The sequence below is a fragment of the Hypanus sabinus genome, chromosome X2 (assembly GCF_030144855.1).
Source record: "Hypanus sabinus isolate sHypSab1 chromosome X2, sHypSab1.hap1, whole genome shotgun sequence".
NCBI classification, from domain to species: Eukaryota; Metazoa; Chordata; class Chondrichthyes; order Myliobatiformes; family Dasyatidae; genus Hypanus; species Hypanus sabinus.
In genome coordinates, this window is record NC_082739.1 from 7,521,465 (window position 1) to 7,792,549 (window position 271,085).

At 41.4% G+C, this 271,085-nt stretch overlaps 5 protein-coding genes and 2 long non-coding RNA genes across 9 annotated transcripts in view; 3 read left to right on the top strand and 4 right to left on the bottom strand.

The window, feature by feature from the left end:
- The window catches only part of LOC132385281 (marginal zone B- and B1-cell-specific protein-like), a 21,299-nt gene extending 652 nt beyond the window's left edge, over positions 1-20,647 (bottom strand). Inside the window, exons 1-5 of the mRNA XM_059957304.1 lie at positions 20,624-20,647; positions 9,575-9,952; positions 5,979-6,100; positions 522-626; positions 1-96 (exon numbers count right to left, since the gene is read on the bottom strand). The exon at positions 1-96 is cut by the window's left edge and continues 652 nt beyond it. Of these exons, the coding sequence (XP_059813287.1) occupies positions 1-96; positions 522-626; positions 5,979-6,100; positions 9,575-9,799 (548 nt within the window). The 5' untranslated portion in view covers positions 9,800-9,952; positions 20,624-20,647. The remainder of the gene's footprint in view (positions 97-521; positions 627-5,978; positions 6,101-9,574; positions 9,953-20,623) is intronic.
- A 22,621-nt stretch (positions 20,648-43,268) lies between these two features.
- LOC132385283 (uncharacterized) lies at positions 43,269-93,401 on the top strand. The gene is made up of 3 exons (XR_009509134.1): positions 43,269-43,324; positions 83,683-83,779; positions 93,242-93,401. It is a non-coding gene; the product is annotated as an uncharacterized LOC132385283 (long non-coding RNA).
- LOC132385282 (uncharacterized protein C4orf54 homolog) lies at positions 48,622-55,424 on the bottom strand. The gene has a single exon (XM_059957305.1). It carries the CDS (start codon positions 55,261-55,263, stop codon positions 50,389-50,391), a length of 4,875 nt encoding a protein of 1,624 aa, XP_059813288.1. The 5' UTR covers positions 55,264-55,424; the 3' UTR covers positions 48,622-50,388.
- An 18,487-nt stretch (positions 93,402-111,888) lies between the features above and the next one.
- Positions 111,889-144,317, top strand: tmprss13a (transmembrane serine protease 13a). Its single transcript, XM_059956745.1, has 13 exons — positions 111,889-111,942; positions 118,720-118,963; positions 120,854-120,958; positions 123,329-123,442; positions 123,533-123,662; positions 125,665-125,763; positions 127,023-127,066; positions 128,098-128,263; positions 132,362-132,540; positions 138,365-138,463; positions 141,346-141,488; positions 142,430-142,582; positions 144,187-144,317. The coding sequence occupies exons 1-13, from the start codon at positions 111,889-111,891 to the stop codon at positions 144,196-144,198; spliced, it is 1,542 nt and encodes a 513-aa protein (XP_059812728.1). The 3' UTR covers positions 144,199-144,317.
- A 415-nt stretch (positions 144,318-144,732) lies between these two features.
- LOC132385284 (uncharacterized) lies at positions 144,733-150,322 on the bottom strand. The gene is made up of 3 exons (XR_009509135.1): positions 150,287-150,322; positions 149,549-149,604; positions 144,733-145,527 (listed from the first exon to the last, which is right to left on the bottom strand). It is a non-coding gene; the product is annotated as an uncharacterized LOC132385284 (long non-coding RNA).
- A 4,187-nt stretch (positions 150,323-154,509) lies between these two features.
- Positions 154,510-225,822, top strand: fxyd6 (FXYD domain containing ion transport regulator 6). Its single transcript, XM_059956746.1, has 13 exons — positions 154,510-154,709; positions 189,089-189,142; positions 192,984-193,007; positions 196,206-196,226; positions 197,071-197,145; positions 198,146-198,182; positions 198,926-198,975; positions 212,183-212,314; positions 214,596-214,625; positions 223,644-223,718; positions 224,249-224,285; positions 224,385-224,415; positions 225,596-225,822. The coding sequence occupies exons 2-12, from the start codon at positions 189,094-189,096 to the stop codon at positions 224,407-224,409; spliced, it is 555 nt and encodes a 184-aa protein (XP_059812729.1). The 5' UTR covers positions 154,510-154,709; positions 189,089-189,093; the 3' UTR covers positions 224,410-224,415; positions 225,596-225,822.
- Positions 225,823-230,677: 4,855 nt separating this feature from the next.
- LOC132385118 (transmembrane protein 25) lies at positions 230,678-268,108 on the bottom strand. 3 transcript variants are annotated; one of them, XM_059956884.1, is made up of 9 exons: positions 267,845-268,108; positions 264,003-264,108; positions 262,745-263,056; positions 255,354-255,644; positions 254,148-254,276; positions 250,716-250,749; positions 239,580-239,692; positions 238,761-238,850; positions 230,678-236,970 (listed from the first exon to the last, which is right to left on the bottom strand). In XM_059956884.1, exons 1-9 carry the CDS (start codon positions 267,890-267,892, stop codon positions 236,897-236,899), a joined length of 1,197 nt encoding a protein of 398 aa, XP_059812867.1. In that variant the 5' UTR covers positions 267,893-268,108; the 3' UTR covers positions 230,678-236,896. The 3 variants fall into 3 exon arrangements, with proteins under 3 accessions (XP_059812867.1, XP_059812866.1, XP_059812868.1); XM_059956883.1 differs by having other exon boundaries at positions 267,794-268,105; XM_059956885.1 differs by lacking the exons at positions 230,678-236,970; positions 250,716-250,749 and having other exon boundaries at positions 238,760-238,850; positions 267,794-268,107.
- Between the last annotated feature and the right edge of the window lie 2,977 nt (positions 268,109-271,085).

The window sequence follows — 271,085 nt, forward strand, 5'->3', positions numbered from 1 at the left end:
AGAAAATCTTCTAAATAATCCTGATTATTTCTATATGCCTCATAAATTTCCTCTTCAGTAAATTCTCCCAGGTAAGCTTGGCACATTTTGAACAACCTGCAAAAACATCACAGAAGTGTTAAACTACACAAGAGAAATCTAAAGTAATTTCCTTTTTCATTTTATATAAAATGATATCAAAAACATTTTCAGTTTGAGGTTTTGGAGTATCAATGGGATGTTTAAAAATCTCTTAAAATGGTTAGAGATTAGTGCATTTAAAGTGATTTACATCAAAAAGGCAACTCTAAACATGATTTGTTGCTCCTCTGAAGTGACATTCATACAGACTTTAAAGCTACAAACCCAGTGTTTCAAAACTATCCACAACAGTTGAACAACCTAACTGGAAACCCTTCCAATGTAATGCATTGACATACTCAACCATAATAGACATTACTAAGTGACTGTTGAAGTGTAGAGCACAGAAATAATGGATGTAGTCAATCACTACACACCACCTTTTCCAGGATTTTAGTTACCTTCCAGGCCATGGTCCACTCAACATCATCACTCCTGTAAAGTCTTCTGTTTCCAGGCCTGGGCCTGACAGACGTTTAACACCATCCACCTCTATTACACCATGCCTATAAAACATGTCGAATAAAGTAAAAGATAATTGATGAATAGGGCTTTAAGGTCATGTAACAGCGAGATGCTTATTTATTGATGTATTACCAAAACATATTAAGTTTATTTACAGAACACATTTCATATAGATAATGTAGTTCAAAGTGCTTCACAATAGGATAAAAGTACAGACATGAAAAATAAAAAATTAAATGAAAATAAAAGACAGAAAGATGTTAATTAACAAAGCAAGGTTAAATAAATAGGTTTTGAGCCCTGTGTTTAGAAGTCTACTAAGTTTGCATCTCTTGTAATTTTAGGTATTGAATTCCACAGTTTAGGATCGTAGTTCTAAAAAGCTGACCTGCCAATTATCTTTTGAGAGAGATTGTGTAAATTTAAGAGAAAGACGGAAGAAGACCTGAGAGCTTGAGTAGGATTATAAGATAAAAGTAATTCTGTAATGTACTCCAGTCCCAGACCATTAAGAACTTTAAAAACAAGTAAGAGAACTTTAAAGTCCATTCTAAAAGATACAGGAAGCCGTTGCAGAGTAGCTAGTATGGGAGTGATATGTTCCCTCATCCTGGTTTTGGTTAAAAGTCTAGCAGCAGCATTCTGAATGAGTTGAAGTTTGTCATTAGATTGCTTTGGAAGGCCAGTAAAAAGTGCATTGCAGTAATCTAGACGATTTGATATAAAGGGGTGAATTAGTTATTCAGCTTCATTATATGACAGAATGTACCTTTGCAATAAGTGTAGAAATGTTGCTCTGGTCACTTTCTGACCAGAAAATGATACCAAAAACATTTTCAGTTTGGGGTTTTGGAGTATCAATGGGATGTTTAAAAATCTCTTAAAATGGTTAGAGATTAGTGCATTTAAAGTGATTTACATCAAAAAGGCAACTTTAAACATGATTTGTTGCTCCTCTGAAGTGACATTCATACAGACTTTAAAGCTACAAACCCAGTGTTTCAAAACTATCCACAACAGTTGAACAACCTAACTGGAAACCCTTCCAATGTAATGCATTTATTACATTTAATATTAAAATTTAAATTTAAATTTAAAATTCAAATCTTGAATCAAGGATTACACCCAAGCTAATTACTTTTGATTTTATAAGGGGAGCCAAGTTCTCAAGTTTATCCAGAAATTTCTCTCTTTTGGCTTTGAGACCAAGCAGAAGTATTTCAGTTTTATCTTCATTTAGTTTTGGGAAGTTATTGCTCATCCATTTGTTTATTGCAGCCACACCAGAAGTCAGAGAAGACAGGGTGTTATCATCATCGGGCTCAACCGAGATGTCCAATTGCATGTCACCTGGATAACTGTGGAAATGAAGTTTATGCTCTCTAATGATGTCTCCTAAGGGAGCAAGTATAAGGAGAAGAGTAGGTGACCAAAACAGCTTCCCTGAGCAACTCCAAAAGGTACATTGTATCACTTAGAAAATTGGTCTCCAAGACAGACAAAAAAATACCCCCCAAGTTATATGAGTGAAACTAATTAAGGGCACTACCAGAGAGGCTAACCCAGTTCTCAAGGTGATCTAGGAAAAGGTTATGGTTAATTGTATCGAAGGCAGCGCTTAGATCTAGAATTAAAATTGAGAATCTGTTGGTATCAGTGCCTATGGTCTAAGGTCGCTGAAAATTTTGGTAAGGGCCTTCTCTGTGCTGTGCATAATTATACAGGAAAAGCCTTTGGATGTATATTAAAATTCTGGCAATTTTACCAGGTTGTGATCTTAGTTTATTATGTCACACACAAAACAAAAAATAACAAAGTTGATAAGCTTCAGATTATTACTTGAGCTACACACATAATGGTGGTTCCTTAAGGTTGTTATAACTGGGGGTGGTAGTGGGGATAAGTTTCCACTACCTATTAAATGCTCCCATTGACGTGCACCTCAAATAGCCTCTGACAACCAAGTCCAGCTCCTGGCCTTCACTTTTGGCTTAGCGATAAAGCCCAGCGGAACCCGTTCTACTGACAAAAGAAGGGACAAAGGTGGTTTGCTGGCACCTTAAAAACAGTTGCTTTAGGCAGATGGGGCTCATCAGCCATGGTTGGCAGAGAAGGAAACTCTGATCTCAAACCTCCACTGCCATGCGGCTATACCCACTCATGGGGAAAGCTTTGGGAGTAAACCCTGAAGAAAAGATCCAGAGCTAGTGTCCCAAAGGCATTGCAACATTGAGTTCCACACTGACTGGCAACTCCTGCGATGTTGCTGGTGCCAAACTGTATCAGTCTCTGCCATTTCTTTGGGTTCATCAGTTGTGTCGAGAAGGGAGCTTGCTCTCCATATTGTGTATCTCGACATGTAGGACACAACATCCATGGTTGACTGTGACCAATGAAGACCAACACAAAATGGTAAAGGGCAAGCCGGATTAGAGGGATAAATGTGTGTCTCAAAGCATGGTGTGGTAGAAATGGGTTCTAACTTATGACACTCTGGCACCAGTGCTGGGGAAGGAGAGAGCTGTTCTGTTGGGATGAACTTCACCTATCTAGAAACAGATTATTTAAGATTTGGTTATCACAATCAAAGTCAAGTTTATTGTCATGTGCACAAGTCCATGGACAGATGCAATGAAAAACTTACTTGCAACAGCATCACAGGCACAGATCATCATATACATCAAGTAGAATTCACATCACTAAAAATAAATTAAACAATTTTTGCAAGAAGAACACAAATAGAACAAAAACAGTCCATTTTATTGCAAAGTGGTCAGTGTTGTTAAACTGTAGTGATTGGGGTTTTGCTGATTGGTTCAAGAACAAAATGGTTGAAGGGAAGTAGCTGTTCTTGACCTTGGTGATATGGGACATCCAGCTTCTCTATCTCCTCTCAATGATAGCTGTGAAAATATAGCATGACCCAATGGTGGGGATCATTAATGATGGATGTTGTCTAAGACAACTGTGCTGCTCCAAAAAGCACTATATGAGGTCATTCTTACCCTCAGCCATTAGGCTCTATAATGAGTCAACCTATAGCCAAGGAAGTGATGACTGTTTGTGGTAACTTATTTCTACTTCTCTCCTAATATTTGCATATCTGTGCACTTGTAATGCTATTGTGACACTGTAATTTCCTTTGGGATCAATAAAGTATCTATCTATCTTGTCTTCTTGAGGCAGCACCTCCTACAGATACTACCTATGGTGGGGAGGGAAGTGCCTGTTATGTATTGGGCAGAGTCCACTACTCTCTGCAACTTCCTACATTGCGACACATCGGAATTGCTGGACTAGATCATGATGCGACCAGTTACATTACTTTCAATAGTACACCTGTAGAAATTAGAGAGATCAATAACAAGATGAACCTCCCTAACTTCCAAAGAAAGTAAAGATGCTGGCATATTTTCCTCATAATTGCTTCTATATGCTGGGCCCAGGATAGGTAATCAGATATGTTAACATCCAGGAACTTAAAGCTAGTTATGGTTTTGAGTAATTTAAGGTATGAGTAATGAGAAAGGATTATTAAGAGATCTTGTAATTTAAGATCCCCTAGGAGGGACCAAAACCATCTTCAACCTAAGTAAGAGAGTACAGTGTACATTGTGGAATTGTCTAAGATAGACTGGTAAAATAAGTTAAGAGACAGTTCAGTGGATCAGTTGTAGCAAATATTTCGACACTGGTCTAGAACAATCAGTAGAAATTTATTCCAATTGTATTCCATGAGGGAGACAAAAGCATAATTTGTGGTTAACAAAGTCAAGGCTAATGTTAAATTGAAAAGTAGGGCATTCGACTGGCAAGGGTAGATGATAAGCTAAGGGACTGGGAAGCCTTTAGGGTCCAGCAGAAAATGACAAAAAAACTCATAAGTTGGGAGGAAAATTGACTGAGAGAAAACTTATGTGCACAGTTTTGCTACCATTACTCTAAAAAAAAAGATGTACTAATAGTGTAGGTATTCCAAAGGAGATTCACCAGGCTAATTTGAAAGATTGAGGAACTGAGGGTTTAGGGGAACTGGCATAATGAGAAGTTGGAGGCCAGCATAGACCAATCACGATTATATTGAATGGCAGGGCAAGTGGGTATGCGTGATATGACATTACAAACCATTTTTAAAAGACATATACTTAGATTTTACGGTCAAATGTGTCAAATTATGCTCGTTTCACAATGTCCCATTCAAATCACCATTCTTTTCTACATAAGCCTTCCAGTGAGAAGGAATAACCAAGATATGACACACCATGCATTGGGAAAGAAGACAAGGGAGGGATTCATAAGAGACATTTCTATTGCTAGGGCAGAAGGGCTCAAGACCCATGAATGGAAGGTGGTAAACAGCTTCATGTACAGAATATCCCTCTGGCCTGCTATTAGAGGACCAATCGAAACTACAGTATATTCTCAATTCTTTAAACCACTGGAATTTGACACGAAGTTACCTTGTCTACCATCATGGGTAGTGGGATTCCAAATTACAAACACTGACAGTAGATTGATTATTATTTTTAGATATTCAACAATTATATTTTACCATGGGAAATAAATCCATCGTGCAAGGAGTTTGAAAAAAAATTCTGCAATTATCCTAATGGATTTAATAAATAGATTACATGCTACACAATTTTATGGAAATAAACTTGGCAAGTTCTGGTTAGACATTTGGGAAGGACTGAAAATAAGTGTAGCATAGTTATAGGTTCCATTTCTAATTTTGCTCCATCAGATGACACTCATAAACCTCAACACATGATATGATCTGAACAACAATTCACTTTTTGGTCTGTGATATTACATGATTAAATTATACAATTAAATGTTTTAAATCACAAATCATTGTGTTGTCTGGGAAGTACATACTTGAGGCATTTATCATTCTCTGTACTGTCTTTTAACTCCTAGATATTTCCAAATATTTAATAAATTACAAGCATAAATGGTTATTGATGTATAAAATGCACATAGCAATGGATTAATTATTAACCAATGCCAAGTCATCATGCACAATCCCATTTCAGTTCCCCTAGGTCCCCTCCTCCTTCCCTTTCTCCTATGGCCCACCACTTCTCCAGCCCTTTACCTTTCCAACCTCCTGGCTTCACCTATCACCTGCTATCTATCCTTCTTCCCCTTTTCTTTTCCGTCCTGAAGAAAAGTCTTGGCACAAGACATTGAGGTTTATTAATTTCCAACCTGTTGAGTTCCTCCAACATTTTCTGTGCGTTTTTCTGGATTTCCAGAATCTACAGATTTTCTCATGATTATGATCTAATTTCAGTGTCTATTTTAAACCCTTACACTTTTATCTATGTCACTGTCCATGGCAAAATAAGTACTCCAATTTATATAAGAGACGAACTCACCAGCGAACTCACCTTTCCCAACTTTGAGAGCAGCACTTCTCCAAAGCGTCAGTGTAATCAGATTCACTCAGTATTGCTTTCCCCTCTTTCACTGCAGAGATCTGAGATTCCCTTTTGGAAAGATATTCCTGCATCTTTTCCAGTTGAGAGTGAACAATAGTGGAAAGTAGTTTGGCAAAACATCAGTATGTTTCAAAGTAGTAAAACAACTATTTTTAAATTATTATTATAATGCAATTTTCTTCTAAATTTGCTCAACTGGAACAATAAGCCCAGCAGTGTCTCTACTTTCTGCGAAGGCTGAGAAAAGACCATCTTCCACCAACCCTCCCACCCCCCCAACATCCTCATCACATTCTACAGAGGATGTATCGAGAACATCCTGAGCAGCTGCATCACTGCCTGGTTCAGGAATTGCTCTGTCTCGGATCACAAGACCCTGCAGCGGATAGTGAGGTCAGCTGAGAACATCATCGGGGTCTCTCTTCCCACCATTAGACATTTACATCACACGCTACACCCGCAAAGCTAACAGCATTGTGAAGGACCCCACGCACCCCTCGTACAAACTCTTCTCCCTCCTGCCATCTGGCAAAAGGTACCAAAGCATTCAGGCTCTCACAACCAGACTGTGCAACAGTTTCTTCCCCCAAGCCATCAGACTCCTCAATACCCAGAGTCTAGACTGACATCTACAACATTTATTAGTATTTTGAAATTTGTCCTCTACTGTGCCTGTCATATTCATTAACTATTTATTTATTAATTAATTATTGTACTGCCCCGCACTGTTTTGTGCACTTTATGTAGTCCTGTGTAGGTCTGTAGTCTAGTGTAGTTTTTGTGTTGTTTTACGTGGTCTAGTGTAGCCTTGAGTTGTCTCACATAGTCTAGTATAGTTTTGTATTATTTCATGGAGCACCAGGGTCCTGGAGGAACGTTGTTTCGTTTTTACTGTGTACGGTACCAGCAGTTTATGGTCAAAATGATAATAAAAAGTGACTTGACTTGACTTAATACCTATCCTCAGCCAAACCCTCTTTGCTTAGGATACATCATTAGAAGATTGAGCACAGCACAAGATCAAGCCCTTTGGTCCACAATAACTGTGCCGAGCAGGATGCCTGCATACTGTCTATATTCCTCCATTCCTTGCTTGTTCATGCGCCTATCAAAATGCTTCTTGAATGTTACTGTATACTGCATTTAATATACATTTTTGTTTCTCACATTTTCAAAATTCTTTCAATTTTGAACAAATTGAAAATCATAAGGACTTTTTCTGCTACACTTTCATTATCTCTGATGTTCTGAAATTGAAAGCAGCACGTAAAGGACTAGTTTCACCTAATTTGATTAGTGGTTCGCAGTGTGTGTATATATAACCATTAATTCTAAATTCAGTCATGATTTTTTTTGCGAATTCAAATTTGGTTGCAAGTTCTGTTATGGGCCATCCCCATTCTGTTTCTGCAGTCCAGTTCCTGAGAAAATCTGCAAATGCTGGAAATCCGAGTGACACACACAAAATATTTCAGAGGAACTCAGCAGGCCAGGCAGCAACTAGGAAAAGAGTACAGTTGATGTTTTGGGCTGAAATGTTGACTGTACTCTTTTCCTAGATGCTGCCTAGCCTGCTGAATTCCTCCAGCATTTTGTGTGTGTCATTCCTGAGAAAGGTAGATCAATTAATCAATCAGTCACTTGTATCATTTCCAGAAATAAGCAAAACTTCTGATGCTTTCCAAATAATATTTGTGGATCTGAATGCCAATGTTTTGTTTGTACACAACTAAATACTTCTAGATCCACTTACCAAGCACAAATAGATATAACAGCATAGAACATAGAACTGTACAGCACAGAAACAGGCCAAATTGTTGCGCTAAACTAATTAAACGCCTGACTAAACTTCCTAAACACAAAAATACAACTGCAATACATATGAAGGGTCCTGATGAAGGGTCTCGGCCCAAAACTTTGGCTACTCTTTTCTCACGGATGCTGCCTGGCCTACTGAGTTATTCCAGCGTTGTGTACGTAAGCCCCTTCCTTCTGCCTACACAGTGTCTGTATCCCCTCCATACTGTGCATGGCCTTTCCAAGAGCCTCTGAAATACTTCAGGTGAGAATCATATTTATTATAACTAACAAATGCCTCAAAATTTGTTGTTTTACAGCAGCATACAGTGCAATATATAAAAATTACTACAAGAAATATATAAAAAATAAATAAATATTCCAAAAAGAGAGCAAAATAGTGAGGTAGTGCTCATGGTTCATGGACTGTTCAGAAACCTGATGGCTGAGGGGAAGAAGCTGTTACTAAAATGTTGAGTATGGGTCTTCAGGCTCCTGTACCTCCTCGCTGATGATGATAACAAGAAGGCATGTCCCGGATCACGAGGGTCCTTAATGATGGATGCTGCCTCCTTAAGGCATTGCCTTTGGAAGACAAGCAATACACACAAAATGCTGGTGGAACGCAGCAGGCCAGGCAGCATCTATAGGAAGAAGTACAGTCGACGTTTTGGGCCGAGACCCTTTGTTAGGACTAACTGAAAAAAGAGATAGTAAGAGATTTGAAAGTGGGAGGGGGAGGGGGAGATCCGAAATGATAGGAGTGGGGGGTGGGTGAAGCTAAGAGCTGGAAAGGTGATTGGCAAAAGGGATATACAGCTGGAGAAGGGAAAGGATCATGGGACGGGAGGCCTAGGGAGAAAGAAAGGGGGAGGGGAGGCAAGTGCCCATGATGGAGCTGGCCTCTATCATCTTTGCATGGATTACCATACAAATCCTTTTAGTAAAGTTAACAAAGAAATAACTTACAACTGCTTAGCACTGACACATTAGTAGTTATGTTATATAGTTATACCTCCAAGAGGACAACATTGTCGTGGTTTCAGGGTTTGTGTGCCTCAGTGACCTGGAGAGCGATGTTGGCTGGAGTCAGGGCTTTAGGCTTTGATTCCTGGTAGGGTCACCCATGCCAAATGGGTCAAAGGGGAGAGGACAGACTAAGAGTGGTACAGTACATTGGTCTTCCAGGTTCGGGGGTTCAGCTCAGGGCTAAAAACCCTGAGTGGTAAAACAAATTTGTTAGTGAAACAGCAATGAAGAATCCTTCTACATCTGAGTGTGACGGTATTCCTGAGTCTCCACCCAGGGCTTGTGTGACTGACAGTAGTGAAAACCGAGAGAAAGCTACTGACATGATGAGGGAAGCCCTGAACACAGTCAGAGATGGAGGACCTTCATTGCTGCTCTAAATGCCAGTGGCGTAACAGGCAGTCTGTCTGGTCATCTGTGTATAGTTATAGAAATGTTTTTGAACTGTAGTCACCATTACAATATAGGGATTTTTGGGTTAACAACTTATTCTTTTCCCTTTTAGTATTAAGATAATCTATGTAATTGAATAGTTTCTTAATTGGATAAAAATTTCAGCTTTGAGCTGTAGGCTTGAGAAATCTTGCTTAAAAAAAAGGAAATGATAAGAGTACAAAGACAGAAAGATTAACAGATAGATCATGAAAAAAATCATTGCATTGCTACACAAATGTGTACCAAAACATACCACTAGTAGCATAATAAAGAACAGATCCTACCTGATAAGCAATAGCTCTGCAGGAATCACATTTCAAATGATCAGGCATATGGCTGGAGTGAAACTCTTCATCATTTAGATTTGGCGATTTCATCTCAAATGTCCCCGATTTTTCAAAATGCCCTGTACCTTGAGAATCAGATGATTTCTTGCTAGCCTTCTGACCGACTCCAATGGCTATATTGTAGAAGCACAAGGGTAGAATTGCCAAAACAAGAATCTTCATGATAGCCAATTTGTTAGTGACCAGTGATGAACTCAATCAGTGTAATTGAATGATCTGGATCAAAGGCTGCTACTAAAAATTTCTGATGCTTACGTGGAACGATGCTCAATTTCCTTGAGCTGCACCAATGAGGAAATGAAAAGTTGCAGCTGTCTAATTTTACAATATAAAAAGGGGGAGGAGAGAGAAAAATGGTTTTTAATACAGCTTCTCAAACATAAACCAACGTGTCTTTTACTGTCACATATAAACACCTGCAAATCGATACAGCTAATAATAGTTTAGAAGGACCATGAGAATATATGTAACTCTTACCGAGTAACAATTTCCTAGTCTTTCTAGTCTTTATATTTTCTTGTCACCTTCATACAGAAATCATCTCATGCACCCCTGTCCTCCCATCTAGAAAGTTCTCTGCTTGCTTTCATTATGAAAACTATCTGGTCTCCATTCAGTGCTTTGTCACAACACAGAAGAATATGCATTAGGAACATCACTAACCGCTCACACCTGCTCTGATATTCAACAAGACCTCAACTCCACATTTCTGCCATTTCCCAGTCTCATCATTCCCTTGTTTATGAAAAACATACATCTTTGCCTAACAATATTCAAAGATTCTGTTTCTTCCACCCTGAGAAAGAGAGAGAAAAAAGGCATTTCATCTCAGTCTTGAACAAACAGAGACTTCCAATTCTAGACAGCCTCACAAAAGCAAATATCCATATCCACCCTGTCAAGACCTCTCAGGATCTTATATGTTTCAGTCATGTCCCCTCTAACTCTTCTAAACTCCAGAGAACATAAGCCAAGCCTGTACAACCTTTTCTTCCAAGACAACCCACTTTTTACCAGCAGTAAACCTTCTCTGAACTGCTTCCAACAGATATGCATCCTTCCTCAAATAAGGCTGCTAATGCTATACACAGAACTCCAGATGTGGTTCTATCAATGTTCTATAAAACTGAAGTATAGCATTCTACTTCCTTTCCCTAGCAATAAGTGATAACATTGTTAATATTCTTAATAACCTGCTGCACCTGCACATTAACCATTTATGAATATTACACACAGATACTGTACCAAGATCTGTTTACTTCTCAAAGCTTCCTGCACCACTTAGATAACATATTTCATTTTTCTGGCCAGAAGGACAATTTCATATTTCCCCACATAATATTCCACTTGCCAGACGTCTGCCCAATCAATCTCTTTGTAGACAGCTTGTGTCCCCTTCACAATTAATTTTGGTAGCAATCTTGGTATCATCAAAAAAAAATTAACAACCATACCTTCAGTGGACTCACCTAAGTCATTTATATAAACTGTAAAAAGTTGAGGCTGTTGAACCAATCCCTGTGGCACAGCGGCCACTTCATTTTATCAAACAAATAAATATGTATGCTTACTGCTTTCTGTTAGTTAGCCAATGAGCTATCCACACCAATATTTCTTTCTACACCATGAACTTTTATTTTCTGTAATAAATCTTTGTTGTGGTACCTTATCAAATGCCTTCTGGAAATCTAGCCACTGTTTTTTCCTCCTTACGTTGAGCAAGGTACTTTTAAAAAAAACTCTAAAGAGATCAAAACTGATCTTTCCTGATTATTCTGAATTTTCCCCTTGTCATTAATAACACCAGTAATGTCATTAATAACATCTGCTATTATTTGCCCTGTGACAGATGTTATGTTAACTGGCTTGCATTTTACTGTGGTCTGTCTCCCTTCATTTTTGAATAAAGAGGGTTACATTTGCTATTTTCCAATCCAAAGGAACTTTCCTCAAATCTAGTTAATTTTTGAAAATTAAAACCAACGCATCAATGATAAAGATTTTTTAAAGATTAGCTTCATTTGTCACACGTACATCGAAGCATACAGTGAAATGCCTAGTTTGTGTCAATCAAATCAGTGAGGATTGTGCTTGGTAGCCCACACACATTGTCACACTTCTGGCACCAACGTAGCATGCCCTCAACTCACTAACCCTAACCTTACATCTTTGGAATGTGAGAGGAAACTGGAGCACCCAGAGGAATCTCCCAGGGTCACAGGGCGAATGCACAAATTCCTTACAGACAACACCAAGAATTGAACTCCTTGCACTGTAATAGTGTTACACTCACTGCAATTCTACTGCACCATCCATTATATCACTAGTCACCTTTTTTTAAAAAAAAAGCTCTGGGATGAAGTCCATCAGCATACAAGGGTTTGCGCAATAAGAGTTTTTCGATTTCCTTCAGTTGCTCTCTCCCTCTTCTAACTACCAAATCCCAGCTACTTTATTTGTCCAATCCCACAAATACCCATTCTCCTTCCCATTGGAGATCCATCTGTCCTTTTATTTCCTCCCACCTCACCATCAAGGGCTTTTGTGCTCACCTTGCACATGAATCAGGTATTTATTTGTATTTCTTTCTATATTTATTGCTCACTGCTCACTCCTATCAGCTGCCTACAGTGTTTGAACAAAGCTTGACGCAAGTATGTGAAATAACACGTCATCTTCTGACTGAGTAGATCACAGCTATCTGGATAGCAATGAATTCAACAATTTTGGATAATCAACATTTACAACATTTAAAAAATATATTAGTAGCCCATATTCCTTTCATAATTTCACACACTTTTTTTTATATTTACAACATTCCAAATGATCTTTTATTCCCTATCAAAACCACTTTACATTCTCACCACCTCCAGACCAACCTTTCGGTCTTAATGGCACTTTTTTCACCTTGCATTCACACCTCCTCCAGACTGACCTTTTGGTCAAAATTTAAATTTTTTTTTGTCATTTTGTCTCCCCTACCTTCAGCCCATCACAGATTGTCTGCAGTACTCCAACCTCACCTCATGATCTTCTATGCGTCAGATACACCAGCTTTATCTAATTATTGGGTTCTGATGAAAGGAGATCGGCCTAGAATGTGAATTGGTTTGTCCCCACAAATGTTGAGAATTTACTGTACTTTCACTTTTACTTCTGTTATTGAAAGCTTTGTTCTTAGCTGACAACTATTTTATTGCTCACTGTAATCTTGTTCACACAATGTTCTTATTAATCTACACATATTTCAAACTGAATTCATGCTTGGATCACACACCAAAATATTCAGCAGGACAGGCAGCTTCTATGGAGAATATGAATGAATGAAGTTTCAGGTAGAGACCCTTCATCAACACAGGGGCTATGTTCTGTTCTTTACGTGAAATGTGGGAATTCTGGGAGGCCTCCAGCCTCCAGCACTGGGTGTACCAAGCTGCAGCTCCTCAGAGAACGGTTGCAGCTCGACGACCTTCGGCTCATGTGGGAAAATGTGATGATCAATAGGAGCTACAGGGAGATAGTCGCCCCCAAGTTGCAGGATGTGGGTAACTGGGTGACTGTCTGGAGAGGGAAGGGAAATGGGCAGCCAGTACAGAATACCCCGCTGGCCATTCCCCTCAATCATAAGGGTTGTAACCTTCAACATTTTGGTTACTGTTGAAGGGTACAACCTACTGGAGGGAGCCCAGGGGATTCCATAATTTATCACAAGATTCTGTAGACATGATAGAGACATCTGGATGGTATGTTGTTTCCCAGGTGTCAGGGTCACTGTGTTGTGGCTGAGAGAGTATTATAGTTGTGAGTTTAACATCCAAGGATGCACATTGAATTGAAAGGACAGGCAGGTAGGCAGAGGGGTTGGCATGACTCCATTGGTAAAAAATGAAATCAAATCCTTAGAAAGAGGTGACATAGGATCAGAAGATGTTGAATCCTTGTTGGTAGATTAAGGAACCGCAAGGATAAAAAGAGTTATATACAGGCCTCTAAACGGTGACCAGGATGTGTGCTAAAAATTACAATAGGAGATAGGAAAGGCATGTCAAAAGGGCAATGTTACGATAGTCATGGGAAGTTTCAATATGCAGGTAGATTAGGAAAATCAGGTTAGTGTTGGATCCCAAGGGAGAAAAGTTGTAGAATGCCTACAAGATGGCTTTTTAGAGCAGCTTGTGGTTGAGCCCACGAGGGGATCAGTGATTCTGGAATGGGTGTTGTGTAATGAACCAGGTTTGATTAGGAAGCTTAAGGTAAAGAAACCCTTGGGAGGGAGTGATCATAATATGATAGAATTCACCCTTCAATTTGAGAGGGAGAAACTAAAGTCAGATGTATCAGCATTACAGTAGAGTAAAGGGAATTACAGATGCACGAGAGAGGAGCTAGCCAAAGTTAATTGGAAGGGGACACTAGCAGAGATGACAGCAGAGCAGCAATGACTAGAGTTTCTGGGAGCAATTCAGAAAAGCACAGGATAGATACATCCCAAAGAAGTATTCTAAAGGCAAGATGACACAACTGTGGTTGACACAGGAAGTCAAAGCCAAAATAAAAGCAGAAGAAGGGGTATTTAATAGAGCCTATCTAATAACATTGGAGCAAACATGAGGAAATCTGCAGACGCTGTAAATTCAATCAACACACACAAAATGCTGGAGGAACACAGCAGGCCAGGCAGCATCTATAGGGAGAAGCACTGACAACGTTTCGGGCCGAGACCCTTCATCAGGAGGCTGCAGAAGGACTTAGGCAGATTAGGAGAATGGGCAAAGGAGCGTCAGATGGAATACAGTGTCAGGAACTGAATGGCCACGCACTTTGGTAGGAGTAAAAGCATAGACTATTTTCTAAACAGAGAGAAAATTTAAAAATCTGAGATGCAAAAGGACTTGGAAGTCTTAGTGCAGGATTCCCTAAAGGTTAAATTGTAGGGCAAGTCAGTGGTGAGGAAGGCAAATGCAGTGTTACCATTCATATTAAGAGGACTAGTATATAAAAAGGATTAAATGCTGAGGTATTATAAGGCACTGGTGAGGCCTCACTTGGGAGTATTATGAGCAGTTTTGGGCCCCTTAGGATGTGCTGACTTTGGAGAGGGTTCAGAGGTTCACCAGATGACTCCAGGAATGAAAGGCTTATCATATGAGGAGCAATTGGTGGCTCTGGCCTGCATTTGCTGGAACTTAGAAGAATAAGGAGGGATCTCATTGAAACTTAGCGAATGTTGAAAAACCTAAATAGAGTGGATGTGGAGAGGGTGTTTAGGACTTGGGTTCAGAATAGAGGGATGTCCATTTAGAACAGAGTTGAGAAGGAATTTCTTTAGCCAGAAGGTGGTGCATCTTTGTAATTGAAAGTTCGAAGTAATTTTACTATCAAACTACATATATGTCGCCATATCCAACCTTGAGATTCTTTTTCCTGTGGGCATACTCAGCAAATCTATAGAATTGTAACTATAACAGGATCAATGAAAGATCAACCAGAGCACAGAAGACAACATGAGATAATGAAATAAAGAGTCCTTGAAAGTGAGATCATTGGTTGTAGGAATATTTCAAAGATGGCCAAGCTCATTGCCACAGGCAACTGTGGAGATCAGGTCATTGAATGTATTTAAGGCAAAGATTAATTAGTTTTTGATAAGTCAGGGCATGAAAAGTTACAGGGAGAAGACTGGAGAATGAGATTGAGAGGGATAATATATCAGCCAAGATGAAATAGTGGGGCACACTCAATGAGCCAAATGGCCTAATTCTGCTCCCATGGCTTACAATCAGAATTCATGCTCAAGATTTCCATCATCTACAGAATCTCTTCTCATTGAAAGAAGATTTTTCAGGCTCAAAATGTAATACAGGCCTTTAAAAGAAATACAAATTCAAATGAAGTCCATTGTCAGAAGACTTAAATAGCCTACTCACGTTTTTTGGATGATATTATATCTATCATCTGTGTGCAGGCTTAATCAATCCAGTGGATTGCTTGTGACTGTAGTCAGCTTGTGCTCATGCTGGACTTTTAAAAGGACTTTTAAAAGATAAAGCGAGATTAGATTTATTTGTCACCTGTACATTGAAACATCAAAACATCCAATGAATTACATCATTTGCTTCAATGACCAACACAGTCCGATGATATGCTGAGGGCAGTTCACAAGTGTCACTGTGCTTCCAGTGTCAACATAGCATGCCCACAACTCACTAACCCTAACATCTTTCGAATATGGAAGGAAATCAAAAAACCCAGAGGAAACCAATGCAGTCACAGGGAGAACATACAAACTCTCTAGACAACAGAACCCTAACTATTGGTGTTATAGAGTGTTGCAATAACCACTCCGCCCTAAAGGTGCTTCCAAACAATCATCTACATGCAATCATTTGGCAGCAAATCTAACCCTGTTTCACTGATAGAGAGAATCATACGTCACCCGCATGTTAACAGAAGTTTCTGGTAACCACCACTTCCTCCAAAACCCGCTCTAAAGAAGAGACTTATTTGCTTCACCTTAGAAGCAAATAAAAGAAATCAAGAAAAAAAATTACAATTATATATTTTCACTAAAATAGCGAGAGGCAAAGATTTTTGTTCAAAAGGGACCTGGGTGTATTTGTACACAAATCACTTAAGTTGAACATAGTTTCAGCAGATAATTAGGAAGGAAAATGGTTTACCCTGAGGGCTAGAGGATGTTGTGCAGTGACCTTAGTGAGACTACATCTAGAATATTCTGTAGTTTTGCTTTCCTTTGCAACAAGGTTAAACTAACTGGTTCCAAGGAGGATAGCTTGAGTTGATATGCGCCCTCACTGATATGACAAAATTCTTAAAGGGCTTGACAAATTGAATAGGGGTAGAACTCTTCCTTAAGCTGAGAACTCTAGACTGACAAATCACAAACTCATTACAAGGATAGATCATTCAGAACTAAAGTTCAGAGAAGCTTCTCCACTCAGCAGGCTGTGAATCTTTGAAATTGTTTGCCCTAGAGGGCTACGAAGGCTCAGTCATTGATTGGTTTCACTACGTACAGATACAAGTAGATTTTTACATATTAAAGAAAGCAAAGGATATAGAGATAGGACATGAATAGCATAAATAAATTGGAAAGGTTTTGGGCTGTAAGTAAAGGACCAAATGACCATAGGGTAAAACAGCCGTGCTCATGGTGAACGCAGAGCAGACTTGAAGGATCAAAATAGCCTACTGCCAAGGCAAGTGATGGAAGCAGATATAATCACAACATTTAAGAGCCATTTAGATGGGCACGCGGACAGGTAGGGGTGTAAGAATATAACCCACATACAGATAGATGGTATTATTTTATATTGGCATCATAGTCAGCATAGACATTGTGCACTGAAGAGCCTGGTCATACATTTACTATTCTTTGCTCTTTGCTCCTATGCGTTGTTTTTATGCTCTTTCGAAAACATCCTGCTTCATGGAGTGCCAAAAATGTCCTTCTAATCTCCATCTTATTTATCCATTTTAAATCAATCCGGTCTAACACCAATAGCCCAAAATATTTTCACTTTATTTATGTTACTCTATGTTTTAAATAGAGCTAACAGTAGAATATTCTATAAATGAAAAGTGGGAAAAAGTATTTGAATCTGCAGTCCAGTTATCATGTTTTTTTAAAATATTGTGTGATATCAAAGATTTGAACACAACAACTGGTTAGAATACATCTTGCTGGTTTTCTGGTAAGATTCTTGTTTTGTTGCCTGTTCACACAAGTGTGATTAGCATTCAATTTTCTGTCTGATTCTGCCTGCAGTCTCTGACTGATGCTTAAATCAATACTTTACTGAAAATAACTTTTATCTATCTTTAACCTCTTCCTCTCAATATCTAGATGTGGGTTGTGAACAGGATCTGTACAGGGAAGAAAAAAACTCTGCAGCTGCACCCTATTATACAGCAGGTGCCAACAGTTAAATTGTTGCAATGATCTGAAATTTCAAGATCGATATTTATTCCTCTTTTGATAATGGACAGGCATCCATTTTACTCTAACATGCAGATTTCTTAGGGATAATACTTTACATTGTCTAAAATCCATCTGCTCAGCTGACAGTTGAACCAGAGCTCGTATCATGAAAGTTGTGCTTTTCACCACATTGCTCCAAATGTCAACTTTATATCTGTTTTCTGGTTCCGTCACTTCAAAATCCATTTTAGTAATACTCATTTTTCTCTCAGCTGAACCATTTAAATATTTATGTAAGTTACCGGTGCACTCATTTACTATCTGAAATCCTGGTAATTTCTTTTCAATGAGCCCTTTTGATGTTTTTCATACAACCTCTGTCTAAGTGGTCATATGCATATCCTTTCTGACATGCCATGAGCATTGATTAATATCAAGAGTTTCAAAAATCTCTTAGGCATTCCCCCAAGAAAATACTACAGCACAGTACAGGCCCTTCAGCCCTCGATGATATGCCGACCCATTTATTCCTTAAAAAAAGTACTAAACCCACACTACCCCATAACCCTCTATTTTTCTTTCATCCATGTGCCTGTCCAAGAGGCTCTTAAATACCCCTAATGTTTTAGACTCCACCACCATCCCTGGCAAGTCATTCCAGGCACTCACAACCCTCTGTGTAAAAAAAACCCCTGATGTTTCCCCTAAACTTCCCTCCCTTAACGTTGTACATATGCCCTCTGGTGTTTCCTATTCATGCCCTGGGAAACAGGTACTGACTATCCACCCTATCTATGCCTCTCATAATCTTGTAGACCTCTATCAAATCCCTTCTCATCCTTCTATGCTCCAAAGAGAAAAGGCTTCCATCAGAAGCCTAACAGAATTTTATTCTTCTGGATGGACACAAGCTACAAAGGTGAAGATATAAAGTAAATGAGGCATCTGACTTAAAGCACTAAAAACTGATCTTCACCAGAAGAGGTAATTGAATATCCTGTCCTGTCAAAGCTGATGTGTTATTTACATCACACTGATAATCCACCGCATGCTGAAAAAATGTCTTTGTGAGTAAATGAGCTATCAAATGAGCAATCAAGCCACAAAAGGTCCTATCTTCAAGTAGCAGTGCAGAGTGAGCCAAGTATATGTTTGATAGCAAGAGCTGTCTTTACCGCAACATTTCTAATTTTAAAAAAAGAGTAAAATTTAGTCTGAGCTCACAATATATCCCAATACATTGTTTTCTGATGTGATGTGTGCAATATGGTAACTCTATACCTTAACTCACAGATGAAAAATAGTCCATTCAGTTACAAGAAGGTTGCAACAGCAGGACAGAATAACAGAAAAATCCAGACAAATCTGAGACCAAAAGGGTCCGTGTGGAACCAACGACTGGGATACTAAAAGAATATTGGAAGTTCAAAGTCCAAAGTATATTTATTATCAAAGTATGTATTCCACATACAACCTTGAGATTCATCTTCTTGCAGGTGGCCACAAAAAACATAAATGAATTCATGAAAAACACAGCAAAGACAGTCAAATATCCAATGTACAAAAAAGAAAGAAATTGTGCAAACAATAAAAAAGCAAGCAAACAATCCACAGAGCATGAACCAAAATCAAGCCCAAAGCCATGGAGCCAGTTCAGCACTGAGATGCGTGCCAATGGCTGGAGGCCATAGCTGCAGTCAGTTCATTGCAGAGGTGAGTAAAGACTCACGAGTCATGAGCTGAACACTGGTTCGTCTTCCACACCTTAATCTTTTTAATCTACCTTGGCACTTAAATTGGTCAACCATTGGTTCATTATCCATTTTCAGGCCTGAGTTCAGCCCCAAGTCTGCCACAGAAATGGCCACCGCTGCCATACCTGCATACTCAAGAGATCAGTTCACCAAATACTTCAGAAGCCACCAAAAACGGCAGTGTCATACAGATGGTTCAAAAGCACACCTCCCAGCAGGAAATTACCGACTGTGGATTGTAGTGAATGTAGTCCCAATAAAGAATATTTAGAAGAATTGTTATGAGTTCTGCTTGCTGTCTATAAAGCATTGCCATGTCTCCTAAGTGTCATCTTTTCATTGGTATTCACTGTGGAGTACGGAGAGTTAACAGAGAGGCATGTTGATATTCTAGAACATGTCTGTATAAGGAAGGAAGAATTGTTATAAATACTGGTATACATTAAGGTAGGTAAGTCCCTAGGACCTGATGGGATCCATTCCAGGTTTCTGTGAGATTGCATTTTATGGTACTCTAAAGAATGAGGCACCAGATGACTGGAGGATAGCAAATGTTGTTCCCTTATTCAAAATAGGGCCATAGAATAAGCCAGGGAACTGTAGGCCAGCGAGCCTACAATAGTAGACTCAATAGTAGAGAAATTGCTAAAAAAAAAATTACAGGATTTGTATTCACTTGGACAGGAAGGAACTGATTAGAAACCAATAGGGTTTGTGCATTGCAAATGTATCTCATAAATTGGCCTTTGTTTTGAGTATTTCACTAAGAAAAATGATGATGGCAGAATGGTAAAGTTGTTTACACGGATTTTAACCAGGCTTTTGACAAGGTCCCGCATTGATGCAGCGGTTACATTTTGCTCTGTACTGTTATTGCTTTACCTTACTGCACCATATAACGATCTAGATCTATAAGACAAGTTTTTACCGTACAATAATGGGACAATAATAAATAAGCATGGGACAATAATAAATTAATTCACCATGAAGTGAGATGTGGGCAGTTGTGTGGTTTTAGACAACCATCCCCATGAGAATCGCTCTCCACAAACACAGCAGTTCAGAACCCGATAGAAATATAACGACGCCAGTACTGATGCTCCATAAAACGAAATTTCGAACACAGCCTACTCTCAATTTTAAACATTATTTTCTAAATAAGCTACAACCTCCCCCCCCCCCCGAGATATCCCAGAAAACTTCACAGTAAACTCTCCCAGCTATTAAAAAAAACTACAAATAATTTACTGGAAACCTAATTCAGGCAAATTTAACACCATCAATTCTCACCACTTCGAATTCTCGTGCTCATCACAAAGAATCCGCCTCCCCAATTGCAATTGGTTGAAAAATATCATACGCTGCTTTCTGATAGGATGAAACTTTCCTTGCGACGCAAACACAACACCCAATATCGGACAGGAGCGTCGCAGCAACAGACAATTGCCGCACTCTGATTGCTCAACATCTGCAGCACGTTAAAATTGACATTTCATTGACCTATCAAGAAAATGGTTAAATGGAGCAACGAACAGTCGCTTTCTGGCAAAGCGCTCGAGCAAATGTTGATGACGGCTTTAGGTCAATGATGTAGACGTAAAGACGTCTCAGCTTGGAAGAAAGTGGAGTCAGGTATAAAGGAGGTTTTACCCAATTAATTGTATGGAAAGGGATGGTTGGCTTATGAAATGGACACATCATATGCAGAGGTTCTGCAGAAGGTACAATAGACAGTGTCAATTAGACCTAGTAATATCCAGAATACAGAGAGTTTAAAGACAGTGAGTGAAGTACATGATCATATTAACAAAGGATTCTCTGATTGTTGATTAAGCTAAAGGTTTTTCGTTTAAATGGTATATGTGGTAGATTGTACAGCACAATCTAAAAGTAGGACAGAAAAATTAATATTAAAAGCTGTAGAAAATATCTAGAAATAAACTCCAGAAGTTATAAATGAGCCTTACAAGGAGTAGTAAATAATGTACAGACTTAAAAGGAACGTTGTTAATGGTTTTTCTAATCTTACAATGGAATGCTAGAAGCCTATTAGGTAATGGCCAAGAGCTTAGGAAATTTATTGAAGATTAGGAGAGGATACGATAGGGTCTTTTAAGAGACTCCTGGACAGGTACATGGAGCTCAGAAAAATAGAGGGCTATGGGTAGCCCTAGGTAATTTCTCAGGTAAGGACATGTTTGGCTCAGCTTTGTGGGCCAAAGTGCCTGTATTGTGCTGTAGGTTTTCTATGTTTCTGTTTATCAAAAAAACCTAGTGATACTTATGAACCTGGTTGAAATCTTGTCTAAGCTTTAAGATATGGTCATGTTGATATAAGACATGATTGGAAAATAGGCAATGGAGGAGGAGTGGCTATCTTTGCCAAAATGGGGTAGTACATAGAGTTTTGGAGATTGGGATTGTTTGAGTTAATTGTAACTTGGGGAAAAATAATAAATTTTAGAATTTGTATGATTATTGTGAAAGGTTAACAGCTGATATATTGGAAAGTGTGGGTGGAAATGGAAAAGTGAGGTTTTCCAGCCAACACATTTTGTCCCCCTTCCCTCCAGGAGAAGGTTCAGGAGCTTGAAGATTCATATGGCCAGATTTGGGAACAGCTTCTTTCCAACTGTGATGAGACTGCTGAACGGATCCTGACCTGGATCTAGGCCGTACCTTCCAAATATCCGGACCTGACTTGCACTACCTTACTTTCCCTTTTCTATTTTCTAATTATGATGTATAATTTAAATTTTTATTATATTTACTTTGATTTGTACTTCAGGGAGTGCAAAGCACAGAATCAAATATCGCTGTGATGATTGTACGCTCTAGTATCAATTGTTTGGTGACAATTAAAGTAAAGTATATAGTGTGGGGATTTTGATGCTCATAGTCCTACGTGGGGTTGTAGTGGCACAGATGTGAATGGGATAGTGGTGGAAGACTTTCTGGAAGAAAAGTGTTTGGTGTGCTTGAATGACGTTAGGAGTACAAGGGTTTCTGCTACAGTTCTCACACGGGTATCTGAGGATATAGCAGATGTGTGTAACTGGGAAGTGTATAATGATACAACAATGGGGTGTGGTCATTTCCCCATTATCTGCACAATGGGAATCGATGTGTATCAGAGGAATGGCTCTCGTATTCCCAGGTGGACTTTGAAAAAGACAATTTGGGATGTATTTGATGATTTGTGTAAGGAGATTTCCTGATCATTTGGTTTTGGGGGATATCAAGTTGATAATAGTACTTTGTACTCTGTGCTCAAGGAATCAATTCCCAGATTGCTGGGAAATCATAAAAAGAGAGCTGTTCCCTGGTGGATGGATGAATGTAAAGGAGCCTTTAAGGAAAGTTAGGCAGCGTTAATCCTATTCAACTTTCACACAGTATAACATAGCTCAAGCTATACTTTGAGAAGTAGCAAGAAGGGTAAAGAAAGTGTTCTGACCGAACATACTGTGACAGCATTGGGAAAGAGATCCAGGTAGGGGAAGTTTGGGATATGATATAGAAAATGGGGAGAATTAGAAACCTTGATGCATTACTGGTTTTGTATGGTGGGAAGAAGGTTGCAGTTACTGACTCTGGAAAAAGCAGAGTTATTAGCAAAAACAAATGTCAGTGTACATAGTCTGGCCAATTTAAGTAAAGAAGAACAGTCTTGTGAAGAAACAGTTTTGGCAAGCAATCCTCAGTTTGCCAAGAAATAAAGAATGTTCCAGTTTGTGCTTGGATGTCAAATTTGTAATGTCTGAATTTAAATGGGCTATTAATGGTACTGGTCAGACATCACCTGTGAAAGATGATGTTTGTTACACTATGTTTATTGGAATAGTGTGTTGGCTTTGAAATTCTAGGGTCTAGGTCTGTGTATACAATTCATATGGGTTCCTGTCCATGTTAGTGTCAAAGGAAATGAGGTGGCAGACATTCTTGTCAAGCAATCACTTAAGGATATAAATGTAGTGGTGCCTTTGCATAAGGGGGAGATGAAACCCCAAATTTAAAAAGTCTATTCAATCACTGTGCCAACAAGGTTGGGATAAGGAAAAGAAAGGACAGCATTTATATAAAATTCAGAGGCTGGGCGATGAGTATAAAAGAAGAGAGGAAGTTATACTTACAAGTTTATGTATTGGACATAATAGGTTAAATAATTCCCTGTTTAGAATTAATATGCATGATACTGACATCTGCAGGGAATGCGTTTGACAAGAAACAGTGTGGCACATATTGTTTGCAGTTCCTAACGGGTGCAAAGGAAATACAGGTCCGTTATACAATCCGTTAGCCGAAATTCTGAAATCCAAAAAGCTCCAAAAACTGAAGTTCTTTTTTTGCTGACTGCTGACGTCACTCAGGTGTGACGCGGCAGCACTAGCAGAGGCCACCAGACGTCAGTTGTGGCTCAGTGCTTGTACTGGTTACACATGCATTTGCTGTTTGCTGGTATTTTGTGTTCACTGTTGACTTTGTGTTCAATTTCACTGTGAAAATGTCAAAAAGAGGTGTAGATACCCTTTGATAACAATGAGAAAAAGAGAAGGAAGCATCTATCATCATCAATAACACAGAAAGTGGAGTTATTGCAGAAGCTTGATCGTGGTGTGTCTGTGCGGCATCACTGAAGAATATGGTGTCGGATCTACCACTGTATATGATATAAAGAAACAGAAAGACAAGTTACTGAAGTTTTATAGTGACAGTGACATTCTACATTTATTCCAATAAGTCATTTACCAGCTGTATATTTTTGTTGGATGTTTTTGTCGGAAATAAAATATTTTTCTTGTCATTATTTCCTAAACAATACAGTATAACAACTATTTTACATAGCATTTACATTGTATTAGGTATTATAAGTAATCTAGAGATGAGTTAAAGCATACAGGAGGATGTGCTTGGGTCTGGAGCTCCACCGGGTCCTAAAGTCCACCTGCACTGAGGTTAAGTAAGGGACTGAAGCATGCATGTTTTTTGGTATTTGCGGGGCGGGGCGGGGGGGGGGTGTCCTGGAACCAATAAGGAGGGATTCTGAAATTGGAAAAATTCTGAAATGCAACTGGCCCCAAGAATTTCAGATAAGGGATTGTGGACCTGTAAGTGCTGAATTGAGATCTTTGGGGCAGACACGGTTTAACATGAAAAGTTTGTTAGGATATTACTGCTGTCAGAGGACCTGTACTAGGCACAGCACATAAGTGCAGTTATTTAAAAAAGCACAGCAGCACCTGTACTATTTAAGGAGTTTGTGAAAATTTGGCATTATTTCTAAAACATTGACATACTTCTGTAGATATGTATTGGAGAGTACAGGTATGGAAACACCAAAACCCTTGAATGGAAAATCTTACACAAAGTAATGGACACGGCCCACTCCATAATGGGTGAAGCTGTCCCCACTATTGGACACATCTACACAGAGTGTTGTCACAGGAAAAAAGTATCGATCATCAGGGTCTCCCACCACCCAAGTTGTGCTTTCTTCTTGCTGTTGCCATCAGGGAGAAGGTACAGGAGCCTCAGGACCCGCGCCATCAAGAACAGTTACTACCCTTCGACCAGCAGGCTCTTGATTCACTTCCCCCATCATTGAAATGTTCCCACACTTACAGACTCACTTTCAAGGACACTTCATCTCATGTTCTTTGTATTTATTGCTTACTTATTTAATTATTTCCTTTTTGTATTTGCACAGTTTGTTGTCTTTTGTACACTGCTTGAACATGCAAGTTGGTGCTGTCTTTCATTGATTTGTGGGTATTATTCTATTATTGATTTGTTGAATATGCCCACAAGAAATTAGATCTCAGGGCTGTATATGGCGACATATATGTACTTTGATTAATAAATTTATTTTGAACTTTTGAAGTGCGTATTTGACTTTCTAAAAAGCATTAGTCTTTTTCATATTATTTGAGTTAATTTTTTTGGGAGGGGGGAAATTTTAGCAGGTATACTTCCTGTCTCTTTGCTCCACACTCTATCTCAGAAGGAGGTGATAAAATGAGCTTTATTTGTCACATGTACACTGAAGCATGCAGTGAAATGCATCATTTGCATCAAATTAAATCAGCGAGGATTGAGTCGGGCAGCCCACAAATATCGCCATGCTTCTGGCGCCAGTATAGCATACCCATAATTCTCTAAGACTTTGGAATGTGGGAGGAAACCAGAGCACACAGAGGAAAGCGTAACAAAAGGCTGCAGATGATGGAAACTAATGAAAAAGGATGCATGAGGGCAGTTGGAAAGTTTAAAAACCAAATGTGACGCTGATATCTGAAACAAGAAGGAATGTTGGAGATGCTCAGTCGATCCAGTAACATCTATGGAGAGAGGAGTTAATATTACAGGCATGTAACTTTAAATCTGAATCCACTGGTTCTGACTCAAACAGGAAAAGCTGGTTATCTGAAATTGTTCAATTTCTATTTGTTGGCAAATGCTGCAACGTTAGGTAGTGTGAGCAAGGATGTACTGGCATTGGAGAGAATGATCCTGGGAATGAAAGGGCTAAAGCATAGGCATTTAATGTCTCGGCCTGTACTTGCTAGAGTTCATCAAAATGATGGGGAGTCTCATTGAAACCTACTAAATATTAAAAGGCCTAGATAGAGTGGATGTGGAGTGAATGTTCCCAGTATTAGGAGGGTCTACAACCAGAGGACACAGAATAGAAGGGTGTTCCTGTAGAACAGAGATGAGGAGTAACTTATTTTGCCAGAGAGTGGTGAATCTGAGGAACTCATTTCCACAGATGACTGTGGAGGCCATGTCACTGGGTATATCTAAAGCAGGTTGCTAGGTTCTCTATTATTAAGATCACCAAAGGTTACAGGGAAAAGGAGAAAAAATGGGGTTGAGAGGGATAATAAATCTGCCATGATAAAATAGCAGAGCAGTCTCAATGGGCTGAATAGCCTAATTCTGGTCCTATGTCTTATGGCCCTTTTTTTAGATTTCCACCATTACGCAGTTCTAATTTGCTTTTGTCTTTAACCAATTTTGCTCCTCTTCCTCCATTTACATTTCTCTGGACTAACTAGTATTCATTCCTTTCTCTTGGGTGTTATAGGAAATGTCACCCGGATTAGTAACCATGCTTTCTGTGAGCGATTGCAGATAAATTGAACCATTATTGATATGGAGCAAGATTACTGCAAGAATCTAAGAACACTTGAGTCCAGTTAGTCACTCCTGAGTCATGGGGAATTCCCAATCTCTGAGGAAAGTTTTTTCATACATACACCATTTTCTCCCCCCTGTTCAAAGAGGAATTTCTCTCTTCAGCAAAATGCTTTCTTATAGATAATAATACAATGTCGTATTACAAATTGAAGCAATTATCATATCAATGATTCTTTGCCTGAAGTAATAGATTAAGACATTCAGGATTAAAATGATCACAGCCTTGAATAGAGCCACCTAGCCATAGCTGTATAGCTGGCTGGTTACCAGCACCAGATGGTAAATATCAAGCAAAGTCTACCGAGAGAAATAAAGAGTCACCATGTTGGGCTGTGATCTCCATTAGGCCTGGAAAGGAAGGGGGAGATCTTATATGTTAATAGTAAATGTCACTTTTTTTTTAAACTCTTAGCCTCTGGTTGTATTGAGCATTGTTCATGAAAGATGCCTGGGGAATAAGCCCTTTTTTTTCCCCTTATCCAGCAAGGATGCCAAAAGAGGCACTTGAGCCTCTCTTCTTGCTCCTGATAATGTTGGAGGCCTAGTGAGACAACAGTTAAAGCCTTCACATTTGTTTTTGGTGGAAAGGCAAGCTGGAGCTCAGGTATTACCAGAATTCTCAACATGTACAACTCTGGTGCAGCTCAATAAAATGTGATCTCCTTTTACTCGGTCTTCAAAGCAACAATGTAATTGCGGATACTTCTAAATACCATTCGTGGTCTCTTGTTGCTCAGATTCAGTTTCCTGCGTGCAATTCACTATGCATACCTGGGCTGATTTCCCAGTGCTGTCGTCAAAGCAGCATTGCACGAGGATTAATATCACTACTGTATACATTGGCATGTGCGCATAACATGCGTTCAGTGACAGGATTCAATTTGTGAAATATCACAGGCATGCTACAATATTCTCATTACAAATTGTGATCAAAGTTAGAAACCAATTGGGGTTTTTTTATGTGGGCATATTGCATCCTGTAGGGTTGGATACTGAATTCCCCAGCTTTGGATAAATTGTTCTTTTTGTTAGTATCCTTTTTACTTCTGTCTCCCACATTCATCTCCTTCACACGGATCAGGCTGGATTATTGGCAGGCCTCAGCTATCCTGTGTCAACTGAAAGCATCATTCAATCTCCCTTGGTCTTGGTAATTAGCTTATCATGTGCCATCTTTCTACACTGCATCTGTGGAAAAAGAGTAAACAGTCGATGTTTCAGGCTGATTGGTCTCGGCCTGAAACGTCAGCTGTTTACTCTTGTCCATAGATGCTGCTTGGCCTGCTGAGCTCCTCCAGTATTTTCTGTGTGTTACTTGGATTTGAAGTATCTGTGGATTTTCTCTTGTTTGTGAGGTGCCAGAATGGTGGCTAATATTATGCCTTATTTAAGAAAGGCTGCAAGGATAAGCCTGGGAATTGTGGACCAGCGGTTAAGTTTTTGGGAGGGTTTCTGAAATTCAAGAAAGCCCTGTTCATCCAAGATTTCTAGTTTGGATAAACTCTGAAGGTCTTCATTGGAACACAGTCATCAACTCATCTTGATGAAAATATTAACAACTGTGCGTTACCTTCTGTGGTTGTAAATATGTAGTATTGCATTTTGGTTAGACAAACCAATACATAATTTGAACAATAAATGGTTGGGCTTTGCAGAGAAATCTAGGAATGCAGGTACATAATTCCTTGAAAGTGGGAACATGGACAAGGTGGTAAAAGCGTTTGGCACACTTGCCTTTATCAGTCAGAATACACAGTACAAGAGTTGGGACATGTTTTAGCTGTTCAAGATGTTCGTATGGCCGTATTTGGAGTACCATATCACTTAACTGGAGAGGGTGCAGAAAAGATTTACAAAGATAACTAGGATTGGAGGGCTCGGGTACTAAGGAGCAACATAGGTTTAAAATGAAAGGGAAAAGATTAAAGGGGGATCCAAGGATAAAGTTTTTCAACCCAGAAGCTGGTGAGTACATGGAATAAGTTGCCAGAAGAAATGTTAGAGCCAGGTACAATTATGATATTTAAAAGATGTGTGAACAGTTACATGGATTGAAATGTTTTAGAGAGATATGGCCAAATGCAGACAGATGGGACCAACTTATCAGTTAGGCAACTTGGGCAGCACAGATGAGTTGAGCCGAAGAGCCTGTTTCTGTGCTGTATAACTCTGACCTAGTGAGTATGCTAGAACTTCCATTTGTTAGATGGTTCCTGTAGTCATTAGTTCAACATCACTATTGAGTCATCTACTTGAAAGACAGATGTTTCCTGTTGGAGCTAGATGCTTTTCACAGAGAAAATAACAAAAATCTTTTATGCTACTTTTTTACTATTCTTTGGTAAAAGTCCCCATCTTTACCCTACCTAATTTTCAAAGGGCTGATTCACATAGCTACCATACACTTGTGCTTAGAAATTTAAGCATGTTTTGTTTGCCACAAGACAGAACTGAAAATTACTTTATTGAAGTGATTTTGTGTCATTTTGCATCGTTCTGGAAATTCAGCCAGGCACTTCTGCTGTAAGTTATCCTTGCACACTCAATATGAGTTCTGCAAGCAATGCACCTGAATCATGTCATTGCCTGGGGCATTATACGAAACTTGGACCATTCATGAGCAGTCTTGGGGCTATATACAGTGCGATCATTTGAGTTAAGTATGATGTTCTCCTAAGGGATTATTCCCTTAGTGAAGAAGTGACTTTGTTTAACGTAGAGAGGTTGATACACAGACAGCCACCACACCTTAACAGATCGGGTTAGGGTCTAGTGACAAAGGATGCAAAACAACTGGGGACCCTTCACTGCAGCAGCCTTCCTCCACCTTCACTGTCGTCGTGATCTGTCATCTTCCGCCAGCTCCACCGTTGAGGTCATGGTTGGATCACTCTGTCTGTAACCTTTCCCCCTTAACCTTGCCACCATGGGTGACCCTAAGCTCCAGACAGCGTCACTCTTGGGATCTCAGGAAATCACGAGCCTCTCCACTACGACGAGATGACGATCTGCAGGGAAGTGGGGCTATAAAGACCACATGTCACCTCTAGTCTTTCAGGCCATACTCCCATATATTTCCACTTTGTGTATGAATATACAGCTATACTCCCTGCATTATCTTACATCATTCCCCATCCTTCGAAAATGTCAGTCCCCAACCCAGTTGATTCACGGCTGGTACCCACTTCCCCACTGGTCCCATTCTTACCACTTCCCTCCTTCCCAAGTGCTGAATGTGCATCCTGACTGCACGTTTCCCAACCACCATCACCATCCCACCCTTAGGCCTGCTTGGCTTGTGGAGAACCAGGCAGTATATTAAAAATATACAATAATCATTTGTAGTCACCTAGCATACCTGTAGAGTCAGCATTTAAAATACCCAAGCATCTGTGTTAATTATGAGCCTGATTGCACCTCAGGTAGGCATAAAGCCATAGCATTGTTTTGAAGAACAGCAAGTATTTCCACATCGATCACCCTGATAAATAGACAAATGTTCTCCTCATTTATTTCTGTAATTGAAAGTCAAAGCTGCAGAGCCTGTAAATCTGAAACAAAGAAACAAGTTGCTGGGAAGAAAACAAAATTATCACCTTATGCCAAAGACTCCTCAGAAATCTTTTCACAGATTGTCCTAAAGTTGTAAAGCAGAGAAACAGGCCATTCAGCCCACATTGCCTATGCTGACATTTTTGTCCATCTAAGCTAAATAAATGCATTTCTCTGCCTGGCTCTGTACTCTTCAATGCATTCCCTATTTAAGTGTCTGTCAAAAATTCTCTTGAAAGTAGTGATTGAATCCAATTTTTCCACCACCTCTGGCTGTGTGCTCCAGAAATCAACCTTTTCTCCTTTATATAATCAACATGCAAAAAATGCTACAGGAACCCAGCAGTGGGTCAGGCAGTATCTGTAGAGGGAAATGGGCAGTCAACATTTCAAGCCAAGACTCTACATCAGGATGGAAAAGAAGTGGGCAGAAGCCAGAATAAGAAGGTGTGAGGAGCACAAGTCAGCAGGTGATAAGTGAGTCCAGGTGAGGGGGAGAAGGTAGATGAGTGGGGGAGCGAAAATAGGAACAATGTGAGAAGCTGGGGTGTGATAGGTGGAAGAGGTAAAGGGCTAAAGAAAAAGGAATCCGATAGGAGAGGATGAGACTATGGAATGAAAGAAAGAAGATGGGAAAGCAGAAGGAGATCCTGAGTGTGGGGTAGAGGAAGAAAATGGATGAGAGGGCCACCAAAAAGAGGGAAAGCAAGGAGGCAAGGAATATAAATAGACTGGTGGTGGTTATTGGAAGTTAAAGAAGTTGATGTTCATGTTGTCAGGTTGTAAGCTATCAAGGCAAAAGATAGAACATGGAAACATAGAAAACTTAAAGCACAATACAGGCCCTTCAGCCCACAAAGCCATGTCCTTACCTAAGAAACTACCTAGGGTTACCCATAGCCCTCTATTTTTCTGAGCTCCATATACCTGTCCAGGAGTCTCTTAAAAGACCTTATCGTATCCACCTCCACCAACGTTGCTGGTAACCCATTCCATGCACTCACCACGCTCTGCGTTATATAAAAGAAACAACTTGCCCCTGATATCTCCTCTGCACCTACTTCCAAGCACCTTAAAACTATGTCCTCTCATGCTAGCCATTTCAGCCCTGGGAAAAAGCCTCTGACTATCCTCATGATCAATGCCTCTCATCATCTTATACACCTCTGTCAGGTCACCTCTCATCCTCTGTCGCTCCAGGGAGAAAAGGCAGAGTTCACTCAACCTGTTATCATAAGGCATGCTCCCCAATCCAGGCAAAATCCTTGTAAATCTCCTCTGCACCCTTTCTATGGTTTCCACATCCTTCCTATAGTGAGGTGACCAGAACTGAGCACAGTACTCCAAGTGGAGTCGGACCAGTCTTACATAGCTGCAACTTTACTTCTCGGCTCCTAAACTCAAATCCACAGTTGATGAAGGCCAATGCCCCGTATTCCTTCTTAACCACAGAGTCAACCTGTGCAGCTGCTTTGAGCGTCCTGTGGACCTGGACCCCAAGATCCCTCTTAAGATCCAAGATTCTACACTGCCAAGAGTCTTACCATTAATACTATATTCTGTCATCATATTTGACCTACCAAAATGAATCACCTCACACTTACTTGGGTTGAACTCCATCTGCCACTTCTCAACTCATTTTTGTATCCTATCTATGTCCTGCTGTAACCTCTGACATCCATAACACCTCCAACTTTTGTATCTTCATCAAATATACTAACACATCCCTCCACTTCTTCATCCAGGTCATTTATACAAATCACAAAGAGTAGGGGTCCCAGAACAAATCCCTGAGGCACTCCACTGGTGACCGACCTTGCAGAATATGACTTGTCTACAACCACACTTTGTTTTCTGTGGGCAAGCCAGTTCTGGATCCACAAAGCAATTTCCCCTTGGATCCCATGTCTCCTTACTTTCTCAATAAGCCTTGAATGGGGTACCTTGTCAAATGCCTTGCTGAAATCCATATACACTATATCTACCGCTCTACCATCATCAATGTGTTTAGTCGCGTCCTCAAAAAATTCTATCAGGCTCGTAAGGCATGACCTGCCTTTCACAAAGCCATGTTGACTACTCCTAATCATATTATGTTTCTCCAAATGTTCACAAATCCTTTTCCCAGGGCTGAAGTGGTTGCCACAAGAGGACATAGGTTTAAGGCGCTGGGGAATAGGTACAGAGGAGATGTCAGGGGTAAGTTTTTTACTCAGAGAGTGGTGAGTGCGTGGAATGGGCTGCCAGCAAGGGTGGTGGAGGCGGATACGATAGGGTCTTTTAAGAGACTTTTGGATAGGTACATGGAACTTACAAAAATAGAGGGCTATGGGTAAGCCCAGTAATTTCTAAGGTAGGGACATGTTCAGCAGAACTTTGTGGTTCGAAGGGCCTGTATTGTGCTGTAGGTTTTCTATGTTTCTATAAATCCTGGCTGTCGGGATCTTCTCCATCAACTTACCAACCACTGAAGTAAGACTCACAGGTCTGTAATTTCCTAGGCTATCTCTACTCCCTTTAGAACAGAGGTGAGGAGGAATTTCTTTAGCCAGAGGGTGGTGAATCTGTGGAATTCATTGCAAAGACGCCTGTGGAGGTCAAGTTATTGGGTATATTTAAGTGGAAGTTGATAGGTTCTTAATTAATAAGGATGTCAGGGAGAAAGCAGGAGAATGGAGTTGAAAGGGATAATAAATCAACTGTGACTGATTGGCAGAGCAGACTCAATGGATCGAATAGCCTAATTAGACTCCCCCACTATAGCAAGCATAACACAAGTGCAATCTAACCAGTGTCTTACAAAGTTATAACATTGTGTCAACTTTTGTCTTCTATAAGGTTTGTCCATCGTCATCAATAAAGACCTTGACACTCAAGGTCAAGTGCTAGCTCAACCCTCAACACCCAGGCATGGATGGAGAGCGTGCAACGGAGCCAGCCAGATTTGAACTCAGGACCTTTCACCCCAGAGTCCAGTGCTGATGCCACTACACCACCAGCTGGCATGATCGTGTTGAGACTAGCGCTTGATTTGGATTTAAGTGAGGGAGAGTTGTGTAGCATCAGCCTCACTCTCTCTTCCCAATTCCCATCCGGATCTAGTGGCAAGACAAGAGTTGAGAGGGCTGGAGATGGGTCTAGGTGCAGTGGATGACCAGGACATCTTCTGTGTCTTGTGCTCTACGCATTCCACGACACTGGCAGAGACTGCCTTCTTGACCATTGGACCTTCCATTGATCTCGTCCGCTCAATCCGCCAGATTCTGTCTTCACGTGCTGGGATAGACAACTCCCTATCTCACCGAGGGTTTGAGACCCGTCGACTACCCTCACCTGGTTTAGCTGGTTTGTCAAAGCCGTTGCCCGGGGTGTGGTCGCTGTTGCATGTAAACAGCTACGGGGAGCCACAGGTGAGAGCTGAGTGCCAGCTGGGGACCAAAGGTGGACAAACCGCCTGAAAAGGATGCGACATGTTCCCCCACCAGATCTGCTACCCCTCTCTGACACCCTATATTGTCTTCTATACCCAGACCTACAAAGACAAGTATGATTTGTGTCTTCTTTACCACCTTGTCTGTCTGTCTTGTTACTTTAGGGATGAAGGGACTTGAAGTCTTCAACATTCCTTAGCATCTTACCATTTCTGTGTCATACCCTTAATTGACTTCCCAAAATACAGCACCTTGCACTTATGAGGATTAAATTCCATCTGCCAGTGCTCTGCCAACTTTCCATCTGATCTATATCCTAATGCTGTGTCATTAGGTCATGTGTAAGCAGATGCATGTTTCCAGCTTTTTCTGTTCATGCTGGCTATTATCTCATTTTAGTTTGTGGGTCCACATTGTTTGGTTTGTTACCAATCTTGCAATAATAGCTATCCTTTTCATTGGCTGTAAAGCATTTTTGGAATGTCTAGAGGCCGCAATAGGTGCTTCTCGCATTCATGCATTAGTCAATAAGAAGTAGGAATTCTCTGATTTTTTTCCCTGACTGTTTCAGGGAACTTGGTGAACTTGGGAAATATTAATTATTTTTAAGACTTAAAATGTTTTTTGTTTTTTTTTAAGCATATAATCATTCCACTTGAGTATCTGCTCCTGTTTACTGCCAAGTGCCCACACCATCCTGGCCAACGAGATGATCCACTTGTCTGTCCTGCAACAACATAGAATGAGGTCTGTCCTTACCAGAATTGGGTTCTTTTCTCTGTTTTATATGATGTGAAATTTGTTTTGTAGCAACAGTATAGTGCAAAGATACAGCTTTGTTATAAATTACAAGATGAATAGTGCAAAACAAAAGGAATGATGAGATTGCATTCATAGACTATTCAGAAATCTGATGGTCTGTCAAGGCTACCTTGTTTACAAACTACTTGGTTATTTTCCATTTGAGTTCTGGATGGCAATTTATTCCATATTGTTGGAGTCTAAGCATGCAGATAGCATGGCATTAAGTATGGAAACTCATACTCTTGGATCATTCAAAGTAACAAGGAAAACTGATAAAATTTGCCATTAATACCTATATTGTTGGAATTGAGCCTGTGGACGTTGAATGTGGAAGTTTACTGTATTTCTTCCATTATTATAGTGACTAAGTTACAGAAACAAGTCATTGGCTGTAAAATGTTTTGGGATGTACTGAGATTTTTTTCTGTGCTTAACACACCGCTGTGCTATAGTGATCAGTATTATCAAAAGGACATTCAAATTTTTTCAACTTTTCAGTGTCCAAGGCCCTTTGAAGGATGCAAAGATTAGGTACTGGAAAGATGACAGTTGTAAAGGGCTTCAGTTCTGTGGAAAGATGTGTGAAACTGGAACTGCACTCAGTACAAAGAAGACTAAGAGGAAATTTAATACTAATAATTAAATTATGAGGGGATTTATGATGAAGGAAACATGGAAGGCTATGTGAAAGGGGAGTATTTGATTGATCTTGGAGTAGGTTAAAAAGTTGACACAATATCATGGGCTGAAGGGCCTGTACTATACTGAACTGTTCAGTTTTCTATGAAACAAGAAGCTATTTCTATTTACACCAATACATGCATGTTCAGGATAAATGGCAAAAGAACCAAAAGGGCAAAGGAGAAGACATTTTATTTTGCAGTGAGTTGCTATGATCGGGAATTTACTGCCGAAAGGATAGTGTAAGCAAAGTTAGCAAAAACTTTCAATAGGGAAATGGATACATACTGAAAGGGGAAATATTATCAGGGTTGTGGGAAAGAGCAGGGGAAGTGGGACTAACTGGATAGCACTTTCAAAGAGCTGGCACAAGCACAATGGCCCAAATGGCTTCTGTCTTTGCTATATGATGCTATAAGTTTTATTGCTGCTGAACTGAAAGATGCAACTGAATACTTAGCTTTAAATCCCTTCTAATCTCTCAGGATCTGATTTAAGCAAGAGGAATTCAATTGCAAAATATTCAGCACTGCTCTATGCAATCTGTTCTTTCACTTAGTTTAGTCTCATGGTTTTCTCTGTTGAAAAGTACATTGAAAATTTAGTCATGCTGCAGAGCAGAAACAGACCCTTCAGCCCACATCGTCTGTCCTCTCAACCCACATCTGTACCATAATTCTTTATACCCCACCCATCCATGTACCTACCCAAACTTCCCTTAAATGTTGACATCAAACCTGCAACCACCACTTCCTCTGGCAGCTTGTTCTACACTCACACCACCTGCTGAGTGAGTGAAGAAGTTCCTCCTCAGGTTCCCCTTAAATATTTCACCTTTCACCCTTAACCCATGACCTCTAGTTGTAGCATCACTCAACCTCTGGGGAACAAGCCTGCTTGCATTAACCCTATCAATGCCTCTTATAATTTTGTATACCTCTATTATTTGAGAAGGAAAAGCTAAAGACAAATGTATAAGTATTAGTGGAGTAAAGGAAATTACAGAGGCATGAAAGAGGAGTTGGCCAGAATTGATTGGAAAAGAACACTGGCAGGGATGACAGCAGAACAGCAATGGCTGGAATTTCTGGAAGCAATGTGGAAGGCACAAAATACATACATCCCAAAGATGAAGAAGTGTTCTAAAGGCAAGATGACACGGCCGTGGCTAACAAGAGAAGTCAAAGGCAGCATAAAAGCCAAAGGGAGGGTATATAATACAACAAAGATTAGTGGGAAGTTAGAGGATTGGGAAGCTTTTAAAACCCAACAGAAGGCAACTAAAAAGGTCATTAATATTAAAGAGGATACCAAAAGTTTCTTCAAATGCATAGCATGCAAAAGAGAGGCGAGAGTGGATATCAGACCACTGGAAAGGTAGTAATGGGGGACAAGGAAATGACGGACAAACTGAACAAGTTCTATGCACCAGTCTTCACTGTGGAAGATACTAGTAGTTTGGTGGAAGTTCCAGGTGTCAGGTGTCATGAAGTGTGTGAAGTTACCATGACTAGGGAGAAGGTTCTTGGGAAATGGAAAGGTCTGAAGATAGATAAGTCACCTGGACCAGATGGACTATGCTCCAGGATTCTAAACAGTGGCTGAAGAGATTGTGGAGGCATTAGTAATGATCTTTTAAGAATCACTAGATTCTGGAATGGTTCTGGAAGACTGGAAAATTACAAATGTCATTCCACTCTTCAAGAAGGGAGAGAGGCAGAAGAAAGCAAACTATAGGCCAGTTAGTCTGACCTCAGTAGTTGGACAGTTGTTGGAATCTACTGTTAAGGATGTGGTTTCAGGGTTAGAGGCACATGATAAAATAGGCTGTAGTCAGCATAGTTTCATCAAGGAAAATATCTTGTCTGTTGAAATTCTTAGAAGAAGTAACAAGCAGGATAAACAAAGGAGAATCAGCTGATGTTTTGTACTTCGATTTTTAGAAGGCCTTTAACAAGGTGCCACACATGAGACACTTAACAAGTTACGAGTCCATGGTATTACAGGGAAGATTCTAGTATGGATAAAGCAGTGGCTGATTGGCAGGAGGAAAAGAGTGGAAATAAAGAGAGTCTTTTCTGGTTGGCTGCTGGAGACTAGTGGTGTTCCACAGGGGTCGGTGTTGGGACCGCATCTTTTTACATTACATATTAATGATTTGAATGACAGAGTTGATGGCTTTGTTGTAAAGTAGCAGACAATATGAAGATAGGTGGAGGGGCAGGTAGTTTTGAGGAAATAGGGAAGCTACAGAAGGACTTACACAGATTAGGAGGATGGACAAAGAGGTGGCAGATGGAATACAGTGTCAGGAAGTGTATGATCTTGCATTTTAGGAGAAGGAATGAAAGGGTTGACAATTTTCTAAGTGGAGAGTAAATACAAAAGTCTGAGGCACAAAGGGATTTGGGAGTGTTTGTGCAGGATTCCTTAAAGATTAATTTGCTGGTTGGGTCTGTGGTGGAGGAAGGCAAATGCAATGTTAGCATTCGTTTCAAGATGATTTGAATATAAAAGCAAGGATGTAATGTGGAGATGTTATAAAGCAATGGTGAGTCCTCACTTGGAGTATTGTGAGCTATTTTGGGTCCCTTATCTTAGAAAGGATGTGCTGAAACTGGAGAGGGTTCAAAGGAGGTTCACGAAAATGATTCTAGGATTGAATAGCTTGTTATATGAAGAGTGTTTGATGGCTCTGGCCCTGTATTCACTAGAATTCAGAAGAATGAGGGGAGATCTAATTTAAACTTTTCCAATGGTGAAAGGCTTTGATGGAGTGGATGTGGAAAGGATGATTCCTATTGTGGGAGAGTCTGACCAGATGACACAGCCTCAGAATAGTGGAGTGTCCATTTAGAATGGAGATGAGGTGGAATTTCTTTAGCCAGAGAATGGTGAATCTGTAGAATTCTTTGCCACAGGCAGCTGTGGAAGCCAAGTCTTTATGTATACTTAAGGTACAGGTTGGTAGATTCCTGATTGGTCAAGGCATGAAGAGATAAGGAAAGAAGGCAAGAGATTGGAGCTGAGAGGAAAATTGGATCAGTCATGATGAAATGGCAGAGCAGATTCAATGGGCCAAAAGACCTAATTCTGCTCCTACTTCTTATGGTCTTAATAAATTTCTCTCATTCTCCTAACCTATTCAACCTTTTCCTGTAACTAGGGTTCTCAAATCCTGGCAACATCCTTGTAAATGTTCTCTGCACTCTTTCAATCTTATTGATATTCTTCCTCTAGGTGGGTGACCAGAACTGCACACAATAATCCAAATTTGGTCTCACTCACCCATGTCTTTTAAAACTCAACATAACATCCTAACTCCTTACTTTATACTTTGATTTATGAAGGCTAGTGTGTCAAAAGCTTTTTGTTGTGACCCTATGTACCTGTGACACCACTTTCAAGGAATTATGGATCTGTATTCCCAGATCCTTCTGTTCTATCACACTCCTCAGTGCCCTCAGTTCACTGTGCTTGTCCTACCCTAGTTGGTCCTCCCAAAGTGAAACACCTCCCACTTGTCAGCATTAAATTCCATGTGCCATTTTCAGTTGATCCAGATCCAGCTGTATGCTTTGATAACCTTCCTCACTGTCCACTGCACTTCCAATCTTGGTGTCACCCACACATTTGCTGATCCAGTTTACCACATTATCATCCAGAACATTGATACTGATGACAAATAACTACATACCCAGCACCAATCCCCACAGTACATCTCTAGTCACTGGGCCAGTCAGAGAGGCAACCATCTATTACCACTCTCTGGCTTCTCCCTCTGAGCCAATGTTAAATCCAGTATATTACTTCATCCTGAATGCCAAGCAACTGAATCTTCTGGACTAGCCTCTCATGAGGGACTTTGTCAAAGGCCTTGGTAAAGTCCATGTAGACAGCATCAGTGCCTTTCCTTCATTGACTTCCTGGTAACCGCTTTAGAAAAGAACTCAATAAGATTGGTTAGACATGACCTACCACACACAAAGCCATGTTGGTTTTCCTTAATCATGACCTGTCTGCCCAAATATTCATTGTGGAGTCAGTAGTGGAAAGGGTGAGCAGTGTTAGAGTGATTTTTCACACAACAGCTTCAAGTTTCTGGGTGTCTACATCTCCAAGGATCTATCCCGGACCCAACACTGATGCAATCATAAAGAAAGCACATCAGCGGCTCTGCTTCATTAGGAGTTTGAGGAGATTTGGTATGTCGCCAAAGACTTGCATATTTCTATAGATGTATGTAGGAGAGTGTTCTGATCAGTTGCATCACAGCCTGGTAAGAAGGATCCATTGCACAGGATCACAAAAGACTGCAAAGGGTTGTCAATGCAGCCTGCTCCATCGGGGCACAACCTCTCACCATTGAGGACATCTTGGAGGCAGTGCCTCTCAAGAAGGTAACATCTATCACTAAGGCTCCTCACCATCCGGATGTGTCCTCTTATCTTTACTACCGTAAGAGCAGAGTTACAGGAGCCTGAAGACCCACTCTTAACAAATCAGAAACTGCCCCTTCCCCTCTGCTATCAGATTTCTAAACAGTCCACAAACACTATTTCATTATTCCTTTTACAGTTGATTCCAGTTAATTGGGACAAGTACATTTTGGCCTAATTAAGTGGTTGCTCCAATTCGTAGAAGTTTCATGGAAATAGTTAAAAATAGAAAAAGACAAACTGAGTACAAATTATGTATTTAAATGATATATGCAACAAATTAGAACACTACCATCAGTACTACTACAGTACTATAAAACTCTGTTAGTTCCTAATACTTATAGATGGAGGAATTCATCCATGTCACATTCTTTTAATTGTGAGTAAACCAAATCAGCTTAGACACCTAGTACAGATAATGGACTGCCTTCATACAATACTGGTGACAATTGCATCCTCCAAATCTTCATGTTTATTGTAAAATTGAAGATTTTCATGGTTTCTAACTTTTTGAGGTAGTGAAATCCTTTCATTTTAACTCCTGGCCATTTCTGGCATCCCCAAGTTTGAAAGCTTGAAACCATAGTGAGCAAAGCAGTCTATTTATCAAAAGTTGTTGCTTTTTGAACACAAACACCCAGAACTGATGCTATTTAAAAAATGCTCGTTCAAAGCACGGTGTGTCTAACAGCCATGCAAGCACACATGACTGATGCTAGTAAGAAACTGTTTGGAAACAGTCTCCTGCCCCAGCTAATCAGCATAGTGTCCCAAATAAATGAAGGGAATTCCAGTTATTTTCTTGATTAATTTTTGTTCTTTAAGAGTTGTTCCAAATAAGCAGCAGCCCCAATTAACTGATGGCCCAATTAACCAGAATCCACTTTATCTGCACTACTTATTTTGTAATTTACTGTACTGTGCCCAATACAGTACTGTATAATAATGTTGTGTTTGTATTGCTTCAGCAAAACAACAAATTTCATGTCATATAAGACAGCAATAATAAATCTGATTCTGAAGTACAGTGAAACCCCGATTTATTGAGAATTCAGATATAACACGATGAGTCATTGGACTCCATATCCATCCATGTCCATGTCAATCCATACTCCCCCTTCTCCAGCCTTGTATCCCTTTTGCCAATCAACTTCCCAGCTCTTGGCTTCATCCCTCCCCCTCCTGTCTTCTCCTATCATTTCGGGTCTCTCCCTCTCCCGCCCACTTTCAAATCTCTTACTATCTCTTTTTTCCTAGTCCTGACAAAGGGTCTCAACTAGATGCTGGATCAGGGGATCATCTCTGTGTTCAAGCAGAATTACAGGTGGGAATTAATTTGTAGAATTGTAGATGACTCAACAACGCTTGAAGCCTGAATGCGAAGGAAGTTTGCCACTTAGGTGGGAACGCCTGGGCAGCAGTCAGTTCGTCACGTGTCGAGAAATGCTGGGAGAAGAGTCTGGGGCCAGCCTTTTCATCACGCCAGTCCAGCACTGAAGATGATGATGACGAGCCGGATTTGTACGGCTTCACAGAGGAAGATGTGCGTGAGGCAGAGAAGCTGTCTGAATGGAACAAAGAAGAGCTGCACCAGTGGTACTCAGCCAATAATGAATGCCCAACATATGAGCACCTGACGGACGCCGAGATCGTCCGTAATGTAACTATAGCACCGGTGGAGGCAAGTGTACCGGTTCTTGAGCCACAAGAAGATGATAATGAAGAGCCTCCACCCCAACAAGTGTCTGAAGCCATTGAACACTTCGAGGCTAGCCTCCGTTGGCTGGAGACCCAGGAGGTGGACTGCATTAAAAAACCTTCAACTCAGAAGTATTCTAGATTTCCCTCGCAGTCAGCGACTTGCTACGCTCAAGCAAGGAACACTCGATCACTTTTTTAAGAAATAAAATGTAAATGATGATTGTTAATACTCTTGAATGTTTTTATCAGTTGTTTTGTGTATTAAAAAGCTTTACTAAAAATTAATTTGTGTTTTAATTTCTACAGTAACAACGATTTATTTGCGGAATTCTTTAATTCAAAGGTAATTTACTTGCCTGAAGGTAAATGTGCAAAAAACGGGACAAATAGGGTGAAAATAGTGGTGTGTTTTAGAATGTTAGGTCAACATTGGGTCAGTTTGAACGCTGATTTTCTTAAACCCTGATTTAGCGCGACCCCGCTTTTTTCATGATGACATTTTATGGACCCAAACGATTGCGTTATAACGGAGTTTCCCTGTATTTCCCCCCTTTGTTAGTTTTCGCAATGGACTGTGACAGATTTTTTTTACTTTGTCTGTCAGGTATGCCCTAATGAAGTTATCTGGCAGGTTATCTCCAGATGTTTGTGAAAGGGACTGTGCAGGTCAGTTAAGCTGTGAGTGGCCTTGCCATGTACATGGAAGAGTATAGTTTGTATTGTCAAAAGCAAACACAAGGAAATCTGCAGATGCTGGAAATTCAAGCCACACACACAAAATGCTGGAGGAACACAGCAGGCCAGGCAGCATCTATAAGGAGAAGCACTGTCAAAGTTTCTGGCCGAGACCCTTCGTCAGGACTAACTGAAAGGAACGATAGTAAGAGATTTGAAAGTAGGAGGGGGAGGGGAAAATGCAAAATGATAGAGAAGACCGGAGGGGGTGGGATGAAGCTGAGAGCTGGAAAGGTGATAGGCAGGTTGGAGTCCTACGCTCTGTCTACCAGAGGAAGCAAGATCTCCCAGTGGCAACACATTTTAATTCCACGTCCCATTCCCATTCTGATATGTCTATCCATGGCCTCCTCTACTGTCAAGATGAAGCCACACTCAGGTTGGAGGAACAGCACCTTATATACCGGCTGGGTAGCCTCCAACCTGATGGCATGAACATTGATTTCTCTAACTTCTGTTCATGCCCCTCCTCCCCTTCTTACCCCATCCCTGATATATTTAGCATTTTCCCCCCTCTTTATTTCTCTCTCTTTCTGCCCATCACTCTGCCTGTTCTCCATCTCCCTCTGGTGCTCCCCTCCCCCTTTCTTTCTCCCTAGGCCTCCCATCCCATATTCCTTTCCCTTCTCCAGCTCTATATCCCTTTTGCCAATCACCTTTCCAGCTCTCAGCTTCATCCCACCCCCTCCGGTCTTCTCCTATCATTTCACATTTTCCCCTCCCCCTCCTACTTTCAAATCTCTTAGTATTGTTCCTTTCAGTTAGTCCTGACGAAGGGTCTCAGCCCGAAACGCTGACAGTGTTTCTCCTTATAGATGCTGCCTGACCTGCTGTGTTCCACCAGCATTTTGTGTGTGTTTGTATTGTGCTGTTTTCCTTTAAAGCTGGCTGCTGGGATCACACTTGGGAGTTGCAAGATCTAGCAATCATTCAGAGTAGTACCCATTGAGACTGACTTTGTGCTGGGAACCAACAAAAATATTCTGGGAACTTGGTAACTGAAGATTGCAATGCCTATGGTCTTTTTAAAAGCAGAGTTATAGTGACATGCAATACTGCTTTCATGTCATTGGAAATTCCTTTACTGCATTTTAGGCCAGTCTACCTCTGGCACTGTAGCAAGCACTCAGAACTTCACTGGGAGTAGCAGACTAGATTATATGTTTAACCTTTAGGACTGAGTGTTGAACAGATTTTTCTGTTGCATTGCCACTCACTGAAAAACACTAGGGGCAAAGTTGGGGTGTAATATAAAGAACAGTGTGGAAATGAAGTGCTTTGAGACTTGTTTTGGTCCTGCAAAATTATTTATAAAGCAATTCAAAGTAAATCATTCTTTTACAGTTCTTACAGCAATAAAACCTGAGAGGCAAATGACTTTGGGTCTGTGCCAAACAGTTGAAAGAGGAGCTGCATGTGGAATCTGAAAGAGCTTGCAAAAGCAGAAGGTCCGTTGAAAACATTTAAGACAAGACAGCTTTATATTTGTTGACAATGATGCAAAATTTTCAGAATTGACTTTTGATGCATGTTCACATACAAACAAGCAGAATTAAGTGTTTGTGTTACATTATTTTTTATCTCACTGTAAGCAGCTTGAGGCAAGTGACCTTTACTATTTATATCTCTGCTCGTCCCTCAGTGATTTTTGTCCAAGTGCTGCCTGGCACTCACAACTTTATTGTTTCCTCTTTAAACCTGCTCTAACCCTGTGTTGGCTACAGGTTGGATTTCAAAGCTCTTGACATTAATTTTCTGAAGCAACTGGCTCAGCTTTGTGCAGCAGAACAGCTCTGTAGTGATTTACAAGACGATACCAGTTCAGGCAAGACTGATTCTCCCTCGGAGTGTCAGACACCCTGAGCCAATAGGCTGGTTGGTCCTGGACTTATTTCCACTTGGCATGATTAACTTATTATTATTTAATTATTTATGATTTTATATTGCTATATTTCTACACTATTCTTCGTTGGTGCAGCTGTAACTAAACCTGATTTCCCTCGGGATCAATGAAGTATGTCTGTCTATCTGTCTGTTCTCTAGATAAGACTGAGCAGTGAACAGAGGTTTTTTTAAAGTTGAGTTTGACAGAATAGGCATAGAGCAAATGTTTGCATAATGTGGAATGTTTTTAATTGTTGAAAGGAATTTCAGAACTAATTTTAAGACTAATGAGAAATTCAGAAAGGTGTCCATATCAAGAATAACTAAAATTTGCTTCTGTAGGAAACACTTGAGATCAATAACATGGATATATTTAGGGTGAACCTAGAGCAAGGGAGTAAAAGGATATAGTGATTTGGTTAAATATGGCAAGGTGGTTGGAGGCTCTTCTGGTTAGTTAACACGAATGATCTGTTACTTTACAGTAATTCTATACAGTCACAGCCACAGTTTCATCAACCCTTTTTTGAGAACTATAGCACTTGTTTGTTTTGCAAGTGGTGAAGACTGCTTAAATGTAATGTTTTATCTTCCACCCTAGCTATTCATTTGTTTTTCCTGTCCTCTTCTGAACTTATCTCTTCCACACTCCCATTAAGAAAGGTGGGAATGCTATTTTGAAGATGAAGTTGTGCAAATGTTTGAGTGTGCCCTGAGATGTATGTACTCTTCCTCCTGGTGAAAGCACTTCACAGATGACAACTAGGTAATCTTGAGGTACATAAGTAATGTAGATTAGATTGTGCACTGAAAGCTTCTGCAAACAATTACGTAATAATGTCAAAGCAAATTAATTGATGACTGCATGATGAATAGACACCAAGAAGAACTGGTTTTCTTCTCAGTGGGCCCATGGGATCTCCCCTATCCACTTTGGAGGATGGATGGGACCTTGAATATAATGTCCCATTCAAATAATGACATTTCCAGCCATATAAGCACTTTCTCAGTATTACAGCAATGCATCAGTCTGCACTTTGTGCTTAACTCGCTGGAAATAATCGCACATAATCTAACTCAAGAGCTACTGAAAGTCAACTGAGATTAAAAATGAATCACAAGACACCAAGGCAAAGAATTTTAAACAATTGTGTTATTTTCTATCTCTATTCAATTCGAACACAACAATGTTTTTTATTTCAGTGCTTATGCTGTTAATCCATCTGATAGATCTGTGGTAGTGCTAATGATCCACCTCATTCTTTAATACAGCAATATATCATATTTCTTTCCCTTTCTATTTAGCACTTTGTGGCTTAATAAGCAGTTCTGTTGCTTGCTTCAATATATTCTTCATGTTAGCAAGTTCCAGTTTCTAACCACTCCGAGCAAAGTAATCTTTAATGAATTGAAAAATAGATTTGTTCATGACTATCATTTAATTATAGCTCCTTAAGGCATACCCTTCAGCATTGTAGAGAAACTGAAGTTGTCAGGCTGAATCTATTAAGATGCAGTGCCAGTAGAATGACGCATAATGCACATGTTTAAAGGAAGTCAGAGAATCAGTGGGAAAAAGGAATAAAACGATATGGTGTTTGCTTAGAATGTGTTAGGTGACTGGAGGTCATGTGGATCGATTGGCCTAAACACCTTATTCCTTTTTGTTTTCTTAATTAGTACTTTCATAATTCTGGTTTACTGTTGCTTGGTTATAAGGTGTTAGTTTATTTCTTATCCAGCTGTCGAGTAACTAAGAATTTGTGATCATATAATACTCTGCATTTTGCTGCTTAAGCAGCAAGCTTAGATGCTTAATTGATTGTTCTCTGTTCAACAACAAAAGAAATCTGACTGAGAATAAAGCATTTTCTGCTTGGATCCCCCTAAGCAAAGTGTATATGTGCTGTTGACAATTTACAATAAAATTCTCTCAGGAGGCATTTATTTGTTATTCAACATAAGATGCAGCCATCACCATACAAGACAAATCTGTAGAATACAATAGTGTGATAGCATATCTGATGCCTTATTCTAGTACAAAACAGAGGCAGAACTCCAAATAATATTTGCATTTTCAAAACACATGATTGTAACTTTAAAAATTAAGAAGAGATGTAAGATTCCATAACCTTTTTTGCACTAAATTCACTGTAGAACACTATGTCCCTACCCAGGTTTGAAGAATTTATTACAAAGCGTTTTGTGAACTTGGGGCAATCTAAATTGCTTGATAACCAATAAACCACTTTTTTAAATATAGAGATTGTTTATAGTATAAGAAAACTGGCCAAATTGTACACAGTAAGTGAGTCACAGACAGTAATCATGTAAATTACTAAATCGAACAACAGTTGACCAGGGTTTCGGAGAGAATTTCCCATTCTTCAGACAGCATTGTCAGGCCTTTCACAGGATGGACTCGGTTTCAGTTTATCATCTCATCCAAAAAGGAGGCTCTACACATTCTACACTTAAGAATGTTAGCCTAAGTTTTGTTCTTGTGTTGCTGGAGAATGGCTTTAAACCACAATATTCTAAATGAAGAGTTTAGAGAGCTATCCTTTGATCAGGGGCTTGATTCTGAAAATTGTCATGATGGATTTGGGATCAAAGCAATGTCATTAACATAAAATAGGCCGTTTTTATTTTTCATTGCTTGACTTACCCTCAATAACTGGGGTGATCCAGGGTCTGGTTTCATTTGTCGATTTTTGCCCACTGCAGAGTTGCTGACTTTTACTAAGTGTAAATTTGAAAGAGCAAAGTAGCACAAACAAAAAGATTGTCCTACTTATTATCCTTCAGCCTAGAAACTTTCTGAGTTATTTAAAACATCACAGTATGCAAAACATAAAGCCACATGCACAAAATAACTACAGAATCAATACCTATTTTGCAAACTTTTACAGTCACATCAAGACTCTAAAGAGGACTGGCCACTTTTATGTACCAACTTCCTTAACTTTTGTCTACCAACTTCTTTAACTTTTCTCTAGAAGGTGCTAGCTCCTGACAAGGTCCAGCTCGCCTTTCCTATTCTTTTTTATATAAACTATTATATGGGTATCACAGTAAATTTTTGCCTCTTTATCCTGTTCACACAGATTTTCCTAGTAGATGTCATGAAATTGTACAGTACCGACGATGCCATTTTGTACATTGTACCTGTGCAGTGCCATCTCCCTGGAAGTTGCATAATGAGGTCCACTCCCTTCCAGATTATTTCCTTTACATAGAATATTTTAAATTTACTTTTTAAAGTTGCTGTTGATACTAAAGTACTGATACTATTCTTTCCGGCAATGTATTCTAGATAATAACAAAGTCATTTCAATGAGAGTAATGAGGCTGCAATTCATATTCTGATTTACCAGCCACACCCAAAGTACCTAGTTTAAGTGGTGATAGGTAATAGGAGTGGGAGCCTGTGAATCACTTTCACCCAACTATTCAGCAGTAAGGCAACTGACAGTGGCTGCTCCCCTCATTCTAGTTGATCTGGTTAATTTAACACAGATCACCAGTGAGAGATGGATCCATCTGGTCTTCCGAGCTCAGTATTACAGTGAGCAGTAAACATATCTCAAAATTATTTAAGGAGAGAAGACACTGATCTATCATCCTTTGTTAAATCTAATGTTACCATTAGCTGAGTTGCTGTTTCCAGCTGACACATCTGTAATGAATAAATTTAACACTGTGCTATGATAGTATGTTACTTACAAGGTAACTAATACCTCGGGATGGAGTACGTCTAAATAGTCAAGTCAGCATTAACAGCTTGGTTTTCTTGCCTTTCCAGTGGGATTCAAGCTCCGTTATGCACAGATTTTTTTTTAGCAAGTAGCAAAAGATTCTCTGAGGTACGGCAAAGAAAACTAATCGGGGTTTTAACATGGTCTGAAAAGCACTTCTTTAAATGAAGGCATAAGCAAGTTCAGAAGTAGATTACAAAATGGTTTAGAAAACGTAGCTGACTGAAATAATTTACAGAAACAGAGCAAAGAATGAAATTAAATAAATTATAACTTCATTGAAGTGCCAAATAGCTTCATTTTGTGCTGTAAGATTAAATGATTCTATGATCAATGTGATTTGTATAAGTAATTTAATTTTCTCTCATAAAATATTCTTTTTCAGTTAGCCACAACATTTTGGAGCTTAACAGAGGGAAATTCCAGACCTCCATGAATAGAAGCTAAATACACAAAGTATGGGGCTGCAGATATGCTGTACCACTGTGTCTTTCCTTCCTTGCCCTACATTCCCTGGGAGTGTAACCCCTCAGGGAGTGTGGATTTAAACCTATTATTGTTTCTCCATAACAAAATGCTCAGTATTCCTCCACAATATTAGAGTAGCAGACAGTAGCAAACAGTAGGAGCATAGAGCTTTTGAACTTAACACACTGGGTAAGCAAAACAATAAAAGGGTTTGCAGGTCTTTGTAGAGTTGTAGATGTATTAGCTAGGCACAAGAAATTAAACTTTGAGAGGTAAAATTACCAGGGATAATACTTTTATTGGGAGTGTCAACAAGATGTAACAGGCAATGTTTGAGAGAATAGTAATTTTGGCAAGCCATCATTAAAATAGTCAATGGCTTCAACTAATAACCCAGATGTCATAAGCCCAAGTCCAACTATGGTATTTTGAGAATGGTAATTCAAGTTTAAGTTGGAAATATAATGCTAATATGAGAAATGAACAAAGTTGTTAGATTACAGTAAAATTGAGCTATTTTATTTATACCCCTGTCTCCTCAGATCTATTGTATATGTGACTCCATTTCCACACCAATGTAGATGACACTTAATTGCCTTCTGAAGTAGCCTTGCAAGGTCCTGATTTGCAGCAATTCAAAAAAGTAATTTACCACACGAGAAATGTATATAGAGATAGGAAATGGGTAATAATCCTCCCAAAGCAAACCAAATGATTTAAAAAGTGTAAGTAAGCAGACTTGGCAGCCTCCAGAGGTGAGGTTTTCAGAGTCATGTAAGACTTTTCTATGACAGACCTCTGGGAGAGACCTGAGTCAGCAGCTAGAAGGGATGGTCAAAGTAGCACCTGAATAAGGCTGGTGTAATTAAATATTGCAGTTGAACAAACTATATGTACCAGTCCTTTTAATTGAAGGTGATACTAAAGATATGGGTAGTACTAGTATTTGTACCTGGGTCTGGAGGTCAATTCCAGATCAAATAATAGCATAGAAAACTCATGGCTCTCTTGGCTTCAGAGGTAATAACACAAAATAAGTCTAGCGTTGTCCATGGGGAATGCAAGCTCATGGCATTCTAAGCATATCTGGAGCAGTAACTCATTCAGAAAATTCATAATATTGGCATGGTTCATTAAATGCAATAGCTGCACTGGTACATAAGGCAGGCATGGGGCAATTAGCTGATAAAAGCCAGGTTTTATTTACGTTTCAGTACAGATGTGATAAAGGAACACTTGATACTGATGTCAAAGTAGGATTGCATATTTCCTTCAAACCAATTGACAGGAAAATAACCATCTGGCAGAGAACAGAAATGGCATAGCAAAGATTAGAAAGTATTTCTTTAGACATTAATTTTGGTTTCATGGATCCCTATCCCACTGAACAATTCCTTTCGCCCCCACCATGTTTGTAAATGATGTATTTACCTTTTGAAAAATTGGAGAAACCTATTTGGATCTATTTTACTCTTTGGTACACACAATAAATAACTCCAGTTCCCAACTCATGCTCCACAATCATTATACTTTAAAGGATGTTTAGAGCTGTAAATGGAAGTACATTTTAAGAGTAGCACAATTCCTTTTTTTTTTACTAGCACTTAAATTAAGATTACCATTGGTCATATCTACTACCAATAGTATTGATAGAAAGTGTATCCCTAATATTAGCAGCCTTATTTAATACTAGGTGTTCAATCTGTATTCTCCCAGCAATGCTTGCACAAAATTTGACTAACTTAAATTCCATGCTAAATCAATTAATATATGTAGTGTAGAAATCCAAACCCCACCCCCCAAATTGTTGACAGATCTCTTAAATAGGTTGAGGTGATATTAGTTTTTGTGACAAAATGTAAGAAGAGTTGCTGATGTTCATTAAATTATAATATACCTTGTCTTTATAACCTAATTGATAAATATGTTTTCAGATTGCACGGCTTTATATTGCAGATTGAATGCAAGTTCCTCAAATGTGTGACACACAAAGTGAAAATAAAAAGTTTGGCAAACTATTTGTCTTAAAACATAAACTACCTGGTGGCTTTAAGCAACAGTAACTGTCTCTGTGTGTTACTCTGGATTTCCAGCATCTGCAGAATTTCACATACTGCAGAGGTCCATGTCTGTGAGGCTATTGGAGCCATGTATGAATTGCTCATATATTCCAGGAGCTCAAAAGAAGACAGGAGCATTGATCAATAATTTCTCCTCATTTCTGTTGTTTTATTTAGGCAGAACCAAACTCCTTCCATGAACTAAATGCTTCTCGACGTCACTTGAACAAAGCCATGGTAAAACCTTGTGTTCCTGGCGTGGCATTGTGGTTGAATCCTTGCTGAGTTGTAGGTTCTCCTTTCCACTCGAAAGCCTCTCATCAGATACACTGTGTTTCCTAATTATTCCACCATAAAGCTGCTTGGCCTTCCATGGGGCAGATAGCTGCTCACTTCATAAGTTTGTTGGATTGGCCAATGACCTGTAGCTTTACTGTCTTTGACATCAACACATGGTTTAGCTTGCATGGCTACTTGTTGCAGGCCAGGCTGACTTGGGTTTGAATATAACGTCATACCTGTTGGAATATAATACAAAGTCTCCATCTGTGCAGCTTCAGAGGAGAAAGTCCTCTGGATGGGCTGTTCAGGATGTTGTATACTTGCTTTATCATGTGCAGAACCTTGCTGAGACAGTGGCTGGCTTTGCATATCCAGAGGTCTTTGAGCAGGTGAAGAAGGTCCAACAAATACCCCGGGATATGGCATATTGGGTAAATAAGATGGACCCATAACTCCTGGATGTAGGAGGTAAGGAGAGAAAGGCACTTGATAAACTCCACCAAAGGGCTGCTGAGGCATTACAACTTCCACATACTGCCCTGTTACTGGGTCCAGCAGCATTTTACGTGAAGGCTGAACTGGAGCATCCACAAAGTAATAGTTTCCAGTCTCTGGATCCACAAGCATCTTTCTCTGAGTCTGAGGGTACTGAAAACAAGGCACACAAGGGTTGTCTGTTTCTTGAGAAGACTGGGCTACTTCACAAATTGTCTCCGCAAAGTTTAATGGCATTGTTCCTGGAGAACAAGAGGACAATTGAGGCTGCCCTTGGTTTGAAGAAGCACAATATGGATTCTGCAGAGACATGCCAGAGAACCGTGGATCCTGACTAACCTGACGAGAAATCAACTCTTTTTCTTGTCTTGGAGGTTCAGTTATCTCCAAGCTGTGCTGATGTTGAAAATAAGGCATTGATTTAATGGTGGCAGAATGAGGGGAAGTAGTTGTTTGTCCTAGACTTGATGGCTGTGTCCTTTGTTCCTTTACAGGAATGGCAAGGTAGTTTACACTTTCCAAGGGCTTTGATCCATGTTCTTGAATGGCTTCTGTTCTAGCCGATTGCACCATAACTGCAGAGGAACTCTGCTTCTGATCCTGGCCAAACACTCTAGCAACAGAATTTATTGGAGGAAGGGTTTTCATCTTAAATTCTGCTGAACTTGGATGTATTTGTGAAGTTGTATCTTGGTATTCCACTTTAGATGTTGATATGGGGATATCAATGGCAAACCCTGATGTGCTTTTCATACTACCATGGCTTTCAAGTTTCTGAGTTGATGTCTTTGCTGTGCTCTGTATGGTCTGGTGGTGATTTGTGGCCTTTACAATAGGTGCACTTTGTTTATCTTTGACACCTGAAGAGGAATGAGAAGTTTGTGCACTGAAGGTATTTAAGGCCTGATTCTTCACAGATGAATGTTGTTTACTTCTAATGTTGTTATCAGTAGATTCGAAGTTATTCTTGCTGCTTTCTTCTTCTAAGATCAATGATAAAACATAACTATCCTTTATGGGATCTTTTAACATTTTTGATCCACTTTTTTCTGAAGCTTGGACTTGTTCAATGTTTCTTTCTTGATTCTCACACTCTGCCTGGCTTTCCTTCTTGGGCTCATTCTTGCTTTCACTAGTCTGGGTGCAGTAACCAGGGAGCCTTTTCTGATTATCCTGCCCAGCTTGACTCTCACTAACAGCTTTTATTTTTCCAGACTTTTCTTCATTTAACTTTCCTCGACCTTTACTCTGATTCTCTAGCCGAACTTGTATATCTTTGACAGTTTCATATCTCCCAAATGTTGAACTTGGTTCTTCACTCTTTGATGTAGGATTACAAACCTTGTTCTCCTTTTGTCGACCAACTTGTGTCTCAGTTTTAGACTCACCTCTCCCAGGTAACTTTGTGAGCTCTGCAGTTTGGGAGAGTGACTTGCTCATCAGTATACTCTTACTTTCAGGTGCAAGCTTCATATCCTCCTCTTTTCCTATGGGCGTGTTAAGCATGGAGTTCCCGGAGGATTTTCTCTTCTCTTCTACCTTGCTTTGGCCTTCTGTTCCACCTTCATCGTTTCCTTTGAATTTTTCAGTCTTGAAAAATGAATATTCAGAAATGCTATTTTTATTTCCCAGTTTTCTGGCTTGGCTTTCCTTGTTAAGATGCCCTTTCCCTGTTAATTCCTGAGTCCCATCACTTTTTAATGAAGACATCCTTGATGATGTCTTCTGAAGATCTAACCTGAAATTAACTTTCTCCAAAGTATCTTTACCTGTAGATAACTTTGTATCATTTGTGTTAAGAGATAAAGTATGTTTATTCTGGCTTTCTGCACTTTTAGCTTCATTCTTCTCCACTACTATTTTGGTGTCATTATTCTTTGAAATTGTAATCTTCTGGAGTTTATTAGTATGTTCTGGTCTATTTTGAATCTCTTTGTTAGAATCAGCTTTTCCATGCATTAAATTCAAATCCTCATTGAGTGAAGATTTACTTCCAGAATGTTTATTTTCACTGTGCAATTTTGTTGAATCTTCTCTTCTGGAACAAACTTTATTGGTTGGCACTTTATTATCTATCTTCAGTGGAACAGGCTCTATATAATCCTTTCTAAGCTTTTCTGCTGTACTTTGATTAGCTCCAATAGATTCAACTTTCTTACCTTTTGTGTTAGGATTGGAAAATGATAAAGATGAATTCCGGTTCTCTATTCCAGCAGGGTAACTTATTTTGAACTTATCTGACTCAGTTGATGAATTGCAACCTTCTTTGTTTAAGTTCTGTTTGGCTAGCATTTCACCGTGTTTTTCTTTAGAATCCTTTACAGTGTTATCCTTCCTGAGAGGCACCCCGGTCTCTTCCTTATTTGAAGCGGATACAATTTGTAATTTGTCATCTTTGATCATTTTCTTTTTGGAGTTCTTCAATCTAGTTGACTCCATTAGCACCTCACACTCTTTCTTCTCATCTTTTTTATCAGTCTGACTTTCAGTTCCTCCTTTTTGGGGCGAGCCTAACATGCTCTTGTTTGTATTGAAGGGAATCAAAAAATCAATATCATTAGAATATGACCTGGAGGTGTCTGTACTCCCAGCGTAAGTCCAATATTTTTTGTCTACTGATATATTGCTGTAATTGCCACTGTTGCCTTTCCAACCAGTTGACTTGCACTGAATGTAAATGGGCACTGTTTGAGTAACATTCATTGCTGCATCTATTTGATCAGATGCCTTGGCCAAACTTGAGCCATTAGGCTGAAGAACCTGTGCAGATCCAAAAGTTTTTGCTTCACCGGCATTGAACCTTAAAGCACCATAGGTGTTCTTAACAAGCTTACGCACATCCCGCACCTGATGAATTGGACCTTTAGTTCGCTGTTGTATAGATTCTCTTCTGTTAAACTGCAGGTCTTTCATTCTGCAGCCATCTGTCTCAAACTTAAATGAAGCTGGAAGGGTCTGATACTTGGGGTCAAGAGTGATGATCTTACTGAGGGAGCCAATGTTTGGAGCCAACTGTTCAACTGTTCCAAAAAGATCCACTTGATTGTCATGTTTGGTACCAGAAGCAGATATCTTCTCTGATGTTTGTGACACTAAGATGTTCCTAAAGGCATTCGTTGAATCCAATTTATTACCTGACTGTTTGTGACTGGCTTTGTCCTGGTAACCTGTCAGCTTGCTTTCTGTCAAACAGCTCGCCTGCAATCTATTTTTGGCAACTTGTGGGATACAGTCGACATTATAAGTGTCCTCTGAGTTACTTCGAACGGTTGGGACTTCTGATTGACTGTGGCCTAAATCACTAAGCGTGGTCTGGGATTTAACTCCGCTCAGTCCCGTTGGTCTCCCTGACTTCATTCCTTTCTGGGTGTCTGTATTACTTTCCTTCCAGCGATCGAGAATGTCGCGATTGGATAGACCATCCAAGGTGATGTTTTCTCCCTTCAGAGAACCACAGCTGTCTTGCCTCAGAATACTTCTCTTGTCATCTGTACTGTCAGCATTCAGATCGCAGCTTTTCTTTCTGAAATGCGCTGGGTGATCTTCCCCGGAGATATCGCTCTCTGGCTTTGCGCTGGAATTTCGCCTTTTACCTTCTTGCTGACTTCCCTGGGCGGGGAACTCGAATTCTTTTACATTTGCAGAGGAAGGTGTAGAGGGGACGGACGAATAGGTTTCGTGGAGGGCGCCGCGTTCCATCTTGAGTTCTTGCTCAAACTGCATCTTCTTAGAAATGACATTGGAAATGTGGCAAGATGCAAGTTTCGCCTTTTTGGAGCACTCTTCCACAGATTCCATCCTTTGCAACGGTCTGTCGCTGGCCCCTTCCTTCGCCTCCGCAGCCACATCCTCTCTGCAAACACTGCTCTCCTCCCTCTTCTGTACCGCTCCTCCATATTGAGCCGTGCATTGGCCACCATTGGCACCATTCGATCGGAAGACGGTCAGCTCACTTCTCTCTCGCTTTTTAAACAGTATCTCTCTCTTTGGAACCGTCCGACCCTCCTGAGTCTCCACAACGATATCGACACACTCAAAATGCCCTCCCCCCAAAGAATGGCCAGCTCTCTCCTCCCTGCTCTCCTCGCTCTTTGCGCTTGGGGCGCGGATGGGGTTCGTGGGGTGCTCGTTAGTTTCGGCCAAGCTAGATTCACTCAACTCTGCATAGGTTGACCATTTGTTAGTGGTACTACTGTCCTCTGACAGCGACAGGGACCAATCCGTGGATGCCCTCGAACTAGAAAGGTCGATGTAATTGTTGTGAGGGCAGGCCAGGCTCCGGAAAGCTAAAGCAGTTAACTTCCGCACCTCATTATCCGTTTCGTCTAATTCACTCACTAAACTAGCCGTGTCGCTCATATAGTCAGCACAAGCGCTTCTAACACTTACACGCGGGTCCTTCGAGAAATGGTCCCCAATGTCCTTCTCAATCTGGAACATCTTCCCGGTTTCTGTTGAATCGATGGTCTTGGACGCATTCACCGTGCCTTCGCGCTTCTGGTCTCCGAAGCTGTGTAGCGAGCTCCCCTTGCCCGTTCTGCACTATTCTGGGCAGTGACTGACAGCTGAACCTGTCGGACTCCCTCGCCCTTGCAGTTGTTGCTGTGCCTGTCTCTCCAACAAACCCCCCTCCCCCGCCTCTCTCCCTCTCCCTCCCTCCTAAGGATGGATCAGGTTCAATGCATTTGCTGACTATCCCTTCATTCTCCGGTTTGTCGGTTGCAGTTGGTAAATTATAAGCAGTGGCCCGGACAAAGACTCCTAAAAAATATTTATTATTGCATATGTTTTTGTTCCAGTGTTGGTTTGGATGCAATGTTAAGTGTCAGTCATCTCTTCAACACTCACCTGGACTTTCAACTGATTGCACTACTTAGGGATTCACTTTCAAGGGCTATATATCTCATGCTCTCAATATCATTTATTGCTTATTATTATTTTATTTTGTATTTGCACAGCTTGACTTCTTTTGCACATTAGTTGTCTGGCTGTCTTTGTGTGTAGTTTTATTGCATTTCTTTGTATCTAATGTAAATACCCATCTCAGGGTAGTATACGATGGACATATTATACTTTGATAATAAATTTGAACTTTGAAGATTATAACCATGGTTACATAACAGAGCAGAGCTTTAACTTTTCTATAGTATTGGGGATGCAGGCTTCAAGGCTTTGTAGCTTTGCAGTCAAGGAAGTAGTTTTGAACAACTTTAAGATATGGAGCATGCACACCAATCCTCACAATAGAATAATTTTTCTTCAGTGCTATTGTTGAGAACATGGAAAGAAAACCCTAGGTATTAGAAACACAGAGCATAGCAGGAAGCAAATTTTGCCCAGTGTGGTTTGCCACCTTGGAACAGATGTGCAGTTAGTCCCTCTTCCCTTAACTTTTCCAACAGCCATTTTTATCCGATTCAAACTTGCATTCAACTCCCTTTGAAAATTACTGAATCAGAATCAGGTTTATTATCATTGACATTTGTCACGCAATTTGTTTTTTTTGTAGTAGTGCAGAATAAGTCATAACAAAAGTTATTATATTATTACCCTGATTGTGAAAACTGTAAGATAAAAGCAGATTCTGTAGGTTCATTGGATTCTTGTGCTTCTGAAGTTACTAAATAATGGTGGATGCTTTTTTATGCAAACATACATGGGAGATACAATTTTGTGTGTGTGTTCTACTGAAATTAGTGCTTGTGACTATATTTGGGTTACTGTATTTGGCAAGTCAGCAATTTCTCTCGGACAACACTTTCATAAAAGGGCAAGAGGTAACCTAATCACTATTAGCTACATGGAATGTGAGAGTTTGTTGGAAAGTTCCATCTCTGATTACAGAGAATCTGGAGGATAGTAGCGGAACTAGACATGGTTGAGGATTTGTCAGGAATAATGCAATTTTTTGTGTTTACCTTCCTTTAACATTTCAAGAGCAGATATCACTTTACTCAACCATTTATTTTTACCCCAAAATGTAACCAACCATTGCAATTACAATGTAGAAGTGGTTACTGGGGTCATAGCCAAGGGTCAGATTCTGTTTGCTCTGAAACATGAGTTCAGCAAGAGAGTTTTAAGAGGATCTAAAGCATCACAGTGGAAGGCAGTGTTCCCCTTAAACATTCAACCTATTTCACAGTATTACTGTAAGTTTCCAAACCAACATAACTCAGCGTTCATTTTAATGAAGCTATTTTTAAAATCGTTTCCACGATTCCAAATGCTGTTTCTTTTGGCTGTACAATTACATGTTCGGCAAGGCACCCATCTCCTCTCCAAAGACGTTTTGCTCAAGCCAGGACCCAGATGAGGAATAATTTATCTATTATTTCTGCTATCACAAAGCTTCCATTTCCCTTTTCTTGTTTTTTTTATATACATGCAATGATTTTAAATTATTTTTGTGTAAGTAATGAACAGCAGATACAAGTTCATTACATCCTCCCATTATAACTCTCCCATTCCAGGAGTCATTTTAGTAAATCAAAAATTCAAAGTTCAAAGTAAATTTATTAGCAAAGTCTGTACATGTTGCCATATACCTTCTTGAGATTCATTTTCTTGTAGGCATTTACAGGAAAATAAATACAATAGAATTTTTGAAAAACTATACATAACAAAGACTGAGAAACATCCAAAGTGCAAAGATGACAACTTGTTGCTAATTACTTACTGCACCTGCATATTATTCTCTTGTGATTCCTGCAGTAGAGCACCCAGAATTCTCTGCACCAGTGAAATCTCACTGATTAGAAAACATGTCTTTGTTTTGTTCCTGCTTATTTGGATAAGTTCATATTTTTCCAATTTATGCTCCTCCACATGCGAGATTCTTTGTCTATACTTAACCTATTATTATCCCTTTGCAGTTTCCTTATGTCCCCTTCACAATTTACCTTGCTACCTATTTTTGCATCAGCGGTACCCAGACCTTTGTGATCTTCATCCAAGTCAGTTGCATAAAATTATAAAAAGTAACACTGTCTCCTATAGAGCACTGCTTATTACATTTTACCAATCTGAGAAAGACTATTTTTTTAGTCTTCTCGCTGTTAATAGATTTTCTATCTACATAAATTTAAGTTTTATGGCATGACCTTTTATTCTTCACAAATGCTTTTAATATCAATCTTATGCCCCCTGAAGCTCTAACTACAGTATGTCAACCAGTCTCCCTTCATCCATAGCACATTGCTTTTTCAAAAGAACTCCAATAAATTGTTCAAAAGTGATTTACTTTTCACAATATCATGCTGACTTTGCCTGACACTTTTGATTTATCTAAATGTCCTGTTGCAATAATAGCTCTGAACGTTTTTCTTTTGACAGATACTGAGCTAACTGACCTTTGGCTTCCTGTTCTCTGACTCTCTTTTTGAATAAAGGAGTTTCATTTGCATTTTCTAATCTAATAGAACATTCCATGAACTTTGGAATATTCTACCAACAAATTACGACAACCTGATTAGATATTCACCATCCCTGTGTTTTATAAAATGTCACTGAGAACCTAGGAAAACCCTAACTCTGATTTTGTATTATTTCTTCAGTTTGGTGACAGTTTCTTTAGATTGGAAAATGATCCATTATTTTAAGACAGTTTGATAAAAATCAGTTGAATAATGAAGTTGACAAATTTGCATAACTTCCATTATGGAGAAAATTTCTGGAGTGAACAAACATTTGAAAAAAACATTCAATGATCAAAGAGACACAGTGTAGTTTTACAAATAGAACTTAATGCCCACTGAAGCAGTGTGTTTTTTTAGAGATAAGACCATAAAACATAGGAGAAGAATTAGGCCATTCAGCCCATCGAGTCTCATTAACTTCCTCATCTCATTACTTGGTTATAAAGCCGAAGCTTCTGATCAAACTGCAGAGTAAGTTCACAAGAATGATCCCAGGAATTAAAGGGATAACATACGAGGAGCATTGCTGGCTCTGGGCCTGTACTCACTGGAGTTTAGAAGAATGAGGAGTCTCATTGAAAGTTATTGAATATTGGAAGGTCTCGATAGAGTGAATGAGGAAAGGATGCTTCTTATGGTGGGTGAGCCTAGGACCAGAGGGCATGGCCTCAGAATAATGGGGCATCCATTTAATACAGAGATGAGGAGGAAATTTAACCAGAGGGTGGTGAATCTGTTGATTTCATTGTCACAAATGGCTTTGTAGGTGAAGTCATTAATATGTTTAAAGCAGAGGTTGATAAGTCCTTGATTTGGTTTGATGTTTGATATACTATGTGTTGTTCTCTCTCTCTGCCATTTGCACAATTTGTTCTGTTTTCATGCATTGGGTGTTTGATGTTTTCTTGAACAGGTTCCATGGTGTTTCTTTGTTTCATGGCTGCCTGTGGGAGGATGAATCTCAGAGTTGTATTCTGTGTACAAACTTCGATAACAAATATACTTTGAAATTTTAAATCTTTGATTAGAAGGTCATCAAAGGTTATGGTGAGAAGGCAAGAAAAAAGGGTTGAGAGGGATAATAAATCAGCTATGATGCAATGGGCTAATCTGCTCCTATGTTTTGTGGTCTTGTTGCCATTATACAAAGCCCTCCTGGAGAGCTGAGCTCTACATGTGGGAAGGATACATTGGCCATGAAAGCAGCAGCAAAGAGATTTGCTCAAATGATACCTGAACTCCAAGGAGAAATATTTAAATTTAGAAACAAAGATGATAACGCAATATAAATTTTCAGAAATCTAAGGATAAAGAGGAACCTATATTCCAACTGGTTAAAGAACCAAAGACTTGGGCTAGAAATGAAAGCCACTCTTTCAGGAGTGATTTTGTGAATAGCATAATCCTGCAGTAAATGGCAGCAATTTGGATAGACTATGATCACCAGAGGTATTAAGGAATATAGGAAAAAAAGCCACGTGGAGTTAGAACAGAGAATAGCCATTGAATGGTGGAATTTGACTGAGGAATGAAATGGACTAGTCCTGTTTTATATTCATAAAGCATGCTTGTAAATTATCTTTGTGGGTGTTTTAACTGGGAAAGATAGTTAATAGAAATGAGTTCCATCACATCAAACATTACCACAATGAGGAATGCCATGATTCAAGGATAAGTCTTCTACCAGCAACCAAACTCTATTGTCACTCTTCCAGGATTGTCCTGTAGTCTCCCAGAATTGAAGATTAATTTCCTGAATACTGTAGTCAACACAGCACAAGAAAAAACAACGGGAAGGACCAACCCAAAAGATATTGAATGAAAATATTTTTTAATGCAAATACATATGTACTGAAAAAGAAGAAAATATTATTTTATCATGCAGCGTCATTAGGAGCAATGGATCATGTAATAAAACTTCAGGGCTATGCAATTTTGTAAGAATAAGCAATAGTGGATGGCAAGAAATGTCCTCAACCTGTGCTCCTAATAAATTGATACAAACAGATTTTGTGACAATCTGTGTTGATGACAGTCTTGGTGTTAAGTCATACATATATAATATGGTACCTTTATTTACCTGACAATACTATGCTCAGTAGTGATTTTCAAATCCCTCTTTCTGTTAGCATCATCCCCAAACAATCAACCCTGCACATGTCTGGTCCTGATGCTCAAAAATTATTACCCTTTATTAAACTCTCAAATCTTGTAGAAGGGACTAAAGGCCAAAGAAATGGACAGCACTAGGTTGAAAAGAAGTCATGGCAGAGATGATGTAGACCAAAAAATAATGAATGGACCTTATGGATCTCAAAGTCAAATGAAACGTGTTATCAAAGTACATATATGTCAACATATGATACCTTATGGTTCATTTTTTTTGCAGACATTTACATGAAAATAAAGAAATACAGTAGAATTTATGAAAAACTATACATAAACAATGATGGGCAAGCAACCAATCTGCAAAAGACAGATTATGTGGGTGTGTGTAATATTTATATATTATTATATATATTAATTATATTATATATATTTTAAGAGCACAAGTTGTAGAGTCCTTAAAAGTCAGTCTGTATGTTGTGGAATCAGTTTAGAGTTGATGTGGGTAAAGCTACCTGAAGTTTGGAAGTCAATTAGCCAGTTATCTGAAACTGGCTAAGGTAAATTGCTTCCCAACTGGTGAAATGGTAGGAGTAAGTATGAAGTATGCACTTGAGAAACTAGTTAATGGATAAAGCAGCTGAATGGGAAATACTTAAAGGAGCAATAAAACATAGAAAAGTGTGACCAACGAATTGTGGCCACTGGCAAACAAGGATTTTAGTAGCCTACAGATGGCAGCATCCAATTCCCCTGTCTGCAACCAGTCTTACCACATGACATGTACTCAGGAATTCCCCTGTCATTGTGGGGAAACTCTGCCATTCCAAACCCATGGTGGCTCTTTCTAATCTTAACTCCAGTTGTGTGGGATTGAAAAAAGTGCAAATACCAATTATGCCATTTGCAAATGCCTCCCGCCTTGTGCTAATAAGCTCCAGGTAGGGAGAATGCATAAGTTGGCTCAGCCTGGACTGTCACAATATATTTCATTATCACTTGTCATTTTAGTGACCTTGTTCCTGATTAATGGTCTATTATCAAGCCCATGTAACAAGATACTGTGATGTTTTGTGACAGCAAAACATAAAACTAATCGATTATATTAAAAAAAAACACGGGAAGACCAGGACGACGTGTACACTTCATTTTTTAATTTTCAGTGAGGCATGCGCGTATGACATATGCCATTCACGTACTTGCATATAAACTGCAATTAATTATGTAAACAACATATATTGCTTAATCAAACAATATATTTACAATATTACTCAATTATTACTGAAATGTTAAATGCACAGTACTGTGCAAAAGTCTCGGGCACATATATATAGCTAGGGTGCCTAAGACTTTAGCACAGTACTGTATTTGTCAATGTGGAATGGAGAGTGAGTTTGTAAATCCGGCAGGAGAAAAGGATATTGGGAATGGTGAGAGTGGAGCACTATGGGTTGGGTGTGGGACAAGAAGCAGAGGAGGAGTGCCAGGAGTAAGGGGGTGGCTCGGGTACAGACACATACAGCCCTGAAACACCAGGCAAGGTAATTTGTTCCAGATAATTGGTTTATTGATCATTACAGAATGTCCCTAAAAGTCTTAGGCACATGTGTATGTGCCTGGGGCCTCCTCCATGGTAGTTGTAGGAGTTGACTCTGGGACTGCAAGAAATGGTTATGACAGCTCTAGACATCTTTCTTCTCTAATAATTGACTCCTCTCTCCTCAACTGATCAATGTGTTGTCTCCAGATAACATCAGACACAATCTCCTCTGTGCAGGGAAGTGGTCCAGTTCTGCCTAGAATGAGGGGTCATAGTTTAAGGATAAAGGGGAAGCCTTTTAGGACTGAGATGAGGAAAAACTTCTTCACACAGAGAGTGGTGAATCTGTGGAATTCTCTGCCACAGGAAACAGTTGAGGCCAGTTCATTGGCTATATTTAAGAGGAAGTTAGATATGGCCCTTGTGGCTAAAGGGATCAGGGGGTATGGGGAGAAAGCAGGTACAGGGTTCTGAGTTGGATGATCAGCCATGATCATACCAAATGGCGGTGCTGTCTCGAAGGGCCGAAGGGCCTACTCCTGCACCTATTTTCTATGTTTCTATGTTTCCACATACCCACTTTTGATACCTCTGTAGTCCCTCACCAGCAGTGTTTGTCCAGGAATGAAACATTGAACCTCCTTGTCTAAGGAGCCCTCAATTTGATCAGCTGATGTCCTGCATATTTCTTCTGAGTTTGGGTTTGAGGAGATCCAAGCATGAGTGCAAGGGACTAACCTGGAACTGATATCCTATCAAGGGACTAACAGCATAGCTGGCGTGGTTATTTGTGGAGTATGCTGCATTACAATCTGCAAGGAGGAAATTGGCAAGCTTCTGATTCAGTGTCAGTGTAGTGTGTTCTGCTGACATTGTGCGCTGTGCATTCTTTAAACTCTGGAGAAGCCTTAATGGCCAATCCATTTGTAGCAGGGTAGTACGGTTCAGATATAGTATATCTTATTCCTTTCATTTTCAGGAATGGCTGAATCTGTTCAGCAACAAACTGTGGTCCATTGTCACTGTCTAAGTGTTCTGGAACACCAGTCCTTGAAAAGAGGCTTCTCAACACACCAGCAGTGTGTGAGCCTGTAGTGGAGGCTACTGGGAACATTTCTGGCCACTTTGTTGCTGCATCCACCGCTATTAAGAAATTTTTGTCCATGAATTGTCCAGTAAAATCCATGTGAATCATCTGCTAGGGCGGTGCAGGTCATTCCCAGGGATGGAGAGGCACTGCTCTTGGCATCACCTAGACTTGATGGCATCCTGAACAGTGCATAGCAAGCTGCTCGATCTGTTGATCTATTCCAGGCCACCAGACAAAGCTTTGAGCCAACACTTTCATTTTGACCATGCCTAGATGACTGGCATGTAGCTCCTCTAATGCTTTAGCTCTCAGCTCAAGTGGTACAATGACTTTCAATCCCCACATAATGCAACCCCTGTCAAGGGCATGTTCATACCAGTGCTGGAAAAAATGGTGGAACTGGTATTTCTGCTCCCCCTTCCAGCCATTTTGAGTTGCCATGTAGACCTGAGACACTATGGGATTTTTTCTGGTTTCCCTTTGGATCATCTCTGCCGTAATGGGGAGACTTACATCAACAGTAGTGTCTTCTTTTGTAAATTTTTTCTAGTTTTTTTTATCCAAGAGTAAATGGGACAATCCATCAGCATTTCCATAATTAGTTGCTTTCTCGAATTTGATCTTGTAATTGTGTCCTCCAAGAAACAGAGCCCATCTCTGCATTCATGCTGGTGCTGTTAGTGGAACATCATTCTCTGGATTGAAAATGGACACCAGTGGTTGATGATTAGGACTGAGGGTAAACACTCTCCCATGCCAGTACCAGTTGAAACGTTTTACACCCCAAACCAGACGCAGACCTCTCTGTCAAACTGTGTGTAATTTTTCTCTGCAGTGGTGAGGGATCATGATGCAAAGGCTATGGGGTGTTCACTTCCATCACTCATTACATGTGACATGACTGCACCTACCATAAGGTGAGGTGTCACAAGCAAGCTTCACTGAATCTTAATGTGTGAGTACAGTGTCTGATGTCACCATTTCCTTTGTCTTTTTGAAAGCCATCTCACACTGTTTTGTCCATTGACAATTCTTCCTGATCTTCAGTATTAAGTTCAGGGGCTTGAGCACAGTAGCCAGGTTTGGCAGGACCCTAATATAGTAATTGACAAATCCTGAAAAGGGCCGCAACTGTGACATTTCCTTTGGCCTTGAGGCATCCACCACTGCTTGTATTTTCTCAGCACACTTATGTAAATCCTGTGCGTTAATGGTGTGGCCACAGCACGTGAGGCCTGGTTTAAAGAATGCACACTTGTTGTGCAAGGCTGTGAGCCCATAATCTTTTTAACACTGTCTTGAGATTTTGAAGATGTCCCTTGTCATCCTCACCAGGTAACACTGAGTGCCTGGGCAGTCTTGCAGCACCTGGTTCATAGCTTTCTGCTAGAGTGTAGGTGCAGATGCTGCTCCAAAATAAGCCTATTATAGCAATAAAGCCTTCTTTGAGTATTTATGGTGAGAAACCTTTTGGACTCTTCTATCTCCATCTATAAGTATGCCTCAGGTAAATCCACTTTTCTGAAGTGTTTTCCTTCAGAAAGGTTTGCAAAGATATCCTCTAACCTGGGAAGAGGGTATTGATCTACTTTCAGTGTTGAGTTGATTGTGACCTTATAATCACCACAAATCCTGACAGACCCATTTTTCTTGGCTACTGGGACCACAGGCATTGCCCACAGGTTCCTTCAGCCTCTATGCAATTTAGCTCACTGTCTACTTAGCGCAGATGGTACGAGGAACAGGATGGGCTTTGTAAGACTTGGGAATGGCATTTTTATTTAACACTATTTTACCCTTTATATGTTTGAGTTTTCCAATACCATCCTTGAACTCTGCTGTGGCATCATCCAGTATCTTTCTTAATTCATTTTCAATTGACTCTATTGTAGGGGATGTGGCATGCAAATAGTGGATAGATCTCCAGTTAAGTTGTAGTTATCTCAGCCAATCCTACAATGCTGGTCCTCCTGTTTTTACCATGTACAAGCATAATGTGGCTTCTTGGTTGCTGTATTTCACTGCTATGAATGTCATTCCCTCAGGAGTTATCATTTCTCTGGAATAGGTTCTTAGTTTGATATCTGCAAGCTTTAGTTTAGTATCTTTGACATCCCGTTCAAACTCATTTTGTGGAATGACTGAAACAGCCAAGCCAGTGTCCAATTCCATTTTAATTAATTTGCTATTCACTTCTGGTATAAACCATATTGCTTGTCTCTTGTTTTCACATTGTAAATCTTAAGGCTACTCAGTCTGGTGTCACTCTCATCATTAACCTGCATTAGTCTGGTGTATGTGATCCCTTGCCACAATGGTAACATAGTTTGTTTGGCCAGGTAGGTTTCTGTTCAGATATTGCAATTTTGTTCATGCTCACCTTCATTCCTGACAGCAACTTAGTTGTCTCTCTGACTGCTGTTTCCTTTGTTACAGTGATTTCAACTGCTGTTATAAATGTGAGTTTTGTTTCAGTTAGGAGCCAGTTTTGAATGCTTCCTTGTAAGCTTCCACAAACTAAATGATCTTTCAGTGCATCATTAAACCCATCACTGAGCTGGTAATGTTCAGACAATCTCTTCAATTCAGCCCCCTTTCTTTTGGTTCTGCTTATGAAACCTAAAGCATTCTGCAACCAACCATGGTTTTGTTTCTAAATGTTCCTGCGTTACTTTCACAGCACCAGCAAAGTTCATTTCAGCTAGTTTGGTTGGAGCAGTCAAACATTCATAAGCAAACTGCATGCTTTTCCTCCCAATGCACTCAGCAAAACTGGCACTCGTTTTTCATTAGCTATTTCATTTGCTTCAAAATACTATTCAATTTGCTCAGTGTACATCAACCCATTACCTCTAATGCATTTGAATGCCTCTATCTTTCCAATGTAGCCAGCCATTTCTGCTTTTTTTTAATTTACTATTGTTATCACTAGTACTCACTCTTTATGAACCCATACATTTTGTTCATTTTCTTTCTTTTTAACTCGACGACTCTGTTGCCTTCTGAAGAACACATGCTGAATTTTCTTTTAAACTCAAGCATCTTGCTACACTTAAGCAGGTAGGTAGTCATTTCGGGTTAGTATAATACTTGTTGCCACTGTTATCTTTTGTAACCCCAAAATATAAAACAAATTGAAAGAAAAACATAGGTAGACCGGGAGAACATGTACTCTTCGTTTTTTACTTTAAGCGAGGCGCATGCATGTGACATAGTGGCATAATGATGTATGCCATTCATGTAATTCTTGCATACAGTATAACCCATAATGAATTATATAAACAACAAAAGTTGCTTAATCAAGCAATATATTTACCATATTACTCAAATATTACTAAAGTATTAATCACATAATCACATATCTCTGAAATCATATCTCTCTTTCTTGGTAAGTATCTTTAAAGTTGAAAGAGCACCATTTCCGTTTGCCTGATATCAATTGTTGAGATTATTAGACTGTTGTATGTGTGTGGCGTGCATGCATGTTTTCATCTAAGATTCTGCTGGTTCTCACTGTCTAGCTTCATATATGAAGGCAGGCCTGTGATAAAGTACTTGGTCTGGACCAACATGAGTAACATTTAAAGAAATGGCATAGTTTTATCAGTCAGTGCAAACAAAAATAGTTCATGGACTACAGCAGTTCAGGAAGAAAGATCACCACTACTAGTGTATCAAAGCAACTAGAAACAGGCAATAAGTATCAGCATTGTTAGTGATAGTATATGGGTGAAAGAGGTGCCAATAGCACAGAGGTAATCTCCAAATGTAAAATTGGTGATGTTGGAAATTGAGGTCGGTGAGAAGAGAAATTCACCATGGCGAACATGCTTGGCACCAGATTTCTCTCCAGTAAGATAGAGAACTTGTCTAAGTAGAAGTAAAATGTCCAAATGATAAATCTAAGGTCCTTTAAAGATCTAGCTGTCGAGGCTCATTTTGACAAAAACAGTACAGAACCTATCAGACATTTTCAAAGGACTGAGTCCCATTCAGACTATTCATTGTCAACCGAAGCAAGCTGGAGATCTACTCAAAACCACACATTGGCTATGTTACTGGAGTTGTAATCCAGAGGTCTGGATGAGAAACCCAGAAAAATTGAATTTGAATACTGCTGTCATATTTTGAGAACTTGAATTGAATGGGAAACATTTTCCTTAACATTTTTACTGGGAAGACTGGATCAACAATCATTTGTGTGATCCATTTGATCTCTATTTTAATGAAAAATAACATTAAGATTGTCTGGTGAAATTCAGTCTCAGAGATTTACGATAGTCTTGTTTTATTGTTTGGCAAAATAGGCTGCAGAGACTAAACAGTCCACAACTGTCCAATGGTAACACAGTTTAATTTTGCCAAGGAAAATGGCATAAACAAGAACCATGCTCCACAGTGGGAAATGTGATGTCCATTGCCTATGAAACCAGTAGATGGTCATTCTCACCACGTCTCAGTTGGCAGCCATTTTGTCTTGAGGTCACTCCACGGAATTCAGCACATTATATTATCTGAGATTTCAGTGCTGCAGTTAAAGATGAAGTTTTCCAGTTGAATATCCCCATCTGCCCTCTCAGATGCTGTAAAACATCCCACAGCACTATTTCGAAGAACTGCAGATGCATTTTCTCTTGTGTCTTAGCCAATATATAAAACTCAAACAACTTCACTAAAAATAGATTATCTGATCATTATCACATTGCTCATTGTGGGATCTTGCTGAGTGCTAATTGACTGTCCCACCTTCTAACTCTACAGTGACCATATGTCAAAAAGACATTGTTGACCAAAAAGCTTTATGACACATTCCTGAGATCTCTGTAAAATTACAAGATATTTTTTAATCTTACACTAAATCTGGATAACAGTTCTTAGCTTAAGAATCGGAAATGGATCTAAAATAATTCAGGCGGGAGGTGAGGAGAAACAGAAATCATTTTAAGTGTATGTGCTCTAAAGTTACAGTTAGCAGCAGGTGTCCAAATCACACCCGGCTTAGAATTTGAAGCCTGCATCAGGCACAGTCACGTGGTAACTAAAATTACCCACAGCTGGGTTGAGAAGTGTTAGCAAATGTTGTTTGAATTCATTGTTGCCCTGGAGACAAAGCTTCCTAACCCACACAGAGTTGGTAGAAAGAAGACTTCAACATGGCCATGACAACAAATAATCCTGCACACTCCCCTGTGCCTTTTCGATGAGGTCTAAAATGCCTTCGCAATGGATTATTCTCGACTATTCCATTGCTATCTTGGCCAGCACCCACTTTGCAATCTATATAAATTTCATCTCCTTAAAACCCATATCCTATCTTGAACTATGCCCAATTCACATTTCACTCCTGTGATCTCTGACCTACAATGAATTCCAATCAATCAACACCTTGATTTTAAAGCCCTCATTCGTCTTTTTAAATCTGTCTATGGCCTCTCTCTCCGCATCTCTAGCACATAACCCGCCAGGATTCCCGCACTGCTCCATTTCTGGCCTCTGCACATTCTCAATTCTAATAGATCCATCATGTCTTTGACTGCCTGTGCTTAAAGCTCCAGAGTTCCCTCCCTATAATTCTCTGGTGCTGTTTTTCTTTCATATTTTAATCTGTTCCTTAAAGTTTTTTTAAAATTATATTTTCATAGTTCGAAGTTCAAAATAAGGCAAAGACTGGCAATCAACCAATCTGCAAAGGAAGACAAACTGTGCAAATTTAAAAAATAATAATAAATAAGTAAATAGTCTCCCCCTTCTGGTGCCCCTCCCCTTCCCTTTATTCCATGAAAACATAAGTTGAAAATAAGCCTGTAGGTTGTGGTATCAGTTCAGGCCTTGAGGGGAGTGAAATTATCCACACTGGTTCAAGAGCCTGATGGCTGAAGGGTAATAACTGTTCCTGAACCTGGTGGTATGGGATCTAAGGCTCCTGTACCTCCTTCCCGATTGCAGCAGCAAGAAGAGAGCATGGCCTGGATTTTCAGTCACTGCATGACTTGGTACTGGCAATATACTTGGAACAGTCAGATGCTTTGGAGGGTTCTTAAGATATATTAGCACAAACTGACTTTCAGTGAGTGATTCCAGTGCCAGAATTGGATGCTCCTTGTGTGGACCTAATATTGGATATTGAGTATCATGTCAAGCAAAGAACCTGCAAACTAAATAGGAGGAGTTTGGGGAAAGAGGTAGAAGATGAGCTGATCTGGAAAGGAGCAAGGACATGGACATAGAAGACAAGGTGAAGCTGAAATAGGGGGCAATCAGAAGAGGGGCTTTCAAGAACATGAAGAGAATGGAGAGGGAGAAAATTATCTGGAGGAGGGAATGATGATTAAGCTGATTGCGAGAGAATTGAATTCTGTAGAAGGGGAGTGAAGACTGTGGGGATTGATGATAAGGAAGTAATTAGGAAAGGAAAACCATTTGTAATGGTGAGAAGGAAGAAGCAGTTGGGAGAGGATGTGGAAAAGTGAAGGATGCAGGAAGGCATTGGCAGGGATTGGTGCTTGTGGATGGTCATTGTGGTCCTCATTTGGTAGAGGGAAGTCATCTTCCCCACATTGCCAAAACACAAGCAATATACTACAAAAAGATAAGCATTTCAGGTTTAATGTCCTCATCTCCTCCCTCCGCTGCCACTCCCCTTCCCTTTCTTTCATGGTCCATTGTCCTCTCTTATCAATTCCTTCTGCAGCCCCTCACCTCCTCCACTTATCTCCTCCCAGTTTCTTACTTCATCCCCCTTCCTTACCCACCCACCTTCCCCCTCACCTGCCAGCTTGTACTCTTCCCCATTCCCCTACCTTCTTATTCTGGCTTTTGTCCCTTTTCTTTCCAGTCTTGATAAAGGGTCTCAGCCTGAAACGTTGACTGTGTGCTCCTCTCCATAGGTGCTGCCTTCCTTGCTGAGTTCCTCCAGCATTTTGTGTATGTATTTCAGATTTAAGATTTGTTTACTACACATAAAGCCACTAATGTGCTTGTGCTACAATAAACTGAATAATTTTGAATGTTCTCTTTCCTGTGGTTATGAATAAACTTTGACGCCACATTTCTCTGAACACAAGAGTGAAGGGACTCCCAACATGCCAGCACAATTATAAGGGGGAGGAACTCTTACGATCATTTATCCTAATTCCCTTTACCTGCAGCGTTCATCAGATCTCTTGATTCATCACCAATCACAATCCCTCCTCTGATTGCTCACCCCCTCCCAGCCCTCTTTGATTGATCTAATCCTTCAGGTACTAATAATTAGACCAATTGTATGACTAGTGTGGTATAGGTATTCTTCAATTGCTGAATATTCCATTTATAAATTCTAATCATAATGTCATCTCTTTTGCATGCACATTTGAATTAAAAATTTATTGTTCATCATAATGAATATTGTGTCACTCTCTCCCTGTGGGAATACACTATACCAAAATACCTCTAGCGCAAGCCTTCACCTTTTACAAAATTTTATTTAAATAAATCTTAATTTTTCATAAATTGAGGACCACCTGTACAGCTCATGTATTGTTCTATATGTAACATGGAGCAATGGCCGTGTTTTGTCTGTATCATGCAATCACCAAAAATAAGGAGAAAAAATAAATTGAAGGAAATATTTCAGATTTGGCAATTGAAATTTCTTCTATCATCTGTTAAGAGATCAATAATTAACTGGTATCCTATATAAGCCTTGCAACTTTCACTCATAACTTTTCTCTCCCTTTTATTTTATAATTGCATTAAGATTTGCAAAAATTTGCAGAAGTTTATAAGAGAATATAATTCAGGAACTGTCATTTCAGGAAGTGACAAATAAGGAAGTTCTGACTTACTAAGAGGGTGGAGGATGAAGTAGAGAAACTAGGGGAAGTTCAGGCCTCAGAGCCACAAACAGTAATGTGTCCTCCTGTAAATCAGACCAGCACTTTGCCTATCTTGCTTCAATACTGTCTCTGGTGGGGTGGTCCAATGCCACAAAATAGCAAGGCTCATTTCTGTACTGATTTCATTTGATAGTGAGACCTGATTGAATACTTTTCCAAATGGTACTCATGTACTCATATTTGTACAGTGTATGTGGTGAGGGACAGTAAAACATAGAGCTAAGTCTCTCTCTCATGTGCTCTCTTTCAAGGAAGCATTACTTGATTGTCATTCCTTTTTTTTCATGTTCATCTTCCCCCTGTCTTCCTGCAAACATTCCTGTTCATCACGCTATCTATTTCCCTCTCCTGTTTGCAAATGGAGTATCGGGTACAGCAGATCAGCTGTCAGAAGCCTGTACTTTCTCTCTGCCTCTCTCTCTTTTCAATGAGGCATTCAGCCTGAAACATTGGCTGTTGGTTTCCCTCCATAGATGCTGTCTAACATGCTGAGTTCCTCCAGCATTTGGCGTGTGTTACCAGTGACATCTTTGTTCCCTTTTAGATGATCCTATTTTGAAGAAAATAGCGTCCAATCAATATTTCTTACTCTGTTACAGCATAGCTTATCCAGTTTTTGCATGCACCTTTTTATGTACCTTTCCTCTTTTGCACTGCTTTTCTTGAGAATTAGCTGTGCAATATTTGGTTGGCATTTTTATTACATTAGAACATTCACTACACCACAAAAACATTTAATAACTTAAATCATACAAATTCATTGGACCAAAGGAGGCCATTCAGCACATCCTGTCCATGTCGGTCAAGATGAACTTTAAATTAAAATCCATTCTCAGCTGTTGATCCATCATCTACAGTTCGACTGCTCATCCAGGCTCTCCCTCTAACTGTAGTGAAAAATTCTGTCTCCACCAATCTTTCTGACAAATAATTCAAAATCCTGTCTTCTGTTTGCTCGTTGGTACATTTTAATCCTTTACTAGTTAACTTGTCTTTATCCCCCTACTGTTTTTAAGGTTCTCAATATTTCATCCACTTCAATTAAAACGACATGTTCCAAAGAAATCAACCCCAGTTAGAGGGTCTCAACCTGAAATGTTGATTGTCCAGTTCCTTCTACAGACCTTTCTTGACCACTGAGTTCCTCCAGCAGCTTGTTTCCTGTCTTCAGTCCTCACAGTCTTTTATTAGAATTGATTTTCATTGACATATATCATGAAAGTGTTGTTTTGTGGCTGCAGTACAGTGCAATGCATACAATGTACTATAAATTATAATAAGAAATATATACTGCATATGAATAAATAAATACTGCAAAAAGAGAGTAAAAGTAGTGAGCTGATAGTAATAGTTATAGCTGTAATTCTCCAGGTGACACAAGGCTGAATGCCAGGGGGATGTGAGGTGGATATAAAAAGACTTGCAGATGATACAGACAGGTAAAGTGAATAGATGAGGACATGGTAGATGGAGTATAATGTGGAAAAGTGTGGAACATTGACTTTGTTAGAATAAAAATAGAAAAGTAGGTTATTAAATGGTGAGAATTGCAAGGTGTTCAGAAGGACCTGAGTGTCTGTTTACACAAATCACTGAAAGGTAATGTGCCAGTATAGCAAGCAGTTAGGAAAGTATTACTGTATGTTGGCCATTATACAATAATTAAGGCATTTTACTGCAATTACATGGGCCCTGCTGAGACTGCATCTAAAAATATTGTGCACAAGCCAAATCAAGTATTCTGGAAAGGATATACATGTGAAACAGTGCAAAGAAGGGCTACTCATGGGGAAACTTAGTGTTAACTGTATATAACCAGGTACTGATATTTTGAGTCATTTGTAAAGACTCAAATGCCATGATCCTCAATCCTCTACTTGCTCTCACCTTATTGCCTCTTCGATGCCCTCTTGCTTACTCTAGCCACTACCTCCTCACTGCTACATACACATCCAGTGATGCTGTCCACTTTCCCATCTATTTAAGCATATTAAATTAAACAGAAAATACTGGAGTGTCTAGCAGATCAGGTGGGATTAAATCAGATCAGGAAGAGAGTTAAAATTTCAAATGTATACCCATTCATCCAAGATTATTGACCTAAAATGTTGACCCTGTTTCTCTCACCACAGATGCTGACAGACCTGATGAATAGCTTCAGCATTTTCTGATTTATCTCAGCATGCAATCTCTCCCATGTTGTTTTTAAAAGCACTTGTGAGGATAAAATGTCTTTATTTGAATGTTCTAATCAAATGTCAACAGTCACAAGGCTTCGAGGCAGAACTAAACTCTATAACAAAAGATTAAGGTTAAGGCGATGCTTAAAGCTATCACACCCACTGCACTAAGTCAGGAAACTGGGAATTTCCTCTCATTTGTCTCTTAATGACCACGGTACTTAGCAGAATCTGCTTTATCTGGGAATCCCTCAAGTTCACAAACGCGCAACTGTAGGTGCTGGAATCTGGAGCAGCGCACAATCTAGTGGAAGAGCTCAGCAAGCCAACAATATCCGTAGGAGGAAAAGAGTTGTTGCTGTTTCAGGTCTAAACCCTACACCAGGGTTTCTGTCCTTTATGCAAGGATTTGATCCAAAAGGTCAACAATTCCTTTCTACCTGCAGATTCTGATCAACTTACTGAGTTCCTCCAGCAGATTGTTTCCTGTTTCATGAACATGTGTCTGTCTATAATAGTTTGGGAACATGATGACAGGGTTGGCAGTTCATTCTGTTTGCATTAGTACAGTTGGAGTCAGTGAGAGGTTTGTAGAGTACTCCAATATGCATCTGGGGTAGTTGATCAGAATTTGAGGAAAATAAAATGGGATAGTGTATGATTAATGTTAGTGTCTCATAATGGTTGGTGCAGATTGAATGGCCAAAAGCCATGTTTCCATGCAATGTAACTATTGTACAAATAAGTGTGATTCTCAGAAGCCACTCTCAAAAGAAGAACTTCCTCATTGTCTGTACTTTCCACTTAGTGATAGCCTTGTCCCTGTGCTATACAATGACGAACCTGTTCCCAAAAATAGTGTTCAGTAACATCCCAGTGTCCAAAAGTACTGTGCCCAGTGTAATACAGCACCATGGGTCAGTCTGGGTTGGGAGCTGCTGCAGCTGGAGAGGATATTGTCTAGAAGTTTCTTCAGAAGTCAAAGAATAAAGTGCAAATGTTGTGGTTACAGCCATTTTATTAGATACTAATAGCAAAGAAATAACAGTAAAGCACTGCAAGCAAGTAACACAGCTGCAGGTAACTAACCCTAACTAACCAATTCACGCTAAAAAAGAACCTGCCTTGTGCTATCTCTTTATACTGATGGATCAGAGAATCTGCTCTGATAAGAACAGCCTGTGAAACAAGGGCTACTATGACGTCTCAGGTTTACAGACAAGGAGCTTCAGAAGTACAGAACCAGCTATATTACTGAAAATTCACTAGACATTTACAGACAAACAGGTGATTATGCAAACATAGAAGCATACATTAATAAGGTTAAACTACAAGAGAAGTAACATGTTGGACCATAATCCAACAGAGCCAAGTTGCAGAATACCAGCACTAGAAGATAGTCTGCAATTCCTGGTAATCTTAGAGGATTTGTAGCTCTGGATTGCCTCTTCACTCTTGTATTATTAAACAACTGCATATGACCTCTTGAAATGCACCTGTTTTTTTCCTTCCATGGAATTCCCCACTGCCTTGCTGTGTAAGGGGAATTTGTTGGTGCATTCGAAGAAAATGGAACAGTTTCTCTTACTACCGTTAAAATCAATTTCCTCTCAGAAAAATAGAAATTCCAGTGAGCCCTCTATGTTGTGTCAGCAGTAACTTTGGTTGATCCCACTCAGACCACCGCATCAGTATGCCAGAGAGTGGGTACAAAAGTTTGGGCTGATATTCCAGTGAAGTACAGAGAGAAAGTTTTATATTCAGAGGTGCTATATTTTATATTTTACATTAAACTCAGAGTCAGAATCAGTTTTATTACTGACATATTACATGAAATATGTTGTTTTGCAGCAGCAGTATATAGTGCAATACATAAAAATTCCTATAAGTTATAATAAACAGAGCAAAAAGAGAGTAAAATAGTGTGGGTTCATGGACCTAAAACGTTGAATGTGTGTATTCAGCTCCTGTACCACCTCCTTGATGGTAGTAATGAAAAGAGGGCATGTCCTGAGTCGTGAGAGTCCCTAGTGATGGATGTCAACTTGAAGCACCGCCTTTTGAAGATGTCCTCAATGAGTCAGAGTGAACAGCTATGTGTGGAGCCGAAAGAGATGGGGGAGATTTTGAATTTTTCTTCAACATTCACTAAAGAGAAAGATGTTGAATTGTGTAAGGTAAAGGAAACAAGTAGGGAAGTTATGGAAACTATGATGACTAAAGAAGAGGAAGTACTGATGCTTTTAAGGAATATAAAAGTGGATAAGTCTCTAGGTCCTGACAGGATATTCCCCAGGACCTTGAGGGAAGTTAGTGTAGAATTAGCAGGGGCTCTGACAGAAATATTTCAAATGTCATTAGAAATGGGGATGGTGCCAGAGGATTGGTGTATTGCTCATGTGGCTCCATTGTTTAAAAAGGATTCTAAGAGTAAACCTAGCAATTATTGGCCTGTAAGTTTGACATCAGTGGTGGGTAAATTAATGGAAAATATTCTTAGAGATGGTATATATAATTATCTGGATAGACAGAGTCTGTTTAGGAACAGTCAACATGGATTTGTGCGTGGAAGGTCATGTTTGACAAATCTTATTGAATTTTTTGAAGAGGTTACGAGGAAAGTTGACGAGGGTAAAGCAGTGGATGTTGTCTATATGGATTTCAGTAAGGCCTTTGACAAGGTTCCACATGGAAGGTTAGTTAGGAAGGTTCAATCTTTAGGTATTAATATTGAAGTAGTAAAATGGATTCAACAGTGGCTGGATGGGAGATGCCAGAGAGTAGTGGTGGATAACTGTTTGTCAGGTTGGAGGCTGGTGACTAGTGGTGTGCCTCAGGGATCTGTACTGGGTCCAATGTTGTTTGTCATATATATTAATGATCTGGATGATGGGGTGGTAAATTGGATTAGTAAGTATGCAGATGATACTAAAATAGGTGGCATTGTGGATAATGAAGTATGTTTTCAAAGCTTGCAGAGAGATTTAGGCCAGTTAGAAGAGTGGGCTGAAAGATGGCAGATGGAGTTTAATGCTGATAAATGTGAGGTGCTACATTTTGGTAGGAATAATCCAAATAGGACATACATGGTAAATGGTAGGGCACTGAGGAATGCAGTAGAATAGAGTGATCTAGGAATAATGGTGCATAGTTCCCTGAAGGTGGAATCTCATGTGGATAGGGTGGTGAAGAAAGCTTTTGGTATGCCGGCCTTTATAAGTCAGAGCATTGAGTATAGGAGTTGGGATGTAATGTTAAAATTGTACAAGGCATTGGTGAGGTCAAATTTGGAGTATTGTGTACAGTTCTGGTCATCAAATTATAGGAAAGAAGTCAACAAAATAGAGAGAGTACAGAGGAGATTTACTAGAATGTTACCTGGGTTTCAGCACCTAAGTTACAGAGGAAGGTTGAACAAGTTAGGTCTTTATTCTTTGGAGCATAGAAGGTTGAGGGGGGACTTGATAGAGGTATTTAAAATTATGAGGGGGATAGATCGAGTTGACATAGATAGGCTTTTTCCATTGAGAGTAGGAGAGATTCAAACAAGAGGACATGAGTTGAGAGTTAAGGGGCAAAAGTTTAGGGGTAACACGAGGGGGAACTTCTTTTCTCAGAGAGTGGTAGCTGTGTGGAATGAGCTTCCAGTGGAAGTGGTAGAGGCAGGTTCAATATTGTAATTTAAAATAAAATTGGATAGGTATATGGATGGACAGGAAAGGAATGGAGAGTTATAGGACCTGTCAAGTTGCCTATCTCCTCATTTAACATACTCCTTAAAAGCTAATACTTGACCAACTTTTGGTCACCTTCCCTCATATCTCCTTATTTGCCCCTGTAAAATTTTGATTGATTTTCCATATAGGGATGACTTTTCACTACACTAAATGCACAACATTTTTATGGTTGATGGAAGAACAGATAAAAGGAGGCACAAGAGCCTGCAGATACTGGAATCTGGATTAACACGCTGAAGTTATACATACCTTGGGAATGTTTGATGAAACAGTGTAGGTTGAACTGCATCTAACCTATGCCCTGGGAGGGTTTGATGGAGTAGTATACAGGAATATAATCTGTATCTAGTCCTTGCTATGACTTCTCTGCAAGTTTTTGATGTGACAGTGAGGATGGAAAATTGCACTGCAGGTTTGTAGTCTGTCTCAGCCTTGTTAGTTTAGTGATGGAGATAAATGACACAATAAAGTTCAAAGTAAATTTATTATCAGAGTACATATATGTCACCATATACAGCCCTAAGATTCATTTTCTTGCGGGCATGCTCAGTAAATCCAAGAAATGTAATATAATCAATGAAAGACCACACCCAACAAGACAAATACCCAGTTTGCAAAAGACAGAAAACTCTGCAAATGCAAAAAAGAAATATTAATAATAAATAAATAAATAAATAAATAAATAAATAAGCAGTAAATATTGAGAACATGAGATGAAGAGTCCTTGAAAGTCACTCCATAGGTTGTGAGAATAGTCCAGGCCTTTTGGCCCATCAAGTCTATGCTAACCCATTTACACTGCTCCTACATTAATCTCATTTTTATTCTGGCAGTTTTATCAATCTGGCCAGATTCTACTACTCACCCACACATTAGGAGAAATTTACAATAACCAATTAACTTACCAACCCACATATCATATAGAAACATGTGGGAGTCAAAGGGAGAACATGTAAACTGCACGTACAGTAGGTAGCACCCTAAATCAGCACTGAACAAGGCTGTCTGCATGCCAGCTTCTTCAGGAGTATTTAATGGGAGGACACAAAAGGAGCATTACAACATATTGAACCTGCGCTTCCCATCCCTTACAAGTGTTTAATGGGACACGATAGAAGAAGATATTGAAATATTGAACCTCTGTTATACCTGCTTTATATCTAATCTGTGCTGTAACCTATGCAATGGGACAATGTAGAAGGAGAATTATGTACGGTATTTTAGAATGTTTGAGGTCTGTACTGTAAACTTCTCACTGCATTGCAACAATATGTTGGAGGATCTCAACGGGTTGAGCAGTATCTGTGGGAGGAAAGAAAATTACCTTGTGTAGGATTTTGACCCAAAATGTCAATAATTTCTTTCCTCTCACAGATGCTGCTCGACTCATGGAGTTTCTTCAGCACATTGTTTGTTGTTCTTGATTCCAGAATCTACATTCTCTGTGCATCTAATTCAATTTTATAGCAGTATAGGAAAATAAAAATGTGCAACATTTTATCTTGCTGTCACTTCCTATTCTGGTTGAGGTTATCTTTAAGCTAATAGCTTGGATAAACTCTAGCATTTATTCCAGTAACAGTGAAGTGAGGTTTTGTGTAGGAGGTGACCTTTTCGTTTCTTAGTACAGTTAGTCTTTGGCAAGGTCACAACTATCGAGTTGTTGTCATTCTGAGTGCTGAGCTGTTGGTCATCGAGCTGTGACATATGACTAGTGGCCAGGAACATCTGTTATGTGGCCCTGGGAGGACAGGATTGTCCTATCACCAACTGATAAAGAAGCTGGATCTGTATTATTTGGATAAAAGTGAGGGGTGATGTTACTGAAACATGCAAAATCCTAAGGGGGTCATGTCAAGGTAGATGTTGAGGTTCTTTCAACTAGTGGGAGAGTCTGAAACAAGGAGACATAGTTACAAGATAAGGGGATGGCGTTGAAAATTAAAACATGTTCAAGGTAATTTTATTATCAAAGTATGTATATGTCACCATATACTACCTTGAGATTCATTTTCTTGCAGGCAATCAAGTAAAACAAAGAAATACAATAGAAATCAAAAACTACACACTAGCAAGGACTGATAAGCAATCAATATGCAGAAAACAAACTGTGCAAATAATAAATATGTAATACTGAGAACTTGAAAGTAAGTCCATAGGTTCAGTTCAGTGGAATCAGTTCAGTGTTGAGGTGAGTGAAGTTACCCATGCTGGTTCAGGAGCATGATAGTTGAAGGGTAATAACTGTTCCTGAACATGGTGGAATGGATACTGCTTTCTTGTGGCATGTAGTGCCACAAGTGCATGTAGTGTTCTTTTGTCTTCATGGTGTAGTTTTTGCCAGGATACTGTCTCACCAGCAGTTGGACCTTCCAGATACAGGTGTATTTTTACTACAATCAATTGAAACAACCTGATTGCACACGGGTTTATTTAGAGATAGGACATCCTAACTAATTATGTGGCTTCTAAAACCAATTGGCTGCACCAGTGATGATTTGATGTGACATATTAAAGAGGGGTGAATACTTAAGCAATCAATTATATTGTGTTTTATATTTGTAATTAATTCAGATCAACTTGTAGAATCTGTTTTCACTATGACACGAAAGAGTCTTTTTCTGCTGATCAGTGTCAAAAAAAAACAAATTAAATCCACTGTGATTCAATGCTGTAAAACAACAAAATATGAAAACTTCGAAAGGGGGAGAATACTTTTTATAGGCACTGTAAGTGCAATTACGAAGAAGGCATGACAGCACCTCTACATTCTTAGGAGTTTGCAAAGATTCGGCATGACATCTAAAACTTTGACAAACTTCTATAGATGTGTAGTGGAGAGTGTATTGACTGGCTGTGTCACAGCGTGGAATGGAAACACCAATGCCCTTGAATGGAAAATCCTACCAAAAGTTGTGGGTATGGCCCAGTCCACCATAGATAAAGCCCTTTCCACTATTGAGCACATCTACACAGAGCATTGTTGCGGCATTAGGAAGCAAGTACAAGAGACTCAGGACTCACACCAGCAGGTTCAGGAACAGTTATTACCCCTCAATCATCAGGCTCCGGAACCAGAGAAGATAACTTCACTCAACTTCAATTGCCCCGTCATTGAAATGTTCCCACAAACTATGAACTCACTTTCAAGAACTAATCATTTCATGTTATCAATTTTATTGCTTATTTATTATTATTTCTTTATTTTTATACTTCCACTGTCTGTCATCTTTACACATTGGGGTTGAACAACCAGTTGGTGTGGTCTTTCATTGATTCTATTATAATTATTATTCTATTATGGATTTATTGAATATGCCTACAGGAAAATGAATCTCAGGGCTGTATATGGCGACATATACGTACTTTGATAATAAATGTACTTTGAACTTCGATCTTGCACCTTGTTGTCTACCTGCACTGCACTTCCTCTGTAACTGTAAAGCTTTGTTATTGTTTTGCCTTGTGCTACCTCAGTTCACAGTGCAATGAATTGATCTATATGAGCAGTATGCAGGATAAGACTTATAATACAAAGAGAATAATAAATCAATTCCAGTTCCAATTTCTCCTTGTGGTGAATTGTGCCACCTGGTGGTACAAATGAATGAATAATTATTACAGCCTTGGTGCTGGGAAACTGAAATGTAAGAAATAGAAAATTAGAATATCTGTGCAGAGAAAGCATCAGGCTTAATATTTTGGCTTTGGCACCTTTCTTCGGGCATTACCAAGCCTAATCAATTGTAGACCAAGTAAATATGGGAAAGAAGGAAGAAATTGAAAGGAAAATCTATGATAGAGTTGAAGGTAGAAATGATTAAAGGAATGATGTTGCAAAGCAAAAACAAGAGGTGATGGACATAGAAAATAACCAATGCTAAATCCAGAGGTATTGTGTTTGTTTAAATTTTAAGTTAACTGCAAGTATTGTGGTAATGATTACCTAAAATAGTTGAGAAGCTAAAAATGGGGTTCAGGATGTGCCTAGTGATATTACTGCTGGCTCTTCTTTCAACCAAGTGACTCAGGTCCAAGTCTCAGGATAGCAAACTGAGTATCAAAGTATAGTTTAACAGTCTGGCAATGCAGGACAAGCTGCACTTCCAGAGATGCTGCCTTTAGAGTGTGATATTGAAGATGGGCAATCATCTCAGCAATGATCACCCACAAATAGTGACAACAATGGCCAGATAATCAGTTTGTAATAATGCATCTCAGAGTAAATATTAACCAGCAGGGCACTCCTGCTCAACATCAACACAACAGCAAAACACTTAATATCCATCTCTGAGATGCAGCCAAGTGCTCAGTTTAATGTTACCTTCCACAGAGTCAGAGTCATACAGCACAGAATTAGGCCTTTTAGACCAAGTGGTCCATGGTGGGTATGTAATGGATTTAAGCAAGTCCCATTTGCCTGCATTTGGCCCATAATGTGAACCTTTCCAATCCATGTACTGTACCCATCCAACTGTCTTATTGGATGGGTAGAGTTCAGTACATTGAAAGTTGTTATTGAACATGCCTTAACCACTTTCTCAAACAGTGGATTCCACATAGATACCACCCGTTGTGTTTTAAAAAAAAGTTTGCCCCTCAAGTCCTTACTAAATTTTTCCCCTCTCACCTTAAATTTATGCCCTGTAGTTCTTGATTGATTAACCATGGAAAACAGACTGAGTGCATTCACCATATCTATACCCCTCAAGATTTTGCACACCTCAGTCTCTCAAGTCCTGGCAGCATCCTTGTAAATCTTTTAGTCACTCTTTCCAGTTTTATAACATCTTTCCTATAACAGATAGACCTTTTGGTATCTATCCATTTCCTATTACAGATAGATGCCAAACACCTTCTTCTCTGCCCTTTCTACCTGTGACTCCACTTTCTGAGAACCATGTACTTAAAATCCCTCTGTTCTACAACATTCTCTGTGGAAGTCCTATCTTGATTTGGTTTTCCAAAATGAAATACCTTGCACTTATCAGAATTAAACTTCATTTGCCTTTCCTTGGCCCACTTACTCAGTTGATGAAGATCCCCAGTGATTTTTGATATTTTTTTTCACTGTCCAGGTGGTGAGTTCTTGGAATGAGCTACTAGAGGAAATGATTGAGACAACTACAATTGAATTGAATTGACTTTATTACTTACATCCTTCATATACATGAGGAGTAAAAAATCTTTACGTTACATCTCAATTTAAATGTGCAATGTGCAATTTATAATAAATAGTATGTACAACAGCACAGTCAATATAACATAGAAGTGCAATTATATCAGTGTGAATTAATCAGTCTGATGGAAGAAGTTGTCTCAGAATGTTAATTGCCATCATTTAAGAGGGAAGGGCTTGGAGGGTTATGAGTCAAGCATGGGTGACTAGGACTAGCAGGGAGAATACTGAGGTCGGCATGGACTAGTTGGGCTGAAGGGCCTATTTCTATTAACACTATGACCTTAAACACCATACAACCTAGTTAGTCCTGTCTGTAAATTTACATAGTGATGCAGAAGTCAGTGCCACCACTCACAGCTCCAGCAACCTGGGTTTTGCCCTGACCCTGGATGTATCTGTGCTTGCACATTACTCAGTGCTCTGGTTCCCTCCTACATTGGGGCAGTCAACTGGTAGGTTAACTTGCCATTGTAAAATGCCCTCTGCTTTAGGTAAGTTATTAAATAATTATGTGCAGATGAGAGGGAATAAGTTGAAGGGAAATAAGAGAGGGATTGGAATGGATGGGAATTCTCTGCCAGGAGCTGCCACAGACAAAATGGCCTCCTTTTGAGCTGTATAACTAAGTAGTTCTGGTCACCGAATTATAGGAAAGATATCAATAAATTAGAGAGAGTGCAGAGATGATTTACTAGGATGTTACCTGGGTTTCAGCACTTAAGTTACAGGGAAAGGTTGAACAAGTTAGGTCTCTATTCATTGGAGTGTAGAAGCTTGAGGGGGATTTGATCGAGGTATTTAAAATTTTGAGAGGGATAGATAGAGTTGACGTGAATAGGCTGTTTCCATTGAGAGTAGGGGAGATTCAAACGAGAGGACATGATTTGAGAGTTAGGGGGCAGAAGTTTAAGGGAAACACGAGGGGGTATTTCTTTACTCAGAGAGTGATAGCTGTGTGGAATGAGCTTCCTGTAGAAGTAGTAGAGGCCAGTTCAGTTGTGTCATTTAAGGTAAAATTGGATAGGTATATGGACAGGAAAGGAGTGGAGGGTTATGGGCTGAGTGCGGGTAGGTGGGACTAGGTGAGATTAAGGGTTCGGCACGGACTAGGAGGGCCGAGATGGCCTGTTTCCGTGCTGTGATTGTTATATGGTTATGTAATAGATACGTGACATCAGGAGCTGGTCTCTTCATCAAAGTCAGGAATGGGGACTATGTCTTCAGTGATGTAATGGCATCACGTGAATGGTGACAGGAGAAGCCCTGCCAGCTGCCAAATCTTTCAAAGTAGTCTGAATAGTTTGAATAGACTATTCAAATGATTAAAATTTTAAAATAAAGAAGTCTTCCACAAAATGTCATAAATATTTTAAAACACCGAGACAATTAAGTGCAAACTAAACATAGTTTCTTGAAATTGATTTGGTTATCACACATTTCCTTGTACAAATCATTCACAAAAATGATCTCCTCAGGGTTAGATAGCCATCGCTTTGAGAGAAATGACACTCATCAGGAAACTGAACATTAAGCATTGTTTACAATAGTTTGTTTAATGTTTACCTGATGGCAGCGATGCATCAAATGATGTTAATATTCAAGCAATGTTTATTTTTGCCCTTGTTGGCACAGATTGGAGTAATTAGATGCAACCTGCCATCACTGATGAATAATCAGTGTTTCATCAGGAGTACTGTACTAATTTGCTATATTTTTTTGCTAATTGAAGGACTACTGCTTATGTTGCAAGACCTAACAACCATCCCCGGGACTGACTCATCCAGCTCAATCATCTTCGAAAGTCTGCTGGGTCTGCTTAAAATAAGGTGAATGCTTTCTCCGCCACTTAGAGATTGTATGGATGCTTCAATTTCTTGAATCAATTTGTATTTAATTGTCTCAGTGTTGATTGCACTGGCAATACTCCTCTATTGGAGACATCCCTTTTGACCAAGAATGCCCTTTCAGAATGGATTAGTGTCCTTGGGGTAGGAGGCAGAGACATCTGTTGAGTCTCTCCTTCCAGAGCCTTGTTGGAGAAACAGGCCTTACCTGGAATTTGATAAGCCTTTATTCACAGACTCTGCATTTTCTTGACTGCCAGCATATAGATAATTGTAATGTTGTGGAAAGAACTTCAGCTGAGTTCTTGGCCCTGGTCTTCTCCGTCCATGGATTTCAAGATCATGTTCACTTTCTCACCAGATCTTCCCATGTGACAGTAGTAGATCATTGTTATGAAAATTGGTGGTTTTGTTGATAGTGAGGAGGGGAGACTTAGGCTATGATATTTATCTGCTGGTAATCTGGATAGAGCACTGGCAGGTGGAATTCAATTCTGATAGTTTTGACATGATGCACTTTAGAAGGTCTAATAAGGGTCCTCATCATCATTATGTGCCATGTCGTATGATGTGGGTGATCATGGTCTATGACCATAAATGCTCTTGGCAAATTCTACAGAAGTGGTTTTCCATTGCCTTCTGGGCAGTGTCTTTACAAGACAGGTGACTCCAGCGATTATCAATACTCTTCAGAGATTGTCTGCCTGGCATCAGTGATCGCATAACCAGCACATGATATGCACCAACTGCTCATACGACCATCCACCACCTGCTCCCATAGCTTCACTTGATCCTGATCGAGAGGCTAAGCAAGTGCTACACCTTGCCCAAGGTTGACCTGCAGGCTAGCAGAGGGAAGGAGCACCTTACACCTCCTTTGGTAGAAATGTATCTCCACCGCACCACCCAGCTAATATGGGTAGAACATTTATGAATGGTAGAGCCTGAGAGATTATTAAGGAATAAGGGGACCGTGGTGTACAGGTCCAAAGTTCCCTGAAGGTGGCAGCAAAGGTAGCTATCAAAATCAGAATAAGGTTTATTATTATTGATATAAGTTCTGAAGTTTGTTGTTCTGAGTGCAAGACATTAGAAAATTACTGTAAGTTACAAAATAAATAAATAGTGCAAGGGATAAATAGCAAGGTAGTGTTCATGTTTTTATGGACCAATCAGAAATCTGATGGAGAAGAGGAAGAATCTGTCCTTATAACATGGAGTGTGGGGCTTCAGGAAGGCTACCAAGATGCTGCCTTCATTAGCTGGGTTGAGACTATAAGATCAGAGAGGTCAAGGTGCAACTTCATACAATATTGGTAGACCACTGCTGGAGTACTGTGTACAGTTCTGATCACAATACTATTGTTAACAGGATTGTACTGGAGATGATGCAGAGGAGATTTATCTATCTGTTGCCTGGGAGGATAGACTGGATTTGTTTTCATTGGAGCAAAGGAGGCTGAAGGGGAACTTGCAGAGATGTACAGAATTATGAGAGGCATAGATAGTGTAGACAGTAAGAATTTTCTCCCATGGCAGAGAAGTCTGACCAGAGGACATAGGTTTAAGGTCATGAGTAAAAGAATTGGAGACCATGCGATCTGGAACACATTGCCTAATAATGTGATGGATAGATATACTTCCACAAGATTAAAGAATCATTTTGGTGGACACTTGAATCACCAAGGGATAGTAGACACTATGAATTCAGTGAGAAACAAGGAATTTATGACATTGATACATTATCCATGGCTAAATAAGAGAGATAAAGATGGTATCAAATTGAATGATTTGATGCCATCAATTCAAGTATGTATTCCGTGGATTAGTGGTAAACCAGAGGATTAAGATCTTTTTTAGAAACCAGCAAAGGAGACAATAGAGTTTCAGAATAAACTAGCAAGTAACATAAAATGAAATGGTAAAAGCTATATAAATAATAAGGTAGAAAGTAGTTACAGTTAAATATTAGCTCCTTAGACAACAAGACAGGGTAGTAATGGAAAAACAAGAAAGGACAGAGATGCTGAACCATTGCTTTGGATTAGACCATAAGACCATAAAACATAGGAGCAGAATTAGGCCATTTTACCCATTGAATTAGCTTTGCCATTCAATCATGGCTGATCATTCCCCACCTCCCCCACCCCTTAGCCCAACTACTCGGTCTTTTCCTTGTAACATTTGATGCTGTGGCCAATCAAGATTTTATCAATCTCCACCTTAAATACACCCAGTGACCTGGCCTCCGCAGTTACCTGTGGTAACAAATTCATCACCTTCTGGCTAAAGAAATGTATCCACATCTCCCTTGTAAATGGACACCCCTCTATCCTAAGGCTGTGCCCTCACCATGGGAAGCATCCTTTCCACATTTACTCTGTCTGGTTTCAACATTCGAAAGGTTTCAATGAGATTCCCCCCCACCATCCTTCTAAGTTCCAGCGAGTACAGACTCAGAGCCATCAAATGTTCCTCATACATTAACCCTTGGATTTCCGGGATCACTCTCATGAACCTCCTCTGGACCCTCTCCAATGCCAGCACATCTTTTCTTAGATAAGGAGCCCAAAACTATTCGTAAGCAGCCTCGTTCATGGCACTTTGTCAAAGGCCTTCTGAACGTCCAAGTATACAACATCCACTGCATCACCTTTATCAATCCAACTTGTAATCTCCTCAAAGAATTCCAACAGGTTTGTCAGGCAAGATTTTCCATTAAAGAAACCATATTGATATTGTCCTATCTTGTCCTGTGTCACCAAGTACTCCATAACCTCATCCCTAAAAATTGACTCCAACATCTTCCCAACCACTGAGGTCAGGATAACTAGTCTATAGTTTCCTTTAACCTGCCTCCCTCCTTTCTTAAAGAGTGGAGTGACATTTGCAATTTTCCAGTCCTCTGGAACCAGTGATTCTTAAAAGATCATTACAAATACCTCCTCAATCTCTATCGCTACCTCTTTCAGAACCCTAGGGTGCAGTTCACCTCGTCCGGGTGACTTATGTACCTTCAGGTCTTTCAGCTTTTGGAGCACTTTCTCCCTTGTCATAGCGACTGCACTGACTTCTCTTCCCTCAACACCTGGCACACTGCTAGTGTCTTCCACAGTGAAAACTGCTGCAAAATGCTCATTTAGTTCATCTACCATCTCCTTGTCCCCCGTTATTATTTCTCTGGTCTCATTTTCTAGCGGTCCTATATCCACTCTCATATCTCTTTTATTTTTTTATACTTAAAATAGCTTTTTCTAATCACCTTGATATTGTTTGTTAGCTTGCTTTCATATTTCATCTTTTCCTTCCTAATAATTCCTTTAGTTGCTTTCTAGAGGTTTTTAAAAGCTTCCCAATCTTCTATCTTCCTGCTAATTTTTGCTTTGTTGTGTGCCCTCTCTTGCTTTGACTTTACATTAGCTTTGACTGCCCTTGTCAGCCACAGTTGTACTATTTTGCTATTTAGATATTCCTTTGTTTTTGGAATACATCTATCCTGCACCTTCCTCACTTTTCCCAGAAACTCACGCCATTGCTGCTCTGCTGTCATCCCTTCCAGCATCTCCTCTCTCATACCACTGTAATTTCCTTACATCCACTGAAATACTGCTCCATCAGACTTTGCTTTCTCCCTATCAAATTTTAAATTAGACCTCACAGTGGAAGGCTGGTAGAGTATTCTAACGATAGTAGGTAATCAAAGGGCTACAGGGAGAGAGAAACATAAAGCAATCTCCATCACTAGATAAGGATTGCTACACAAATTCAGGAGGCTGGCTCCTGGCTGCAATGTTAATGATGCACTAGTTGTAATGTACTAAAATTCACTGGAGATGTCCCACAATTGTAAAATCACAAATGTATTGCCAATATTCAAGAAAGGAGGGAGGTAGAAAGCAAGAAACTTTAGGCCAGTTAGCCTGCTGTCTGTCATTGAGAAGATGTTAAGATCTGTTGTTTAGCAGGTGATGGCAGAACACTAAGAAAACCATGACATTAGGCAGTGTCAACATGGTTTAACGAAAGGAAATATGTGTTTGACACAAATTTGCTTTGAATTCTTGATGTAATCAACAGGGCGGATTAAGGGGAAAAAACAGTAGATTTCTAGAATGCACTTTATAAGGTGCCACATAAAAGGCATAAGTTACCAACTTTGAAAAGAAAATAGAAAACACAAATGATTATTTAAGTAGAGTGACTTAACAAAATGTTATAGTAAGAGGTAATCTAGAGTTTCTGATGTATGATGCTTAAAGGATGAGAAGACTAATGGAAGGTTAGTTGGTCCTTATTGCAAGGGGCATGGGATATAAAAGTTGAGAAGTATTGATGCATCCAAATAGGACACCAATGAGTCTCCACTGGACCGTTTACAGTTTTGATCTCCGTATTTAAGGAAGGGCACAGTTGCACAGGAGTCAGTGCAAGGCATCACCCATTTAAGACAGAGATGAAAAGGGATCCCTTTCCTCAGACACATTGGAATTCTGTACCCCAGAGGACTGTGGAATCAATTGAATACATACAGGCAGAAATCGACAGACATGCGAACTGCAAAGGAGTCAACTGATATAGGGAAAAAGAGAAAGTGGTGTTAGAATGTAGAATACAGTCTAGTACAGGAACAGACCCTTCAGCCCACAATGTCTAGCGAACATGATGCCAATTTAAACTAAATCTCTTCTGCCTGCACAAGATACATATACCCCCATTCTTCGCATTTTTATGTGTCCAACAGCCTCTTAAGTACCCATATCATATTGGCTTCCACCAATACACCTGGCAGCCCACCCCAAGTAATCAAACCAAGTTTAATTATCATTCAACCATACATAGTGAGAGAAAAAAAACATAGTCATGCAAGAAAACACATATGTAGTCCAAGACCCTGAGCAACACATCCCACAAATTGGTGATGCCGTTACCGACAATCCAGCCTGTCATTCCACTGGTCGAACACTGGAGGGCAGCACTAAAGGGAGAGGCCAGCCGCCAACTACTCTCTGTGTAAAAAAAACTTGCCCTGTACATCTCCTTCAAATTTTCATAAAAACAATTTTTCCACAGATGACTCCTTCCCCTTCCTTTTCAGTCCTAATAAAGAGTCTTGGCCCAAACTGTCAACTGTTTATTCCTTTCCATAGAAGCTGCCTGGTCTGCCGAGTTCCTCCAGCATTTTGTGTGTGTTACTCCTTTAAACTGTCACCCCCCTCACCTTAAATGCATGTCCCCTAGTACTTTGAATTTCTACCCTGGGAGAAAGATTCTGACTGCCTACCCTACCTATGCCAGCCGTGTTGAGATTGAATGGTAGAGCGGACATAGGAGCTGATTGACCCACTCCCTCAGATTTTAATGTTCTTTGAGGTTTCCACTCTTCCTTGCAGCATCTGTTTTCTCTTGGTGGATGGTATGGCCGTTGCTGGTGTTAAGCTGCCATGTGTAGTGTGCATTTTAGAGCTGACACTTTTCTTACATCAATGCAGATAATGGTTGGAAGCTGCTTTGAACTGAGTGTGGCTCGACAGGGACCTGCTGAGGTACTGTTGTAGTGAATGGGCTGGATGTAAACAATCCAAGCTACATCAGAAAAACTTCCTTTTCAGCAATATCCTGGCTTTTATTTGGAAGGAAACTAAATGAGGTTTAGGACTACACATAGCACAGCCCATCAAGCAAGGAGTGAAATCCAATTTCTGGGCATTGTCACAAACTTGCCCCCCTGCGGTTAAATCAGTGGAAGCAGTGATCTGGTGTAGATGCCCATTGTATTCCCCACAGTAGGCGGAATGGATTGTTTCCTCTGTCCACTCCTCCATCATACACTTGGCAGGCCAATTTAAGGTCACAGCTGGACAACCCAACATGTAGTTCTGGATTTTGGAATACACATGTAACCCCTTGGGTCGCCTCAGGCTCGCTCAGCTCATTCCCGTCTAGGGGGAGCAGCCTTCGGCCCCGCCAAACTGGGTACTCAGCTTGTGTGGATGCTGTGTGAAGTCCCCGCCTCGCCAAAGAACAAACAGGACACAATATGTGATTAAATGATTCCGGTTTATAAAGATTACTATAACTGATTAATAACCATACAGTATATATGAAGGAAACGAAAATAAAGAAAAGGCGCCAAACTTACCAAAGTCCAAACCACTTCATGCACAACCGTTGGAGCTCAATTACTGAAGTCTTCTGGCCACCATTCGATCCCCTCCGAACTCCTCGACTCGCAGCTCAGAACCACCTGAAGTGGTCAACCAAGCACATCTATCTTCGTCTCCTCTCCTCGGAGTACCTCCTGGCCTCAGACCCCCGCTTGGGGTCCATTCCTCGCCCAGTTTACAGCATCACATCCTCTCTCTCTCACCCCCTCGCGCCAATCTCCCCAAAAGCCCGCCAACAATAGCTCACAGACTCAGAAGAAAGAACAACATTAATCCCAATTGGTTTACAAAGGAATACAATTCTCGTTATCAGTAAATTTTAACCCAAACAAGCTTCCAGCACTCTCTCGCAACAAAGAAGCATTCCTACTTTCAACAAGACAAAGAAGCCATTTTGATTACATACACAGTAACAAAGAAAAAGAAGAAACCCCCCTTTACACACATTCGTGGGTTATGCTGGGTTATGGACTGTAGTTTCGATGGACTCTAGATCGAGGTCTCCTTGGGGGCTTTTGCTATTGCTTGCATGGTGGGGGGGGGTGGGTGTTGGCGCTTCTGCCGGTGCAGGTGGGAGGAGGGGGAGGGAAGGGTCAATGCTTCTGCTGCTACTTGTGCGTGGGGGGGGGGGGCTTCAGGGTTCTGATATTACCATCATTCATTCTTTGGGCTTTAATGTTTCGTGGGTATCTCTGCACTTCAGGTTGTATATGGTATACATTATTATTAAATGGAGCCATTTGAACCATTTGAAATGCGGAGTATTGTGACAGCTACATAGTTCTTGCAGAACCAGGTCATTGACTAAAAATAGTGGACGCTGCTTTGTGGGATTTCGATAGCACTGCTCTGTGGCACGATCTTATATGTCAAGGGGTGGGGAGAAAATTGTCATGGTGCCCTCGCAGCAGCCGTGTGACACACCGAGCTCAAACAATTGACAGTGGTTATTGTAAGACAACAATTATCATCAAAAATATTTGCTAAGACTTGGGAAGCAAGAAGTAGAGCGCACAAATTTGATGTGGGAGGGGAAAAATTTTAAAGGGACCAGAGAAGTAACCTCTCCACACAGAGGACGGTACTTATCTCGAAAGTGATTGAGGCAGGTTGTTCAATATATGTAGTACCCTCTGTGCAAAGAAGTGGCCCCCCGGTCCTTTTTATCTAGTCCATACCACGCAATTATTCTGCCAAGTCCCATCAACCTGCACCTGGACCTTAGACCTCCATATGCCTCCCATCCATCTATCTATCTAAATTTCTCTTAAGTATTGAAATTGACCTCATACTCACCACTTCCACTGGCAGCTCATTCCACACGGGCACCAGCATCTGAGTGAATGAGTTCCCCCTCTTGTTCCCTTTAAATATTTCACCTTTCACCCATGACCTCTAGCTCTAGTCTCACCCAACATCACTGGAAAAAGCCACCTTGCATTTACCCTATCATAATTTTGTACACCTCTATCAAATCTCCCCTTATTCTCCTATGTTCGGAGTAAAGTCCTAACCTATTTAATCTTTCCCTACAACTCAGGTTCTCAAGACCCAGCAACATTCTTGAAAATTTTCTCTTTTTTCTTTCAATCTTATTGATATCTTTCCTGTAGGTAGGTGACTAGCACTGCACACAATAGTCCAAATCAGGCCTCACCAAGATCTTATATAACTTCTACAACCTCAACTTTTAAATCAATATTTAAAAGACATTTAGACAGCTATATAAATGGGAAAAGTTTAGAGAAATATGCATCAAACATGGGTAAATGGGTCCTAATTAAGGGTCTCGGCTCAAAACGTCCACTGTTTACTCCTTTCCATAGATGCTGCTTGGCGTGCTGTTTCTCCAACATTTTTTGTGTGTAACTTGGATGTCCAGCATCTGCAGATATTTTCTTGTTTTATGGGTATGTAACTCTCGCTTTGGCTAGCGGCTTAATATAGGGGATGATAGCCCCCCCAGCCTGTTCAAACTTAAGGAATCTCGTTAGTGTGGATGCTGCGCGATGTGTTCCCCATTACAAATCAGTACCACGGAATAACAAACAGTACACAATGTGCGATTAAACGATTGTGCTTTATAATTCTTAATTTGACTATGTGATTAGTAAAGAAAACAAAACAGAAAAAGGGCCCATTCTTATGAAACAGCCTAATGCGCAATGCTGGAGCTCAGTGACAATGTCGTTCATCCACCATCAACCTCCATTACCTCAGAAACCATCACCTCAGCAGTGGAACATTACAGAGAAGCCATTACATTAGCAGTGAAACCTTACAGTGTGTTTCAGGTAAATGGGACTAGCTTAGGCAAGGATCTTGGACAGCAGGGATGGTTTGGGCTGAAAGGTCTGTTTCCATCCTGTATGACTCTGTGGCTAGGATTTACAGCCTGGGATCCTTGTAGCAAAGTCCTGCAGGTCAGCTGAGTCTCTGATGCTGTAAAACCTCATATGGCTACAGGCTAACAGGCAAAACCCATGGAAAAGAGCTCTCATAGATAGCGGGGTCAAGGGATATGGGGAGAGGGCAGGAACGGGGTACTGATTGTGTATGATCAGCCAGGATCACAGTGAATGGCGGTGCTGGCTAGAAGGGCCAAATGGCCTACTCCTGCACCTACTGTCTATTGTCTATTGTCTATTATTGAAAACTAGCTGGCTCGGCCACACCTTCTATGATTTTTTTCTTATCCTGGAATAAGCTGTGCTTGCATTTAGAATTCAGGATATGATGGCCAATATTTATTTCTCCTCAAATAAAACAGTTAAACTGAACTTTTTCCTTTAATTTAATTGTTTTTCAGGAATTGGGTGTCACTGGCATTTACTGCCTGTTCTTAACTACCCTTCCACTAGGCCACTTGTGATGCTATTTCAGAGGATATTTAAGAGTCAGCCAGATTAACAGGACTAGAATGATATAGGACCAGATCAAGTTAGGAAAGCAGATGTGCTTCCCTGATGAAACCTAGTGAACCAGATGAGCTTTTTAAACAATCCAGTAGTTTTGTAGTTACAGTTGCATATACCTAGTAAATGCAAAAGATTCGGCAGATGCTGGAAATCCAGAGCAACACACATACAATGCTGGAGGAATTCAACAGGTCAGTCAGCATCTATAGAGGGGAATAAGCAGTCAACATTTCAGACCAAGACCACAAAGGGTCTGATGAAATGTTCTGATGAAGGGTCTCAGCTTGAAACGACGACTGTTTATTCTCCTCCATAGATGGTGTATTTAACTAGTAAAACTAGTATTTTTGTTTAAATTCCAGACTATTCATTAAGCTGCCATGTTGGAATTCAAACTGGATCACTACAGTATTGTGGTGAACTACATATACCTGTCTGGACACGCCCCCTGCTGACTGCTCCTGTGGCTCCTCCCACAGACCCCGGTATAAAGGCGATTGGGGCCTGAGCCCTGCCCTCAGTCTCCAGGATGTAGCATGGTGGTCAATTGCTGCTTGTTCTTTCTTCCATTCAATAAAAGCCGATATCTCGCCTCACGTCTCAGAGAGTTATTGATGGTGCATCAAATATGTTACTCAATAACCTAATAGTTACATCACCACTATACCCATTATTTGTGGGAGCTTGCAGAGTGCAAATTGTTTTCTGTGTTTCCTACATTGTACCTTTGACTTTAACGTGTCAGGGCATGCTGAGGTTCAGAGCTATGTTTTTTATAGTACAAAGTAAGGTTCCACATGCTTCTGTTCAGCTTCACTGGAACAGTGTGGGAGGTGAGGAATAGAGAGGTCACAGTAGGAGAGGGATGGAGATTTGACAAACATCCGAGAGCTGATGCGTGTGTTCAGCTAATTGTTCACCCAGTGTTTGCACTTCTCATTGAAGAGGAGACAGGATTGTGAGCAGTGAATACAATATGCAGTATGAAATGGAAAGAAGGAAACCACTCTTTGCATTGTTTGGGACCCAAAATGATGGGAAGGATAAAGGTAAAAGAGCATCCTCTGCATCTTCAGCAAAGGTAGAGCACAGAATAAAAAACAGAACAGTAGAGCTACAGGTCCTTTGACCCACAAAGTCTGTACCAAACAACGCCATCTTAAACTAAATCACTTATACCTTCACATGGTCCCTGTCCCTCCATTTTCCTTTCTCCATCTAAAACTACCTCAAATGCCATTATCATCTCTCTTTCTACCACTACCCTGACAGCCCATTGCAGATAGCTACCACTGTGTAAAAAAATTCCCCCATGCATCTCCTGTCTACTTTATCTATGCTTCTCATATTGATAAATTTCTCTGCTCAGCCTCTGATGCTTCCCAACCTGGAATCCACAGATCCTCGGTTAATGGCATAAAAAAAGGTTGGAAGCTCCTGCTCTAGAGGAAAATAAGAAAAAGGAGCAAGGCCCTACGCTGCTTCACCATTCAATAAAAGCATGATCGTGGCCTCAACTTCACTTTCTGTTGTCCAAAACCTTAGTCCTCTCTGTATTCCCTGTTGGTCTTGAATACAATAATCCAGTCCCTACTACTCACTGTATTAGAAAATTCTGAAAATCAACAATTCAGTGCAAGAAGAGTTCACTTTAATATGATTTTTAATGTGAAACCATGCCCCTTTTCTGGATTCCATCATAAAGGGAAACATGCTCTTGGGATTGACTTGTATCTCATAGAATGATAGTCTCCTTGGAATGCTGAAATGGGATAAGAGGGAAAAACAAATTGATGGCATCATTTTGGAAATTATCAAAGCATGTTTTCAATTCAAACCAAAAATTCACAAATAACATTGCAAACAATGGTAATTTTGAAGAATATGTTATTGATAATAATATTGTGTATGTTCATGGTCTTCTGCTGCTGTAGCCCATCCACTTCAAAGTTTGACATGTGTGTATTCAGAAATGCTCTTCTGCACACCACTGTTCTAAGGTGTGGTTATTTGCATTACTGTTGTCTTCCTGTCAGTTTAAACCAGTTTGGCCATTCTCCTCTGAACTCACTCATTAACAAGGTATTTTCATCCACAAAATTGCTGCTCACTGGATGTTTTTGTTATTTCTCATACCATTCACTGTAAACTCTAGAATCTGTCATGTGTGAAAATCCCAGGAGATCAGCAGTTTCTGAGATACGCAAACCACCCCATATGGCACCAACAATCATTCCACGGTCAAAGTCACTTAGATCACATTTCTTCCCCATTCTGATGTTTGGTCTGAACAACAACTGAATCTCTTGACCATGTCTGCATACTTTTATGCATTGAGTTGCTGCCACATGATTGGCTGATTAGATATTTGCATTAACGAGCAGGTGTAATGGTGTACCTGATAGAGTGGCCACTGAGTGTATAAAAAATTAGCAAATTAAGATCACAGTTTCAGATGGCTTATAAGTAAGATTTAATATTTAGCTTTTCTATTTTCCACAAGGAACATATTTGCAATTGCTCATAAATATTATAAATATGAAATGAGGTTCAATTGGCTCTTACTGTATTGAGATGGAAATTACATCTGTACTGAATGCTTTAATGTTTCTTGGCAGCAATCAAAGTAATGTATAATTCTTCAAGGAATAATAAATCTAAAGGACACCCCAGGTTACAATTGATATAATTTATAGAGAATGCCTTGGCAATTGATATTAACCATGTGTGTGTTGCGGCCATCAGTAGAGAAACTAATGGATGATCTTTACCACTATTGCATTGTACAAAACATTGATCATCATTCCACCCCAGAGTTTAGCTCTGGAGTGCCCACCTGTACAGGTGACAGATATAGGCCTAACTCCAATGTAAGATTGTGTTTTATGCTTCAAGGACCAAATGTGGAGGTGAGAGATGTAGCCAAACTTTGCAACAATATGCAGAGACGTGCATTGTCGTCACTTGCACAAGAGTGTGCATGTCTTTGTAATTTATTGGTTTTGTCTGTGCCTGCAGCTTTGGGAGTTTCCCAACATTCTGATCAAAGAATGCTCCAAAATTCTCTGTTGATGACAATGCTGTATTTAGCCAAATGGAAGTGTTAAAGTATACCCAGAGCCTTCATTCACTGTGGTTTTGGCAAGTTTCAGAGAATATTGCTGCTCAGACAAAGACTGCTCAACCTATTCCATATCAGTCCCAGAAGCATCAGCAATGGATGTAGGACATCTACTCAACATCCCCATACCCTCTGAAGCTTCCATCAATCACTCTCATGCTTTGAAGTCTGATTCATTTTTGACCCTTACCAGTCTTATTTAGCATTGGCTATCATTGTAATTGATAGGCAATGTTTTGTATGAAGTAACAGCAGTAGCTGTTGCTTTTGCCCATGGCCTCCCTACTGCCACTGTAGGTTGGTGCTCGGTTCAGCAATTGACATCCCCCTTGGGGTGTACACCTGTATGTCTGGTAAGTATGAGAATACTTGTACTGTTGCTACACACACAAAACGCTGGAGGAACTCAGCAGGCCAGGCAGCATCCATGGAAAAAAGTATAGTTGACATTTTGGGCCGAGATCCTTCAGCAGGACTGGGAGAAAATGATGAAGAGTCAGGATGGTGGGGGGCGGGGGGCGGTAGTGGAGGGAGAAACAAAAGGTGATAAGGTAAAACCAGGAGTGGGGAGGGGTGAAGTAAAGAGCTGGGAAGTTGATTGGCGAAAGAGATACCGGGCTGGAGAAGGGGGAGTCTGATAGGAGAGGACAGAAGGCCATGGGAGAAAGAAAAAGAGGGGAAGAGCACCAGATGGAAGCGATGGGGAGGCAAGGAGATAAGGTGAGAGAGGGAAAAGGGGATGGGGAATGGTGAAGTGGGGGGGGGGGGCATTAACAGAAGTTAGAGAAATCAATGTTCATGCCATCAGGTTGGAGGCTACCCAGACAGAATATAAGGTGTTGCTCCTCCAACCTGAGTGTGGCCTCATCACGACAGTAGAGGAGGCCATGGATGGACATATCACAATGGGAAGGGGAAGTGGAATTAAAATGGGTGCCCAATGGGAGATCCCGCTTTTTCTGGCAGAAAGGAGAGTAGATGCTCGGCGAAGCAGTCTCCCAATCTACGTCGGGATTGGAGACGTAGAGACCACACCAAGAACACCGAACACAGTAAATGACCCCAACAGGCTCACAGGTGAAGCATCGTCTCACCTGGAAGGACGGTTTGGGGCCCTGAATGGTAGCGAGGGAGGAGGTGTGGTGGCACTTATCCTTGCAAGTGGAACAAGTGCTACACCTGGCCCTACACCTCCTCCCTCACTACCATTCAGGGTCCCAAACAGTCCTTCCCGATGAGGCAACTCTTCACCTTTGAGTATTTTAAGGTCGTTTACTGTGTCCGGTGCTCCCAGTGTGGCCTCCTGTATATCGGTGAGACCCCATGTACATTGGAAGACTGCTTCACTGAGCACTTACTCTCAGTCTGCCAGCAAAAGCGGGATCTCACTGTGGCTACCCATTTTAATTCCATTTCCCATTCCCATTCTGACATGTTGGTCCCTGGCCTCCTCCTTTGCTGTCGCAATGAGGCCACACTCAGGTTGGAGGAACAACACCTTGAACATTGATTTCTCAAACTTCCAGTAATGGCCCCATCCCCCTCTCCTTCACCATTCCCCATCCCCTTCTCCCTGTCTCACTTTATCTCCTTGCCTGCCCATTGCCTCCCTCTGGTGTTCCTCCCCCTTTTCCCCCTTTCCATGGCCTTCTGTCCTCTCCTATTATAATCTCCTTTCTCTAACCCTGTCTGTCTTTCACCAATCAAATTCCTAGCTCTTTGCTTCACCCACCCCAGCTTCACCTATCTCACCTATCACCTTGAGTTTCTTCCTCCCCTCCCACTTTCTAACTCTGACTCCTCATCTTTTTCTCCCCAGTCCTGCTGGAGGGTCTCTGCCTGAAACATTGACTGTACACTTTTCCATAGGTGCTGCCTGGCCTGCCGAGTTCCTCCACCATTTTGTGTGTGTTGCTTGGATTTCCAGCATCTGCAGATTTTCTCTTGTTTGTACTGTTGCTATTGTATTTTATGCTTGTGGGGATCGGATGCATCTCTATCTCTGCAGAGATGAGAGATGTCTCCACACCTTTTGCAGGTGAGAGACATGGACATGTGGATGTGATGTCTGCAGAGACATGTACATTGGTATCATGTCTCCACATGCCTTTGCAGATTTATGCATCAATAGGTCTGTGATGTCTGGTGAGGTAAGAGGCCAAACTTCCATCCTCTGAGGCCACAGGTAAGAACATAATATGCAGTGAGCCTAATTTCTGATCTACATCAGACCAACAGGATGTTAAAATCATTTGTTTATGTTTCAGACAATGAATCTATTAAGAGGAAGTGAAGACTCTATTTAATCAGTATCAGTTTAATATCACCGTCATATGTTGTGTGATTTGTTAATATTGCAGCAGCAGTACAATGCAATACATAATATATATAGCAAAAAACTGAATTACAGTAAGAATATATATGTATATTACGTGGCTAAATTAAGAATAGTAGTGCAAAAACAGAAATAAAAAAGTAGTGAGGTAGTGTTCATGGGTTTCAATGTCCATTCAAAAATTGTACAGCAGAGGGGGGAAGAAGCTGTTCCCGAATCACTGACTGTGCGTCTTCAGGCTTGTGTAGCTCCTTCCTGACAGTTACAATGAGAACAGGGCGCATCCTGAGTGGTGAGTGTCCTTAATGATGGATGCTACCTTTCTGAGGCACCTCTCCTTGAAAAATAATCAACAGTTTGTTGTTGTGTTCTGCAGAACACTGAGCTAACCCAACAGCACCCGATATCTCATTGATCTGAACTGATCAATGAGGTTGGTCTGATGACTGTTACATAGCAACTGTTGCTCTGGACACCTGAATCAAAGAAATGGTTATGTTTACAATAGAACAGGGAAGGGCATTGACGTAAAGCTATTACCACAGTAACGTAGAGGAAGTGCTTTGTCATAAAGAGGAAATTATAAAAGGCTTTAGGTATAACATACACAAAATGCGGGAGGAACTCAGCAAGTCAGGCAGCATCTATGGAGAGGAATAAAGAGTTGACATTTGGGCTGAGACTCTTCATCAGAACTGGAAAGGAAGGAAGGAAGAATCCAGAATAAGGATCTGAGGGGAGGGGAAGGAGTACAGGATGGCAAGTGATAGGTGAAACCAGGTGAAGGGGGAAGATAGGTGGGTGGGGGAAGGTGAAATGAATTGAGAAGCTAAGAGGTGATAATTGGCTATTGATTAATATTACAGTTAATTCAAAAGGAACTCCCTTAAAGAAAATGGCAAGAATATGCAACACAAGAAATAGTTCGAAGTAACTTCATTATCAAAGTACATATATGTCACCATGTACAATCCTGAGATTCTTTCTCTTGCGGGCATGCACAGTAAATCCAAGAAGCACGATAGAAGCAATGAAAGACCACACTCAATAGGATGAACAAACAACCAATGTGCAAACGACAATAAACTGTGCAAATACAAAAGAGAAAAAAAGCAATAAATATCAAGAACATAACATGAAGAGTTCTTGAAAGTGAGTCCATAGGTTGTGGAAACAGTTCAGTGATAGGGTGAGTGAAGTTATTCCCTCTGGTTCACAAGCCTGATGGTTGAGGGGTAACAACTGTTCCTGAACCTGGTGGTGAGAGTCCTGAGGCTCTGGTATCGCCTTCCTGATGGCAGCAGCGAGAAGAGAGCGTGTCCTGGTGGTGGGGGTCTCTGATGATGGATGCTGCTGTCCTGCAACAGTGTTCTGTGTAAATGTGCTGAATGATGTGCTGAGCTTTACCCGTGAAGGACTGGGCCATTTCCACTATTTTTTGTAGGAATTTCCATTCAAGGGCATTGGTGTTTCCATACCAGGCCGTGATGCAACCAGTCAATATACTCCCCACCACACATCTATAGAAGTTTGTCAAGGTTTTAGATGTCATGCCGCGTCTTTGCAAACTTCTAAGGAAGTAGAGGCACGGCCATGCTTTCTTCATGATGGCACTTAGGTGCTGGGCCCAGGACAGTTCCTCTCAAGTGAATTTAAGTTGCTGACCTTCTCCACCTCTGATCCCCCAATGATGACTGGGTTATTGACTTTCAATTTCCATTTCCTGAAGTCAATAATCAGCTCCTTGGTCTTGCTGACATTGAGTGAGAGGTTGTTGTTGTGGTACCACTCAGCCAGATTTTCAATCTTCCTCCTATATGCTGATTCATCACCACATTTGATTCAGCCAACGACAGTGGTGTCATCGACAAACTTGAATATGGCATTGGAGCTGTGCTTAGCCACACAGTCACAAGTGTAAAGCAAGTGGAGCAGGGGGCGAAGCACACAGCCTTGTGGTACGCCTGTGCTGATGGAGATTGTTGAGGAGATGTTGTTGTCAATCAGAGCAGACTGGGGTCTGCAAGTGAGGAAATCGAGGTTCCAATTGCACAGGGAAGTATTGAGATTAAGGCCTTGAAGCTTATTGATTAGTTTTTGGGGGATGATTGTGTTGAATGCTGAGGTGTAGTCAATGAAGAGCATCCCGATGCACGCATAGTGAAGGCAAATCACGGGACGCTAGGTAAACATCTGAAGGGGAAAGGAATCCGGAGGAAATGCTGATGGCTGAACTTAAGTGGGGTGGGTGAGGCTCTTGTGAAATAGAAGCATCAGGAGGAACAAAATGTTCCAAATGGATTAATATCCTTGAGTGGACTCCACTACTGAGAAATTAATTTCCTGTGTTTGGGTGCTAAATCACCATATCTTAGCAACAAGATGTTGCACTTGGCCTCTGAAAGTTAGTTCAATTGATTTTCACAGCACCTACATCTGTACAGCCTTCCACCTGTACAAAGACTGACTCATCTTCAGCTTCCACAGATAGAAACCTTTAGCCAAAGGGTGGTGAATCTGGGGAATTCATTGCCACAGATGACTGTAGAGGCCAAGTCATTCGGTATATTTAAAGCAGATGTTGATAGGTCGTTGATTAGTAAGGGCATTAAAAGTTATGGGGAGAAGGCAGGAGAATGGGGTTGAGAGGGATAATAAATCAGCCGTGATCAAATGGCAGAACAGGCTTGATGGGCTGAATGGCCTAATTCTGCTTCTATGTCTTATTGTCTTATGGATTAAGTATCCTTTCTACCTGTACATGTATAGACTTCCCTTTTTCCCTGCATAGGTATAGACACCCTCCTGCCTATACAGGTAAAGACAACCCACTTATCTGTGTAGGAAAAGTAACTCTTCCTGTCAGTACATATCATGATATTCCTTTAACTGTACAGGTAAAACTACCCATCTAACCTGCATAGGTGAAGTCACTGCTGTTGCTAACAGTACAACTATACATACTACTTCAGAAGCAGGCATTATTCTTACCAGTACAGGTAACATCCTCCATAAGACATAGGAGTTGAATTAGGCCATTTGATTCATCACGTCTGCTCTGTCACTCAATCATGGCTGATTTATATACCCACAGACTTGGCTTCCACTGCCTCTGTGGGAATGAATTGATTCACCACCCTCTGGCTTGAGAAATTCCTACTCATCTCTGTTCTAAATGGATATCTTTCTATTCTGAGGCTGTGCCTTCTGGTCCTTGAATCCCCCACTATTGGAAACATTCTCTCCACATGCACTGTATGTAGGCCTTTCAATATTCAGTAGGCAAGATCTGTGCAAGGATAGACGTTCCACCTAACCGTACAGTTGTAGATATACTACTACCTTCCCTTCCATTCTGGCCAAAGGAAAATTCTGTATACCATCAATAAATGGTATTCAGACTTATTTGGGCTAGGATCCAGAGCAGATGATGGCAGTGAGTAGGGACTTAGTCGTCCACTGGAGGAGCTGCAGTGGGCAGTGAGATAGAGGACCAAGTTCAATGTTAGATGAACAACATAGGAATTCTCCTACCTCCCAGTTTACCCCTATGACATTCAGCTATCTTCTTTCTTTCCTTACCCCTTAGCTTCAGCCATGTTCCAACCTGGACAAAAGCCTTGAACCTCTCTCAGATTATCTCTGAAGCAAACAAACCACCTACTGTTGAAAGTCTACAGTCTCCCAATGCACAGACCAGCATCTCACTGACATCTTACCAAATGCCAAAATTTTTCAGCTACAAGGACCTATCCTACTGATAGCCTAGAACAGAGGTGATCTTATCAAGAAGAAGCACTTCAAAGAACTCCTCAAACATAATCTATCTTCGAGATATGCACTATATTCCAATAAAATATCTAGTCTAGCCTCACTACTACCACTGACGAACAAGAAGTTAAACAGCTCCCATTCTAGCTGAAAATCAACAATGATTCCAGAGCAGGTGGTATCTCTGCTGAAGTTTCAGAAGTTGGTGAAGAGGAACTTTAATCAGAAACTCTTTGGGGATGAGGCGAAATATCAAGGACATTGGCAACAATATAATAAGATTACATGTTCAAGAAAGAAGATAAATTTGATTGTGGTCACTACAAAGGAATCTCCCTACGATGACAATTTCCTTCAGCGATTAAGATCCACAATAAAACTGTGGAAAAGGCATCAGTGGCGAAATTCACCATTTTCAGTGCATTAGTGCAACCTTTGACTGTGTGGAAAAAAAAAGCATGTTTTAATATCTAGTCCTTAAATTGACCATGAAGCTCGTTCTACCAGGTAGCAGTGACCTCTACTCCAATTTTCTGAGTTAGGTACTATGTACAGCAAGTCCTTCCAAATCTGATGACATGCACCTCCAACTGGAAGGGCAAATGAACTAACATCAGTGTCCTTGTCAATACAAAAGCATAAAATGTTGGAGGCATTCAACACGTCAAGCAGGGAGGCTGATGCTCTGGGTCAAGAACCCTTTATTAGAAGGGAAAAACTGAGAAGATAAGCCTGTTACCTGTTACAGAGAGGAGGAGTGTGGAGAGAAAAGAAAGAATAGTTGAAATAGGGCAACAAACCAAAATTGTCAAGGTAGCTTTTACTTGAAAAAATACAATTGCAGATAGAAAGCAAAAATGAGACAAATTGAAACTGAAAAATACAGCCATAGTCATGGTGAGAGAAAATATTAAAAGAATTCCTGGAAATTCAGTATTACGTTCTGATGGCTGCCATGGATGCAGACAAAAGTTAAGATTTTATTCCTTAAGTTTATGCTGGGCATTGCTGGATGAATACAGGCAAAAAGGTCAGAGTAGGTGATGCACCATCAATAACTCTTGGAGACGTGAGGTGAGATAGGCTTTTATTAGCTGGAAGAAAGCAGTCAGCAGCAAGAGACCATCACACAACATCCTGGAGACTGAGGGAGGAGCAGTGCCTCCAATCGCCTTTATACCGGGGTCTGTGGGAGGAGCGGGGGGGGGGGGGGGGGCGTGTCCAGACAGGTATATGTAGTTCACCACAGTTGGAGTAAAAAAATTAAAGTGGGGGGAAAAAAACAGATCATCCTTTCCCAATCAACTTTCCTACCACTGAAACCCTAATCACATTTAGTCAATTATGAGAGACAAACACAGCTCAACACTGCACTCTCCAATCAGACATTCCATTTTGAGCTACGTCATGGCAAAAGACTACCAGGTGGATGGAGGAAACAATTCAAGGGTGTTTCCAAAGTCTTCTGGAAATATGCACCATTTCCTGATTTCTGAAAATCCCTGACCCATGCCTGCACAAAAGGAGAATTTTGGACTTCCCATTTTGGCCTCATAACACACAAAACTGGAATAGAGGTAATTCATCCTTGATCCCAAAGGACCACGTGAAAAGAAAGACTTTTTTCAGCCATAAAAATCTACTCAGTACTCTACATTTCCGCATTTCTGGCTCTTTGCATCTACTTTTTGTTTTACAAATAACGATGAGTCAAAGTACAGGAAGGAGATAGAGAGTTTAGTAACATGGCGTCATGCCAACAGGCTTTCGCTCAATGTTAACAAAACTAAAGAATTGGTTGTTGACTTCAGAAAGGGGAGTGGTGCATATGCTCCAGCCCTCATCAGTACTGTTGAGGTTGAGAACTTTAACTCCCTAGGAGTTAAATACCAATAATTACCAATAGCTTTTCCAGGTCCAAACCTGTTGATAACCAAAGGTTTAAAGTAAGTTTTTTTTTATCAAAGTCACCAAATACAACCCTGGGATTCATTTTCTTGCAGACATTCACAGAAAAAAAGGAAACACAATAACATAAATTAAAAACCACAAACAACAAAATGGAAAAACAACCAACGTGCAAAAGACAGCAAGCTGCAATATAAAAAGACAAAATAATTACAATAATAAATAAATAAATAATACATATCAAGAACATGAGACGAAGGATCCTAGAAAGTGAATCCATAGTTTGTGGGAACAGTTCAGTGATGGGGTGAGTGAAGTTATCCCCTCTGGCTCAAGAGCCTGATGGTTGAGGGGTAATAACTGTTCCTGAACCTGGTGGTGTGGGTCCTGAGGCCCCCATGCCTCCCTCCTGATGGCAGCAGCAAGAAAAGAGCACGGCCAAGGAAGCTCTCCAGTGCCTTTACTTTCTCAGGAGGCTAAAGAAATTCAGCATGTCCAGTTAACTTTTATCAATTTTTATAGAAGTACCATAGAAATTGTTCTGTCTGGATGCATTAAGGCTTGGTAGGGTAGGAAACTGCAGAGGACTGTGGACAGAGTTCAGCACACCATAGGAACCAGCACCCTCTCTAATGGGACTGTCACTACTTCCCACTGCCTCATTTAAGCAGCCAGCATAATCGAAGATCTCAGCCACCCAGGACATTCTCTCTTCTCCCTATCCCATCAGGCAGAAGATACAAAAACCTGAAAGCACATGCCACCAGGCTCAAGGGCAGCATCTATCCCACTATTACTAGACTCTTGAACAGACATCTTGTTTGATCGGATGGATTCTTAGCCTCACAGTTTATTTCATTATGATCTTGTGACAATAATAAACCAATATCAATACCACACAATTTGCACAGTATGTCTTCTTTTGCGCACTGGTTGCTTGTCAATCTTTGGATTCTATTGTATTTCTTTGTTTCTCTATGGATGCCTCTAGGAAAATAAATCTCAGGGTAGTATATGGTGACTTATATAGTATGTACTTTGATAATAAGTTTACTTTGAACTTTGAATACCATTGGTGACTAAACATTGTTTGCTGTCTGCACCCTAAATCTGGAATTCCGTCCCAGAATGTCTCTCTGCTTCTTTCACCTCCTTAAAGGATTTAGAGTTTATAAGGAGCATCTTAAAGAATGTTAAAACTGTCTAATCTCCTTGCATATCAAGTAAAACTACTGTGCAATTTCTTCAGATAATTTACGCAATTTGTTTCGACTGCCAGCAGTTAAATATTCAATAAGCAGATCTAGCTCCATCCACCTAGGCGTGGTAAAGTATGTAACACATAAGGGCAAGCTCTTTACGTCAAACTAGTTCACCAAGTTTTACTCAGTGGAGTTGGTGATCTGAGTCTGTAAGATTTCCAGTACTTGTTCATCCTACGGGCTACTGCAGTTTCAGAGTTTCACACAGAACGTTGAAAGTGAAGTGCACTGTTCCTTACATCGGGACTTCTGCTCAAACTGTACTTTGTCAAACAAGAGCTTCAAAACTCCAGGAATGGCTTCTCGTCAGGTAGCTACTTTTACTCATTTGTCTGATTCGTCTGCAGTTCTTGAGAGCAAAATGCCTGTCTCAAGAACAATTGGACAATTTCTTGCTATCCCAGTATTAAGTCGAGCTTCAAAATAAGCAAATGAGAGTGCCTTAGTGAATGTCAGGGATTATCATGTGTTACTGCTCACTACCTCTTCGTGCTTGGTCTCAATCAGTTGGTTTAAGCTTGTGTGTGCAGGATAGATTTAGGATGTAGAGGCAGAATCCAAAACAGAATTTGTGCGAGTCTTGTTGCTCAGGATTGGGTGCATGTGTCAGAATGTGTGCATGGAATCACTTTCAAGGGCAGGGTGATTTGAATGGGGGTTAAGTCAATTGAGTGTACAAAAATTGAGTGTTGGAGAGTGTGGATATGACTGGGATATCTAGAACAAGGGATCATAGACTCAAAGTAAGGAGTCTGACATTAAGGACAGTGATGCATCTGTAGGATTTTCTACCCAAGTGGGCTACAGAGTCTTAGTTCCTCAATATTTTCAAGGCAGTTGATGAACTTTTAGATGTCAAGTGAATCAAAGAATATGGAGATTTTGAAGGAGAGTGATGCTGAATGGGATTGTGAAGGAGATTGAGGCTTCAGCAAGAATAGGCAGAGGCACAGATAAGGAGGTAAGCCTTTTTTTTTGTACAGAGTAGTTAAGATGAGCAGTTTCCCTGATGACTACATCTGCGGTAAGTGCACCCAAATTCAGCATCTCACTGACTGGGTCAAGGAGTTGGAGCTGGAGTTGGATAAACTTAAGATCATCTGGAAGGCTGAACACATTATAGAATGAGCCTTTCGAAAGTGAGAAGGGGTAGGTTCAAAGGGGATGTGAGGGGTAAGTTTTTTTACAAAGGGAGTGGTGGATGCCTGGAATGTGCTGTCTGGTATGGTGGTCGAGGCAAATACATTTGAGGCTTTTAGAGACATTTCGATAGACACATGAATGTGAGGAAGATGGAGGGATCTGGAAATTGTGTAGGTAGGAGGGATTAGTTTTTAGGGGTTTCTGATTTACTTTTTAGCTGGATCGGTGCAACGTGTGTGCTAAAGGGTCTGTCCTGTACTGTACTGTTCTGTGTTCTATATATGAGTAAAGTCTTGATGATATTGAATGGCAGAGCAGACTCAGGGGGCTGAATGGTCTACATCTGCTTCTATTTCCTACAGCAGTGCCTATACAGACAGTGCAGAAGCAAGAGTTTAAGCATGAGAAAGGGACCGTGCACTAGGGCAGAGTTGATAGACAAATTAGGATCAGTAAGCAGGATATATCTGTACGGGGCCTAGGTCTGTCAGCCCAAAATGTTCATTCTTCTGCACAGATACTGCCTGACTTGCTGAGTTCCTCCAGCATTTTGTGTTTGTTCCTCTGGATTTCCAGTGTCTGCAGAATCTCTTGTCCTCATCTGTGCGTGGGGTCTGTACACCATGTATGGTAAAGTTTGTACGTGGAAAAGGCTTGTGTGTGGAGTATGTACAGGAGAGACTATTCGTGGGGTAGGATTGGAGTACAAAGCCCAGGAAGAACTTTATTGATTTGCGGGACTGGTAAAGCTAACACGTTTTGATTAACCGTTGGAAAACTCAGTGCCAGGGAGTAAAAGTTTGCAACAGAAAATCAGGAGCTGGTTTATCAAAGATAGTGTTGAATTTCTTGAATCACGATGAGGCTGTGTTCATCCAGATATGGAATATGAATAAAATTTGTTGATTTTTGGAGAACTATGTGTGTGTGAGACCATAAGGTTAGGGGGTGAAATTGTCTTTCTCTACCCATAATCTTACACTATGCATATTCCACTACTGTATATGATTACTTGTCCTGCTTGCAACCCCTGACCCCAACCACATGTCACCAGCATTCCCCCTCAAAAATAATTGTGTTCCCCTGTCTAGGCAATGGAAGCGTATTTGGTTACATGCCTCAACCATGTTTTTAACATAGTGGAAGTGCTGAGTGGGGTCAGAATATCAGTCATTGTGGGACCTGTTCTTGTCAAGCAAATGGGTTGTTTAAACTGTCCTGTTGGAGATGGCATTTGCATGCCACAATTATTACTTCCCACTTACAGGCCAAATTTGAATGCTCTCTTGGCCTTGTTCATCGTGGCTCCCGACTACATTAACTGACGGAAGAGAGAGTTTATGCATAGGAAGGATCTGTTAACAGGACTAGGACCGTGAAGGAGAGAACTTATATGTGTAAATGTGCCTGAACATTGGCAGGCTCTATAAACCCAATAAGGTCTTCAGCTTTTCTGAGGATATGTAGAGTATTTATAATGACATTGTGCATATGATACAGTTTTTGTAGAGGTGTACATATTTATATGCAGGTGATGTTTGGATGTCTGTGCTTCTCCACAGATAATCACCATTACAGTCTCTGATCACATCTTAGTTTTATTGATTTGGAGCTGACCTCTGTTGTGACTGCAATCAAAGTCACCAGAAAGACTGAAGCTGGTGATATACAAGTTTTTATTCAGCACAAGTAGGCATCATACTGCAGATACTCTCAGAAGCTTACAGACTCAAAAGTACATCAGGTTTTTTACACCTTTAATATCAATGGTAATGGTTGGTGATTCAATACAAGTTTCAATAGTAAAAATGACATTGTTTACTTCAGTACTTTGAATTGACAATGCTTGCTTTGAATTACATGTCTACAGTGGGAAACACCTCTGAATGTTCAAATACCTTGGCCAGGATACTTCCCAGGACTTACACAATGGTGCAAATTATTTCAACCCATAGTTGATGCAGGACAATTAACACAACCCCATTGTCTTAACATTTGGCTAACATACATGCAGTTTCTTAGTCCATGGAGCAGCCCATGGTTGTAACTTCAATTTACTGCTTGCAGTTTACAAAAACCACTGAAGTCTAATTACAAGCTTCTTGAACTTATTTACATTTACAATAAGAACTGAAGCATAGTTCTTGTTTGAATTAATATCTGCTATATTCACGCAACTCCAGAATACTCCCTAATAGGCTCCTTTTTTGACTGCAATTAAAAATTACAGTCAGTCCACTGTATTTTGATTACTTCCCCTGCCTCACAGTTTCCCGGCAATAATGGAGTTAAGATCAATATTAGCAATATACACGTAATAATCGCCTCACGTACAAAACGCTGGAGGAACTCAGCAAGTTGGGCAGCATCCGTGGAAATGAGCGGTCAACGTTTCAGGCCGAGACCCTTCATCAGGACTGAAGAGGGAGGGGGCAGGGGCCCTATAAAGAAGGTGGGGGGAGGCTGGTAGGTGCCAAGTGAAAAACTAATCAGAGGGGTAATAATTGTCTCATTGGGTACAGGCTGTATTCTGACCACTCGGTTGACTGATAATGACAAACAAAAAGGCTGATTCCTACCAGAACAAGCTCCCACTTCTTTTAGAGAAATCAAGGTGGCACGGTAGCATAGTGACTAGCATTACAGCTTACAGCACCAGCTATCGGGGTTCAATTCTAAACTCTGTAAGAAGTCTATATGTTCTCCTGTTGACTGTGTGGGTTTCCTCCAGGTGCTCCAGTTTCCCCCCACATTACAAACATGTACAGTCAGGGTCAGTGAGGTATGGACAGTGCCAGAAGCATGGCAACACTTGTAAGCTGCCCAGCACTATTCTCACTAATTTGATTTGATGCAAATGACGCATTTCACAATATGTTTCATGTACATGTGACAAGTAACATTCATCTTTAGTTTTAATCTTTAATCAGCCAAGGAACTGATCAACCAAAGGCCTTATACATATATTCACAGGACATGGGCCTTGGCTAAAAGCTTAACACTTGTTGCCCATCTGTAATGGCCCTGGATGTGACCAACGTGCAAGGCTATTTCAGAAATATTAAATATTAAAAGTTGGCCACATTGCTGTGAATCTGGGAGTGGAGGTCATTTTCTTTCTCTAAAAGACAGTGGGACAGGTAGGCAAACAGATAGTTTCCTACTTGGTATGTCTTTGGATTATGGAGACTAGAGGACCCAGAGAAAACTCCTGCATTCCTCAAGGTTGAGGTACAGAATGGCACCAGAATTGAACTCTGAACTCTGAAACACCCTGAGCTGTAATAGTGTTCACATTAACCACTACGCTAATGTAACGCCACAGTAGTATACGAGGACTTCTGAAGAAGTCCTTAATACTGGGGAGGCTCGTGCCCATGATGGAGCTGGCAGAGTATGCAGCCCTCTGCAGCTTTTTCTGATCCTGGACAGCAGCCTCTCCATACCAAACAATGATAAAACTAGCTTGAGTACTCTCAACAGTACATTTCCACTGATGCTCCACGGACTGTACCAACTAAGGAGCACCTCTTTTCATTACAATGATGTGCAGTGGTTCACGTACAGCTGCAGAGTCATAGGGAAGTACAGCACAGAATCAGGCCCTTTGGCCCATTTAGTCCATGACAAATCCATTTAAACTACCTATTCCCATCGACCTGCACCAGGAGTATAGCCCTCCATCCCCCTCCCATCCATGTACCTATCCAAACTTCCCTTAAATTTGGAAGTCGAGCTTGCATGCACCACTTACACTGGCATCTCGTTCCACACTCTCACCACCCTCTGAGTGAAGAAGTTTCCCCTCATGTTTCCCTTAAATTTTCACCTTTCACCCTTAACCCATGACCTCTAGTTGTAGTCCCACCCAACATCAGTGTGAAAAAGCCTGCTTGCATTTATCCTATTTGTGCCCTTCATAATTTTATATATCTTTATTAAATCTCCTCTCAACGTATACTGTGTAATTCAACACCTTAGAGTGAATTGTTTCTCAATATTGATTGGTTTCATTTGATGTAGGAGTTGTTATCAAGTTAAATATCTTGTGGGAGCTTGCATCAAATGTCAAAAATAAGGTGTTGCTGTGTACAGCAGCATTCTTTGGAATCCTTATACATGAACTAACAAAATTAGCAAATTGAAAAGGCCCCACCATTCCCATTGAGGCATTATTGCTACTTAGCAAATAAACATGAAGCTTGCCACAAGAATAATGAATGTTCACTGATGGAACAAGTCCTTCTAATGTGTTGAAAATCAAAGGAAAACTTCAACACACACAAAGTGCTAGGCGAACTCAGCAGGTCAGGCAGCATCTATGGAGGGAAATAAACCATTGATGTTTTGGGCCGAGAGACTTGATCAGAAAAAAAAAACTGTGGTTACTAGAAATCTAAAATAAAAACTTAAAATGCTGGAAGTACAGCAGTTTAGACCACGCCTGTAAAAAAATTGAAGTACAATTAATGTTTAGATGGAAGACTCTCTGTCAGAGCTGAGGAGACAAAAGTATTAACCTGCAGGGATGGTGGGGAAAAGGATGTTTTCATAGGGTGTGTTATCTGATCTATGAGCGAATGGGAGCAGTTAGGAAATGAAAATGTGGACAAAAGAACATTTACAAAGATGTGAGAAGCAGAGGAGGAAGATACAGCCAACATTTCAGGTTGGGCAAGTCCTGAAAAGCAAAAAAAGGTGATGTTTACCTGACATGGATATGCAGATTTCACTGAAATGGCTCACTCAGTGCCACATAAGTTCAGAAGTTCATGGATTCAGAAGAATATAAGAAATATGAGTTAAAGCTATCCATTCAGTAAGATAAAAATTGATAGTTTTCCTTGAAATATTAATGCTGTATTCCCATCGTTCAAGAATGGGACACATATTCAGGTCTCACATATGTGTCCCATTCTTGAATGATGGGAATACAGCAGTAATATTTCAAGGAAGACTGTCAATATTTATCTGAAGCACTTGATCTAGTCACATGCTTAAAAAAGAGATTCTGCAGATGCTGGAAATCTTGAGCAACGCACACAAAATGCTGTAGGAACTCAGGCAGCATCTTCCCTATGGAGATGAATTGATATTTTTTGCTGAGACCCTTCATCAGGACTCATCTAGTCCAAGCATCACATCCAAGGGGGTGCTACAATGTCAAAAGCTTTGTCTTTCTTTTTCAAAGTTAAATTGAGACCCCACCTATCCTCACAGGTCAGTGTAAAAGATTCTGTGAGATTAGCCAAAAGAGCCCATGAGAGATTTCTCTTTCAACTGTCCAATATTCATCTCTCGGTCAACAATAATAAAAAGACCACATTATGTGGTCATTTCTTATTACAGTTTGTGTAATCTTGCATCAGGAAGATAGAAAAATGCAGGATTTGTGATGGGAGAGATACTGAGTCTTAATTACCAAAAATATTGAGTGAAGGAAAAGTCAGAGTTATAGAGCAACACAGCATGAAAACAGATCTTCCGTCTAACTCATCTATGCTAACCAAGGTGCCCATCAAAGTAAGCCTCATTTTCCCACATCCATCTAAACATTTTCTATCCATGTACCTATCCAAGTGTTTTTTAAATGTTGTTATTACATCTGCCTCAACCACTTCCACTGGCAGCTCATTCCACAACCCCTCTTACCCCTCTCACCTTAAACCTCTGCCCTCCAGTTTTTGATTTCCTTTCCTAGGAAAAAAAACTGTGTGTATTCACACTACTGTACCTAGACCCCTCATGGTCATATATACCTCTATATATAAAATCACCCTGCACTTCAAAGAATAAATTACTTGCTTACCCAACCTCTCCTTATAACTCAGCTCCTCAAGACCTAGCATCATACTGGAACACAGAGCGGGAAAGGAGGCATCTGCAGAGAGAGGAAGACAGTTAATGGTTCATATCCATGAACTTCTATTAGAACTCTTCAGGGGATCACTTTCTAGCTTCTCTCCGTTAAAGTGATCTTTTCTATCCAGTGCACTTCCAATGGCATTTCTTCACATGAGCTCAAGAAAACAGGAGAAATTAAGCTCACAAACATCAAGCCAGAAGTGTTTATAGTTCCAAAACAGCAAAGCTAAGTCTGGTTCCTACATTCTAGTCCTTCCTGGGCCAATACTATTGACTAGGTATACATCTTACACACCAGTGTTTGGCATTTCTCAGAGAAGAGATTATATATTTACCAATTTAGTTTCATCCAGATTCCCAGTATGAGCTGGTCCCAGTCTAAACAAGCGTCTCTTTGTATGTCCATATAGTTTGAATAAATCACTTCACTTCAGCAGATATCTCATACACGAGCTCCCACAAATAGCAATGTGATGAGGATTGGATGTTTGAATATAGGCTTTGGCCACAAGATTAATATTGACTAAGACACTGGTTAGAACTTCTGTATCCTTCTTCAAACTAGTGCCAAAGTTGAAAGATTAGATTAGCTTTTTTTATTTGCTACATGTACATCGAAACATGTAAGATCATTTGTGTCAATGGGCAGCATAGTCCGATTATGTGAGGGCAGCCCACAGTTGTCGCCATGCTTCTGGTGCCAACGCAGCATGCCCACAACTTACTCACCCTTCCTAATCTGTTTGTCTTTGGAACGTGGGAGGCAAACAGAGCACCCTTAGGAACCCACATAGTCATGGGGAGAATGCACAGACAGCAGAGGGAACTCAACCCCAATCACTGGTGCTATTGTTAAGCTATCGTTCCTGTGCAACCTTTGTTCATTTCCTCATTAAAAAGTCATTATCTGTGACACTCGGTAAATTTCACACTGGAATTTCAGTATGAAAATTTCTGTTCAAATATCTGGAGTGTCATTTGGAACTTTTTTTTGACTCAGAGGTAAAGCATACTACTAATTGGGCCACAGCTAAAAATAGGTTGACTGTGTTCTGCACTCTTTCAGCGATGTGTAATAACAGTTCTGCCAGCCTATGTAACTAATTGAAGCCCAGAATCTACAGGTAGCCTTGCAGAAGGTTCTAACAAACTTGTAAAATCTAATGTCCTCTGTGCTGCAAACTTCCATTTCTCTGCAACCTTTCGTTTCTAGGTGTCAATTCAACAAGATCCTTTGCATGGTGTGAAATTGTCTGAACAGCCAGTCACAGACACCATACTAAGAAGCAACACCTGCAAGATTTCAATTAACTTTTTAAATAGTATACTGTTCAATATTAATATTGGACTATTCATATATGATAAAGTTAGAAAATTGAATAAATATTTATGTAAAGGAATTAAAGTACAAATCATTGTAATAACTTCTTTTAAGACAAGAGAGGTTTCCGATCAGCAGTAGAGTTGAAGTTGTCCTCCGTTTCACAAAACACTAATATAAATTGACAATAGTTTTGCAAGTGTTACTGCCAAAAATAAGGCCATTACACCTGATCAAAACTGATGCTGCCTGCGGATTGATTTGCAAATCATATGGCATGCACTAATATCTGAAAACATGAACAAAATCCCCCGTTCTTAATGAGTTGTGTGATTTAATTAAATCAGAAAACTAGCTTCCAGCAACTAGATTGAAGGTGGACAGATTTTTTAAGACAAATTAATTATCTCTGCATGTTACTCTTTCCCTTTCACCATGTCACTACAGCAGTTTTGTCATCAATTAAATTAATTTCCATTTCATCTCTTTCTCTTGACCGGGGTTCCCAGCCTGGAGTCCACGGACCCCTTGCTTAATGGTATTGGTCCATGGCATAAAGAAGGGTGGGAACTCCTTCTCTAAATTAAGTATATTTTGTTTATATTTTATTAGAATGCAAAGTACATGAAAATACTTTCCATTGTACCTTTGCATAAAAAACATGACAAAGTCTGCAGAAGCTAGATATCCAAAGCAACACACACAAAGTGCCGGAGGAATTCAGCAGCTCAGGCAGCATCTAACAATTATTTCTTTCTCATTTACAGTGGAAATGGCATTAAACAATCTTGAATCGTGAGGAGAGGTAAAAGGCTAGAGTGGGAAATAGCAGAAGAAGGGAGGGGAGAGGGAAATTTTTTTTAACCAGAAGGAGAAATCAATTTTCATGCCATTAGGTTAGAGGCTACTCAGACAGAATATAAGGTGTTATTCCTCCACCCTGAAGGTGGCCTCATCTTGGCGCAAGTGGAGGCTTTGGACCGACATGTTGCAATGGGAATGAGAATGGGAATTAAAATGTTTGGCCACCGGAAAGCTCTGCTTTTGGCAGATGGAGTGGAGGTGCTTAACGAAGCGGTCCCCCAATATATGATGGGTCTCACAATGCAGAGGAGGCTGCATCATGAGCACCAATTTCTTCTTCCAGTAAAAAGATTATTCCCTCCCCCTCCCCACTCTAGCCTCTTACTTCTCCTTACCTGCCTATCACTTCCCCTTGTCCCCTCCTCTCTTATGGTCCACTCTGTCAGATTCTCCTCTCCAGCCCTTGACCTTTCCCACCCACTTGGCTTCACCTATCACCTTCCAGCTGTTCTCCTTCCCCTCTCCCCACCTTTTTATTCAGGCATCTTCTCTTTCTCTTTCCAGTTCTGAAGAAGGGTTTTGGTCCAAACCATCGACTGTTTATACATTTCCATAGATGCTGCCTGACTTGCTGAGTTCATCCAGCATTGTGTGTGTTGTTTCATGTTTATCACGCCTCTTCTAAGCTGTTCTCACCTGATCCCACCTTTATAACCCTCAATACTTCAAGTGCAATGTTCCTGATGCAGGGTTTCAGTCCAAAATGTCAACAGTTCCTTATCTCCCACAGATTTGCTTGACCCGCTGAGTTCCTCCAACAGAGTATTTGATTTAGATTCAAAATGATTTATCACATGTACAGTCTATTGAAGCATACAGTGAAATGTGTCATATGAGTTAACAACCAACACAGCCTAAGGATGTGCTGGGGCAGCTGCAAGTGTCACCTCCCATTCCAGCCCAACATAGCAAGCCCCTTTATATATACACACAGACCAACAGACCCTCCAATTCTAGGCCAGGTCTCCAGCCTCCAATCTGTGGACTCAATGTCGTTAATTCAGTGAATGTGCAGCTATCTTCCACACAGCAAGAACACATAAAGCAATGAAATAAGTAACCAGCTAGTTGTTCTGTTGGTGTTGTTCAACAGGAGTATTAGTTGGAACATCAGAACTCTACTGTTACTAGAAACGTTCCTCATAATTTTTGTATTTCTGTATAACATAGAAGGGAATATATAGCCCATAGAGTTAATGCTGACTATTAGTCTGTAACCCATTCCCGTTCATATATCCATCAAGTCCCTACCCTTCCAAAGACCCACACCCCCTTCAAATTCTCTTACGACTAACTATATTAGGGGCAATGAGCAATGGTCAATCAGCTGCACCAACCTGCACGTCTCTGAGATGTGGGAGGGAAGTAGAGCCTCCCTGAGGCCTGAGGTTGGGGTTGAGACACCACCTTGCCTCTCTGTTCCAGATCAGTAGTATGAAAACATCCATCAAGGAACTATCTGAAACATCATGAGCAGTTTTGTCCAGGAAATAAGAATGTGAGTAGATCAATCTCAGATACCAGTAAGTGCGACTGAGTCAGTTTGATGGCTGTAAGTGAGTGATATTTTTTTCCCAGGAAATATGTTGATTTCCTTTGAGAAACTAAGTTGTTTTTTACATGAGCAACACACACAAAATGCTGGAGGAACTCAGCAGGCCAGGCAGCGCCTATGGAAAATGTACATTTGACGCTTCAGACCGAAACCCTCAATAAGTTTCAATAGATACACTTAATATCGGAGAAGTGTATACAATATACATCCTGAAATTCTTTTTCTTCGCAAACATCCATGAAAACAGAGGAGTGCCCCAAAGAATGAATGACAGTTAAATGTTAGAACCCCAAAGCCCCCCCAACTCCCCCTCCCATGCACAAGCAGCAGCAAGGCAACGACCCCCACCAACAAAAAGTATCGGTGCCCTCCACGGAGCTCTCAAGCACGCAGCAAACATCAATAAAGACACAGACTACTCACTCACTCGGTAACTCGACAGGCTGCGTCCCTAATACACTCAGAGAGTCAGCCCCAGGAAGGCTCAGGTCTCTGGACACACTACCCACTGCAGCTAGCCCACTGGTCCCGATGTTCTGTGTTCTACCGTGACACCACAGTCAGGATCACTGATCTTGAGCCCACCCATCTCCAGAGCCATGAAAATCCAGAACCCTGAAAGCACGCTAGTCTTCCAGGCCGCATCCTTGGGATATCAAAAAGCAGCCGGTCGTGAGGCCCTGAGAGCAGGTCCCATTCCCGCAAAGAACCAAAGAACCAGCTCCAGGTCAGGGTTTCAAAAGAACCTTGAAAAGGAAAAGAAGCGATATCAAAGATAGAAATTACAGGACGTTTTTTAAGTTAATTTATCTCAAGCTGCGAGCTAAATCTGAGATGTCCCAAGTTCTGTGTCAAATGTAATGACCCTGTAAACATGTCAGACAAGATCTTACAGCCCATTTCTACGATTTGTTAATATTGTGTAGTCAAAGACCCTTTCTTTTGATTCAATTCCATTGAAGGGCGTTCTGCCTTGAAACTCTTGGAACTGATCTGAAAGCCCACCCACCCTGAGGGAGTGAAAGCCTACACCCTGCTGGCTCAATATCCTTCTTGATGTCAACACCCGAAGCAATTTGGCTCCAATTTACAATCCAACTCTGACTGATTGATGCAAGGAACACTCAAATGCCATGCTGGTTGGGCAGAAGAGGTGGATGTGGCTTCAATGTCAACATTTTAGAGAAATTTGGATAGGTACGTGGATGGGAGGGGTATGGAGTCTATGGTCCAGGTACAGGGCAATAGGACTAGGCAGAATAATAGTTCAAAACAGACTAGATGAGCTGTACTGTTCTATGACTCTTAAGAAGCAATAAATGCATTTGTATGTTACCTCGCACAACCATAGGAACCTCTGAAAACCTTACAGTCAATTAAATCCTTTGAAGTGTAATCAGAGTTGTAATGTCAGAATGCAGCTGTCGATTCCCACAAACACAATAAGATAGACCAGATAGGCCAGTGTCTTGCAGTAGTAAAGCACTCACTCAATACAGCACTGGAGTGTTAGTCAACATTATGTGCTCGTCCTTTTGGTCTAGTGTGCGGAGTCTGATCACTTAAGGATTGGATGGGCAAGCTCTTGGTGTTAATACTGTCTAGCTAAGTTGATTGGTATTCTTAACATTTTGTATTTTCTTACAGTTTAGGGGTCAACTATTTGACCCTTATGAATCAAAATCAGGATCAGATTTATTATCATTGACATGTGTTGTGAAATTTGTTGTTTTGTGGCAGCAGTGTATGCAATACCTAAAATAAATTACAATAATAAATGTAGTGTATATTAAAACATTTCGTAATGTTTTACGATGTTTATAGGTAATGTTTATAGGTATATGGACAGGAAAGGAGTGGAGGGTTATGGGCTGAGTGCGGGTAGGTGGGACTAGGTGAGATTAAGAGTTCGGCACGGACTAGGAGGGCCAAGATGGCCTGTTTCCGTGCTGTGATTGTTATATGGTTATATGGTAAGTAGTACAAAGAGAGCAAACGTAATGACGTAATGTTCATGTGTTCATTGTCAGTCATTTCCCTGATACCTATCTTTTTTCATATTCCTGTCAGCTACAATCTTCCAAATCCCTCCCTCACCTGCCCAGCCCATCCCATAATTCTCCTACACTCCAAGAACAGCACATGCATAGGACGTGGGATGAAACGGAAACACACAGGAAACCCATGAAGTCAGAAGGTGGACATAGAAACTCCACACAGACTGCACCAGAGTTGGATCAGATTTGGTCATTTAAAGATTTAGCTCATTCGCTGTCACTGCTTCAACATCGGCAACAAGTTACGAACACATCCTGCCCATACCATCCGTACTACAGGGGGGCTACATTCCTAAAAACAAAGCATCTGTACTTGAATTTCTGTAACATGAATCCTTGACAAAAAATTGCAACATTTGTTGTATTTTTTCTTATTTTGTGTTCATTTTGACCTTTTCTGATATAAATTCTGTAAGATCAAATTTTTACTCTGTATTTCAAAATTTTTAGTAGTGATTTATGAATCTGATATTGGTGACTTTCCATCTCTGACTAGTTTTGGCACGGGGTACACTGTATGTCCAGGTATTAATTTTGGATTAAAGGGATCAGTGGACCCCACAGTGGTGATTACAGGAAATGAGTGAAATTAATACCTTACGGTTAAATTCTTTCCTTTTATTGTCCTGTTATTTCAGAATTTTTATAGCGATTATTTGCCAGACCACGTTCAACCACCGGCGTATGGAGATTCACGAGAAGTTTATCCACCACCTCCCTACCACAATCAACCACAAAACCAACCCCCTTACATTAACGCTGGCCGCTATCCTGCTCATCCCTACCCCAGCACCGGACCAGCACCACACCAACCCTACTATGTTCCGGCTCCAGCTCCAAGACCTCCTCCAACTCAAGTCACCCAAAATAAAGGTAGGTTGCGTGTGCGTCTGTGTTCGTGTGTACGTGTCTTTAATAAATGTTTGTTGCTGTACATGAGGGCACTTATATTTCTGAATACTTATTTGCATATTTGAACGTCTAATGTGTTGACATTTGCATTAATGGACCTAATAAAGCTAGTGAATGAATATAACAATTTTCTTGATTAATAATGTGTCCATATATATAACTGAATATAGATGCATATTTGTGAGAGTAGTATGGGTAGTGTAGCAGTTAGTGTAATGCTATTACAACACCAACAATCAAGATTTGATTCCGCTGTTGGCTGTAAGGAGTTTGTATGTTTTCCCCATGACTGCGTGGGTTTTCCTCAGGTGCTCCAGTTTCCTCCCACATTCCAAAGACGTATGGGTTGGGTTTAGTAAATTGTGGGCATGCTATGTTGGCTCCAGAAGCGTGGCGACACTTGTGGGCTGCCCCCCAGACAGTCTGTCCTGTGGTCGGAGGCCCATCTCTGTGAGTGGGTGGAGAGATGGGTTTGTTTTGCTGGTGTTACTTGTTGCATGTTGGCTACCTGTTGTCCTGCTGAAAACTGTTGGCAGGCTGTGCTGATGCCAGAATGTGTGGCAAGGCTTGAAGGCTGCCCAGCTCATCCTCATCGGTTGTTAACACAAACAATGCATCTCACTGTATGTTTTAATACACATGTGATTAATAAATAAATCTAAACTAAGGAAGGGAATAGTTCAGGATATATTTTGGAAAAAGTTAGATGAACATGAGGAAGAAATGAATGGAAGATTTTGCCAATATGATTGTATGAGGTGGAAGGAGGCTCACACTGACAGACTCCTGTTTAGACCAGCTAGGCCAAGGGTTGTTTCCTGTGGTTTCCAGTGGTTGTTTCCAGGTTGTTTCTTTGTAAGTAATGCCATTGAGTTCGACCTGCCCACTGTACAATTGATTGGTAAACTTCTATTGCAATTTTCCACGTGTATGGAATATGTCAAAAGCACATTAGACAAACAGGAAATTTGCCGTAGACATTAACCAATGTGTACGGTCACTTTTACAGAGAGTGTTGATTCTGTGGAACACATTTCAGATGTAGAAATAGAGGCAGATAATTTAGGGATATTTATGAGACTTCGACAGGTACATGGATGAAAAACAATGGAGAGCTATGTGGGAGCAAAAGGTTAGATTGATCTTGGAATAGGTTAGAATATCATCACAGTGTTGTGGGTCGAAGTGAAGTAGTGTTCTGTACTCTGCTCTATATTTAATTTAGTCACAAGAAGTCGCAGTCTGTTACAAGTAGTCTTCTGGAAGAACTCATTTGGTCAAGCAGCATCGGTGGAGGGAAAGGAAGTGATGGTGTAGGGATGGAAAGAGGAGAGGCCCAGTTTAAAGAAGAGGGAGGAAGTGGGAAGACAGGGGCAAGAGTTGAATTGTGGATTGCTGAGGGGGGAGGAGTGCGGTGGAGGTGAGAGATGGTGGCCAGGTAGTGTCAGGTGCGGGGGGGGGGCAGAGGGGAGTTGTGAGGCAGAGGCAAGTGAATGATAGATGAAAGCTGATGGGAAAAAGGGGAAAAAAGAAGTAGATGGAAACTGGTGGGGTGAGGAGAGAGTGAAGGTGGGGAATTCTGGGAAGGTGATATGCAAGAGCATAATGATTACCACTGCTGGAATCTGATTAATAGGGAAATTGAACCATTAGAAGAGAGGTGAAAGAGTGATGGACTCAGAATCAGATGGGGGTGGGGGAGAGAAGATCCAGTGGGTGAAATATGTGCCTGATGGCTTCAGGAGGGGTCTGTGGGCAGTAGAGGTATGGGAAAGAGCACAAAAATAGAGGAGAGCATACTGGAGGTGAGTGCTACCTGGTTTTAGTCTGTTACTCAGTGCAATTTCCACTTTCTTTCAGTTCCAAAGTCTTCATGTTGCTGCGATCTAAAGAGGAGGACCTACTGTTGTATCATCTCCATGTTTCTAGTACTTTCTGCACTGGGCATTGGTGCTTGGATCATCTGTAAGTAACTTTGGCTATTTTGGGATATAGAATTAGTCAAGGAAATTGGAGATGAGGTACAAGGTCAGTCATCGCATTATGGAATGGCAGGTGTAAGGAGTTCAATGGTTTATTCCTGTTACTGTTTCTTACTTCCAACAATTCTGGTTATACTAGCCAGCCATGATGGGAACATATGAACAGAAATACACTACTCAGTCCATTGAACTTGTCCCACCATACAATTTGGATATTATAATTATATTTCTATTCCATTAACTTTGATTCTGTAAAACCTCAAATTTTGCATGACAATAAAACCATTTTTTCAGTTTTAAACGATCTAATTCTAGATTTCCACAAGCTTCTATGTGAAGAACTTCTTCTTGGCATTATCTTGTCATTATACGCCGTGTATGGAGCCCCCAAAAGCCGATATGCTGTTTCCTATGTTCCATTTTCTCCCACAATGCTTCTGTTGGCAGCAACACATAGAGCTGGATCGTCCACAGGGCTGCGAAACCTTGGAACCCCAAAGACATGCCTGTCTTCTAGGCCGTATCCCTGAGATTTTGAAAAATGGCCGGTCGTGAGATCCCTGGGAGCAGGTCCCATCACCACAAAGAACCAAACTCCAAGTCAGGGTCTCGACACAACCAGACCCACCCTAATACATCAAAGGTAGAAATTAAGCTGTTTCCAAAAGCGAACTCAAAGGTGTCACTATTAGGTGTCTTTGCAGCTCCGTCCCACATATCAGGTATACCTGTACACCTGCTCGTTAATGCAAATATTTACTCAGCCAATCATATGGTTGCAGCTCAATGCATAAAAACATGCAAACATAGTCAAGCAATTCCATTGTTGTTTGGCCTAAACATCAGAATCGAGAAGAAATGTGATCTGACTGAATTTGACCATGGAAATAATTGTTGGTGCCAGATGGAGTGGTTTGAGTATCCCAGAAACTGCTGATCTCCTAGGATTTTCACACACAACAATCTCTAGAGTTTACAGAGAATAGTGTAAAACAACAAAAAAACACCCAGTGGCTGGCAGCTCTGGCCAGTTGTGGGCGAGAGAGGTCAGAGGAAACTGGCCAGACTGGTTGAAGCTGACAGGAAGGTGACAGTAACTCAAATAACCACACGTTACAACAGTGGTGTGCTGAAGAGCATCTCTGAACACACAACATGTCAAACTGTGAAGTGGATGGGCTACAGCAGCAGAAGATCACAAACATACACACAGTGGCCACTTTATTAGGTACAGGAGGTACCTGATAATGTGACCACTGATTGTAGTTTTTTCCCATCAAACCAATCAAATTGTTCAGTCATTCTTGGCATCTCAATTGGATCTTCCATAATCAAGGGAATAAATTTCCAATCTGTGCAATGTCTGCTCACAATTTCCTTTGTAAACTTTCACAAGTGCACGTGCATCTCACAATGTGCAGAAGGATTAAAGATGAAATTTGTTTGTCGTATACATTTTGCGTGTTTTACAAATTTGCTGTGCTCTGTCAGCATGACAGGCAACAAAAGCAAACAAGAGAAAATCTGCAGATGCTGGAAATCCAGGCAACACACACAAAGTGCTGAAGGAACCCAGCAGGCCAGACAGCATCTATGGAAAGAGTACAGTCAATGTTTCAGGCCGAGACCCTTCGGCAGGACCTGATGATTACTCTCCCGCATTTTTTTGTGTGTGAGGCAACAAAAATAACAACATTCAACATTTACAAAGAACAAAGAATTACATAAAAAATAAAGTTAGAGGTTAAAGTGTGGATATGGAATGAATACCAGTATACATTCACAATGTAAATAGCATTATAAAAATGGCTTAACGTGTTTACTGTCCATTGCAGTGACTGGCGTAATACATTGGAGGGGGGGGCTAACTAGAATGGTTGATCAGATTAACTGTCTTGGGGAAGTATTTTTTTAAGATGGTATGAAGTTTTTGTTGAAATAGCCCTATAGTGCTTTCCAGAAAGGAACTTTTAGTAAAGGCAGTTTACTGAGTGGGTAATGTCCACAATAATATTTCCTGCTTCTTTGTCCTGGACACACACAAGTCTTACAGTGATGGTAAACTGTAGCTAATTACATTTTCTGCTGACCTGACAGTTCACTGTAGTTTTTGTTTATTGTGGGAGGATGCTGCATCAAACCAGATAGTAATGGCTAGCTGAGGATGCTCTCTGTGACGGCAGTGTAGAATTCTCACCAGAAGTACATCCACTGCTGAGACATTTTGTTAATGAAGGAGATATGGTTCTCCCATGCGAGGTCCTGTGAAATTATAATGCTCAGAAATCTGAATGTTGAAACTGTTCTAACTGTAGAGTGCAGGTTAACAAGTTACTTTGCTTTCTCTTGCTAGTCAAGTTCTTAACGGATAGTCCAAAAGGATCAGTGAGCAACCACTGCTCAAGCCCAAAAATCCACTGCAATGGCATCAGGGATTGTGGGGACAACAGTGATGAACTGGGATGTGGTAAGATGTCTCAATCCACAGTTACTCATCAAATATCTTTCATTGTAATGAAATATCTAAAATAAACCAGTATTTACTTTATTTATCCAGTCCGATTCAGTGAAAGGAAATCACAGCTGGAGATCTATGGGTGGAAAGACAAACAATGGTTACCTGTTTGCTATACTGCCTGGAGTCAATCATTGGCAGACATAACATGTCAACAACTGGGGTTCCAAAGGTATGTCGATCAAGTATCTGGAAATAGGGTACAGGGTACTCAAGGAACAGCTTACACAAGGTGTAAAAGGAAGGGAATATAGAGGGCTTTATCTAGTTGGCTGCTGATGACTTGTGGTGTTCCACAGGGATCTGTGTTGGGACTGCTTCTTTTCACATTATATGTCAATGATTTGGATGATGGCTTGGTGGCCAAGTTTTCATATGATCTGAAGGTAGGTGGAAGGGCAGATAGTGTTTAGGAAGTAGGGAGTCTGCAGAAGGACTTAGATTGGGAGAATGGCCAACGATGTAGCAGATGGAATACAGTATAGGGAAGTGTATGGTCATACACTTTGGTAGAAGGTGTAGAGTATTTTCTAAATGGGGAGCAAATTCAGAAATCAGAGGTGCAAAGGGATTTGGGAGTCCTCATGCAGGATTCCCAAAATATTCCTTTGCAGGTCGAGTCAGTGGTAAGGAAAACAAATGCAACGTTCGCATTCACTTCAAGAGGACTCGAATGTAAAAGCAAGGATGCAATGCTGAGGCATTGGTCAGGCCACACAGAGTATTGTGAGCAGTTTTAGGCCCCTTATCTAAGAAAGGATGTCCTGGCACTGGAGAGGGTCCAGGGAACGTTCACGAGAATGATCCCAGGAATGAAAGGGATTTAGTATGAGGAGCATTTGATGGCTCTGGCCTGTACTTGCTGGAGTTTGGAAGAATGAAGAGAGAATCTCATTGAAATATATCAAATATTGAAAGGCCTAGATAGAGTGAATGGGAAGAAGATGTTTCTTATAGTGGGGGAGTATAGGACCAGAAGGCACAGCTTCAGAATACAAGGACGATCACAACCAGAGATAAAGAGGAATTTCTTTAGCCAGCAGGTGGTGAATCTATGGAATTCATTGCCAAAGACAGCGGCTGTGGAGGCGGTGTCATTGGATACATTTTGAGTGGAGCTTGAGAGGTTCTTGATTGGTAAAAATATTAAAGGTTACAGGGAGAAGGCAGGAAAATGGGCTTAAGAGAGATAATAAATCATTCACGATGGAATGGCAGATTGGACTCGATAGGCCAAATAGCCTACTTCTACTCTTGTGTCTTATGGTTTTATGGCACAAGTCTGCTGCTGAGATGCTGGGTGTATGAGGATCTGCATTTGGAACTGGGTTGTAGGAGATACAGCCATTTACAATTGGGATACTGAGTTAGGAAATTCAAGGATTTGGATGTGATACGGAAAGTAAAGGGTGAGGACACAAAGGTCAAGTCAAATTAAAAGCAGAATTTGACAAAATGGTGGTTTAAAATCTTTAGTAAATCAATGCTGACATCTTGTGATTAATCCATGCTTGTCTAAGTGGTTGTTGACTCCCTCCCTAATTATCTTTTCTACCACTTTCCCCACCTTTGATGTTAAACAGATTGACCTTCGGTTACTGGGTTTATCCTGCGCTCTTTTTCTCTATCAGGCTGTCCTCATCCACACCCCTGTACTTATCAGCATTGGAGGATTCTGGCCAAGGCCTTGTAATTTCTTCCCTAATGAGCCTCGGCAGTCTAGGATGCATCCCCATCAAAATCACGCGATATACAGTATCAACCTTAAGTGTGGCTAGACTTTCTGGAATCACCTCTTTATCAATTTTGGACTGTCCATGATCTTAAGTCTACTTCCTTTGCAGAGGTTCCAGTAGCATATTCTTTGGTGAATACTAATCATTGAGTACCTCAGCCTTTATGAGTAAATTTACTTTTCAGTCCCTGTTTGGCCCCATCTCTCCCCTTACAAATCTTTTACCAACTGTATGCCTGTAAAGTATTTTTGCATTCCCTTTTGTAACTACCACCAATTGTTGCTTATGCTCAACCCCTCTGCACTTGCTAGTATAAATCTGATTTTCACTTATTAATTTGCAATAGTTTTGAGGCTTTGTGACAGGGCTTGCATTTTTCCACAGAAAATAGATATATTATTCAGCCTCCCGAAGATCATCTATGCAATTGTTTTTCAGTTCTTACCACAGCTATAGTATAGCTGCAAAGCAATCTCCAACCCTTGTGGTGAACGTAACAGACGGAAAGACCAATATACAAAGTATGTTGAGCTACAGGTATGTATTTGGTTGTTGAATAAAATAAGAACATGGCTGTTAAGCTCCTTGGAGAAGTTTGTTGTAATGTTATACAGTGCAGAAACAAACCAAGCTAGAGATGACCATTTACACCAAACCTACATAAAGTTAAATCTACTCTCCCCACGTTCCTGTCAACTCTCTTCTAGATTCTGCCATTCACCTACATACGCAGGGTTATTTTCGGAGGCTAATTAATCTGCCGGCTGTGGTAGGAAACTACAATACTAGAGTTCGTCTTTCATTGTGAAATGACAACAACAAAAAATAACAAATAATTAAAATAAGTAATTGCAGGAGGTTAAATTGTGAGATTAAATTGTTACTTGAAGACACATAAAAAGCCAGAAGAACACTAACCAATTAATCATATACACAAGAGAATCTGCAGATGCTGGAAATTGAGAGCAACACAAAAAAGCGCTGGAGGAGGTCAGCAGGTCAAGAGAGGAATGAACAGTTGGTGTTTAAGGCCAAGAAGTTCTGATGAAAGGTCTTAGCTCCAAATGTTGACTGTTTGTTCCCCTCCAGCTAAAGGTGTCCTGCTGAATTCCACCAGCATTTTGTTTGTGTGCACCAATCAGTGATTCATGGAGAAGGAGAGAACCACCCAGTGTGTGGGTCTAAGCCCCAAAGACAAGGGAACATTGCCCAGTCACTCCATGGTAATTACTAATCGGTTTGTTGTAGTCATATGTACTGAGATACGGTGAAAAGCTTTGCTTGACATCCATGTAGCTCATTCTACACATATGTTGTAGCCCGGGGAAAGTACGCACTCAGGACAACAACTACTTTTTCAGGTTTAAATTCCTTTATCTGTTTTAGATGTTTAAGTTCTGGTCCCATTCTGTTCAGCTAAGGACATTGGGATATTGACTGGGCTTCTTTGCCTCACTGTCCACACACATATTAAATGTAGTTAACAGTGTAATGCAAATATCTAAAGCCCACGAACTGAACACCAGAATCAGTGCCTAGAACAGAAGAAAATGCTTGCAGTTTTGGGAGAAGTAACCAAATTGTTTCTTAAATACACAGAGAGTCACTATTCAAATATAGTCATTATATCTGAAAAAAGATTTGAAAAGATTTTGTTGAATGATTTTCTTTTTTATTCCATATTGAATTTTATTTAATATAAATATATCACATAAGTCAAAACTGACTTTGCTTCTTCACTGACCTTATCCAATGTTGTATTTCATTAACCTGGAATGATTTGCCCTTTCTTTCAGTTCCCAGTGTTCCACCAACAATGCCGTTGGTCTCCGTTGTGTTGGTAAGCATAATCAAGCTCGAATTAAAGACTAATACTTGGTATGCTGGGAAGAAACTAATTTTCTTTTAAAATCTACCAATGCTGAGCCATAGGTTCCTTCAGTCCTAGACAGTTACTAGTTTTGTCTGCTTGGAAGCTAGGTTAAGCACAGGTTAAAATTGAAATGTCCCTTTGCATTCTCGTGTTATATACTCCTCTGCACTGTTCTAATTTTAAACATTGATATGCATTGGTAATGGAAGATCATATCATTACTATATTTTATTAACATGAAAGAGTTAAATGTATCAATGACATTAAAGTGCTAATAATGTAACATTCCAGGGGAATGAGCAAATTAATTTAGTATGTAGTCCCAATAAATCGACCTGAGATACAAAAAAGTTGATCAATATATAATTCCAGTATAACTACTAAGCCTAAAATGAATATAAAAACATGGTATGTACTGTATGAAGGCTCTCCACCTGTGAACAGAAAATCTGTTGGGGATCACAAATAAGAACGCATACCCTAACCTGTGCTACGTACAACGTCCAGGAATATTCTTTTAATTCAAGAAGTTAGGTTTAAATTTCTTGCCGATATTTAATAAGTCTGGAAATTTGTTTTGCTTTTGCAATCAATATAAGAACATAAGACCATAAGGTATAGGAGCAGAATTAGACCATTTTGCCCAAAAAGTCTACTCCATCATTTTATTGTGGCTGATCCATTTTTTCTCTCCGCCCCAATCTCGTGCCTTATCCCCATATCCCTTCATGCCCTGACCAATCAAGAATCTATCAACCTCTGCCTTAAATATACGTAAAGACAGCCTCCACAGCTGCCTGTGGCAAAGAATTCCACAGTTTCTCCACTCTCTGGCTAAAAAAATTCCTCCTCATCTCCGTTCTAAAAGGACACCCCTCTATTCTGAGGCTGTGTCGTCTGGTCTTAGACTCTCCCACAATAGGAAACAGCAATAAGAACAATCTGTAATGGAAAAAGATAAAAACAACATCATTTGAATATCATCTTTTTACACCTAGATTGTGGAAAAAGGTTCAAGACATCATCCAGAATCGTGGGTGGATCACCTGCCCAACTGGGAAAGTGGCCCTGGCAAGTTAGTCTTCAATACAAGTCACAGCCAGTGTGTGGTGGATCCATCATCTCACATGACTGGGTGATCACCGCAAGTCACTGCATTTTTGAGTGAGTAACAAGATGAAATTGGTCTTTAGTCATGGCATAAAGCAGACAAAAGAGGAGAAGATCTAGGGAGAGTTGTGGAGAGAAAGGTCTATGTATGAATGTATGAATGAGAGAAGCCACTGGTAGAACAGTGTATAGACCATACAACAGAAGTTATACTGTAGGACAGAGTATAACTGAAGGATATAGCTCAGCTGGACAACACATGCATCACATGTACCAGCGTTCAATCCCTTGCAATCCTATGCTGGTGACCATGACCATAAATTTTGAACACTGGGGGAAAATTCCTGGAGAAGTCCGGCCGCAGAACGGATGCAGGATCCAAAACTAATGTTGGCCCAAGATGTAGGAAGCTAGGAATGTGACATCTGATGTTTCTACGGTCTTATCGGGATTGCTTCGAGTCAGTGGCCTGGGCTGTATTCAAGGACTTATCAGTGGATCTGACTGAATACACCATGGTTCTCACAGATTTTATTAAAACAGATGCAGATGAGTGTGTCCTCACAAAATCATTCCGAATCTTCCCCAGCCAGATGTCCTGGATGAACTATGAGATGCGCAACCTACTGAGGGCCAGATCGGAGGCATTCAAGTCCAGTGACCAAGAAAGTTACAAGAGGTCCAGATATGATCTCTGGATTGCCACCTCATGGGTGAAGTGGCAATTCCGGGTTAAGCTTGAATCGCTGAAGGATGCTCAACAGCTGTGGCAGGGCTTGAATGCTATCACCTCTTACAAAGTGAAATCAAGCAACATAGGTGACAACAGGGCTTTACTTTCAGATGAGCTCAATGCTTTCTATGCTGGTTTTAACCATCAACACATGGAGGAACTATCACAAGTTCGTACAGCACTCAATGATCTTCTGATTTCAGTCTCTGAGGACGATGCGTGAGCAGCCTTCCGGAGGGTGAACCCAAGAAAAACATCCGGCCTAGATGGGGTACCTTGCCAACTTCTAAGAGCCTGTGCTGATCAACTGGCTGGATAGTTCACAAAAATCTTTAACCTCTCACTTAAGATGTCTGAGGTACTCACCTGCTTTAAGCATGATTCAATTATATTGGTGCCTCAGAAAACCATGGTAGCCTGCCTCAATGTCAGTCGTCCAGTAGAGCTAACATCCGCAGTGATGAAGTGTTTTGAGATGTTTGATGAAACATATCAACTCCTGCCTGAAAAGTGACTTGGATCTGCTCCAAGCAAAGATGCACACATGAAGATGTTCTTTATCAACTACAGACTAGAGCAGACCCAATGGGCTGAATGGCCTAATTCTGCACTGATGTCTTATAGTCTTATTAGGGGCTTGTAATAATCATGGGTGATTTTATTTATAATTTAGATTGGATACATCAAACTGACAAATCTGGAAATGAGAGCAAGTTCATATAATGGGCTGCTTCCTTGAAACAGTATGTCATGAAATATTGTTTCTATATTTCTCAGAGAAAGCTATTTTAGATCTAGTATTATGTAATGAGACCAGATTAATTAATGATCTTATATTAAAAAATTTCTTTTGAAAGAGTGATCACAGAACAGTAAAATTCAATTTCAGTTTGAGAGTGAAAAACTTGGGTCTGAAACTAGTGTCGTTATTTAAAATAAATAAAGGCAATTACAATGATAAAAAGACAGAATTGGCTTAAGTGGACTGAGAAAATAGGTTAAGGAATAAGATGATAAATCAGCAGAAGCAGATACTTATGGAAATAATCATTAAATCTCAATTAAGGTGTAATCCAGTAAGAAAGAAAGGTTCTCTGAGAGGGATGCATCACTTTTGCTAATAAGGAAATAAATGATGGAATGAAATTATAAGAAAATGCAAACATTGCCACAAAGATTTGCAGTAGGTTAGAGGATTAGAAAATTTTTAGAACCAGCAAAGGAAAAAGATAGAATATAAGAATAAACTAGCAAATGGGATTAAAACATAGAGTAAGATTTTCTATGTGTATCTAAAATAGAAAACAGTAGTTACAGTAAATATTGGTCACTTACTTTGTAGATGTTGAATCTGGAGAATTAATAACTGAAAAGAGGAAGTGATGAGATTATTTCTCTTCATGGTGAAAAACATAAAAAAGCATCATAATGCAAACATCCCAAGGGACTTTGGGAAAAGAGGAACGTCATCTCTATCACTTGAGAAAAGAAAAAGGGAAACAAACGGAGGCAAAGGCCAGCAAGTCTCCTGGACCTGATGGCAGAATCCTGAGATCTGAAAGGAAGTGGCTGCAGCAATGGTGGTGGCGTTAATTGTAATCTACTAACATTCCCTTAATTCCAGAGGTTCCAGTGAACTGGGAAGTCACATATGTAATAAAACTATTCAAGAAAGGAGACAGAAAACAGGAAACTATTGCCCAGTTAGTTTGACACCCAGCATTGACAAAGTTCTGGAATTCATTATTAAATTGGTAATAGCAGTGTATTTAGAAAACCATTAGTCAAATAAACTTAGTTCTATGAAAGGGAAATTGTGTTTGGCAAATTAGCTGGAGTTTTGTGGATACAACAAACTGGGTCGATAGAGGAGAAGTAGATCACAGAATGTATTTGGATTTCTAAAAGCCATTTGGACTTCCAAAGATGCAACGTAAAAGATTCTTGCATGAGGTAAGAGGTGCATAAGAGCAATATTGTGGAAAAGAAAGGTACTAACTAACAGAAAACAGGTAGTTGGACTAACTGGAGCTTTTTCCAATTGGTTATCAGTAACCAGTGTGGTTCCACAATGATCAGTGCTTGGTCCTCAACCATCTACAATCTATATTGGATGAAGGAACTGTGCATACTGTAGGCAAATTTGCTATGGGGGGATTGGCAAGTTATGAGAGGACATAAAGAGTCAACAAAGATATAGGGATAGGTTCACAGTTCCCTCTAAGCTGTGCGGGTGCGCGGCCACAGAGTAACTGAAATGTTCCTGCACACATCGCCTTTGGTGCAGCGCAGCTGGAATTTTCTTTTATGTAATGTTTGATTAAAGCACCGCACAGATTTCAAATTAGAGGGAATATTGTATAGGTTAAGCGAGTGAGCAAGAATTTGCTAGGTGGAGTATTAGGCGGGAAAACTATGGAAAGAAGAATGAAAAAAAGAAGCAAATTATTATTTAAACAGAGTGAGACTACAACATGTTGCAATAAGAGATCTGAGGGCCCTAGCACGTGAAACATGAAAAGGATAATTTGTAAGTGCCACAAGTGATTTGAGTGGCTGAATGAATGGTGACACTTATTGTAGTAGTACAGAGAGATTCTGATGCAATTTTACAGGGCACTGGTGAGACCACCCCTAAAATAGTGTATACAGTCTCTATCTCCATATGTAAGGATGTATTTCCATTCAAGGCAGGACAGAGAAGGTTTCCTATATTGATTCCTGGGATGAAGTAGTTGGTGGTTGAAGAATTGAATGATAAGTGGCATTATTGAAACATAAAGGTTCTAAGGAGGTTTGACAGGATGAAAGTGAGAATGTGTTTCTCTGAGTGCAGATATCTAAAACTAAAGGGATAGTTTCAGATTAAACAGGTTGCCTATTTCAGATGGATTATGAGGAAGAATTTATTCTCCCAGAGGTATAGAAAAATATAAATTACAAAGGAATGAAGAGGTATGGGTAGGGAGTGGTAAGGTGGCATTGAGGCCAAGTCCTGATCAATCATGATCTTATTGAATGGAAGAACATTCTTGAGGGGCAGATGCCTGCTCCTGATTCTTACGTTCTATCTCCTTCAGTAGAGGATACATCCAAGGCTGGAGTATTGCTCTCATTTCCACTTGGTTCCACAAGAACATGGTGCAAGAACATGTCAAACCCTTGCTTTGTGGCCTTTGATCCATGGTGGGGACAATCTTACTGACATCTTGCTCAGTCCTTGGGATAAAGTTGCAGAATAGGGCTTTAATAATGTTATTGGAGAACTTGACAGGACAAATGAAGCCTTGCCAGTTTGGGGATATGTTTCCATGCTGCTTGCCATTACAGTCAGCCAAACTGGGGTGAGAGAAATGGGAATAAGCCAGGGAGAGACACACTCATAGCTTTTGTAACCAAAATCATTTCTTTCATTGCAGTGAGGAAGCACTTAACCCATCCAATTGGAAAGTGTACAGTGGCTTCATTTCACAACAGCAGCTCTCAAGTGCCACTTTGAGATTTGTCTCAAAAATCATCACTCATGATAACTACAACAGTGAGACCAATGATAATGATATTGCTTTAATAAAGCTCAACAAACCATTGGAGATAACAGGTAATGCTTTGTTAAGGCCATTAGGCTAAGACCAATATCATACTGTTTCGTTATTTTAACAATGTGCTGCAATAGCAATCTGCTGTTTACAAATTGAGCATTGGTCTAACAATCCATTTATAGTTAATTTTTGAAATACCTGGTTGCAATCCTAGATCAATTTGATTATTAAGTTCAAAGTAAATTTATTATCAATGTACATACATGTCACCATATACAACCCTGAGATTCATTTAGTTTTCTTGCGGACATACTCAATAAATCCAAGAAGCACAATAGAATGAATGAAAGACCACACCCAACAGACAAACAAACAACCAATGTGCAAAAGACAACAAACTATGCAAGTACAAAAGAAAAAAAGAAATAATAATAATAATAATAATAATAATAATAATAATTAATAGATAGATAGATAGATAGATAGATAGATAGATAAATAAATAAATAAATAAGCAATAAATACTGAGAACATGAAATGAAGAGTCCTTGAAAGTGAGTCCATTGGTTGTAGGAATAGTTCAGCGATGGGGTAAGTAAAATTGAGTGAAGTTATCCCCTCTGGTTCAGGAGCCTGATGGTTGAGGGGTAATAACTGTTTCTGAACCTGGTGATGTGAGTCCTGGGGCTCCTGTACCTTCTTCCTGATGGCAGCAGTGAGAAGAGAGCATGACCTGTGAGGTAGGTGTCCTTGATGATGGATGCTGCTTTCCTGTGACAATGTTCCGTGTAGATGTGCTCAGTGGTGAGAAAGGCTTTACCCGTGATGGATTGAGCCATGTCCACTACTTTTTGTAAGATTTTCCATTCAAGGACTTCCTACAAAGTGTCATGCTGAACCTTCGCAAACTTCTAAGGAAGTAGAGGCACTACCGGGCTTTCTTCGTAATTCCACTTACATGTTGAATCCAGGATTGATCCTCTGAAATGATAATACTGAGGAATTTAGAGTCACTAATCCTCTCCACCTCTGATCCCCCGATGAGGAGTGGCTCATGGACCTCCAGCTTCTTCCTCCTGGTCAATAATCAGCTCCTTAGTCTTGCTGACATTGAGTGACAGGTTGTCATTGTGGCACCACTCAGCCAGATTTTCAATCTCTGTCCTTTAGATTCAAGATTCAAAGTACCTTTATTATCAAAGTATTTATGCAGTATACAACCCCGAGATTTGTCTTCCCACAGACAGCCACGAAACAAAGCAAAAATAAAAGAACAAATCACGCAAATGGTAAAAAATAAGGGAAAAGCACAGAATATAAAACATCAAACTACAAAGTCATCAAAACAGTCCTGTAATATTCAGTTTACTTCAGTTCAGTTCAATTTAATGCTATTTTATTCATTGTCTGCAAGCTGCCGCGCCAATATGCCCTGATCAAATCTGCACAAAATGGCAACAAAAAGTCTAGTCAAGTTTATTGTCACTTAAGTATATACATGTATACATCAAATGGGACAATGTTTCTCTGAACCAGAGTGTAAAGCACAGTAGTACACGTAACACATATATCACACACAATACCTTAGGAAAGTAAGAATAAAATCTACAAATGAATTACACAAAAATAAACAAAGTAAAGTCCATAAATTAAATATTGTAGGGTACAGTACAAATTATCCGGTGACACTTCGAATGCGATGCGGTGGAGAGTTCAGAAGCCTAATGATCTGAGGAAAGAAGCTACTTCCCATCCTGCTGTTATGCATCAGAGTCTCCTGCCTAATGTTACTCAGATACAGCACAGTATAGGCCCTTCCGGCCCTTTGAGCCACACTGTCCAGCAATCCCCAAATTTAATCCTAGCCTAATCATGGGATAATTTACAATAACCGGTTTAAGATGTCACTACTGAAGGCATGCGACAGCTTACTAGTAGTTCAAAAGCAAAGAAACTCAATTAAAAGCATTACTAATTACACTTTTTAAAGTAATTTGTGGTAAACTATTGCCGCCAGCATTGAAGAAGTGAGTAAGGGCAAAGTGAATTCGAAATGCACTGCAAAATCGATGCACTTGGATTTGGAACCTTGCTGGTTGGAGTGATCGATTTGGAGATGAAAAGACGAGGCAGAGGAGTTCTGATGCCTATCCAACTACCCCAGGAGCGTGGGTGGGTCGCTGTAAGCGCCAAGCCCTTTTGGAGAGGTCGAGAATGGCTTCTTTGGCAGCAGTATCTAGGGCCAAAGTGAATCGCTGGGCAAAGTGTTCTAGGCCCAGAGCGACTTGCCATGGCGGGGCCCATATCTTAATGCAAGGCACGATCCACTATCTCAGGGGTCGTCAACCTTTTTGCCTCTGTGGGCCGGATCGCATATTAATGAGTGGATGGTGGGCCAGATAAATGCCATAAAAAACTTGAAATATGGGAATTATTCATTTAAATACATCTAGTTGTGTTTTGCCTCAAATTAATGAATAATGTATGCTAGAAAATCATTTGTGCTTAAGGTTGCCTATCCCTGTGCTATCCGGATAATTTAAACGCCAGCCCAGATAGACTGGAAAGATAAGGTGTTGGGAGTCAGGCAAAATTGGATCACTCTGGGCACCAAGCTGATTAGAAAAAAAAAATTGAGAACGGTTTCTTCAGCAGCAAAATCTAAGCCTGGAGCAATTCACCGCAGCAGAGCTGGGGTCCTAATGTGGCATAGGATCTGCTGTTTGGAGAATTTCAACACAGACCCAGATGGACTGGGGGCCTATTTCCCTGCAACACTAAGACTGTGAGACTACCCCCGACTGCCATCCTTCTTGTCGGTGAACTTAATGGCGATTTGCCCTGCTGATATGAACGAACTGAATATTGAGGCTTTGGGCCTACTCTGGGCTGCTCTGAGGATTTAGATCTAAGGACACAATTTGGTTCAGAATGCTGTTGCTGTTGCCCAATTCTATTGTTTGCATGATTTGTGTTTTTTCTCTTTTTCTGTGCGCACTGTGGTTTGGTCTCTATATTTTTTTAAAATCAGGTTCTTTTGGTTTTTTGCACAATTTATATTCTTTGATAATAAATGTACTTTGAATAATCAACTAACTTACCAACTGGTACATCTTTGGACTCTGGGAGGAAACCGGATCACCCAGAGGAAATCCATGCAGTCACGTGGAGAAAGTACAAACTTCTTACAGGCAGCAGTGGGAATTGAACCCAGGTCAGTGGTACTGTAAAGTGTTGTGCTAACCTCTACGCTACCATTCTGCCCCATGGTAACATAGTGTCAAAGAGGATGTCAAAAAGGATGCTGAATGGATGGGTGGGATCCTTGCTAATACTGTGAGAGCAACCAGAAACCAAAATCACATCACCATGTAAACCACAGTGTCATTTAAACCTTACCCAAGAACCAAGACTCTGGCAACATCCTCCAGCAACATCGAGCAAGAGGAAGAGAGAGACAATCGAATGCAGGCATCTTCCTCTGGGAGCAACAGACAAGAGAGAGACCAGTCAAATACAGCCAACTTCCTCTGGCAACAGAGAGCAAGAGGGAAAGAGAGACCAGTCAAACCCAGGCAGACGGCACAAAACACCCACTCACCTTCCACTCTCGTCCTTGTTGGTTTCAATCTTGCTTGTCACTTTAATCAGCGGTATTGGTGAGAAATTGACTTCATCATGGGCTTGTGCCCCGTCTCCAGGCTTCTTGGCATCTAGGCTGCTCATTTTGCTCGAAACCTCACAGAACTCCCTTGGTGATAGCAAGGTGCCAGATCGCACTATTGGCCCAAATCACACCATCAAAAAGTAAATCACAGGCTCCAATAGTAGTAGAATCATATTTGAAAGAAAAAAAAGAAGTAAAAGAAGTGAAAGAAGTAGTTTTGTGAACTGTCTGAAGGACGTTGCCTTTGGTCACATTGTTCACTGGTGCCCCTTCAGAAACTGGAGGTCTAAAGATTCATCTCCACCTTTGATTCAGCCAATGGCAGTGCTGTCGTCAGCAAACATAAATATGGCATTGGAGCTGTGCTTAGCCTCACAGTCATAAGTATAAAGCAAGTAGTGCAGCTGTGCTGATGGAGATTGTGGAGGAGATATTGTTGCCAATCCAAACTGACTAGGATCTGTAAGTGAGGAAATCGAGGATCCATTTGCACAAGGAGGTATTCAGGCAAGGTCTGGAATCTTATTGATTAGTTTTGAGGGAATTACTGCTGAGCTGTAATAAATAAAGTGCATCCTGATGTATACATTTTTGCTATCCAGATGTTCCAGGATTAAGTGAAAAGCCAGTGAAATGGCATCTGCTGTGGACCTGCTGTGACAATAGGCAAATTGGCGAGAATCCAAGTCACTTCTCAGGCAGGAGTTCATATGTTTCTCACAGTGGATGTGAGTGCTACTGGATGATAGTCATTGAGGCAGGTCTCCTTAGGCGACGGTATAAGTGAAGTCTGACTGAAGAAGGTGGGTACCTCAGACTGCCAAAGTGAGAGTCACCGGATATCGGTGACTCTGTGCAATTGATCAGTACAGGTCTTTAGTACTTTAGTAATATTATATCAATTATTAATATTTTAAACAAATTTTCATACTCGTGGGAAGAGCAGTAGAGGGTCTGGTGAATGTATCCTTCTAAGTTATACCCATGTTTATCAGCAAGGGTGTGTGTGGATATAAAATTTACAATGCTCGTGATGTGTCACAGATATGCACAGTGACATTCCAATGCCAGACGTTGCATATCCAGACTTTTTCAGACCACTGGTGCAAAAGGAGCCTTTAAATGTGCCTGTGAAACCTGCTTATATACAGCTAGAGCTCCCTGTGAAGAACCCAGCATAATATTGGAAACCATAAGACATAGGAGCAGAATTAGGCCATTCAGACTATCACTCCATCACGGCTGATTTATTATCCCTCTCAACCCTTTAAATATATCTATTGACTTGGCTCCACAGCCACCAGTGGCAAGAGTTCCACACTCTGGCTAAAGAAATTCCTCCTCATCTCTGTTCAAAAGGGTCATCCTTATATACTCTGGTGCTCTCTGGTCCTAGACTCTCCCATTATTGGAAAGCAGCTCCAATATCCCTGAGAAATTACCTTTCCCCAGGATACAATTCATCCTTGGATGAATTGCCTCGTCCCACATTAAGCTTATGTCTCCCTATCATCCTCACATCTCCACCCTCCATACAAACTGGCCTGGTTCCCTCAACACTCAAGATGCCCTCACTACCAAGTTTACACACCTGATGCAATGACTAATCACCACCACTGACACACACTGACATCCCCTCCTTCACCCTCACTGAACCTTGCCAAATAACCCTCACATCACTTTCAGCAATCTTCCTAGAACTGCTTACTCTCCTGAGCCCCAACCACTTTCCAACCCCTCTGCTCCATGACACCCAAATTCTTGTCAGCATTCATGGGACTGAAGAACAAATGCTCTCCTTCAATCTTACAGTATGAAGCCACAAATAGAAATTTGTGGATTGAGGTTCATAGTTCAAAGTACATTTATTGTCAAAGTACGTATATATTATATAACCTTGAGATTCGCCTCCTTACAGACAGCCAGAGAACAAGAAACCCGAAAGGACCCATTAAAAAAAGCAACAAACACAATGCACAGAGAGGAAAAAAAACACAAATCATGCAAACAATAAAAGGAAGCAACAACATTCAAAAGGAAAGTGAGTCCATAGACTTGTATCCCAGAGCAGCCAATTCAAATAGAGAACGGTGGTCTCTAGTGTCAAGTCCTAGGGAAAAGCCACAGAAATTCCCTATGAGTCATCCTGAATATGCATGTGTATAAAATCGCTCTAATTATCTTTCATGTAGTGACAGACATCATCTGTTTTCCAGATAAAGTTAGACCTGTCTGTTTGCCATTCTACAATCAGGAATTCACAGGTGGAACGTCTTGTTGGATTACAGGATTTGGTCGCGTAGAGGAGAGTTCAAGTAAGTAAGGGTGTCTCCAAATGCATCAAAGCATTGGGGAGCTTTGTTCCCCTGTGCTATGAATGTAATTTAGCACAGTGACTTTAATTAGCCAAAATGGTACTGGATCCATTGCTGTTTGTCATCTACAGTATGTTAATGACTTGGATGATAATGTGGTAAAGTGGATCAGCAAACTCCAAAGACTCAAAATACACTTATTATCAAAGTATTTATGCAGTATACAACCCTAAGATTCTTCTTCCTACAGTCAGCAATGAAACGGAGAAACACTATGGAACCTGGTCAAAGAAAACATCAAACACCCAGCGCGCAAAAAAAAGAACAAATTGCACATGCGGCAAAAAACAGGTGGAAAGCGCACAGAATATATAATATCAAAACCACAGTTATTGAACCAGTCTAGGAATGGTCAGTTCTGTTCAATTTAGCGCTGTGCCATTTATTGACTGCAGGCCGCAAAGCCAGACCGCCCCGATCAAAACTGCGCAAAATAGCAATAACAAAGGAATAACCAGAAACCAGAAACACTTATAACGTAAACTGCAGAGTCCAATCCACAATCACGTCGATTAATCCTCGTCCAAGCCTCTGGCGCTATCCACTGGCAGCACCGAGCAATAGGGGGAGAGAGAGAGGGACTGGTCAAATGCAGGCAGGCAGCGCTGAACACCCTCTTGCCTTCCACTCTAGTCCTCGTTGATTTCAATCTTGCTTGATGATTTGATCGGCAAGAAATGGAGTTGATCATGAGCTTGTACCCTATCTCCAAGTTTCTTGGCTTCCAGGCCGCACACTCTGTTCAAAACCTCACCGAACTCCCTCAGATTCAGCAAGGCACCAGATTGCTCAACCGGCCTGAAAATTTGCAGATTACACCAAGATTGGGGGTGTGGTGGAGAGCTAATAAAGCTTGCAGTGGGATCTGGACCAGTTGAAAAAATGGGCTGAAAAATGGCGGATGGAATTTACCACTGTCATGTGTGAGGTGTTGCATTTTAAGAGGACAAACCGGGGTAAGACTCACCCAATGAATGGTATGGCACTGAGGAGTGAAGTAAAACAAAGGGATCTGAGAATACAGGTCCATAATTCCTTGAAAGTGGCGTCACAGGTAGATAGGGTCATAAAGAAAGCTTTTGGCACATTGGCCTTCATAAATACGGGAGATGGGATGTTATGTTGAAGTTGTATGGGGCATTGATGAGGCCTAATTTGGAGTACTGTGTGCAGTTTTGGTCACCTAACTACAGGAAAAATATCAATAAGATTGCAAGAGCACAGAGAAAATTTACAGAGATATTTCTGGGACTTGGAGGAACTGAGTTACAGGGAAGGGTTGAATGTGGTAGGACTTCATTCCCTGCAGAATGAGGGGAAATTTGATTGATATCTACAAAATTATGAGGGGTATAGAATGGGTAAATGCAAACAGGCTTTTTCCACTGATGTTGGGTGAGACTAGAGCTAGAGGTCATTGGTTAAGGGTAAAAGGTGAAATATTTAAGGGGAACATAAGGGAGAACTTACTCTCCAGAGGATAGTGCAAGTGTAGAAAGAGCTGCTAGTGGAAGTGTTGGATGTGGGTTTAATTGGAACATTTAAGAAAATTTTAGATAAGTACATGGATGGGAGGGGTATGGAGGGCTATGGTCCAGGTGCGGATCGATAGCAGAGTAACAGTTCAACATGGACTAGATGGGCTGAAGGGCCTGTTTCTGTGCCATAGTGCTCTATGACTCTAAAACAAATATTATTCATTCCTTTATGGGCTTTGAGTTGAGAAAAATAAGGCAGCTGTTTTAAATTATTAGGCTCCCCAACATTCCTGCTTTTTGTGGGTGTCATCCTCTTGCCTATTGCTTCTTCATTAGGAAGGAAGGGCAAAGAGCTGAAGTTCTTATTGTAGTAACACCCTCCCTTGACTTTTGGCCAGCAGTTCTTGTCAGGGCATAAACAGCATTAGTTTCATTAGTGAATTCGCAACTGAGAACTTTAGTTATAACACCTTTCCACATGTAAGTAAAAGAAATGTTCAAAATAAGTTTATTATTAAAGTACATATATGTCACCATATATAGTACTATCCTGAGATTTATTTTCTTGCGGGCATTCACACAAAAATAAAGAAATACAATAGAATTTATGAAAAACCATACATAAACAAAGACTAACAACCACTGTGCAAGAGAAGACAAAGAGTACAAATAATAAATAAACAAACAAACAAAAATAAATACTGAGAACATGAGTTGTAGAGTCCTTGAAAATGAGTCCATGGGTTGTGTCCAGTGATCAGTTCAGAGTTGAGGTGAGCCAACGCTGGTTCAGGAGCCTAATGGTTGAAGGGTAATAATTGTTTCTGAACCTGGTGGTGTGGAACCGAAGACTCCTGTACCTCCTGCCTGATGGTAGTAATTAGAAAAGAGCTAAACCTGGATGGTGGGGTTTATATTCCCTTCATCTCTGTAAACCCTGAAGATTCTTGTGTTCCTCCATATCTGACATCCTGCTAAAAGCAGTCAAAAGTCTGGAATTCCCTTGCTAAAGCTCTTTCTCTTTCCCCTTTGAAACATTCCTTATTAGTCAGGTTTTTGATAATATCCTCATATCATTTTCTGAGGCGTACAGTTTTAATTACTTAATTTTATCGTGAAAGCTCTTGGTTTGTTCGGACTTATTAAAGGTGTGGTGAAAATGCCTGTAGTTCATTGTATAATATATATTTCATTGATTTTGTAGCTTATTACCTAACATGATGATGGTTGTGACATTTGGCATAATAACTTCAATTGTCTGAAGCAAACTTAAAACTGGATATTCGCTCCACCCCACCCCCGCCTGTCCCACTTGAGCTTAACACCTTGTGTAATGCATTTCAGCCACAGTCTCCAACACCCTTCTGGAAGCTCGTGTTAACATAATCGATAGATCGACCTGTAACCAGAGAAGTGTCTACAATGGATTTGTAACAGATCGCATGATCTGCGCTGGCAACCTCTCCGGGGGAGTCGATTCATGTCAGGTGCGAGTGGCCCAGGGTTGGAATCTGTATCGGACTGATGAGCTAGAGGTCCATTATGATGGCAATCACAGTGTCAAATAAAATTGCGTCTGATCATTGTCCAGCTGCTGATTACTTTTGGGGTTGGGGATACTGACTGTTGGTTAGTGATCTCATTCACAGAGGCTATCATTCCTTGAAATGGTAACATGTTATTGCAAGGGAAGGGAAATGCTTTAAGGTGCCTCGGATCAATAACTCATGCAAAATCTGCAACCACAGTTCACAGAGCACTCCCGCGGCACTGTGTTCGAGTGTCTGGAATCTGAGTTTAAGTCTTCAGAGTGGGATATGAAACCTAGTCATCTAGCTCAGAGGCAAGGGAGTGCCACTCCAGTGAGTCATGGCAGACAATGACTGCAATTCCAGGGACTGTTGTACTGTTCTGTGTTCTCTTCAATAAATAGATCCTGCCTCTAATCTTTATTCCAACCTTCATCCAGAGAGTCATAGATTGTTTAACCAAATATGAAAAACAACTCTACAATTCCTTGAAAAAGGACATCACATTCCACAATTTAAACATAAGATTAACACACACAAAACGCTGGAGGAGCTCAGCAGGTCAGACAGCATCTATGGAGAGGAATAAACAGTTTATGTTTCGGGCCAAGATCCTTCACCAAGTCCTGATGAAGAGCCTCGACTTGAAACATCAACTGTTCCTCTCCAAAGATGCTACCTGACCTGCTGAATTCCTCTAGCATTTTGTGTGTGTTACTCTGGATTTCCAGCGTGTACAGAATCTCTTATGTTCAAAATATAAGGTTAAACTTCCCATCATTTCAATATGGAATAAATGGCTAATATGTTGTAAACAACCCCCAATGCTCTCATTGAACCCAAGATCTGGCTCCTAACACCTTAAGTCTAACTGCAAAAATGTTCTTTTTAAACCTCAGGGTGACAGTGGTGGGCCTCTGGCATGTGAGGTGTCTGGAACCTATTACCTAGCTGGAATTACAAGCTGGGGTGTTGGCTGTGCTCGGGTAAACAATCCAGGTGTTTATACACGGGTGACGCAATTCACAGACTGGATCTTCACACAAATGGAGGTAACTATGGCACTCATTTGCATGGTTGTTCACATTTTGTGACAAAACACAATCTTCTATTATGAAGCCTTTCAATATCATAAACTATCCTAGCATTTTTAACAGAACAATGGCTGGGTGAAGAAAATTCTGGAGTGTGAAAGGCAAGGACCGGATAAATAGGGAAATATCAGATCTGGATGAGGTTAAAGTAAGCAATTTCTTGCGTTTTTTTTGTTTAATATCGAGCTGCTGACATGTCAAGAACTAGTGATAGTCAGAGAGCATCTAGTGTATGGGACTTAGTGTGAGTTTGGTTCTGATGGCAAGGTGGAGGATGAATATCTTTGTGTTGGAGATGCATCTCAGGCTTAAGGTTAAGGAATTCAGGCCAGTGAGGATACTCAGCAAGGTGTTTCCAAGTTAGGATGGTGTGAGATGTGGACAGCAATTTGCAGATGGTGGTATTCCTATGTATCCAAAGCCCCTGTGCTTTTACATAGTAGAATAGCTAGGTCTCAAAAAGCTTCTGAAGAAATCTTGGTGAGTTGAGGCAGTGAACTTTGTAGATGGTGCACATTGAAGCCACATTAAGTCATAGATCATAAGACCATAGACCATGAAATATAAGAGCAGAATTTCATGACTGATCCTTTTCTTTCTCGGCCCCAATCTCCTGCTTTCTCCCTGTATCCCTTCATGCCCTGACTAATCAAGACTCTATCAACCTCTGCCTTAAGTATACCCAGCGACTTGGCCTCCACAGCTGCCTGTGGCAATGAATTCCACAGATTCACCACTCTCTGGCTAAAGAAGTTCCTCCTCATCTCCATTCTAAAAGAACATCCCTCTATTCTGAGACTGTGTCCTCTGGTCTCAGACTCCCCTACCACAGGAAACATCCTCTCCACATCACCTCTATCAAGGCCTTTTAACATTCGATAGGTTTCAATGAAATCCCCCCACCCCCATTCTTCTGAATTCCAGTGAGTGGAGGCCCAGAGCCATCAAATGCTCCTCATCTGATAAGCCTTTCAATCCCGGAGAAATTTTCGTGAACCTCCTTTGAACCCTCTCCAACATTGGTACATCCTTTCTAAGATAAGGGGCCTAAAACTGCTCATAATACTCATGAAGCCTCACAGTGCTTTATAATGCCTCAACATTGCATCCTTGCTTTTATATTCTAGTCCTCTTGAAATGAAACCTAGCATCGCATTTGCCTTCCACACCACAGACTCAACTGGCAAATTAACCTCATGGAGGAGGGAATTAATATTAAGTCTGGACATTTTGATGGCAGTCAAGTGGGATATTACCATACTTTTTGAATCTGTCCAAACTACAATAACCCATCACACTCCTGAATAATAGACCCACCTTTGAATATCTGGGCTGGATGTGCCTGATTGAGTGTAATATCTGTGTCTTGGACAGGAGGGAGTATTCCCTATTGAGCCTGAAGAGAATCATGGCAGAATTATTATATTGTGGGAAGTATTCATTGTCAATCTGTAAGAATGGGGCTATTTTATGAACAGCCAGTTACTGTCACTGATCCTTAATAATGTTCAATATTAAGCTGCACCCTTCCCAAATTTAACATCTTGTGTTTGACTTTACAGGCTAACAAGTAACAACAAGGTCTGCCAGTGAACACACAGGAAGCTACAAGCCATGACCATTAGCCCCAGTCTGTGTCACTTTTTCTGAAGATGTTCATCTGGGCAGGTGACTTTCTTCCATTGGCTTGTTATGCACGGGGAAGTCCCTATCAAGAAGAATTCATTCTGGTTGTGAGGTGCAGATTGACTCAATCACAGGGAGGAGTTCTGCAAATATCAACCAGTGATACACTTCATCCAGATCTTCAATCAAACCAATTTTGTCTGCCTTTCACCACTTATTACTTGATTGTGAAAATTCCTTCAGATTGCCTAAGGTTATTAAATGGGACTTGGTATGTATAAAGCTGTGTCTCCTTTCAGAGGTCACAGCAGAAAGGCTCAATTTGAGATCCAGGGCAGAAATTAACTTGTATGTCAATCAGCAATCCAGACAGAAATTGCAACTAAAATTGCAACTTTCTTTGGAAGTGCTTTTTCTTCAAGTTCCATTCAAAATTAAATGCAAAATTTGTCATGGACCAGAGCAATTGACCAAGACTCATATTTTTAAAGAAATTTGTTTTAGGTCATACTTTTTCTCGATATAAATTGAAAGTGTTAGTATTTTGTTAGTATTTTTAATAATAGTAATTTAATTTTAATGTCTATTAATATGTTTTAAGAAATATACAGAGCAATTTATTGGTTCTACTGAAATACAGTCAGCTTCTTAGGAATTTAGAAAAAATATCACTTTCATAAACCATTTAAATGCTTATTAACATCCTGTTGACTTGAAGAACTAGTTTCATTTTTAGGGGTTCATAAAGGATCTGCAAGTGAGTGCAACCAGCAGAAATACTGGGAGAGAGTGGGGTAGTTGGGTGGATTGGGTGCACAGAGCCTGCTTCCAGCACATTTTGTTCTAAATTTACTCAAAATGTTGCAGAAACTCAGTTTAAATCAAATGGATTCTGCATTTCAAATGTTATCATGCCAATACAGGACAAAGTGCAGAAAATTACAGTTGATTGAAGCCTGTGGTCTAAGATTTGGAATAGATTGGCTCTGGGGCTGAGGGTGCTTTGTCTTGGAACGCATAGGAGGTTTGACCAGGATACCACACGATTCAGTTCAATTATCAGTGAGCGGGGCAGAAGGGAGGTCTACTTTCCTTCAGGACATTTTTATCAATTGAATACTAGGACATAAGAAATGGGCGTGGGGGAAGGCCACAAAGCCACTCGAGGCATTTCATCATCTAACATTATGGCTGAGTTTCCAATCACTTTCTGCCCTGATATTTTCCCTGAGCATTGAAGCACACTTGTGTCTTCTGATGGATCTTGATTTACCAACCTGTTAAAGAAAAATACAAAACATTACCAACAAATATATGACTAAATTTGGGGACTTTAGAACTTTTTAATGTTGGTTTTCAATGAAGCTACTGATCGTAAGTAAAGGACTTCCCATTTCTTTAATTCTACACTCGATAACAGAACCTTGCTGAATGGTACGTGCCAAGTTTAATTTTGAATCTTGATCATATTTATCTTATTTTAAAGACAGCAATACAACTGGTGCCTCACCACTTCTGTAAATTGCATTCAATCCTGATATTCATTCTGTCTATGTGGAGTTTGCATGTTCTTACCCCTAGGAGTTCCTGCTTCCAACCACATGCCAAAGGTTGGTGGGTTAATTGGCCAATGTAAATTGCTCCTACAGTGTGCATGAGTGATAGCATTAAGGGAGTTAATGGAAAAGTGGAGAGGAAAAAATGTGATCAGTCTAGTTTAAGAATAAGTGCTTGATGGTTGGTGCAGACTCTGTGGGCCTGAGGGCTTGTCTCCATGCTTTGTAACTAAATAATTCACTCTGTGAGACAAAGCCCTGCTCTTATTCCTTTGGTGTATGAGCTATCATTATTGTAATCTTCAGCTTCCTCCTCCAAAGGCAATTCTAGCTTTGTTTTTCTTCTTTACAAGTGTGAGGGGGCAGAACTTTAAAGTGTTTGGAGTGAAGTATAGGGGAGATGTCAGAAGTAGGTTTTTTTTACACAGAGGGTGGTGGATTCATGGAATGCACTACCAGGGATGATGGTAGAGGTAGATACTATTAGGGACATTTAAGAGGAGACCCTTGAATGAACATGAGCACATGAATGAAAGAAAAATTGAGGGCTATGTGGCGGGGAAGGGTTAGATAGATTTTAGAATAGGTTAAAGTGTCAGCACAACATTGTGGGCCAAAGGGACTGTACTGGTCTATGTTATATTGCACTCAAGTAAGGGTAAAACCTGACAAAAACAACAAGTATTTGCACTTATATATCACGTTGATGTTGTAAAATGCCCCATGATACTTTATTGGGTAATTATAAAATAAAATATAACACCACAACATATAAGGAAATTTCAGGATGCAGCCATTGGGTAAAAGAGGGAGCATTTCTGAAAGAAGAGCATGCAAGAGAAAGGATGGCATAAAGGAGAGGACCATGGGTTCCAGGGAACAGCAAGCACAGCTGCTGTTAATGGGCCAGAGTTACTGGAGCACTGAGTGCTATGGATGGGAGAGGTTACACAGGTAGGGAATGGCCCTTGGAGATACTTGAGAAACAGTATTAGAGCTTTAAAATGGAGATGTTCTGCACTAGAGCAGAGGGCAGAGGGGTGAATGGGATCATGAGTATTTAGATAAAGACAGCAAAGTCTGGCAGATATATAGTGGCCTTAAGGATAGAAGCTTAGCAAGGTCACTGGATATTTGTTCCCAACTGATGCCTACCAATGTTTATAACCAAGCTTATTCCAGGCTAGTCAAGAGCTTTGCTAAGGATCAGAAATGCCTCTGTTCTTCTGCAAAGTATTCTGCCCATTTTAAGAGAACAGTTGATTTAAGATGATGCCCAAAGCGATTAATAGAATGATTAAATCAAGAATCTTATATTTTCAATCTAGATATTAATTCCTGTGTATATTTATTTTATTGAGAGGATAATTGTCTAACTGTTTCCTGCCTTGAATGTGGCAGAAAGCCAGATGTATATATTTCAATCAATGTTAAAAATAATGCAATGTCTGCAATGTCAGTAATGATCATCAGTCTCGTGAATTTGATGCTTCTTTTGTTTGCTTGAGAACAATTCTCTTAATGTTTGTCTATTGGAGATGTTTGTAATGCTTTGACACTCCTTCATATCCCATGTTCACAGAACATCGTGAATACTTTAGGAATGCAACTCTAATGCTTAGTATTAGGGTTAGATCCAAATTAGATTAGAGACAGAGAATGATTAAAACCAAATACCAGCCTTACAATAAAGGGCTATTATTCCCATTGACATGATTGTGAAACTCCTGTGATATTACCTATAATGCATTTCCAAGGCAGACTTTTAAGTTCTTCAGTGAAGATGATAACAAGTAGGAAGGAGGGAACTGGAGAGAGGAGGAACTTAAAAATAACATTATGTTTTTTCAGTATAGATTACAAGGGATCTAAAGTCTATTGGTTCATAATTTGGTTTCAAAACCACTTCAATCCAAACTCCTAATCTTCAAGCACTTTCATCTGACTTCCCTAACATTCTGTGATTCAGAAGATTGTAAATACCTTCCTTGTGAGATGCATTCAGCCCTAATTCACTCCCAATGAGAAGACATCTTGTTGCAAGCTAACGTATATCTCTCACATCACACAAACTGCTAATGTTTAAAAGATTTTAACATATATCAACTTATCTTCATGTGAAAGAACTAACATGGACAAGGTTTATTGAGCACATAGGAACATGAAAATGATATTCAGTCTTTTGAGCTTATTCTGCCTTTGAGAGAGATTATTAGTCATTGTACCCTAACCCTTAACAAACTAATCTTAACTAACATTTAGCCAACCTAAATTTGCCAATCTTAGATTTAAATGTCATTGAACTCGCATCTATTATGTTTTGCAAGAGCTACATAACCCTTCCCCCACACTTACACTTTCCTTTTCATAACGGAAATCCTAACTTCTCTAGTGAATCACCTGTCTTGAAATGCAATTCCACAAAAGTCCACAATCCATTCCTCCTGTCTTCAAAGGTATTAAATTACCCACAATTGTGAAGATTGTACATTAATTATATATGGTTGGTTGGATATATTTTTTCTATTCTCTCTGATTAATGAAGTAAAGAAACAAACTTTCTTTCTTAAAAGAAAGGGGTAAGAATTGGTTGACTTAAGCAATAGAATTGTGATCTTGGACTCCTTATGAACTGTAGAAAATACTGATTGATGTCTAGTGTTGGCAAAAAATTGCTTGAGCACCAATAACTTGTAAGCAAAATATATTTGAAATCAAACTTGAATGTGAAAAGAAAACTGGGTTATTGTAATTTTTGAGAATCTGTATTGAATTGTTATTTCCTTCAGAAAATTAAAAGTGAGATATATTTTCATTCATATTTGCTGATATTTGTGTTAACTAATGAGAAGATGGTAAAATGTAACAGGAATCTATCCCAGTTAAAATGGACCAGTTTTTGTTCCCTTATCTTGAACTTGAAAAGAATATCAGACACTGGCCAGGCTTCTAGTCTCAGGATTTGTAGCACAGTTCTGTTTTTAAACTGGGCAAAGGCCACCCAGCCTATCAAAACCTCTCTGTCATTCAATTAGCATATGGCTGATTGATATGATAACACTTTATCCACTTTGGTTCTATAACCTTTAGTCAACTCAGCCAGCAAAACTACTCTCATTCCTAACTTTGCCATTTTCAATTGACCGGTCTCCCTGAATATAGAAGGTAAGCACTAATTTTCTCACCAAGGAAAATCTGGCCCGTTGAGCTTTCTCTGCCATTCAATAAGATCACGGTTGATCTGGCTGTGGATTCAGCTGCATCTACCTGCCTTTCCTCATAACCTAATTACCCTGCAATGCAAACATAATATAACTGTGTCTTAAATATATTTAATGACATCAACTCTACAGCTTCCTTGGGCAGTCCCGGTAACAACTTTGCTCTAGGAGCACTACAGGGGTCCAGGATGGAAAAAGCTGAATCCCAGAGGGGGTGAAGGGTCAGAGAGGGACAGAGTGGGTAGGCAGGTCCTTGTAACCTATCTGGAGGGCTACAGGCTGGTGGGTGGGTGGGTGAGGACAACTTCTACTCACAGCCCATTCTGCAACTTGACAGAACAAGAGAAAAACTGTGACCAAAGTTAGGCCAAGGTTGACCAGGGGGGATAATAGTGGTCAAGAGGTTAAAGGTAGCAGTTAGAGAGTAATAATACAGACAAAGGAATGCAAAATATTGCAAAATGCTGGAGAGATGCCAATGGGATAAACTATATTAATGAAGAAATTAAAATGGAACTTACATTAAAGATACAGCAGAGGTGGCTAGTTCTGATTCTCCGCTTGAAAAAGAACATATCTGGAGAAAATTAAAGACGATGTTAGAAAGAATGTCTTGTTTTGACAGGAATAGGTTAATCAAATTACTTGCCTCAGGATATTGCACAGAACTAAATACTGCAAGAATATTGGCACGAACAGCCTTTGGAAATCAGCTGCCAGTTCAGCCAACTCTGTCAGTCACAGAGTGTGTATTATGACAGATCTGCCCTGTGCAAAAGCGGTTAACCATTTCGTATCTTCAATATGTATCCATCAGACCTGGCTCAATCCCTGATTCCTCAGCTAAAATAAGAAAATAGTGTGCCAAGACCAGAGACAAATCTCAAATCTTACGTTTTTATGTTCTTTTAGAGTGGAAGTGGCAAATTCAAGGGGCATAATTTTAAGGTGATTGGAGGAAAGTATAAAGAGATGTCAGAGGTAGAGGCAGATACACTAGGGGTATTTAAGGAACTCTTAGATATGGATGGTAGAAAAATTAAGGACTATGTAAGAGGGAAGGGTTAGATTAAGGTAAGTTAAAAGTTAAAAGTTTGGCACAACTTCATGGGCCGAAGGACCTGTACTATGCTGTAATAGTCTATGTTCTATGTTCTGTTCATCCGCCCCATCTAACTGAGAGCCCACTCTTCAACTTACAGTCAACATACACACAAAATGCTGGAGGAACTTAGCTGGTCAAGCAGCTCAGCACCTACCTGATGAAGGGCCGTGACCCAAATGTTGACTCTTTATTCCTCTCCATAGATGCTGCCTGACTTGAGTTCTTCCAGAATTTTGTGTACATTACTCTGGATTTCCATGGATGATCCCAAGCCCAGCTGGCAATCCCATCCTTTAAGAAAGAGAGAGCTACAGAAATGCCAACAGTAGCACTACAGACATCGTTCCTGGGAGAAGAAGGATCTTCACCTAGAAGATATATGAAGTTGTGTGATGAAAGCAGAAGCCACAGGGCTTCTATTGACCCAGGACAGAGAACGCTAAGTGAGCCACTGTTAGTGGCCTATGTCCCAGCAGGTCTGACAGACTTTGGATTTCTAGCATCTGCAGAATCTCTTGTGTTTCTAACTTACAGCTAACTTATTTTTCTCTCTTTCTAAGCTGAAATATTAACTCTGTCTCTGTTTCTACAGGTGTTGTCTGACTTGCTGAGTGATTCCAGAATTTCAGCTTTTAATTTCAGAATAAGTTAAATGTTCAGGTTTTTAAAAATATTTCCAATTAATTTTGGGAATAAAGTGTGTCTCTATGGACCAGAACCTGACTCCATCTATGGAATTTTGATATCATTATAATGATTATTATTAATAAAACAACATTGCTGGCAACACAAAACCTCAGCAGTTCTAATGGTGTGGACTGTTCATTCACTTTGATAGCTGGCAAGCAGTTATCAGCTATAGGAGATCCATGACACCCAAATACCTTAAAGCCACTGAGCAGCCAACCAGAAGCAAACCTGTAAGCATAAAGTTCAAACAGGAAGTCCAAATTTCTAACCAACTTTTTGAACAAAATCCAAATAAATGACAGAATAGAAAGAAATTGAAATATCACCATCAAATTTTAGCAAGACAAAATTTAATTTAATTTCTATTATTTGAGCTGGAGGTCTGTAATTAGTGGTGTTCCGCATGGATCTATGCTGGGTCATCAGCTGTTTGTGATGTATATAAATGAACTGGATGAAAATATAGAGAGGTGGGTTGGTAAGTTCATGGATGATACCAAGATTGGTGGGGCTGTGGATAATGTAGAAGACTGGCAAAGAATACAGCATGATATGAGCAGAGAAATGGCAGATGAAGTTTAACCCAGATAGATGAGGAGTTGGGCAAATGCAAGGAGAGAGTACATTATTAAGGGCAAGTGCCTTAACAGTGTTGCTGAGCAGAGAGATCTTGGTATCCAAGTTCGTAACTCCCTAAAAGTGGCTAGATATGTCGATAAGGTGGTTAAGAAGGTATATGGAATGCTTGCTTTTATTAATCAAGGGATTGAGTTCAAAAGTCAAGAGGTTATCTTGCAACTTTATAAAACTCTGGTTAGGCCACATCTGGATTATTGCATATAGTTCTGGTTGCCCCACTCTAGAAAGGATGTTGAGGCTTTAAAGAGGGTGCAGAAGAGGTTTACCAGGATGCTGCATGTGCTGTCATGAGATGCTGGATCAACGTTGGTTGTTCTCTTTGGAACGGCAGAGGCTGAGGGGAGATCTGGTGGAGGTTTATAAGATTATGAGAAGCATAGATAGAGTGGACAGTGAGTATATGTTTCCCAGGCTTGAAATGTCTAATACCAGACGACATTGAGAGTGAGGAGGGATAGGTTCAAGGGGTTTGTGAGGGTTAAGTTTTTTTCACTCAGATAGTGGCAGATACCTGGAATGCACTGCCTGGTGGTAGAGACAAATACATCAGAGGCTTTTAAGAGATGTTTGGATAGGCACATGGATGTAAGTAAGATGGAGGGATACGGACATGGTGTAGGAAGGAGGGATTAGTCTATTTTAAAATCCATAGCATATTGAAATGAAAATTTGGATGAAAAGAAAATCTGTACAGTAGATGACATTTTCAGGGTCGGAGATTGATAAACAGTAATTATTACTTAGTACATCATTGGAAACTCAATAACACTTCATTCAACAATGGAAAACAGTTTAGTGATTTTCTCAGTTTTAAAGTGTTTTTTTTTCAATTTATGGCTTCTATGTTGATTACATCAACAAAGACAGCAACAGGTCATCCTAGGAACCAGACCAGAAGCTAGTACAAAAGCCAGTACAAAAGCTAGTACAAAAGTCTTTGAACTAAAAATTTAAAAGGCTTGGTAAAAGTATTGATTTATACTGATGAATAAGCAGATTAGTAATCTAGAAAACCAGAGTTCAAGTCAACTTGAATTCAGTTATAGCATAAAAATTAGAAATAGGATTGATATGGCAGTGAAGAGTGTTTTACTAAAGGGGTTAGCTTGCTCCATGTTATGAATTAAAATATTGGAAAGGTGGAAACATGCATATTGGCTTTTGAGCAGTAATCGACATGAGCTAACCAGGCTGCTTATAATATTCATACACCGGTGCTTCTAGTCATTGAAACTGGACCTGTTTGATATAATCAGGACTGGGTTGCTCAGGCTTCAGTGTTGTTCTACTGTCCAATCATATTATAAATAATATGGATCCATCCACTTCCCTACCTTCCATAAGTCATGGGATCAGGATTAGGCCATTCAGCCCATCAAGCCTGCTCTACCATTTGATCATGGCTGATTTATTATCCCTCTCAATCTCATTCTCTTGCCTTCACCCCATGACCTTTGACACCCTTACTAATCAAGAACCTGTCAACCTCTGTTTTAAATATACTCAATGACTTGACCTCCACAGATGTCTGTGACAATGAATTCCACAGATTCGTCACTCTCCCCCTAAAGAAATTCCTCCTCATCTCTATTCTAAATGGATATTCCTCTATTCTGAGGTAGTGTCCTCTGGTCCCAGACTCTCCCACTATAGGAAACATCCTCTCCACATCCACTCTATCTGTGTCCTCTGGTCCTAGACTCCCCCACTACAGGAAACATCCTCTCCACATCCACTCTATCTGTGTCCTCTGGTCCTAGACTCCCTCACTGTAGGAAACATCCTCTCCACACCCACTCTATCTGTGTCCTCTGGTCCCAGACTCTCCCACTATAGGAAACATCCTCTCCACATCCACTCTATCTGTGTCCTCTGGACCCAGACTCCCCCACTATAGGAAACATCCTCTCCACATCCACTCTATCTGTGTCCTGTGGTCCTAGACTCCCCCACTATAGGAAACATCCTCTCCACATCCACTCTATCTGTGTCCTCTGGTCCTAGACTCCCCCCCCTATAGGAAACATCCTCTCCACATCCACTCTATCTGTGTCCTCTGGTCCTAGACTCCCCCACTACAGGAAACATCCTCTCCACATCCACTCTATCTGTGTCCTCTGGTCCCAGACTCCCCACTACAGGAAACATCCTCTCCACATCCACTCTATCTGTGTCCTCTGGTCCCAGACTCTCCCACTATAGGAAACATCCTCTTCACATCCACTCTATCTGTGTCCTCTGGTCCCAGACTCCCCACTACAGGAAACATCCTCTCCACATCCACTCTATCTGTGTCCTCTGGTCCCAGACTCCCCACTACAGGAAACATCCTCTCCACATCCACTCTATCTGTGTCCTCTGGTCCCAGACTGCCCCACTACAGGAAACATCCTCTCTGCATCAACTCTAAGACTTTCAATATTCAATAGGTTTCAATGACATCCCAATAATATAAAATCGTTTAAAATTTATTGGAATCGATATTGAAAGTAATTGATAAGGACACCCGGGGCAACTTCTGCAAATTGGGATGTTTTACAAGAGAAAGCAGAGTCTTGGCTTGACATCCCCTCTGATATCATAGCAATCCGTCAGCACTACCCTTATGCCTGGTTTCCTTCACCAAACTGAACATTGGTGAATTGAATAGGATTCAGTACCTTTTGATGGGTCCTAAGACTAGCCTTCGAGCCAGATTTGGACCGAATTTACCTTCCTTCCCCAGCTATTATGATGGGGTTTCAGTTCACACCTAGTTCATCGCCCAGGACCATGAATTAACATGACCACAGTTATTCTGTCCTCCATATCAATTTGATCACTCCCGTTCCTTTATACTTAAGGACACAGAGGCACAAGTGAAAATGTACAAGAAGAAATAAGGAACTTTCAAGTTTTTTTTTGGGGGGGGGGGTGATGTGACTGCAGGGTAAGTGCCATCTGTCAGTCCTTCATTACGAATACCCAGCTTGTGCGCGGCTGCTCTAACTCCAGCGAGGTGCAACAGCTCCGGGGGTCGCTGCCTGCCTCCCTCCTCGCGGTCTCTCTCACACAGCCCGTGTGGAATGGTGACTCTGCCGCCGGGACACGGAGCGAATCCCTGAAAAACCTCGAGGCTGGCAGAGCGAGACCCTCGTTCTCTCCGCCCCATCAGCCGTGCCCTCTCCTCCTCACGCACAGTCTGCCCGCCGCTCGTCCGTAAGGGGGTTTCCCTCGTTTCGCTTTGATAGGGAGGAGTGTGCAGCGAGGTAAGACTGTTTTCCCCAAAATAAAAGGGGGGGGGAGAAGAGGGAAGGAGAGGGGAATCAGTTCCTTTGATTAATCTCAGCGAATTGTGAAACGTGTTGAACGTGTGTATCAGAATGGATTTCGGCGACGAGGAATCTTCTGTATTTATGTTCAGCCTGGATTCTAAATGAGCGGCTGTGGACGCCCGTTTATATGTCGATTGTGATTTTTATCCCACTGTTAATGGGAAATACAGGGAATAGATCCCAGGGTGGGGTGGGTTGATGGGTTGATTTGTGGGAGCTCCCGGGTGAGTCGGATTGTAAATGCTTCAGCGATCTCGGTGGGGGGGGGGGGGGGGGTGACAATCTGCTTCCAACTTCCACCTTGTTGCCCCTTTCTGCTCACCCCGCCCCCCACAGGTGGATATGTCCGGTCGTTCAGCTTTGCCCCCACTCCCTCTCGTGAAGGGTGTTGACCCTCCGTGGCGGTAAACAACAGGGGAGTCTTGGCTTGGACACGATGAAATATTTGCGAGAAAAATAATACACACTGAATATGATTTTTATGGTTACAATATGTATTCATTTGTAGCAATTTCGGAAGAAAACCACTGTCTAGAAACGTCTCTCTGTGAACGTGACCGAGAGTTAAATACATTTTGAGAATGGAACTGCCATTTACTTACAAACAAACGTGTAACTAGCCTTGTGTTTGGAGAGACTGCCAAGCCATGTAATTGCCCCCCACCCATCCCCTGACAACCTGTTCCTTGGTGTGAATCCTTCTCATTCCACCCAGTTCCTGTTGGGCGCTGCTTTGGAGCTGGATTGAAGTGGATTTTTCCCCTCTGGTCACGGTTCCTTGACAGGCGAGGGCGAAACTTGTCACGTTGCGTTCACGCCCAGTGTTGGGGGTGGAAGATGCATTTTTATTACCGGGTTTAATCGGGACTAGGAATAACAGGTATCTTTACTTTGCCTTGAGCATTCCTTCGAGTCGGCCGTTCTGTAGGATATATTCCCGGGCATTTGCACGTTTTTCTCTCCCGGAGTTGCAAATTGCAGTAACAATCAAATTAAAATGGAACGGGCGCGGTAGAAATAAACGAAAAGTTATCAGCAACGGATCAATATTAAAATCCGTTTAAATGTTATTCCAACAAGCAACAGTTTTTTTTTACTTTGTCACGGACGGCAGAGGCCACGCCTGTTCTCCGCTGACTTTCCAATCGATAAAACGCCACTCTCGCTTATTTCCCCACTAACTCAACGCCTCCCACTTCCCCACATACCCAGCACCACATCCTTCAGCACATCCCCATCATCACACCACAACCTTCCACCAGGCCATTGCTCTCCTGCCCCTTCAACCACAACCAGCCATTTCCATGCCCATCTCTCTCCCTCTTCCTTAGGCTTTTATCTACCCCTCTCACTCTAACCCCCTCCTGCCCCACCCCCAACCCAACTCAGTCTATATCTTAGATCCTCCCAACAATCCCATTTATCAATTCCACAATTCACACTGTGAGCCCCTTCTCCATCCCACACTGATGATGAAATCCCTTTTATGCTGTGCCAAAAATTATGCATTAAGATGAATGCCTGACAAACCAAGCAGAAGAGGTTTAACATAAACACAAGAGATTCTGCAAATGCCGGTAATCCAGAGTAACACACACAAGAAACGAAAATATGGAATTCAGGCAAGATCTATGGAAAGAGGTGACATTTTTGGCTGAGACCCTTCATCAGCACTTGCAACCTGACCTACTGAGTTCATTCAGCATTTTGTGTGTGCTACAGAAGAGGTTTAAGTGCAAATTGTGAGGGCTATGTTTAGCACTGATGCTGTGAACTCTGCGCAAATGTGACATTAGCAGCTAGAATGTGTTGTGAAGAAGCTTGGTTGAGGTTGAACAATGGACTTAGATATAACTAGCATAATATGGACAAAGTTGTATTGCAGGTCCTTATCTGGTTCAAAATTATCCTATGATGTTGAGTGGAAAGTGATCTCTCCCTTTGCCATACTTTACTTCAAAATAATCAGGCGTGCTACATAACATTCTATTTTTACCAGGATCAAGTTCTGGGCTCTCTGGGTTTCTGTTACCAGCTAAGTCAAAACATTTCCAAACACTGCACTGGCAGTTCTCTAAATAGTACCAGAGAATCATTTACCATAGATGCTCTGAATGTTGGTATATATGTCCCAATTTCTTTGTGTCTCCATTACCACACGTGATTCCACAGATGAGAGGACATAAAGACATATTCATTGTTGGATTGTATATTGGGCCATTATTCCATGTTTTCTTAATCTCGTTCCTCCCATTCTCGTTCCTGTCTGTATTTTTTTTTTCGAGATACAGTGTGGTAACAGGCCATCCAGCTCAATGAGCCCTAATCACCCAATTACACCCAGTAACCTAGCAAACCTTATGTCTTTGGAATGTGGGAGAAAATCAGATCACTTGGAGGAAACCCATGCGGTCAGGGGAAGAATGTACAAACTCCATACAGACAGCGATGGAATTGAACCAGTCACTGGTGCTCTAAAGCATTATGCTAACCACTGGTTCTGCATCTTCCCTGCAATAAGATTCAGATAAAACATCAAGTACAGAGGCCTACAGGGAAGAATCTCCAAATTTCATTGCAATGCAGCACCGTTCCAACTTGCCTTAACCTTCAAATCCAAGGAGTACTCCGAATGAGGAAGGAGGGTTCACTCATCCGCTTCACTAAGCTAAAAGAAATTACTTTCAAAAGCAGTCCATTGCAATTGAGCATCTGGAAGAACAGAGGGCAGAGATACTCAGGAAGGGAATTCTGGAACTGAAGTCATTACAGCCAGTGGTGGGTCCTGGACTGGAGCAAGGGATCCTGAACTGGAGGAACCCAGTTTGTTAAAGGACTGGAGAAAGCTATGAAGTTAGGAAAGAGCAATGCCCATAAGGCTTTGAACCAGAGAATTTTAAAACCTTAATGAAATTGGAGGACAGTCAGCGAATGGGTGATGAGTGAACAGTTTTGGGTGGGAATTACGATGGAGACACCAAAATTCCAGGAAGACTGGTTCATGGAGCTTGGCCTGTTCTCCACTCAAGTAGATCTGAAATATTTCTATGGGTTTGGGTAGCTGCTCATATTACTCATGACTGACCTGGAGAAACAGTTGAAGTTCCCACAATACATTGTCAAGACCACCTTGAGACCAGACATCCTCCTGGTCAGAGGCACTGCTGGAGCTGACAGTGCCGTGGGAGGGGTGTCTGGAGGAGAGCCACGAGAGGAGGCTTGTCAGGTACGAGTGACTGTCGGAGGCAGGGATGGAAGGTAAAGTGAAAGCCCACTGAAGTGGGCTACTGGTGCTTCGCTGAACAGTCTCTTCCCTCAGCATATTGGGTGTCACTGGTACAAGGAGGCAGAGAGCCATCGGCAACATCACTGAGGCAGCAGAGTGGCTCAGTGATGTTGAGGCCAAGTCCGGGGGTATCTGCAGCACGCTACCTGAACGCAAGTCATCAACCACGGCTAAATCGTCTGGGTGAGAATGTCTGATGTTGAAAGACCCGAATCACCCAATGACCCCAGGGTACATCACTGATGATGTGTTCAGAGCACTGTGAGGTGTATTCTTCAAATCAATGCTTAGATGAAACTCCAATCGCTCACAGGCATGGCTGGAAGTGGATGCTGATTAAAGAACCCTATCAATAGCCACCCATGAGAAATAGTGGGTTTAACATAGGCAGGAGCTGGTTGATTAAACTACTGACGGTTAAAGCTGTAATATTTAAAAGTTAATTTTTTTTTGCAAAGTGATCTATTAATTACTGCCGATCTAAAACGCTAGCACCAAATATGAGCAATTACCAGCAAAAAATCTCATTTCAAGAATAAATTGTTGTCAGAGACGTTTAAAAGACCAGATTATATATATTTTTTAAATACTTCTTACATGTCATTGTTAACGTGAGAGTACATAATTTCAAAGTGATTGGAGGAAAGTATAGGGGGTATGTCAGAAAGTGGTGGGAGCATAGGATGGTAGGGATGGTGGTAGACGTAGATGCATCAGGGGCATTTAAGAAACTCTTAGATCAGTGCATGGATGATAGGAAGATGGGGGGCTATGTGGGAGGGAAGGGTTGGATTGATCTTGGAATCGGTTAAAATATCAGCACAACATCTTGGGCTGAAGGGCCTGTACTGTGCTGTAGTGTTCTATGTTCTATTTTGGACCTTGTTGCTGCTTTGTTGCTGGCTGTGATGTCAGCAGCCTTAGACCTGACCTCTAGAGCTTCCTCCCAGAAATCCCTGCACCTCACACCCACCTTAACATGCTTAAACCTATCTCTCTCAAAACATTTGATCATAAAACCTTCTTTTGCAGCTCAGTATCACATTTTGTTTGGTGGCACTCGTAGAAACCCCCAAGGACATTTTTTTCTCTAAAATGCATGTATTGGTTGAAGCAGAATTTTCTTTTCCAGATACACTCCAGTTCCTAATGGTCCTTTAGGCACCAGCTTGCCATAACAGGTTGTGGCTTGATTTCTAAATCCAAAGATCTCTGTACAAAATCAAGAATTCTCTCCAGCGCAAAAAAAAATTGTGAATTTATGATGATCAGACAATTTACTCCTATGCATAGATCCTTATCAATGGTTTAGTGTTCAGATGAATTTGAGTGTTGACTTTATGTTGTCTGTACATTCATTCCTTTCTCTTTTCTGTTTATCAAAACCTGCAAATCCACAGATGGCCAGCCAAAACCTGAAAGGGAACAGTTGTTAATATTTCATGCTGGACTCCTCTGCACAGGTGGTCTGTTTATCCAGGATGTTCAATGCTATCAGATTTTTTTCTAATTTACATTTGTTGCAACGAAGACTGATAGATCAAGTATGCAACTGCCAGTGTCTGGGTGTGAGACACCATTTGTATTCTGTTAGTTTGATGGTTCTATTTACTTCAAGACCTTTGCTGCAGACTGAATCTATAATGGCATCGTCTGAAATAAAACAGTGTCATCATCCAGCTGTCATGGTCGGTTTGAGGTACCATAACCAAATGCCCATTAAATCAAACAATATTTTGTAGAACCAATCACCAGCTTGCCTGAGGGTTACACTCGGGACTCCTCCACACCAGTGGGAGAACTGAATGGCTTTGGATCTACATCATGCAACTACATTCAAAGTTCAAAGGAAGCCTATTATCAAAGTACATACAGAATATGTCACCATATACAGCCTGAAAATTCAGTTTTCTACAAGCAGTCACAATTAATACAATAGAACCAATGAAAAGAGCTACACACAAACAAAGATGGACAAACAACTAATGAGCAAAAGACAACAAATTGGGCAAATACAAGAAAACAAAATAATAATAGATAAATCAGTAATAATATCAGAATCAGAATCAGGTTTATTATCACCGGCTTGTGACATGAAATTTGATAATTTAGCAGCAGCAGTTTAATGCAATACGTAATCTAGCAGAGAGAGAAAAATAATAAATAAGATAAAACATGTAAATCAATTATGTATATTGAATAGATTTTCTAAAATATGCAAAACCAGAAATACTGTATGTTATAAAAAACTGAGGTAGTGTCCAAGGGTTCAATGTCCATTTAGGAATCGGATGGCAGAGGGGAAGAAGCTGTTCCTGAATCAATGAGTGTGTGCCCCCAGGCCTTTATCTCCCACCTGATGGCAACAGTGAGAAACATCAAGAACATGAGTTGTAGGGTTCTTGAAAGCAGGTTCTGGAATCAGTTGGGATCTCTATGTTGGAGTGAGTGAAATTATCCACTTCACTCCTCTCCTGTCTGACCAAACTGAGGCTATAGGGAAAATGTCAGAAGCAAACAGTGGCTCCAACCAGATCAACTGAAGAGATATTGGGATTATAAACACAGAAACATAGAAAATCTACAACACAATACAGGTCCTTCAGCCTACAAAACTGTACCGAACATGTCCTTACCTGAGAAATTACCTAGGGTTAACCATAGCCCTCTATTTCAAGTCAAGTCACTTTTATTGTCATTTTGACCATAACTGCTATGTACAGTACATAGTAAAAATGAGACAACGTTTTTCAGGACCATGATGTTCCATGACACAATACAAAAACTAGACTGAACTACGTAAAAGACAACACAGAGAAAAAAAACAACTACACTAGACTACAGACCTAACCAGGACTGCATAAAGTGCACAAAACAGTGCAGGCATTACAATAAATAATAAACAGGACAATAGGGCAGTAAGGTGTCAGTCCAGGCTCTGGGTATTGAGGAGTCTGATAGCTTGGGGGAAGAAACTGTTACATAGTCTGGTCGTGAGAGCCCAAATGCTTCGAAGCCTTTTCCCAGACGGCAGGAGGGAGAAGAGATTGTATGAGGGGTGCATAGGGTCCTTCATAATGCTGTTTGCTTTGTGGATGCAGCATGTAGTGTAAGTGTCCATAATGGTGGGAAGAGAGACCCTGATGAGCTTCTCAGCTGACCTCACTATCCGCTGCAGGGTCTTGCGATCCGAGATGGTGCAATTTCCGAAACAGGCAGTGATGCAGCTGCTCAGGATGCTCTCAATACAACCCCTGTAGAATGTGATGAGGAAGGGGGGTGGGAGATGGACTTTCCTCAGCCTTCACAGAAAGTAGAGACGCTGCTGGGCTTTCTTTGCTAGGGAGCTGGTGTTGAGGGACCAGGTGAGATTCTCCGCCAGGTGAACACCAAGAAATTTGGTGCTTTTAACGATCTCTACCGAGGAGCCGTCGATGTTCAGTGGGAGTGGTCGCTCCGTGCCCTCCTGAAGTCAACAACCATCTCTTTTTTTCACATTCAGAGACAGGTTCTGAGCTCCATATACCTGTCTAGGAGTCTCTTTAAAAAGCCCTATCTTATCCGCCTCCACCACCGTCACCGGCAGCCCATTCCACGCACTCACCACTCTCTGCGTTTTTAAAAAAAACTTACCCCTGACATCTCCTCTGTACCTACATCCAAACACCTTAAAACTATGCCCTCTCGTGTTAGCCCTGGGAAAAAGCCTCTGACTATCCACACGTTCAATGCCTCTCATCATCTTATACACCTCTATCAGGTCACCTTTCATCCCCCGTCGCTCCAAGGAGAAAAGGCCGAGTTCACTCAACCTATTCTCATAAGGCATGCTCCCCAATCCAGGCAACATTCTTGTAAATCTCCTCTGCACCCTTTCTATGGTTTCCACATCCTTCCTGTAGTGAGATGACCAAAACTGAGCACAGTACTCCAAGTGGGGTCTGACCAGGGTCCTATATTGCTGCAACGTTACCTCTCGGCTCCTAAACTCCATCCCACGATTGATGAAGGCCAGTACACTGTATGCTTTCTTAACCACAGAGTCAACCTGCGCAGCAGCTTTGAGTGCTTGTGGACTTGGACCCCAAGATCCCTCTGATCCTTCACACTGCCAAGAGTCTTACCATTAATACTATATTCTGTCATCATATTTGACCTACCAAAATGAACCACCTCACACTTATCTGGGTTGAACTCCATCTGCCACTTCTCAGCCCAGTTTTGCATCCTACCAATGTCCCACTGTAACCTCTGACAGCCCTCCCCACTATCCAACCTTTGTGTCATCGGCAAATTTACTAACCCATCCCTCCACTTCTTCAACCAGGTCATTTATAAAAATCACGAAGAGTAGGGGTCCCAGAACAGATCCCTGAAGCACACCACTGGTCACTGGCCTCCATGCAGCATATGACCCGTCTGCAACCACTCTTTGCCTTCTGTGGGCAAGCCAGTTCTGCATCCACAAAGCAAGGTCCCCTTGGATCCCATGCCTCCTTACTTTCTCAATAAGCCTTGCATAGGTACTTTATCAAATGCCTTGCTGAAATCCATATACACTACATCTACTGCTCCACCTTCATCAAAGTGTTTAGTCACATCCTCAAAAAATTCAATCAGGCTTGTAAGGCACGACCTGCCCTTGACAAAGCCATGCTGACTATTCCTAATCATATTATGCCTCTCCAAATGTTCATAAATCCTGCCTTTCAGGATATTTTCCATCACCTTACCAACCACTGATGTAAGACTCACTGGTCTATAATTTTCTGGGCTACCTCCACTCCTTTTCTTGAAAAAGGGAACAGCATCTACAACCCTCCAATCCTCCGGAAGCTCCCCTGTCCCCATTGATGATGCAAAGATCATTGCCAGAGGCTCAGCAATCTCTTCCCTTGCCTCCCACAGTAGCCTGTGGTATATCTCGTCTGGTTTGGAGACTTATCCAACTTGATGCTTTCCAAAAGCTCCAGCACATCCTCTTTCTGAATGTCTATACACTCAAGCTTTTCAATCCACTGCAAATCATCCCTACAATCACCAAGATCCTTTTCCGTAGTGAATACTGAAGCAAAGTATTAAGTACCTCAGCTATCTCCTCCAGTTCCACACACACTTTGCCACTGTCACACTTGATTGATCCTATTCTCTCAGGTCTTATCCTCTTGCTCCTCACATACTTGTAGAATGCCTTGGGGTTTTCCTTAACCCTGTCCACCAAGGCCCTCTCATGGCCCCTTCTGACTGTACTAATTTCTTTCTTGAGCTCCTTCCTGCTGGCCTTATAATCTTACAGATCTCGATCATTACCTACTTTTTGTACCTTTCATAACCTCTTCTTCTTGACTAGGTTTACAACAGCCTTTGTACACCACGGTTCCTGTACCCTACCATCCTTTCCCTGTCTCATTGGAACGTACCTTTGCAGGATTCCACGCAAATATCCCCTGAACATTTGCCACATTTCTGCCGTACATTTCCCTGAGAACATCTGATTCCTTATTTATGTTCCCAAGTTCCAGCCTGATAATTTCATATTTCCCCTTACTCCAATTAAACACTTTCCTAACCTGTCTGTTCCTATCCCTCTCCAATGCTGTGGTAAAGGAGATAGAATTGTGATCACTATCTCTAAAATGCTCTCTCACTGAGAGACCTGACACCTGACCAGGTTCATTTCCCAATACCAAATCAAGTACAGCCTCTCCTCTTGTAAGCTTATCTGCATATTGTGTCAGGAAACCTTCCTGAACACTTCTAACAAATTCCACCCCATCTAAATCTCTTGCTCTAGGGAGATGCCGATCAACAATTGGGAAATTAAAATCCCCACCACGACAACCCTGTTATTATTACACCTTTCCAGGATCTGTCTCCCTATCTGCTCCTGTTACTATTGGGTGGTCTATAAAAAACACCCAGTAGAGTTACTGACCCCTTCCTGTTCCTAACCTCCACCCACAGAGACTCCGTAGACAATCCCTCCATGACTACCTCTGTTTCTGCAGCCGTGACACCACCTCTGATCAACGGCGCCACACCCCCACCTCTTTTGCCTCCCTCCCTGTCCTTTCTGAAATATCTAAAGCCTGGCACTTGAAGTAACCATTCCTTCTCCTGAGCCATCCAAGTCTCTGTAATGGCCACAACATCATAGCTCCAAGTACTGATCCATGTTCTGAGCTCATCCGCTTTATTCATGATACTCCTCGCATTAAAATTGACACATCTCAAATATCGGTGTGAGCACATCCCTTCTCTGTCACCTGCCTATCCTCCTGCTCGCACTGTTTATTATTGCGATGATATCCAATAAGCAGGAGACAGTGTGACTACAGTATTTAGTATTGTGAATCAAATGCGAAGTGGAATTAAGTCAAATTATGTAAATGCAAATTTATGCTCATTTTAACTGTCAGAACATGCAGGAATCTTCATGACTCCTGCAGCCCCCTGTGACCTTGGGATTTCAGTCTCTGAGGCCAATGTGAGACCATCCTTCAGATCAGGCCGAGTACTGAAGATTTGTGCTGATAGACTGCCTGGAATGTTTACTGATATCTTCAACCTCTTGCTTCGGCAGTCTGAGGTATCCACCTGCTTCAAGCAGGCTACAATTACACCAGTGCCTAAGAAGAATGTGGTAACCTGCCACAGTGACTATCGTTCAGTAGCACTTACATCCACTGTGATGAAGTGCTTTGAGAGGTTGGTGATGAAACATATCAAGTCCTGCCTGAGAAGTGACTTGGATCCACTCCAATGTGCCTACCAGAGCAACAGGTCAACAGCAGATGCCATTTCACTGGCTTTTCACTAAATCCTGGAGCATCAGAACAGTGAAGGTGTTCTTCATTGCCTACAGCTCAGTCTCATCAATCAGCTCCAAGACCTTGGCCTCAGTACCTCCTTCTGCAATTGGATCCTCGATTTCCTCACTTGCAGATCCCAGTCAGTTTGAATTGGCAACAACACTTACTCCATTATCTCCCTCAGCACAGCTGCATCTCAAGGCTGTGTGCTTAGCCCCCTGTCTGGTGGAGAGTATATTGCTGACATCACGGCCTGGTATGAAAACACCAATGCCCTTGAACCAATGCCATTGTGTTCCTTGGATTTACTGTGAATGCCTGCAAGAATCTCAGGGTTGTATATGGTGACATATGTGTACTTTGATAATAAGTTAACTTTGAACTGTGAATCTTTACTTATTTCAGGCAGAACATTTTAGAATAAGAGTTAATGAGGCTTAACTTGGTAAGTGTGGAATAGATGGAAAGAACATGAGACTTCTGGCTTTCAGTTTCCAAATCTGTTCACCATTATGGGTTTCTTTACCTTCTGTTGTGGACTCAATTATAGAGACAGATTGCAAACATTAGACAATAATTCCTTTATTATTGTATCAGACACCTACTGCATTGATGAATGGAATGAACTTCGGTCTTTAGTTTGTCTGACAACCACTGTGTTCCTAGTGCTTTTAAACAATTCCACATTAACTGGGCCATTTCCATTTTTCTTACAATGTTAAGGTAATTTTGCCTCTTAATAATGTTGCCTTTATGTTGTTGAATCTCAATTGGAGTAAAATCTCACAGAAACAAATTTCTAAAGCAACTACAAGGATTCAAGTTTGCTTAGAGCCAAAGATACACATTCAGAGAGCAGTTATTATTTAACACACTTGTACATTTGAGCACATCAATTTCTGTCTGTTCTGTGAGATGGTTTGTAAAGAGCAAGCTTCTGCAAACAGTTGTTTTATAATGAATGAGATAATCATTTTTAATGTTGCTGGTTGACAAACAAGAAGTTAAAAAGACTATATGCCAACAAAAAGCAACAAGGTTTTGGAAGCATATGATATCTCTGCTCAAGTTCTCAAACTTGTCAAAGAGGTACCTGGAACGCAAGTTCTTAATCAGAATCAGGTTTATTGTCACTGGCATGTGTCGTGAAATTTATTAACTTAGCAGCAGCAGTTCAATGCAATACATAATCTAGAAGAAAAAATAATATTAATAATAAATAAATCAACTACAGTATATGTATACTGAATAGATTAAAAATCATGCAAAGAACAGAAATAATATATATTAAAAAAGTGAGGTATTGTTCAAGGGTTCAACATCCAATTTAGGAATCAGACGGCAGAGGAGAAGAAGCTGTTCCTGAATCACTGAGTGTGTGCCTTCAGGCTTCTGTACCTCCTACCTGATGGTAACAGTGAAAAAAGGGCATGCTCTGGGTGCTGGAGGTCCTTAGTAATGGATGCTGCCTTTCTGAGACACCACTCCTTGAAGATGTCCTGGGTACTTTGTAGGCTAGTACCCAAGATGGAGCTGACTAAATTTACAACTCTCTGCAAACTCTTTTTGTCCTGCGCAGTAGCCCCCATATCAGACAGTGATGCAGCCCGTCAGAATGTTCTCCACGGTACATCTATAGATGTTTTTGAGTGTATTTGTTGTCATACCAAATCTCTTCGTACTCCTAATGAAGTATAGTCGCTGTCTTGCCTTCTTTATAACTACATCGATATGTTGGGACCAGGTTAGATCCTCAGAGATCTTGACACCCAGGAACTTAAAACTGCTCGCTCTCTCTACTTCTGATCCCTCTGAGGATTGGTATGTATTCCTTCATCTTACCCTTCCTGAAGTCCACAATCTGCTCTTTTGTCTTACTGACGTTGAGTGCAAGGTTGTTGCTATGACACCACTCCACTAGTTGTCATATCTCACACCTGTATGCCCTCTGGTCACCATCTGAGATTTTACCAACAATGGTTGTATCGTCAACATATTTATAGATGGTATTTGAGCTATGCCTGGCCACACAGTCATGGGTATATAGAGAGTAAAGCAGTGGGCTAAGTACACACCCCTGAGGGGCACCAGTGTTGATTGTCAGCGAGGAGGATCTGTTATCACCAATCTGCACAGATTGTGGTCTTCCAGTTAGGAAGTCAAGGATCCAATTGCAGAGGGAGGTACAGAGGCCCAGGTTCTGTAACTTCTCAATGAAGATTGGGGGAATGATGGTATTAAATGTCATACATAGGGACTGGAAAGAGATGGACTTGCCAGGGGACTTCTTATACCTCACTGTGGTGATCATAAAGTGGTCTCTCTATTAACTGCCATGGGAGGTTCCACCTCCAATGACTTAAGTAAGCAATCGAAAGGCTCCCTCTGAATCAAAATTAAGAAATCCATCCATCTGGGTTAGATTTGGACTGTGTACAAGAGAAATCCTAGAGAAATCAAATGCTCAAAGTTTAAAGTAAATTTGTTTTCCAAGAATGTATATGTTGCCAAATACTGCATAAAGAAATACAACAGAAGTTATGAAAAACTATAAATAAAGGCTGACAAACAACAAATGTACAAAAAAAGACAAATTTTGCAAATAATAATTACAAAGTAAATAAATAATATGAGAACATATGTCGTAGAGTCCTTGAAAATGAGTTCATAGTTTATGGAATTAGTTCAGCATTGAGGTGAGTGAAATTATCCACACTGAAGCCTGAAGATTGATGGGTAGTAACTGTTGCTGAATCTGGTTGTGTGGGACCTAAGGCTCCTGTACCTCCTGTCCAATGGTAGTAGTAAGAAGATAACATAGCCTGGATCATGGTGCATCAAACATTGCCAATTTTGATCACTCAAGGTTCTTTGCTTCCATCAGATATGAGGAAGTCCTGAAATTCTGAAGATAGAAGTCCATCTGCATCTTGCATCTACCTCATAACTGGCATACTCATTGTGACATTAATCAACAGGTCCACAGTATACCCAATCTTGGGGCAGACTGATGTTCACCAGGGCTGTACTATCACCTGAGCATTTCACTCAACCTTTCTCACGACAGTACTGTACCTCACCTCCAGGAATCCTCCCCACTGAGTGGTGCACAGCTCCAGGACAGATAGGAAGCTGTTCAGCTTACATTGCCTCCACTCTACAAGCAAGGTCACCAACAGTTCAGTGATCAAGCTACAATCCACAGATAGTGTTTTCAGATGCACTTTATATGAGGCTGAGCTCCAGGCTATCACTTACGGAAGCTATCTGTTCAACATTTGAAAACCAAGGACCCTAACCATTCTCCCCTTTCTCTCCAACAACAGTTAGTGTGCACATCATGATGCAGCTGTACAAAACACTGATTAGCCCAGTGTACAGTTCTGGTTACCGCACAACAGGAAGAATACAGTAGTAACAGAGGGAATGCAAATGAGATTCACCAGGACGTTGCCCGTGTTGGGTCCTGATGCGTTTGCGATCCAAGGATTCTTTGGAAGAAGAATGAGGCATTAAACTGTTGCATACAATCATTTTATTAAGTGTTACAAGAGCAAAGAAGACAAAAGGAGAAGAAGCATCAGGAGAGTGAACAAAGGTGGTTCAGCCTTCTTATACCCGACTACTGATAACAATAAATTCCATTGATAACATTAACCCATGACAGATTTAAGTCATGTAACATCCACCACAAGATGTTTCTAGAAAAATACAGTGGCAATTGTAACAAATATATATGTGATTATATACAAACACAAGCAAGCATAAGAAACTCAAGCTCAAAGTAACAATTCCACAGCACAATCCAACACTAGAATTGAGGGCTATACTTAGAACCAGATTGAATTGTCTTAGTTTATTTTCATTGGAATTTGACCTTATAGAGTTGACATCTCTTGAGGGTTTACCTTCTAGAGTTTTACAGAATTATGAGAGGCTTAAATAGGATGGATAGTGAAAACCTTTTTAAGAGACTAGAGGGATGTAGAACGTAAGAGCACAGGTTTCAGATGAGATGGGAGAGATATATTCCTTCCAGCTCCAGAAAATCCTCTGAATCCACCAGCAGGTTTCAAGCCAATGTCCTTTCCCAGGACCATATTCCCTGGATCATGAACTCTATTTAGTTATTTTGATCCCCAACATTGGACTCCTTAAAGAGACACTCTTGTCCAGATCCATCTGGGCAAAATAATACCAGATGCAAAGAGATGGAAAATATTTTCAGTGTTCTCAGTATCTTGCAAGAAGTGCAATATCCTTGTTGACACATGAATCACCCTTGACCGCTTAAAATGTAGGGGGTACATTTGGGAAGACAATAGACAATAGGTACAGAAGTAGACCATTCGGCCTTTCAAGCCTGCACTGCCATTTTGAGATCATGGCTGATCATCTACTATCAATACCCGGTTCCTGCCTTGTCCCCATATCCCTTGATTCCCCTATCCATAAGATACCTATCTAGCTCCTTCTTGAAAGCATCCAGAGAATTGGCCTCCACTGCCTTCTGAGGCTGTGCATTCCAACCCCCACAACTCTCTGGGAGAAGAAGTTTTTCCTTAACTCTGTCCTAAATGACCTACCCCTTATTCTCAAACCATGCCCTCTGGTACTGGACTCTCCCAGCATCTGGAACATATTTCCTGCCTCTATCTTGTCCAATCCCTTAATAATCTTAAATGTTTCAATCAGGTCCCCTCTCAATCTCCTTAATTCCAGCATGTACAAGCCCAGTCTCTCTAACCTCTCTGCGTAAGACAGTCCAGACATCCCAGGAATTAACCTTGTGAATCTACGCTGCACTTCCTCTACAGCCAGGATGTCCTTCCTTAACCCTGGAGACCAAAACTGTACACAATACTGGCATGGAACTCCTTGATGCTATTCATTGGGAGCACATGTTGGAAATAACATAGCATCTCCAAAGGTTCTTACAAGCCCTTCTGATCAAGTACCTCCTACCCCACCTATGACAGACTCTCCAAGTACCAAATTAGCTTCATTAGCCAGCTGAAAACTGGAGAAGAAGCAATTTACCTCTGATTCTTAAGAAGGGAAACAGAGTCCAGAAGACAGTAGAGATCCACTGTCTTCTTCAAGTAGTGTCATAGGACCTGTAATAAGCACTTTCAAACAGGAATCACAATCGAATTAGGTTTGTTGTTTTGTGACAGCAGTACAGTGCAATACATATATAATAAGATATATATATTTTAAAAATAAATAAGTAGTTCAAAAAGAGAGCAAAAATTATGAGGTGGTGTTCATGGGTTCATGGGCCATTAAAAATGTGATGGTGGAGGAGGAAGAAGCTGTTCTTAAAATATTGAGTGTGCGCCTTCAGGCTCCTGTACCTCCTCCCTGATAGTAGTAATGAGAAGAGAGCATGTCCTGGGTGATGAGGGTCCATGCCAACTTTTGGATGCATCGCCTTTTTGAAGATGTGCTCAATGGTGTGGACTCCAGAGCCCATGATGAAGTTGGCTGAGTTTACAACCTTCGGCAGCTTTTACTGATCCTCTGCATTGGCCCCTCCATACTAGACAGTGATACAACCAGATAGAATTCTCTCCACAGTACATCTGTAGGAATTTGCTGGAGTCTTTGATGACATACTGTACCTAATACCCTTAAACTTCTAATGAAATACTGTATCACCACTTATGTACCGTTTTCATAATTGCATCAATACGTTGGGCCAAGGATAAGTAGGAGAGGAGCTCTCTTTAAAGTTTCATCTGAAAGACTGCTTCTCCAACAGTGTTGCACTCCTTCAGCATTACAGTGACTGTACACTCAATTCTCTGGAGCACGATTCCAGTCCACAATCTCATGGCTCAGAACTGCCACTCACTGAGCCACTGATGGGCAAAGATAGAAAATGGAAATCTCAGTTAAAAATAGAACTGCTACTCTGATCAAAGTCAGTTCTAATGTAGGGTCCTTGGCCTAAAATGTTAAAACGATTTCTTTCTTCACATATGCTGCTTGACCTGCTGAGTACTTGCATCATTTTCAATTTCCATTTCACTTAAATAAAGTAATGGGGCAGTGAGGAAGAGCAAGAGTAATTGGATTGAAGTTGGATCCATTTTCATTTGTATAATATCATTTGCTTCTGCCCTGCCCTTTTTCAAGGCAAGTTTCAAATTCTTGAAGCCTGAGATGTTTCTATGTGACTGGAATTACAATTGTACCTTGACTCAAACAGGAAGCATGCTCAAGTTACACCCATGACATATGAATTAATGGAAGCAAACTATAATCTAAAGTAATTGTAAGAAAGCCATGTGAGCTAAGATCTGCAACCCAGTTCCTCAAGCAATAGAGAGTCATACTGCACAGAAACAGGCCCAACTTGTCAGTCTTGACCAAAATGCCCATTCAAGCTAGACTGATAGCCTTCTGAACCTGTCCTATCCCTGCATCTGTCCAACAATCTTTTAAGAGTTGTCATTGTGACCTCCTTCAACGAATTCCTCTGGCACTTATACCACCCTCTGTTCCTTTCAAATCATTCCCATGTCACCATAAACCTTTGGATTAAGGATGAAAATACCCCATAATTAGCATTTCTTGTCAGAGAGGTTGTAAAAGTAGCCCAGTACAAGAAGCGCTGGATGTCATTTGGTAAAGTTCAGATCTAGCACTGGGCACTGCTGAGGGAGATTTGTTCTATAACTAAATCATGGTACAATAGGAGAGGGCAAAAGGAGTTTTCTTCTTTTAGTTAATTCCTTTTTTGTGAATGTTTGATGCATCAATGTAATAAAAAAAACACTTAATCACCTCTAAGTCATGTCTGATGGATCTGTTTAAAAGGACAGTGCAAAGGAAGATTTTGTACATCATAGCAGAGCGGTGGAACACAGTGACTGCAACAAAGTGCAATTTCAATAGCTTTTCTAAGTGTAGGAATTTGCCACTACTCAGCCTAATCTTACTGCACATAGAACAAAGAAGATGGAACAATACAGCACATCATAAACACAAAAGATTCTGCAGATGTTGGAAATCCAGAGCAACACACACAAAGTGCTGGAGGAACAGCAGGTCAGGCACATCCTCTTGTCAGAAATAAATATCAATGTTTTCAGGTCAAAACCCTTCATCAGGACTGAGAAGGAAGGGGTAAGATGCCAGAATAAAAAGGTGTGGGGAGGGTAAGGAGGATAGCTAGAAAGTGATAGATAAAGCCAGGTGGGTAGGAAAGATAAAGGACTGGAGTGGAAGGAGTCTGATATGACTGGAACATTGGAGAAAGGGAAAAAGGAGGGACACCAGGTGGAGGTGATAGGCAGGTGAGAAAAGGTAAGAGGCCAGAGTGGGAAATTAAAGAAAAGAGGAGCGGGAGGGATTTTTTTTACTGGAAGTTGGAGAAATCGATGTTCATGCCATCAGGTTGGAGGCTACCCAGACAGAATATAAGGTGTTGCTCCTCCACTCTAAGGGTGGCCTCATCTTGGCACAAGAGGCCTTGGACCGACATGTCAGAACAGGATTGGAAATTGGAATTAAAACATTTGAACAATGGGAAGATCCGCTTTTGGTGGATGGAGCAGAGGTACTCAATGGTGGCCCCCCAGTTTACAACAGGTTACACTAATGTAGAAGAGGCTGCATTGGGAGCACTGGGCACAATAGACAATCCCAGAGGATTCACAGTGAAGTGTTGCCTCACCTGGAAGGACTGTTTGGGGCTCTGAATGGAAGTGAGAGAGGAGGAGAGTGGCAGGTGTAGCACTTAGCTGCTTGAAGGGATAAGTGCCAGGAGGGAGATTAGTGGGAAGGGACGAATGGATAAGGGAATCACAGAGGGAGAGATCTCAATGGAAAGTGGGGGTGGAGGGAGGTAAAGATGTGTTTGATGGTGAGATCCCTTTGGAGACGGCAGAAGTTGCGGAGGATGATGTGTTGGATGCAGAGTCTGATGGGGTGGTAGGTAAGGACAAGAGGAACTCTGTCACCGTTAAGGCAATGGGAAGATGGGGTGAGTGCAGATGTTCAGGAAATGGAGGAGATACGGGTGAGGAAAAAGGGAATATCATTTTTACAGGAGACTGTGTGTAAAGAGGTATAATCAAGATAGCCATGGGAATCGGTAGGTTTATAAAAGATGCTGGTCGATAGTTTGTCTCTAGAGATGGAGATAGAGAGATCGAGAAAGGGAAGGGAGGTGTCCGAGATGAACCAAGTGAATTTAAGGGCAGGGTGGAAGTCAGAGGCAAAGTTGATGAAATCGACGTGCTCAACAGAGGTGCATGAAACAGAGGGGAGCATTACTGGGGAAGGCTTGGGATGTGGACTGTTCTATGTAGACAACGAAAAGGCAGGCATAGCTGAGGACCATGGCTATACCTCGAGTCTAGAGAAAGTGGGAGGAACCAAAGTAAAGATTGTTGAAGGTGGGGACCAGTTCTGCCAGATGGAGGATGGTGGTAGTGGAAGAGAACTGGTTGGTTCATTTATTGAGAAAGAAGTGGAGAGTTTTAAGGCTTTCTGGATGGGGGATAAAGGTGTATAGGGACTGCTGATCCATGGTGAAAATGAATTGGTCAGGGCCCTTCACACCACAATGCTGTGCTGGCATTTTAGCCTACTCTAAGATCAATCTTACCCTTGCCTCCTACATAGCCCTCTGCTTTTCTATCATCCATGTGCCTATCTAGGCATTTCTTAAACGTCTCTAATGTTTCTGACTCTACCCCCACCCCTGGCAGGGTGTTTCATGCACCCACCACTCTATGAGTTTTTACTCTGACATCACCCCCCCCCCCATACTCACCTTAAACTTTTGCCCCCATTTACACCCCGGGGAAAAAGTCTCCAGCTGTCCACTCAATCTATGCCTCTTATCATCTTGCACACTTCTATCAAGTTCAAAGTAAAATTTATTATCAGAGTGCATACATGTCACCACATACAACCCTGAGATTCTTTTTCCTGCAGGCATACTCAGCAAATCTATAGAACAGTAAGTGTAACCAGGGTCAATGAACAACATACTCAGCAAATCTATAGAACAGTAACTGTAAATTGTAAACATCAGGAACTGTTATCTGTAAACAAACTGTGCAAATGCAGATATAAATACAGTAACAAGCATGAAATAACAATATAACAGAGTCCTTAAATGAGTGTAGCTATCACCTTTTGTTCAAGGACCTGATGGTTGAGGGGTTGTTCCTGAACCTGGTGGTGCGAGTCCTGAGGTACAGTACTTGTACATTCTCCCTGATGGCAGCAGTGGGAAGAGAGCATGGCCTGGGTGGTGGGGATCCCTGCTGATGGATGCTGCTTTCCTACAACAGTGTTTCACGTAGATATGCTCAATGGTTGGGAGGGTTTTACCCGAGATGTACTGGGCTAAATCCACTACCTTCTGCAGGATTTTCCACTCAATGGCATTGGTGTTCCCGTACCGGGCTGTAATGCAGCCAGTCAGCACACTTTCCACCTCACATCTGTAGAAGTTTGCCACAGTTTTTGATGACATGCCAAAACTCTGCAGACTCCTGAGGAAGTAAGATCATAAGACATAGGAGCAGATTTAGGCCATTCAGCCCATCGAGTCTGCTCTGCCATTCCATCATGGCTGATCCCAGATCCCACTCACCCCATACACCTGCCTCCTTGCCATTTCCTTTCCACCTTAACTATACCCACAGACTTGGCCTCCACACCAGGGTGTGGCAGAGCATTCCACAGATTCACTACTCTCTGGCTTTAAAAAAATCCTCCTTACTTCGGTTCTAAAAGGTCACCCCTTAACATCCTCTCCACATCCACCCTATCGAGTCCTTTCAACATTCGGTAGGTTTCAGTGAGATCCCCCACATTCTTCTAAATTCCAGTGAGTACAGGCCCAAAGTTGGCAAATGCTCCTCATATGTTAAGCCCTTCATTCCCAGAATCATCCTCACAAACCTCCTCTGGACTGTTCTTCAATGACAACGCATCTTTACTAAGAGATGGGGCCCAAAACTGTTGACAATACTCCAAATGTGGTCTCTCTGGTGTCTCATAAAAGCTAAGCATTATCTCCTTGTTTTTATATTCTATTTCCCTTGAAATAAATGCCAACATTGTATTTGCCTTCTTTACCACAGACTCAACCCATAAATTAACCATCTGGGAGCCTTGCATGAGGACCCCTAAGTCCCTTTGCACCTCTGATGCTTGAACCTTCTCCCCATTTAGATAATAGTCTGCACTATTGTTCCTTTTACCAAAATACATTATCATACATTTCCCAACACTGTATTCCATCTGCCACTTTTTTGCCCATTCTTTCAGTTTGTCCAGGTCCTGCTGCAATCTCATTGCTTCCTCAGCACTACCTACCCCTGCACCTACCTTCATATCACCCACAAACTTTGCCACAAAGCTGTCAATTCTATTATCTAAAAGTAGAGGCTCTGTCATGCTTTCTTTGCAATTATATTTATATGATGGGTCCAGGACAGGTCCTCTGAAATAATAACACTGAGAAATTTAAAGTTGCTAACGCTCTCCACCTCTGATCCTCCGATGGGGACTGGCTCATGGACCTTTGGTTTCCCTCTCCTGAAGTCTATAATCAGCTCCTTGATCTTGTTGACATTGAGTGAAAGGTTGTTATTATTACATCACTCAGCCAAGTTTGCAATCTCCCTCCTGTGTGCTGATTCATCACCACCTTTGATAGAGCCCACAACAGTGGCGTTATCAGCAAACTTGTATATGGAGTTGGAGCTGTACTTAGCCACACAGTCATAGGTGTAAAGCGAGTAGACACAGGGGCTCCTGTGCTTATGGAGATGGTGGAGGAGATGGTTTTGCCAATCTGAACTGACTGACTGGGGTCTGCAAGTGAGGAAATCCAGGATCCAATTACTCAAGGGGGTATTGAGGCCCAGGTCTTGCAGTTTACTGATTAGTTTTGAGAGGATGATGGTGTTAAATGCCAAGCTGTAATCAATAAAGAGCATCCTGATGTGTGCATCTTTGCTGTCCAGATGTTCAAGGATGGTCACCTCTCATCCTCCTTCACTCTAAAGAGAAAAGACCTAGCTCAATCAACCTATTCTCATAAGACATGCTCTCTAATCCAGGCAGCATCCTGGTAAATCTCATCTGCACCCTCTCTAATCCAGGCAGCATCCTGGTGAATCTCCTCTGCACCCTCTCTAATCCAGGCAGCATCCTGGTGAATCTCCTCTGCACCCTCTCTAATCCAGGCAGCATCCTGGTAAATCTCCTCTGCACCCTCTCTAATCCAGGCAGCATCCTGGTGAATCTCCTCTGCACCCTCTCTAATCCAGGCAGCATCCTGGTAAATCTCCTCTGCACCCTCTCTAATCCAGGCAGCATCCTGGTGAATCTCCTCTGCACTCTCTCTAATCCAGGCAGCATCCTGGTAAATCTCCTCTGCACCCTCTCTAATCCAGGCAGCATCCTGGTAAATCTCCTCTGCACCCTCTCTAATCCAGGCAGCATCCTGGTGAATCTCCTCTGCACCCTCTCTAATCCAGACAGCGTCCTGGTCAATCTCTTCTGCACCCTCTCTAATCCAGGCAGCTTCCTGGTCAATCTCTTCTGGACCCTCTCTAATCCAGGCAGCATTCTGCTGAATCTCCTCTGCACCCTCTCTAATCCAGGCAGCATCCTGGTGAATCTCCTCTGCACCCTCTCTAATCCAGGCAGCATCCTGGTAAATCTCCTCTGCACTCTCTCTAATCCAGGCAGCATCCTGGTAAATCTCCTCTGCACCCTCTCTAATCCAGGCAGCATCCTGGTGAATCTCCTCTGCACCCTCTCTAAAGCCTCCATGTTGTTCCTATAATAAGCCAATCAGAACCAAACACAATATTCCTTGCATTCTTTCATCTGGAGCCTTTCAGGTCACAGACCTTCAATCACACAGTGGCTGCTGTCTCACAACTCAAGTGACCTAGGTTCAACCTTGAGCTTGCCTGCTCTCCCTGAGACCGTATGAGTTTTCCCAGAACCTCCCATTTCCACCCACACCTCAATGATATGCCAATCGGTATATATGCCACTGCAAATTGCCCCTAATGTGTGGGTGAGTGGTAGAATCTGGGGAGAATTGATTGGATGTAACATGGTAAGGGTTTCTACCTTGACTCCCTTGGAAAGCAGTGATTTCCAGAGCCTCAGAGTCTTAATTGTTCCTCTAATCCTGCTACCAGTTACTTTGATCCCTCATTTGAAGTTAGTAGATTTTGCTGTTTATTCTTTCCTGAATTAAGTCTTACTGCAGCCTTCTCTCGTTTAAAGAAAGCAACAACTTATCCAGTTTTTTTCCTCGTAGCTAGCACTTAGTTTGGAGTTTTATATTTAGAACTTCAATTTAACTTACATCAATACTAATAGCTGTAACTAGTTAGTTTATTAGCTGAGCCTGAGTCAGTACCTAGGGAATCTGGGTGTGGTTTAAGGGTGCAGAAAACGTAATGACATTGGACAGGCTTCAATTTAATGCAGCTTTAGTGAGAAGCAGAGGCGGGGAGACTGTGAAAGGAGGAAGGACAAAGGAGAAAAAGGTGTGGTTGGTATTGGGAATGATGTAGAGGTCAGGGCAAGGAGGTATTCTGTGTAAGGGGTGACAGCGCATGTGAGGGTTTGGTTTGTCACCCAGTTATAGGAAGGATGTGAAGGTTGTAGACGAGGTTTACCAGTTTGCGGCCTGCATTAGAGTGTATGAGCAATAAGGTGTGGTCGGACAAACTCAGTTTATTTGCTCTGAGGCATCAAAGGCTGTGAGGAAACCTGATAGAAGTTTATAAGCTTATGAGAGGAATAGAGAGAGTAAACAGTAGAAAGGTCAAATACTGAAAGGAATGCATTTAAAATGTTGGGGGACGTTTAAAAGAGGTGTGCGGGGTACGTTTTCACACTGAGAGTAGGGGTGCCTGAAACAGGCTGCCAGGGAAGCAAATACAATAGTGATGTTAGTGAGGTTGTTAAATGGACACATGAATATACACAGAGAATGGTGGGGTATTGATGCACCATCAATAACTCACACTGAGACGTAAGGCGAGATATCGGCTTTTATTGACTGGAAGAAGGAACCAGGAGTGAGTGTCCATCATACTATGTCCTGGAGACTGAGGCCGAGCGTCAGGCCTCAGATCTCCTTTAAACAGGGGCCTGTGGGAGGAGCCACAGGAGCAGTCAGCAGGGGGCGTGTCCAGACAGGCACATAGTTCACCACAGGTATCAATCAAGTGTGGATAGAAGAGATTTACTTTAATTTGACATCGTTTGGTGGAAACATCAAGGGCCAAAGGACCTGAGCTTTTGCTTCACTCTTCTTTGAAAATGATTGAGGATTTAGCTGGTTTTAGGCTTTTAAATGCCAAAAGCATTCTCTTAATTCTGCTTTTGGAAGGCAAGCTTGAGTTGAAATATGAAATCGGAATGTATGTAGTCTGAGATGGCTGACAGACATCGCTGAAGGATTAAGGCTCCCATTCTTGCATTGGCTGGCTGATCACTGTTTCACCCTCCCTCTGTCAACATCCTGGGTCATCCATTTGAAAGGCTGTTCTGTAGCAAACCCAGCAGCAAGCTTACAAAAACACACAGCATGACAGCAGCAATGTGCGTTGTCAGTACATTATATTCTGAAAGATTCTTTTCCAGCAGCAGTCACTGAACATCCTGCACGCGTTCAGTCCATAAAGGAAAGGGCAGGAATTCATATGTTTCTTAAAAGCCTGAGGCAGTCATGCAGTTCCCAGCCGCTACATTTAGTGGGTTCCCTTTCACTCTGCCACAATGGCAGGAACAGGAATATGTTGTTGCTCCCTTGCCAGGAGAGATATCACAAATGCCAGTCATCATTTGTAGCACTTTACCTGTGCAGGCTTGAACACAGAAACAGTCCACTGCAGCAGTGTGGCATTGGCCGAGGTATTGCCTTACCAATGAAACGTCTGGATATTCCACTGTTGTCGCCAAATCAGAATCAGGTCTTCAAACTCCTGTAGCTCCTCTTCTATGGTGGCCATTCCAGAATCAGAATCAAGTTTATATGTTGTGAAATTGTCAGCAGTATGGTGCAAGGCATAAAAAAATTACAATAAGTTACCATAATAAATAAATATGTAAATTGCGTGAAAGAGGAATACAGAGGTAACGTTCACAGGTTCACGGACTGTTCAGATCTGATGGTAGAGGGGAAGAAGCTGTTCCTAAAATGATAAGCTGTGGGTCTTCAGGCTCCTGTACATCCTCCCTGATGGTAGTAATAAGACGATGGCATGTCAGAGTCTGACTCAGATTGATTATCAAAGCTCAAAGTAAATTTATTATCAAAGTACATATATGTTACCATCTACAACCCTGAGATTTGTTTTCTTGCAGGTAATATTCAATAAATCCATAATAGAATAATAACCTTAACAGAATTAATGGAAGACCACAACAATTGAGTTGTTCAACCAGTGTGCAACAAACTGTGCAACTACAAAAAGAAATAAATAATAAATAAATAAGGAATAAATATGAAGAACATGAGATGAAGAGATGAAGTTGAAAGTGAGTCCCTAGGTTGTGGGAACATTTCAATGATGGGGCTATTGAAGTTGAGTGAAGTTATCCCCTCTGGTTCAGGAGCCTGATGGTTGGGGGGTAATAATTGTTCCTGAACCTGGTGGTGTGAGTCCTGAGGCTCCTGTACCACCTTCTTGATGGCAGCAGTGAGAAGAGAGCATGGTCTTGTGGTGGGGTCCCTGATGATGGATGCTGCTTTCCTGTGACAACGTTTGATGACTGGCTCATGAACCTCCGGTTTCCTTCTCTTGAACTCAATAATCAGCTCCTTGTTCTTGCTGACATTGAGAGAGAGATTGTTGTTGTGGCACCACTCAGCCAGATTGTCAATCTCCCTCCTAGATGCTGATTTGTCACCACCGTTGATTTGTACTATAATTTATACTAAGTATAAAAGTAAGTAGTGAAAAAAGAGCACAAAATAGCAAGGTAGTGTTGAGGGATTCATGGACCGTTCAGAAATCTGATGAAGGAGGGGTAGAAGCTGTTCCTAAAATATTGAGTATATGTCATCAGGCCCCTGTACCTGTTCCTAACGGTAGCAGTGATAAAAGGGTATGTTCTGGATGGTGATGATCCTTAATGATGGATGCTATTTTGAAATGTTTTTGATGGTGGGGAGATGTGCCCTCGATGGAGCCGGCTGACTCTACAACCTCTTTCAATCCAGTGCATGGGAGCCGCCATGCCAGATAGTGATGCAACCGCCCAGAATTCTCTTCACGATGCATTTGCAGAAAGTTGCTGGCCTTTGGTGACATACCAAGTGTCCTCGAACATCTAATGAAGTAGAGCCACTGGAGTGCCTCTTCGTGTTTCAGTAAAGATCTGGAGTGTTATCCCATTGGCTCACATTTATCTTTCATTTAACACTACCAAAAACAAAAAACACTATTTTTCTCATAATCTATTTGCTGTCTATGGGACTTTGTTGTGCAAAAATTTACTCTCATTTCAACACTGCCTGCATTTGAGAAGAACTTTAATTCACTTAGGATGTTCTGAAGGGGATGTAAAAGGGATATTCACCATACCAATGCAAATCTTGTTTTGTTGTAACTATGGTGGTGGGAGACTAGTCAAGCATACCCTCCCTCTCAGCCAGGATGCTGCTGTTCACGCCTTCCATAACCAGCTATGATTGTTAATGTTTCAATTTGTCCAAGATCCCTCAGATAAGGTTTGCAGCTTAATCCTTTTATCTAACTCATATTGTAATGAGCAAATAACCTCTTTGAGCAGCAAACACAGAGATAATTGCCCAGCAATTCATGCCCAAACCTGCTTGTTGGGTCACTGCACAGTTTCCTACTGAATTTCAGAGGCGGAGTGCAGACACTCCCTCTACTGACTGGGCTTTGTCATTACTCTGAGGTAAAGATGTAACTTCGTCAAATTTATTTCAGGCTGTCTCCACAAATTGCTGAGTAAAACTCAAGACCATTAGGCCTCTAGGTCTACTCAGACTTCTTATGATTCATTCACAGGATAGAACATAGAATATTACAGCACAGTGCAGGCCCTTCGGTGCAAGATATTGTGCCGACCTTTTAACTACTCCAAGGTCAATCTAACACTTCCCTCCCACATAGCCCTCTGTTTTTCTATCATCCATGTGCCTAACGTTCTCTTAAATGTCCCCAATGTATCTGCCTCTATGAACCAGGCAGCACATTTGATGCACCCACCACTCTCTGTGCAAAAGTTTACCTCTTACATCCCTCCAATACTTCCTTCCAATCACCTTAAAATTATGCCCCTTGTATTAGCCATTTCTGCCCTGGGAAAAAGTCTCTGGCTGTCCCCTCAATCTATGCCTCTTATCATCTTGTACACCTCTATCAAGTCACCTCTCATCATCCTTCGCTCCAAAGAGAAAAGCCCCAGCTCACTCAGCCTATCCTTATGAGACCTACATTCCAATCCAGACAGCATCCTGGTAAATCTCCTCTGCACCCTTTCTAAAATTTCCCATCCTTCCTGTAATGAGGTAACTAGAACTGAGCACAATATTCCATGTGTGGTTTAACCACATTACCTTGTGGCTCTATAATGAAAGCCAGTACACTGTACGTCTTCTTAACAACCCTATCAACTTGCACATTAACTTTGAGGGATCTATGAATGTGGACCCCAAGATCCCTCTGTTTTTCCACATTGCTAAGAATCCTGACATTAACCCTGTACTCCAACTTCAAGCTTGATCTTCCAAAGTGAACCACTTCACAAATTATGAAGTGTCTATATGAGTGAGAGCACCAGAATTGAGAGAAAGTTCTAGGTGGTCAACCAGTTCATTGTTAAGCAAGGAACTGATCTTCCATTGTCACAGCTCCCTGCCACATTTATAATATTAAAAAGATTGTCACATTTCATCATATAAAAATCACATCTCCTCACAACCTTGTCAGCAGATGCTAAACTGCGCAGTTGGCAAAATGTTACCTTGGCACCCAAAGCCCTGAAACAGCCTGGGAGTAAGCAGTCTTGTCCACTTTAATATTTCTAATCACAGTCCAAAAAAGCTTAAATAAGTTTAAAATGTTGATCATTTCATTCTGATGGAAGCATGAAGACACTTCTTAGATTTCTATTTGGCAATTAAACTATGTCCAAGCTCAGTGGCCACTTTATTAGGTACCCTTTAGGCCACTTTATTTGCTTGTTAATGCAAATATCGAATCAGTCAATCAAGTGGCAGCAACTCAATGCATGTAGACATGGTCAAGAGGTTCAGATGTTGTTCAGGCCAAACATCAGAATTCGGGAGGAAATGTGATCTGAGTGACTTCCACCATGGAATGATGGTTGGTGCCAGACGGGGTGGTTTGAGTATCTCAGAAACTGCTGATCTCCTGGGACTTTCACACACAGCAATCTCTAGAGTTTACAGAGAAATGGTGTGAGTGGCAGTTCTGTGGGCGTAAAGGCCTTGTAATGAGAGAGGTCAGAGGAGAATGGCAGACTGGTTCAAGCTGACAGGAAGGCGACAGTAACTCAAATAACAACGTGTTACAACAGTGGTGTGTAGAAGAGAATCTCTGAACGCACAGCACGTTGAACCTTGACATAGATGGGCTATAGCAGCAGAAGACCATGAACATACACTCAGTGGCCACTCCAGTAGGTATAATAAACTGGCCACTGAGTGTGTTTATGCATAGGCAGGGTATCTTTCACACTCTTAAATCTAGAAAACCACACAGGAGAAGCAAAGGCAGATTGGGTGATCACTTTAACACCAACAGGGGTATCTTGAGATTCCTGTCGCCTGCCACTTTAATTCCCCACTCTGACCTATCAGCCTGTTGTCTCCTGTACCATTCAATGGAAGATCACTTCCAACCATGCTGCCCACAGTGCATCACCATTGGTTACCTGGAATGTCCATCAATCTTCATCAAATTGAATTCCCACAGGCCATTTAGAAGGTGAACAAGCCCTGTTAGAAAACTGAGTGTCAAAAATGATCGAGTCAAAAATCCTTTGTTTCCGAGCAGCATTCAGTTCCCTTCAGAATATCTCCAATATGTTTTTATCACTCACTGATGTGAATGCTGAAAAGAATTTTATTTGTCAATGTTCCAGCGTGGTTACTCTCCGGAATTTCAGACTCATTCGTGCTTGGAGATTAGTCTTCACTACCTAGAGATTCCAGGACAATAGTGGAGGGTTGGCAGACGAAGGCTGTGTATAATGAACCCGCTCAACTGAAGCAGCTTTTCCATTGAGCAGAGACTGGCGAAAAGCCAAGTCATTTTTCTTATTTGAAAAATTGATGGCTTCTTTGAATATGTTGAGGAGACTTTCCATCACACTAGGAACATGACATTCTAATGCAACCCAGCTATTACTAGAGTGGAAACAACACTCAGTCAGCCCCTCCCTTTCGACAGGATGACCTTCACTGTAATTTGCCCCTGTGTTCTTGACCCTTCCCTGTAATTTCCTATTTCTCTTTTTAAATCCAAAAAAAATTAAATTCAGAGCATTCTAGAAAGCAACAGCTTATCCTGCAAGGTGAGTAACCAACAAGTGAGTGATGCTTTCAATCTCTGATGACATTTTACTTTTGAACTTAAAGTCATTCTATCTTTATTTGCTCAGAGATTCCTTTATACTTCTTCCAATCAAATTTGGTGTTCACAACGTGGTCTCCTCAGCACTGGAGAAATCAAACGCAAATTGAATGATTCTTATTGTCATCAAACACCCACAGAGCAGGAATAGCATGGGTTAGTTATCAAGCACCTTCTATGCTCCTCCAACAAATGATCCCAGGATAGGTATGATGCAAAGTTAGATACAAGGCAAAACTCTCTCCATGTTACCCCCTTCAAATGATCCCAGGCATAAATTCCAGACTGCTCAATTAAATTGTTCCAGGTTAGATAAGGTGCAAAACCTCCTCTGTGCTGGCCTAGGTTTAAGATTTTCAAGATGTTCAGGATTCAATATGGAATGAAGAGAGAACTAGTTCCCCTCTTTGGAAGAAACGAGGACATTGAGGCATCTTTGTAAAATGAGTGGGAAGATGACTGCATATTTTTCTTCACAGTTATCCTGTATAATTCTGCCCCAAGTTTTTGTTAAGAACAGAGCCCATCTGTGACATCGAAAACTGAGATTATTGTCACAAATTATGCAAATCAGTTAAAGATTCTAGATCCGAGATAGTTCAGTGGTTTTCATCTCCAAGTTAGCAAACATTTTGCAGAATAGACTTTCTTCTGTAATACGTGTGGCCAGCCAACAAACTGATGATCACATCTAACCTGGAAATTACCACTGGAAGAGACTGAAAGGAAGTGAACTCCAATAATCCAGCATCTGACTGTTCAGAAATCCTCATGGGTTGACATCTGGGCCATTCATTAGACCATAAAGTAAGCCAGGAGTCCAGAATGGAAAGCAGTGTGCAGCCAAAACTGGTCCAGAGCACCAGGGGTCGAGAACGTGAGGAGGTTTGCAACTGGAAATGGAATCCGGAGTGCTTGTATATTTCCGATTGCCTTCGAACCCATTGGGTCACTGGAAAATAAATCATACTGTGGAATGCATAAAATTAAAGTGAAATAAATGTAGTGTGTTTATGTATTAATAGGAGTAACATCCAAGAGTGCAAGAAAACCCACTAGTGCAACACTATCAGAGCTTTTACTGTAACCCTGAAGGGAAAAATACTCCAATTTACAGAGCAGATTTAATTGCACCATGAGATCATCCATTGATTAAAGGTGCGTTATGATACAAGCATATTGATTATGTTCTCATTCACGAATATAGAGTGACTGTGCTTAACACACTGAGCACTGAAAATCAGCACGAAACAATAAAGAACAATTGTCTTATCAACTTCTATTTTATGGGAGAAAATGGGATGGAGTCCACTTCATTTTTATTCAATAGGCAGAGACTTTGTCCATTGTATCTGGCTGAAACTCCATAATTACACTCTTCTTGGTCTCACTGTTATAAATATTAAGCATGTCACAAGGATTTTTAACACCTCTCTCATTACTTGCTGTCTCCAAATTAGCAAGCAAATATGTCAGGGAATAAATTAATCACTGGTTTATTTATAGAATATTCACAAGAAAAAAAAACAAATTTATGAAGCTATCTCTCACTACTACTCTCTTTAGAGTCCAAGAATCAACTCTAAATGTGGATAAGTAATCCCACCCAAGCGCAGGGTGTGGCTTCAACATATTAGTTATTAATTTAAAATCAACTTCATTATGTCACTAAATTGTGCAGATGAAATAAAGAATGACTAACTGTTGTATGCCCCTGGTTAATTTGGCAATCTTCCATCCTCATTTTGTAACTTACTTGAATCCATGATGTCTTTTTTTAGCATTCAGAGAAAATTAAGGACCTGAAGGTATGGCAAGAATGCAGAAGTTAATCTAGGGCGGCACAATGACGCAGCTGGTCCAATCCTGATCTCTGTAGAGTTTACATGTTCTTCCTGTGACTGCGTGTCAGTTTCCTCCTATATCATCAACAGATGCAGTTTGGTAGCTTAATTGACCACTGTAGGTTGCCCTTAGGGTGTGGGTGTAGGTGAGCAGTCAAATTTGAGGGAGCTAATAAGAACATGAGCGAATAAATTAGGATTAATGTAGGATTAGTGTAATTGGGGGGTTAGATTTTGGCCTGGAATTGGTAGGCCAACAGACCGTGCTGAGTGTTTCTCTGTCTCTGTCTCTTTAGAAGTGATTTCTCTCAAATCGAATTGAAGATAACCATGCATGAAAATATATTCAATGGTTATTTCAATATAATTAAACAGAGGGAGGTGAGAGGATATTAATGCAGTAAAATGGCTAACATAAGTGAGTTGGGCCAAATGGCCTCTTTTTCTGGTGTAAATTATATAACATAGCACAAGCTAGCTATCAAATCAGCACTTTGGCATATACTGCATAACATGGTTGTATATATTGCCTTTACCACCTGGATGCCTTCATGTAGAGATTGTGTGCCATTCTGCACCTACCTACAGGAAAGGTATCAGTAAGATTGAAAGAGTACAGATAAAATTCACAAGGATGTTGCCGGCACTTGAGGATCTGAGTTATAGTGAAAGGTTGAATAGCTTACGATTTTATTCCCTGGAGTACAGGAGAATTTGCAACATTTAAAAGCCACCTAGGTCAATACACGTATAGGAGAAATGAACACGGCTATGGGCCAAATGCTGGGAACTGGGACTTGCTCACTGGGCAACATAGTCGGTGTGGACAATTTGGGTTTTGATGGTGTATGACTCAATGATTCTATGAGAATGAGCAGAGCTTTGAAAGAGGTGTGTAAAATTATGAAGGGTATAGATAGGGAAAATGCAGGCTGGGTTTTTTCCACTGAGATTGGTTGAGACAAGAACTAAAAGTCAGGTTAAGTGTGAAAGGTGAAATATTTAAGGGGAACCTGAGGGGGAGCTTCTTCACTCAGAGGGCGGTGCCACTGTGAAGCAAGCTACCAGTGAAAGAGGTGTAGGTGGGTTCGATTGGATAAGCACATGGATACTCCAGGTGCCGATCAATGGGACTAGACAGAATAACAGTTTTCTTGGACTAGATGGGCCAAAGGGCCTGCTTGCAGGCTCTGTGACTCTATGAGAAACGGGATGGATTTGATAGAGATATACAAAATTATGAGGCTTTTTTCTTTGTGGTCCTGTATGACCTCATGACTCTATATTGATGCTCTGAAGAAATCGGTCACCAATAAGCATATTTTCTATCTGTTACCACAAAGAGCCCATCATGCCAGGAAAGTAGTGGATATAACGCAATCAGCACACCCACCAACATCCTAGCAAATGGCAAAGATACACGAGGAAAACCAGAAAATTACAGATAATTGATACAGGAGAAAAGGACACTACTTGACTCATCATATCTGGAATGTCTCACTTCCCTCACCCTTCCCTACAGCCCTCTGAATAATTCCGTTTACCCATTCGAAAGCAGTTGCCTACTCACCTTGACTCAGTTGGTAGCTATTGTTCAGTCTCTTCTTCCCTACATTCACATTTATGTTTACGATCCTTGCCAAACTCTAGCCATCTTCCAAAGGAAGGTCAGTTTTATTTTAGTCTCATGGTAAAGAAACTGGTGTTTATCTCAAGAAGAATTCTAACAATCGTTCTGATCCTCTTGTTAAAGAAGTTAGGTGCAGATCTGAATTAGGTTTAATATCACTGTCGTATGTCAAAAAAAATTGTTTTGCAGCAGCATTACAATGGAAAACAAAAAATACTATAAATTACAATAAAAAATATACCAGAATATAAAAAATTAAATTAAATAAGTAGTACAAAAGAGAGTAAAAATAGTGAGTTAGTGGGTTCATTGTTCATTCAGAAATCTGATGATGGAAGGGAAGAAGCTTTTCCTAAAACGTTGAGTGGATGGCTTCAAGCTTCTCGACCTGCTTTTTGATGGTAGTAATAGTGAGAGACCACGTGTTTGATGATGGGGGTCCTTAATGATGGATGCTGTCATCTGAGTCATTGCTTTTTGAAGATGTCCCTGTTGCTGGGGAGGCTAGTGCCCAAGATGGAGCTGGCTTGAATTTGCAATACTCTGCAGCTTTTTCCAGTCCTGTGCAGTGGTCCCTCCAAACCAGATGGTGATACAACCAGTTAGAATGCTCTCCACAAACAAGAGAAAATCTGCAGATGCTGGAACTCGAAGCAGCACACACAAAATGCTGAAGGAACTCAGCAAGCCAGGCAGCATCTCTGGAAAAGAGCACAGTCAAAGTTCCAGGCCAAGACCCTTCTGCAGAACTGGAGAACAAGATTGGTGACCCCAGCCATTATCAATACTCTTCAGAGATTGCCTACCTGGCGTCAGTGATCGCATAACCAGAACTTGTGATATGCACCAGCTGCTCATACGGCCATCCACCACCTGCTCCCATGGCTTCATGTGACCCTGATCGGGTCACCCTTGGACAGGTGCTACACCTTGCCCTAGAGTGACCTGCAGGCTAGCGGAGGGAAGGAGCACCTTACACCTCCTTTGGTAGAGACATATCTCCACCCTGCCACCCAATTTCCTTACAGTAGAACAGAGTGAGCTGAGGGGAGCGGTACAGTAATTGTGCTTAAAATTAAATTATTCCCCCAACATTTTTCCACAAACTTAGAATCAATCAAAGTGCTGCAAAGCTGATGAACATTTGAACTTGTGGTCACTGGGACAATAATAGGATCAGCATTTTTAGACTAACTTTGTACCTGTGGATAGTACAATAAAGTGGAGTTGTTGCCATGAGTAGAACAAGCTTCCTGGAGAGCATACCCCACTCTCACCGTGTTTGTGTACTCAATATGTTTGAACCTGTGATGATATCAAGGGATTCCTTTGCAATTCACTTCAACAATTATTTACCAATCAGAATTCAAGTGGGAGATAGAGTTGCTTGCTTTGCTTGGCCATATTCTAGAGATGTTGTCACATGACCACTTACCTCCTATCGACCCACCTCCTGTCATTGATCTTCTAACTTCCCTGTTCTTTTCACACCTTGACTTCCCATAAGCATTCAGAAATCAAATGGGCTTTTCATTGCCTAATTAATGACCTACAATATCTTTGTAACCAAATAATCCAAACTGAATTTTCTTAAAACTGCATTTTTTTTATTACCCAGGTTTTGCTGGTGACATAATCTTGGAGATACACCTCTGGTTTCTTAGGATTAGCTTGGGACATTAAGGAACAGAAGAAAGAGATGTATTAAACAAAGCCTATAGTCACCGAACAATGCATACAAAATGCTGGGGGAACTCAGCAGGTATGGCAATATCTATGGAGTGGAATAAACAGTCAGTGTTTCAGGCTATCCTGATAAAGGGGCTCAGCCCGAAACATCAGTTGTTTATTCACTTCCATGGATGCTGTCGGACCTGCTGAGTCCCTCCAGCATTTTGTGAGTGTTGCTCTGGATTTCCAGCATCTGCAGAATCTCTAGTGTCTATGGTCACCGAATTTAGCTTCCCAATCATCTGGGTTTCGCACATTGATCTCACTGTGTGCAGATGTGCTGAACCATTCTCGGACTTTGGTTGGCCACGTTTACCTGTTCTAAGAATCCTTTACATTTTAAATTCCAATCTCTTTGTTTTCTAGACACCATGGAAGTTTACTTGTTTGTTCTGTTCTGCGGGCTAATTCAAGTAGCTGGTAAGTGATATATCCAGGTAACTGAGGGCTGTAGTATGTATCTCCACTGCAATTGCTGTTTGTCACCGGGATGACGAACAGCCTGGCATTAATAAGATGGAACTTGTGTTCAAAACAAAGTTCCTAAGCACATGTATAACTGCATGTCTTCTCCTGAATGAAAGGACACTCCAAGAACCGAATGACACTCTGCCCTTCATGCTTGCAGATAACTTGCCAATCATTGCCCAGGTTTCATTGTGTGGAAAGAGCACATGCTTGTAAACTCAACCAACACATCAAGATCATTCAATGGGCACCTAAATGTTCTCTCATAGTGAGTGAGGGGGTGTATTGAAGACTGGTCTCCCACAGCAATCATCCTTGTTGCCATCCTTTGATCTTCACAATGTATTTTTAGGGTCTCAGCAATCTGAATTAAGAGTCACAGGTCAAACTACAACACTCTAAAAGCAGCAAGGGCTCAAACACTATCATTGTGTGTGATTTGTGGGAGCACTGGTCTTTCACTTTTCTGAGTTAGTCCAGGGGTTCCAAATGCAAAGGCTGACATTTCTCAGCATAGGTGCCAATAAGCTCTGTAGAGGCATGGAAGTCCATCACTGGAGTTGTTATGGAACCCAGCAGCTGAGCAGAATCTTGTTGAGCTTACCCAACTTTAACACTGGGAAATCTGCACTCAGATTCCGACAAACCCATTCAGTTGGATGACAATTGCAGAATATATCTTTTTAACTGGGACACATCGGGACCAGTACATTTTGGCCCAATTAAGCATCTGCCCAATTAGCCCAATTAACTGAAGTTTCATGGGAATAGTTAAACATGTGTTAAAGAGACAAACTACCATTTAACTGAGTAACAAATGATGTATTTAAATAAAATACAGAACAAGTTAGAACACTGGTAATACTACCACAGTACCATAAAACTGTAGTTCCTAATAGTTATCGGCGGAGGAATTCATCCACACTGTACGTGGCCATGTTGTTTTAACTGACTGTGAGCATATCAGCACAGACACCTAGTGCAAACAATGGGCTGCCTTCATACAATATGTTCAAAGACTGCATCCTCCAAATCTTTATTTTCATTGTAACATTCAAAATGAATGTCAAAGCCTACAAATTCTTTGTAGTTCCGAACTTTTTGAAGTTGTGAAACTTTCATTTTCACTCCCAGCCATTTCTGGCATCTCCAAGTCTGAAGGTTTGAAACCGCAGTAAGCAAAACAGTTCTGAATTGTCTTACTGCGGTGACAAAGATCACTGCGTTTTGAACATGAACACACATAACTGACGCTATTTAAAACCTACTTGCTCTAAGCACAGTGTAGTGCTTAGTGGCCACACAATGTACACGACTAACACTAGTTAGAAACTTCGGCAAGTCTCGTGGCCAAATTAAGTTGCGTAGTGTCCCAAATGGGAATCCTAGCTATTTTTTCAATTAGTTTTTGTTCTTTATGAGTTGTCCCAAATAAGCAGCTGCTCTGATTAACCAATGGCTCAAATAACACCAGAAGCCACTGTATATAATACATATAAATACATATATATACACACACACACACACTATGTGTATATATTTTTTTTCTATGTGATTCAGAAATATTGGAAATCTGACAGATTTGACAGCACCAAAGCAGGGAGTATGGTTTGCCACCTGTCAACAGCTTCTAGTGTAGTTTTGTGAGCAAGTCTGTTCAGGCCCACATAAATTTCCTGTTTACAAGGTCCAGGCTTCTGCCACAGCCTAGGGCCCTCCTACTTGAAGCATCAGAGCCCATGAGAAAGTGTTTCGGTATTCAGCAAAGCTAAGTTAGGGAACTGGGGAAAATACAGGCCGTTATGTCTCCGCCTCCAGTAATGATTGGGGTTGTTAGGTCTTATATTTCCCTGTAAGAACAAATTCACAGTGTTCCAGATTATGAGAATATCCCGATACAATTTTTAAATGTGATGATGGAATCAAAGAGATGCTCTGCATTAAATTATAGTACCTTAGCATTCATCTGCCTTATCATTTCTGCTTCACAGTGCTTCAGTTCATCACCCTCCACCTCTGTTTCTCTCACTTGGCCTCTGTTCAGTCTTTGTCACCGCAGTTGAAGCCACATCTGACATTCCTACAATTTCTTGCAGAAGGAGACCACTGCAGCCAGTGTGCCACACTGGCAATCAGAGTGCATCTATCAGTCTCACTCCCCACATATCACCCTACAATCCATTCTCCCCTATCTCTATCCATTCTCCTGCCACATGGAGCAATTTATGGAGCCAGCTAACCTACCATCACATCCTGGGGACATGGGCAGAAACCGGAACATCCAGGGTAAAACCACATGGCCACAGAGGATATGGAAGCTCCATATAGACAACCTCCAGGGTCAGGAGTGAACCAGGATGCTGGGTCTGTGCAGCCACATCAGGACTACCAACTGCAGTCCTGAGGGATTCCTATTTTAAACACTGGGACTGTGGTCAGATCAATACATGATTCCAGATTGTTCGTTTGTATTACTCAGAGTAGGTTACATTCAAATGTGTGCACCTCTCTGTATCTGCAGTACAACATCATTTTTGTTTGAGTCACTTAACACACTGTGATGTGGCCTCATTCAACATATTGCATTCCTACTGACCTATTTTCATGCTTTGTATACCAGGTAGATATCATTCAAATTCTTGTGTGGTCCTGTCTCTCTGGTTGTCTCTATTCTGTTCTGCCATTGAATCCTCCATGTATTACTGTACTGAGCTTCTACAGAAAAGCACTTGAGCACTAATTATTTCTGCCATTGTATTGTATTGTACCCAAGGTACAGAATAATACTTGTGGTGGCCCTCTGTTGGTCAGGGTCGGCCATGGATGTTGCATTCTAGCTGACTCTGTCAAAGTCAATATGCAAGCCAGGGCAGTACGATATGGAGGGCAAGTTGTTGCCCATGCAGCAGGCTCCCCCTCTCCACGCAGTAATGTATCCAGAGGAACGGAAGAGACCATTTGGCACCCCCAACATCGCAAGACTCAACATAGGGACTCTAGCTCCAGGTTTTTCCCTTGGGGTTTACTCCCAAGGCTTTCCTTATGAGTGGGTGTACCCACAAGGCAATGGAAGTTTGAGGTCAGAGTTTTGCTTCTCCTAGATGAACTGCCAACCACAGCTGATGAGCCCCATCTGCCCAGAGTGACTGGTTTTAAGGCCCCAGTAACCCACCTTTGCCTCTTCTGTCAGTAGAAAAAGTTCAGCCTGGCTTAATAGCTAAGCCATGTGTGAAGACCAGGAGCTGGACTGGGTTGTCAGGGGCTACTTGAGATACACGCCATTGGGAGCACTTAATAGGTAGCGGGAGTTTATCCCCGCTACCTCTCTTTCCCTTCCCCCCCCCCCCCCACCTCCAGCTCTGACAACCATAAGGAATAAGGAATAACACTTGATAGGTTGTCCATTTTATTGAATTTCTATTTCAAGATTCAAGATTGTTTAATGTTATTTCCAGTACACAAGTGTAAAGGAGAACGAGATAATTGTTACTACAGATCAGATGCAGCACAAAAAAAAAACAATAAGATAAAGAATACAATAAATAAAACACAATATAAATACATAAGATAGTTTATATACATGGACTGATTGTATGTACATAAAGTGATGCTAAGGATCTATACATAAGTTGACTGACAGGAAATGATAAAGAATTGGTAATTGGGGGGTGTGGCTGTGGTGGTGTTGATTAGCCTTACTGCTTGGGGAAAGTAACTGATTTTTGTGAAGACCATTATCAATTGGAGTTCTATTTTATATTGCATAGATCACTGACGATGCTTTTCTTTGCAGTTGCTGGGAATTCGACTGACATGGGTAAGCTTCTCATTTTACTGTTCACTTCTCCTTCTGGTGTATCTTTCTCTTTCAGATGTCACTCGACAGCAAATTTTTTGCAAGTGTTACTTCCTCAGAAATAGCTCTTATTTATGATAGAAATTGAAACCGATCACAACTATAATTTCAGACTACTTGTATCACGTAGGAATTTGGAGAAACAGCAAATTAACTTTTATTGAATGTATTGCATTTAATTGCATAATGGTGCTGACGCTTTGCAATTTTTCAACTAAGCCAAAAATGCTTTGTTGATGATTTTCATTTGTACTCGGTGTCTCAGAGTTCCCACTTAAGTGCCCAAAAATAATCAGCCAGCATTGACGGATTCCAGTTACCCTGATATTGTTTTTCCATGACCGCAATGTCCTGGTGAAACCTCTCACCATGCCCGTCTTGGCGCAAGATTTGCAGGGAAGAAGTCTAAATGGGAATGCGGAAAATGAATCTTTAGTGACATGTTGCACTTCATGGTTTTGTATGCTTGAAGCCTGTTGTCAATCAGCTGCATGCAGTTTGGTGCTCTGTAGTTGCAAAGAAAGTTTTCAACAACATCCTTAAATGCCTTCCTTGCAATTTTCTCCAATCCCACTCGAAGTCCTTCAAATTACCTGTCATTGATGACCCATCCCGTTTGATTTGTGGACCAACAAAAATGCCTTCCTTAGCCTTGGCATCGGTTATTCTGGGAAACATCTGTCTCAAATCCTTCATGGAAATGTTTGTGCCTGGCGACAGCAGATTCCATCCTTGCAGCCTTGAACCCAGTAATTGTGTTTTTGCCTTTGACAAACCCAAGTCTCTGGCCAGGTTATTTAACTCAGATTTAGTTATCAGATGAGGCTCACTCAACATAAAGGGTTCACAATCTGTATCAGTATCAGCGTTGTTTTTCATTGCTGCCTTGTGCATTGTGGCATCTCCGTCTGCCCCCACTAGACTCCATGTCTCTGGTGGCTCTGGTCCTAAAAGACTATCGTCACGCAATGCAGGTCTCGTGGCTGAAGGGAGATTGGGGTATTCAATGGATTTCAGAGAAACCAGACACACTGGTCAGACAGAAGGAGCAGTCTGTCACATGATCCTTCTGCTCTCGCCATATCATCAGGACAGCAAACGGCATTGATCTCCAAGTACCTCTGAGCTGAGCTCTAAGATCAACCGTGCATGTTGCGCAAAAAATGTGAGGAGCCCAGGCTTTGTCTTGGTCGCCAATTTTACACCCACAGTAGAGCTCATGGCTTTCTTAATAAGAGGAGTCATGCTCCATCATTGAAATTTAAGTGTATACTCACCACAAATATAACAGAAAGTATCGCAGCTGTTGCAACATTGGTGAGACATTTTGCTATCACAAGTACTTCTGAAAATACAATTACTTTATTATAATGAGTACACACAATATGCTATGCGCGCAGAGCATGCGCATCAACCTGATCGCAAACGTATATACAAGTAAACGCAATGCATAGAATGGTGTGTGCGTGATGTTTTTATAGCCGTTCTAAAACCTGTCCTGCCACACAGCATCTGCGCTTCCTAAGCTCGTCCAGTCATGCCTGGACAAGATAGTAAACATTTCAGCTTACGATGTGTGCAACATTTTAATTGACTTGAATTATGAATTGAAATAACAAATATAGGCAATTTCAAAATGGTGCATGATAGGGAAGTTTGCTATCACAAATACTCCTAAAAATACAATTACTTTATTATAATGAGTACACACAATATGCTATGCGCGCAGAGCATGCGCATCAACGTGATCGCAAACAGATATACATGTAAACGCAATGTATAGAAAGATGTGTGATGTGTGATGCCTTTATAAAACCTGTCCTGCCACACAGCATCCACCCTGCCTAAGCACATCCAGTCATTCTGGGCAACATTTTAATTGACTTGCATTATGAATTGAAATAACAAATATAGGCAACTTTTTTAAAAATGGTGTGTGATAGGGAAATTTCATGGTGATTTTCATGATTAGCAGCCCAAAATCCATAAGATACACCTGAAAGTATTCAGGAAGCAAAATCTTTGTTGTCCAGTGTTGGGGGAGAATTTTGGTGACAGAATTGCTGGGGGTGGGGGTGGGGGGGGGGGTTTATCATCTACATGGTTATAAGGCAATGTCCTACTGAGCAAGGTAATATCAATGCTAGTTTGGCCATTCGCAGAAACGATATCACTCTTACATCTTATATCTACACTATTGCATGTGAGTCAATTGTAGTGTGACATGTTTATAAAGGGAATTTGTTATGATAAAAGCAATGGAAATATAAAAGTAAGAGCAAGCCAAATGACTAAAATCAATATAAAATGTCTATGCCCTTATTCCAATGATTACTTCTCACCCAGCATCATGGCAGTAGGGGTGGGAACCTTTTTGTTTTACCTAAATTTTAATTGGAATTAGTCAGCAACCATAGTAGTGAGCTTTCTGAATAGACCTAATGCAACTTTGGAGAGGAATAGAACTAAGAGATTAAAGAAAAGGCCTGGACAGAGTGGACATGGAGAGGATGGTTCCACTAGTGGGGGAGTCTAGGACAAAAAGGCACAACCTCAGAACAGAAAAACGTCCATTTAGGACAAAGGTAAGGAGAGGGTCATGAATCCATTTAGCCAGAGGGTCATGAATCTGTGGAACTCATTGTCACAGACATCAGTGGAGGCCAAGTGGGTATATTTAAAGTGAAAGTTAATAGATTCTTGATTAGTAAGGGCATCAAAGGTTATGGAGAGAAGCTGGAGAATGGTGCTGAAAGGGATAGTAAATTAAATGGAATGGTGTAGTAGACTTGATGGGCCAAATGGATTAATTCTGTTCCTATGCCTTATGGTCTTATGGGAATTGGTGGACAGTTGAGGCCAAATGTTAAGTTGAAAAGACAGATCAATTTGTGGAAAAATGGTAAGGAGGGTGGTTGTGACTGGAATCTATTGCAATAGGATGGTTGTATGTAATATGAGGCATGTGATGAGGGATTGTCATGTGCTCCAGGAGATGTTTAGTGGAATAGTGAATGTGTGTGATGCGAGGTGGGCAGTGAGCGTGCTGGGGGATGTGTGCAGATATGCTGGGGGTGATGGTGAGCACAGTGAGGTGGATGATCAAACTCTGAACTACTATTTTTGTTTTTTTCTGTTCCACACACTCTGCATTTGAAGAGAAAGATGAGTTTTATTATGGTGAGTGCCTCATTTATTTGTACATCTCTCTTCCTTTTAATGGAATTCTTTGTACTCTGTTTTTTTACCTTGTACTCCTGGTTTTCTGTATCTGTCCAAGAGCCAGGGTGCAGTCACTAATGTCATCTTTACCAGCAGTTAGTGGAATTTATCCAGCTCCTTAGACAGTGGAGTAACACTGACCATCCTCCAGCCCAAGGGTTCAATCCTCAATCTAAAAGGGTTTGTAAGATTATGACCAAAGTGTCTAACACTTACCCAATTTGTTTCTTACCCAAGTTGAGGAGCCCATCAACTTTGCATGCAATACAACCAAGGATCTATGAAGAATAGAACTCTCAACTAAGCCTACAGCAAACTGGCACTGTGATCCTATTGCAGGAGTTGTTTCATACACTCCTTGTCATTCTCTGGTTGGCACAAAGAATTATTGTCCTAGATTTAATGACAACTTTGAAGCAGTAATTGAGTAAGTACTGAAAGGGTTAAAATGTTTATCAGTGAGGCAAGGATAGGAGTTCTAAGGGTAAAGGCTTAGCTGCTTCAAAGCGAAATGATAGAGCCATTGTCTCCTTCTCTGTTATATCTACCGTATCAATGCTTCTTCACAAACGTCCTGACAAGACATCTCTCTTGGGAATCAGAATTGGAATCGGGTTTAATATCAGAAACATTCAGAAATTGTAAGTCAGAGGGGAAGAAGCTTTTCCTGAATTGTTGAGTGCATGCCTTCAAGCTCCTGTACCTCCTGCCTGATGGCAGCAATGAAAAAAGGGCATGACCTGGATGGCTGGGGATTCACATGGGTTGGAATCAGACAGTAACTATGATGGTCAATTTGCAGATTACGAGACTCTGCGGATTGGAGGCCTGGTCTTCGCTGTCATACTCTTTACTCTTGGCATCCTGCTGATCTTGAGTGAGTATATAGGATATTTTCACTAATCCTGTCATAATTCTTCATACCACATAATATAGGGATGAAATCAGAAGTGACACATTCACTTTGGCATTGGAACTTGTGAGAATTATTGAGGGTTACGTGCATAAGGTGATTAATTGGTAAGGGGATTAAGAGTTCCAGGAAGAAAGTGGGAGAATTTGGTAAAAGTCAGGCATGATTGAATGGTGAAGCAAATGTGATGGGCTGAATGGCCTAATTCTTCTTGGAGTCATAGAGCACTACAACATAGAAACATCTGGTCAGTGCCAAACTGTTAATCTGCCTAGAGCCATCAACCTACACCTGGACGTTGCCCTCCATACCCCTCCCATCCATGTCTTATCCAAATTCCTTTTAAATGTTGAAATCCAACCTGCATCCAACACTTCTGCTGGCATCTCATTCCACATTCACACCACCCTTTGAATGAAGAAGTTCCCCTTCAATATTTCACCTTTCACTGTTAACCTATGACTCTAGTTCTAATCCCACCTAACCTCAGTGCCTGCTTGCATTAACCCAATGTATACCCTTCATAATTTTATATATCTCTATCAAATCTTCCCTCATTCTTCTACACTCCAGGAAATAAAGTTCTAACCAATTCATCCTTTCCCTCTAACTCAAGTCGTCAAATCCCAGCAATCATTGTAATTTTTCTCTGTACTCTTGCAATCTTATTGATATATTTCCTGATGGTGGGTGAGCAGAACTGCACTATGTGTGCTGCTGAATCTTATGGTCTTATGGATCAAAGTGTTTTTGGGAGCTCCATCATACAGTGTTATGATACAGCAATACAGTGTTGGTATAGCAATACTGTACCAATCAGGTCTGCCCTGAGTAAACCGGTGTAGGTGGTAAACTATTCTCATCAAATAGCAGATAAAGATTCAAATGTTGCATTACCTCTTATTTTCCTCCTGCCTTTTTGGCCCAGTTGAACCAGAATGTCTCATTCAGCCTTTTATTGCAGGTCGAAAATGTCGTTGCAGCTTCAACCAGAAGCCCAGGTAACAGCACCGAGTGGCATCGCACTGGGAGGGCGAGGGCTTGGAAAGGAGTCCAGCAGAGCTAAATGTCAAAGGGCAGTGGTCCCTAGTAAAATACTCCTCAGTCAAGCTGCTGCCCTTGGAACCAGCCGTGCGTCTTGTATGGTGATGGTTGTCTGCTGTGTTAGCTATTGCCTCTGGTAAGATTAGCAAAGGTTGGAAAATCAGAAGGAATCCAGATCAAGAGCATCACCACTTGGGATTGTAAATATGTGTTATTTTTATCACACAAAGCTCATCTCCAACATATGCTGCAGATGTGACATTAGAATTTTCAAGCAGAGCATTGTCAGACACAGATAAATGGAGCTGTTCTATTGATCAGATACAAAATAATTGAATCAAGGAGTGGGTCTTGTTACCAAATAACTGACTCCTGTTCCATCTGGTGGTTCTTCTCATTTCCAGTTACATTAGGTAAAAGGACAAATGATCCCAAGATAGACAGCTTTGCCTTATTTTAGGACGAAGTCTTTGGAACTGAGTAGATGAATCTTTATTCAACATCTAATCTGTGCTATACCTACTCTGAAAGTGTTTGATGGGATGGTGTAGAAAGGTCTTTATACCTAACCTGTGCTGTATCCATCCTGTGGGTGCAGAGGGAGTTTTATTTGTGTTGGGAGTGTGGACGCAGCACGAAGTAAAGGCTTTCTTGGGTACTCATGTGTTCTAATACTCTTTGGTATTTCCTTCTTCTCCAGATCACCTAATGATGAAGAGGCCCAAGTGGAAACTCTGATCACCAACAAAGGTGAGGTAGACCCAAACAAGGGAATCTTGCAATAGATCCAAATTGTGAAAGGGAGCTGTTATCTTACGAATCGACTAAGATCACTCAAATTACCGGTACCTTCCCCATCAGGAAAGCAATCTAGAACCAGCATGTAAACAAACAATGATGGGCTAGAGAGACTCTTTGATCCACAAAGGCTATCCCACTCAACTGTAAATATTTATGCATCGCAGTATATACCCTATCTCCTTTAAAATCTCGTGACTTGAGGGAGACAAAGACAGAAGTCTACTGCTACTTTGATAGGAATTTCCTGTCAGATATTTTTGAACAACCAAATCTGATCCCAGAGATTACATTGGCTCTGATGTTCAAGTACTTCCCTTGGTAATACTGGGCAGCATCTTGTGCTCGGTATTCCTCAGCACACTCGGTACCTGTGTACTTTGGCTGAAACGTGTAATTGGTTTGCTGTTCGGTTTATTTTTTTCCAAAGTGGATAAGATCACCTTTATCCACATTTTATTCCATCTACCAGCCTCTCCTTGCAGGCTCTGTGTGTTCATGCCACGTGCTAACCTACCTATCTTTTATCAGCAGCAAATGTGGCTGCAGTACACTTCATTCAAGTCATTAATATAGATTGTAAATAGTTGAAGCCTCAGCACGATCTCTGTAATACCCAACTTGACAGCCCAAAAATAACCTTCTATTCTATTACTCTAGCTCTGTTTTCTGGTCCATCAAAATGGTGGAGACACTCAAGGATCAGGCAGGATTTGTGGAAGGAAATCAACTTCCTCTCTTGGCTCTCTAGTCTAGATAAAAGGTCCCAAGCCAGATCACCAACTGTCCATTTCCTCCTAATGGTGCTGCCTGATCTGCTGTGGCCCGTTTTTTGTGTTCCTCCAAGTTTCAGCATCTGCAGTCTCTTTTGTCTCCGTTTTCTATTAATCAGCACTCTGATCCACACCCACATATGCCCCCCAACCTTATGTCCTCTTACATAACGTCAAAAATCCTCAGCAGCTCAAGTTAGCATCTAATGTGGGAGGGATGGATAGAGCAATGGGAATACAGTGATAGCATGAGGTCAAGGTTGCTGTGAGCATAAACCATTGAAGTTACCTGGTTGATTTAATGAGCCAGCCCTGGCACTCCTGCCTATGAAATGGAAGTGGCTTGTATGGGACTGGAAGAATAGAATACTATGGAAAGAGATCACTTTAGGAAATGAGGAGACAAGGACCTGATGTTAAGTGGTAGGATCATTGTCCACTCCACCACAATCCTTTCTGCAACTGTAAACTAACTTGTTTTCTCTCTTTCCCAGTTCTTAATAAGGATCTTTGAGCTGATTCCTTCACACTGTTTTTTTCTCTATTGACTTGCTGAGTATTCCCAGTATTTTATGGCTTTATTTCAGACTTTCAACGTCTGCAGTTTCTGTGAGTTCCCTGCACTCTTGTGCAGTGATCTTTTATGTGGCAACTTACTGACTTCCTGCTGGAAACCTAAATACACCCCACCACCACCACCACCTACCCACCCTGCTTGATACATCCTCGAAGAATTCTGGCAAATCCACTTTTTGCTTGGAGAAACTCAGTGTAACACAGTCAAATTCCTCACATGTTTCACAGCTAGCCAGTCTCTGAGAACCTGTACATTCTACACCAATAATTGAACCCCCTCAACAAGCTCAGTCAGAACACGGAACCACGGTAGCGTAGCAGTTATCACAACTTCTTTACAGCTTGGAACTTCGGTGATTAGGGTTCAATGCTGGCGTCCTCTGGAAGGAGTTTGAACGTCCTCCCCCTGGAATGTGTGGGTTTCCTCTGGGTGCTCCAGTTTCCTCCCACAGTCCAAAGACGTACCAGGTAGGTTAATTGGTCATTGTAAATTGTCCTAAGATTAGGTTCAGGTTAAATCAGGGTTGTCGGGGGCTGGGCAGTGCGGCTCAAAGGGCTAGAATGAGCTGTTCTGTGCAGTATCACTGAATAGATAAATGAAGCTGAATCCAATCTCAACCCATCGTTACACTGCATCTCCTCCACGATCTCCATCAGCACAGGAGCACCGCAGGGATGTGTACTTAGCCCCCTGTTCTACTCAGTTTACATCTATGACTCAGTTTCCAACTCCATATACTGTACAAGTTTGCTGACAATGCCACTTTTGTGGGCCATATTAAAGGGGATGATGAATCAGTATACAGGAGGGAATTGAAAATTTAACAACAACCTCTCAACGTCATTAAGACCAAGGAGCTGATTATAGACTTCAGGAGAAGGAAACCAGAGGTCCATGAGTCAGGACGCATTGGAGGATCAGAGGTGGAGAGGGTCAGCAACTTTAAATTCCTGGGTGTCAATATCTCAGAGCACCTGTCCTGGACCCATCATTTAAATATAATTTGTGGAGAAAGCGCCTCTGCTTCCTCAGGAGTCTGTGGAGATTCAGCATGTCATCGAAAACCTTGGCAACCTTCTACAGATGTGAGGTGGAGAGTGTGCTGACTGGCTGCATAACGGCTCGGTACAGGAACACCAATGCCTCTGAGTGGAAAATCCTGCAAAAGTTAGTGGATTCGGCCCAGTACATCATGGGTAAACCGTGCCCCCCCCCAACCATTGAGCATATCTACATGAAACGTTGCTGTAGAAAAGCAACATCTATCATCAAAGATCCTCACCACCCTGGCCTTTTCTCAGTGCTGCCATCAGTTAGGAGGTAAAGAGCCTCAGGACTCACACCACTAGTTTCAAGAACAGTCACTACCCTTCAACCACCAGACTCTTGAACAAAAGGAGATAACTACACTCATTTAAGGACCCTTTTATCTTGTTATTTCATGCTCGTTATTTATTGCTATTTACTTATATCTGCATTTGCACAGCTTGTTGTCCATTGACCCTGTTTACAGTTACTGTTCTGTAGATTTGCTGAGTATGCCCGCAGAAAAAGAATCTCAGGGTATTATGTCGTGACATGTATGTACTCTGATAATGAATTTTACTTTACAATTTCAGATATTCCACACCAAAATTCAAAGTTCAAAGTAATTTTATTATCCAAGTACATATACAACCTGAGGCTCACTGTCTTGCAGATGTTCACAGTAAAACGAAGAAGTACAACATAATCAGTGGAAAAAATACAAACAACCAAAATGTAAAGGAAGATAAACTCTGCAAATATGAATTAGCCAGTAGTAGCTGCTATGATTTTTGACAATAAAATATCTCTAAGCATGAGCACTTCATTCATCAGCAGGCAAAAAGCTGAAGATGTGGGTGTTGTGTATTGAAATCCTAAATTAAGATGCAAATCCAGCCATAACACAGTGAAATACAAATTACAGAATTTCCACAACTTGATTCGTTTTGAGCTTGGATGATTTTGGACATTGTTGAGCTGTGCATATGTTGAATATGAAAGGTAGGAGAGTAAAGAAAGTGAAGCCTAATTAAACTATTCAGCTATTCACTATAATAAAGTGAGAGGTTGCACCTGGCCATTGAGATTGGTTCAGCCCTGATGTACAAGTTTCTGCATTTTCAGGTCTGCCCTGTGCTGTAACAATGTGACACTAACTCCTGTTTCTTTCTCTTTGGTCAAAGCAACAGAAGCAGCAGCCAAGACAGAGAACTGATGAGAACCTACCCTGGTAAGAGACAGACTCCTTTTAATCTCCTAGCCTCTGTTGTCATTTGGTGCTGACAAATTCCCAGAGGACCCTTGGTCACCTGGCAGAGATTTCCATGGCACAGTTCATGGTAGATAGCAGATGGGGTTCCGTCTGTCTGGCTTCCTGAGTTGGGGTGACCTTGCTTCTAGAGTGGAGTTTGTGGCCTCTGTCGGTTGTGGTCGACCATGGATACTGCACCTCTGGTAGTCACTGAGAGTGCCCTCCTCAGGGCGCAAGCCAGGGCGGAGTCGATATGGAGATCCGTCTGTTGCCCATGCAGTGGGGACCCCCCCCCCCCATGCTGATGACAGGTCCAAAGGAACGACGAAAGTCAATACAGTTTGGTGCCAGCAGCACCGCAGGAGTTGCCGTGTCGGTGCTGGGTACAGCAGTCAGCCGCCTTCTGGACTCCGACTCCGGATTTTTCCTCGGGGATTTACTCCCAAAGCCTTTCCCATGAGCGGGTGTAGGCACAAGGCAGCAGAGGTTTGAAATCGGAGTTTTCCCTCTCCTAGATTATCTACCATCCGTGGTTAACGAGCCCCATCTGCCCGGAGCAACTGGTTTTAAGGCGCCAGTGGCCTGCCTTTGCCCCTTCTCCTGTCAGTGAGAACAGCTCCGCCAGGCATAAGGACTATGCCACACGTGAGGCCAGGAGTTGGACTTGGTTGTCAGAGGCTGTTTGAGACGCACGCCATGAAGAGCATCTGTTCAGCAGTGGGAGCTCGTCCCCACTACCACCCTTCGGCTATGACTACCCTTGGGGTGGGGTAAACACAGGTCAAATGTAGAGCAGCTTCACTCCAGTGGGAAGCTTACTGGAGATGAGCTGATCATGACACGCCTGCCACCACGAAGTAGGGAACAGATGGAGGTGAATTTCTAGGGTAGCCAAATTTGAGAAGGTTGTTCCTGGGGACGGATGGAATTAAACATTATTATGAACCCATAGTGATTGAGATATATATGGGGAGGGGGAACAAGAGGGAGAGATCATGTTTCTACCCATATTAAACTATGCTTGACTACATGATGACAAGGACTTTGTAGGCAGAAATTTATGCCTTTTCGTTCAGTATTGTATTGTCCATATATAGTCTTAGATTTCAAATTGGGGGGGTGAGGCAAAGTTAAAAGGAGATTAACAGATATAAAAACGCTATTTCACTCAGCGTTTATAATTGGCGAATGGAGTATAGGATAGAAAATATGTCCACGATGGGGTGCAGCAAAATAAGCTCCCAAACCTCTGATTCTGTTCTGTCACATGGTATACTAATGGAGGGTTTCCAGCAATCAGTTGGATTGAATTTGCAAAGACAGAGAAGTCATTTCCGTGGGAACCAAATCAGAAGGAGAATGAGAGAGAAAAAGTAATTTGCAAAAGTAACTCCCAGCATGTAATTACTTTAAATATCTTAGATCTCTGCTTTTTTGTAACAGGGATAAGCTAATCAGAGACCCAAAGGCTATGAAATGGTTACTTCTTGGACAGGTCTTTGAAGACCCACGGCTTTGCTCCTAACAACTCGGAGACTGGAAGCTTTGCTCAGTTCACTACACGGTTCTTGAATTAAAATGTACGAATACCGATATCAGTAACTGATGTATGAACCTTGTGCTGTACCGTAGATCATCGCATTTTACTGTGTGCTGGTCATCCTCAAAATGTGCAGTTGTGTTGGGTAATTAATAGCAATTGTGTTTAGGTTGATATTTTCCAGTCCTGTCAGATTGTACTTCCATAACTGTGAGTGGGTGCATTTGTGTATGTGTGTGTGTTTGTATATAAACATGAGTGCATTTGGGTAAATATGAGTAGGGTGGGGCTCAGCATTCCTCCATCCCTTCCACAATATGGTGGTGTTGCAGTGATGTCTCTGTGTTAAATAGAGTGTATTTAATCTCAATGTGAATTGGTCACTGTGTCTGTGTGTGCTGTTATTCAGTGACCTTCACTCGCAGTTGAGCTGGTGTGAGAAAGGACAATTGTAAAATAGAATTGAAAAGATTGCCAATGATACCTTGAAAAATAAAAAGGAGTTACCAAAACTGACAAATAATCAGTTGCTTGTTCTGTTTAGCTCAAATTAAATCATAGAAATCTGTATTTTCTTAAGAAGATATAGGGCCTTTACTCACTGGAATTCAGAAGAATGAGGGGTGACCTCATTGAAACCTATCGAATGTTGAAAGACCTTGATAGAGTGGATGTGGAGAGGGTGATTCCTGTGGTGGGAGAGTCTATAACCAGAGGACACAGCCTCAGAATAGAGAGGTGTCCTTTCAGAACGAAGATAAGGTGGGATTTCTTTAGCCAGAGAGTGGTAAATCTGTGAAACTCATTGACTCGGGCAGCTGTGGAGGCCAGGTCTTTACGTATATTTGAGGCAAAGGTTGATAGATCCTTGATTAGTCAGGGCATGAAGGGATATGGGGAGAAGGCAGGAGATTGGGGTTGAGAGGGAAAATCTATCAGTCATGATTAAATGGCTGAGCAGACTCAATGGACCAAATGTTCTAATTGTGCTCCTATACCTTATGGTCTTAAGATTTGGTCTTAGGTTATGTTCCAATATGAGCTGCCCAAATCAAAGGTTTAATTTTACAATGAAGATCATAGAAACATTAATCTAGTAAAGCCAAGGAAAACTCTCCCAAGTGTGTAGACTAAGTACTGGTTACAGCCATTGTTGTGTCAGTACTTGTTCCATTATTCCAGGTGCAGTTCCATGAATGGTTTTAGGAGAAGTCCAACTAGTTAGCTTTCAGAGGGTCAAATTGTAAGACTGACCATCTCTGGAAGATCATCTGTTGCTTTTGTGTTTATATCAAGTGGTTGAAAATGTCTTATATTTTGTTAAAAAGAGCACCTTGACAAACAAAACACAAAAAGTTTAGGGACTATTTTAATACCCTGTTGGAAGATATGATTGTTTAATACCCTAGTGGAAGATGTGTTCAGATGGAGCATTACACTGAAGCTCTTTTGACATCAGAGATCCTATTTGCCAATATATTGTAGGGGGTGAGAGACTTCTTCCATAATGGCTCTGGCCAATATTTATCCCTAAAACAGGTCATCTTTTCCTCATCCTATTTCTGGGATCATGTTATCCACAAATTGACCATTGCATTATCTACCTGCTGCTGGTGATTACAGTTTTAAAAATGTCATTGGTTGTAAAGCACTTAGGGACATCTCAATGTTATTAAAGATGCAACAGGCATAGCCTTCCTCTGATTTATTGTTCACTGAAGTACGTTCAATATGTTATCACAGCTGAGTCTTAATGTAGTTTTAATGCATACAAGATATCAGCACAACTAACTCTTAACAGTTTCATTTGCTTGGTCTCTCTGAATTCTGTTTCAGTTTGGCTAGATACCCAGAGTGAGGGTATTTAGGACAGGAGGACACAAGTTTGGAGCTTTAGAGGAATCAGAGGTTGGTTGGAAACTGAAATATGCTGACTGAAGAGGTCGTGGAGGCAGATACTCCCATAACAGTAAAGAATCCTTTAGATAAATGGTTGCCAAGGTACCGTTGGCTATAGACCTAATGTGGGTTAGTGAGCTTAATGGAAGGAGATACCACAGGGAGTATGAACATGATGGGCTGAAGGGCTTGTTTCTGTGTTATACAACTCTATAAATCTGAATGAGTATCAATATGCTTTAACTATCTGAATAAAATGTTTGAGGTAAATGGGTTAAATTTGTGAATAAATGCTAACCGGATTATAGAAGGTGAAAAGGAAAATAAATCTGTGGGGATAGCCAGGAACTAACTCAATTGTCCTGTGTGTCTGGAATTTTCAGTGCAACCTAAAGGGCACATTGGAATGGTGGCAATGCATTAGATCAACAGCCATTTTTATTGAAAGATGATTAGCTTTACTTGTCATATGTACATCGAATCATAGAGTGAAATGTGTCATTTGCATCAATGACCAACACAGTCCAAGGATGTGCTGGGGGCAGCCCGCAAGTGTTGCTTCTGGTGCCAACATAGCATGCCCACAATTCACTAACCATAACCTGTACCTCTTTGGAATGTGGAAGGAAACCGGAGCATCCAGAGGAAGCCCACACGGTCACAGGGAGAATGTACAAACTCCTTACAGACAGCAGGTGGAATGGAACCCCAATCTTCCAGCCGATGATGTAAAGCACTACGCTAACTGCTTTATCACTGTTGTCTGTAGAACAAAATTCACTTGTGACCAAGGCCTCAAAAACATACAACCCCAAATATTCTTCTGAGCTGAGCTTGGGAGGCCAGTCACAGGATGGGTGGCTGCTGGGACAAGTAGTGTCACGTGAATGTGCATGGATGCCGACAGATATGGAGACAAGGGGGAGGGAGACTGGTCAGCAGTACAGGACTTGAGGGACTGGGAAAAACAATGAAAAAATCAGGGAAATTGGCATTGTTGTGAAAGAGGGAGATAGAGCACTGGCATCAGGAATGGGGTGTTGGAAGCACAGCTTGAGGGAGTAATGTGGGGAAGGGACTGAAGCTTATGGATATTGTTGGGAATGCTGATTTTGAACAGTTTCCAATTTAAGTACTGAAGTTCCCCCAAGTCAGTCTTATGGGATCATTCTTCCAGAGGTTCCCTACCATGGGCTTCCTCAGACCACATGGTCAAACTCTCCTGCAACCTTGCAAAAGGAGTAACATACCAGAAATAATGCCATTATATATGGCTTTAACATGGAAATCATATCAGCATTGCAAGGATGACTCGCAAGCTAAAGAAAAGGATTGGAGTTGACCCAGAAACAGCCGCCAGTGTATTGTGTTCAAGGTTAAATTGATTTTCAATGGCATGAAACTGAAAAAAAAAGACAATTATATGAAATAGAATTTCTAAGCAAACTGAATATTGTCCAGCACCTCAATAAATAAAATCTAACATATACAAACATCTTTCTCTGAAAAAGAAAGGATTATTTTTGTCATGTGTACATCAAAATATAAAGTAAAAGGTGTCATTTGTGACAAATCAAATCAGCAAGGTTGATGCCGGGAGCAGCCCACAAGTGTCACCATGTTTCCTACACCATCGTACAATGCCCACAACTCACTACCCCTAACCATAAAGCAAAGGTGAATGAGCTGAAATCAGTTAATAGTGTCTGACAATGAAAGAGTGAAGTTTAAAGAGATCTAGGTTAATAGATTCAACACAGCTGGTCACTGTGCTGAATAGAATCAACACCCCAATTCACTGGAGAGTGACAGTGGAGCTCTGCACTCCATCTGAAACCACATTCCAGCCATCTTAGTTGAGGGTTATTTGTTGTATTTGTCAGAATTGTCCCAAAAATCCAATCAAATACTCAATTGTTTGAACAATCACTGTGGACTCGCTCTCTCAGCAGTTCAGAACAGCTTATTGAGACCAGAGGGAGAATGAATCACCAATCTGCTCTATGTCAAACATGAAACTGAATTTTCCAGCTCTAAATGTTGATTAAATTTTTATTATATTTATTTATTGATTGAGATTCAGCGTGGAATAGGCCCTTTGCATCACGCCGCCCAGCAATCCCCCAAATTAATCCTAGCCTAATTATAGGACAATTTACAATGACCAATCAACCTACCAACCAGTACGTCTTTGGACTGTGGGAGGAATCCAGAGCACCCAGAGAAAACCCACGTGGTCACAAGGAGAACATACAGACTACCTACCAACTGGTATACCTTTGGACTGTGGGAAGAAACTGGAGCACCTGGAGGAAACCCACGTGGTCAGAACAAGAACATACAAACTCCTGACAGGCAGCGGCAGGAATTGAACCTGGGTCCCTGGTACTGTAAAGCATTGCGCTAACTTCTAGGCTACTGTGCTGCCCCTCTGACCCACTGTCACCATACAACAACTCCTGTCTTTATTTTTTTCCAGCTTTGGAAACTAGTTCTGCCTCAAACATGTGTCCTTGTTGATGTTATCCCTGGAATCAGCAGATAATTGAAACTGGTCAGATGCTTCACGTAAGATGCAAATGAAGTAAAAGAAACAGAACTTTGCAAAGAGATGAAGTTTGTGGGGAGGGGGGGGGGTGAGTGTACTGTGGACAAGGGATGCCTGGACTGAAGGAGACTGTGTGGAGAGATAAGGATCACCATGGTGGGGAACAGTCAATCAATGAAGTTCAGACATCTCAATTAAGCAAACAAGTCACAATCACGGAGCAGATTGAAATGGACTGTGCACCAAGCATGACTAATTAGTTATTTAAATCTTCAGCATTCAATTAGATAGGATCTTGAGAATATGGAGAATGCACTCTTATCAAGGAATCATGATTTTTTCCCATCCATTGGACCCACTTTTCAGTGCTGTGCCATGGAATCAGAGCATCACAGGCCTTTGCCATAGGCCCTTTGGCCCAGTGACATCATGCCAACACTCAAACACAATTTAACCCATTTTATTCTCCTCACTTCCAGTTTCTACCACTCACGAAAACACCAGGGGCAACTTTTCAATTAACTTACCAACCTGCTCACCTTTAGGATGTGGGAGGAAACTGGAGCACCCAGAAGAAACTGTCGAGGTCACAGGAAGAGCATGCAAACTCCACATGGACAGCATCAGAACTCAAGATTGAGCCTAGCTCTCTGGTGCTGTGAGGCAGCAGCTTTAAGAGTGTTGGCACTCTGCTGCCTTAACACATGTGCACCGTGAAAACCAAGTGCCATGTAACATTTACTCTGTTGTTGTGACCTCCTGAGTAACTCACATCACCAACAACAACAGAGTTAGGGGTTGACACTTGACAATTTATCCACCACAGGAACAACAAATCACAAGACCCACAAAATTTACCCAACAATGTCGTGCCAATCTTTTAACCTACAGCAAGATCAATCCCACATAGCCCTCGATTTTTCTTTCATCTCTCGAGGCCTCATGTCCCTACCACAACCCCTGGCAGAGTGGTCAAAGTACCCACCATTCTCTGTGTAAAATACCTGACTCTGACATCCCACCTTTACTTCAGCTATCTGATAGTTATACCCTCTCAAGAAGAGTTTCTGGGGTAACTCCTGAACTAATCACCCCTCTCACCCTTTTCCAGAGGTGCTGTTCTCCTCTCGTATTCTCAACTCAAAGTTCAAAGTACACTATGTATACATCACCATATACTACCTTGAGATTTATTTTCTTGCAGGTGTTGGTAGAAAAATAAAGAAACGCAATAGAGTTTGTGAGGAGGTTACGGACCACAAAGGGCTTCAAAAACACCCATGGTAAAAGATATAAATACAGTGTAGAATCAGGCCTTTCAGCCCACAGAGTTCACATCTGCTATCCTCTAGCCAGTTACACGAATTCCATACAATCCTGATTTATAATCCCAGATTCCCTTCAACTCTCCCCACAGTCTAACGTTCAACCATACACGTAGAGGGGTAATTATCCTACCAACCCACATATCTATGAAACCAGAGCACCCGGGGAATCTCACGCTGACACAAGGAGAGTGTGCAAACTCTGCACAGACAGAACCCAGGGTTCCTGGAGCTGTGAGGTACTGCGTCTACTCTCTGCCCTTAAATCTGTGGTGTTGCCGGTCTGCAAGCAGGACAGAGATTCGGTTTTCCCGATCTGCGTGTGAGGTATGTGCCTGAACCTCAACGTTCCCTGAGCTCAGTAACATACTTGTGGAGGTACAGGAAAATACAGTGATAACAAAAGTCAAAGACTGAATTATGTCAAAGAACTCTAAAGCACAGAAACAGACCATTCGCTCTACAAGATCGTCCTCGCTTTCTGCTTTATCTCATTTCATGTGGATATAGAGACATAGAAAATTACAGCATAGAAACAGGCCATTCGGCACATCCTGTCTGACCCGCACCCTGGACCATAGCCCTCCATACCCCTCTCCGTAACACCATAAAGAGCAGAGTTAGGCCATTTGGCCCGCTGCCATTCTATCATGGTTGATTTATTATGTCTCTCAACCCCATTGGCCCGCCTTCTCCCCATAACCTTTGACACCCTGATCAATCGAGAACATATTAACCTCCGCCTCCAATACAACCACTGACCCGGCATCCACAGCTGTCTGTACCAATGAATTCCACAGATTCACCACAATCTAATTAAAGAAATTTTTCCTCATTTAGGTTCTAAATGGATGCCTTTCAATTCTGAGGCTGTGCCCTCTGGTCTGAGACTCTCCCACTGTAAGAAATATCCTCTCTACATCCACTTCATCCAGACCTTCCAATATTCAATAGGATACAATGAAATCCCCCCTCATTCTTCTAAACTGCAGTGAGTAGAGGCCCAGAGCTATCAAACACTCCTCATATGTTAACCCTTTCATTCCTGGAATCATTCTCGTGAACCTCCTCTGGACTCTCTCCAATGCCAGCACATCCTTTTCTTAGATAAGGAGCCCAAAACTGCTCACAATACATCAAATGTGATCCGACCAGTGCCTTATAAAGCCTCAGCATCACATCCTTGCTCTTATATTCTAGTTCTTTTAGAATGAATGCGAACATTGCATTTGCCTTCCTCACCACTAACTCAATGTGCGAGTTTTGAATTCTCTCCCCATTTAAAAATTTTGGCTCAGAATGCTGTCATTTGCTTCAATTGTTTGCATGTTTTGTGTTTTTTTTTCTTTCTCTTGCGTTCTTTCTTTCTCAGCTGTTGATTTTGCTTTAATTGGGTTCTTTTGGATTCTTGCTTTGTGGCTTTCTTGCTGTGAGCAAGCAAATCTCAAGGCTGTATAATTTATGCATTCTTTGATAATAAATGTACCTGACTCTTGAAAATAGTCTACACCTTTACTCCTGGTACCAATGTGCATGACCATACACTTCCCTGCATTGTATTCCACCTGCGAGTTTGACTGGATGGTTGCTGGCTGAAGACAATACTACACTCATTACTGACCGAGACACAAGGGACCACAGATCTGGAGTTACAGTCTGCTGGAGGACCTCAACGGGTCAAGTAGCATCGGTCACCGATGCAGGGCTTCCACCAAAAGGTCCTTCCCCACCACCCCCCAACATCACCTGTTGCTCCAGACTCCAGCAGCTGCAGTTTCTTGTGTCGCCATGTTTACCTGGGTGGGTATTGAGTGAAGATAATATTAGATTCAGTTTCGATGGCTCCCACAATCACGCTTACTGCCTTGGCTCAGACCTAAAGCACGTTGATTGCCCAGCCCACCCGACCCTAATGGATAGGATAAATTGTGCCTGGCCTCTACATTTTAAGAAACCAGAAATAATAAAAAATGTTGAGGTGGGGTGTGTGTCACAGGTGATGGGGAGTGGGACAGTAAAACAACAGCAAGGATTTCTGAACAATAACACCCACTCCTGACCAGACTGGATACTTGCTGGAAACTACAGGCAGGAGTTTAATTATTCGACTGCTGCGATTTCTGTCCCTGTAGCAACATAGCAACTTGGGCAGATTTTTCATGTGACTGGATTCTCCAACACGTACATCGCTTTAACAGCTGCCGTGTGACTGGGATGAACATTACCCAGCCCATTAATGTTTAATTTATTGTTGTCTTACGCCGGCCCGGTTATAGTCAGAGCACCCACTGCCACAGTTACTTGCTGGCTTTCTCCCTCGCTCACACACCACTCCAGAACCATGACTCACGGTGAGTACACACATCTTTATTTGTTGGTAGATAAATCAGTTAGAAATCTGGATTTAATTGAATAAAATGCAGATTGTTTTCCAGCACTCAGGCAAGGAGGGGTGAGAACTGTTCCTCACAAAGGTGGGAGGCAAGACAAGCCTCAGCATCTGGGCTACAGATGGCAACAAAAAGAAAGATTAAAGTAGATATTGTACATCCAAAAGACAGGGACTGTTACTATTTCATGGGGAGCACAGGAACTTAAGGATCTCAGCTTATATGAGCGAAGAAACTGGCATGACTTGGTAACAAAGTGGTTGGCAAAGCAAGTGGGATCTTCGGCTTTATAAACATAGGCATGGAATTCAAAAACTAGGAGGCATTCGTTTCTGCGCAAAACACTTAGATCACAAAGTGCATGTTGCTTCCAAATCTGATCAACACACCGTAGAAAGGACACGAAGATCCAACAGAGATTGCAGAACAGATACACTAGAAAGATTCCAGGGATGAGGGGGTTCAGTTACGAGGTCTGACTGGGGGGGATTAAGATTGTTCTCCGTCAGGTACAAAAGGCACGAGGATTTGGAGTGGTTTAGAAAAGGTAGGAAGCAGCTCCCTCATCAAGTGAGGACACATTTACAATTCTGGTCGGAAGATACCAAGCGGATGGGAAGAACATCTTTTTATACTCAGACAGTTTTGATCTGGAATTTAATGCCAGCAACAAAATCAATCAGTGCTTTGAAAAAGAAGCTGGACAGACAGTGGAGAGACAATAATCTGAAGGGTAACGGGGAAGTGCAACAGAATAGGACAGATGGGAGCTGCAATATACTCCATGCATCAAAAAGCCTCCAAAATAAACAATCGCTGTAAAAGTAAGGCAGCTTAAAATTGGCCAATCAATGACAGTAGAAAGTCTAGCTGGAATAAAATTGGATATTTTTAAGTCCTTGGTAAGGTGAGGCTCTTAACTATAACCATGGATGGCTGGTGAGGACAGAAGCAATGAACTAGCTCCAAATCTGTGAAACAACCCTCTGACTAGTTCTGGCCTCTCACTCATCCCTGAATGTCTCCATTACACCATTGAGTCATAGAGCACTACAGCACAGAAAGAGGCCCTTCTGCCCATCTTGTCTGTACTAAGCTCTTATTCTGCCTCGTCCCATCGACCTGCAACTGGACCATAGCCCTTCCTTACCCCTCCCATCCATGTACTTATTCAAATTTCTCTTAAATGTTGAAATTAAACCCATATCCCTCACTTCCATTGGCAGCTCATTCCACACTCTCAACACCCCCTGAGTAGAAAAAGTTCCACCTCAGGTTCACCTTAAGTATTTCACCTTTCACCCTTAACCCACGACCTCTAGTTCTATTCTCACCCACCCTCAGTGAAAAAAGTCTGCTTGCATTTACTCTATCTATACCCCTCAATCCCAGCTCAAACCTCCCAACCACTCTCTCTTGCCTTACACTCTCCTTAAAATAGATACTGTATTAATTATTATAAATATACATTACAATTCATATATATTAATACCTTAACATACCTTTAATTCACTTTTTTAGATGTCACAAAGTAGTATAATAAATTCCTGCTGAACCTGGAAAGTTTAAAGGAAGTATGGGAGTGAGGACCCTGGTCAGCACAGGAGAAGGAACCCCTGGTGAATGAACTGGGTTTGTGGTGTGACTGAATAACCAGAGGCCCAGTGTGCACAGCGAACATCCTCTGATGAGACAGATGCCGAGCCATTGGGTCTTCTCAGTTGAGTTCTGCTGTTCAAAGCACAGAATGCTTTCCTGAATGAGCGATAAAAAATCCAGACACACTTGGACCGAGTAACATTTTTAATTTGCATACGTGATGCCCTATTTCACACCCACCATTAACCACAGAGGTATACCAGCAAACCAAAGATGAATGAGTTACTTAAAAGCTCATTAAGTAAATTAAATAGCGGCCAGGAGGAGATCTGGATGAGTTCCAAAGTCAGACTGAACAGACAATGAGGACAAAGGGGTTAGATTTGTTGTTTGAAATATCTAGGCTTGTGACTCTGAGGAAATGTGTAGGGTGCAAGGTTAGTAGTTTACCCAATCGCCCACCTGTTACATCCTCTCAGTGAGGATGTGTTCACTGGAAAGGAAAATATATTAAATGGACAGGAATGCATAGTGTGAACTCATAGGAAAGGATGAGTGAGAAGGAAACGGCTTGGAACATGGTGGGAGCGCTCTCCTTTATCAGGTAATGGTCTCACAGACATCCCTTTCTTCTCTGTTGCAGCTGATTTATCCGAAGCTCGCTTTACATATGGTGAGTTACGTTGATCTAATAATTAGGGGAATGGGCCATTGACCCAACTTGTCTACACAGCTGTTCATACTCCTTCCACCCTCCTTCACCTCACCCATTCTGGCATCCTTGTGTCCTTCCTCCCTCACCTGCTGATCCAGCTGATCCTTATGTGTGTCGGTATTAGTTATAATAATAAGCTCTCAGCTTATGAGCCAGAGAAAGAATTGCAATTTCATCACCGATTTTGACAGATCCAATATCAGAACTGTATGCAATACCAGAACTCCCAGAAATAAAAGGTTTAATGTATGAAGAACTTTTATTGGCTCTGTGCCTGTACTCACTGGAGTTTTGAAGAATGAGGGGGGGATCTCATTGAACCTTACCAAATATTGAAAGACATGGAAAAGGTGGACATAGAGAGAATGATTCCAATATTGGGAGAGTCTAAGACCAGAGGGCACAACCTCAGAATAAGGCCATAAGACCATGAGATATAGGAGCAGAATTAGGCCATTTGGCCCATCGAGTCTGCTTTGCCATTTCCTCACGGCTGATCCCATTTTCCTCTCGGTCCCAATCTCCTGCCTTCCCCCCATATCCCTTCATGCCCTGACCAATCAAAAGTCTATCAACCTCTGCCTTAACTATACATAAAGACTTGGCCTCCACAGCAGCCTGTGGCAAAGAATTCCACAGATTCACCACTCTGGCTAAAGAAATTCCTCGTCTCCATTCTAACTTAAATCCCTCTATTCTGAGGCTGTGTCCTCTGGTCTTAGATCATCCCACCACTGGAAACATCCTCTCCACATCCACTCTTTCAAGGCCTTTCACCATTCCATATGTTTCATGAGGTCACCACTTATTCCTCTGAATTCCAGCAAATACAAGCAAAGAGCTCTTCATATGACAAGCTATTCAATCCTGGAATTATTTTCATGAACCTCCTTTGAACCCTCTCCAGTTTCAGCACATCCTTTCTAAGATAAAGGGCCCTGAACCTGCTCACAACACTCCAAGTGAGGCCTCTCCAGTGTCTCAACATCATATCCTTGCTTTTATACAAGGACATCCATTTCAAACAGTGATGAGGAGCAATTTCTTTAGCCGGAGGGTGGTGAATCTGGGAAATTCATTGACACAGACAACTGTGGCAGACAAGTCATTGGGTATATTTAAAGTGGAGAGTGAAAGATTCTTAGTTGGTCAGGGTGTCAAAGGTCATGGGGAGAAGGCAGTAAAATGGGGTTGAGAGGATTAATAAATCAGCCACGATGGAATGGCGGGGTAAACTCAATGGATCTATTGACCTAATTCTGCTCCTATGTCTTATTATAGTGGAGACCACTCTCTCCACTATCCACTAAGATTGTGGAACCTCAGCATTACATTCCCAGTTTCACCCCTCTGCGAATCTCTGACCTAAAGATATTCAAAGATTCAACTCCTACTGCACTTTGAGGAAGAGAGTTCCAAATTTACAACCACCTGAGAGGAAAATATTTCACCTCTGTTTCTGAACATTGACCCCCTACTCCTAGACTCTCTGAGAAAAAGAAATATCTTCTCCTCATTCCTCCTGTCAAGACCTCTCAAAATCTTGTATGTATCAATCAAATCACCACTCAAAGAGGACAAAACCTCCAAAGGTAGAACGCAAGCTTGTTCATTCTTTTGCCAGCAGTAAAATCCACACATTCTAGGAATCAGTCTTGCTTTGCATAAATTTCAATGGATTGGTCCTGTACTGGCTGAAATGTCAGAAGAGAAAGGTTAGCTTTATTTATCACACGTACATCAAAATATTGACACGTTCAGTGAAATGTGGCATCTACGTTAACAACTAACACAATCCGGGGATGTGCTGGGGGCAGCCCAAAAGTGTCGACATGCATCTGGCACCAACATAGCATGCCCACTAACTTGTACACGTCTGGACAGTGGGAGGAAACCAAGCGGTCACACAGGAAGAACGTACAAAATCCTTATAGACAGCAGTGGGGATTGAACCCCAACCGCGATTGCTGCCACGGTAAAATGTTACACGAACAACTCCAGTTCCGCCCATCACAAAAATTACAAGTAGTTGTTGCTTTTTCACAAAAGGCAATTCCTCAGAGTTTCACACAGTGATTAATAGATTATGTGGGGTCAAGAATGCATTAGTGGAGAAGGAGTAATTCCTGATATGGTAAAAGAAATGCAGGAGATTCTCTACAGGTCAGTCAGCATTTATGGGGAAGGAAATAAGAATGAATGTTTTAGTGGATAACCTTCCCTTGGAATACTACTTCAGAATCCAGTGCCTGAAACCAGGTTGCCAGCTCTAGTTGATCTAATTCCTGGTGGTTCAGTAACACAATTTTCTCACTCAAATATCCTGCCTGGTTACAGTGGCCTTTTGTAATCTTCAAAGAAAATAAAGAGTACATTTTTAACTCCGTCTGATCTTCTGCCAGTTTTTACCCATAGCTGTATGTGAAGATTAATCATTAATTCCCAGAGACTGCTAAATTATTCTTGAAGATTGACAATCATTGAGAATTGGAAAAGAAAATTACCAAACCTACAAAATTTCCCGATTGTTTGATTTGTGCTCTCCTGCAGTGTTTCAACCTTTTTCAGTTTTTATTTAATGCTTTTCTAAAAGTGCTTCAACCACGTGAGAGAAATAAGCTGAGTCCTGGACATCCGGTGACCAGTGGGTCAATATTTGGAAAGATACCGTCTCCGACAATATTTGCAAGGCTGTCCTCTTAATTCAGGGTGGTGGTGAGCACAGTTGCCATGAGCCCCAAGGGAAAGAAGGAAAACTAGGTCTAATCAGGAGCTGAGAGCCATGTAGAATTGTAACCAAGGCAACCATAAGCTGATTAAAAACCCAGCATGTATTGTAATGTCTCAAGAACAGCTTACAGACCTACATGTAGGATTAGAGGTCATCCGTTTTATTTGCACGACAGGGCAACGTGTGGCCGTGTGGTTCAGTATTCTTAGAATTCAGGATGTGGCCCCATTCTCAAACACTTCTACTACAGAGTAAAGCAATGGTCTTTCAACAGGAGAAAAAGACTGGGAATCTGAAATAAATCCCTTCACGGTCAACTCCCCGCCTCCCCCACCCGAATCCCACCTACCAAACAAACCCCAACCCCTTCTGCCCACCCAGCCATGGCCTGGCACCACGAGATGCTGAGCAGCTGCAGGGTAAACCTTGTCACATGGAAGCATTCCACAGAGCGACTTTCTCAGTGACTTCCTTCCCAGACACACAGCAAGGCAGTGCTGAAAGGTTTCATATCCCCTCCGGACTGATGAAAAATGTGCTCAGATCACTGACGGGGATTCATGACCTTGAAAACAAGGTGGCTACCACCCCTTTATTGCCTGCTGTTACCAAGCAACTATGAGTCAGTGCCTTCAGGTTAGCAAGAACCAGCACTTAAGAGGAGTGTAGTTTTAATATAATTTTAAAGACATGAGCTAAAGTACAAAAATCAGTTACATAAATATCTAGTCCAACACAGAAGCCATTCTCCCTTGGTAAACAAAAACCATCAGTTAAGATACGTGAAGAACAGGAGGATCACTAGAGTGAAGGTAGGACTGATCAGGGGTAGAAGAGGAAATATGCACCTGGAGTTGGAGGAGGTAGGAGAGGTCCTTAATGAAGAATTTGCTCCAGTTTTCACCAGTGACAGGGACCTTGATGAATGTGAGGACCACGTTAAACTGGCTGATATGCTTGAACATGTCAATGTTAAGAAAGAGGATGTGCTGGAACTTTTGAAAATCATTAGGATGGTTAAGTCCCTGGGAATGGATGAGGTATACCCAGGTTACTGTGGGAGAGAGGGAAGAAATTGCTGCACCTTTGGCCATGATCTCTGTATTCTAATCGGGCACAGAAGTAACAGAAGATTGGAAAATGACAAATGCTCTTCCTTTGTTCAAGAAATGTAAGAGGGATAGTCCTGGGAATCATAGACCAGTGAGTCTTACATCATTGGTGGGCAAAGTATTGGAGAGAATTCTTAGAGTCAGGATTTATGAGCATTTGGAGAAGCATAGTTTGATTAGGAATAGTCAACATTGCTTTGTGAGAGGCAGGTTGTGCCTTACAAGCCTGATTGAATTCTTTGAGGAGGTGACAAAACAAATTGATGAAGGTAGAGTGGTGGGTGTGGTGTATATGAATTTTAGTAAGGCAGTTGACAAGTTTGTCCATGGTAAGCTCATTCAGGAAGTCAGAAGGCATAGGATCTAAGGAAACCTGGTTGACCCTCAGAAGACAGAGGGTGGTAGTAGATGGAGCATATTCTGGACATCCATGACCAGTGGTGTTCCACAGGGATCTGTTCTGGGACCCCTGCTCTTTGTGATATTTTATAAATGACTTGGATGAGGAAGTGGAAGGGTGAGTTAGTATGTTTGCAGATGACACAAAGTTTAGTGATATTGTATATAGTGTTGAAGGTTGTCATGGGTTACAACAGAACATTGACAGGATACAGAGTTAGGCTAAAAAGGGGTAGATGGAGTTTAATCCAAAAAAGTTCAAGTTGAAGTTTAATTGTCATTCAACCATACACGAATACCCTTGAATACAGCCAAACGGAACAGCATTACTTCCGGGTCAAGGTGCAAGCCATAGTAACAGTCACACACAGCACATAAGACAGCAGTAAAGTACAGCCACACAAAGAAATAGACCAACTCCCTGAGTCCATGAATGTTGCAGCAGTTTGCAGTTGAACACACTACATCGTCTTCTGCTGAGCAAACACTGGGTGGGGGGGGGGGTGGGGAACCAGCACTCTGGTGGACCGGACCAATTCTAACATCTCCCTCCTGGGTGTCTGCGTTAGGGTGAACTGACATACTTTGAAAGGTCAAACTTGAAGGCAGAGCAGAGAGAGGGTTGAAGGCAAGATTCTTAGCAGTGTGCAGGAACAGAACAATCTTGGGGTCCACGTACAGGAATCCCTCAAAGTTGCTGTGTGAGGTGATAGAGTAGTTAAGTGATTATGAGTTCTGGGGGATATGTGCACCAGCTCACTGGGAGCAGTACACCCAACTTCATCAGCAATGCACAGGTGCCTGTTGCAAGAACACTGACTTTAGTCAGCTCTGTGCTTGATACACCCAATGCATTTGTACTTCGATCACCTTCTGCTGGATCTACTGTATGGTCCAACTTCCATCTTCCATAATTTCCACTATCATGCATGATATTTAAAGGTGGAGCATAGTGTAGCAAATTCATTCAGAGGTTACGTTAATTCCCACCACTGTCTGTAAAAGAGTCTGCATAGTCTCCCCGTGATCACATTGATTTTCTTCAGGTGCTCCAGTTTCCTCCATCATTCCAAAGACGTATGGGTCAGGGTTGGTACATAGTGGGCATGCGATGGACTGTGTTGGTCGTTGACGCAAACGATGCATTTCACTGTTTGTTTGGATGTACACGTGACAAATAAAGCCAATCTAATCTAATTTAATCAAAGTACAACAACGACAAGACCACTTTGACCACTTTGGCTATAATGGATATTTCTGTTCTAATTGCTTCTTTCTTGCATAATTTTGTTTATTTTATGTTTTTCTGAATGTTGTGTCTCTAATGTACACACAGACTTGAGCAGGTGATAATGACTTAAAGTCATCATTGCATCAAGATGAGGAGTAGCCTTTGGCTTTGAAATCCTTTGAACATCCCAGCCTATAGAAAACTAGCAGTTATCTGAATGCATCAAAACTTGTTCAGAAATTTGAATCCATTCTCTACTACACGATGACAAGAAAACTGTTTCTAATCAATAAACCCACCACAGATCCAGTGTCAGTGAAGAATGAGGTCATCGCTCCAACATTTCTCTGCATCTTCTTCGCCACAATAGTGTGTTCAGCTCCAAAAACACCCCTGCTGGAATGGAGGCAGTTCACGGGCCAGATAGGAAACTGCTCAAGCTACGTCACCTCCACTCCAAAACAAAGACCAGCATAATCCTGGTCATTGGCTGCAGTACACAGGTTCAGATTCAGGTTCAAGTTTATTTATTACAAGTACTTTGGAACATACAGTGAAATGTGTTGTTTGTGTTAACAACTGACACAACCTGACGATGTGCTGGGGGCAGCCCACAAGTGTCACCACACATTCCAATGGCAACATAGCGTACCCACAAACGTTTGTAGAATGTTTCATGGAACACAACAAAACAACAGCAAAATCTGGGGTTAAGCTCCAAGTCATTGTTGATCCTGAGGCACGGGACCTTATACTAAACATCATACAAAGGTCCTCTACAAACCTGTCCCCCATCCCACAACAGCTCAATGAAGTTCATACTGTGTCTCTGGAGAAAGTGAATCACCTTCCATATCTTGAGATCCACCTCCCTGCCATTACAGACATTGATATCTGCACCTGGAGGCTGCACCATCTCAAGCCAATAAAAAGAACGTTTGAAGGCCAATCTTATGCAGGGCACTGAGCTCAAAGTCTACAGAGCAGCAGAGATCCCCTCAGAGGACCTGGAAGAGCCTGAGGACAGTACCACAGATGCTGCCTCTGCAAAACCCAACTGTACAACAAACAATGCAATACAGGCTTCCCTTCTAGCATCAGGACACATCAGGGCCAGTGGGTGGACCAAATCACTATGTCACCAAAGACTCTAGTAATAATACCGTGGAGAGCATTCTGACTGGTTGCATCACTGTCTGATATGGAGGGTTCAGTGCACAGGATCGGAAAAAGCTGCAGAAGGTTGCAAACTCAGCCAGCTCCATCATGCTCATGAGCCTCCCCAGCATCGAGGCGATGTCTCAAAAAGGCAGCATCCATCATTAAAAACCTTCAACGTCCAGGACATGCCCTCTTCTCATTACTACCATGAAGGAAGAGGTCACTAAAAACACACTCAACATTTCAGGAATAGCTTCTTCCCCCTCCACCATCAGATTTCTGTATGGTGCATGAACCCAGCTCACTTCAGGCTTTCATTTTTTAATATTTCTTATTGTAACTGGTAATTTTTATGTATTGCGCTGTACTGCTGTTACAAATCAACACATTTCACAACATATGTCAGTGATAATAAACCTGATTCGGATTCTCACATCGTTCCTATGCCTGGCTCCAGAAGCAAGCTCTTGACTCGGTGCTCCATCATAGCACCAGGTTCCCAGAAGGAAGGACATTCACAAAGTCAAAAGTAATAATATCCTCCTCAACTCATGGCAATGCCTCACCCAGGGGATGACTTAAAGGTGCACAGTGGCGAAGAGCTGGGTTCAATCCTGGCCTCTGATGCTGCCTGTAGCTAATTTACACCTTCTCCCTGGAACCATGTGGGTTCCCTCAAAATCCCAAAACTGAGCTGATTGGTAGGTTCATGGGCCACTGTGAATTGCCCCTTGTGTGCAGGAGAGGGGTAGCAATGATTTGTATAACAATGAGTGTTTGATGACCTGATTGGACCAAAGGGCCTGTCTCCATGTCTATCTGCATCACCATCTTCTACTGGAATTGCAAGGCATCTGACTGCAAGTCCCTGCAGAGGATTATGAGGACCGCTGAGAGGATCATCAAGGTCCCTCTTCCACCCATCTGAGATATTTATCAGGAGCACTGTGTACACAGGGCCCTTAGCATCGTCAGTGATCCCTCCCATCTGTCCAACAGTCTCTTTGATCCTCTACCATCAGGCAGGAGATACCATAGCATTAGGACAAGGGCTGTGTTAGGATGGAAACAGCTTCTTCCCCCAGGCCGCAAGACAACTGAACTCCCTGCCCACACCCGGATCTCATCATGTACAAAGTGCCAGTGTTACACTGTTTACTTTTTAAACATGTTGTAAATGCACTTTATGCCAAGTGTCAATTTTATTATTTGGCAATTTATTTGTAGTAGTAAATTTGTGTTATATGTTTGAGTTCTATGTACCGTGTTGCACACCCTGGTCTGGAGGAATGTTGATTCATTTCATGATATACATATAAACTTTTGAATGACAATAAACTTGAACTTCAACTTGCCTCTCAATGCCCAAGGGTCAAATTGGAAGTCTGGAAGTCGAGACCTGTTGGCCGAGTCCCGGGTCTGTGAATCTCTGCGAGTTTGTTGGGGTAGTTGAAGGCCTACTGTCTGCCTGTCTGCTTCGGAATCCGGAACGGCTGGATGCTGATGAATATGGAGTGGGGTTAGAGGATTATGTATGTGCATGGGGGAGAGGGAAGAGCTTCTTTTGCAGTTGTTGTCTCCTCTATAGTTCTGCCGAGCATTGTGGGCATACTATGTTAGCACCAGAATATGTGGTGACACTTGCAGGCTGACCCATCACACCCAGGTTTATCATCACTGACATAGGTATGTCGTTAAATTTGTTGCTACGTGGCAGCAGTACAGTGTAATACATAGAAAATGACTATGTTACAAAAATAATATATAAAAAGACAAATAATAAGTGCAAAATAAAAGCAAAATAATGAGGCAATGTTCATGGGTTTATGGACTGTTGAGAAATCTGAGTCAGTAAGAAATTGTTCCTAAAATGTTGAGTTTGTGTCTTTAGACTCCTGTATCTCCCCCCGATGATAGTTCTCAGAAGAGGACATGTCCCAAATGGTAAGGACCCTTCATGATGGATACCACATTCCTGAATGTGGATTCCTCAAAAAGCATCAGCTTTTGAAGATGTCCTCGACAGTGGGGAGAGTTGTGCCCACGGTGGAGCTGGCTGAGTCTGTAACCCTTGCAGCTTTTATTGATCTTGTACGTTGGAGCCACCACAATAGATGTTAACGCAACCGGTCAGAATGCTCTCCATGGTACATCTGTAGAAATTTGCTAGGGTCTTTGGTGGAGTCTCCTCAAACTCCCCATAACTTCTAATCAAAGCACACATCATTAACTCCGCATAAAGCTTCTTATCAAATTCATCCTGGTGAAACCTGAAGCCGGTCATCCCGGCCAATTCCTTTAAAATGAATTCACACTTTTTTTCTCTCTCCCTTTCCATGCAGATTATGAAACGGTTCGGAATGGGGGCCTGATCTTTGCTGTGGCTGCATTTCTTGTGGGGATAGCCATCATCCTGAGTGAGTTCAGAATCCTCACACCCCTAGCTCCAGCCCTGCTCTGAGATTGGAAGTGCAAGTGGCTGTCCGAGAGTCAGTGAAATCACTGACAGCTTGTTGTTGCAACAGGTTTGAATCCAGGATATGTTAGTTGAGATTAAAAGATATTTCCAAGTTACTTACCTAGATCGTTGTGTTTAGCTCTTGCACACTTCCTTGAACACAGACCATTTCTACAAATCTCTCAAAGACCCTTCATACAACACACACTAAACACTACAATGCAGCATTACACGTAAACCCAAATGAAATATTCACATGCCCAGGAATGTTAACAACATTCACACTGATCCCTTAACAGAAGAAAATTGTCAATAAATTATAGTGCTTTCATTTTCTATGACATGTGAGCATTTTTGAGAGACACATTGCTAAATTTGTAGCTGAATGCCTGAGGTAACTCGGGCAGGGAGGGTTTGAATGAACGGGTAATTCAGGTTTGAATGAACAGGTACCCAATCTCCACAAACACTTTTCTCTCTTTCCTGTAGGCAGAAAATTTCGTTGTGGAGGCAAAGCTCACCAGAGGTAATACTGAAAGATTACCTTGCTCCCAGTTCTTAAAAATGGTCACTAATTGCTTGTGTTAACAACTGCTGACAATGTCTTTGTGATGATTCTTTTCAGGCCCCAGAAGGAAGATGAAATCTAGAAGTTGGTATGTGCACTTCCTGAAAAACTTCCTTGCAAATTACACCCAGAAACTTTGTACTTAACCTGCACCTGACCAGAAACATGATGGCAAGCATTATACAATGAACAGTGTTCAACAGAAGATGGAAGCCCTCCAGCTCTCCTGAGCAATAGCCTCTCACAGACAGTGAAACTGAGCACTAATAGATATTCTTAATACACAGAAACCTAGAAATGGACAGGGCCAGAAAAAGCAACATTTGTTTGTCAGTATCTTGGAAACCCCACATCGTTAGTGCCTCTCATACATCAACACGGAATATCTCTTCAAACTCCCTCAAGACTGATGATAGGCTCAGAAGCCCAAAGAATCCTGCAGATGCTGGAAATCCACAAAATGCTGGAGGAACTCCTCAGATCAGGAAGCATCTATGCAAAGGAATAAAGAGTCGATGTTTCAGGCAGTCCTGATGAAGAGTCATGGCTTGAAACATCAACTGTTCATTTCTCCCCATAGATGCTTCAGGACCTGCTGAGTTCCTCCAGCATTTTGTGTGTGTGGTACTGCTGATAGGCTCAGCTCTATTCAGTCCATAGACACTGCAAACTGTAACTCATTACTCTATATGCAAAGCTCAATATAGACACCTTTTAAAAAATATTGTTCTATAAGACCATCTTTGCTTCTATGTTCTGTTTTAATTCAATTGATTCATCCCAGTTCACACTTTGGTTACCCTCCATTGCTCTCTTTCCAATGGGTGGGAGTGTTTCCCAATATGGTGCTCAGAAACATATCCACAATCTTCAAGAGGTTCCTCACTGCCACCTTCCCAAAGGCTAGGGGTAGACAATAATTGTCTTGACGGTGACATCCAGATCCCAAAAAATGAATTTGAAGACATCAATCAACATCAATTCTCATCAATTAACAATCAGTCAACCACCAAGTCATTTCATTTGCTGATCATCTAGAAGTTCATTTATCACAATTACAAATTATAATCAAACTATACATTTATGTAAAAAATGCCTTTCATTTCCTTTTGGAATTATGTAAGATCAGCTTCAGTAATAGCTGAAAGTGTTAAAATTACAGAGGGCACTGCATGCTTTTGAGCTTTAAACTGAGACACCAGTGCAAAGTCTGGGGACTCACTGTCTTCCAGATTCAATTAATGTAAAATTATTCTTTTTTTTTCCAGATACGTTCATTGTGCAAGACAATTGATCCTTAACGCACTTGCAAAACATCTGTAGTAAATGTTATTGTAAGGATGGTTTGTGATGGTCAAATTGTACAGAAAACCCTTATCTGCACCCATCCTATGGTTAGTAGATGTGAGAACCAGCCAGTACTTTCCTGTATCAAGGTGTTAAAAAATCTTCCATTAATATGTGGGAAGGGCAATAAATGATAACCTAAAATTAATGTACAAGGCCTATCCTTGTTATAGAATATAATACACTGTAACACGGTTCAACTTTAAATCTGCATTTTGTTCACTCTACCAAGCCAGCAGAGGCTGGAAAAACTGAAAAAAAAATTTTGGGTATCTAAGATTATAATACTCATTATTAAAACTTCTTGGCAAATTTTATGTGGAAATGAGCGATGGAGCCAACATTAAATATTCCCAACATGGCTGTATCCGACAGAAACAATCCCTGGATATTGTCCCATTAATCACTCACAGGACATTCTGTACGTAACACATAAAGACAAGAGATTCTGTAAGTGCTGGAAATATTTAGGAAAACACTCAAAACAGCATCGATAGAGAGGAATAAACAGTCAACATTTCAGGCCGAGACCCTTCATCAAGACTCACATAGTCCATGCAAAGATTTCTGCACTGTTATACCAAACAAACTCAAGAGTTTAAAGCATAGGCTAGATACAGAGTAAAGATCCATGAGTACTATACCATAGGTTACTCCTTACCAAGTACAACATAGACCAGATATGTCCATTAGACTTGACCATAAGAGCAGAATTAGGCCACTTGGCCCATCGAGTCTGCTCCACCATTATATCATGGCTGATTTATTATCCCTCTCAACCCCATTCTCCTGCCTGCTCCCTGTAACCTTTGACACCTTTACTAACCAAGACCTATCACTGCCACTTTAAATTTACCCAATGGCTTGGCCTCCACAGCCGCCTATAGCAAAGAATTCCATAGATTCACCACTCTCTGGCTAAAGAGATTCTTCTTCATCTCCATTCTAAATGGACGTCCCTCTAGGGCAGGGGTCCCCAACCTTTTTTATGCCATGGACCAATACCATTAAGCAAGGGGTCTGTGGAACCCAGGTTGGGAACCCCTGAACTAGAGTATGAGGCTGGGCCCTCTGGTCCGAGACTCATCCACTATAGAAAACATTCTTTCACATCCACTCTATACAGACCTTTCAATATTCAATATGTTTCAATGAATCATATTTAGTATCACATCTTTGCTTTTATATTCTAGTCATCTCAAAATGAATGTTAACATTGCATTTGTCTTCCTTACCACTGACTCACCCTGTAGATTAATCTTTAGGGAATCCTGCACAAGGACTCCCAAGTCCCTTTGTGCCTCAGATTTTTGTATTTTCTCTCCATTTAGAAAATAGTCAATTCTTTCAATAATTCAGGTAAAGCGCATGAGCATACACTTCCCTATATTATGTTCCATCTGCCACTTCTTTACTCATTCCCCTAATCTGTCTAAGTCCTTCTGCAGACTCCCTGCTTCCTCAGCACTACTTGCCCCTCCACCTATCTTTGTACAATCCACAAACATGGCCACAAAGCTATCAATTCTGTTATCCAAATCATTCACATATAACATAAAAAGAAGTGGTCCCAACAGCAACCCCTGCGGAACACCACTAGTCACTGGCAGCCAACCAGAAAAGGCCCCCTTTTTTCACCGCTTTTTGCTTCCTGCAAGTCAGGCAATCCTCTATCCATGCTAGTACGTTTCCTACAATACCATGGGCTCTTGTCTTGTTAAACGGCCTGTTGTGTGGCACCTTGTCAAAGGCCTTCTGAAAATCCCAGTAAGCAACATCCACTGATCCTCCTTTGTCTATTCTGCCTCAAAGAATTCCAACAGGTTTGTCAGGCAAGATTTCCCTTGAAGGAAACCATGCGGACTTTGGTCTATTTTATTAAGTACCTCAAAATGGATTTCAACATCTTCCCAACCACTGAGTCCAGGCTAACTGGCCTATACTTTCTTTTCTTCTGCCTTCTTAAAGAATGGGGTGACCTTTACAATTTTCCAGTTTTCCAAAACCATGCCAGAATCTAGTGATTCTTGAAAGATCATTACTAATGCCTCCACAGTCTCTTCAGTTACCTCTTTCAGAATCCATCTGGTCCAGGTGATTTACCTACCTTCAGACCTTTCAGCTTCCCAAGCACTTCCTCCTTAGTAATGGCAACTCACTTCTGTCCCCTGACACTCTCGCATTTCTGGCACACTGCTGGTACTACTTGGAGGCCTGTATATAACTCCCATCAGGGTCTTTTTACCCTTGCAGTTTCATGGACTGGCCCTTCTTATAGGGAGAGTTATATAACTCAGCGTGTCTATGGTGACCATCAAAATCCCATTGACCAGCACTTAGTCCATAGCCTCCAATGCAGTGGTGACTCAAATGGTCTTCCAGGTACTTCAAAGTTCATTACTGAAGTATGTATACCACAAACAACCTTGAGATTCACCTTCATCCAGCCAGCCACGAAACAAAGAAACACAACAGAATCCATACAACAAAGACCAACAAACATCCAATGTGTGAAAAAAAAAACTGTGTTCTTGGTTTGAATTCCCCTCTACAAGATAAAATTCTTCCTCAGATCCCCTCCAAACCTTCTTGTCTCAACCCTCTGGCCTCTATGGCCTCTGGTTTTAGATACCTTGTTTCTAATAGCTGCTGAGATAATGCGAGCTTTTCCTCAGCCGCTGGTGCTTATAGAGGGGGTGACCACTAGTTCCTCCAGACAGCCCCATTCGTTTAACCAACAGAATTTTGTGATGTGACACATCTTAACCCATTCCATGCTATGCCATTTTCTGTCAGAAAAACAAAGAAAGAGGAAATAATAAGGAAAATTGCTATCTGATCTCCCCACCCCTTAAGTGATTGAAAACAGCCCAAGAGATAACATCGAGCAAAATGGACTGTCTGTTCTCGACTGTGCAGTCCTGGTCTCCATAAGAACACATCTCGCTCCCCTTCTGGAAAGTGATGCAAGGATTCAGTACAATCCATCTGTCAACAACAACCTTCTCAAGGCCTATCACTCTCTAGCAATAGAGAAACCAGCCAATAGTCAGATTTCTTATGTCTCTTCTCTCGCTTATATCCCTAGACCTCCACAAGGTGCCAGACCAGAATAACCTACCAAAGTCCTGCCACATATAGTTGTAATCTCTTGACAGGCAGCACGTTCACTCTGAATGGGAAGGGTGTGGGCTCAGACTATTGAGCACATTATCCCACCGGACAACCCAGCGCTGAAGTCCTACTTTACAGGTGAGACATCAAACTCGAAGTTCAGCTGCTCCCTCTGGTGGATGAACTGGAGTGAAGTCACAGATTCGCTTCAGTGCCCTGGACAATATTTGTTGGGGTGGGGGGGGGGGGGGGAGAAAGGGTGGAGAGGGGGGAAGGGGGAAAGGAGGGGAAGGGGGAAAGGAGGGGAAGGAGGAATGGAGGGGAAGGAGGAAGAAAGGAGGGGGAACAGGGGAGGGGGAAAGGGGAGGGAGAGGGGAAAGGGTGGAAGGGTAAAGGGGGAAGGGGGAAGGGTAAAGTGGGAAGGAGAGGGGAGGGGAAACGGGGAAGGGGAAAAGGGGGGAAAGGGGGAGGTAAAAGGGGGAAGGGGAAAAGGGGGAGGTAAAAGGGGGAAGGGGAAAGGGGAAGGGGAAGGGGAAAAGGGTGGAAGCTCTCTGCGGTTTATTTCAATCCTGTGCAGTAGCCCCCTCCCGCACTCCATACCAAATGATGCATCCAGTTAGAATGATCTCTGCAGTACATCTGCAGAAATTTGTGAGTACTTTTGGTGACATACTAAATCTCTTCAAACTCCTAATGAAATATACAATAGCTGCTGTCACTCCTTCTTTGTAACTGCATCATTATGGTGGGTCCAGATTCTTTCTACTTCTGATCCCTCTATGAAGACTAGTGTCGTCTTACCCTTCCTCATGTCCACAATCAGTTTTCTTTGGTCTTATGGATGGTAAATGAAAGGTTGATGCTGAAGTGCTTTGAGAGGTTGGTTATGACTAGAATTAACTCCTGTCTCAACAAGGACCTGGACCCAGTGTAATTTGCCTATTGCCACAATAGGTCTGTGGGTGAACATTTTCAAGTTCCTGGTGTCAACATCTCTGATGATCTATCCTGGGCCCAACATATTGATGCAATTACAACAGCAACTATACTTCATAAGGAGTTTGAGGAGATTTCTCACAAACTTTTACAGATATACTGTGGAGAGCATTCTAACTGGTTGCATCACCGTCTGGCGTGGAGAGGCCACTGCACAGGATCAGAAAAAGCTGCAGGGCTCCATCATGGGCACGAGCCTCCCCGGCATCAGTGACACTTTCAAAAGGCGATGCCTCAAAAAGGCAGCATCCGTCGTTATGGTCCACCATTACCGAGGATATGCCCTCTTTTCATTGCTACCATCAAGGGGGTGGTACAGGAGCCTGAAGACACAGACGCAACATTTTCAGGCAAACTTCTTCCCCTTTGCCATCCTATTTCTGCATGGATAATTAACTCCAGGGCACTACTTCACTACTTTTTCCCCTCTTTTTTGTACTACTTGTTTAATTTTATAGATGTATTTCTTGTTGTACCGTAATTTATAGTTGTTTTATTATGTATTGCAATGTACTGCTGCCGTATAAAAATATCTCAGGACAAATGCCAGTGATAATAAACCTGATTCTGATCCCCCCCCCCCCCCCCCACCGCCCATAGACACTGCGGTGACCTGCTGAGTTCCTCTTGTGCCTTTGCGTATATTGCCTCGGAGAAGCAGATTTGCTGTTGGATTTGTCATGGTTTAAACACAGCGGGGGAAAGGGCCATACAGACAAAATCAGAATCAACATTTGAAATGAGATGCAGGATAAACAGGGAGGCGGCTGGAGCCACAGGCGCTTCCCTGAAGTGACAATTCCAGTGGACTCAGACTCAGGATTGGATTTTATTCCCTTTGGGTGAGCTTAATCCTTCTGGGCCTATTCCGTACTGTATCTCAATAAACGCATAAATAAACGACAGTCAAGTCGAATTTATTGTCATGTACAGTGAGGTATAGGTACAAAGGAAAAGCAGCATCACAGGCAGCACACGAGACACAAATTATACATCGATTTATGCAGTGTGATTAGAAATCAAGCCCACTCCAATAATATGAAATATTAGCAAAATTAATGAAAAGCATCGCTCCTGTGCTTACTATAAGGATTCGTGCTTGAAGGCACATCGCGGCCATTAATAGCTGGACCAGCCGAGTTAGCGCCATGATTACTGCAGGGTCAAAGCTCAAAGCCCTTTCCCCGTTGTCGCCACAGACACACAGGAGCCGAGTAAGTGAAGGAAACAAAGTGATTATTGTGTGTCCGTCCACCACACGGTGACCTGGCGAGACACAGGCGGTGGCTGCTCAATGGGTCAGTGATCGCTGCGACCGGCGCGCTGGATTGCCATGAATGTCTCATTTCCAAATCCTGAGCGATCTGCTTTTAATTTTACTATTGAAAAGTTATGAAGGCCGTGAATTTATTTCAAATATCCTGTTTCCGCTGCTACCGACGGACCGCGTGACGTGAACCTGTAGCATTTTAATAGCAACGTGGCTGACATCAATTGCGCATAGAAATGCCCACTATCCCAAATGGACACTAAGCGACCCAGAAATTATCACTGACACAATCTAGCCTGTGCAAAACAGCTTTGCAAACTCAAAACAAGCATAAATTGGTCCAGTTTTTCGGGTAATATATTCTACGAAACAAGCTCCGCAACTGGAGTTGGTTTGGGCCGAGAGTGTCATCTAATGGTGCTATTTGGTACAACAAGGTTCATCATCGAAGAACCGCACGTTGGATTTCAGTTCAAAGGGTAGGGCTGTTGTGAGAACATGGGCTTCAAAGTCAAAATAATACAAGAGGTCAAACTTACACCAGAACCCGTGGTTTGCTTTCAACTGATTGGTTAAAGAGAACTGATTTCCAATTGTCCCGAGTGTTTCTGATATTGCTTTATTACCGATTACATTTGTTTGTTCTAGCTCTGGTAAACTCTCTGCTATCTCTAAACAGTACTGCTATTCACCATTAGCCCTGTTCTCAGTTATACATCAAGTCTTAGTAAAACAAGTGTCCATTTTACAAAATTCTTTTTAATTTTCAAAGTCCTCTTCAGACCAGCCTTTTCCATCCTCCTCCAGTTGTGGTACATCATCGTATTTCACCACTCCTTAACAACCATTCCTTGAGTTCTCAGGATACAAATCACTGGAACTGATTTCCTAAACCTTTCTACCCTCCTTCAAAGAGAAAGATTAGCTTCCCTTGTGACATGTGCATTGAAACACACAGTGAAATGCAAATCAGCGAGGATTGTACTGGGTAGTCTGCTTCTAAAACCAACATAGCATGTCCACAACTCATTAACCCTAACTATACATCGTTGGAATGTGGGAGAAAACCAGAGCACCCAGAGGAAACCCACGCAGTCATGGGGAGAATGGACAAACTCTTTACAGTGTGAAGACAACAGCAGGGATTAAACCCAACCCGTAATCACTGTAAAGCGACGCGCTAACTGCTACACTACCATGCCGCCCCCAATTTCCTCATTTAAAATGTCTCTAAAAGCCTACTTCTATGAATAAACTTTTGTTTATCTACCCTAGTACCTTGTTAGATGTCTTGGTGTCCAGTTTTGACTTGACAACATACCTATTGTACAGATTGAAGCTTTTGTCAACATTGAAGTTGACAACATTAGAACTTCATATGCTGCTGGCATACATTGTAAGAAATATACGTCAGGTCAGATTTAAGTGATGTAGCATTTGATTCAGTCCCCATCACATGGAGGATGTCAACGTTACAGCCCTTGCCCATCCCCATAATGCTGAACCATTAAAAATGGGAGGGATTTGAAACATACAAATAACTTACTCTGAACTCAGCATCAACTCATCTCATTGTAACTGAAGAAATATTACCAGATTAATGACATTTTTATTTCAATATATATATAGATATATATATATAAAACAAAGAGATATAGTATTGCATTGTTAAACAATATGAATACAGTAATTAGCAGCTCTTTAAGCAGATCTATCAATCAATAGCATTGTCATTATCAGACCTGTTGTAATATTGCATGCAGTTCAGCAGCATACATTCCCAGCAAATTCATTGTAAATCTGGCAAATCCGTTACCAGCTGTAGAACAAAGTGCAAAAATGGTTATGGAGGACAAATTCTAGGGAATACAATTTTCCCCTTTCTATCTACCCGACCCATACCCAAAACAAGACCTTTCCAGTCCCCTAAGCTCTCTTACTGCTCCCCTAAATATCCCCACTCTCAACTGTTCTGTTACCCAAAAGCCTTCCACCTCAGACTTCCAATTTTCCTTTCTTGTCCCTCAATTCTTTTTCCTGTTTCTCTGTCTTCTTCTGAGTCTGCTTCTCTGTGCTCCATCTCAGATGGTGGAGACAAGTCCGAGCGCTCTCCATGATTTCACTTGGGCTGTGTATTGCTGGCATGTAACCAATATCCTGAGGGGCAAATTGTTGATTTCTTCTGGAACACATCCATCAAACAATTCCAAGACTGAATAAGTCATCTGCCTTTCTCATCTTCAGTATCACCATCACAACCTCCCTGGTTTAGCCAGTTGCACAGTCTTGCATCTCCTCTACACCATCATCTTAGCTTCCAAATCAAGTCTTCTGTTTCCCAGGATCTTCCAAATGTGAGGTTTCCCATCTTCCACAGGCCTATAAACAAGATGTCCTCAGCCAATGGACCCTGAATTCCCTTCAAATAGAGCACTCATCATTCCTCAAAACTTCAGATAGCTCTTGAAGGAGAAGAAAGATGATGAGTTCCATGGCAACTCCAAAAGTCATGGAGGTGTCAACAAAAATGCCCACCTTTCAACAAAATGCAACCAAACACCTTGGAGATCTTGATGTTATGAGAGGTGCTTAATAAGTGCTAGGTCTCCCACTGCTTACCTGGTTTAGCATGTCTCATTGCTTTAAACATGGAGTGTTTTGAACTAAGAAGCTGGCCTATCACTTTCTTGGAGCAATTAAGGATAGACAATAAACACCTTCAGTTTTAGAATGAACATATAAAAGAAAAATGTAAATGTTCCCTTCCCTCTACTGAAAACATTCTTCTCAATGACAGAATGTAAAGAAAAACAGTGAATGGTGAAAGGCTGATTTAGAAAGATCTTATCTCTCACTCAGGATAGAAAGGAGAGAGCCTAGAGCAGTGGTAGCGAACCTTTTTGAGAGCATGTGCCAAAAGAGGTGATAATCTTCTAAAAAAATTCTTTCACCTGCCATGATAATTTTGAGTAGAGGTTATTATCATAGATTAATTAATGTAACAATAATTATGGAAAAATTCTTTCACCTGCTATGATAATTTTGAGTAGAGGTCATTATAGATTAGTTAATTAGTAACAATAATTATGGACTTTTTTCAAGGAAAAGGTTGCTTATTTATGTGCATTAATTGTCTTGCTATTAACAAAAATAATAACAAAAACAGTTTTAAATAAATAAAGCATTTTAGAAAACCTATTAAAATTATTAATATTAATCTTTTAAAAAGACTATTGAAAAATAACATCATTTCTATATAGTAGTTATTGTAACTATATACTATCCAAATACTGACGTGTACACCAGGTCTGCAAAGATTTCAAAATACGTTATCCAGCATCACATGCTCTCGCAACCAGCTCCAAGCTGGCACGAGATGTTTCCTATCAAAACATCTCATTGCTCTGGGTTGTAAGAAAAAAATTCTCTGTTTCATTTTGCAGAAGAGATAATCATTATATACCTTTTTATTATGGTTGGGGTTTAAAGAATCGAGAGGTCGCACGGCATGCCGAATGCCAATAAACTTTGCATGTGTCACCTTGGGCATGCATGGCATCGGTTTGCCACCCCTGGCCTAGAGTGTTGTATATTGCTGTCCTGTCTACTACTCTACACAGCAAGCAAACGTATTTCTGCACAAGATGTTCATGATTTGCACTAAGTATTGGGGGGAAGAGGTGGAGTTGGGGCAAGGAAGGTCCTGAGCAGGAGACAGTGAGTGAAGCAGGGTACTATTCGCCTCAAATCTTTGTGCCCTAGCCACAGAGCCAATTCAGAGATGCTTCGTAAAACCTACCTCTTTGACCAACTTTTCATTTAAACAATTTGTGAACTTGAGGTAATTTACTTCATTAAAGTCATCATACAAATGCAAATTATTGTTATCGAGGGTGATTAAAGAAAGCAATGAAGACATGGAATTTTCAAGGTTCTGAATTCTTGGGGTATTGGACCATGATTCAGCTTTAAAGAGTACCTTCAAACAAGATTCAAATTGATATCCATCCAAAGGACCTAAATATAGAAATCACATGACTGAAAATGATCTCTTTTTCAGGGAGGTAGGTGATCTCTTTTTCCTTGAGTAGTTGTAATGAGTGAGATCAGGGGAGGATCCACAATGAAACAACCAGATGGGAAATAAATGTTGTAGAACTTAACAGCATGTCACTTTTGATTTCCTTTGCACATTTAATGAGAGGGGAGACATTTATCTCACATACAGCCTTAGAGCATAAACTAGATCCTGTACTGGGGATATGAATGAGTTGCTGAGAATGCCCTTGTATTTAGAAGCAGTCTAACGTCTGAACTCTGAGCAGTTTGAAGGTGGCCCTTGCAGTACAATCAGCTCCTGTGTGGACACTGCACTTTGCCACACAGAGATCTGAAAGAAACCCAAACATCACTGCATAATCACCTCTCATTATTAAGCCCTACCCCTGATGTTTCCAATGGTGGGAGAATTTTGGACAAAAGAACACAGACTTAGAATAGAGGGGCATCCCTTTAGAACAGAGATGAGGAGGAATTTCTTTAGCCAGAGGGTAGTGAATCTGTGGAATTCATTGCCACAGGTAGCTGTAGAGGCCAAGTCACTGGGTATATTTAAAGCAGAGGTTGATCGGTTCTTGATTAGTCAGGGCATCAAAGGTTACGGGGAGAAGGTAAGAGAATGGGGTTGAGAGGGGAAATTAATCAGCCACGATCAACTGGTGGAGCAGACTGGATGGGCTGAATGGCCTAATTCTGCTCCAACCCACCTCAGCAATGGAACACTATAGACCACTTCTTTGCACTATCACAGACCTGTCCTTGATTGTGGCTTTGAAAAAAGAGCTAGGTGACCAAGTACCACGAGTCACCATGCTTTTTCTTCACACTACCGCAGACCTGTCCTTGATTTTTTTTTGTTGCATTAAGTGATTGCATGTTCACTATGTACTTTTCTTTTCACTGTATGGTATAATTTATCTATAATTTATATTATGTATGCTTTCTGCACCTGCGTGCCTGTGACGCTGCTCTAAGGCAATTTTTCATTGTACCTGTACCTCAACGTAATTGTGCATATGACAATTAACTCAACTTGTACCATTTCCAATTCATGTAGAGTACCAGTGCATTCAAACATAAACTTGAAAATGGCTGCAAATGAAAGCAATATTGGTCTAGAGTCTAGACCTTGGAAACACACAGAAGGGATTTACTCAAATGGTAGCAGGGATGGTGGATGGTGCAGCTGATAAGAGGAAATTACATCCACTCACACAGGGACCAGTGACCAATGCATGTCGATGTAGGATGATTGACGACTGGCAGAGATGGAATTGACTTTGCAGTCAGCTGTGAACAACGAGATACTTCCTGAAAGGAGGTGTGGAGACAGATTCAATAGTAACTTTAAAAAAGGCAGCTGGGTGCGTTCAAGAGACATTAGCGAGACTTTGAGAGAAAATAGGAGTGAATGAGATTAATTGAGAAGCACTCCCTAGGAGATATCTCAGGATCACAGGCCATTGGAATGGCATAATTATGCAACTCCAAATGCTTGTTCAAAACAGGTAGAAGAAAAGTCTACCCCAAATTGCCTACTGCTGCTTCAGTGAATAACTGGATTGGCTCAATTGTGCCCGGGAGTTCTTGTGCTTTAATAAACCACCTTTTTACTGTTCCAGTCATTCAAAGGCACCATGAGGAATTTGGGGGGGGGTGGAGTTTGTGGTTTAAAATTGGGCATTGTAACCTGTCCGAGTTCTTGAGTACTGGTTGGCTGGGGCCGGTAATTTGGATCCCCCATATTCATATCCATCAAAACGCAATCAAATTAAAACTGGGCTTAAAGCCAGATCTCATCACTGCTCATACTGGAGACTTTGTAGATATATCCAGACATCGGGAAATGAAGGAATCCTGCAGCAAAAAAAGAGAAAAGAGCTGGGTGACCAAATACCACAAGTCACCATGTTTTGCATTTTATCTGATCTGTTTTAGTGCTGTGAATGCTCAAAACCCTTATAAATATATACATTCCTACTGACCCCTTTAAATATTAACATATTCCCAGTCATCCGCAATACATCCCAGCAAGTTTGCTAACAGCACCAAACTACCAAACATGCTATAAAACCATTAGACATAGCAGCAGAATTAGGTCACTTGCCCATTGAGTCTTCTCCACTATTCCATCATGGCTGATTTATTATACCTCTCTGCCTCATTCTCCAGCCTTCTTCATGTGATACCCTGATTAATCATGAACCTATCAGTTAAAAGTTAAAGTCTGTCCTGAGCCTCATAGGCTCATCAGGCTGGTGCTTATGCTTGTCTCCGTGGCGTGAAGCGACTGAGAGTACAAGACTCTCCCCCCCGCCCCCCGGGTAGGACGCCAGTCTATCGCGAGGTTAAACCCAGCATTTTGCCGTTACCCATTTTCAGCTGGGTGGACTGGAGCAATGTGTGGTTAAGTGCCTTGCTCAAGGACACAACACGCTGCCTCAGCCGGGGCTCAAACTCATGACCTTCAGATCACTAATCCAACGCCTTAACCACTTGGCCACGCGCCACACCATGAACCTGTCAACCTCCACTTAAATATACTCTATGACCTGGCTTCCACAGCAATCAGTGACAACGTTTTCCACAGATTCAACCTTTGGCTACAGAAATTCCTCACCTCTGGTCTAAATGAATGTCCCTCTATTCTGATGTTGTGCCCTCTGGTCCTAGATTCACCCACTATTGGAAACATCCTTTCCACATCCATTCCCAACTTGGGGTGCACAGACCTATCCGTTAATGGTAGGGTTGGGAATCCCTCATCTAGACCTTTTAATATTCCACAAGCTTGAATGAGATCCCACTCATTCTTCTATACTCATGCTCTGTAATTATTCACAAGAAATTTTCCCCTAGTAACTTTAACTTACTCAGGGAGATACTCTACAGATATTAATGTACTACCAAAGGTCCGCTGCAACTTTTAATGCACGTAGCAATGTGTATAAATATTAGCACACTCCTGGTGACCTCCTGTTAATATTAATACTCCCTTGGAGAAACCTCTTAAATATTAACCACTGAAGAGAACCTATGTAAATGTTAACACACTCCCAGAGACTGATCTGCAAACATTCCAGCTTATGGACAAGTTTATCTGCCTTTGGATCATCCCTGGAACCGAGCTTCAGTTGACACACTGACTGCACAATGAACGTGCAGTGAGAGGCTGGTGCCCATACTGAACAGTCTTACGGACAGATCAAGCTCACTCAGCTCTCTTGACAGCGTGATCTCTGGCAGACGAATCATTAGCTGAGAAGCATGGGGCATAGGGAGCTCATGCCTTATGGATGAGGGCAGCACCGTAGTGCAGAGGCTAGCGCAGCACTTGGCAGTGCCAGCAATCAGCAATCGTGGTTCAATTTCTGCCACCGTCTGAAAGGAATTTGTACGCTCTCCCCATAACCTCGTTGGTTTCCCTGGGTCCTCCAGTTCCTTCTCACATTGCAAAGATACATGGGTTATGATTAATAGATTGTGGGCGTGCTATGTTGGCACCGGAAGCACAGTGACACGCACAGGCTGCCCTTAGCACATTCTCGGACTGTGTCGGTCGTTGATGCAAGCGACGCATTTCACAGTACACTTCGATGATTGCATGTACATATGACAAATAAAGTTAGCATTTATCATTAAGTCACCTTTAGGGTCCATGGCTGCATTTTCCTGATCGGACAAATCACCGCACGCCACCTTGTTTTCAGACAGATGCTTTGATGCTTCATCAGCCTCTAGTTTACAATTGAAAGCATAGTGCAATTAGCAACCATCCAGAGAAGTCCGATTAAGAATTGTATTTACACTGTTTCTCATTCAGTAATATGTCAAGAGAGAAAACCGACATATTAAAATCTTCCAATCCAGTTCACCCCTTTCCCAGTTTTTGCTGACCTACACACTGGTTAACAATCAAAAATTGCCTTTGCTTTCAAGTTCAATGTCTTTATTTTCATCTCTCACATTTCCCTATCTATGTAACCTCCTCTGGTCCAACAACAACATCCAGTGGTCTGAATTTGTCTGGTTCTGCCGCCATCAGAAACTTTTCCTTTAGCTATCTAACTGAAACTCAACAGCATTTCAGAATATTCTGTTCTCACCCCATCTGAGATAGTCCATTGCCCTACCCTTAATGTTCTCACATTCTCTCCAGCTTAAAACTATATTTATTTTCTCACATTTCCAGTTCTGTTGAAGTGTTGTTGATCAGAAACATTAGCTCGGTTTTTCTTTCCACAGAGGCTGCCTGACCTGCTGAGTGCTTCCAGCATTTTTTGCTTTTCCTTCCAAGCCTCTTTGCTCCTCCAAGGCTCTCTTTAAACCCTTGCTCTGGAAAGACTAGCTCCTCAGAGTGGAGCACGTTCCAAGGCCCAGAACCAAGCAGCATCTCCAATTTTACTTGCTCCTTAAAACCAAAAGACAAACATATGTCAGAGGAGGTCCCACAAACCCTGGCTTACCTGCTGGGGATTGGTTCAGATCATTAACATTCTGATACTGGTTCAGGTTTGCTTGGAGGGAGACGTTCTCCCTCGGAATCTGTACTTCATCGCATTTAACACTGGTAGATTCGCTGCATTGACAAAAAGACAAGCATTTTATGGGACGAAGAAAAAATTGGAATCTGTGCCATTTTATTTGGTGGTGGAGAGAGAATCTCTGAGTTTGCCTGTTATAGGCTGTATAGTGGACAATGAAAAGTTTAAAGTTATTAAATATATTATCAAAGTACAGTATATGTTACTGTATACTAACCTTAGGATACTTTTTTTTGCTGACATTTGCAGGAAAAATAAAGAAAAGTAATAAAATGTATGAAAAAACTCTACATAAAGAATGACAACCAACCAATGTGCAACAGAAGACAAACTGTGCAAATAAAAATACTGAGAACATAACTTGTCAAGAGTCCTTGAAAGTGAGTCTGTAGATTGCAGAATCAATTCAGAGTTCTAGTGAGTGAAGTTATATATGAAGGATGAAGAATAAAGAAGGTTATCAAAAAAATTACAGGGGGATTTTGATTAGTTGAATAAGTGGACAAAGGAAGTTCAATTTGGGTAACTATGAGGTGTTGCATTTTGCAAAGTCAAAGCCAGGTAGAACATTCACAGTGAATGGGAGGGAGACCCTGGGGAGTGTTATAGAAAAGAGGAACTATGGAGTACAAGTACATGGTCACTGAAAATGGATTCACAGGGACACAGGCTTTTGGCATGCTGGCCTCCATAAGTCAGGGTGTTGAGTATAAAAATTGGGAGGTCACAATGGGATCATACAAGACATGGGTGTTCAGTTTTGGTCACCCTGCTATCAGAAAGATGTCATTAAACTGGAAATACTGTAGTGCAGAAAAGATCTACAAGGATGCTGCCTGGATCTGAGGGACAGTGTTAAATGGAGAAGATGGACAACGTAGTACTTTATTCCTTAGAGAGTAAGACACTAAGAGGAGATTTTACAGAAGTGTATAAAATCATGAGGGGCATAGATAGGGTGAATGGACACAGTTTTTTTTTCTCAGGGTTGGGGTATCAAGAACTAAAGGACATAGGTTTAAGAGGAATTTGAGAGGCGACTTTTCTTCCTTTTTTTAAAAAAACACAAATGGTGGTATCAATGTAGAAATCACTACCAGAGGAAGTGGTTGGGACAGGTACAAGAACAAGAACAACTTTTAAAAGGCAGTTGGACAAGTATATGGATTGGAAAAGTTTAGAAGGTTATGGACAAATGGGACGAACTTCGATGGGACATCTTGGTCATCATGGACCAGTTCAAGGTAAATAAATAAAATAATTTCCTGATCAAAGTACATATATGTCACCATATACAACCCTGAGATTCGTTTTCTTGCAGGCATTCACAATAAGTGCATAAAATACAATAGAAACAATGAAAAACTGCACTCAACAAGACAAACAACCAACGTGCAAAAGACACCAAATGTGCAAATACAAAAAGAAAAACAATAATAAAAAAAATAAATAAACAATAAATATCGAGAACATGAAATGAAGTGTCCTTGAAAGTGAATCCACAGGTTGTGGGAACAGTTCAATGAGGGAGGGGAGGGGGAATGTAGTGAAGTTATCCCCTCTGGTTCAAGAGTCTGATAGTTGAGGGGTAATACCTGGTGGTGTGAGTTCTGAAGCTCCTGTACATTATTCCTGATGTCAGCAGCAATATGAGAGCATGGCCTGGATGGTAGGGGTCCTTGATGATGGATGCTGCTTTCTTGCTACAGCGCTTCACAAAGATGTGTCCAATGGTGGTGAGGATTTTACCCATGCTGCACTGGCTATATTGTATGACTCTATGACACTCTCCACGGTTCCGGGTTAGATTCTCACTGTCATAGCCTCCCAAGTTTGGCAAGTTTTAACAGCAGAAAAAAACTAAGAATATTTCTATTGCAACAAGAGTCCTTGGCTTCCAAATAAGGTGTCAAGTAATAAGAAATGAGATGAACATCAGTTTGTTTTCACAAAAATTTGTAAATCCTTGGAATTCTCCATTCCATGGGCTATAGGTGTCCAATAGTCACTAAAATTGAAGATTCAAGTCTATAGACATTTTGGGATTTAAGGAGAGAAATGGCTGGTGGAACTGCTCTCACTCAGCTCTGGAGACCCGGATTCTATCCTAACCTCCAATACTGTCTGTGTGGAGGTTGCATGTTCTCCCTGGAAGTGCACAACTTTCCTCCAGGTACTCCGGCTTCCTTCCACATCCCAAAGATGTGGGTTGATTTGTTAATTAGACACTGTAAATTCCCCAGTATGCAGGTGAGGGTCGAATCTGGGGGGAGTGGATGGGAATATGGAGAGAATAAATCAAGTTTAGTGTAAGATTACTATAAATGTGCCCCTGATGGTCAGTGTGGGTTAAAAAGCTGTTTTCATGCTCTTTGACCCTTGGCTTATTTCTATGATTCAAGGAGTATGGTGGGAACATTGGATTAAACTGAAAAAGGAGCTGTTATTGATTGGGGAGCAGATCTGGGGTGTGCTACACGGCCTGTTTCTACCATTAACTGTACTGACGAGATGATGGCGAGAAAAGAAGCAGCCGATCTGACTTGCTGAATTCCCAATGGCTTTAAAACAGCCCCAAAGATTATCCACCCACTCAAAGTCAACAAACTTATACTCAATCTTGAGGATCCGTCATCCGTCCACCATCACCACCACCCCCCCCCCCACCTGGATCCGCCCATCACCTGCCAAATCTTGGTCCACCCCTTCCCTCCACCTGTTCAACCAGTTATCTCCCTCCTTTCTTTACAGCCCAGATGAAAGACCTCGAGCTGAAATGTCAACTGCTCATTTCTAAGATTTAAGATTAAAACTTAGTTATCACATGTACATTGAAACATATAGTGAAACATGTCATTTGCGTTAACAACCAGCACAACTGAAGGTTTGCTGGGGGCAGCCTACAGGTGTCGCCACTAATATGGTTACATTATAACTGAATGGTATAGGCACCCAACAAGTTCCCCTCCACCACGTACCTCTTCCATCTGGCAGAATTGGTCCTCACCATCAACAACTTCTCCTTCAGCTCCTCCCACTTCCTCCAGACTTGCAGGTAGCCCTGGGAACCCACATGGTTCCAGCTATGCTTGCCTTTACATTGGTTATGTTGAACAGTCCATGTTCTAAGCCTTCCCTGGTAATGCTCCCCAATTCTTCCTGCGCTATGATGACAACTGCATTGGTGCTGCTTCATGCACCGATGTTGAGCTTGTCAATGTCATCAACTTTGCCTTCAATTTCCACCTTGCCCTTAAATTCACTTGGTCCATTTCTAACACCTCTACCCCATTCTTGATCTCTCTGTCTCCATTTTTGGAGACAAACAATTGACCAATATCTTTTATAAAACTACTGATCCCCAAAGCTATCATGATTAAACCTCTTCCCACCGTCTCCTGTAAAAATGCTATTGCATTTTCTCAGTTCCTTTGTCTCCACCACATCTGATCCCAGAATGAGGCTTTCCTTTCCGGGACATTGGAGACATCAGAACATTATGCAAAAGAGTAAACAGTCGACGTTTTGGGCCAAGACACTTCATTGAAGGGTCTTGGCCCAAAACGTTGACCGTGTACTCTTTTCCATAATTGCTGCTTAGCCTGCTGAGTTCCTCCAGCATTTTATATGCGTTGCTTTAAGAGTGATAGAGTTCCTCTCACCCTTACCTACTAACCCATCAGCCTCAGCAACCAACACATCATCCTCTACAACTTCCACCATCTCCAAAGGGATCCTACCAGCAAACACATCTTTACCTCCCTCCTACTCTCCACTTTCTGCAGGGATCACTCCCTTTGTGTTTATCTTGTCTAGTCTTCCCTCCCGGCACTTATCCCTGCAAGCAGCTGAAGTGCGACACCTGCCCACTCACTTCCTCTCTCACCTCCATTCAGAGCCTCAAGCAGTCCTTCCAGGTGAGGCCACAATTCATCTGCAAATCTGTTGGGGTCATCTATGGTATCCAGTGATCCCAATGCAGCTTTCTCTACATTGGTGAGACCCAACATAAATTGAGGGATCATTTTGTCAAGCACCTCTGTTCCATCCACCAAAAGCGGAATTCCCCAGCAGCCAAGCATTTTAATTCCTATCCCCATTCCTTTTCTGACATGTTGGTCCATGGACACCTTAACAGTAAGTTCCTCTTGTCCTCACCTGCCACCCCACGAACCTCCAGATCTAACACATTATTCTCCACAACTTCTTCCATCTTCAACCAGATCCTACCACCAAACACATCTTTACCTCCCACCCTATACTCCAATTTCCACAGGGATCGCCACAATGTTGCCACCCTCAGGGTGGAGGAGCAACACCTTGTATTCAATCTGGGTAGCCTTCAATTTAATGCCATGAATATCAATTTCTTCTACTGGATTAAAAAAAATTGCTCTTCTTCTATTCCCCACTCTGGTCTCTTACCTCTTCTCCTCATTTGCCTATAACCTCCCTCTGGTGCCTCTCCTCCTTCTCTTTTTCCCATGGTCCACTCTCCTTTCCCCATCAGATTCCTTCCTCTCCAGCCCTCGATCTTTCCCACCCACCTGGCTTCATCCATCACCTTCCAGCTGGCCTCCTTCCCCTTCCCACCACCTTTTTATTCTGGCACCTACCCCTTTCCTTTCCAGTCCTGAAGAAGGGTTGCATCCAAAATGGTGACTGTTTATTCATTTCCACAGATGCTGCTTGACCTGCTGAGTTCCTCCAGTATTTTCTCTGTGTGTGGCACCAATATAGTATACCCAATACAAAACAAAACACATAAAACTCCACAGGTGCTGCCTGACCCACTGAATTCTTCTGATTTTTTTGCGTTGCTCCAATATATGGAATTGGCTACTTCAACCTTATATTCCCTTAAAATTATAAAACTGAGGCACCTATGACACAGTGGTAAAATGCTGTTGCCTCTCCATCTCAGGGACACAGGTTCAATCCCTGGTACCAGGTGCTGTCCATATGGAGTTGGAACATTCTCCCTGTCACTGTGTGGGCTCCTCTGGGTGCTGCAGTTTCCTCATGCATCCCATGGACATTTTGGTGGGCTAACTGACTACTGCAAATGACCCTTTTTGCACGGAAATGGAAAATGAGCTGGAGGGGAGTTGGTGAACATGAGGGAGAGAATAGGTTGCAGGGCTACAGGCAGCAGGCCTGGACTCGATGGATTGGATGCACTCCTGTGTCACAATAAATACACTCAGTGTCCTTAACTGCCACACCTGCTCATTAATGAAAATATCTAAATAGCCAATCATGAGGCAGCAAATCAATGCATAAAAGCATACAAACATGGTCAAGAGGTTCAGTTGTTGTTCAGACCAAACATCAGAATGGGGAAGAAATGTGATCTAAGTGACTTTGACTTGAAATGATTGTTGGTACCAGACAGGGTCATTTGAGAATCCCAGAAACTGATCTCCTGGGAAGTCTCCAGAGTTTACAAAACAAAAACCATCCAGTTCTGTGGGTGAAAGCACCTTGTTAATGAGAGAGGTCAAGGGAGAATGGCCAGACTGGTTCAAGCTGACAGGAAGATAACAGTAACTCAAATAACCAGATGCTTTAAAAGTCACGCACAGAAGAACATCTCTGAATGCACAACACATCGAACCTTGAACTGGATGGGCTGCGGCAGCAGAAGACCATGAACGTGTAGAACTACACTCAGTGGCCACCTTATTAGGTAGCTCCTGATAAGCTGACTGAGGGACTTGCAATGATTAAAGGACTTCCTAAAGCCGGGAAATAATCTGCTGCTGTGGGAAATCCAGAAGAAGATATTGGAGTATTGAGTTCAGTTCTGGTCGCCTCATTACATATGAAGAATGTGGTGCGGAGGAGATTTATCAGGATGCTGCCTGGGTTAGAGAACATGGGTCTGAGAAAAGGTTAAGTGAGCTTTGGAGTGAAGGAGGATGAGAGGTGACTTGGTAGAGGTGTATATGATAAGAGGCATAGATAGACTGGATAGCCAATGCCTTTTTCACAGAGGGCAATGGCTAAGACAAGATAATTTCAAAGTGATTGGAGGAACGTATAGTATAAGATGATGCCAGTGGCAGGAATTTTGCACATTGAGTAATGGGTGCATGGAACACCTGGCTAGGTGATGGTAGAAACAGATACATTAGAGACATTTAACAGACTCTTAGATAGGCACACAGATGAATGAAAAATGAAGGGATATGAGGGAAGGAAATGTTAAATTGAGCTTGGAGAAGGTTAGAAGGTCAGCACAACATCATGGGCCATATGGCCTGTACTGTTCTATGTTCTAGAGCACGCAGTTTATGAATGAGACAAGGCTGCTTGGATATGAAACCACAGGATATCTGAAGATGGTGGTGCCAGAGGACAACGTGACCAAGGGCAATATCCTTTAGACAGTTCACAAAACTACTTCTCTCATTTCTTTTACATTTTCTTCACCTTTCTGTTATTGTTAGAGCCTGTGATCTACATTTTGGTTGTATGTTTTTGGGCCAATGGAGCGATCTGGTGCTTTGCTGTCTCCAAGGGAGTTCGGGAAGGCTTTGAGTGAAGTGTGTGGCCTTCAGGCCAAGAAACCTGGAGATGAGGCATGAGCCCATGACAGATAGACTCCATTTCTCACTGAAAAACGCATCAAGAAGGATTGAAAATCATCAAGGACAAGAGCGGAAGATGGACAGGTGTTCAAGCACTGTATACCTGCATTTGAATACCCTCTCTCTACCCTCTCGCTCTGGGAGAAAGTGCCAGAGTCCTGGGTCTTGAACAAGGTGTAATTGACACAGTCTGTGGATTGGACTTTGTAGTTCACATTATGATGCATTTCCGTTTTCCGGTTGGTCCTTTTTTGTTGCTATTTTTGTGTGATTTTGATTGGGGCGGTCTGGATCTGTGGCGCAAGTTAACAAACGACACGTCACTAGATCGAATGGAACTGAGCTAAATTGAATATGCCTGGACTCTTCCAAGGAGTGGTGTTTTATATTCTGTGTTTTTCATTCGTTTGCGCGATTTGTTTTGCGCATTGGGAATTTGCTGTTTTTCTTTAAACGTGTTCCATGGTTTTATTCTTTGTTTTGTGACTGTAGGAAGACAAATCTCAGGGTTGTACTACATACATGCTTTGATAATAACTGAACTTTGAATCTTTGAACTTTTTAAAGTCTGGAACCTCTGGTACAAAATTTCATGGAAACTGTAAGTCAGCAGAAATTTTTAAAGAATCATTAGAATCTGGGCATTGGAAACCCAATTGGATATCATTCAAATGGAAGAGAAGGATATGTTACCTGTGATCCAATTAAGTACCAGAATAGTCTCAAGTGGCAGAAAGGCCTCTCCTTTCTCTTTATACTACGACTTGGATCTCAGCTATGATTCCCAAATGAGTAGGCTAGTTTTTCTTAGAAAGAAATACTGATTTGGTCATTATCTGGGAGAAACATGACAGGCTGAACAGAAACCACCACTGCTGAATGTCATCTTGTAAACGATGATCATATTTATATCATCATGCACAAAATGCTGGAGCAAGTCAGGCAGCAGCTATGGAGGGGAATAAACAGTCGACATTTTGGGCTGAGACCCTTCATTAGAAATGGATAAACATCGAATGCTTATTCTCCTCCATAGATACTGTCTGAGTTTCAGAGTCCTTCCAGTATTTTGAGTGTGTGTTGCTCAGACTTTATTAAAACAGCTGTGGATGAGTGTGTCCCCACAAAGTCATTCAGGGTTTTCCCCAATCAGAAGCCCTGGATGAATAGTGAAATCCAGGACCTGCTGAGAGCCACATCAGAGGCTTTCAGGTCTGGAGATCAAGAACACAAGAGGTGCACGTATGATCTCTGGAAGGCCATCTCTCGGGCGACGTGGAGATTCTGGGCTAGACTGGAATCAACGAGAGATGCTCGACAGCTGTGGCAGGGTTTGAACGCCGTAACCTCCTACAAAGCTAAAACCTGCGAATATGGGGACAGCAGAGCTTGGCTTCCAGATGAGCTCAATGCCTTCTACGCTCGGTTTGACACAAGAACAGGGAGGAACCATTGCGCACCCCCATGTCTCCCAGTGATCCTTTGCTCTCAGTATCTGAAGATGATGTGCAGGCTGCCTTCAAGAGAGTGAATCAAAGGAAAGCATCTGGTCCAGAGGAGTACCTGGCCGAGTACTGAAGACCTGTGCCAGCCATCTGCCTGGTGTATTCACGAATATCTTCAAACTCTCGCTCTGGCAGTGTGTGGCACCCAGTCGTACCGGTGCCCCAGAAGAGCATGGTAACCAGTCTCAATGACTATTGCCCAGTGGCATTTACATCATCAGTGATGAAGTGTTTTGAGAGGCTGCTGTTGAAGCATATCAGCTCCTGTCTGAGTGGTGACTAGGATCCACTCCAGTTCACCTACCGAAGCATCTGCTGTGGACCTTTTGCTATCTTGTTGGCTTTTCACACAACCCTGGAACATTTGGACAGCAAAGATGCATTCATCAGGATGCTCTTTGCCGATTACAGCTTGGCATTTAACACCATCAACCCATCAAACCAGTAAACTCCCAAGACCTGGGCCTCAATATCCCCTTGTGCAAATGGATCCTGGATTTCTTCACTTGTAGACCCGAAGTCTGTTCAGATGGGCAAAAACATCTCTTCCACAACCTCCATCAGCACAGGAGCACCGCAGGGATGTGTGCTTAGCCCCCGTGTCTACTCGCTTTACACCAATGACCGTGTGGCTAAGTACAGCTCCAACTCCATATACAAGTTTGCTGATGACACCACTGTTGTGGGCTCTATCAAAGAGGGTGATAAATCAACATACTGGAGAGAACTTGAAAACATAGCTGAGTGGTGTAATAACAACAACCTCTCACTCAATGTCAACAAGACCAAGGAACTGATTGTAGACTTCAGGAGAGGAAAACCAGAGGTCCATGAGCCAGTAATCATTGGAGGATTAGAGGTGGAAAGGGTCAGAAACTTTAAATTCCTGGGAGTCACTATCTCAGAGGATCTGAACTGGACCCATCATTTAAATATAATTGTGGAGTAAGCACGACAGCGCCTCTACTTCCTCAAGAGTCTGTGGAGATTCAACACGTCATCAAAAACCTTGGCAAACTTCTATAGGTGTCTGGTGGAAATTGTGCTGATTGGCTGCATTACAGCCTGGTACGGGAACACCAGTGCCTTTACGTGGAAAATCCTACAAAAGGTAGTGGATTCAGCCCAGTACATCATGGATAAAACCCTTCCAACCATCGAGCACATCTACATGAAAGTTGTTGTAGGAAAGCAGCATCCATTGTCAAAGGTCCTCACCTCCCAGGCCATGCTCTTTTCTCACTGCTGACTTCAAGTAGAAGGTACAGGTGCCTCAGGACTCGCACCACCAGGTTCAAGAACAGTTCCTACCCCTCAACCATCAGGCTCTGGAACAAAAGGGGATAACTACACGCATTCTTCCTCTGGTGTTCCCACAACCGATGGTCTCTCTTTAAGGCTCTTCATTTTGTTATTTCATGTTCTCGTTATTTATTGCTATTTATTTATATTGCACAGTTTATTGTCCATTGACCCTGTTTGCAGTTGCTGTTCTGTAGATTTGCTGAGTATGCCTGCAGAAAAAAGAATCTCAGGGTTGTATGTGGTGACATGTATGCACTCTGATAATAAATTTTACTTTGAACTTTGAAGATTTCCAGCATCTGCAGAATCTCTGGAAGGTAAATGCAATGTCAGCATTCATTTTGAGAGGTCTAGAGTATAAAAGCAAGGATATAATGTTGAGGCTTTATAAAGCACTGATGAGGCCTCACTTGGAGTATTTTGAACAATTTTCTAAGTTTTCTTATCTAAGAAAAGATGTGCTGACATAGGAGAGGGTTCAGAGGAGGTTCACAAGAATGATTCCAAGAATGAAAGGATTATCATACAAGGAGCGTTTGATGACTCTGGACTTATACTCACTAGAATTTGGAAGAATGAGGGAGGATCTCATTGAAACCTACCAAATGTTGAAAGGCCTCAACAGAGTGGATGTGGAGAGGATGTTCCCTATGAAGAGGGGAGTCCAGGTCCAGCAGACTCAGCCTCAGAATAGAGGGACATCCATTTAGAACAGAGATGAGGAGGAATTTCTTTAGCCAGAAAATGGTGAATCTATTAAATTTGTTGCCACAGGCGGCTGTGGAGGCCAAGTCACTGGATATATTTAAGGCAGACGTTGATAGATTTTTGATTAGTCAGGGCATGAAGGGATATGGCGAGAAGGCAGGAGGCTGGAGTTGAGAGGGAAATGGATCAGTCATGATGAAATGCTGGAGCAGACTCAATGGGCCAAAATAGCCTAATTCTGCTCCTATCTATTATGGTATTATGGTCTCTTATGTAATAAAATGTGTATGTCCACTGTCAAGTTTGACAGCAAACCAGATCAGAAGATATCAAGACAGGTGCTCAAAACTTGGTAGGTTTTAAAGAGCATCTTGAAGGAGGGTGGTGAACACCCAGAAAGAGCTGCCAGAGGTGGTGGTTGAGGCAAATATCATTACAACATTTTAAAAGTGTTTGAACAGGTACTTGGATAGGAAAGGTGGAGTGGGATATGGGTTTAGTATAGACAAACCAGATTAGCACAAATAGGCATGGACGAGGGGTCATTTCTATGCGGTACGATTCTATAAGTAAAAAGAGACTGACGTGGCATCCCAGTGTTAGGAAACTGAATGTATATGGTCGCAGTTGGTGCAGTATTAATATCAGGGATATCTAAAAGAAGCAGAGAGATCTCAGGTGGTTAAAAATATGTAAAATAAAAGCGTACTATGGAGAGACCTACAAACACTGCCAGACTTGGTGCAATACACATCACCAAATGCAAGAGTGAGGGATGAAGGGGACTTGGTGTGCATTAGGATACAGGCAGCTGGCAGTGGGGGACATAGGTCAGTCTCAGCTAAGTTAAACTCCATGAATCATTGTAAAGTGAAGGCACGACCCAGACAAGGGCAGAGGAGGAAGCAAAGCAAAAATAAAACATTCAGAGATATTCAGTTAATTACCTGAGAACAGCTGAGTCTCTGCTGGGTTTTAGATCTGAAATAGAATGAAGAAAAGGGGAAATAACTGTGGATGAAACTGCAGATGCTGAAAATCTGAAATAAAAACAGAGGATACAGCAATTTCTCAGCAGGTCAGGTAGTATCTGTGAAAAGAGAAACAGATTTGCTGTTTCAAGCATAAAACCCTTTGTCAGGTTTGGCTCTGTGTGGTACAGATAAACCCCAGTGTCACCCGATGCCCAGCCTGGGTGGCGCACAGCAGCTACTCCCTCACAACTCCAGTACTCCTGGCTTCAGAAAACCATGAGATGTAGGCGCAAAGTGATGCCATTCAGACCATCAAGCCTACTCTCCCATTCCATCGTGGCCGAGTTATTATTCCTCTCTCCCTACTCTCTGCCTTCACCTCATAACTTTTGACACCCTTACAGATCAAGAACCTATAAAACTTTGCTTTAAATATACCCAGTGCCTCATCCTCCACGGCTGTTTGTAACAATGAATTCCACAGATTCACTGGTACTGGCCCAGAGGCATCAAATGCTCCTCATACATTAACCCTTTCGTTCCCAGAATCATTCTCATGAACCTCCTTCTGGACCATCTCCAATTTCAGCACATCTTTTTTAGATAGGATGTCCAAAACTGTCCACAATACTCCAAGTACTGTCTGACAAATGTCTTATAAAACCTCAACATCACCACCTCGTTCTTACATTCTAGTCCTCACAAAAGGTTCAAGCCTGGCCTTGGGTGCTTTCTGTATGGAGTTTGCTCTCTCTCCCCATGACCATGTGGGAGCCCACCCACCTGTTCTGGTTTCCCACAAAAATACCTGGGTGGGTAGGTTATTGGGCCATTGTAAATTGCCCCTTGTGTATTGGTAAGAATCTGGGCGGAATTGATGGAATGTAGAGAAATAAAGGTTCAGATTAGTCTAGGTGAGGTGTGGAGGAGGAGGGCTGCAGAGCATTTCTGTGTTGTCTGAATTCATGAATCAATAAATCTCACCACATAGCTTCAGAGAATTCAGTAACTATATGTTTTATCCTTTTTATTGAGAAACAGCGAGGAACAGGCAATTCCAGCCCTTTGAGCCATGTTGCCCAGCAAACCCTAATTTAACCCTTGCCTAATCACTGGAAAATTTACAGTGACTAATTAACCTACTAACAGGTACGCCTTTGGACCGTGGGAGGAAACCCAGGCAGACACAGGAGGAACGTACAAACTCCTTGCAGGCAGCTGTCTCTCATGGACTGTGAGAATCGATGAGTTATTAGGAGCCATATTAGCATATTGTATCAGTAACTGCATTTTACAAGGTATATCATTGGCTGCAAAATGGATGCCAGTGGCAGAGGTTGTGTTTGTGAGTCAATCCTCCAAGGCCCAGAAACACACAACATCTATTTGAGGTGGGCTTTCAGAATGATCTCCTGTGGAGATGGTCTAGACTGTACAACCCTTGTCATCGTAGTACAACAAAACTATTACCACCGAGATCACTTTGCACTAAAATGGAGTATGATTTCTTTTTCATTTGTATTGTGCTCTTCCTTGCAAAAGCTGTGTATAATTTATCCTTAATTGACGTTTTTCTTGGGAATGCTGTTTAACTGATACTCTGTGCCTGTGATGCTGCAGCAAGAAAGTTTTTAATTGCACCTATGCACACATGGACTTGTGCAGATGACAATAAAATTGACTTCTGATTTTTGTTTTGAGTTTTGGGCTGAACCACACAGTGCAAATTCTGACCAGCTCCCACCTCAAAGGGCAATAGGTCTCTTTGTTACATCTTAACAACCAATAACAGAAGGTTTCGGCACAGAAGAGCCCATTCAGCATGACATCCCTGTGCTGGCTGTTACATAGTGAAACTCTTGGGACCCTGGGAGTGATTAATAGGTGGGCAGAGTCATTAAGTTATATTACGCCTAGAGAAAATGTGCTTGGCCTCAGCTGGTATTTTGTATCCAATCCAGTGCTACTTTATGGTGGATAAGAAGGTGTGGAGTGGGCACTAAAACCGTTTTATTAACACACACAAAAAGCTGGGGGATCTCAGCAAATCAGGCAGCATCCTTGCAGAGGATAAACAGTCAACGTTTTGGGCTAAGACCCTTCATCAGGCCTCAGTTATATTAAAATGGTTCTAGAAGGAAAGACTTGAGAAACTGAAGTCATTCTCATCAGAACAGACAAGAATTTGAAGAAAATTTGAGCAATGTCTTTAAAATCCTGAAGGATTTAATTAAAGAGAAGAGAAATGGTTTCTAATGACAGCAGGGTTGAGCCAGGATGCAAGCGGCCTCGAGGCCTAGAAGCTTACAGACGGGGCAGAAGCCCATGATCAACTCCATTTCTCACCAATCTCACTCCTTAAAGTGTTAAGAAAGATTGAAATGCCAAGGTGAGCGAGTGTTCAACGCCGTCTACCAGCCTCGCGCTCACTGCTGCCAGAGGAAGCTGTCTGGGTGTGATGGTCTCATTCTTGTTCACTGCTCCTGAAGGAAGGTCCCTGCATTCAAATGGTCTCTCTCTCTCTCTCCCACGATGCTGTCGGAGGATGGTATTCATGGATTGGACTAGCTCACTTGGACCCTATTCTGTGTTTTTGCATGTTCTTTCTTGTTGCTGTTTGCATGATCTGTTTGCTTTTCTGCGCGTGGGGGATTGCTGTTTGCATGATTGATTTTGCGCATGAGGGTACTTGATGTTCTTGTTGCCGTTTTGCGCAGTTCGTTTTTTTAGCGCATGGGGGTGGGGTTGATATTTTTCCTTGAACAGCTTCCATGATTTTTGTTGTTTCATGGCTGTCTGGAGAAAATGAACATTTAGAGTTGTATACTGCATACATACTTTGATAATAGATGTACCTTGAACCTTGATTGCCAAAGGATGCAGGTTTAAGATGGTTGGCAAAAGAACAAGGCAAATGCTTTGTGTTTAGAATTGGGATCAAAGCATCTGCATGATGGAAGCATAATCTGTGTTTTTTTTAAACAAAAGGAAGTGTATAATATAAATGTAATTCCAGGATATACAGTAGACTAGGACTAAGTGAATTTCTCTTTCAAAGTGCCAGAACAGTCAATGGGCCAAATGGTCTTGTTCTGAGCTGTATTGATCTTTCACTTTATGAATTTGCCATTAGTTCATTAATTTCTGAATCAAGGAGAACCTTAGCTTGAGAATAACATACAATGCAAAGAACTGAAAACAGTATTGGATGGATCAACAACCCTGGCATGATTCGTAGATCTTCTCAGGTGTCAGACATCCTTGAGGACTGACAGACATGAAAAGAATCCCTTCGAATTTGTCTGCACCAATGATACTCTAAGCTGCTACTGCCTACCAGTCCCAGTGCAATAGGTCATTACAGGAATGTGTTCCAATTCCCCACTCTCCCACTCAGTGTCTTACCTGCACTTTCCCTTCTCCGGTATATAGCACACAGTACAATAACGTTCAGGAGCAGGATGGCGAGAAGCCCAAGGATTCCCCCGAGGAGGATCACCAGCACAGGAACCTCAATGCGGGAATGGAGAAATCCTGGAAGGAAGAGGTGAAGAGCCAAACAACTCAAAAGTCACAGAGGTCACTTACACATCAGAAAGAAAGCCTGTATACCCCGACTTCAGCATTTTACAACCAATGAAGTGTTATTGAGTTATAATCATTGCCACAGATAACAAAGCCAATTAATCTTTTTCATGATGTTCATTAAGATACAAAAGTTGGCTAAGGCAGGGAAAGGGTCCGTGCTCTTTGAAATAAAATCAAATTACCATCCATTTCTAATTGAAGAGGCAAATGAATGCTCAGTTTAAAGTCTCAGTTCAAAGGAGGCATCTTCAACCATGCAGCACTCCAGCAGTGATATATGCACAGTAAACCAGGGAGACATGTTCTAGACACTGAAGTAGGCATAGAATTAAAAATGATTGATTTATGCAAATTTCATTCTCATTTGGCACAAGAAGAGGCTATTCCTTCCTTTGGAGCTACTGTGCAACTGAACAACACAGAATAGAGAACAGTACAGCATACTAGAGGTCCTTGTTGTGCCAACCCTTTAACCTACTAAGATCAATCTAACCCTTCCTTCCTACAGTGCCCTCCATTTTTCTATCATCTATGTGCCTGCCTTAAATGCCTTTAATGTATCTACCTCTACCTGCGCCCCTGACTCACCAATCTGTGTAAAAAAACTCACAGCTCTTGAATTCAATACACCATTTTCCTTCTTAAACATCCAATCAACTTGTGCAGCAACTTTGAGAGATCTATTCTCACTTTGAGGGATCAAAAAAACATGTGCTAACTTAATTTTTTTTAATCTCATAGTGTTAATTGGCCACGGTAAATTGTATCTCATGTGTAGATGAGTGTCAGAATCTGAAGGAACTGATGAGACTCTGAGAAGAATAAAATGGCTGCATGGTGATCAGCAGGGAATAAGTGGGATGGACTTTATGATCCCATCCCTTCATGCTGTTAATCATTGCAGGAAACTCTCACTGACCCTCCCAAACCCTACCAACAAAACAGATTACTTTGGAAATCCAGAGCATTAGAACAGAGCCAAAAGACAACCAGTGGCGGCTATCTCGTTTTTTTTTTGTATACCTGGTAAAGCAATAGAAGAGTTGGTCACTCCAAATTCATTGCCAGCACTGAAGGAGTAGTTCTTTGCCAGGCTAGTCAGCTGCACGTGAACGGTGTGGTTGGTCAACCATGGATAACTCTTGGTGTCCAAGATCATGAAATTAGAGGTGTTCACAATAACTCCGCCACTTTCATCGACCCAGGTGATCGTGGCAGGAGGGTTTGCACGGACGAGGACAAACAGGACCAGGAAAAGCCCCGAGTCATTGTGTTCCTTGTATTCAGCATCCATCCGAACAACTTCTGGTTTAACTAGGAAGAGGTACAGAAGAGGACAAGTGTCAAAACAATTTCTACCTTTGATGTTGGAAAACTTCACAGAACGAAATGTGAAGTGAATCCAAAAGTGGAATTATTAAGAGGGGCGATGAACAGCTTGGTGGAAGAGGTTTTAAAGGAAGTTTCCAAGTTCAGGGCTCAGCAGTTGAATATATGGCTGTGCATAACACAATTTTGTCCAGGAGTTTGCTGAGACCTGCGATAAAAAGTACAAAGCTTCCAAGGTGGGGATCAAGGGTGAAACTAAGTGAGTTCACCATCAGAGTCGATCCCTTCCCAGTTGCATTTTGACACCACAGTATTTTTACCTTTCCTGGTAATTTACATAGAACATAGAATCAGAATCAGGTTTGTTAACACTGACATACAGCATGTCATGAGATTTGTTGCTATACAGCAGTACAGTGCAAGACATTAAAAAATTACTCTGTTACAATAAGTAAATATAAAAACAGAAATATTAAAACATTAAAAATAGTGCAAAAAGAGAAAAATAGAGAGGTAATGTTTATAGATTTGTGTTTTGCTCCGAAATATGATGGCAGAGGGGAAGAAGCCATTCCTGAAATTGAGTGTGCAACTTCAGGCTCCTGTACCTCCTCCCTGATGGTAGCAATGAGAAGAGGAAATAGAACACTACAAAGGAACAGTCCCTTTGGCCCACAATGTCTATACTGCTCATGATGCCAATTTAAACCAACCCTGTCTGCTTGTTTATGGCCTATATCCCTCCATTTCCTGTTTGTTAGAGTCTGTCTAAATACCTTTTAAATTAGTTTATACCATTCATTCTTTTCATTGAGAAAAGAAACACATTTCTAGTACTAGTTGTAATTTTGCTCTTCACTTCATTCAATGTAAATACATTAATCTTCCTAGTGTTTCTTTCCTTCAAATGATGCCTGAGTTTACCAGCAAATTCATTTTCTTCCTCCACATCATCATGCCCTTGGATTCGAACTGTGAGCTGATTGGACTCTGCAGCCAGCGAGATTCATCCAGTTCAAAGGTGTCCTTGGCCTTCACCTCATTTGGACTGACTTCACAGTCCAAGTGTCCCTTTCTACCATCTCGAATCATCAGATAATGTTCTTCAAAGCAATCAGAATGCTTGTTTAAAAATTTAGAGATACAGCGCAGAACAGGCCCTTTGAACCACACCGTCCAGCAAACCAGCAATTTAACCCTAGCCTAATCATGGGACAATTCACAACGCCTAATCAACCTACTAACCAGAACGTCGTTGGACTGTGGGAGGAAACCGGAGCACCCGAAGGAAACTCACACACACACACACACACACACACACAGGAAGGAATGTACAAACTTGTTTACAAAGGGGCACTGGAATTGAACTCTGAAATCCGACACCTGAGCTGTAATAGTGTTTGTGCAGAGTGAGAAAAGAGAAAAGTCTTTTTGGATTAGGATCTACCAAGGTGTTTCTTGCTGCAGTAACATGTCCTACATGGAGGCAATCCTAAAGCTCTCATTCGAATGAAAGATGATGTTATTTTAGTCAATAGCATCATTAAAATGACCAGACAACTCAATTATAATTTATATACTCACATTTCTTATGATATTAAAGGCCATTTGGCCCATTGACCCTTTGAATTGCAGAACAATTCCATCTCATTCCACTGCTTTTTCCTGGAACCTATTCTCACATATCCTCCCTAATTCTCCCAACACTCAGAGCAATTTACAGTAGTCCAGTAATCCACCAGCTCACCTCTGGAATGTGAGAGGAAAGCCCAAATGATTACAGGGAGAATGCACAGACAGACAGAACTCGGGGTCAGAATCGAACCTGAGTCGCTGGAGCTGTGAGACAGCAGTGCTAATGCTGGAACACTCTGAGCTAACTCTGATAAATGCTCGAGTTTGCTCTAATATTGTGGAAAGTTCAAATTACATCAGATGACACTGCAACACATGCTATTCCTTTTTAACTGCAACAAGTAAATTGGACTGTGTATATTTAAACATTCCTGCCACACATTACTCAGCTCCACCCAAGACAGAGAAGCCTTTTTTTTAAAAACAAGAGATTTCAAGATTTCAAAACTAACACAGTTTTATCCTGACATTAGTCCCGTCTATGACAAGTGTAAGGGGGGGGGGGGGGTGAGGCTTCTCTTATTCATATGTACTGGGCTTGTCCTAGTCTAGAGAAATTCTGGAGAGAAGTTTTTTTTTAACTTTATCCCATATTCTCAATTGCCACTTAGAACCTAACCCTCTGATTGCTCATTTTGGCACCTTGGGTGAATTAGATATGCATTTGAGTCCGACTAAACATCGAGCATTATCTTTTGCCTCTCTTTTGGCTAGACAGTTGGTTCTTCTCAGGCGGAGAGATGTTGCCCCACCCACTCATGCTCAATGGCTTAGTGATATTATGTCCTGTTTAGACCTTGAAAAGATTCATTATTCACCTTTCAATTTGGACATAAAATTTCAATTTGGTCCTTTTCTTGAATACTTTCACAATTTCTCTTTTTGATTAAGTTTATCCATTTTTTGTACTATAATCCCTTACTTCCAACTTTTTCCTGTAAGTTTTATGGTTTTTTATGTGAATTACATTATAGTTTTGGTAGTAGGCATAATATTTTCTTTTTTTATATATATATTTACAGCTCTGTGGGGTCGAACGCTCCGATTAATTTTTCTTTTACATGTTGAATTGGTTGGCCTGGAGTTTTGTAGTGGGAGGGAGGGGAGGATACTAACTTAGTATGATTTTATTTTGGGTGCTTTTTCCTTATTGTTATGAATTATATATTAGACATGCTTGTTTTGCACTATATAAATCTCCATTTTGTTGATGGTTTTTTTGTAGTTGTATTGTAGAATTAAAAAAATTAATAAAAAGAGATTTCAAAACATCTAAAAAACTAATAGAAGTGGCAGAGAGATACAAAACCAAATGATGAAGAGTCTTTATCTAAAGAGGCTTCAGTAGCAAGGCTCGATGCTTCAGAGTACAAGCACCACTCCCCCACCCCGGTGATGCAAAATACAGAGTAACTTTGTGTAGGCATGTACTCTGCACCACTGCATGTACGTATATACTTACCAGATATGGATATGTTGTGGTACAGATTCAACACATCAACAGGGGCTGAAAGAGTTAATCTATTAGGCTGCATCAATTATGAATATGGAAATTTGGGGGCGGGCCGAGGTGGTTGGCCTAATTCTAGAGCACAAGATAATTAAATGATTTAATAAAATAAATAGAAATTATTCCTTCTGCTGGAAATAGTGAAGAACAATAAGATGTAACAAAATATCAGACCCTATCTACCTGTGACTCCACTTTCAACAAATTATGGACCTGTATTCCCGGGTCTCTTTGTTCTACCACACTCCTCACAGTGCCATACTGCTCACTGTGTAAGACCTACCCTGCTTGGTCCTACCAAAGTGCAACACCCCACACTAGTCTGCTTTAAATGCCATCTGGCATTTTTCAGCCCATTATTCTAACTGAAGCAAACCCCTCTGCAAGTCATGGTAGCCTTCTTCGCTGTCCACTACATCCCCAATCTTGGTGTCATCTGCAAAATTTGCTGATCCAGTTGACCACGTTATCATCTAGTACATTGATGTAACTGACAAACATCAACAGACCCAGCACTGATCCCTGCAGCACACCATAAGTCACAGGCCTCCAGTCAGAGAGGCAACCATATACTACCACTCTCTGGCTTCTCCCACAAAACCAACGTTGAATCCAATTTGCTACCTCATCTTGAATGCCAAGCGACTGAACCCTCTTGACCAGCCTCCTGTGCGGGGTCTTGTCATTCAATGAGGAAGGCTTCTCTAATTGAATACTGTGGGAAAGTCAGCAAAATGTGCTCAGGCTTTCATGTAGAAATTGTGTGCAGTTCTGATCACCTACCAATAGAAAAGATATAAGATTGAAAGAGTACAGAGAACATTTACAAGAACGTTGCCTGGACTTAAGACCTGAGTTACAGGAAAAGGTTACAACTTTATACCCTACAGCATAGGAGATTGAGAGGAGATGTGGTAGAGGTATACAAAATTGAGGGGTATAGATAGGGTAAAAATAAACAGTTCTTTTTAATTCACTGAGGTTGGGTGAGACTAGAACTGAAGGTCACAGGTTTAGAGTAAAAGGTGAAATGTTTAAGGGGAACCTGAGGTTGATGCAAGTGTGGAACGAGCTGCCAGTGGAACTGGTGGATGTGGACTTAAAAGAAGTTTAGATAGATATATGGATGGGGGGGGGGGACATGGAAGGCACTGGTCCAGGTGCAGGTCGATGGGATTAGGCAGAATAACAGCTTGGCATGGACTAGATGGGCTGAAGGGCCTGTGACTGTACTGTGGTGCTCTCTGACTCTAAAATGTGAACTAGGCTATTCATGGGTAACAACAGGACGCACAAACAAAAGCTGGGAATCAGATGAAATTTTCCGAACTGGGACTAATAAACTAGCACTGTAAAGGATAGAAGCTGTTGCAGTGAATGGCAGATCACAAGTGATAGATTGACTCCTCCTGTACTTGATTTTACATCATGTGGGATTTTGATCTTATCTCTGCCAAAAGCTTATCATTTATACATCTAATCCAATGATTCCATTCTCCCTGCTGTCCAATTGCAAGTGCCTTACTTCATTTACAGTTGCAAGCCTGTTGTAAGACATCAAGAGCCATTGTTTGGGTTGGGTAAGCCCATCACCCCTGCTAGGACATAGGCCACCAACAGCAGCTCATCAGAATCCTCTGTCCTGGGCCAGTCTTTCAACTTGTCCCCAGCTGTACCCCATCTTCGAAGATCCTTCCTCTCCCAGGGATGAGATCTTTGGATCTGTAGCTCTAGGTCTTTATAAGGTGGGGTTTGTTAGCCCCATGCCCAACCCTTCTCCTTTCACAGCCAGGCTTGGGACCCTCCATGGTGGAGTTAAGAACTATTAGCCTCTAAATGTTACCATTTATTGCACTGTCCTCCAGTTGACCCAAATAGATTTGCCATTTCTATGGAGACATTCCATTAAGTAAGGTGAGGTCAGTGGGCAAACATCACACTGTTCTCCGGGTGCAGCAATACCATAGAGGTTCTCCAGTAGTTTTCTATCAGTGCTTTGATTCTGGCTCAGCCTGAAGATGCTGAGATAGGCACTGGATAAGGGAGCAGCTGTTCAAAACTGAGGAGGAGGAGAATCTGACAGACTTGTGAATCTTTGACCTTCGCTGTGCCAGGAGGCTGTAGGTGCTCACTGCCTGGGTTTCTGGAAGCTGAGAGCAACAGTGAAGGGAACTAGGATGCAGGTACACAGCTGATTCAAAAGCTCAGTTAAAAATCTTATTAAATGGCAGTGTAAGCTACAGGGCCCCTGTGGCAGCTCCAACTCCCACTTCCTGTCTTATTTTAATGTCCAGATGACAGTCAGAAATGCAGCAACTTATCTGAATCCTTCTCATAAAGTATAATAGAACATAGAACAGTACAGCACAGGCCCTTCGGCCCACAATACCTGTGCCGACTATGATGCCAAATTAAACCAATCCCATCTGCCTGCACATCATCCACATCCTTGTACCTGTCTAAATCCATCTTAAACCGGATTTCTGTATCTGCTTCCACCAGAACCCGACACCCGACAATCCCGGTGTAAAAGAACTCTTCCCACACAACTCCTTTAAACCTTCCCCCCTCAACTCAACCTATACCCTTCAGCATTTCATATTTCTGCCCTGACTGACTACCTACCACTTACCCCACCCTTTGCCTCTATTAACTTTATAAACTTCCATCCAGTTACCCTAAACCTCCAAGTAAAAGGCTCTCCTCTTCCCTTCACCATAGCCTCCTCTCACATCCATTCTGCAACAACCCACCAGGGCAATTGTTGGCTTCATTACTCTGCATCCACCCCCAAAAATCCCCCTGACCTGTCCCAGGCTCCTCCAATTCTGCCGTTTGGTGTATGCATGATTTAAGGACTTCACTCTTGGTGGCAGGACTATTAGCTGCACCAATTCTAAGCAGTAGAAGTATCTCCCTAATGATGGCCTACTATAGATTCAGATTTATCACATGTACATCAAAAAAAATACAGTGAAATGTGTCACTTGTATGAACAACCAACTCAACCTAGAAATACGCTGGAGGCAGCCAGCAAGTGTTGTCACATATTCCGGCACCAACGCAGCATGTACACACTACTCAGCAAAACACAACAAGCAACAGAGCAACTAGAGCAGAACAAGACTCCTTAATGCTTTAACCGATGTTTGATCAGCTGTGCCAAGTGAAGTGGAGTCAGTATCAGGTGACAAACTGTGGTGAACTATATATACCTGTCTGGACATGCCCCCCCCTGCTGACCACTGACCGTGGCTCCTCCCACAGACCCCGGTAGAAAGGTGATTGAGGCCTGAGCCCTGTCCTCAGTCTCCAGGATGTAGTATGGTGGTCAATTGCTGCTTGTTCTTTCTTCCAGTCAATAAAAGCCGATATCTTGCCTCATGTCTCAGAGAGTTATTGATGGTGCATCACACACCTGTGAAAGAGCCAACACCTCTTCCCGAGGGCACCACTGCTCAGTACAAGAGGACATGGCTTTAAGGTAAGGGGAGGGAAGTTCAAGGGGGATATTAGAGGAAGGTTTTTCACTCAGAGAGTGGTTGGTGTGTGGAATCAACTGCCTTGAGTCAGTGGAGGCAGATACACTAGTGAAATTTAAGAGACTACTAGACAGGTATATGGATGAATTTAAGGTGGGGGGTTTTATGGGAGGCAGGGTTTAAGGGTCGGCACAACATTGTGGGCTGAAGGGCCTGTACTGTGCTGTATTGTTCTATGTTCTATGAAACATTATTGCACTAAGGGACCACATCATTCAGTGGCCACAAGCTGGTATACCTAATAAATTGGCCACTGAGTGTAAAATCAGGTCAACATTGGGAATTCAGAACACAAGGGAAAACAGACTGGGAAATTTGCAATGAATCCAGTCAAGAGCAGGAATATTACACGTGCCTCCTCCCAAGCATGAGACACGCCAGTCATTCCCAGTACTCACACTGCACATTGAGGATGACACTGGCATTCTGCGTCTTCCCGCTGACAGGGTCGGTGACCGAGCAGTTGAGTTCCTTGTCCTTCCTGCGGGTGGTTATCACAAAGGTGCTGTAGCTCTGGTTCCTGCTCTCGTTGGAGCTGGGAATGAGCATGGTCTGGTTGCTCTCTTGCTTCTTGCCATTCAGGTACCAGGTGACAACGGGCACCGACTTCCAGCCCTCCATCCTGCAGGTGAACTCCCTGGGGGCATTCTCCTCCAGAGTGACTACAGGCCGCGGCCGTCCATTGATTAGAGGAAAAGGCTCAGCGATTTCTGAAATAAAGGTATAAAATACTAGTTTAAAAGTCTCACCCCCGGGATCCTTAAAAACCTCCTGGACTGTAATTACAGGACAATATTCCTCTCCACTGAATCTCACTCAAGTGACCGTGCTCCAACCATGAGCCTAACAGGCCGTTCAATGTGCAGGGCATCACCACTGAGTCTCCATCCTGTACTCAGTGCGGGTTAGGGATCCTGACTGAATATTTTAGCATTGACGAACTACACCACCCTCAGCACAGCAGACTTGGCACAGGCAGCTCACAGCACAGAAGCCATTCAGCCCAACAAATCAATGCTAGCATTCATCTCCCCTAAGCCATCTCCCTTTGTGCTTCACCTTGCCTTGAGGAGTGGGAGGCTTTGAAGAGGATTGCAGAAGAGGCTCATTCAGAAGATGTGCCTGGAATGGAGACTATTAGCTATTGGAGAGGTTGGACAAACATATTGTTTTCTTTGAGGCTTCAGAGGCGGGGGAGGTGGGTGGTAGGGTAGACCTGATGGAAGGTTATAAGATTATGAGAGGCATCAACAGAGGAGGTGATCAGAATCTTTTAATTTAATTTAGAATCGTGATCAGCACAGACATTGCAGGCTGAAGGGCCTATTCTTGCCCTATGTTATCACCTTTCAAAGACCTTTATTATATAAAAATTTCCACATGTCAACATTTTTTCACTCTCTCTTATACTCCTATATTAAGGACCTCATCAAGTCATTCCTCAGTCTTCGCTTTGCTTCGTGGGACAAATCCCAGGTAGTGCAGCCTACAGGAAGGAGAAGGGGAGGTGCGCTTGCCACTGAAGCTTTTGCCTGTGGGCTAAGATTAGTATTGGTACTGACTTTATCTTGACAAGCCCTCCCTCCCCTCACACACACTGAAACCAAAAGACAGGGAAATGGAAAGAATGAAAATCCAAGGATTTACTTGAAGTACCTGAGCAAACATAGGCCTCAAGTTGTAGAAGAAAGATCGCCCCAACAACATGATCATAGCCAGCCACTGCCATGTTGGCCACTCTCGTGCTTTGATTACATCTTCTCTGAAAAGGGAACGCAACAAAAAAAGTTTACCGCTTCCTACAGTAATGGAAGCAATTTGTTTGTACTTACAGCATATAATTTCATGATCTCAAAGTCTCCAAACACTTTGCAGCCTTTTAATTATTTTTAGAAGTGTGACTACCAGTAAAATGGAGGAAATGCAGAGGAGAAACCACAATATGGGAATGTGTTTTAATGACGTTTGCCGCCCAGACACCAGCGATCGGACACTATCTGACAGGGTGGACAGGGGAGATGTGGGAGGCAGGGTGTGTTCATTTTTGGTCACTCTGCTATTGTATAGATGCTATTAAGCTAGAAAGAGTGCAGAAAAGATTTATGGAGGATGCAGCCAGGACATGAGGGATTGAATTGTAGAGAAAGGTTAAGCAGGCTAGGACTTCATTCCCTGCAGCACAAGAAAATAAGGAGGAATTAATTAATAAAATCACAAGGGGCATAGATAGAGTGAATGCACAGAGTTCTTTCTCCCCAGGGTTAGGGTGTCAAGGACTAGGAGATATGGGTTTAAGATGAGAGAGGAAAGATTTAATATGAACTTGAGGAGCAACATTTTTTATCCAGAGAATTAGTATATGGAATGAGCTGCCAGGTACATTAAAATACTTGGTCAGGTACATGGATGGGAGAGGTTTAGAGGAATATGGGTCCAACAAGGCTAAATGGGATTGGCTTAGATGAGCATCTTGGTTGGTATGAACGATAGCATTGTGGTAGCACAACAGGTTACAGTACCAGCAAACCGTGTTCATTTCCCACCGCTACCTGTAAGGAGTTGGTACATTCTCCCTGTGACCACGTGGGTTTCCTCTGGGTGCTCCAGTTTCCTCCCAGAGTCCAAAGATATACTGGTTAGTAGGTTAATTGGTCATTGTGAATTGTCTTGTGATTAGGCTCGGGTTCAATTGGGCGGCAGGGGGGGTGGTGGTTTGCTAGGCTCAAAGAGCCTACTCCACACTGTATCTCAATAAATAAGTAAATAGAAAGCCCTAGTCACAGGAAGAATGTACAAACTTTACACAGAGAACATGGGAGGTCATGATTGTCAGAAGTTCAAAGGCTGTGGTGGCAAATTCCATGAGTTCACCACCCCATGAGTAAAGGTGCTTTTCCTCATCTCGGTTCTAATTGCATTATCCCGTAGCTTGAGACTGTGAGCCCTGGTTCTGCACCTTCCAGCCAGGAGAAACACTCTCCTTTCATCCAGTCTGTTGTGCCCTGTCAGATTTTTGTTTGTTTCAGTGCGATCTCCCCTCATTCTTCTAAACACTCTCGTTACGGACCGAGTCAATGCAGTCTTTCCTCATATCACTATCCTACTATCTTCACTGAACTTCCTCTGCGGCAAGCACATTCTCTCTTGAGAAAGATGGCCAACGTTGCTGCGTTACTCTCCATGGTTCAATGGTTAAATTTACTGAATTGATATCACATGTTTAATTAGTAAACCATTTCAAATCACAGGACGAACAGATTTCACTACTGAATGATAGGAGGAGGAATTACATGATCAAAAGCTTGATCAAGGATGTAGGTTTGAAGGAGAAATATAAAGGATTTGAGTAAATACTGCAAGTTCAACTAGGGATTTTCAAAGACTCACTTTTTTTTACCAGAGATGGTTCAGAGAGTGGATCTCTGGCTGATTGTTTCCCCCCTTAAATGAGGCAAGCCAGAAAACACTACAGCACAGAAACAGACCCTGGCCCAGCTAGTCCATTCTGAGTTGGTATTTTGCCTAGTTCCACTAAGCTGCATCTGAACCATAGCCCTCTGTACCCCTCCCATCTCTGTACCTATCTAAACTTCTCTTAAATGTTGAAATTGAACCCGCATCCATCATTTCCACTGCAGCTCGCTCCACTCTCACATCACCCTCTGAGTGAAGTTCTCCTTAAATATTTCACCTTTCACCCTTAACTTTTGATCTCTAGTTCTAAACTCAGTGGAAAAAGACTGCTTGCATTAATCATATCTATACACCGCATCATTTTTTATACCTCTATCATTCTCCTGCACTCCAGGGAATAAAGTTGTAATTTATTGAACCTTTCCCTATAAATCAGGTCCTCAAATCCCACAACATCCTTGTAATTTTATCCATACTCTTTCAATCTTATTTATATCTTATCTGCCATTAGGTGACCAGAACTGCACACAATACTCCAAATCTGACCTCACCAAGATCATATAAAACTTCAACGTAACATCTCAACTTCTGTACTCAACACTCTGACTTATGAAGGCTAATGTGCAAAAAGCTCTTTACAACCACTTTCAAGTGATTATGGATGTGTATTTCCAGATCCCTTTGTACCACCACACTCCTCAGTGCCCTACCATGGTTTGTTTTTCCAAAGTACAAGCCAATTGTCGTACCCCATCTGTCACACAGTTTGGGAGCAGTGTGGACTAATATCATTCAACTCTGGAACAAACCTAGAAGGCCGTGTTCAATTTGAACATGGCATCCTCTGAGCACAGTGACTCACCACAGAGACATTAAAACCATTTATGCTCTGCTATTCAGTAATATTAGTACAGCAGAAATATTCACACCATAACATCAGAAGAGTCACTCATCTCAATTGGCATACACCAGTCTATGTCTTGTATAAATTTCTTCCCTAACCCACTAAGCACAGCCTTCAGAATCCGAATCAGGTTTATTATCACTGGCATGTGACGTGAAATTTGTTCATTTTCACCCTTATCCAACTGCCCCTTTAATGCATCCATTAGAATGACTTCACCAAACCCTCATGGAAACAGCTCCACACTCTAACCATTCTCTGGTTAAAAATAGATTCACCAATTTTCTAATTGGATTTATTATGACTAGTTACAGGATCACTTCCGTGGAAACAAAAGCTCTCATAAAAGTTCAGCCTTCTACTAGGTCACCTTAATCTTTACTTACCTAAAGATGGCCAGCCTGCTCAATGTGCTCTGATATTCATAGCCCAGCAATGCTCCTATCTTCCTGTGAATCTCTTTAATGTTTCCTTGGTGCCATGCTCCACCCTAATCTTTCACCTGTCACTTCAGTACTCAGGCCATAATGGGAAATCTGTCTTCTCATTAAGAAGAGGTTCAGTGGTCTTGCCCCATGAGTGAAAATCTTGAATGTCCAAGAGACATAACAGGGATTGAATTCCACCTGCCCCCCAAAGCCATACAATTCTAGGCCACTAGACTAAGTAGGATTTGGGTTGGGGGTGGGGAGGCGGTTTCCCAGGATCTGAGTTGTTCACTCATCATTCCATCTACCTTACCACCATCTCTGCTAGGATTCCCTGGGGAATACCTGCCCTCTGCAACCAGAGGTCAAAAGAAACAACCTGTGGTATCTTGGCATCACCCCTAGCAAGGGGCATTGAGACAGATAGGTATGTACATGATGCCGTTAAGAAAAAATCACAACACCGTAAATATGGTCAAGGATCTTTACTGTCAGACCTTAGGGCTGAGCTGATGAGAAGCCATCACTGCCCTAACCTACAAGCACTTTCCCTGTACCCACAAACAAATCAGGAAGCAGGTCCAGCACGATTCAACCTGCATCATATTACAAGTGGCCGAGCAGACTGGGTTGTTTACTGATTATAACACTGAGCCATCGCGAGCTTAACTTAATGTAAAGGAAATTCAACACAAGCTTACCTCTGAATAATATTCCAGGGAGACAGGAAGATGGTTTTGAGCTTTATTTACCTGAATGAGGGCAAGGAACTCGGCAGTAATTTGGCTCCTTTTAAGCATGAGGAGGAATTTCAACCTCCTCCACTTTCCACTGTTACTTGTGTCGCCCGCTCAGTATCACAGCAGCTGGTTCTCAGTGATGTGCTGCAGTGCAGGCTGAGGCGAGCTGACAGGCACACACAATCAAGCACTGATTTAATGATTTTGTTTCAGCAGATTCTGTTTTTATTCCTTGTTCACAACGAATGTGACAAACTATCAGTTACCTCTAGAGAAATTAAGAAATTAGGCCCTTCTCATGCATCCCTTCAATTTAAATTCTCAAGTATCATGAAATGAAAGAGCATATACTCGACTCCTGAAGGACTGCCAACTCTGAGGTTCGCTCTTCAACCAACATGTCAGCCCATTTGCTATGCTCCTGCCAATATGGAGGTGGGGGATAAAGTGCGAAATATCAAAGTGCACTAATGGCGTGATGTGGGAAGGTTTCGGGGGATGTAGGTTGATTGATTATGTGAAGCCATCCTCTTTGGTAGAAGAGGGACTTGTGTGTCCTTTTACATGGATCAACAAACATTAGAAAGGGAAATGGAAGCTGTGCTGTATTAGAAGAGTGAAAATATAGTGCTCTCAGTTTAAATCAGAGATGATGAGGATTTTTTTTAGCCGGAGGGTGGCGAATCTGTGGAATTGATTGCCACAGAAGGCTGAGGAGGCCAAGTCATTGAGTATATTCAAGGCAGAAATTGATAGATTCGTGATTATTAAAGGCATCAAAGATTTAGGGGAGAAGGCAGGAGAATGGTGTTGAGGGGGATAATAAATCAGCCATGATGGAATAGTAGAGCAGACTCTAATGGGCCAAATGCCCAAATTCTGCTCCTATGTCTTAGTCTTTATAGAGCCTTGGTGAGACTGCACTTAGAATGTTGCTTACAGATCTGATCTCCCTATCTGCAGAGGGACATACATGCAACAGAGAAAAACAATAAGGCAGCATCCTGACCCCAGAAAGGTGGCTTTGTCCTCTGCGGAGGGATCAAGCATATTGAACCAGTATTCACATGAGAGGTGACCTCATTCTTGAGAAATGTACTATGTCAGGGATTTGGCACAATAGGTGATCCCCTGGCTGGATTGGCTGGATCCAATGGCCACAGTCTCCAAATAAGAGACTGAATGGGTAGAAATTTCTTGTAGACGATGGTGAATCTTTGGAGTTCACTAGCCAAGAGGGCTCAGTAAACTCAAGATAAAGATTGAAAGATTTTTAAGATATTAAGGTATGTGGGGTTTGAGCAGGTTTGAGTTTAAAGAGGAAGTCTATGTTAGCCATGATCTTTCAGGGTTGTGGAGAAATTGCAATAATCCAAATGGTCCACTCCTGCATTTATTTCTTAAATTCAGAGGGCAGATCCATCTTCAGTGCTGAATAGCTGGGAGGCTGTGATTCTGCACTCCCATATTAAATTGCATCAGTATTTAAATGGGGCAAATGAAATTATATTTTCTGAACAGCACACACAAAATGCTGGAGGAACTCTGCAGGTTGGACAGCATCTATGGAAAGGAATAAATAGTCAACGTTTTGGGCCAAGACCCTTCATCAGGACTGTTTATTCCTCTCCATGGACGCTGCCTGACCTGCTGAGTTTCTCCAGCATTTTGTATTGCTCTGGAAATCCAGCATCTGCAGAATCTCTTGCATTTATATTTTATGAAACCAATTTTCCCCTAAATGCATATTAATCTTTACTAATATAACATCATAAGATATAGGAGCAAAATTAGGCCATTTGGCACATTGAGTCTGCTCCACTGTTTTATCATGGCTGATCCATTTTCCCTCTCAGCCCCATCTCCTGCCTTTTCCCCATAACCCTCTATGCCCTGACTAATCAAGAACCTATCAACCTCTGCTTTAAATATACAAAATGACTTTGCCTTCACAGCTCCCTGTGCAATAAATTCCACAGTTTCACCACTCTCTTGTTAAAGAAATTCCTCCTCATCTCCATTCAAAGTGCATGTCCCTCCATTCTAAGGCTGTAGCCTTTGTCCCTCGACTTCCCCACCGTACAAAACTTCTCTCCACATTCACTCTTTTGAGGCCTTTCAACATTCAATAAGTTTCATGAGATCCCTCCTTATTCTTCTAAATTCCAGTGAGTACAGGCCCAGCGCCTTCAATCGCTGTATAGTAACCCTTTCAATCCCAGAATCATTCTCGTGAACCTTCTCTGAACCCTCTCCAATCCTTTCTTAGATAAGAAGCCCAAAACTGCACACGATACTCCAAGTGAGGCCTTACTAGTGCCTTATAAAGCCTCAAAATTACATCCTTGTTTTTATATTCTAGTCCTCTGGAAAGGAATGCTAACATTGCATTTGCCTTCCTCACCACTGACTCAACCTGCAAGCTAACATTTAGGGAATCTTGCGTGAGAACTCCCAAGTCCCTTTGCACCTTAGATATTTGAATTTTCTCTCCATTTAGAAAATAGTCTACACTTTTATTTCTTCTACTAAAGTGCATGGCCATACACTTGCCAATACTGTGTTCCATCTGCCATTTCTTTACCCTTTCTCTCAAGCTGTCCAAGTCCTTCTGCAACTTCCCTGCTTCCTCAACACTACCTGCCACTCCACCTATCTTAGTATCGTTCACAAACTTGGCCACAAAGTCATCAACTCTGCCATCCAAATCATTGACATATAATATAAAAAAGAATCAGTCGCAACACAGACTCCTGTGGAACACCACTAGTCACCGGCAGCCAACCATAAAAGGGTCCCTTTATTCCCACTCTTTGTCTCCTACCAACCAGTCACTGCTTTATCCATGCTAGAGTCTTCCCTGTAATACCATGGGCTCTTAACCAGTTAAACAGCTTCACGTGTGACACCTTGTCAAAGGCCTTCTGAAGATCCAAGTACACATCAACCAACTCTCCTTTGTCCATCCTGATTTTCTCAAAGAAATCCAACAGATTTGTAGGACAAGATTCTCCCTTCAGTCCAGCCTATGTTATCATGTGTCTGCAAGTACCCCGAAGCCACATGCTAAACAATCGACTCCAACATCTTCCCTACTACCAAGGTCAGATTAACTGGCCTATAATTTCCTTTCTTCTGCCTCTCTCCCTTCTTGAAGGGTGGAGTGACATTTGCAACTTTCCAGTCCTCCAGAACCCTGCCAGAATCTATTGATTTTTGTAAGATTATTACTAATGCCTCCATAATCTTTTCA

What these genes read in the sequence shown, in the direction of transcription:
- LOC132385282 (XM_059957305.1), bottom strand. Translation starts at nt 55,263, where the DNA reads ATGTTCCAGATTGAGAAGGACATTGGGGACCATTTCTCGAAGGACCCG.
- fxyd6 (XM_059956746.1), top strand. Translation starts at nt 189,094, where the DNA reads ATGGAAGTTTACTTGTTTGTTCTGTTCTGCGGGCTAATTCAAGTAGCT. An exon ending in GAAAGATGAGTTTTATTATG is followed by an intron (nt 196,227 to 197,070) that starts GTGAGTGCCTCA and finishes GTCAATTTGCAG; the next exon opens with ATTACGAGACTCTGCGGATT. An exon ending in TGGCATCCTGCTGATCTTGA is followed by an intron (nt 197,146 to 198,145) that starts GTGAGTATATAG and finishes CTTTTATTGCAG; the next exon opens with GTCGAAAATGTCGTTGCAGC.
- tmprss13a (XM_059956745.1), top strand. Translation starts at nt 111,889, where the DNA reads ATGAAAACAGATCTTCCGTCTAACTCATCTATGCTAACCAAGGTGCCC. An exon ending in TAACCAAGGTGCCCATCAAA is followed by an intron (nt 111,943 to 118,719) that starts GTAAGCCTCATT and finishes CTGTTATTTCAG; the next exon opens with AATTTTTATAGCGATTATTT. An exon ending in CAACAACTGGGGTTCCAAAG is followed by an intron (nt 123,663 to 125,664) that starts GTATGTCGATCA and finishes ATTGTTTTTCAG; the next exon opens with TTCTTACCACAGCTATAGTA.
- LOC132385118 (XM_059956883.1), bottom strand. Translation starts at nt 267,892, where the DNA reads ATGCTTAAAAGGAGCCAAATTACTGCCGAGTTCCTTGCCCTCATTCAG. An exon ending in CCCTGGAATATTATTCAGAG is followed by an intron (nt 264,109 to 267,793) that starts GTAAGCTTGTGT and finishes TTCCCTTTTCAG; the next exon opens with AGAAGATGTAATCAAAGCAC. An exon ending in TCTGAACCAATCCCCAGCAG is followed by an intron (nt 238,851 to 239,579) that starts GTAAGCCAGGGT and finishes ATTGTAAACTAG; the next exon opens with AGGCTGATGAAGCATCAAAG.